Genomic DNA, 274,374 nt, shown 5'->3' with positions numbered 1-274,374 from the left:
GGAGATGAAGAGGGTTAATCTGCGAAAGGGCCAGGCTAAACCCGCACACGTGCCCGTACGGGGAGGGAAGCGCCGAGTTCCTAATTGATGAGGTGAGGCAGACAATGACTTTCAGATCCAGGACTTAGAATTTGAGGGTAGGAGCTAGGCTTTTAATCGGTTAAGACGGGATTAATCAGTAAAACACGAGTAAAATGGTTTCGGGGAAAATGCACAGCCACATCAGGGAAGATGAGATGCCCGAATGTCGGCTCTCGCCGTGCTGGCGATATAGGGAAAAGCTCCCCAAATGCACGATGTAAATGTCTCTGCCACCGTAAGCGGCTCCTAGTTTCTCAGGGGCAAAGTGCTTTGGACAATAACCTGAAACTTTTTTTAAAGCAGGGGCTTCCTCGCAAAATTTGGCTTTCCAAAATTTTGGCTGCTGACTCTGGTTCTTTACCTTTGATTACGCTCTTCACTTGACTGCCCTGGGTCAGGTATAATATTATTAAATAGAAGTTACTTAAGGAAGGGATTTAAATTAGTCTTTTCCTTCGCGCACTCAGCAGAGATTATAGGTAGACATTTCAAGTTTGGTGGTTTTTTTTCTCCCGCCTCCCCGTTCTCCACTTCTACTTGCAACGCCTGACTCGTAAAGAGACAACCAGCTTTGATGCTCAAATCACTCCCCCGGCGGCGGGAGCGGAGGGCGGGCAGCACGGCAGGCCGGGTCCTGCTTGCCCCCCTGTCCCAGCGCTGCCGGTACCCGCGGGGGTACAAGCACCCGCGTGGAACGGTGGGCTGAAAAGAGCTTCTACCCCCTCCCCCCCCCCCCCCCCGCTTTTTTTTTCCCCAAGTAAATCTCTTTCAACCTATTTGTTTATTTAGCCAATAAAAGTCGGACTACTCATTTTAACACTGACACGTCCTATAGCATCTCGCTAATCGAGCTCTGGTAGGTGCTTACGTTGGGCAGGGTTTCTTCCAACTCTAGCGGCAGAAAAGAGAGCAGGCTTCCCTGTTTCTCGCTCAAACCTACAGCCTGCCCGCTGTAACACAGTACGTTTGGACGACAGATATGAATTGTTGCACTGTTCATTGATTCCTACTAATGAGCCGGTCTAAATCAACACTGGCGCTAAGTAGCTCGTCTCAAAGCGCACAGACGATGCTTAGGCTGGTTCTTCCACTGTTCCCCGCGAGCCAGCCGCGTCGCGGCCAGTAACAAGAGCTGACCGTAAGGGTTTGGAGAGAACGACGTAGGAATTTTTTGCATGTCTCCGTTTTTATGTGCTAGGCTTCGCGTAGCTTTTTAAACTTACTGAAAGGGACGTTAAGAAATTACTCCAAAGGGCCCGCATTTCCCGCTCGCTGGTTCCCGGGACTAGCTTGACGCCCGTTTCCCCGGGGACGCTTGGCACGACTCGCCCTTGGGACCAGGAAAGACCTGGCCCCCGTTCCACCTCCCGGTGGTGCGGTTGCCCTCGGGTGCCCTTCGTGCTTGGCGCTCGGAGCCGGGCTGTGCGGGAGCGAGGGGCCGAGGGGGAGGAAAGCGGGTACGGGGGCTGCGAAGGGGCTGGGGGGAGGAGGGAGCTTCCCTGCTCGGGCTGCTCTTCCCTGCCCTCTGTTTTGAAAGCGGATCTCGCTCTCACATGGTGTTTCCTCAGCATCTTCCCCCCCGCCCCCGCCGTCCCCGGCTCCACCTCGCCCTGCTGAGGAGGTGTGAACGAGAGGGGAGCCGGGGAGCCGCTTCTCGCCCCTTTTCCACGGGGCGCCAAGTCCCCGAGCGTCTGTCATGTGATAGCAGGAGAGCCGGAGCTGCGGGGGTCTCCCGGCTCGGGCATCATTACAAAACCGCGCCGGAGCGCGCAGCCCCGCCACAGCCCCTGCGGCCGCCGCCCCGCTCGCCTCCTCTCCCCGCCGGCTGCCGGCGCTCGCCTCCGCCGCCCGCCGCAAACTTTTCGGCGGACACAGGACTGAGCGGTGAGAGGGGCGTTTTTGTCCCGTCCCCCCCCCCCCCCCACTCCGCCCCTCCCCCATCTCTGCGGAGGTCCGGGGTGATTTCACGCTCCCCAGCCCTCGGTGCGTGCGGAGCATCAACTACAGCAGAGTGTGCCAGGCGGCAGCGGGGAAGCCCGGCGGACTCGGCGGCCTCCAGGAGGAAAGCGCGGACACCGGTGGGGGCCGGGACCTGCCCCCTGCCCCCTGCAACCCCCGAGGCCCCGAGGCCTGGGCGGCAGCCGCCTCTCCGGCAAGAGGCGGGGCAGCCAGGCAAACGCATCCCGCGGGGCGAGGCTGCCCGAGGGATCCGTGCGGGGAGGCCGCCTGCGGGCCGCGGGGCGGTCGCTGTCACGCGTGGGCCGGGCGGGTGGCGCCCAGGATGTAGAGGCGGCGGCGGCGGCGGGGCAGGGCGGCGCCGTCCCCGGCATCCCGAGCCCGCCGTGCGAGGGGCAGAGCGGCGCCCGGCGCGGCGCGACGGGGTCGTGCGGCCGCGGGAGGGCTGCGGCGGGGCGGCGATGCCCAGGCCGGGGAAGAGCTCGTACAGCGACCAGAAGCCGCCCTACTCCTACATCTCCCTGACGGCCATGGCCATTCAGCACTCGGCCGAGAAGATGCTGCCCCTGAGCGACATCTACAAGTTCATCATGGAGCGGTTCCCCTACTACCGGGAGCACACGCAGCGCTGGCAGAACTCCCTCCGCCACAACCTCTCCTTCAACGACTGCTTCATCAAGATCCCCCGCCGCCCCGACCAGCCGGGCAAAGGCAGCTTCTGGGCGCTGCACCCGGACTGCGGGGACATGTTTGAAAACGGCAGCTTCCTCCGCCGCCGCAAGCGCTTCAAGGTCCTGCGCCCCGAGCATCACCTGCCCGGCGGCGGCGGCGGCGGGGCGGGCGGCGGGGCCGGCGGCCCCGGCAAGCCCCCGGCGCCCCCCCCGCACATGGTGCACTACTTCCACCCGCACCCCCCGCCGCCGCCGCCGCCGCCGCCGCCGCCGCCTCCCCCGGGCAAGGTGCCGGGGCTGGCGGGCTCCGAGGCGGCCGTGGCCGCCGCCGCCGCCGCCGCCGCCGCCGCCGTGGGGCGGCTGCCGCAGTTCTCTCCCTACGGCAGCAGCCAGCCCTCGGGCTTCAAGCACCCCTTCGCCATCGAGAACATCATCGGCAGAGATTACAAGGGCGTGCTGCAAGCCGGCGGGCTGCCGCTGGCCTCGGTGATGCACCACCTGGGCTACCCGGTGCCCAGCCAGCTCAGCAGCGTGGTGAGCTCCATGTGGCCGCACGTGGGGGTGATGGACTCCGTGGCCGGCGTGCCCGTGTCCCCCGACTACGGACCCTTTGGGGTGCCCGTGAAGGCGCTCTGCCACCCGCCGGCACAGACCATGCCCGCCGTCCCGGTGCCCATCAAGCCGGCGCCGGCGATGCCCGCCGCCCCGGCCATCCCCGCTCTGACGGTCGCCGCCTCGCAGATCTGCCCCGCCGCTACCCCGGCCGCTGCTTCGCTGCTGGAACAGACCGCGAGCAACACCCCCGAGGGCAAGGGCCCCCTCCACTCCGTCCTGGTGCACTCCTAGGGGGCAGGGGGTCGGGGGGAGAGAGGCCCCCAGGCTTCCGGGGGAGAGGATGCGGGGGCCCAGGGCACGCGTGCGGCACGGAAACCCGGCCGATCTGATGACTGTACCCCGCTGGTGTCTGTGTTTATATTGTGTACAATCAGATTATTTGAGAGCCAGGTCGCAGGTAAGAGCTTTTGTCGTCGTTTACGTATCGTTAGTGGCGCGGAGAGGTGATGTGACAAGTCACAGCCGCGGCCAAAGGGGCTGGCGAGGAGAAAGGGGCCGGGAGGGGAGGTCTCCCCGCCACCCCGACAGCCCGCGGCACGGGGCGGCCCCGCAGCCCGGGCTGCCCGCCGAGCCCCCCCCCCCGACCCCGGGCGGCCGGCCCAGAGCCGGAGGTCCCGCGAACCTCTGGGCCCGAGGGGAAGAGAGGGGCTGCAGTCTGCCGGCGGCTGGCGGTGGGGGGGGGGAGCAGAAGGGTAACACCCCCCCCCCCCCCCACCCCCCGAACTCTGCTTCTCCCCCTCCCCCGAGGGACGGGAAACCTCTGCCCCGCCGCCCTGTAGGTCTTGCTCCGAAAGAGGTGGGCAAAGCGGCTGCCTTGGACCCTGGCGAGCTGCGGGGCCTCAGGACGTGTAACGCTCGCTGTTTAAAGAGTAAGCTTTAAATTGCCCCATTAATTAGCGGGGATTTAAATGACAACGGCGCTGACGGCGAAGGGCTCCTGTAACTAACGATCACTTACTTGTCCTCCCCCCTCACACTTTTACAGTCCGTCCCGATATTTCACATCGGAGGGCAATACCTTAGGAGGGACTGAAGTGTGACCTGGCCTCTCGAGCTGTGAGTGTCCGAATTCCCTAGTCTCTCATTAAAATAAAACCGGCCCGGCGATTCGTAGACTGTGCTTTTCACATCACCTTTCACCGCTCACGGATACCGCTATTTTCTCTGTGTTGCTTGGCGTTTCTTCCACGTGAGTGTGAACACTAAAACCTGCTGGGAGGGAGGGGGCGGGGGAAAGCCGACAGAAAAGCGGTTACAAAAAATTATTCGGGAAAAGCACTCTGCCGAAAACAACCTTCCCACAGACAAGAGGTCTGTGTAAAGCAGAGGGATCAGAAGGCAGAGAGCGACGCGCTGCCTGATGAGTCCCGGCTGGCTTGTGAGTGATTGCTGCCGTACCCTGTCTGCCCTGCTGTACACCAATGCTCATTAAAGCCCATCTACTCATTTGCTTCTGCTGGTGCTGCTGTTTAAAATACTCGCCCTTCACACCGGTAAAGAAACGCGTGCTCGTAGCGTAGGTTCGCACTCCGTTCCCGCCACCCCCCTCCCCAAACTGACAGATGGACCCAAAAGTTTTCTTGGCGACAAAGCAGGGGGAGGAAAGGGAAAAAAAAACCTCTGACAGGTAAATCGCCTGCTGCAGAGGCACTTCGGCTCTCACCTACCCGCAGCTCAAGGGCGAAGCGCCGGCGGCCGGGTCTGAGGAGAGGGCACCGGCCGGGATCCGCATCCCACTGAAGGCAATGGGAGTTTTGCCACTGGTTTCAGTGGGAGCTGGATCCCAGCCCCAGTCTGGGATCTACCCGCCTGATGCCGGCGGACCTGCCGTGCCCCGAGACGCCGGGTCGCCGTCCCAGCCCCTGGGGGAGGGTACCCTGCCTCAGGCTGGTCCTTCTCGGTCGACCTCCAGCCAGAGAAACGATCGCTCGGAAAGGCAAACCGGTTCGGACTCGAGTGCCGGCGGTCCAAAGTGTTCCTTCCCCACGCACACTCGCGGGGTCTGTTCGACTACTTGAAAGCCAGCTGGAACTGTTGAATTTCCAGTTGTTCCCTCTGCTCTAGAGGGGGGCTACACCTTAGCTTCCAAAATTATAACATTCCTAGCGCTGAAAAAATACTACTAATAACGTGATGCTAATGAGACACGGATCGCTAATGAGGTATCACGGTTTGGAAATAGGACTAGAAGGGCAATTGCCTCAAAAACCTTGCAGCCAGAAAAACCGAGCAGTAATCAGACACCCAAAAGAAATGCTACCAAAAAAAAAAAAAAAAAAAAAAAAAAAGTGCTTCACCTTTTCTTTACTCCGCTGTCTTCCGGTTTAGGCAGGGAGCCAAGTCGATACTTCTGCTGCTAAAAACTAGCTGCCTATAAAGAAAGCAGTCCCCCAAATAAATCGCGAATAGCGCTAGTTCTACACAGCTCGATATATTTAAACACATTCCACCACTCTCGATGTGGCTGCTCTCTAGGGCTCCGAAGCATCTTAGGGAAGATGAGTTTTCCCCTCGCATCGGTCTAAGGGGCAAGAAGGACGGGAGATCCGGCGTAGGAGAAGAGGTAATCCTCCCGGGAATTATTCAGAGGATTCCGGACGGTTTTAAGATTGTGGATAACCTTCTAAATTTCATCGGGGGAAAACTTTATTTGCTGTAAGCAGGCGGGTCCGGGAAGCATCGCGCCGCGGCGCTGGGTGCTGCAGCGGGGTGTAGGCACAGGGACCCCCGCAACAACCCCCCCCCGTCCCCGTCCCCGTCCCCGTCCCGGGGCGGCGCCGGGGCCGGGAGCGGGCGGCGGCCGGGTCGGGTCGGGCAGTGGCGGCAGATGTCGCGACAGAGCCCGGCTGCCGGGGCAGGGCGCCCAGCGCAGGGGGGGTGTCGCGACAGGAGAAGGTGTGTGGCTGCAGCCGACGGTGTGTCTGAGGGTCCGAAACGCAGGCGGAGGGGACGCTCCGGGGGTGACTGCTCAGAGAGGGATTTGGGGGGTAAATACCCGCTTCTGGTTTGTTTGCGGTAAGCTTCTCTCATCAGCGGCAGCTTAGGGGAGCGGGGAGTTCAGGCCAGGGGTCTCCCGGCCGGAGGGTTCCGTGGAACTGCCAAGGCAGTTGCCGACACTTCGTATGACCAAAAGACGGTGCTCTTTTCCGTAGCTCGTACAATGAAAATCGCAGAGGGTTAGAAGCTGGTAATTTCAGACTGTCAGAGGGACAGGGAAGATTAACTAATTGGAAAGTATTTTCTGACTCGTTCATACACTTCCTCCTTATTTTTAAGGACTTCAACTCTAAACGTAGCCTTTGCAACACTGCACAAGCTTTGTATCAACAACCAATAATGCCAATACATAAACAAAACTGGTACCAATGCTGTTTAAAAACAGATGATGGTACAAGATGCACAGAAATCAAAATAGTACCCTTTCCTCCAGGCAGAAAAGCAGGTGTAAACTGGTAAAAGGTAAGATTTTCACTTGACAAATCAAACAGGAAAACAGTCTTGCGATAGCTACAAGATTTTGTCTGTCTACTGTACCAGCATACCTCATGCAGACACCGCTGGCCCCCAGATTAAAGCCCATATGTGTTCTGCACAGAAAAGGCAGCTGAGCCTTTACTGACTGGGTGCATGCAGGATGGTTGTAAACGGAAGAAACAGATGCAAGCAGGACAAGCCAGCTTAATCTTCGTATCATTAGACTGCCAAAGATAGCAAATTAAAAGTTAGCGTTAGAAGAATAGAGGCCTAAGAAAAGGCATTGATCCCACCCCATTATGTTTCTGATTTACTGTGGCTAGCTAATGTAGTGATTATTATTTCTACCTATGGGAAACTCTTTCTAACTGAGGCATCGCTTTGTGTATTATGAGTCCATAGTGCATGCAAGTCAAGAAAGAAAAGCAAATGCAGTAAGACTTCTAGAGTTAATGTGTTTTCTGGTCTGAATACAATAGTAGTGTTTCAGTGGATATATTTTGTTCTCAGTGATACCTGCTACGACGTAACTACCAGTGTTATAATTGAAATTCTGGGCTCCATTAACTGAATCCTGAAGTCTCTCCAGCTAGAAACTGGCAAATCTGCTTGGAATTTTGCTGCTCCTGTTTGTGGGATCAGATTTCCCCTTTTGCTGTAAGACTTCATTTTAAATCATTATCCATAAAGCCTATTTGAAGATATAGTCATCCCTGTAAAGTGCTTGAAATCTGCAATAGTCTTAGTTTCGAAAAGTAAAGTTCTACCTCTGCTTCTGGAGTTTTGCTGAACACGTGGGTAGATTAACCAGCTTTAGTTAGATAAACCAGGTATAATTTTAGACATCTATATGCTAAATAACAAAACTTACTGTCTACAGGCCCCTATCCTGGACATATTTAAGTATGTTACTCATTTGTTTAAAGGATCAGTGCTCTTCCCTCTCTGCTTATACAATGTGGTCACTGGCAATGCCCATGTAGGAAAGCCTAATGGTTAGAGCACCCTTGTCAGAATCTCCGAAGGAAATCTAAGTTCAAGCTCACTTCAGCTCAAAGGGATTCAAATTCACATCCAGGTACCAAAACGGGTCAACTGCAAAATGGCATGTGGAGAAGAGTTATGCTTTTTAGTGAAGTTATGCTGTTACAGAGCAACAACAAATATAAGCTTCACAAAGTGTCAAATAAGCCACATGGCCTGGGTGCTTTTCTACAAAGTCAGAGTCCAATAGCCGTTGGAGAAAACACATAACGGACAGAGAGAGGGAAGGAAGGACAGGAATAAATATCAAATTTTCACAGCAGATTACCACATGAACTGGTGTTGGGTGTCCAGAAATTCATGATTGTGGTATGTAAAGGTGAGTTACGGACAGGGAAGTGACAAATGTTTACTAATATTAAGTCATTCAGACTAATAAAAAAAATAGCTGACAATTTGGGAGTTACTGAAAGACATTCACACTGAGTTACCCGATGATAAAATGGAAAGTGAAATTCATTGTTGACATATGAAAACTGATATGTATGGGGAAAATAACCCTGATTTTATACACATAACAATAGCTCCTGAACTTAGGATTCTTATGAAGTAATGGTAGATAGCTCTGTGAAAATGTTGGCTTAATAGTCATTAGCTGTGAAAAAAGCAAAATTACTAGGAAAGGAACAGAAAATGTGAGAGAAAACACCATGGCCCTATTTAAATCCTAAGGAAACCAGACTGCATCAGGAAGTCCTGCAAGTTCCTCACACCCGAAAACAGATGTATTAAAACTGGCAGGGTACAGAGAGAATCAGATGGGATAATCAAAGGTACATCTTCTGTGCAAGTAGGAATTCAATAGTCTAAGACTCTTCAGCATGGAAAGCAAGGATATACAGAGGTGCATGATACAGGTATACAAAATCATGAGAGACCTGGAGAAGGTGACTAAGGCATGCTTGCTTATTAGAACTGGGAGTCATCGGAAGGGTTCAAAGCAAATAGAAAGAGGGGATAGTTCACACAGCACACAATTAAATACTGCAATTCATTGTTGTAGGATGTTGAGGGTGTTAAAATTTTACATGGGCTTGAAGAACAACTGGAAAATTCATTTAAGATGAGTCCACTGAAGGTTGTTCCATAAAAAGTTGCTACCTCTTGCTCAGTTTCGCTAAGCTAGTAATATATTTCTGAAAGTATCATTGCATGCTTTTCCTGTCCTACTCTTTCCAGAGCATCCATTGTTTGCTTACAATTGGAGACAGGACACTGGGCTGTCCTATGACATTTGGGCTGACCTATGACAATTGTTCTTAATCAGAGAGGGGACCAGGGTCTGCGACTTCCATTCCTAGCCGAGTGTCCTAAGTCAAAGCAATTCTTTAAAGTTATTTCAGCACATGGTATATGACAGTAGACATCATGGATGCATGCAGAGATGCAGATTCAAAGAATCCAAACTCCAAAGGTAACTGCATGTTTTATATGAAAAATACTTTAAATGGTCCAGGAATGTTACAAGGTCCTCTTTCCAAAGACAGTGCCCCACTGACTGGATTAATTTGCTTATTTTCTGGGGAAATAAATTTTAAACAGTTAGAAAGTTTCAGCATGAGAGACTGAGATGCCTCTTTATATTATGCCAGCATAAATGTTAGACTAGACTGAGTAAAGGTACAGATCTGAATCCCCTCTAAGATGGGAAAGCAATTCCAAACGTCTGTATCCTGGTACTATAACACTTGGCATGTCTATGCCATGCATGTCTGAAGCATCCATGCTGCTCTAAGCATTGACAGAGGTGTCAGTGTATTACTTTTATCTATACCTCCTTCTCTGGTTAAAGGACCAATGATAAGAAACTGCTTTTTGAAGGAGAAAATAATCAATTTCTGACACATGGAAAAAAACAACTCTAATGCTGAGCTTCACAGAGCTTTAAAAGATAAGTTTTCATGCATTTGACACCCACAGTATACCACAGAATCTTGTAATATTTCTCTAGATTTCACATGGATGCTTAATCTACACTGGGAGACGTACTTATTTTGAATGGGATGATATAAAAATCTGTTTTTAAGGCAAAAGACCTGGGAGAAAGGTGTATGCTCACACTGCATGGACTGCTTTTATTATATATCACTCATTAAAAAAAAATCATTGGACTATAGACATTAACAGCCCTTTGAACAACCATAGGGACCAAGGGTGCCCTGCTTTTTAAGCCAAAAAGTCACCTTAAACCAGTCATTTGAAAAAGTAAAAACAACTTGATGTACTTTATCAACTAATCAATGCCCCTTACTGTCAAAAAGTAGGTTTTTGGCTGAACACCAATGTTGCTCAGAGAATAAATTATTAGGCACAGGGTTGTTTTGCTGGTAAGGACTGCTAATTTTTATTTATTATCAGTCTTCAACCTAACAAAAAAAAAAGGCTTTTAACTCTGTGTGCTACACAACAAACTCCCAGTGTGGATCAGGTCTTCCTTTCATGATGATTTGATTAATCTGAAGCTCAATCAATGATTCATTCTGGATAAAAGTGCAGAAAGAAAGGAGAAAAATGTATTTTCATGTACTGCTTGTACCATAGAACTGCTACTGGGAAGTGATCATTTGCTGGGAAAAGTGTAAGAGAACTTAGTAACGTGACTGTAGTAGCCATTTGTGTTTTATTAACCTGTTGTTTTATGTGGGATATGTGATTTGGATTTATCCTCCCCTAAGGCTTGAAATTAGAGTTTTCTTAATCCCCATGTGGTCTTTTAGCTGTTGTTGGTATAAATTTGAACCATAACAGATTAGTAAATATGCAAATTATTGTGATACTTCATATGCTTAATAAAATGTATGGCTGTAACTGGTAGACGCTTGCACTTTGTTTAACTGATTATTACTGACTGTTTATCAAAATCTTTCCTGATACATGTGAGCTTGGAAGAAAATGCAACATAATGTGGTACATTGCTGGCTGGTTATTACAATATACAATTTTTAAAGCTGAATAAGACTGTTGGGATGAGACCTAGAAAGAGAATCAATTTATTGCTGCTTCTTCAAGTATTTGGAACAGAGAAAAAGACAAAACCATAAAAGTATGAATATGATACATCTTCAAAATGAAGTTATACCAGTTACATCAGTGCAACAGATAACAAGTGAATTGAGATCCCTACTGAGCCTCTGGTATATTTACATTAGGTCTGTTTATAAGCTCTTTTAAAAATTGCTAATGCCCCAATTTACTCACCAACTCCAGTGCTGAAAACAAACAAACAAGCAGGTTGAAAACATGGGCTTAAATTGGGGGTTGAAATGCATATTGCTCCAGATTTTACATTTCAATATATTCTCTGCTTTGAAAACGCATCTCTTATGTCATCAGCATATTTCATCTGCAAACCTCCAGACAGAAATGAAGGAGAAATATAGGGAAAAACATCAGCCCATTAGGCTGACTTTATTTTGAAGGAAAAGGAATTGTGAAGGAAAAAATAACAAATATAAGCATAAATTAGGGTAAATGCAGCTTGCATGCATCAAATGCAAGCCATGACAGAATAGCTTGGTGCTTTTCTCTGGTAACTGATTTTTAGTGAAAATAAAAGTAGTGCAATAGACTGAGTATTGAACAGAGCTTTAGTAAAGAGTTTGGTATCATGGTGCCTCACAAATCATCACTGTAAGTAGAGGAGGACTAGAACATCATACAAGGGTTGACTGTACACTGAAATAATGGAAATTAAGTAACTTGACATGTAAATTTATGCATTTTAGGTCTTGTAACAAAGGTATCTGAGGAGGCTCGCTAGATACAAGCAACTCAGAGAGTTCCCTTTTCTAACAAATGAGTAGAGAACTCATTGAATATGAAGGACTATGAATGAAGGCCAAGAAAGGATTTGAAAGTTCTCATGGATTCCTATTACCTTTAGCATACATATGGTATTCTTACTGTCAACCCCATTTCTTCCTTCCTTGCATAGTACTTTTTTATTTATTACAATGAGTTTTGTTAATTTCTGATGGTGTCTCCAGCTCCATGATACCAAACTGAAAAGTGTCTACCCTACAATGTTCTCCCAGTTTGACAGTGAATTCTTCCTAAATTCTCCTGCAGTATGAAATTTTGTAATCAGTTCTCTATTCATTGTCAAGAAATACTAGCTTAGCAGATGTTATGATGTTATGCCATTTTTTCAGCTACTGACACTCTACAATTTCTTCAGTGAGAAGAATTTTTACAGGGAAGTTAAGCTTGGTGTCAACAGATTTAGTTTTCCTAATTGTTCCTGAGAAGCATCACAAACACACATTCCTCCCAGCCAGGAGTCAGAAAACTGCTGAACTCAGCCACATTCCTTGGATTTGCTGAAAATTAAAATTGCCACCTGGAACTGCTCCCTCTTTAGAAGAGTGGGACTACACTAGTGGCAGTGATTTGCTGTCATCAGAGAGGCATCTTGTGACTACCAGTAATTTTCTGGAAGTCCCAGAAATGGGCAGTGGGGATTTTTTTTTTTAATTCATGGCAGGAGAAGGCAGGAAGGGATTGGTCACGATTGGCTGCTAAGGGCATATCTTTCTAGCACAAAAGTTTTGTAGAGGGTAGCTGCAAGACCTCTGATGAGGTTTCACTCCCTTTTCCTGGGAGGGATTTGACTCTTGAGCAATGGGATAGCTTTCATATACCCTTTCAGTCTAAATGTTTTCATCCTAGTGCCAACAATCCCTGCCTTGGAATTGTCATGTGCCTTTTCTTTAATTCATAGCATTATAACATCATTTACTGTCACATGATTCAGTCACAGAAAACAGAATCTCTGGCACTTTTTCATCACTTAAGAAGGAAATAGTAAAGTCAAGAAACCTGTACCTGCAGCCTGAAATAAACCAAATTCATTGTACAGGTGGGAACATCCTAGTTGCACGTGATATACATTTCCTTATTGTTACGTGTTACCAAAAACATGACAGGGTTGGTAAACAGAATTTGCTTTAAACCATTTCGCCTTCCCTTCATTTACTTTTTTTCCAACAATGCTGTCGATGCTGTTAAAAGAAAACCACCAGATTTAAAAGACCAAAAATTACACTGAAAATCTAATGTGAGAATGTTGGAAATTTATGGAGAAAGTTCCCAAGATTGCCAATGCTTGGTGAAACGCGATACTTCAATCCCAAAATTTTGGAAGGTCATTTTGAAAGTTCTACATAATACTTACAGATGACATGTCAAAGGAATTAGAATTGTGTATGAATCAGCTTATTAATGGAGAAAGATTCACAAGCTGTGCAGACATAAGTTTTGGGCTCTTAAATATGAAAGGGATGTTCAACGGCTTTTACTCAAACAAAATTAACAAGGGAACATTGAAGATGACTTACAAAATTAATCTTTGTTGCTGCTGCTGAAGGTGTTTTTAGTTTTGATATTTCTTTGATTTAAAAATTTCTCATTAAATATTTAATCAGGATACTGACATCCAGGTGAGAATTCACCCAGTAGCCACAGAAGGCTAAGAGGAAGGGTAGATTCACAGGGTTTCTATTAAAATCATTCTGGTGGATATAATGAAAGGAAAGGATTCAATTACTTTGACTCAATATAGCCAGGATATTCAGAGACTTCTATATGGGTTCCCAAACTTTTCAATACTGTTGCTATGCTTATAGAAACACTATTTTCTAGCCCACCAGGCCAAATAATGAAAACATTGCAGATCTCCTTAGTGAAAGGCACCACCATAACTAAGGGATAGCTAAAAAAAAATAAATCAAAGACATAACATTTTCATTTCTTGGGAACTTGCAAGTCAGATGAGAAGTGAAGTATGTTTTTTCAGTCTACGCCCTCAGGAAATCGGGCAGTCCAGTCAAGGTCACTTTTTTTTACATGCTAGATGTTGAACAAAGATAGATGTAGAAGAAAAAAAAAAAAGTACTACTGTCTTATTTTACAGGCGGAGAACAGAAAGAAAACCTAACTTTGCTTAGGTACCTGGTAGCAGAGTCACAGGCTGTATCTAAACCTCACAAATACTGGGTCAAGCCTCACTTGCAAGCTCCTCTTCTCTTCTCTTTCATGGAAAGAACCTTTCATTTTGATAGTTTCCTTTTAATTCAGTTCCCAGAAATGTATAGATGAAAACAACTAAAGGCTTATGATATAACACACTGCATTGATAAAACTCTGGGGTAGTTGCTGGTACCTGTCCTGCTTGGAAGAAAGCAGTAAAATCCACTTGCACACTCATGAAAATAAGCTTTGGGTCCCAGCACTGCCTCAGAGACAGTCTGAATTCAGACAAATTTCCTGTTTCCTTTGTGCCTTATCTGAGCCAAATATTTTCATTTTCTTACGGAGCTAAGCTAGCTAATCAGGTTTCCTCATCCCTTTGAGCTTTGTGGTTTCTAATTAGCATTATCCCTTTTCCAAGGACCATGGAGATTTGGCTCCTTGGAAGAACTGCGTCACTGTGCCTTGCGGTCCTGATGCTGGCAGATGGCAGTGTCTGGGCCCAAGTATGGGTAGATGGATGGATGTCAGCTTTTTGTTGTTTTGCACCCAACCAATTAGGCAACTGCTTTCAGCTCTAGCATGGACACTACCTAGTTCTTCTTGGTTACGCAACTCTCTTTTTATTCTCAAATATTTTTCTTACCAAACCTTTCCTGCTCCAGTATCTAGCAGAGACAAAATACAGGAAGATGGGAGGGATGAAAGCTGCATAGAAGCAGTAAACGATGCTGAGAGCTTGTTAAATATTCTAGCAGGCCCTTGTCCCAAGAATTTCCACGAATTGCATTGTCATCAAAATGCTTAGGGGGACCCTAATGACCACAAAGGATTCAGCTGGACCACCCAGAGCTGCAAATGCTAAAAGAAGCCTCAAGGGCCTCTTGCAGGATTAAAGTTGCTCCCCCTTCAACATCTTGAAAATATTCTATGAGGGCCTTCCCACCATCGTCAAGTAATGAAAACCTTTCTTTGTACTTATCCAATCACTTTAACGTCACTGTGTTGCCTGAAAGCTAGACTGGAAGAAAATATCCACCTGTAAGACCGACTTGACATAAGTGTTATGTCATAGCAGTAGGACCATCAGAAAACACATATTCTAATGGTTTAAGTATCCTGGTGAAATCTAATTAATATGATACCTACCTATAGAACTACCACTGATTTTTATGTCCTGCATCATGAAGAAACATTCAAAGCTACCCTGTCTGTCAGGGACTAATTTAACAAAGATGCTACTGATGGCTCTTCCATGAATCTTGCACTAATAAAGCTTTCCATTCAACAGTGTATCCAACTTTAAACCTTTTACAAATGAAAAGAGCAAGATGCATTTAATGACTTGCACTCAGCAGGAGAAAGGGGAAATGACCTTACAAGTAGTAGATATAGCTAGGCAGGGAGTTTGGGAATTGGCAGTTAGAAATTATGTGTACCTAGATACAACTATAAAAGCAACAAATTAAACTACTTTATAGCCATCAAAATACGTAGCTACATGTATCATACATATAAGTCAGTATAAAATCAGATTGTTGAATAATAGTATTCAATTTGTCATAGTAATTCAAATTGAGTGAAAGATATTTGTTCCAATACTTCTATAAAAATGTAATATTTGTCTGGAATCATGTACATAAGGTAAATAAACAGTAGTAATACTTATAACAGATACATTATTTTAGAGTTATAGTAAATACACCACTGAGAAAGCTTCTCCCACCACTGGAATAGAATTGAATATGATAAAATTATTGCGAATTGTCCAATGCTGGATTTGAGGCTGTAGGGAATATTGGACATATGATATACTAATATCCTATTTTTCACGTGGGTTGTTGCATCTGATTGTCCATAGTTATGACCTGAAAGACTGCCGCTATCTCTGTATCTTTTCAGTTAGCGAATACATGTCATAAGCTGAAAATGCAGGGCAAAGAGAGGACCATATAGCAGGATCATAGCTTGCATCAATGGCAAAGATTCTGACTAGTAACTGATGTTTACAAACTCTTACAGCAATTGGCATGCATTTTAGCTGGACAGAAGCACTTGCTTTGGCCTGTTGACAGACTGTCCAAGTCCATGATAGTTGTTTCACAACAAGAGCAAGAACTTTTAAGGGCATGTGTTTTGGAGGTGCTCACATTAAACCAAAAGTCTTTATGAAGCACTGAAGCTGTACGTCTTTACAAGGTGAAAATTTGCATTGGTCTCAGACAATTTTTAGAGACTCAGAGCAAATAATTTCACCACATGAGAGAATGTTTGAATGTAGGAAGACTTCCTCACTGAGAGGAACAAGTTTCAAAGTTTAAAAAGTCCATCATTTTGCCTTACCATTCTAAATTCTTTGGTAATATGTAGACAGTGTATCAGATGATACATCAGAAATGGAACATAACATGCACAGAAGCTAACAACATATGATCACAGTGTACTCTTAGATGACATTGTGTTTTAGTATTCTCTGTTTGTTCCTCATATATTGTGACGTAGATTTCCCTATAAGTAGGTGAAACAGGTTAAACTCTCATTAAAGGCCAATACAGCCACATGAATAATAGCATTCTTCAATTAAAAGAAAGACTTAACAAATTAATTGACAGGACAAAGCTTCCAAAGCCTACATACAATCTTTTAGCACATTTGGGCAGCTTATGGCTTAATGTACAACTCTTTGGCTTCCCTGAGATATCCCCAGTGCCTTGCTGAAAACTTCCCCCCCCCTGCACCTGGACCCTAGCTCATTGTGTTATAAGGAGGGTTATTTTGGCTTGGAGAGAAGAGGACTTTCATGACTTCAAACATGGACATTAGATCAAGTTTTTATCTTCTCACATAATCCTGTCTTTGATGTCACCAGACTGAGGCCTCTCAGAATAGAAAAAGAAAGCTGTGAAAAGAAGCCCATTTAATTTATACATTTAAGTGCTGCTGTTCTAATTCGCCAGTGTAGCATTTTCATTGTTTTCTGCTTTGCATCCTAAAGGCAGGCTTACACCAGGCAATTATTGATGGCTCCTCTGAACAAATAATTGAAATTCACTAGTTGTGGGATATGGTTAAACAATGTCAGGATTGGAGGTGTGAGGTCAAATATATTCCCAGTAGCACTACTGAAGTTACAGGCTACCCTTTTCACTTGCATTGAAGGATGAGTATTTGTAATACACTGGCTTAAACAGCAACTAATCAGGTAAGCTGTATGAGACAAATAGCAAACATGAACATGTTACTTTGCATTTGTCTCCAATCCAAAACAGCTGTCTTGCAGTTGAAATAACAAGCCTTTAGAAGGTGATATGGAAGACTGTTTTGCAGCATGAAGACTATCTGAAGAGAATTAAATGGGTAAAGATACAAAACATTTGCAAAATCCTCCTGTTGCAACTGCAGCACGGAGGCAGCTATAAAAATGGGGATTGTCCCCATGTGCAAACACCTCTGCTGAAAAGTTCCACCAAGCTAGTGATGGAGCAATAGCTCTCTAATGATTTATCTTTCCTTTAACATAGCAATGAAAAAAAAAAGTTGTTGAATCTCCTAACTGAGGGATTGTAGGACATAATTTCTGGATAGTTTGTCTTGCAAAGCCAATAATTTAGTCTTTCACAAAACAACTAACCCCAAATTATCCACTAACAAATTATCCACATTATTTTCTAGTGAATTTTGTAATGTAAGTATTTTGTGCCAAAGTCCATCAAAACAGTAGACTTTTGTGCTCCTCATAAACAAAGCAAAACTCTGTGTGTGTGTGTGTGTGTGTGTGTAGAATGGAGGTGTACTGCAGAAACATAAAACATGACATAAAACAGCCTGTCAAGGTGAAAGTTAAATAGACTGGTCTTTTTGTTTCATGATGGACTGGACTCACTGAAAGAAAATGGGAATATCCAAAAGTAAAACATACATACCTTACCAATTCAGGGATCTTTATGCTTAGTGATCACTGTCATGAAACAAAAGCAGAGCAATTTGCTTTTATTCTTTCATCAAAACACAATATACAGGATAAACCTTCCATTTTGTTTGTTGCCTTACCAGTGCACAAAATATACTTGTTCCAAGGCAAAGTACTGCTAACTTGAGCCATTGAAAACTTCTGAACTCTGCCTTCCCCACTGCCCACAAATCTTCTTCTTTGCCTTTTGAAAGCACGAACTGCCAAGGTTTAAAGTCCTTCTTTATAACCACAAATCTAAAACTTGTTTCTCTTTAAAATGCAGTCTGATATGCATCATATTTATAATCTCATTAACTTGAGAGAATAGACTCCAAAAAAAAGTACCCATTATTGGAATTTTCATAATCCTGCTCGTAGTACCACTTCTCACTATTCCAGTACCGTGTTTTTCTCATGCATTTAAATATCATGCAGACTAAGGCTCCACACTGACAGTTAATGAGTTTGAAGCAGAAAATCTCATTTTTTCATATAATTTTTTTCTCTCCAGTGCTTGACATCTATTTTACATTACCAGCACAAATAAACGTTATCCATAGGCTCTTTCAATTACACATTATTTCCCCTTTTACAGTCCTTTTTATGGCTATTAAAGTTTATTTCAAGAGACACATTCTCTTTTTTCCCCCCTGCTTTCTAGTGTGATGCTAACATGAGTTATACCCTCATTTATGTTTATTAGTGGGTTATGGTTCTGACTGCATCCCCACGAGAAACATTACTGGCTTCCACAACTACCTTCCTGATGATCATAAAACAAATATTGAACAATGAAGAAAGCTTAAAAAAAAAATATTATCTGTCTAAAATTGAGGAATGGCTGCATAAATACAATCTAGATTCTGTGTTGTGTCACTATCTGTAGTCTTTTTACCGCTGTGTCTTTTAGATGTAAAAAAGTTTGGATTGGAGCACTAGCCCATCTGTGCCAGTCTATATCACTGCTTCCATGTCTTTTGGAACAGAAGTTTAAAAAAATTCCCTACAATAGTCAGAATAAATAAAGCTCTAGGCAAGGAAATGTCATAGCTCTGCTACTGTTCCTACTGACACCAAAAGCAAAAATCCCACTGGCTTCACCAGGAGCCAGATCAGTTTCCTGTTTTGGTAAAAAACTGTAGATCTGCCAGTTCTACAAGCGGAATTGCTGGTGTGATCTGCGTTTCTGGCACACAGTCACAATTGCTTAGGGATCAAGCATATTAAAATAGATTAGCCATTCAGAATACGGAGTAGAGCTACCACTTCTTAATAGGTATAGGAAAACATTAGCATCAGCATTATACCAGTTCATTAGACTATCCAACATCCTGTTATGAAAATAATATAAATATTGTATATAGATACAGTTTATTTAATTGTAATTTATTGTATATGGGATTTCATGACAGCAAAAGCAAAAATTCTGCAGGTACTGTCATGCCACGATACCTGAACTGCTAGTGGCTAGGGACCACTCCAAAGTGGCCCAGAAGCTGGTCTCTGTCACACATGGGGTGGCAGCCCAGGGAATGGGAGAGGGGATGGCAGAAAGCTGCCCAGCTACTGATTTTTCCTCTGAGAAGAGGCAGCATAACTGGGAACTGCTACTGCCTCCACAGGACTGCCTCCTTTTCTACTTAATGGGTGACTCTGTCACTTTTTTTCTTGTCCTCAACAAGGTCTTCTGTTTCTGTCACATACTCTGGCTGCTAGAAGATGATAACAATATGACTGAGCTTGGGAATGTTTTGCCTAGTGGGGAAAGGGTTTTGGGCTTCATTCTCTATGCACATAATAAAGAAGGAGCAAAGTCCTTAAAGATGGCAAGGGCTAGGATTGAGCACTTTGCCGCATCCCTGCATCTGGCTGGACTAATTCCTAGCCAACAGAATTTTAGCCACCCAGGGAATGTCTTGCTGCTGTACATGGCATGGGACAGCTAATTAACAGCATGCTCCAGGAAGATGGGAGATTTTACTCACCTTACACAGGAACTGAACCAGGTCTTATGCAACCTGATTGCATGTTGTATCACAGAGCTGCTAGAAACCAGGACACACATCACCTCCAGCCACAGAATAAAGGAATGGAGCTTAATGCTCAGTCATCACTGGCTATGTTAGTCATGTCATTGAAAGGACTTTGATGTATCCTGTTTTGAAGCAAATCTGTTATGTGGGGATGCTGGACACACAAATCCAGGGCTGCTACCTGGCCCAGGCATACTCATTTTTCTGTAAAATTATTCCTACCTATGTGTATTTAAATAATACTGAAATACTTATACCTTGTTATACTCAATTCCCTGCTCCTTTCTTTCTGTGTACACAGAAATCCATAAAGAGAAGCTAAAACCAGAGCAATGCAGATATAAGTCATAATCCCAGTAAATACTGTGCAGAAAAACAGGGGTCCTATCTGAGTGAGGATTGAAAAGTTAGGCTGCAATTATCCAGCCATGTTTATTGTTCACACTTTGTACTATTTATTTATGAGGTGAAAAATCAGCTATGTCCAAGTACCAGTATACCAGTGAAGCATACAGGAATTGTCACTTCCAATAGTTCTGCCAATACAATAAATCTTGCCTCTGTGGCAGTAGCTATGGAGCCTCTCTTTAGACTCAATTATCTCTGTTCTTCTATCCGGTTGCACAGAAAGGGACTTCAGAATGAAAACACTGTCAACATAAGCAGGTCAGTACTAGATCACTCAGGGTAATCTAGACTTTTCAGGGTGTTGTTTCATGACCTTTTAAAGCTATTTATTCCAGGCCACAATACACTACAAATGGTCATCAATGAAGGTGAATGCAGAGCTTTACTTAGGTGCCAACTCATGCTTATCTTGCACAAATATAAGTGGCTACCGTAAGTGTCAGCAAGGGAGAATCTGATCCTAGGAAATTATTTCTTTCTAACTTGCAATCACCTTTAGGCCTGTATATTTTTTGTCCATGACTAACATTAGAGATGGACTTTTTTTTTATACAAGCTGTTATAAACTAGAGATCTTACATGAACAAACAAACAGAAAAAAGGTCCATGCCCTAATTATTTTTGTTTATCTTTTGAGAATGCTTCTTAGCATAATGTTTTTCATATTTCCATAAAAGTAGAGTGGTGGTGGTGTGATTAGATAGTTAAGGTATTTTGTTATTAAAATGATTCCAGCAATAGGATGAATAATGCCAACTGGATACCTGAGACAGCCTTGATCTGAAGAGCCTGTTACCTACAGACAGAGATCAGAAGGGGAATAATAATAGACAAATAGCATATCATTAATAAAAATAAAGGAATTTCTATCTAATTATAAAAATATAAATTTAAAATTTATTCAAAATCACTATAAACCAAATAGCCAAACTGAGTTTTAGAGGTAACCTGAATGTGGCTAAGGTATGGTTTTCATGGGTTGTAACACGGAGCTTGAATCATGCATACAGGGAGATATGTTTGTGACTAGGAAAAACTGTTATATCAAAATCTGATTAATACAAGTGCTTGCGAGCACTGGCAGAGCACTGGCAGAGTGGAAGCAATGGGAGTAATGCAGGAAAAGAGTAAGCAAAGAGAGGTTTGAGATTTGATATAGTGAGTGGCAAGCAAGCACAGAGATTTTAAGATGAGATTTTAAACTTTTTTAAGCAGAGGTTAGCAACAATGTTGTGGAGAAACTAAAGAAAGGCAAAGTAGGAGGATGATCTTGTGATAATCAATGTGAATGAGAAGAAAGAAAGAAAGAGAGACATCTCTAGAGAGTACCTTGGAAATACCGAGGGAGAATGAGTGACAAGACTTGGATATGACCTGGAAGTGAGTTACAAAGTCACCAATACAGCACAGAAATCATTGCTCAAACCCATGCTGTCCCCATGGGATTCTCTGCTGTGACAGTCACAGGAGTACAATCAAGCCTTCAGCAGACTTAGGTTAGTACCCAGTTTAAGTAAGACAACATCATAAATATGATAGAGGGTGCTTTTCAAAAGGGCAGACTCATGAAGTCAGTAGTGGAGACTGCTGAAAGACATAATTTTTAAGTACATTACACGCTTGTAAACATATGACCCCAAATACCTATGGGAAATCATAACTAAAATGTGGTCTTTTAAATCTCTCACTCACACAGACTTTATTTTGATTTCATAGACTTATACATTGACGAAGTACACTTGTTTCTTGTTATACTAGGGATTTGGAGTGAAATGAGATGGTCTTTAAGTGGTCAGAAAAATTCAAATTCTTCACTTTTATGGAAAAAAAAGGCACAAGAAAGAATGATTTGATGGATTTCACAAGATTTTGGGCTCTTCCCCCTTTCCCGACTCACACAGTTGCTTCAAGTTGAACTGAACTCACAATATTTTGGTGTTGAAGAACACATCATAAAAACTATGAAGAACAGTGTAAATGCTTGTGACTGAAAAAGACTCTCCTGATGTAGGTAAATTTAGGTAAAGAAGTATTCAGTTAGGTAAGTTAGGTCCCGTTTCTCAAATACTGACATCAAAAGGTTGTTGTGGTTAAAGAGAATGATCGGGTAGTATCCATTCATTATTTTCTTTTTGTTAAAATTTAAGAGTGATTAGAAGTTACAGGAAAATGAAGTTGCAGATCCCACTTCCCCTTACAGTTAGAGTCTGGCTCTTTCAAGGGGTCTAGAAGATTGTATTTTTATATTCCTATTACTATTGGCTTATGCTAATACATATGAGAATTAGATGATAATTTTTTATTTTAGTGTTTCCAAATCAACCCATATGTTCTCAGCTGACTCGTATTTCAACAAAATTTACCCTAAGAATTTCAAATGTCAGGAAAACTTAGTGAATGGCCATCAGTGAAGATACTGACTTAGTGGTTTAGTCCAGTGTCATTTCAGAGGCTCCAGAAAAGACAACAGGATGGAATTTAGTCCTCTGCTCTGGAAATCTCCTTTCCTCACTTAGCAACCACGTCTTCTCCTCCTGAAGATCTGCCTAACTCCTGCCTAACCCCTGCAGCTAATGAGGATGAGGTTTAACAAGCCCAAGTTTTTAACATATAACCCTGATTCATTTATGGGGCATGCTACTAGTGCAGTGGATGAAAATAAATACATTTTTAAAAGTATGCTATCATGTTGACAACATTGACATTTTCAGAAACTTTAATCAAGAATCACCTCTACTCCAACAAACACTATATGAATTTCCTTAACAGAGATAAACCATCATATTTTACCCTGGTCCCTTTCTTAGAAATGGCAAAAGAGTTTATTTTGAAACTCTGTAAGACAAAACAAAGTTTTGTGTCAGCACTGGAAACACTAAAGCTGGGACACTAGAGATTTATATTCTGTATTCCCCAAAGCCTATCACTCCCATACCTTTGCTCAGTTTTTCATTCAGTCACCAGTCTTCATGAATGTTGAAGAAATTTCATACTTTTGAGACCTATAATACTCTGGGAAGTGGAGATTTGTCTGAAATTAGGCAATATGTACTCAAAAAAGGGAAGAATAATTACAGATGGAGAGTCTGACCACATAAAATTTTTAGTTATTTCATTAAGAAAACAAGATAATAAAATCATAACATTAATGTAACACAGCCAAAGACTGTGTGTGGACTATTTCAGACTGAACTATTAGTGTGGACAAGCATTAACTGATTCAATATAGGGTCATTCAATAAAGGACCATTCAATATAGGTCCCCCATTCAATATGGGGAATTATGGGCCATTGATATCTAACAGACCCTTCAAAACACAAACTAATTAGAACGTACTCCCCATACATCAATTAATGGACATACACACAGAAAAAAACATACAGCTAAGAGTAAACCTTGAGTACAGCCAAAGTACAATTTGCACTGATGTTAACGAGAGCTTTGGCTAAATAAAATCAGTTTAAATTACACAGTCTAGTGAGACTTACAGTAAATCTTAGAGAATGAAGTAGTCATTCTCCTTACCCAAATTGCCATAAAGTATTGGCAACTGCATTTGAAAAAGGCTATTAACACTGTTGAGATATTTCATCTTGAATGTAGGATCCTGCTTCTAAGAAGACCAGGAGGTTGTATAACTTACCATGAATAAATATATTTATTTTTTTTAAATATTGTGAGATTGACTTTAGTTCTTGTAAAAACTGATAAATATGAATGTGAAGATGAATAAAATATAAGGTCATCAGCAACTTGTCCTATTTTATGAACTTTGATCATGTAATAGGGTTTGCATTTGTTTCTCAGATATGAATGGAGACAGAATTCAAGATAACATATTAATCATAATTAAACTGACTATGACAGGTCTATGCTGACAAATTCTTAACGACCACAAAGAATGCTTAGCCATAATGAACTGCTTCATTCATTAATTTCCTCATTAAGAGGGCCTCCACTTAATAAGTTCAGTAAAAAGTTGATATAATATTGTATTTGTATTCTCTTTCTTTATCAATTTCCACTTCAGTGGTATATTATTTGGAAAATGAAATAAATAATTTAAAACATATAATTGCTTGTATATATTCATATAGTAATTCCCTAAGCGATGCTGTGTTTATAAGTTGTCAATGTGCATATTAATTTGTCATACCCACCAATCTCATGTTCATTTATTTACTACTAGCCATTGAGAAGCAGATTAAAAAGGACATGCTGCCCATTCTTTGAAAGTTTTATTAAGGTCAGGTAGGCCAAATGGTATATTCCAGTTGAACCCTGCTGGTTGCCAGGACTTGAAAATTACTAATTACAGTTCTAAGTGACTTAATATGTTTGTATGCATGATTATTTATGAATGCAAGTTAAGTGCTGCATAAAATAACACTTTCTCATTTCAATATTAAAACGTATTAATTGTTCAGTATGTACAGGTTCATATGAACTTGTTGAATACTATTAATTTACTGAAATGTGTATCGTATTGATAAAAACTGGTGATGGCCTTGTGCAAAATAAGGAAAAAATGAACTAAAAATACATCTTCCTTTTCCTTCTTCTTCTCCTCTTACCTCCTTCTCACCACCAAATGAGATCCTCTAAAATACCTATATCACTACTGCCCAGAGAAGTTAGTAGTTAACCTTCTGTTTGCCAAAACAATAGCAGCACACACACACACACTGCACATAAGCAACAAAAAAAGCATATTGTTCCTGCTTTTCTCAGAAACTACTCAGAATCACAGAATCACAGAATTATTGAGCCAGGAAAGGACTTCTTGAGATCATCTCATGCAACCCTCTGCTCAAGTAGGGTCACCTAGAGCAGGTTGCCCAGGATGATGTCCAGTTGGGTTCTGAGTATCTCCACAGAAGAAAACTCCAAAACCTCTCAGGGCAACCTCTGCCAGTGTTTGCCTCCCCACATCCTGCCCTCTACTCCCCCCCCAGACATTAACACACATGGATGAGATCTCCCTGAGCCTTCTCCTCTCCAGGCTGGACAGTCCCATCTCTCTCAGCCTCTCCTCATAAGGAAGATGCTCCAGTCCCTTTATCGCCTTTGTGGTCCTCCACTGGTCTCACTCCAGTATGTCTGTATCTTTCCTTTACTGGGGAGCCCAGCACTCCACCCAGCACTCCAGATGTATCTCACCAGTGCTGAGTAGAGAGGAAGGATCACCTCACTCAATCTGCTGGCAGCGCTCTGCCTATTGCAGCTCTGGAGGCTTTTGGCTCATGTTCAACAAGGTGTCCACCAGGACCCTCAGGTCCTTTTCTGCAAAGATGCTTTCCAGCTCAGCAGCCCCCAGTGCATACTGGTGCATGGGGTTGTCCTTCCCAAAGGGCAAATCTTTGCATATTCCCTTTTTGAATTTAAGGAGATACTTCCCAGCCCATTTCTGTAGCAGATCAAAGTCCCCCTGGTGTATCTGCTATTCCTCCCAGTTTTGTGTCACCTGCAAACTTGCTAAGGGTGCACTCTGTCTCCGTGTCCACGTTGTTGATGACACATTGAACAGTACTAGCCTCAGTATTATCCACTGAGGTAAACCACTAGTGACCACAACCCTCTGGGCCTGGCTGTTCATCCAGTTTTCAATCCATCTCACTGTCCACTTAACTAACACGTACTCTGTCTGCTTGTTTATGAGGATGCTACAAGAGACAGTGTCAAATGCCTTACTAAAGCTGAGGTAAACAACATTCACTGCTCTCCTCTTGTCCAACAAGGTAGTTACCTCATTGTAGAAGGCTCTCAGATTTCATTGGAAGTTGAAAGGGTATCCAAGAAATGAGGTAACCCACTGCTGCTTTTTACATTAGCAGCAGAAAAATAACCCAATAGCAAAAACCCAGTGGTATTGTGATCCTTGCTCATGTCCTTTGTTTACAGTTCCTGTGTCTGAGCCTAGGGAAGAATAATCCAAGATTAAATTGTAAACTTGTAATTTAAATGATGCTGTTAAGATGTCCTGCAACAAAATTTTCTCTGTGAATCTAAAATCCTAGCGCTAATCCTGTATGTTCATAGAAATGTGATTGTAGTGTATAGCAGAGTTTGAAGAAAATTTATCTCTTGGACCCATTCAAGACCTTCATGACCAGCTGTCTTGCTGATGAACCATTAACTAGTAAAAGGCCTAGCTGCAATTTTTTTTCCCCAAGAGTCCCACTGCTGGGAAGGAAGCTTTCCTGGGAACTGAAGAGGAAGGTGATGTACCCCTAGGAGCTGTCTGAGAGTGGAAAATGCTATAAAGCAGTGGACGTTAAGTAGTTTATGGAGTTAAAAGAAAAATATAGGGAACTGACATCTGAATCTGACATGTCTTCTGAGTATTACTTACACTATACCTGTGAAAAGTGAAGTAAAGGAGCTTCTGCCCCAGCATGGCCTCTGATGAATAAACCTTAATGCGGCCGGTGACAGTAATACTTTACAACATTCAAGCATAGCAACACCTGTTAATTGTGTATGAAAGTCCTTATGATCTGTATTAAGCAACTCTTTACAACTTCCTGTATTTCTTTATCAGAATAGTAGGTCTAGACATGAAACAAGTAACAGTAACAATGTTTATAAATTAAGGTTTTTCTATTTAAAGAGGAGTAAGCCTCAAAAACCAACCTGTGCAGAAGTTACTGGGTTTGTTGCCCTGCAGATAAATGGCCAATCTCAACTGCTTGTCAAAGAACACATTTGACTGAGATTCCTACTAAAAATGTCTTTTAATTACTTTTACATACCTGAAAGAAGAATCTAGCAAACTGATTCTACATCTTCAACAGACAACTACTCACAGCCGCTCCAGATAAAGAAGAACATTGCCTTGCAGTTACAAATAAAGCCCCACAGATTATAAATGTTTCAGGTATTTTCTCTAAATTGGAGGTCACTGCAAAAAGATGCTAAGATAATAAATCTACCGAATAAACATATTCTCCTGGCACTCAGCAGGGGCCCGCTTGGGATCATTTATCTCCAGTTCATTATCTTGTCTGCATTATTCAGCAGCCTGGTTCATGCTCAATGGGCTTCAAACAACTTTCAGCAGCTGAAGTCTTCTTCAGTTTTGACTTACTCTCTCACTTTGTAATGAAAAGTTGAAAGTTGCTCAAATTGCTATGGTGAATTAATGTCATTAATGCCATAGTTCAGTGTTCTTTATTTATATGGAACTGTGAATGTTCAACTTGGAATTAGCTAATATACATGGCAAGTTTCCATTTAAGCATCATTACATTCACTTTCATATGTGAATAACAGCTGTTAATTCAAAAGGCATGTGATGCACCCTTGAGGTATATATGTATACTTGTGAAATTATTATTTTCTTAAAATTATGAAATATAGAATATTTTGTTTTATAAAGATTTATTTTATGTAAAAAGATGAACAAAATACCAACATGTTGAAATAAAACTCTGAACAAGTAAAGATTTATTTGCATATATGTATAATTTATTGATATGTAAGTGTATTTAAAAATCCACAGAATTATGTATCAGATCATGTATTCCTGAAACATGACCAGGACAGGTTTCAATCTAAGGGTGTCAAATGTATCTGGAATACTGTATATTGGGTTTGCGTGGCAAGATTTCAGTAGCAGGGGGGCTACAGGGGCGGCTTCTGTGAGAAGATGCCAGAAGATTCCCCCATGTCCGGCAGAGCCAAGGCCAGCCAGCTCCAAGACGGACCCACCGCTGGCCAAAGCTGAGCCCATCAGTGACAGTGGTAGCACCTCTGGGAGAACAGATTTAAGAAGGGAAAAAAATGCTGCACAACAGCAGCTATAAGAGAAGTGAGAAAAATGTGAGAGATACGGCCCTGCAGACACCAAGGTCAGTGAAGAAGGAGGGGCAGGAGATGCTCCAGGCGCAGGAGCAGAGACTCCCCTGCAGCCCGTGGTGAAGACCCTGGTGAGGCAGGCTGTTCCCCTGCAGCTCAGGGAGGTCCACGGTGGAGCAGATCTCCACCTGCAGCCCGGGGAGGACCCCACGCCGGAGCAGGTGGGTTCCCGAAGGAGGCTGTGACCCCATGAGAAGCTTGCACTGGAGCAGGGTCCTGGCAGGACCTGTGGATCTTTTGAGAGAGGAGCCCATGCTGGAGCAGGTTTTCTGGCAGGACTTGTGACCCCATGGGGGACCCATGCTGGAGCAGTCTGTGCCTGAAGGACTGTAGCCTGGACAAGGGGCACATGGAAAGGACACACACTGGAGCAATTTGTGGAGGGCTGCAGCCCGTGGGAAGGACCCACTGTATTGGGTCTGGCTGAGACAGAGTTAATTCTCCCCATAGCAGCCCTCCTAGTGCTGTGCTCTGTATTGGTAGGTAGAAAGGTGTTGGTAACACACCAGTGTTTTGGCTACTGCTGAGCAGTGCTGGCACAGCATCAAGGCTCTTTCCAACATCCCCCCCTCACCCTGTAGGTGTGGGGTGGGCAAGATCTTGGGAGGTGACACAGCCAGGGCAGCTGACCCAAACTGACCAAAGAGATATTCCATACCATATGATGTTTGCTCAGCAATAAAAGCTAAGAGAAAGGGGGAGGGGGGACATTCGTTATTATGACGTTTGTCTTCTGGAGCAACCACTACACGTACTGAAGCCCTACTTCCCGGGAAGTGGCTGGACATTGCCTGCTGATGGGACGTAGAGAACAAATCTTTTTTTTTTCCTTTGCTTCCGTGTGAAGCCTTTGCTTTTGCTTTATTAAACTGCCCTTATCTTGACTCACCAGTTCTTTTCCATCCTATTTTCTCCCCACCCTGTCCTGCTGAGGAGGGGAGTGACAGAAAGGCTTTGTGAGCACCTGGCATCCAGCCAAGGTCAGGCCACCCCACCCACACTGGTGAAGTTCATGGAGGACTGTCTCCTGTGGGTGAGACCTCACGATGGAGCAGGGGAAGAGAGCAAGGAGGAAGGAGCAGCAGAGACAACGAGTGATGAACGGACTGCAATCCTCAATCCCTGTCCCCTGCGCTGCGTCGAGAGAGGAGGTAGAGAAATGGAGAGTGAAGCTGAGCCTGGGAGGAAGGGAGGGGTGGGGGAAAGGTGTGTTGAGATTTGGTTTTATTTCTCATTATCCTACTTTCCTTTGCTTGACAAGAAATTAATTTCCCCAAGTTGAGTCTGTTTTGCCCATGACAGTAATTGCTGAGTGATGTCTCTCTGTCCTTATCTCGACACACGAGCTTTTCGTTGTATTTTCTCTCCCCTGTCCAGCTGAGGAGGGGGTGTTAGGGTAGCGTTGCTGGGCAACTGGTGTCCAGCCAGGGGCAACCCACCACATACTGGTTTTCTCATTCATGCAGTTGTGAAAAACCTTCTTGACAATTGTGGGCTCATATTGCCAATTTCAGCATTAATTTACATAAAAGTTATGTCTGCTAAATGAACTCTTGCCATGGAAAGGAAGGTAGGGGATTGTAATTATTTTCAGGCTAGAATATACAGGTACGTGTTTTGAATTTATGAAGAAAAATCTTTCTTTTTGTCCTAGGGAAAATGTATTTAAGTAAATCTGAATTCCAAATAAATTAATTTGGAAGGCATTTTTCAACATTAAATTCTAGGATTTCCAGAGGGTTTTTTTACTGGAGATGCAACAAAATACATTCTTGCATTTGAAACAGCTAGATTCTAGACAGAGGAAACTCATACTTAAATACTTTCAAAGTAAATACACAACATTCCATGCATTTAGTAGTGTAAAGTTATGTCAGGGGAAAAAAAAAAGTACAAATTCAAGCTTCTTTTTAATCTGTATATTTGTCACTGATCCTAAGAGAGGCAAGGTTTGTGTCAGACAACAGTAATGTCTCTGCATACTGTCATGGCTGGCTGTTCCATCTATTGCCAGAATAACCTGTAATTTGACTCTTGGTGATATCAGTTGATAGGTATATAAAAGCAGTAGAGATTACATAAACTCCATAAACCAAGCCGTGTTTAAATGTATGTCACATGGAAGACCGTATACCAGTGTAAAATAAATATTCTTTTTTTCCTCCCTTAGATTAGATTATACAGTAACACAAAAGCTGGAACTTTGGAAAACTGGAGGGGTAATAAATATACTTATATATCCATGTAAAATTTATTACATGGTTATCACTGAATACTAATTTGTAAGGTTTCACCACCAGGTGAAACCACCAAACTTCTAACAAATGCTGGGATAACAGTACTGCCAAGTCTGAAAAATAAGTGTGTTGTGAAACAGAAAGAATTTGCAAAGAATCAGGCCCTCATCCTTTCTCATTAAGAACTTTCCATTAGCATAGCTTCTCTTGTGGTGTCATTCAGTAGTTTGACCACACTATGATCCTCCTATGAAATTAATGGTTAAACCTTCCACTGCTGTCTCCTTTCTAAAAATACATGTAAATGAACAAAATAAAATAGTCAAAAGAATTTCGCTTTGACAAGCAAGAAGACTTATAACATTGTTTTTAATTCTGTCTCACATCTATCTGAGGAGTAGTTACTGCAATTTGTAAGCTGTGCACTGGTATTTTATCCAACTCCTCAGAAAGAGACACCCACACCAAAGCTGCAGATAAATGAATAGACTTACAGAGGAGAACTCCACTCATGCTTTTGAATCCTTGAATGTTCAATAGCATACCAAGAGGATAGAGCCCCAACAAGATAAATGAAGAAAGGTACTTGAAGAAGAGACAAAGAGAGCGGAGGAAAAAGGCAGATCTTGGACAGCCTGTAGCTGAGGAAAGAAGTCCCTGTGTGAGGACATGAATTTTGGTATAGTAAGTGTAATTGTCTGCTGGCTTACAAGAGAACTTTGTTGAGATGTGCGCAGCAGAAATGTATTTAAAATGGAAAATATATGTTATTAAAGAGCTGACAAAAATAAGGCCAGGCTTTAAATTACATTTGGGCTGCAAACCCAAGATTTTCTCTTGTATTTGGCATGCTGGGAAAAAAACAGAAGCTAAAAAATGTGAATGTATATATAATAGTACTGTTTCTTAAAGTGTACCTCCTCACTGAGATAAATTTTATATCAAGAAAATACAGAAGAGTTTTAATATTGGCCAAAGGGACTCTCTAAGTTTTTTGGCATTTCTTTAGGCTATGTGAAGACACAGATCTTTTACAGTCTTTTCTAATGGTGCCACTAGAGATGACCAATTTATTTCAATGTGGCTGACATACATTTAATGGAAAATCCACATCTTAAAACATTTTTAAAAGTTATTTTGCAAAGTACATTTTTTTCAGGCTGTAGTAAAACCAGTTTACTGTGTAGACATCCTCAAATAACAGAAAAATTCAGAGATGTGGTGCATTGGTTTATATTATTATTCCCCTAGCAGTTAAGCAATCCAGCAAGAAATTGTGATATTACAAGAGTCAATCACTCTCAAGAGGCTTTATCTTCCACTGTGTACTAAGAAATTAATTTGAATGGGATTAGAAAAGACTGTGTAAGAGAGTACTAATGGTAATGATAGAAAAGGTAAACTAAAAATAGAAGTAAGAGACAAAAACTATGAAACATTACTAGACATGAGAATTCATTACTCATATAGTCAAGAAACCAATCCAGATGTTCTCATGTTTCATTGTTTTGCATTTATTATGTGATATTTTTTTTTCTTATTACAGGTAATATGCCTTCAAAATCAGGGTCTAATTTTTATTTTTTTCGTTTGTATAATTTTGCAGAGTTGCTCACCCTCAGAAACAAATACCACGGCACTAGTGTAGCTGTGCCAGCAGTTGAATAATACATGTTCTCTGGCAAATGTTGGTAAAGAGGGCGATCATATCAGCTGTAAAGAGACAAATGCAACAACACAAAGAGTTATCAGCTTTATGAAGTGAGGAGTCTTGACACTACTTGACATTCATTCTCAATTACCAATCTCTGGTTTCTCTTGTTGATTGAACAGCACTACAAAATATCTCAAGTAAATGAGTGGATTTTGTGAACCCATCATGGTGTAAGTAGCATGCTTCACTCTTCAAAGAAGCTGAGATGATAGCCAACAAAGCACTAAATGCTAATTTATATTTGACAGTAGCCACAGAATTTTGAAAATGCACCTTTCCTCTCTTTCAGATGTTTAGTTTTGAAGAAAGCACTCACTGTTTTGCTGCAGCAGTGAATAATATTGTAATTAATTTTGAAAAAAGGACATTTAACTCATGGCTGTCTGCAGCAGAAGATGACTAGAAGTATTAATTGTCCTCTTCCTCATTTCTTCTAGTTATGACTCCAGGTAAACTTGCTTGGAGGATAAGTTACACTTTGTATAAAATGTTGTGGAAGAACAACAGGTTCTTAGACCTGCATTTTTATTTGGGGTAACAGGTTTATTTTAGAATCATTGTTATAGCCTATTTATATTAGGAAAGTAGTGAAATTTCTCGTGGATTTCACCAATCACTTGATGAACTAGAGAATCATTTGATCAAACCAATCAACCAATCTAGCAGAAAAAAAAAAGTAATTACCTCCTGTCTAAATTCTGATTTCTGTCTAACTTGCCTCTAAACCAGAAAGGTGATTAGAATCTTGCAGGATCGATTAAAAAGGCTCTGGGACTTACTGAACTGAATTTAATGTTGGAAATAAATCATACCCAGTTCTCAGTAATATTCAATGACTAGTAGACAGGTAGGTATAACAATTTGTTTTCTTTGCTGTTCAATCTTACAGTATCAATGGGTGATACTTTCATTTAAGACACTTGGATATTTGCACTTTTCCAAGCACTGATTTTGTATTCTGTTCTTCCACTAGCTTGGCGACATTCAGACCCCTGAACAATATTCTTTTCAACATTCCCCCAACCAGTGCAACACAGAATCTTTCTTACACAAAACAATCTAACAAATCTGGTCTTTTGTCTTTTGATTCCTGTAAATTTATTATGGCCACTTACTTCACCTTGAAGTTCATGAGTTTTGTCCATTTTTTTTTCACTACTCTTCCCATTGGACAGAGGAAATAAATAAATAGCTTCATAGCTGTTCTATTTAGAAGGTAGTAAAGTGGATTCGTGAACATGCTGTTACAACACACACAAAAAATCTTTATCAGTTCAACTGTTGTATTTTTCTGTCATTCCTTCCCTCACTGTATGACTATTGGACTATCAGCAGCTACAGGTAAGCAAGTCAAATGTTATGAATTAATAGGAAGAGAATATCAGACAACATTGTTATGAGACTGAAAAAACATCAATATACCACTGTATAAAACCCATGGCTCACCTGCATTTTGAACAGATGAACTGGAAAAACAAAATCAAGACAATGAGGATAATCAAAGTTATGGGATGGTTTGCCTGAGGACAAACTAAATAAATTAAGATTCTTCAGGCTTATAACGGCCCAAATGAGGCAGAATATGCAAAAGGCTTTTAAAATTATGAGTGGCTTCCTGGTCACTTTTGATGGTACTTATACCTTACACCAAAATAGTTACACTACAATTCTTTAAATTTAAACTCTTTGAAGGATGCTGATATCACAAAGCTATTATTTAACGATGTGTGAGGTTCATTTTATTTCTCCCAGCTCCTCTCTGATCCACTGTGATTTATATTAATTAGGGAGCACTTTTTCTCTCTTTAACTTCAGCAAGACCCATTGAGCTACCTAGTCAAAGCTAGCTTTAGTGTGTGGCCCAGTATGTGATTTCCAGAAAGGATTTTAACTTATTCCAATTAGTTGCTGTGGGCAAGTGTGCTATTTTAATAAAAACGTGCAGATATTATAATTAGTGGTTACTTCTGCCTTTCCACAAATTGACATTATATACAATACCCAAATTAAAATCTAGAAACCTCCTGCACCTCTACTTGCTGGTTCATTGCTCAAGTCCCAGCCTGGGTTCTCATCCACCCTGAAGAACTAGAAACAGACTGATACACCAAGGAGAATTAGACCTCAGTTTCAAGTGTTCCCACCATCCTCCATGGAAGCACCACCCTCATTCTGAACTACCCTGGAATCAATTTATAAGGTATCTTCCATCACCATTAACACTTCCAACTGTTGATTTGCCTATTCAGAAACAGCATCTATCTTCCAAACATGTGCTGCAGAAAGCTTCAGAGATGGCAGTACACAGAAAAAACATCATTATACATGTGGGTTTGTATTATCAGGGAACGTATTAGACAGATCATTGCATTATTTGTTTGGCATATGCACACTGACAGCCCCTCACAGCATTAGTCTTTTCAAATGGATAAATCTGTTTGAAATGGATTAGCCCTCTTACTTCCCTGTGAAAGAATAATGGTACTGATGCAAATGTAAATCAGCTTTTTTCTGTTACACATCGCATTCAAAGCAAATGCTTGCATTACAAAGGATATCGATTTGCTCTGAAGGTGTGAAGTGGTTTAGTGGTACAAGATTCTACAAGTCAACACTTGCTGCCATCTTCTGGTTTTATAAAAATCTGCAAGTGTATTTTAAAAAGACTTCTCTTCAAACCAAAATACTCCTTTGGGACAGCACAAAATGAAATACCACACTTTAAAAAAATCTACTATCCAATTTCATAGCAATGTTCATATCCCACAGGTGCAAGTCTATAAAAACCCGTTGTATTATTGAAGTATTGACTTTTGACAACATAAAAAAAGGAATTAGGGCAGAATAATCATAATGCAATTATGTTTTATAGATACTAAAAATAAGAGATTTTTATTACTGGTAAGTTACCAGTGACAGACATTATGTTTTACTGTGTAATGTCCTATATGATACACATGTATATTCTTACTGTTACATTATGTGTTGTATTTCTATGCTGTATAGAAATTTTACACTTGTATAAACCCCAGATGCTTCAACAACAACAAAAAAGATTAAAATAGCTTTGGGGCTTAAGCCCTTTTGTCACTGGGAACACATTACACTTTTGCACATTGAAAGTTAACCTTAATGCAGTACTAGGAGAAGTAGAAGAGGAAATGAGGAGAATTCTAAAGCAACTTCCAAGGCACAAATCAACAAGAATTCAGCAGAAGTATGAAATGGGAGACAAGGCCCAAATTTTGAAGTTCAAAACACCAAAAGACATCTGAGTACAAAACGTTGGCAAAAGGGCTTGCAAGCTAGCTCCAAATAAGCTAAATCTGGAACTGGACTAGACCCTTCATTTCTAGAAAAGAGGTTAATTAGCCTGGACACATGACCAGGGTAGTGTTTTGGTAATCCAAAATGCATGCATGACACCATACCACAATTTACGAACATATAATTTTCTTTAGCATGGTGATCACTTCAGACCTGCCCTGTTCAGTTTGAGAATGTCATTTTCAGTAAATCATTTGGCTTGGTGCTCAGACACTGTAAAGTAACCTCCTCTACACGTGTACAAATCTACTAAATGCTACTGAAATTCACAAAATTACTGTTATCCTGTTGTCTAAGCCTTTATATCTATGATTTCCCTGCTTTGATGCAAGAAACTCCCTGAAGCAGAAGTGGTTTAAATGCATTTCACTAGGAAGGCTCTGAATCATGGGAGGCAGCCTGCCTTGCTTGCTGCCTAGAGCAAGCTGCCAACCTACTTAAATGGTAGAACCCCAATGTGCATGTAATGCCCTAGTACTTCAGTTTAATTCCTAAGCATCCCTTCCTTATTGCTACACTTCCCCAAATAATGTATGGCCAGCTTGTGGCCATGTCTTGAGAAGGAGGATTTCAACAGGCATCAAGGTATGCAGATTAAGACTTATAAAGACAAGTTGAGCAATTTCAGGTACCTACGACAAGCTGAACCTTAGGCATTTTTTAAGACTTATTCTTCCATCTACAGAGGGTTGCCCAGTGGAAGTAAAATGGGTAAGAAAGACAATTTCACAAGCAGATGACCATTTGAGTTCTGGTCCTCATAACACATATTTTTTCCTCACTGAAAAAAATTACTTCGGTTCAGGGTTCTGTAGACAAATAAGCTCAATTCAGTACAAGGAAAAATAAGTGAAGAAATTGCTAGACAGAATTCTACATCATAGTATCAGGGAAAAACAAAGAAGCAGCCTAGAAATGTCTGTTATGAAACATTAGCCTGTTCTTTGAACAGTTTAAACAGATCTCTTTGAAAACTTAAAACAGAGAATAAACAGATAATAGGGTTTTCCACTATTCAGACATTCTGAAAGTTCTTGATAAATTCTCTTACAAGAGAATACTTAGGTCCCTAGTTGACCATGCAATGAAATACTGTCACAGTATTGGAAAAGAGGGCAAGAGATGTAAAATAATAAAAATAATCACTGTTCAATCTGTGAAAAGTTTAAAGAAGAGGTGATTCAAAGATGTACATGGGTGTTGATGAATCTGCTGTTACTACTGACCAAATAAATGAAACAATACACATGTATTTGTCACAAAATCATGTGCTACAGTCAGGACTACATGGTATTAGAAAGAATTTAAAAATTATGTAAACAAAATGGGTTACCAACTTTTTATTCATAATTTCATAAGAAAAAAAATTTTCATCATTCTGAGCTTTCACTTTGATACCTAAAATGTTTAATGGCACAAATCAAGAGGAAAAATCATGCTAACAATACTTGATGACTTACTATAATGATATAGAAAATTCACTGTACATAAGGTAAAGGACAACCTTAAAGTGGCTAACACCAATTTAAGCATTGCTTCACAGGGGGTGTGGTTTTGGATACAATGTTAGGTAGTAAGGGACAAAGCTCAAATAGTATGTACATGTGAAATTTACGATTTAAAGGTGGGTGGGTATCTGCTTTTCCATGTTTCTTCACTATATTTCCCACATGGCCCTTCTATTTCTCATTAGTGATGACTTCAGACCGCTTAAACAGTTACCTGCCATAAGTTACCAGCTACTTTTGCATGAGTTTGCACTCAGGGCTTTTCTCATATAGTGATAAAAGTAACCATGGTCTTTAATTAGACTACCTGGGTGTCGCGGTAGAGATGGACATGACAAGTAATGGATCGTGCAAAATGGCTACTTTATTGTTCTAACACACCTTTTTATACCTTTCTTTAGAGTATGTGTTAGTATATGATTGGTTTGGTTAGTAACTAACAATTCATGATTGGTGAGTTAGTTAGGACAGTTCTTCTTATCACTATCTTGTTTTTGTACTGGTCTTCTCGGATCTTTCCATACTCTTCAAGGATATACTACAAGCTGCTCAAGGTCACGCTGTTCTCGAACCGTCAGGAATTCTGTAGACTCGTTACATTCCCCGACAATTCCCCCTTTTTGTATTTGTGCTAAAAATATTGTCCTGGCTGTCCTCTGCAGGGCCCTTTGCAGAAGGCTGAAAAGGCAGCGCAACATTAGGAGCACAGTTATCACAAACCAAGATAACTATCCCCACAGTCTTGAGCAGAGATACCAACCATCCAGACAATCCCCAACCCTCGAAGATCTTTGTCAGCCAATCTAATTCATCGCTTTCTGTCAGCTTCCTGACTCCCTTCTTCAATTGTTGAATACTACTGAAGATGGATTCTGAATGGTCGGACAGATTCATACAACACATCCCTTCAAACTCATCACAACCACGTCCTTGTGCTAAAAGCAAGTAATCAATTGCAGCTCTATTTTGTAGCGTAGCATGTCTAACACTACCAACATCAGTTAGAAGGTCACTTAAAGCTAAAGAGGTAGCCTTATATTGCTTACTAAGCCAACATCCTAACTTATTTAAAGTTCTTAAGGCATTTGCAACGCCAACTCCTGGTGCCAATATGGAGGCTGTTAAAATCTGGCCTCGATTCTAAAATTCAATGTCATCTTGACAGGAACTGCTAAACCGATGAACAGACCTTTGGACTTGTCTATGTTTTTGGGTCATGTTCAGAATCGTTAACATATTTGGTGTTAATAATGTGAGGCGTCCGAGGCTACACAGGCCTCCATTCAGTTTAGATGGAATGCCTTCCCAGGCACGATCTCCACAGATTAGAAACACGCCGGGAGGTAGCACAAGAGGAACAACAGAAGATCGTGAAGCATTAGGCGCGGTATAATTACACCATGCAGTTGCATTGCGATAGAGAATACTAGCTGCATTAACATTTTGACCCTGGCGAGCAATATTACTATAAGAGTAATTAAAGAACACAAAAGCATCCATCATTATAGATCCTAATAATTCTAACTGTTGGGGTACCTGCGTGACTGGCAAAAGATGCGCATACACACAATCCCAGTTTTTTGTACAACTTTTTGGAGAATCACAGAGATTTGGGATCTGCGGTGGGTTCGGCCAGGCATCCACAGGTAGTCCTACCAAGCATGTAGAGAATGGATTTTCAGGGGTTGCAGTGGCGAGACACAAGGTGTCCTGATGTGTCATGTTTGCTAAAGTGACCCAAATATTTTGTTTAAGTTGTGAGATCACCCATCCTTCACCCTGAGGCAGGTTCTAATACAGGCCGAACACACCGAGCAGGAACACAGCGAGGACCAGCATCTGTGGAAACACAAACATAACCCCTTCCCCAGGTTAATAAGCTCACATGGTCCACTCCACTGACCAGTAACTAAATCTTTAACATGTACTTTGATACCCTTTTGTAAATTCTGTGTTGAACAGAGAGAAGAGAAATGTTGAAAAAGAGGAGGTAGGGAAGAATTGTCCCCATAATGGAGAAAGTTAAGAACATAAACTGCTTTATCTAAACATGTCTGTGGTGGTTCCCCAACCATTCCCCCTTTTTGTTTTTGAAGCTGCTGCTTCAACGTGCCATGTGTACGCTCAACAATTGCTTGTCCTGTTGGGGAATGGGGAATTACTGTGACATGAGTAACACCCCACAGATTAAAAAATGTTTGAACTTTTCATGAAGCATATGCTGGGCCATTGTCTGTTTTAATTTGGCGAGGCACCCCAAGCATAGCGAAAGCCTTCTGGAAATGCCGAATTACATCTTTTCCTGTTTCTCCATTATGTGCTGTTGCTACCAAAGCATGAGAATAAGTATCAATAGAAACATGAACATATTTTTGTCTGCCAAATTCATTGATATGAGTCACATCAGATTGCCAAATCTGTAAAGCTTATTTACCTCTGGGATTAGTACCAAAATACACTGGAGTGTGAATTCCTTGACAATCAGGACAAGCAGCTACAATAGAACGAGCTTCAGCATGGGACAAACCAAACTGCCTTCGTAAAGCTCAAAAACCTTGATAATACAGCTTGTTGCTTGATGTTAGGAACAGTAGCCAGAGCCATAGCAGAAACAAGAGCATCCGCTCTGACATTACCTTCCGTGTAAAAACCTGGTAATGTGGTATGACTCCGGATATCCGTGATAAAATAAGGTTCTGTTCGTAATTGAATACTTTTCCAAAGTTCTAAAAGCACATCAAATAATAATTGTGTGACATGGTCAAAGCCACTTTGTCTATTCGAGAAACTAGATTAGCTACATACGCTGACTCAGTTACAATATTTACAGGGGTAGAAAAAATAGAGAAAGCAACAGCCATTGCACATAGCTCTACTACTTGTGGAGAACCATTTTGATGTACTACTTTGCTGTTCCAATTGTTTTTCTCATACCATACTACTGCTGCTTTACCCGTTTTTCCAGAACCGTCTGTGAAGACAGTAGGGTCTTTCACAGGTTCTGGCTGGCTTAAGGTTTTCTGACCAAATGGTATTTCTCGAGCAAATTTCAGGAGTGCGTGCGACGGTAGATGATACGAGATCTGTCCTTGAAAACCCACCATGGCCGCTTGCAGCTCGTAATTGTTCGCCAGACACCATTCAAAATACGAATTTTGAACAGGTAAAACAATTGTAGCTGGATCACGTCCTGTTAGTTCTACACATCGCTTTCTGGCTTTTATGATTACATCAGCAATAAGTTCAAACAAGCCAGGAGCAGTTTTTTGTGGCCGGAATGACAAAAACATCCATTCTAAAATATGTAACGGATCATCCCACTCAGAATTCCTCTGCACCAAAGCACCAAATGGCACAGTTTTGTCAATTAGTACAAAGAATTGTACCAATTGAGACAGATCAATTCGAGAAACAAATTTCTTGTATATACATTGTTCCACCATGTGAATTACATTTAACGCTTCCTTATTTAATATTCTGGGTTCTGTTGGATCATTGGAATGTTTTAATAAAACCAATAGAGGTTGTAACTGCGAATTAGTCAGTCCAAGATAGGGCCTGATCCAATTCAAGGATCCCATTAATTTCTGTACATTGAGTGTCTCGAGGTTAAGTTTCACAGGTTGGGGCACAACCTGCTTGTTTGTAATTGTCATTCCCAGGTATTTCCAGGGTGCTATTTCTTGCACTTTTTCAGGGGCAATAACTAACCCATATTGTCGTAGTGAATTCGTGGTCAAATATTTCATGTCATTCAACTGCTCCTTGTTGTCTGATGCTAACAGAATGTCATCCGTATAGTGATAACAATAACTAGTAGGGAATTTTTCCCATACAGGTGACAAAGCTTGTGCAACAAACCATTGACAAATGGTTGGTGAATTTTTCATGCCCTGCGGCAGAACTCTCCATTGATATCTTTTTGCTGGTTCTGCATGATTGATAGAAGGCACAGAGAATGCAAATTTTTCTTTGTCTTGGGAAGCTAATGGAATTGTAAAAAAACAATCCTTAAGGTCCATGACAATGATTTCCCAGTCTTGAGGGATCATGGCAGGTGAAGGCATGCCTGGTTGCAGAGTCCCCATCGTGGCCATGACAGCATTGACTTGCCGCAGGTCATGCAAAAATCGCCATTTACCTGATTTCTTTTTTTATCACAAACACTGGAGTATTCCACGGACTATGAGATGGTTCAATATGTCCGGCAGCTAGTTGTTCCGCTACCAATTCTTGCAGGGTGTTTAATTTTTCAGTTGGTAGGGGCCACTGTTCCACCCACACAGGGTTATTTGTTAACCAGGTTAAAACAAGCGTGGGTTGTGTAACACCCTGCAGCACAGTGGCCCCAGTTAAAAATCCATGGTAATTCTCACCCCCCATTGGGACAAGCAATCCCTCCCCCATAAAGTGAGGGGAGCTGCCATCACATATGGTTTAATAACTGCCTGTTGGCCCTCAGGATTGGTAATCAGAACTGGAGTGGCTGCTATCTTTGCACGTGTGGATCCTCCCAGCCTTACTACTCCCACACCAGCCTCCTCTGTGGGCCAGGTGGACGGCCACAGATAGTCGGCTATAATAGGCACATCGGCTCCGGTGTCCAGGAGCCCTGCAAGCCTTTACTGTATTCGGCAATCTTCCATGATTCGACACCATGCATGTCATATGTGGTCGGGATGCTGAGACAGTCTGGGACCAGCAGACCTGAGGGGGTCCTGTAGAGCCGAAGCCTCCATTGCATCGCAGTTGCTGTTCTGCTTTTGAAACAGAACTCAAAAAAGGAACAAGTTGAGCAATACGAGTGAGTACCTTTAGAGATTGTTACTGGTGGGTAGGGGGTTGAAATCATCGCGCAAATTTGACCTGTAAAATCAGCATCCATAACTCCCACATGTACAACTATTCCATTTAACGTGCTACTTGATCTTCCCAATAGTAATGCACTCAGTCCCCGTCCGATAGGACCCCTTGCATCAAGAGGGACCTTAACGATGTCTGTCGTGACTAGAGTTACTGTGTCGGCAGTGGATACATCCAGCCCTGCCGAGGCAGCTGTTGCGGCTGACGATTGTTCGCGGAGGGGAGTTGGCGGGTTGTTGGGAGGGGATTTGTTGTCATCGCGCGCCCTCTCGCGCTCGTTTTGTGGTTTCCCTGTAGCGGCTGCCCATTAGCATGAAATTTGGAACGACAGTCTGGCGAAAATGTCCTAATTTTCCGCATTTCTTGCAAATAACCTCCGGTGAGTGGTGCACCGGTTGTTTACGTGGTGATGTTTTGTGTGGAGAAGTTACATCGACGTGCCTTTCACTGCCACACCCAAAGCACTTTCCAGAATTTCTCATAGCATTGGCTATGGTGGTCACCGTGTGTTCCAGTGTCCCAACCTTAGAACACGCAGCTACCATGTCAGGGACAGAAGGATCTCCTGGCAAAGCCTGTATGATCTTTTGACAGTCCTCATTAGCATTATCTCTCGCCAACTGTTCGCATAGCATTTGTCTTAAGACCTCATCTTCTACCTGTTTTTCTAGGGCGGCAGGTATTTTTTCTACAAATTGTAAAAAGGGTCTTGTGGGGCCTTGGCGGATAGTGGCATATTTTTGCTTTGGAGCTGCCATATCCATGGTTCGCTTTATTGCTATAAGGCCTATATTTTGTGCTTGTTCGAGAGCCATCGGAGGCCATGTAGCCTGTAGCTGAGGGTTACTATACTGCCCTTCAGCAAGCAAGGCATCCTCTCCAAGGGCTGATCTCGGGTCGTCCTGTGGCAGTCGTGAATTATGCAGCGCCGCCGTGTGTGCCATCTGCCTCCAGGTGGATTGAAATACTTGCAATTGTACGGGCTGAAACAGCACTTGTGCTAGATGCATAATGTCATATGGACACAGCAGATCTGTGCTGATTATACGAATAAGTTGCATCACCTCAGGAGAATTGATTCCGTATTTTTGTACTTTATTCTGCAAGTCCTGCACTGCTCTCCAGCCGATTGGATTGTGCTCATCGTGCCGGTTTGTGCCTGCAGCAGCTTTGAAAACAGGAAATGTACCAGGAGCCTCTGCTGCGTTATCTAGAGGCTTTAGAAATGCAGGTGTTAGAGAGCACGGGCTGAGGCGTTCTACTAGATCCCAGTTGCCAGAGTCGGCAGCTTATCTTCTAACTCCCTCCCAAAATTGATCAGGGGATCTCGGGACTACAGTTACTGTGGACGGAGGGAGAGTCCACGGCAGGGGTTCTTTCGGTATGGTTTTATCTGTGAGCTGCAGGGATCGCATAGCGTCAATTAGAGATTTTTCTGCCTCAGTTTCATTTTGGCTCTCACTTTCTGTTCGGCCCTCACATTTGGTTTGGCTCTCACCATCCTTTCAGCCCTCACTTTCATTACGGCCCGCGCTTTCCGGCTCAGTGTTAATCGCCACATTTTTCTCTTTGGGGGGGGCTGATGGAGTCACCCCTTCTGCCGCCACACCAGTAGGTGAGGAGGGCCCCTCATCGCTCAGTAAAGTAATTAATGGCGTAGGAGGAGGAGGTGAATAAGGGTATGATCTGATTTTGCTCGTGAGGGGTTTTCTGCCCGCAACTGCTGAAATTGCAGCATCGGCCACAGCTGTTACTTGAGCCGAAGCTTTTTCTTTGTTAACATTTACTGATTTCTCGTCTTTCTTTTGTTGATCTTTCGCATCACATTCTGCTTTCCAGTCTTTCAGAGTCTCAGTTAATAAACACCATATGACAGCCAACTCGCACAGGTCTTTCTGCCCTTTAGAGATCTCATCAAACATTTTCAAGGCCACAGATTGCCATGCACCCACGCTAAACACAGTAAGTGTTGTGGCTTGAAAGCCTTGGGTCTTATACCATAATAAAATCCTTCTCAGGTTTTGTTCGGAGGTTTTAACCCCTTTTCTTTTCAATAGGGCTTTCCAGGTAGACAAAATTGTCTCCTCTTCCTTAGTTAATTGCTGCCCCATTCTAACAGTTTAGTCCCTGGTGGCTCACCTTATTAGGTGTCTAGGCTCAGGTCTGGACCAGGCAGATTCCACTGCTCTCAGCTTCACCGGGCTCCGTCTCCACAGCTTTTCTCGCTGCCGGTATACTCTTGCAGCTCTCGTCGCCGTGGGTATACTTCTCGCTAGTGCTGGATTTATTGCCGTTAGATGATCTGTTCGCTCAGGAACATTGGGGTCACCATTTGTCGCGGCAGAGACAGACATGACAAGTAATGGATCATGCAAAATGGCTACTTTACTGTTCTAACACACCTTTTTATACCTTTCTTTAGAGTATGTGTTAGTATATGATTGGTTTGGTTAGTAACTAACAATTCATGATTGGTGAGTTCGTTAGGACAGTTCTTCTTATCACTATCTTGTTTTTGTACTGGTCTTCTCGGATCTTTCCAGACTCTTCAAGGATATATTACAAGCTGCTCAAGGTCTTGCTGTTCTCAAACTGCCAGGAATTCTGTAGACTCGTTACATTCCCCGACACCTGGGCTAGGTGTTTTAAAATTAATTGAGCTCTAGTGTCATGTGGACTTTAACTACAGCAGTCCATCACTCCTCTAACTGGAGTGCAAGTGCCCATACACCCTCTTCCTATGAAAAAGCCTATACAGGGGAACTACTGGATTCAGATTTGCCATTTGAGCCATGGAGTCCAAGTATCTTCATTTACAACTGCAGAGCGAGTAACAGTGCAGAAAGACCAGGAAGCGAGACATAGCAACGATGGATCCAGTCCTTCTGGACTGAGCAGAGGTGGGTGAGTGGATATCCCATAGCAGCAGGGGTAGTCACAGTCCACTTCCAAATGTTACTGTAAAGAGCTGTTTTACTGGGGCCTGTCTACAGGGCCTCTCCAATGATTACCATACCAATAGCTTTTTAAAAGGGGACGCGAATGTGGCATTAATTCCTAGGACTTCTATAAATTATTTTGAGCATCTACATTGGCTTCCTTACCCTGTGGACAGAGATAAAACCTGCAAGAGTGTCTTTGGCAACAAGTTCTACCTTCTCTTCTCAGTCCTTTACCTATAGTACCTAAGGATATTAACAATATGGGAAGATCACATAGTCTTGCACTACCTACTTCCATATAGAATTCATTCACTCGCTACTAGATGATTGCTGCACTGCCAAGGGTGTTTTCCAAACGCCAATTCCACCTGAAATGCAACTATCTTTGTGTTGTGAGAATTTATGTTTGCCCTGTAAACTCCATTTAAAAAGGGACATAAAATAACCTTAAATTATTCATGCTAATTGTAATTATTTGTTGAATACAAACTACCAGAAAATGCATGAGCCCATCAATCCAATAATATGCCGAGAAATCTGCGTATACCCACCAGATGGTGCTGTCTCCGTCATTTAACAAAGACGGCTCTCCAACTGTAACTCTTTTAAGTGTCCTTGACATTGCTAGCTAAATTGCTCATTCACTCCGATTCCTGCAATCTTGTGAGGAAAAATACCAAGTGCCAAGTTCAGTATCCAGAGGTTGCATTATAGTTAAGGCTTCCTACCAGCGTTTGAGATTTGCCACTTTTTTTTTTTTTTTTTTTTTTTTCTCCCCCGTAGGTAGTCCTGCATTTTAAGGTCTTTTTTTGGTTTTAATATATTCCTGAATCAGCTGACCCATGACACAGCAGAATCTTAAAAATACAGATACTGCAAAACAGTCCCAGCAATGCACACTTCATGCGAAGGAGTCATATTTCTGGTTTGGCCAACTGAAACAGATGAAAAAATATTTAGCCACACACTGACCTTCAGATCTGACACCAGACACCTGCTTTCTCTCTTGTCTCCCTTGCTGCTTTTTCCCCCACCCAAAAAAAAAACCCTCTAGAGACAGGCATTTAGCAGACGAAACAGTCTTACAGGTTAAATCTAGTGTACAAACTACCATCTGACTACTACTATTACTACTAATCTTCAGCATTGCATCAGTACAGCTGCAATAGCACAACTATATTATCTGACTGAGGTTCAGTAGCACAATAGAAGTGTGAATGCAGCATAGGAAGTGCAGGCTTCATCCAAGACTAGTGCTTAGTGTTTAATTACAACACAAATCATATGTTCAACAACTACATAGCATATATAAACAGAAGCAAAGTGCCACATGTTGTGCAGGATATGTAGCACATTGTGGGTATTTGTCTCTGCAGCACAGTAGGAATGTACACTGCGGCTGAACAAATGGAGTTGTGCTTCAATTGCAGAGGCTAGCAGTAAAGAGAAAGATGATGATGGCCTATGAGTTCTGTGAAGTGATTACTTAAAATTAAGGAAGTTATATGTAGCTGCTATTTGTGTCAAAAAGAGGTCTGGATTCTACAAAATAGGGGGCAGTGTATCCTGAGCAGTTCTGTCAATAGCATCTGTATCCTATGACTAATCTTATTAACATTGGTTTCTCTTGTGTAAATTTGTCATGTCAAATACAGATTACTTGTATTTCTAGCATTCAGAATTGCCCTACTGGGGCCCTGATGCCATTTCTGCTGGAATCAGTGGTAACATTTCTGTTTACTTTGCTGAAAGGAGAATCACTTGCAGTAGCACTAATGCTGCTCTTCCAAAAACAGTCAGTAAAAAGAAATGCTACTGCAAAACCTGGCTGTTTGGGAGCCCAACTCAGAGCACATGTGATGGTCCAGGAAGTGCCACTTTTAAGATTAGTTGCTACAGTTGCAGCCTTTTTTTTCATGTTTCTTTTTTTCAATTGGAACTCTTTAGAGTAATCTTTTCCCCATATTTTGCCTACACTGGAAAAGTAAGGATCAGGATAAAGCTCCAAAATCCTGTAAGATATAGGGGAAACGCAGTAGGAATATGTTTGAAATGGGTCTAACAACTCAAAGGATGACAGGTCTCAGTGGTTCAAGTGCTTTAATAGTGGAGCAATTGTCATACTACGTGTTCAAGCTGAGTAGTCCATTCACTCTTTCCCTTTCCTCTGTCAACTCAAAATTTTGGTTTACATGATAATACTTTATCAGCTAAAACTTATCATTGATGATGCATTTCTACAGAACATTTGGCTTCACTGAAATTGTACACTTTAAAGGAGCAAAAAATATTTTGATTGGTGCCAGTAATCAAAGACCTAGAAAAGTAGTAGAGCAAGAACTAAAGGCGGAGAAATATCTCCCAAATAGTTCAAAACAAAGAAGGGATCCTTTATCTGAGAGCTTTTTGGATGGATTAATGGCCTTTCATGATATATATTTTTAAACTGTAAATCCTTTAAACCTGTTTGTTGGAAAGAATTATTGCTATTATTAAAAAGGTGTCAAAGGTTTTTGGCTGTCTGAAATAGTAATCCACAGGTTTTGAAGTGTACCTCAGCATGGCTTTTTTTTTTTTTTTAATTGCTATATGGCTATAGGACCTCTCCATATTATCTCAATCTCCTTTCAGGTCTTTTTCTCTAGGCTTGCTTTCAGTCCAGACACTTTCTGTAGACTCTTAATTTACAAAAAATTCTACATAGTTCCCTCAAATGAAAACATCTCTCCTTCCATCACTTAGGAAACCTGGCTATACATCTGCTCTGAGCACAGCTAAACTACAAAAGTCATGAATACTGCTGGAACTAGACTTATGTTTTCCAGATAGTAGGGTAGGTACTACATTTACATGAAAATATTAAAAGATTAAATCCAAGCCATTTCAATATAATAATATAACTTGTCTCAATTGAAGAAAGGTTTTAAACTTTTTTGACATAGCAGACACTAAGAATCAGAGAAATAAGACATTCCATTTTCAACAAATCTATATTGATGTTAAAAACAACACAGGATCCCATAATGCAGGATATAAGCAAATATTTGCAATCTACCTAAACATATAACATATATTCAACTGTGTGTTTATCTACTTTTCATGCCACTATCAATACAAATGACATACTACATGTGTATAGCTTATAAAACCCCCTGTAACTGCAAGAAATATACATGTGTTTAATCCTAACACCCCTGTCCAAAATAAAGCAGACCCTGGCCTACTAGAAATGTAAGTGATTTACCTTACTTCATATTCTGCTCACAGGGAAGATGGTGCCCTTTTACTAAGATTAAATTTTTCCATCAACAATAATTTCTTGGACCAGTCTATTGGTTTTGATTGAAATCAGGGCTTCATTTGTGATGCCTTGTGTCACCTGACAAACATGGCTCAAGAAAAAGACAAGGACATATAACAAAGTATGCTCAGTGTCAGCTGTAAATTTATCCTGCCAACAGTGCCATATCAGTATTTCCAGATGGTCAGACAAATGTGTATTACTTCGTACATGCAAACATAGTATTTCCAATTCTATTTTTCTTTCTATGTCTTGTTGCTTTTCATCGTTCATGCATGATTTGCCAAATTTAAAATGAATTGTGAATTTTGAAATCTGGTGTAAATTATATTTATTTATATGAAGTATAAAGAAAGTACATATAATGTTAAGTATAGTACTTCATTAGTTCTTCTAATCAACTAGAAGATTTGCCAATATGCCAAATATATTGGAAAAAAACCTCTTTTGTCCACTGTTATGTTAGATTACAATTCCATTTAGCATATTTTCTGCCAACTATACATTATGTGCTGTTTTTTTTTTTATTCATGCAATCTGCTTCAAATGCCACAATGGAAATAAAAAATAGAGCTTTTAAATAGTCATTGTTTTTCCTGATTTTTCATAACCGTTTCTCTTGTGTTCCTTAGATCATTTCAAAACACATTCCTCTCAATCCAAATAATCCTTCAAATGTTTATATTGATTAAAATAAATCATGAAAACACTGCAGTAAGGCCATGTGGTGAAAATCAAAGAATCTCAGCTAACAGAGATGGTAATTCACAAGAAAGGAACTCAAAATTGCCAAGAAATTTCTTGACTCTGGAAAAGAAGTCCAGATCTTTTGAGCCTGGTCAATGTGTCTAACCTTTACAGAAACATCCCGTGTTCATTAAAAAAAAAAAAAAAAAAAAAAAGAAAAAGAAAAGATTATTTTTCAAAAGTCTCACTTCTTGATTCTGAAACAAAAAGCATAATCAATAATAATAATAATGATAACAACATTGTTTAATTATCAAACTACCAAAATAAAACCAGAAAAATGGAAAACATCAGCCTAAACAGCAAAGCTCATACTGAATCACATGGATAAAGAGCACCTCAATTGTCAAAACATGGTATTTTTGAATTCCTGGGACATCTGCACACAGGAATCTTTATTCCACATAGATTTTACCATTACTGTAAATACACAAAAAATAGAAACTTCAAAGCAAATCTGTACGAAATCTGTTTTAAACAACCATTGGCAGATGCTGCCACTAACTTCACATGAAATACATAAGAACTACAGTATATGCTTACAAGAAAGTACTGCCTGTTATGACAGAAAAAAGGTCACACTGTTCTCCATTTACAAAGAATTCAGCTTCAAGATCCTCACTGGTTCAATTTATTAGTCACAACACCTTTCTGAGTAGTACTTCCAAAACAACATCCACCATGATTTTGCAATGCAAACCTGTGCTTTCTACAGAAAAATGCTTGTCTCCAGACAGCAGTCCTGAGTATCTGATAAAATCTACAGGTTCATGTCCTATGCTGCTTTCTGCTCCTGCATTATCTCTCAATTTCATCCAGTGTAATAAAGTACTGCAAAAACAAGACTACAGTGCAGCTTGACAAAACAGGCCTGCTGAGGCTAGCTACTGAATATAATTCAGGTAATGCAAATCTTAGGATGCATATCCTTGTAGTTGAGGACATTTATGATAAGTAATTTAAAAGCATTTTTTTTAAAAAAATGTTATCTCTAGTGTAGTCATGTCCCTAGTCCCAGGAAAATTCCAAAAGCAGTGAAGTGCAGTTATTAAAACCAGCAAAGTTCTTGGTTTTAGTGAGGATTTCTTTTTGCATGGGATGATGAAGAAAGATCTAAAGTTTTCTCATTTAAAATTAAAGCTCTTAATAACAGAACTACCATGAAAATTGACACAGTCTTAGGCAAAAATTGTTGTGCCCCTCTTGCAACTAATTGAGTCTTGGTGTTTTGACTGATGAATCTACTGCAGCTTTTTTGTGACAGTGAAATTACAAGACAAGGGTTTGCAGTTAGCTTTAATAGGGTAATACGGTCAGTTAGAGAGAATAATGATGAGTGAGGAATTTAAGGACTTCAGATGTTATATTTAATAATAACATTTGAAATAGAAATAATTACATCTATGTATTATTATTTTAAATATTGTAGTCAGAAATCAGATTTAGAAACAAGTTTTCATGTTGTATGCACCATAAAAATATACATCCAGGTTATGTTGTCAAACCTCTATGAGATTCATTACTGATCTTACAGGAAGTGGCTGTAGGTGAAGCAGAAAGCATGAGGTACTTGCTTTCTAATACAAGTATAGGAGATCCTCCAGTGCAAACAATTAAATATTGTTCTTACTCTTCCAGTTGGGATGACTCTCCACCTGAAATTCTCTGCACAGGTACTCTCTTATTTGTATGCACTTATAGCAACAGAGAGACAAAGTGTGGATGTAATATGCTTGGGCTTAATTATCATCCTGGGTATCACAGCTGAAGTTACTGATTTCCCTGCTTTTGCTATATGGCACCTCTTCTATTAAGGTAGGAACCTTCTACTTTGTGCTCTATTTCTATTAACCATCCACATATAGGGGCAGACTTCTGTAGTCACTTAGGCACCAAAAAATACATATTTGATGGCATTGATGTGAGCAACTGACAATTCCCACAGACATCAGCAAGAGAGAGCATTTCACAACTAGCAAGGGAAAAGCCATAGTTTACACTGCTGAATAAAGCTTGAAGATCAGTGTCTTCTTGGTGAATGTGTTCAGAAGCCTACTAAACTTTTAAACTTTCTGTTTTGCCAAACTGCAGAATTCACTTCTTTGATGATGGCAGGAAGAATATAATTACTCTTTAGTTTGTTCCTAGAACTGGAAGAACTGGCTTTAAAATTAAGCTAAAATGTATTATTGATAAGCAGATCTTGGCGTTTTTGTTGCATACCATGATCAGATGGCAAATTCAGGAGTGGTTTGGTTTGTCTCGGAGTTTCAAAGAGTTTAGCAGTTTAGGCTCAGTACTATGGACTTACTGAATAAGACTGCTACACATTTCCACAGTTACTACATTGCTGCATGTGTAATCAGAGTAGTTTAGGACTTACACATATTTCACCTTGTCTGATGAAAAGGTTGTGTCAAGTAGAGCAAGCATTGTTCCACCATGATTCAGCTGATTCCAAAGGAGATTCAAACCCCTGTGGCTCTGAAAGACTTAGAAACAAGGCATCCCTGTGATGTGTGGTTTTACTGCACTTATGAGTGCATTCTAAAATAGTTCATGAAATAGCTCATAAATTTTTACATTGCTGTAAGATTGATAGAATTCTGGTTTTGGGGACACACTAAATGAGGTTCATAGTCCATCCTGTTGTATTCACCACGCTTCAACATTCTTTGAGCCAGAGCCATTTTGAAAGCACTAACTGCAACATGGAAGAAACAATGATAAGAATTTTCATATTTATGAACATGAAAATACATGGAATCATGGCAGTTTGCCTAAAGTTATGTGACTTCATTAGACCCTGGAAGTTAGAAGTTTTTGAGGAGAATAAAAACAAGCTCTGGCATAGGGTCCTCCCTGGGCTGCAGGTGGGTATCTGCTCCACCGTGGACCTCCCTGGGCTGCAGGGGGACAGCCTGCCTCACCATGGTCTTCATCACCATGGGCTGCAGGGGAATCTCTGCTCCGGCGCCTGGAGCACCTACCTCCCCCTCCTTCTTCACTGACCTTGGTGTCCGCAGGGTTGTTTCTCTTACATGTTCTCACTCCTGTCTCTGGCTGCAGTTTCTGTGCCCACTGCAACTTTTTTTTCCTTCTTAAATCTGTTCTCCCAGAGGCACTACCACTGTCAATGATGGGCTTGGCCTTGGCCGGCAGCGGGTCCATCTTAGAGCTGGCTGGCCTTGGCTCTGCTGGACATGGGGGAAGCTTCCAGCAGCTTCTCACTGAAGCCACCCCTGTAACACCCCCGCTACCAAAACCTTGCCACACAAACCCAATACAAACATCTTTTACATTTTTTTTCCTATGAGCAAATGTACTTCCCTGAACTCTAATATATGACTGAGAAGGCTGCCTGTGATTGTTCTGTAGCAGAGGACAGCACTGTACCCTGAAGATGACCTGCCATCCTGGCAGACCTGTGAGATGTTGAGTCACTTCAAGTAGAAATCTGAGCAGTGTTCACACAGAGGTAATCAGTAAACTGACCTGGGATCCCCCTTTGGCACAGAGAAGACTGTGGCCTCCAGGCTCAGATTGAAGAAATGGCATGAGCAGGGAGCCCAGAAACCTGGTTGCTAATACTCAGCCAGACGTTAAACAGTTTTATTATGGGTGTGAAGTGCCATCAAGGTATCAGGACATTTGATTAGAAAATTGGGAAAATCAGAGATTACTAATGGATTTCCACGGGGACTGCAGGAACACACAGAACACCAGTTCCAGTGGAAAAATTGCTGTCCAGGTGGCTGTGACTGTGTCATGTATGTAGAGAGAATTCTCAAATTTTGTGGAAATCCCAGGGAGAAATTTTGGTTCATGTGACTGGACAGATGCTCCATGGATAGTCCACCTTTTCATGTACCCTGTTCCTTACTTCTCAGCTACTGCTCCAGCTATGCTTGAAATCACACTGCACCTGCTGGTGCTAGTGAGCTGTGGGACTTGAAGAGGGATGAGGGAAAAAGACCCCCCTTGCCTTGGTGAGTCTGCAAATGTTAGAGATTTCTAATTATATAAGAGTCACTAGTAAAAATCACACGCTTATCTGTGGTTGCCTACACTAAGCCTAGCAGTTCCTCGACAGTAAGCAGTTTTTCTCAGGTGGAGAGCTTCAAGCCTAACTGACTGCTGTGGAAGATTCACCCATATTGTGGAAAGATCTATTATACCAAAAGAATTTTTTTTGCAGTAACAAAACAAAAATCATATCCTTCTGATCAATACAAATGCTACTTAGCCCAGGACACTTCAGTTCCCCTGACTTGAGAATGCCTTCTGCACAATATTTGAATAAGACAAAGAAGCTTTACCTTATACCCTAAGGACTGCAGACTTAAAAAGGAAGTTAATTTGGGAGGGTGCATGCTGTGAAAGCCTGACTTTGGAAGAATAAGTGGTCAGGAGTAGATGTAAATGGATTTAACAACTAGCTTTTGCACAACTAAATAGGAAGATATGTGATTTAGTCACAAAATAAGAGAAGCCCTGTGTTTACACTTCAGTCCTCTAGAGACAGCTTATAAGAAATATGTTTGGCTTTGTGTAAGAAATTTATAGAAAACCTGCTGCATAAATGTTCTCATGTATGTGCATTAGTGCATGGACGCAGTTACATTTGATGTGAACAAGTTGCTGATGGCATTTTGGTTTAGAATTATCTCTTTAGTCTAAATTATCTCTTTCTAATGTAGTGTTTATTTTTATGTTACTGCTGTCTCTCAAGAGCAAAAGGTGCTAAACCCAAGAACCGGAAATGCAGAGATTGTAATTTCTTCAAACCATACACAATAAACTTCAGAGGAACCTAAGTGTCAATAAGACAGTATGTTTTTTCATTGTCTGTTCTCCTTCTTCAGTCTCATTCTGTCCCCTTCCTTGCATTAATAATCAAAGAGCAACAACAATGATGAGCCTGATAAAAGTATGCTTCTTTAAATCAACCTACTTCTTTGTAAATGATTAAATTCCGCATGTTGTTTGGAGGCAAGGCATTGCTGCTGTGGCAGGCTGTTGGTAAGTAGGCAAATATATGCCGCAGTGAAATGAAAGGTCTGGAGAAGTGGTAGGTAGCATTCTCTTATTACTATAAAAAGGAATGAAACAGTGTATCATCTCTGGCAGTCTTCCCAGTCCTATGCCCCCAGTGAGTTAACCATTCTAGTTAAAATTGTTTAATTTATTGTATTAGATACAGTGGTTCAGTGACACTGGCAGAAACCAACACAGACTGCTCCAGCGTGGGTCCCTGACAGGCCATAGGTCGTGCCAGAAAACCTGCTCCTGTGTGGGGCCTCCAATGGCTGAAGCTTCCTTCAGGGCATGCCCACCTGCTCCGGCGTGGGGTCCTCCCCGGGCTGCAGGTGGAGATCTGCTCCACCGTGGACCTCCCTGGGCTGCAGGGGGACAGCCTGCCTCACCAGGGTCTTCCCCACGGGCTGCAGGGGAGTCTCTGCTCCGGCGCCTGGAGCACCTCCTCCCCCTCCTTCTTCACTGACCTTGGTGTCCGCAGGGCTGTTTCTCTCACATGTTCCCACTCCTCTCCGGCTGCTGTTGTGCAGCAGTTGATTTTTCCTCCTCTTAAATATGTTATCCCAGAGGTGCCACGAGCATTGCTGTGGGGCTCAGCCGTGCCCTGCCGTGGGCTGGTTGGAGCCGGCAGGAACCGGCTGTGTCTGGCATGGGGCAGCCCCTGCTCTCTTCTTGCAGAGGCTGCCCTCCGTCCCCCCCGACTTGCCATGCAGACCCAGTGCCACATTCTGTAAAAACTCAGGGGTTTGCTTATCAATAAGCATTTGAACTTCATTTCAAACCTAATTGTTGCGGTTCCAGGAACAAGCTGGAAGATAATTACATTCTTCCTGCCATCACCAAAGAAGTGCATTGTGGCTATTTGGCAGAACAAGAGCCCTGTGAGCGCAGGAGGCCTCAGCGCACAGTCACTGGGGGCAAACGTGACCCAGTTTGATTCAGCAGATCCCTGAGCCAGAAAATGGCATGAGAGTTGGGCTCTTTGCAGAAGCATCTTAATTTCAACTTGGTTTAGTCATTATGCTAATAATAGTTCAGCCACTTTCAAACAGCTGAGACATGTAATAATTTCTACACTTGCCTGGCCTGGGGAAAAAATCTATGCAAAATATCGTAATGGCTACCACATTTAAACTCCTCGGACCACCTAGTGAGTATCTTACAAGCACACAGCAAGCGACAAGCCAGTGCGAAACCCTCCTGTTTCCCTCGGAAACCGTACGAAGCGGCCCTGGCCCCAGGCCCCCACCCCCGCTCGCCCCTCATCCCGCCGCGACGCGGCCCCCGCCCGCTCCCGTAGCCTCCGGCAAACCGCGCCCCTCCCCCCCACCCCCCGGCCCGCTCCGCAGCGGGCACCCAGCTGCCGCGCCTGCGCGCGGGAAGGCGACCCACGGCGCGTGCGCACGGCGAGAGGAGGTAGGGGGGCGCCCCCCCCCTCCCGACGTCTCGGCGGAGGTGGGCGGGGCGGCGGCGGCGGCGGGGCGCGCAGAGGGCACGCCCCCTCGGGCCTCGGGGGCGGGGCGCCGCAGAGTGTGTGTGGCGGAGGGCGGGGCGGGGCGGGGCGGGGCCGCGGCCGGGCAGGGGCAGGCGGGGGAGCGGGAGCCGGGGCGGCGGCGTTGCTGCTGCTGCTGCCGCCGCTGGGCAGGATGGTGTTCGAGTCGCTGGTCGTGGACGTCCTGAACCGTTTCCTCGGCGACTACGTGGTGAACCTGGACAGCTCCCAACTGAAGCTGGGCATCTGGGGAGGTACGGGGCTGCCACGCCGCGGGGGGACGCGCCGCCTGCCCCGGCCCGGCCCGGCCAGGGCCAGCCCGGCCGCGCCGGGGAGCCGCCTTGCCTGCCTGCCTGCCTGCCTGCCCGCCGCCGCCCTCGGCACCCCCGCGGCTCCTCCCGCCCGGCCGGGCTCGGGGCCGCCCTGCCGCCCGCGCGAGGGAGGAGGCCGGGGCGGCGGCGTCCCCCGGGCGTCCGGCTGGGCCCGGCCGTGCCGCGCCCGCCGCCGCGCTGGGCTGCCTGCCCGGCAGCGCTGCCGCCGCTCCCAGCACCTGCCCGGCAGACTAAAAATAGCCGTGGGGGCGGGCGGGCTGGGAAGGAGGTGTCCGCGCGGGGCGTGGAGCAGCCGGTTGGCGGCGGCGGCGGGGCCGGGAGGGGCTGCAAAACAAGGGAAGGGCGACGGCGGGCGCAGTGCTCGAGGTGCAGGGATGTCCGCGTGGGTCTTATTTCTCCGTGCGGAGCTGGCCCTGCTGCCTCCCCCGGGCTGGCGGGGGGCCTGCTTGAGGGTGTGGGGGTCGGCGCGGCGGGGCGGGCTCTCGCGGGAAGTTTGGGGAGGGCCGGGCGGGCAGCGGGAGCCGCCGCCGGCTCCAGCCGGGAGCCTGGCCCGGCTTTGCGTGAACGCGAAACCCGCCTGGCTGACTGACGGGGCGGCTTTTTCCCTGCCCGGCAACAAGAAACTGAAAATAAACGCCCGCGGTTTTGGCAGCGCTTTGGTGCCGGTGAAGGGAGCAGCAAACAGCAGTGACATGCCGTTTCTTTTCTCGGTGCAGTTACCTGTAGCTCTAGACTATTTTTGGCGTTAAGGAGTCAGGAACGGAGACCGTCTTCGGTGTTGGCAGAGGCTGTCACCTAGCTCTGCTAGGAGGGCTGAGCAGTCGTCTGTAGAAATAAATTAGCATGCCGGCTCTGGAGGGAGGAAAAGTGTTCTGTTTGAATGTGCTCTGCTGAGGTCCCTTTAGGAACGTATGCACAAGAAAACAGCAACAGAGGTCTCTCCGGTACGTCCGGGCAAAGCAAGGAGGCGTGAGAAGAGTAAGACACATACAGTTAACAGCTGCGTGTGCAGTGACCACTCCTGGCTCGGTTTCGAAATGTGCGTTCCAGGAGTCTGCAGCATCAGCAAAAGCAAACATAAGAGTTGCGAGCCTTTTTTTTTTTTTTTTTTCCTCCACATGTGCCTTCGTACCTCTGTGGGTGTGAAGCATCCTCGAGGTATTCTCTACCTACAGTTCCATTCTTAGGTACTCATATGTATGAATCAGATTTTGGAAGCTTCTCCTGGAGTTTTTTGCATCTTGGACGTTTTTGTTTCATGCTTTTGTTTTCTGAAATGGCGTCCTTATTCGGTTTCATCGCTGCAGTAGTTTTGCTTTAGTTAGTCAAGGCATTTGTAGGATCTTAGCAAAGTTCAGTCTCTATATGGAGTCTTAACACTGCAACGGCACAGATAACTTCTGGAGTTGCAGCAATAAGGCACAAAATAGCATATTTATTACAGATTATGTGCGTCTTACTTGAAAGGATTGAGTTACTCCATCTTTCAGCAAAAGTGTGTCACACTAATTGTTTGATTTGTGAACTTAACACGTTCTTCAGTTATCATGGTTTCTTCTTTCTGTTCAGGGAAGGCAAGCAAAATATTTAATGTATAATGTGGAACATTCTGTAAATGCTTTGGGCAATATTTATACATTACGAAAAGTTAAAAGCTTGTTTTTCCAGCTCTGTAGATTGCTGGTGGTGGTGCCTCATAGATCCATAATCTGCCAAGAGTAAACTCTCACCAGATTAGATGCACATTACCTTTTCACTTTTTTTGAAAAAAAGCTAAATAGATCTCATTAATTTTTGCTTTGGAGTTTCGATATTCAGCGGCTATATTTTTGATGGATGTGGAACTCGATTTTGGGATTTTTCTTTTATTTCCTTTTCAAGTATTTTTAATATTTTAGAGGCTTTAATATATTTTTTCTTTAAATTTCTTTATCCCCAGTACAGTGCTTTTGTACTGAAATAAAATTAGTCTTCCTCTACATAGTCTGTTTACTTGCTTAGCACGAAAATTGGTATATAAAGCTACGTTTTGCTCCAAGATGCCCAAAACTATTGTGTAGTATTGTTGAAGCATCACCTGTAGAGTTTTATTTTTTCCTCATCTACTGCACGATGCTTTCACTTGTGTTTGCAACTTAAACTATGTTTAATGGTATGTGCATCTGCAATATTTCTTTCATTCCGAAGATTTTGGAGGACCTAGAAATTGCATTCCTCTATCTAAAAGGCAGTAACTATTAATAGTAGTAGCAGTAGACTACTATCTTTACCTGCAGGCCACCGTTGATTAGTAGATCCCTACACCCACAGTATATCTAAAGTCTACCAATAATTTTATTGGCTTCCTAATTACTAAAATTGTGGAACTAAATTATGTTTTTAGAAAAATAGTACTATTTTTTGTCTCTGTATTTTGTGTAAACTTAATAGTTTTTCATGTTTGCCTGCGTGCTTTGAAAGTGTTTCCATTACAGCTGTGTGTTTTCATACAGTGTTTGTCTTTACGTGTCATGATAAACTTGCTACATTTTACAAAAATAATGTGGTCCTGAAATTAAATTGTCCTAAATCCATTAAGTATTTTAGTAGTGATTGAAAGGAAAGTTTTCCTTCCCTTAACAAAGAGCCAGTGCTTTTTGGATGCTATAGCACTGCACAGGTACTATGTATCTGTATCTCAAATTTTAAAAGGCATGTATTTTTTTACCTCTGAATGATAAATACCCAAGGGAGTTTTTTCAGATGCTGTAGGGAGTAAGTTATGTCCTTGTGATATAACACAGGACAAATAGCTAGCCTGTTTACATTAACACTGGTAACCTGTTGGTAGACTCTGGATATATGTATAAAATGTAATTTTATATAGTTTCAGCCTCTGTAAATTTGGAAGCTTTATTAATGACTTTTTAATGAACATGCTTAACATCCATTCTAGTTTTGCATAATGAGAGAATTCAGCACGCCATATCAACGCTATCTAGATTCAATCTGTGTAGTAAAGTTGTGTGATGAGACTGCTCAAAACAACATACATGAACACAGTAATAACTTCAGAAATATTTAAATGTTTTTTTCCTTCTTGTGAAAAAACCCCTTATGTTGAAGGGTAAAAATGCAGAGTGTCTCAATACTAAAGAAAGATGTGATGTCTGGAAACAGACCTATGGCTGTGAGAATTGCAAGAACCGAATGACCTGAAATATAAAAGGCAATGGAGATAGGAGAATGTGGGACAACATATACAAGTAAAAAAGGTGGTTTGAACATGCAAGGCTAATATTGGAAAGGCCAAGGCTCAGGAAAGGATCTAACAGGGAAGGAAATCATATTCCTTAAGAAGTCCATTAGTATGAAGCAGAATAAAAAGCTGCTGTGTTAGGCAGCCGCCAAGGAAAGCTATTGGATGGCTGATGCTGGGAAGGACAGTGTTTTAAACCTCTTCTTGTTCTCGTCTTCACTTAAAAAGATAGTTTCAATGTGCTGTGTTAACAAACATGTAAGTACTTGGGTTAGATAAACAGGTTAGATGAGTATTTAGATAAGTTAGATATTTTTGAATGCTCTAGACCTAATAAAGTTATACTTCAATACCTGAAGCAATGATTGAAGCAATGTGAGGTGTTGACAGTTATCTTTGAGAAGCGAAGTATCATTGAGGCTTCCAAACACTATGAGAGACCAAACAGTTGTTTCACCAAAGTCCCTGTTGCCACTATTTTCTTTTGACTGGGTCTAAATAACATTTCATTCATTGTCCTGGTCAGACCCTCTGTACTGCCCTTTAAAATACTTGATTCTCTGTTGACTCGGCAGACCTACTTATTAGGCAATGTCTCGAGCATATCTTAATTAACACAACTTGTTATTTGAATAGCTGGTGTCTTTTATTGGGGTAGTTACATTAGTAGGATGATATAGGCAGATAATTGACACAAGTTTGTGAGCACACAAGCACTTTTTACTTTTTTCTGGCTACACATATTATTATAATAAAAGATGACTACTTTTGCATACCTTGCCTTGTGTAGGTATAGCAGGTGCAAGGGTATATAGCAGGTGCAGTTGTCCCCTTACATATTAGTAATTTGGATTTACTGAGGTATGAAGAATATCTAGTAGTTTCTGCTGCCTTTCATGACCTATTTTACAATAGATATCAACAGAGGACGTATTTGGCAGACATTGTGATCCTCAAAGGGTGACAGCTTGTCTCCAGAATGTATGCGTAAACAGAAATAATTAACAGCACAAAGACAAGTAGGAAATGACTAAGGCAGCCGTTTGTATAAAGTGATCAAAGGGGTTCACAAGCTGACAGTGCTGTTGCTAAAATGCAGAAGTTCTGTTAAAGTATGTGAGCAGGAGTGTTGAGTACTGGTCAGATACCAGCTGAGGTATTTTCAGTTTCTGATGCCTATCATCTTTCATCTTTCTTTCTCTCATCTGCCTTCCCTCCCCACCCCCACCCCCCACCCCCCCCCCATTTACAAGACAGCAGAGATGTGATTAATACTTAGGTTAAATCTGCAGAATTTTTATGTGGGTTAATTTTCTTCCCCCTCTTTAACTTCTGTTGACATTCATACAAAATTTCAGTCAGGCCTCTGGTGAAATGAATTACTGAGTGTTAATCTTATTTGCTAGATCTCTTATTGCGAGCTAAGTCTTTGGTAGGAGATGTCAGTTCATGCACTCAAATTTATGAAGTTATTTTGAGTACCTAAATGAAAACTATAAACCTATTTATTCCAGAATTTTGACAAAAGTTTGATTTTGTTGAATTATTTTGAATGTCCACAGATCAGTAAATCTAAGAATTTGCTTTATAATATAGCCTAAATAAATCCTAGACTGTGTTGTAGGTATTTATAAATGTTCTGGCTTTTATTATTGTTTTGGCTGTTAGCCTGCACGTTTAACCCTAGATATTTATACAACTCCAACTACTTTCAAATGGGGTTTTATCTGGATGCATTTCTGTCGTGAAAACAGAGAAACATCCAATTGCCCCCAACAGGAGGGACACCCCCCCCCCCCCCCCCCCCAAACCCCAACAACACTAAATAACCAAATCGTGATGTATTTTGAAATTCTTACAATTAACATCCACTGGCAGTGCTCCAAGACAGTAAAGTTCAGTAGCTGTGTTATCTCCTGCAACAGGCCTTTGTTCCCTGACCTTCCTGCTTCTGTTTGCGAGGGCTTTTTGTTCTTTCTCCCCCCCCCAACAGTCAAGTGCAGGTGCACTTGGAGGTATGTTTCATTGCAAGTGAAACAGCTGAGCGTGATAGAGACTAAATTTTGGCAGTGAAAGAGAATACTGACATGATCTGTTACTGCATTTTGAATTATGAGTGTTAGAATTGGTTGCTAGCTGAGGTGTGGTAACTTTGGAAACAGTTCTTGATTACTTGCAGGAATGTTTAGTCAATTACTTTCTTGCACTCTCAAGTGTAGGAAGAAGAAAAGTTTTATAAATGTACAGAACTTAGTGCTTCAGTAGTAGCCTTTTGTGTGCTTTAATAGTCCGTTCACTAAGATCAGACCCTCAATCAAGGTTTTTATAGGTAAACTGTGTTATTTCAGTGAATGTGTTTCAGTACTTTAGTATAAAATTGGGATGACTGAAGTTTTACTAATTTCTGTCTCTTCTAAGGATTTTAACTAAAACCTTTAAACTTATTAATTATAAAATAATAGGTATAGGAAAAATGGTGAAGAATTCTTTACTCTGCTTCCCAATCTCAACATTTAATGTAGAATTGTCAAAGCCTTCTTGTTTGAAACGGTGTCTATACCATGTTTATTCTCTGCCATTACAATGTGCTCAGGTAAAATGAACTATAGTTCTCCATCACAAAACATTGTTTGTAATTGCTTGAGATAATAATCCTTGCTCACTTTGCAGTACCTTGTTTTTTAGAAGCATTAGGGCTGCCAAATTATTGCAGCTTAAGTTACTGTGCCTCAGCTGGAATGTGGCATGTGCCAAACCCTTGATAAATGAGGTAATGTTTACTTAGCTGACAGTGAAAGTGAAGAAATGAAACTCTGTTAAAGTGCTTCATGTGTCAAGTAGTCTTTGAGTTTGCCTGTGAACATTTTTACCGTGGCTCAACTGAGGTGCAGAAATTGCATGTCATTCATGGTAACTTAGTTACAAACCCGAACCTTTGCTCTGGATACCATTATGATTACTTGCCATGAATAGTTACCATTAGTGATGTCTTCTTGGAGAAGCAAATACTTGTTGTGTGTGTGTGTTTGTGTCATATAATGAAACTTTCTCTAATTAGTGTTAAAATGGTCTGTGCAGGGTCAGCTTTATCAGGGAATAAGTTTAGAGTAGTATTGAACCCAGTGGTATATAAAAACTTCCACCTTGTTATTACCTGCAAAGACTATGTATTCTAGTTACAGTTACTAGATTAGTTATAGACTACAGCTAAGTATGCTTTCCTTGATTTTTTTTTTTTTTTTTTTCTTTTCTAATGTTCCTGTCAATATGTGTGTATTGTAAGGCTTAAAAGCAGAGCCACCAGCTCTAGGAAAACATCCTTCTGCTTATAGTATTTCTCTGGAGAGGCTGATGGTGGCACATGTCAGATGTGTAGAATTCTACTGGAAAGTGATAATAGCTTGTTGCAATGAATAAATTAAATCATTAAAAACTTTACAATATTTTGTGAGTACTACAAGATGGATGGATTAGTTTACCTGATCAGCTCTCTTCTACAGCAGTTCAACAACTTGAGCCAACTGTTCTAACGAATGCATTTTTGAGATTATGGTCCAGTTTCCCAAAGTTTGTGGTACATTGAACAGTAGTCTGATGCCATCAGCACTATATAACTGCCAGAATTTTTTTTGCACAAGGAGCTCCTGTCTCCCCATATGTTTGGCCATTTCTAACTTGCATCCCCCAAAGGAAAGCATTACTGGGCCAATCAAGTTGTCATTTGCAATCTCAAGTTGTATTCCTTTCCACGCCCGTAATCTGCTTCTGGTTTCCTGAATCTCATTTATGTCCCTGCTCAACTGTATCAGGTGTCTGTTCCATGTGCATGTGTTAACACTATTCAACTAATTTGATGGTAAACCATTGCAGGTGTTCCATCCTTCTTGTAGAATTTTCAGAAGACATTGCTTTGGACTATGTGCTTGTTTTAAAGTTATGAGTTTCCTGGTCCCTTCCAATGTACCTTTGTTATGACAAGTGTCTGATGTCAGGTACATTGTAAAAACAGATCCTGCAATTCAAATTTTCTGTGTTTATAGAGTACTGAATTTAGTGCTGTCTTAAGACATTTAAAAATTAGATATACTGAAATGCTTCCTGTGAACTTGTATAAGCCTATAAATATAACTTGCATATGTAAGATCTTTTGAGGACTAAAAATTCACTCCAAATTTAATGTTGGTGGATTTCCACAAGCATAGGAAGCAGATGGTTGAGGAAAAAGAGGCAAACTTTTAATTTCAAAATGAGTCCTTAGAAAATGTGACAGTAATTTCCAACTTTTTTACTTTGAGGAATCGTGGGTTCTTTTCCATGGACATGCAAGCTCCATGAGAACATCTCAGATATTATTGTGTAGCATGAATGAACAGTGTGTTCTTAATCATCTTTCACAGATATTTGAGGTGTAGCTTGTGGATATCTTCCATAGCAAAGAGTTGAAGAACTGCATGTCAGGGACCACTGACTCAGACTTTAGGATGTTTAGTGTGCACCACTATTACTTTGCTTATTGTAGTTTTACTTATTGGCTTCTTTGCTTTTAGGAGCCGTAGCACTGAAGAATCTTGAAATAAAAGAAAATGCACTGGTAAGTTAGTGAAAATAAAAACTGTTGCAAAAACAATTCTTGAACAACATTTTGGATGGTACATGCTTTTTTCTGTTCTTATTTTAGGATACACTATCTTTTAAGAGAAAAATTACTGTTTTGTTTTCTCTGTGCTTGTGTGGATTGCCTAATTAATTTGAGATTAAATTTAAAGGTGAAGGTGTATGCTGGCTTCATTCAGCTTCACCCCCTCCCCCCTCCTGCCCCCAAACTAAAACTCTCAGCAATTGCTAAAAAAATATGTTTAGGTCAAAAGCAATACTGAAAGACCTTTTTTTTCCCTATAGCTTATGAAGCTAGAAACTTGCTCTTGGGAATGTATTTAGCTAGCATGGCTTAACAGTCTAAATCAGTAACCAAATACTTGCTTGTTCCATTATATTGAATGTTTTTTTTGGTTTTTTTTTTTTTTTCAGTGCCTGAAAGGTAAATTTGTTGTAAAGGTTATCATCATCTTTTTTTCCTATGTGGGAATGTTTCACGAGTTGTTGAAATGAGCTTAAATGTTCTAAACCACTTTCTTTCAGAGTCAGCTGGATGTGCCATTTAAAGTTAAAGCAGGACATATTGGTAAGTTACATTTTAACGTGCAGCCATGCAGGAGTTACTAAACATATTACTTTTCCTTGCAAGTGGCTCTAGACATCCTAAGCAAGTAGTTTTCCTAGTTTCCTTGATTTGCATGCCTTGTACACTCTGAAGTTTGTCTCTTCTGAAAAAAAAACCCTCTTTGAAGAAGCTTCTTTTTTTGAGCTGAGATAGTAAAGCTAAAATATACTAGAGTCTTGTCTAATCACTTCAATATTCTTGAGAAAAGAACCCAACACAGCAATGATGAGCAACTGAGCAGGACTGGATCTCATCCCTTGTCTTAGCAAGACTCCACAATGGATTTTGCCTTCTACGTTCCTTTCTATCCTTCTTCCCTGTTTTTGCTAATATGAAAAATTTTCTCATTGTAAATTGATTGTCTTGTAAAAGTTAGTGGTTTGTTAAACCAAACAAAGTCTAAAGCCATTATATTTCCCTTAAATCTACCCTGGAAGTATATATTTTCTTATGACTAATTTTATAGTTTATTAAAATTGACACTTGTGTGAAGAATGAGAGATGGTGTAACCTCAGGGTCCCCATGTTTGTGAAACATACACGCTACTTTAAGACTCTTTGACAGAAAAAGAAAAATATGTATTTTAAAAATTGTGGGTTTGTGAGTGTTTAGCTGAGTAATTATATATGACCTGCCCATGCTGCTTTTGTTTATGAGGGTGCTGCAGTGGCTTTGCAAAGAGGGAGAGGTTGCTGTTAGGAAGAAGGAATATAATTCAAGGGAGTAGGGAGAGGGCCTGTAGCTTTAATAGTTCTGCTCATGTAAAAACATGCCTCATGTTCATTTGTGTGCTGTGTAAAAAAAACAAACCCAAAGGACACGTGCCTTATGCACTGTTTTTTTCTGTCCAGTATAATAATTGTCCAGAGATTTGGTGGTTAATGTTGATTTTCTTTCTAATATTTTTCTTTCCAATCAACTATTTAACTGTGTACCTCAACATTTTTGTTTTGTGTTTGTAGGTCAACTTAATCTACAGATTCCATGGCAAAACCTTTATACGCAACCTGTTGAGGCAGTTCTTGATGGAGTTTATTTGCTTATTGTGCCCACAGCCAGTAAGTTAATGTAGAGAAAAAAAGTGAGTATAGATAGGTGGGATTTCAGAAGTATCTGGAACGGGTTGATATGAGCTTTATTCCTAGTAGATACTCCTAGTGAATACAATTAGATAATGGGAATGGGGTGTCTTTCAGTAGTTTACATTTTGTCACCTAATTTTTTTGCTGTTATATAACTATGAAACTATTAACTATTAACAAAATGAGAAAATTATTGCTTTTGAAACAGCATCTTCCAAAAATGTGTAAGGTTTTTTATATCATACCTTTTTACATTGTGTATTTAGGCATAAAATATGATGCTGAAAAAGAAGCCAGGCAGCTCTTGGAGGCAAGACAAAGGGAATTGCAAAGGATAGAGGAAGCAAAGCAGAAAATAGCTGACCAAGGTAAAACTGGAAAAAACTAATGAAAGTGACACTGTTTCTTTCTTTATTTTAATTCAAAAACATGCTGGATTTTCACTTAGTGTTTTAGATTCCTTTTTTCCTCTTGTTACTTAAAAACCTATTATTTACAGATTTTTAGGTGTAGTTGCCATCAATATTGCAGAACAGGTATCCTGAAAGTAAAAATGTTGAAGCATTGATATGATCTGATATAAATAAGGCTTTTGAAATATTGCTTGTTTGTGTCATATGTTGCCTTAACTTTGTTTCCAGTAGCAAAGAATTTTTAAGGTTACACGTTTATTAAGATTCTGTTTAATTTGCTCTTTGATACATGTTAAGTCTTACCATCTTAAATTCAAGTTTTGGTACTTTCAAGAAATATGTATTGGCCACCTTTAGTATCAGTGGGTACAAGTCATACTTCTGAACAACCTGATTCTTCATGCAGCAGCTAATAAAGCTAAAACCATCTAGTCTGAGGATATAAATGTTAGAGATTATACTGAAAGGACATGTTTTTATACAACTAGAGTACAATGTAATATAAAAGCTAAATAACATACAAACTTTATTATGTTACTCTTTTCTCTAGTGTAGTTTTAAAAATACTTCAATACAAACAAAATATGAAATTCCTTTCCTTTAACTTAGATAAAGTAAAAGAAGAGAAACAAGACACTTTTGTAGAAAAACTAGTCACTCAGGTCATCAAAAATCTTCAGGTGAAAATTTCCAACATCCATATTCGCTATGAAGATGATGTAAGTACTTCTGTATATCTCAGCCTAAGGGGTTGTGCACTGTAACATGAAATTAGGAAACTGTCAGATTTCTTTTCTTCTAGTTGCTTCCCACATTGAGAGAATCCTAGTACAGTTTTGGAAATTTCATAGTCTTAAAAACAAACAAACAAACCTAGATAAAAAGCTGGTACCAAAGCATAAAGATATTTATAAGCATATATTTGGGTACAAAGAAGATATAGTTGTTAGGTCTTTGCTATATATTTTTATTGTTGGTTATTTACTTCAAATCTAAATTTAGAGCATAAAATAATCCTTTTTTGGTATTTTCCCCCTGCTTTGTTAGATCACAAATCGGAATAACCCCTTGTCATTTGGGATTTCACTTCAGAATCTAAGCTTGCAGGTAATTGTATTTTTCATCTAAAAAGCATGTTGATGTATACTGATAGGTTAAGTTAAGCTTTTGTGTATTATTGTGCTGACTGGTAACATACTGTCTAATGAAAGTGTACCTATAATCATGAACAATGCACAATGGTAACTACTTGGTTTATCAAATGCAGCATAAATATTGTGGTGGGGGTGCCATTAAACATAAAGAACTAGCATTAGAATAGACCACTGGGAGGAAATTCTTATTCTTCTGCCTGCTGCCCTTTGTGGTTGCCAAGTACCAGACTTGGATTTGGGCTTTTCAGATCTATGAATATTTTACTGAAATTGCCATGAACCCCAAGAGAGGAAGTTACTACTTGATATTGGGGACGGGAAAAAAAATATTAAAAAAAAAAAAAAAAAAAAAGAGGATGGCATCTTGTTTCAAACCGGAGCTCAGTTCTTTGATCTGCAAGCTCCACTTTAAAGTGCTAATAGTAGTCATCATAGACTGTACACATTTTTTTCCTGGAAGACTACCTAGTAGTAGCAATATGCTGATTCTGCTGAGTTGCTCTGTGCAACTGATAATCTTAAAGATGTCGAAGTAAATGTAAATTTTTTGAATGAAGTAGCTGTCTCATGAATGCTTGTTCCTAGCACATAGAAAGTTTTTTGCCAGCCCCCTCCCTAAACAGTTTTGCATAGTGAGCAAAAGCTTTAGTATTCTTACTGCTTCACTCTTGAAATGCTTATTTAGTCTTGAAAAAGTATAATAGCATACAGTGTTTCTGTTGGGCTCAAACTAAAATAGTACTTCCACAATTGTAAAAGAATTCTAGTCCCTTTTTTGTCTTTCCAAAGAGCCTGCCTAAAAATAATATTGGTGTAAAGAAAAACAGTTCGAATACTGAAACCAGAATTTTAAAGAATCTTTTGGTTCTTGTGTGCAGCCTGCCAGTCACTGCACATACACGTGTGTATTTTTGGGAGGGAAGTAGCCTTATCAAGTTTCCACTTAAAATAATGGCTAAACCATCGTGAATTAGAAGATGGTGTCCCATTATTTTCAGTGGGGTTTAATTATGATGATGTCCCTCCTTTTTTTCCTGGTTTGTTTCAGTGATGATAAAGTGTTGTTGGAAGATATTGGAATAACTTTGTTTAATTCTCATTTCAGACCTCAGATAAGAATTGGAATCCGTGTTTACATGATGAAACTGCCAAGTTGTTCTACAAGGTACGGTGTAAACTGTATGCTAAAGAAAGAATTGTTAATAAAACAAGCTGAATTAGTTCCTTTCACAGAAAGTGAGATCAAGAAAAATAGGTAACAGTATAGGCTCTAAAATAAAAGGATGCATAGTCTGCAAGGAACAGGCTGAATATTTTATTCATCCAGACTTTGTGAAATCCAAATTATTAATCTAAAATTTGTACATATTAATACGTATGTTCTGTTGTATTTTCAGCTTGTACGACTGGATAACCTTTTTGCTTACTGGAACGTGAAATCGGAGATGTTCTACCATGGTGGTTGTGATGAATCGTTGGTAAGTAAGCATGAGATAATGTATCTAGTATTCTAGTTCATACTGTGAAGCATAAAGCATGCTTCACATTCAGTTCTGCTTCCATTTATGTCAATGTCCTGGAGAATTGTCTTGTTACTAATAGCTTTTTTAGGCAAAATAGTAAATATTAAGGTTTTTATGTAATGGAAGCAGAACACCCATCTGAGGAAGTTAACAAAAAAACCCAAAACTTCTTTGCCAGTTACAAAATTATACACAATATATGGTCAACTTACTGTTCAGTGATTTTTATTGGCTAAAAATAGGAGTCTTATTCTGTTTAAAACATAGATGAGTATTTTGAATTCTACTGTGTATCAGAGGGATTAGCTGAAACTTGTATTAAAATGCTAACTTTTTATATTTTAAAACTGTATAATGAAATAAAAATGCAACTTTTTTTCCCGCTCTGTTGTGTATTTAGGTTAACTTAAAACAGGGAGTTGCCAGCCACAATGTGATTCCAGAAGGTTATGATTTTGGTAGGTGGTATTTTATTTGTATATGTAATATGCGTGTATACTTCTAATTTTTAATGCCTCTCAAATTGCTACTTTGACTGTTATTCAGAAATCTTAGTAAAGTGTTGTGGTGGGTTGACCCTGGCTGGATGTCAGGTGCCCACCAAAGCCGTTCTATCACTCCCCCATCCTCAGCTGGACAGGGGAGAGAAAATATAACAAAAGGCTCGCGGGTCGAGATAAGGACAGGAGAGATCATTCATTATTACCGTCACGGGCAAAACAGACTCAATTTGCAAAATTAACTCAATTTATTACAAATCAACCAGAGCAAGGTAATGAGAAATAAAATGAAATCTCAGAACACCTTCCCACCACCCCTCCGTTCTTCCCGGGCACAACTACCCTCCCGGATTTCACCACCAAGCCCCCCCAGCGGCACAGGGGGACAGGGATGGGGTTTATGGTCATCACACGTTATTTTCTGCCGCTTCACCTCCTCAGGACGAGGGCTGATCACACTCTTCCCCTGCTCCAGCGTGGGGTCCCACCCACGGGAGACAGTCCTCCACGAACTCCTCCAACGTGGGCCATTCCCACGGGCTGCAGTTCTTCACGAACTGCTCCAGCATGGGTCCATTCCACGGTGTGCAGTCCTTCAGGAGCACACTGCTCCAGCGCGGGTCCCCCACGGGGTCACAAGTCCTGCCAGAAAACCTGCTCCGTGGGCTCCTCTCTCCACAGATCCGCAGGTCCTGCCAGGAGCCTGCTCCAGCGCGGGGTTCCCACGGGGTCACAGCCTCCTTCGGGAACCCACCTGCTCCGGCGTGGGGTCCTCCACGGGCTACAGGTGGAGATCTGCTCCACCGTGGACCTCCCTGGACTGCAGGGGGACAGCCTGCCTCACCAGGGTCTTCACCACGGGCTGCAGGGGAATCTTCGCTCCAGCGCCTGGAGCATCTCCTCCCCCTCCTTCTTCACTGACCTTGGTGTCCGCAGGCTTGTTTCTCTTACATGTTCTCACTCCTCACTCCGGCGGCAGTTTCTCCCCGTCCCAACTTTTTTTTCCTTCTTAAAAATGTTATCACAGAGGCGTTACCACTATCACTGATTGGCTCGGCCTTGGCCGGCGGCGGGTCCGTCTCAGAGCCGGCTAATATGGGCTCGCTCTCTCTCGAACACAGGGGAAGCTTCCAGCAGTTTCTTACAGAAGCCACCCCTGTAACCCCCCCCGCTACCAAAGCCTTGCCAAACAAAACCAGTACGTTGGGCGCCAAAAAGGACTGTGGTGGGTTGACCCTGGCTGGATGCCAGGTGCCCACCAAAGCCGCTCTATCACTCCCCCTCCTCAGCTGGACGGGGGAGAGAAAAATATAATGAAAGGCTCGTGGGTCAAGATAAGGGCAGTTTAATAAAATGATAGCAAAGGTTGCACACGAAAGCAAAGAAAAAACAAATGATGTTACTCTCTACTTCCCATCAGCAGGCGATGTCTGGCCACGTCCTGGGAAGCAGGGCTCCAGTACGCGTAGTGCTTGCTCCGGAAGACAAAAATGCCCCCCCCTCCGTCTCCCTTCACTTAGCTTTTATATCTGAGCTGACGTCATATGGTATGGAATATCTGTTTGGTTAGTTTAGGTCAGCTGTCCTGGTTATGTCCCGTTCCAAGATCTTGCCCTGCCCCAGCCTGCCATTGAGGGGAGGGCAAAAATGTTGGAGAGACAGCCTTGATGCTGTGCCAGCACTGCTCAGCAGTAGCCAAAACACTGGTGTGTTATCAACACCTTTCTAGCTACAGAGCTGCAGAGCACAGTGCTATGAGGGCTGCTATAGGGAGTACTAACTCCATCTCAGCCAGACCCAATACAATTCATCACACCTTGTCTCTGCCGTTCCTTCCTCCTCAGGGGCAGGACTCATCACACTCTTCCCCTGCTCCAGCGTAGGGTCCCACCCATGGGAGACAGTCCTCCATGAACTTCTTCAACACGGGTCCTTCCCGCGGGCTGCAGTTCTTCATGAACTGCTCCAGCATGGGTTCCTTCCATGGGGTGCAGTCCTTCAGGAGCACACTGCTGTCCCCCACGGGGTCACAAGTCCTGACAGAAAACCTGCTCCGTGGGCTCCTCTCTCCACAGGTCCGCAGGTCCTGCCATGAGCCTGTTCCAGCACAGGCTTCCCACAGGGTCACAGCCTCCTTCGGGCACCCACCTGCTCCGGCAGGGGGTCCTCCCTGGGCTGCAGGTGGATAGCTGCTCCACCATGGACCTCCATGGGCTGCAGGAGGACAGCCTGCCTCACCATGGTCTTCACCACGGGGCTGCAGGGGAATCTCTGCTCCAGTGCCTGGAGCACCTCCTCCCCTTCCTTCTTCACTGACCTTGGTGTCTGCAGAGTTGTTTCTCTCACATATTCTCACTCCTCTCTCTGGCTGTCATTTCTGTGCTTGCTGCAACTTTCTTCCTTCTTAAATATATTATCACAGAGTCGCTGATGGGCTCGGCCTTGGCTGGTGGCAGGTCCGTCTTGGAGCTGGCTGGCATTGGCTCTGTTGGACTTAGGGGAACCTTCTAGCATCTTCTTACAGAAGCCACCCCTGTAATCCCCCTGCTACCAAAACCTTGCCACACAAACTCAATACAACAGTGTAAAACATCAGTAAGATTAAAAAAATATCCTGATGGAATAAGAGTTATTATAGTGAAGTAAGTTCTATGTTTGAAGCTATCTTGTACTATAAATAGCTTATGTCATAGGCAAAAAATTAGATTTGTTGAAAATATAAACTATTAATTGAAACATCTGCCATGTAATACCGCATACAGGAAATCTTGTGAAAATGTTCCACAAATATTTGTTCCAGAAATGTTGCCATAATGAAACTGGAAATTGAGTATAGATTGTGTTATATTTTAAGCTGTGTTGATGAAGTCTTCATGTTTTGAAGTCTAGCATTTTTAGATGAATAATCTGGCATAAATTGAGCTGATAAGCATTATGTATCATTTAGTCTTAAATATTTTAATTGCACTTTTTATATCAACTTCTGTCTGTTTTTTAGTATTCCGCCCAATTTCAGCTAAAGCCAAACTCCTTATGAATCCTCGATCTGATGTTGACTTTTCATCACCGAAAATGGATTTAGATGTAAATTTACAGGATATAACTGTTGAATTCAATAAGCCACAGGTATAAAACTATTTCTCTGAAGTTATATGTAATGTGGTAAAAAAGTTAGTTTGCAAGAATACTAAGAAAAGCAGTCTGAAATTTTATAATGAACATACAGAATCAATTTTCTTCTTAGTCTTGTTTTTCTTTGTAAATGATTTTCTTTTTAAAAAAGGAGCTTGATTCAGGTTGTTTTCAGAAATTAACACTGGGTTTGATTTTTTTTTTTTTTTTTTTTTTTCCCCCAGTACTTCAGTGTTATGGAGCTTCTTGAGTCCATCGATATGATGACTCGAAATCTGCCATATAGGAAGTACAGACCTGATGTTCCATTGCACAACAACGCCAAGACATGGTAGGCCACCTCAGGCTTTGAAAATAATTTGGTAGTTATTAATTTGAAATAATTACAAAGGGACTGTTTCTTACTTAAAGAGGTTAGAACTCATTTCCTTCTGAAACAAAGTCTTCTTTTTTGTTGTTGTTTGTTTTTCTTAAGCTAGGAATATTAAAAAACATGGGTGAGTACCTCAAACCAAAGGTGAGGACACAGTGTTTGAAAGCCTGCATTTGCTGTCTTAAAGACCATTATCAGAAATGAAGGACACCCCACTATATGTTAAGTATTATTACAAGAACATAGCTATTATCTAAAAATAGGCAAATTGTTTCAACACAGATGGCAGAGATTTGATTTCTTTGCAGAAGATTCCTTACAAATATATTTTGATTATTCTCACATACACACGCATATACTTAAGGGCACTTTTTGTACAAGGTTAGTTTTTAATCTGGGGAAATAGCAACCTGTCAACTTTGTGTGGAAGAAAATAAAATCCTTAGGTTCCGCTACTGATCAGAAGTGTGATATTAGACAAGGGATTTCACTCTTTCACAGCTTGAAGTTGTATTTAGTGGGAGTCTGCATAGCTCTAGGTGTCTTTTCAATATACCAAAAGAAATGTAAACTGCACTTATTTGTCTTTGCTTTTAGGTGGAAATATGTTATTTATGGCATCCTTGAAGTAAATGTTCAACCTAAGCTCCAAATGTGGTCATGGGAACATATTCGGCACCACAGGAAACAAGTGAAGAACTATAAAGACATGTATAAAACAAAGATAACGTCAAAAAAACCTAATGAAGAAATCTTAAAATTGTTGGAGGTTAGCCATTTTCCATTAAAGGCTGAAATATTGTTCATCTTGCTATTTTCTTAAACTTAAATGTTTACATGTTCCTAAGTCAGTAATAAGTTAACATAAAATTTTCAGTGGCCAGACTTGCAACTTTATCAGTACCTTTCTCTGTGAATAGTATGAACAAACATATTAGATAATTTTAAAAAATAATAACTGCAGTGAAGAAAAACTTAAACTGATGCTTTTCCAGTTTTATTTTAAGTTTTCATCTTGAGCAAATTAACTTGGGTTGCACTGAAAGAGTTGTTTACTGTCATTTCCTGTAAAACTGAGCCGTGAAATCTAACCAAATGAAATTGTCAAAAAATAATTTCTCATCTCTTTTCTAGGAATTTGAAAAGGCCTTGGATATTTTTAACATCACTCTAGCAAGGCAACAAGCAGAAGTTGAGGTAAAATTTCATCATTTAAGTGAGTCTAAGAATAACTGCAACATGAGGTTGTGGAGATTTTAGGCAGATCCATTTTAGTTCTACTGATTAAATTGTGCATCATACAGTCTTCCTATTTTTCTTGTATTTCATGTTTTATATTTATATATATTTTGTAAGGCATAGTTAGTTTCAGCTTGTAATTAAGCAAAAATTAAATAGTTCCATATACTGCTTTTTCAAAATAACTGATCTGGGATAAATATCTTTCCACTTTTGGTGAGGAATATCTACTGTGGAAAATGTGGTCAAAGGATGATAGGATAAGTCAAGTTGGAAGTGATTATACCCAAAGCTTCAGGTTTCCTCTCCCTCCTCCTAAAAGCCTAGAATATTAGTTTATTCCCTTCCTTACTGATAGCCTACTATGTAGGCTGAACACCTGTATGTGTAGTGTGTTGACCTTTTGTTACTGTTTGCAAATGTTATTTGGAATAGAGCAAATGTAGAATACATTTAGAGTAGATTAAGACAATTATGCAAGATAATGTGACATGAGTAGTTAGACTTAATTTGTTAGCCTTGTTTTTCCTAGGTTAGTGTACTGCTTAGTTTTCAATGCAGAGAATAAGCATTGTTCCAGGAGACTGAAATGAAACCTATATAGGTTTTCTGAAATCTGTGAAGTAGTCTTTCTCCATTAATAATCTATGTGACTAAAAGTAAGCAGAATATGAAGTTTTGAATCTGAAATATTGATGTATTGATAACTAAATTTCATGAATGTCAATCATATCTTATGGCAGTGCTTGAAAGAAATTTGATTTTTTTTTTTAAGTATATTAAGTATGGTATGAATGCAATTGCTGCAGTGATAGATATGGTGCTTCTAAACCAAAACTCTGAACAGGAATCCATAAATGTGATTTTTCCTTCTGGTTTTCTGTATGTATACCCACACTTGGGTGCTTGTATGATCATTATTCAGACTTTACAGAACCAGAAGACACATTCATGTCCTTCTACTTCAGTTGTTTGGCTGTATTGGAGTGCTTTTCATGCAAATGTTTTTTGTTTTGTTTTTGTTCTCACTTAATTTTGGCGTGTTTTTATCTTGTACCTTATAGTTTCTTTTGGTTTTATAATTTTCCTTCTACTTTTTGCAAGGTGATGGAGATCCCAAAGAATGTTCTGTCTAGTTTTATTTTTCTGTTCTCCAGTGTGGCCATGCTGCTTATATCCCTCTCTGCTCCCAGTGGGATGGGGAGGAGAACTGGAAAAAAAAGTAAACCTCATGGGTTGAGATAAGAATGGTTTAATAACTAAAATAAAATTTAAAATTAGCAATAATTAAAAAATATAATTATTATAATAGTAGTAATGAAAAGGAATATAACAAAGAGAGAGAAATGAAACCCAAGAAAAGAGCAATTATACACAATGCAATTGCTTGCCACCTGCTGACAGATGCCTGAACAGCGATCCGCCCCTCCTGGCCAACTTGCCTGTTTATTTACTGAGCGTAATGTTCTATGGTATAGAATATCCCTTTAGCTAGTTTGCGTCAGCAATCCTGGCGGTGCTCCCTCCCAACTTCTTTAGCACCTGCTTGCTGGCAGATTATGGGAAACTGAAAAATCCTTAACTTAGGATAAGTGCTACTTAGCAACAACTAAAAGATCAGTTTGTTATCAACATTGTTCTTGCACTAAATCCCAAATACAGCACTGTACTGATTACTGTGAAGAAAGTTATCTCTGTCCCACCTGAAACCAGGACACAAGCAAATGAATTTAAATTTGTTTGGACTTTAAGTCTTGCATTTGAAAAGTGTTAGAAAAGCATCTTGAAAGATCTGCTAGCTAAGTTTCTGGATTTATTTCCAAGTATTGAAAATCAGGTCACAGTGATTCTAAACTGTTCTACTTCCATCTATCTGTCAGAACCCATCTGTCTTATTGTTATCAGGTCATACCTCTGAAAAAGGTCTCAAAGGACTTGTAAGAGGCAAATCTACTACTAGCTTAGTATCCTGACAGCCTTAAGTCTACTAGGAATTTAAAGGAGCACCCTTTAGATGTGGACTGAGTAAAGCCAGGTAAAGGATCCTACTGTTTGTTAAGCTTTTTTGTTTTTTAAAAACAGACCTTAGAGTTGAATTTCAGGGGCTTGCTTTTCTCTAGACCTTGAAATCAAGCTCCCCAGAACTCACATTTGTGAACACAGTATCATCTGGGAACTGTTCTGGGAACTTTGTAGCAAGAACTTTACATCCCAAACCTTAGGCCACTTTTTTATCTTTATCACTAGTGCCATAAGCACCAAACACCAGCTTCAGTGAGCCAAGCATCAAGTCTCTGTATCAGATAGCTTGAGAAATTTTGTGCTTTCATTCTAGAGAATACTATATAGATGATTCACCTAAATCAGAATACAGGATGATGCTCTTGGTTCTCCCTTTCTTTTAGTCAAAACAGTTTACCTTGCTGAGTAATCTTTCCACAGACTATGACTGTATTCTTTACTGAACCATTGTAAATGGAGGATGAGGAAAGCTCAACAGGATTTCTTCAGGAAATTTCTTTAGTTCCCATAATGCACAAATGTTCTCTTCATCCTTGCAGAAATACAGTTCCCCTCCCTTTTGTCTGTAGCCTTTCTTGCCTTGGACGCTGGTGCCAGCTGCTGCCTCAGACATATTGAGAATTATAGCTCTAAGCACGGCTTCTTTTTCTCCTTGGCAGTTGTACTTCAACAGCAGCTCCTTGGTGTCCTAGAAACTGATAAATTCAGAGATTCAACAGCCCTTTTTTCTAAGGCTTTGTCCATTCTTTCCTTGGACCATTTGCTCTAGCATCTGCTTGATGACTTGGTATACTTTACAAAGAGGACTTTGCAGGATTTTTTCAAACTTTTTGAGGCCTTGTGTCATTTAGCTGACATTCTTCCTCATCCCTCTGAGGTGAATCAATAGTATCAGTTCAGAAGCCTTTGTGTTTTTGTGGTGAGTCATGCCTTCCATTGGCCTGTAGGTGGATAGATGTGACAAGTCCCTTAAAAGTTCTGATTTATAGCCAGCTGTTTGCCCTAATTGTGTTGGGTTTTTTGAATGATGAGAAGGGATCCCTGTCTCACTTACTTTGGGTATCGCATTCACTAGAGCATCTCTAAATTCAGGGCTTATCTGTAAGTGTTTCAATCTCTTTGGATCATATTAGTCATGAAGAAAAATAGTTTGTGTGGTCCACTGCAGTTTTGAGAACTCCTCTGTCTCTTAGATTGCTTGATGGTTGTTTGCTGTCTCTTATGCCAAACTTTCGGTGCTCAAGTCTGGATGTACTTTGCATTTTCTGTGAGGACCCAGTATTGGAATCATCAGTGGCATCGGACAGGACAACCCCTAGTTGTTGAAATAATGAATGTGGGAGAAGTGAAGTCTTCCTTACTGTTATAGCTGTATGTGTCAGATCCAGGAATAGTTTTCTATATTCCTTAGAGTAAATATTCTATTACAAGAGTAATGTGGTTTTTGTTTTTTGTGTGTGTGTTTTTGGTTTTGGTGTGTGTTTTTGGTTTTGGTGTGTGTTTTTGGTTTGTTTTTTTTTTTTTTTTTAAATTATTATTGCTTTGGACATACATCATGAAATGAAAAATATAGGCATCATTTAAAATTTGGCCTGTGCTGGCTATTTAATTGCTTAAATATGTATTTTTAATGATTCTTTGTAAGTGCATTCTTGTAATGTAGAGTGCTGTATAATGTTGTGGAATTATTTTTTTTTTGAGGTAGGAAACATTTATTGACTTAAAATCAGCTACCTTTTGCTTGCTCTTTTTGTTCATAAAGGTAGTTGATTTTATGCAAGTGAGAATTGGTCTGATGATGCACTGTGTACTTGAAGTTATCAGAAGAAAAACTAACAAATAACATTGCCTTTTCAATGGTTGTCTAATGATGTTTTGCTGTGTTAGAGCATGTCTTGGGTCTATGTTTTTCTTAAGAAAATTAAAGAAGCATGAAGAAAATGACTTGTTTGAGTATTTTTTATATTTCAGGCAACTAAGGCTGGATTAAAAATCTACAGACCAGGAGTGAAACAAGATGATGAAAATTCTGGTGGCTGGTTTAGTTGGATGTGGAGCTGGTCAGGTGAAAAAAAGGATGAACAAAAGCAAGAAGTAAAGGGTTCAAGTATGTTCATTTATTGGTATTTTTTTCTATTATTAAAAATGACTTATTAGAATAATAGGACCCTAACAGTGGAACTTTGGATTTGTTTAATATTTGGGCTATCGGATTAGTGATGTTTACATTTTCTCAGCCTTTTTTTGCTGATGAATTTGTTAATTGCATGTTACAGAGGTATCTTACAATCCTTTCCATAAGTCTTTCTGAACTGTCTTCGTTTCGTGCTTTCTCCTGCCATGGTTTTTGCATTTGTCTGCATGGTGTACTGTGTATAAGGATTTGAAGAAAGTGCTAGAAAACAGTAGCAGTTAATGGAATGTAAACTATTTTACTTCCATTCATTTTATAATTTCATGCAGTGCATTAGAGTTTGATTCACTTAAGTACAGGGCATATAGTAAAGGTTGTGGAAAATGGAAAGTAAATTAGAAATATTGCTTCATTGTTAGTAAGCTAGGAAATAGAGTAGGTGAGAATAAAGTATAACTGCATTTTAAAGAATACTTTGGGAGACTCAAGACATTGCTTTAGACCTCAGCGTTTTTGCTTTCACTAATTCAGAGCAATGATGACAGTATCTACTGTATGTTATAGAGCTACCAAGCACGGGAAAGTGTATAATGGCATTTGCATTTTTCAGATACCTGTATTGAGTTTAACTAACCTCTTGCAATGTGACAGGTCTTGAAGAGCTGATGACACGTGAAGAGAAGGCTAAACTTTATGCAGCAATTGGATATAGTGAAACAGCTGTGGATCCAACCCTTCCAAAATCAGTAAGTCGTAACCCACTATGATATCAAACAATTGGTAGCTTTGTCTACTAATAAAAATCTAAAGCTGATAGGAAATTGCTTTTAGAATTGCTTGAAGCTCTGTCTCTATATTTGAATATTGTTCTGATAGTTTTTAACTGAGTTACTGCATGCTAGCTTTGTGCAGAACAGGGCATCCTTAGATGTAGATTTGGGAGAGTTGTTATAGAGCTTACTTTGAATATTCGGAAGAAGTTCAGAATGAAATTTTGCTTGCTCAAGCTAGAATAAAATCATATAAATAGTGTATTATTTAAGTTATGAAATGCTTCATATATCCTCTTACAATATTCAGAGATTTTTTAAGAAAGTGCCCTGATTCGCTGAAATCTTAAATATGAGTGATAGTAGATGAGGTACAGTAGGTGACTATATAAGGAAAGAGATGATTGAAGGACTGTAGTGGGGAAGAGTAAGATTTTTGAACCATTCAGAAATTGTCTGATAAGTCATCTTTATGTAAGTTACCATGCACAGTACAATGGACTGCCTTCCAGCTCTGTGTCAGAGGCCCTTTAACTCATAATGTGGTGTAGACACATCAAAGACATAAGTCTGTAAGCATAGTCTACTCTTACTCTAACCCTGTCTCTTTGTTATAACTATTTGGGAATTACTTCTACACCAGCTGTGATACAAACTATTTACAGCACTAGAAAAATAGTATCAAACTGGTATTTGTTGCTTTCATCTTGTCATAAGCTGTACTGAAATGTATATTAACATATTTTGTAACCCACTGTTGTTGTTTTTCCTGCATATCTAGTATGAAGCCATGAAGTTCTCTGTGAAATTATTAAGCATGTCTATATCAATAAGAGAAAACAAGCAAACTCCTGAGCTGGTAGAATTTGCATTAACTGGCTTGAGTACAGTATTTACCCAACGACCAGGTGCACAAGCAATAAGGTGAACTTTATCAGACTTTTGTTGCTCCTCATGAAATGTTGATGACAGCTAATAGACATTTTAAGGCTCTGTTATGATGTTTAACTTCAATTTTTACACTGTCATTTCTTGTGCAGTTTGGGAACAGAATCATCCTGCAACTGATAGATAAAGTGAATGGATACTGTTTCCATTATTATGTTCTCTCTCTCTTCAGAATTTTTTGTGCCAATATAGATTTTGTCCTTTTTTCAGTTTGTTATGTACAAGCAATCCAGTTCCTAACTTAAGTAGGGTAGAGATATGTTGTTCTTGTGTTTGGGTTTTTGTTGTTGTTTGTTTTTTCTTTCAGCTCGTTCCTTATACTCTTAACCATCTAATTGTACTTAGCCAGATGGATGTTACATCTGACCATGCTGTTTATCTTTCTTTACAGATTTGAAACAAAAATTACCTCACTTGACGTTACAGGCATGTCCCGAGAAAAGTGTACACCCTGTCTTCTATCTTCTCGAACGGTCTATTCAGACAAGAGTACCTCACTCTTAAGCATAATGTTTGAGACTAATCCTTTGGATGAGAAAGCAGATCAGAGGCTTAGAATAGAATCACAGCCACTGGAAATAGTATATGATGCAGTAAGTAAATATTCGAATACATTATAAATCTTGAAAAATCTCAACAGTAAATTTGCCATGTATTATTTTTTATTTTAACAGATGACAATAAATAGCTTAGTAGATTTCTTCAGGCCTCCAAAAGATGTACATTTAGAGCAATTGACATCAGCAACTCTGATGAAGCTTGAAGAGTTCCGTGAAAAAACATCAACAGGCAAGTGCTGCATGCTCTTCTGACTATACAATCAGAAAATTTTTGGTTCTAGGAGTATGAAAATATTGCATCTTTACATATGGAGATACATGGATCCAAGTTAGAGCTTTCTAATACAACACATAAATACATTGAATTCTTCAGTCTCATTACAAAGCATTTGTTCTAGGTATTGGATAATTTTATGTCTGTATCTTTTTCAACTTCAGCTTCCTTTGTGAAATATGCTTCACACCCTGAGGTAGTATTTCAGTATTTATTCTATTGTACTCCGTGCAGACTTAAAAACAGTTTGTTAATTCCACCTTTTCTGTTTTGTTTGTCTGAGTATCTAAATGGCCTTAATAGTTTCATACTCTTTAAAAACTGATACTGGCATATTTGTCCTCTAATGAAACCCCTAAATCCTTTCCAGACTTGCTGCTTTTCACTATCTGCCTTTGTATAGGTGTTTTCCACTTTCTTTATTCCTCGATGAATGTTGATTTTCATCTGGATTGACTCAGATCAAGTCATATAAACTATATTTATCTGTCTTCAGTTACTCAGCATTAAAGCCATTCCTCTAGTTTTCATTTCATCCTACCTTTTTATCTCTAGAGATCTTGTATTTTGACACATGAATGAAATTAGTGAATATTTTTAAGACTGACACTGAGATTTGTGGAATTAACTTGTTCCAGTAAGGATGTCTGAGGCTTTCTACATCAGAGGTGTGTCCAGCACAGTGTCCTCTCTCCAACTGTGGATTGGAGAGGATGCTAAGGGGAGATTTCATATATAAATTCTTTTCAAAAGTAAAAGAAAAATCAGTGAAATTTATTAACCTCATTTAAATTTTTAACCTATTAATATTTAAATTGTACACTTAAAAAACCTGAATACTCAGTGATACTAAGTGAAAAAAATCACAGAAAACTCAAGCATAATGTATATTTAATCAATTGCTTTTATCAAGCTATTATCAGAAATGAAATCAGACGTCAGTTATATTTCTGTTCATTAGTTCTTCTGTGACTGAACTATTTCATTAAGGACTAATGTCGGATTAACCAAAGTTATCAATCAACTTGCTTGTCTTTTCTATCAGAATCTTCTCCAGCAATACTAAATATATTAATACCACAGTTCATTCCTGAGATTAATTTAATGAAAATTTGCTTACATTCAATATGCTTGCTTCTCTGCTCATTACCACCGAATACTCTAGTTCTGATCTCGATTAATTTTTTTTTGCAGCAATAGGAAATCATGCTGTGTGTCTATTACAATTTAAGCATAGCATTACTTTAGAGGTATATCCGATGACTCTTACCTTCACAAGAATGCTGAGTTGCCCATAGTAATCTAAATGCTTGTTCCACTCACAAATGAGAAGCTTGATGGAAATTTCTAAAAATATGCTGTGCATTGCTTGTAAAATCTTGGCTGAGACTTACAAAATTACCAGGGGAAGATGTCATCTGCAGAACATTCTGCAGCAGGGGAGTATGCTATTCTCAGAGTTAGAATTAAAAAAAAGGAATTATATCAATATAGTTAATAAGTTCACACTTGCAGTCCTTCTCAGGAAAGAATTCTTAAAACTTTTGTTTCAAGCAGTGGAAGATAGCTGGAAAATATTGGTGAACTGTGAGCTGCAGAAGTGAAGAAACTTGCTACATCAAAATAGTTATGATTTCCATCACCTCTAAAAGACATTACAAAAGCTTAGTTTCACAGACTTCAATTTATGGACTCAACTACATTCTCTACATATGAAGGAAAAAAGAAAGTATTTTCTTGAATTGTCTGTATCACTTGAATACAGTTAGGCATTGAAAACTGAAAAAAATCTTTATCTTTTTATTAATCCAAGTTGTTCTGTCTTGCAAATCCTGAAATGTGGTTGCCTTCTGGTTTTTCATTGACTAATCTAGCTCTCCGTTGGCAGGACAACCTTTGATAATGTTGAAACAGTTTTAATTGCTTTCCTAGCAATGTGGGTGTGCTGCAGTGTCATGTTGTCATCTTTATAATTTATTATCTGCTTCTGTGATCATCAGCTTGTTGCACCTGCTAGGTATTTAATGGCTTGTGGCTGTTTTCAGTGCTAACTTGAAACAAGACTACTCATTCCTCTTCAGATGAGCAAAAAACCAGAATTTGATCTCAAATGTTCTGACAGTCTGAATTTCCCAACTAACTGCATGATTTTTAAACAGAATTTTTGTAAGACCTTCTATTTGCTGGTCTTCAGTATCTCAAGATGGAAATGCTTGCCCACAGAACCAGTGTAAGCTTCAGTATCTCAGTAGTAACAACACTTGTAATTTGGCCAATAAGAACTTCTAGAACAATTAAAATTCTGAATCTACAGAGCAAAGTGGGTTAACTCGGCAATTGCCAAGTTGCAGTACACATTCCAGTTCTTGTAATTTCATATCTGCCTAGTATGAAACTTTTTTGGATTTGCATGTATTGTGTTCTTGTCCCTACTTGTCCATTAGCATTGCTTGCTATCATCATTTCATCTACTTGGTGCTTTTTTAAAGACTGCCTATAAATACTCGTTCAGAAGAGCATCTGTACCTGCGATGAAACTTAGTCATCTAGCATTCACAGCTCATTTAAAGTTAGATTTGAATTTTTTTTTATAGCTTCTCTTAATTCCATAGCTTCTGTATGGATTTTTTTTGTTTATATTTACTAATTACATTAATTTTCAGGTCTATTGTATGTTATTGAAACTCAGAAAGTTCTTGACCTCAAAATTAACCTCATGGCTTCATACATCATTGTTCCACAAAAAGGATTCTATGAGAGTACATCCAATTTACTACTTCTGGATCTTGGTAGTCTTAAGGTATGTATTTACCTAATGAAGTAACTTACTCAAAATGATTGTCTGGCTTTTATGTGATTTCCAGTTTCTTAACTTCTATTCCGTAGCTAAGTAAAAGTTCCTCTTGCAGTTTATGTATTAGGTATTTATTATAAACTGCTTTCCAGTCAAGGCAGAAATTATTGAACTCTTCTCAGTAGATTCTTTCAACCCGAAAGAATTGTTAGAAAATAATCCTCCCCTGCAATGAAACCCCTGTTTATGCTTTGAACTGTTATGTGGAAAATGTCTAACAATTTTTTACCTTACAATATAAAATAGTAAACTTTCTACTTACATGATTAAGTGGTCTTCTTATTTTTAGTATTACTATTATTCTTGTTATCAATTACCTTTTGGTCATTCAGTGTACTTTAAAATGAGAAAAGTAAACGTACTGCCAAATTTATAAAATAACTTGGATAAAATTAGAGATATTTTTGAGATACTTCATGCAAGGGAAAAGTCAAAAAGGTAGTTTAATGATGTATTTAAAATTATAATTTAGCACTATAAAATCATAGAAGAGACTGTTTCTACATATTATTAGCAATCTTCTTACTCCTTGGTGAACTTGTGTTCTTTCAGGACAAATGATCTTACACGTATACAGGCAATTTAATTTTTTGGTTTTTTTACTTGTACTCTGGGTAAGAACAGTTCTGCCACATACTAACTGTTTAGATTGCCTTATCTGCTTTTTTAATAAGAATTTGTTTCAAAGCTTAAAATCTTGCTAAAGTGAAGTAAGTTTTCTATGTCTGCCACAGATTGACTTTGAGTGGGTGGGTTTCAGTTAGAAACATAGAATAGATCAGGTAGGAAGGGACCTTTAAAGGTCATCTAGTCCAACCCCCGTCCCCCCCCCGCAATAAGCAGGGTCATTTTCAACTAGATCAGGTTGCTCAGAGCAACGTCCAACCTGACCTTGAATGTTTCCAGGGATGGGGCATCTACCACCTCTCTGGGCAACCTGTGCCAGTGTTTCACCACCCGCATCATAAAAAGATTGCTTCCTTATATCTAGTCTGAATTTACCCTTTTTTAGTTTAAAACTGTTACCCCTTGTCCTGTCACTACAGGCCCTACAAAAAGTTTTTCTTCATCTTTCTTATAAGGCCTCTTGAATATTGAAAAGCCACGATAAGGTTTCCCTGGAGCCTTCTCTTCTCCAAACTGAACAATCCCAACTCTCTCAGCCTTTCTTCATAGGAGAGGTGTTCCAACTATTTGATCATTTTTGTGTCCCTCCTCTGGACCTGCTCCAACAGGTCCATGTCTTTCTTGTGTTGAGGAGTCCAGACCTGGATGTAGTACTTGAGGTGGGGTCTTGATGGGAGCAGAGGGACAGAATCACCTCCCTTGACCTGCAGGCCATACTTCTTTTCATGGAGCCCAGGATATAGTTGGCTTTCTGGGCTGCGAGTGCATCTTGCCAGCTCACGTCCAGTTTTTCATCCACCAGTATCCCCAAGTCCTTCTCTGCAGGACTACTTTCAATCCCTTCATCCCCCAGCCTGTATTGATACCAGGGTTGCCCTGACGCAGGTGCAGGACCTTCCACTTCGCCTTGTTGAATCAGGTGCTTCAGAAAGTGGAATTAGTGAAAAACATTGCTGTGTAGATACTAGAAATAATTTGGATTTACAACCAGATCACTTATTTTGGTGACTAATGATTTTACCAGCTGTTCTGAATGCTGGTCATTTGTAGGCACTTTGTAGAGTTCAGTAACCAATCTGTATATTGGTTGGGTGCTTGAGACAGCCTCCTGCATCTATTGGAGTGGGGGAATAGAACAGCCCACCTCTTCTACTCCATCCACAGGAAATTACTCTAAGAATAATACATAGAAGAATACGTTTCAAAATCAGACTCCAGTAAATGTCTGAGATTTGTTCTGAAATCGATGACTGATTTTCATAGTGAATGTGACTCTTGGATTGGTTCCTGTCCTTTAATAGAAATTAGAAAGCAAGATGAAGGAATTCAGCAGTACCAAAAGAGAAAAGCTTCTCAGGATATGATTAATAAATCTGTATTCACTTTGAGTGGCATATGTTTAAGTGAATGTCAGTCATTTGTTCAATGAGTATGTTTAATACAAAACAAATAGTCTCTTTCCCTCAGTTGTGTACTGGATAAGGACAAGCCTCAAGTGGGAAAATGGCATATAAAATTAAAACTGTATGTCAATGTAGATATGTAAGTGGACTTAATTAAGGTTGCACAGGCAATACTAATTTGGTAATTCTGAATTTTCAGTCTACAAGCTATTTTTAATGTAACAGTAGTCATCGTTCAGTAGCACTGAAAAAAGAAATGCTATGTCTTGGACACCAGTATTTAAACCTTTTCACAGTTATGAACGTTATCTTGAATATTTTCTGGGACTGACAAAAAAAAAAGGATCCAAAATTGTTAGACATTTAAGAATGAGGACAGCCACATTTCATCAGAGATGAACAGCAGAGAGGGCACATACAAATGTGAAATACCAAAGAAGTGTGTGCATCCCAAAGCTGAGTCAAAGGGATACTGAATGATATTAAAGCAAAGACATTGAACTTTGATGATGAACAGTCCAAACCCCCTTTTCCCTTTTACTCTGCTTGACTAATATGTAACAGGGTAATGCCACAACTAAATTCAACAGGAATCAAAAATAGATTTCATGTTTCTGAGGTGATCAATGCAGTAATATTTTTATATATAAAACCCTGAAACAGTTATTCTACTGATTACAAAGAGTTTGAGACTTTATACTTTAGGGTACAAGTCACTTATTAAAGGAAATAATTCTATTAAAAATATGTTGTATAAAACCTCATAGATTTTAATTATTTTTTTATTTTATTTCTTTTCTTGAAGAAGAAATGGAGTTTAAAACTCTTCATTTTTTGATACAGGCTACTAATTTTAGATTTCTCCTCTGCTGCAATATTTCTAAGATTCTGTGCCCTTATAATGAGGACTTTGAATTTAATCTTTTGTTGTGGTAGCATCAAGTATTTGTAGACTTAGTGCTTTGAATATGTTTGAAATTGATTTATGCTTTTTTTCTGACTGTTTTTAAGATGGAAAGCAAAAGTCGTTCTGATTTATCAGAACTCAGAGTAGGACAAAGTACTATCGAAGATATAATGTCAAGAGCTTATGACAGTTTTGATATCCAGCTCAGTAGTATACAGTTACTGTACAGCAAACATGGTAAGTATTCATGAAAGTAGTTTTTCTCTGTATGAGTAAAAATATTTTGGTGGTTCATGTGCCTTTTATATTTTTAACTGAAGTAGTGGAGAATCTTTGGAACATAGTTCTTGTTCTAAACTCAGTCCTATGAACATGTTATGAATTTCCAAAACATACCTTTAGGCCTTAAATTCCAACCTTAGCTTTTGCTAAATCCCTTATTTGTGAAGGCATCTCATTTGATTCGTTGCATAATAAATATAAGAGTGTAATTTATTTATGGTATTTTCCTTCAGTGCCTTTTCCTTGCTTCCCTCCAAATTTAAAGCAGAATCCATGAGTAGTTTTGGGTTTGATCATTTTGTGAGGGTAAAGAAAGGGTCAGAATCCCTTAATGAAGGAAACTTTTACTAGTATTTTGGGAACTAACAATATACAAAGAGTCAGAACCAGAGAAGTCTTAAGCATATAATTCTTAACCCTCTGGTTCCAGAGGGGAATCCAGAGCCTAAACTCCCAGTACCATGCATGTTAAGAATTGGGACCTTAGCAGTCTGCAGCACAGATGGGGTAGCTGTTTAGATGTGAACGGTAGAAATTATTAAGCAGTCTTTTACGTCTGAAGTTCAGATCTTGTATTATATGTATATGTGTTGATAGAGCTGTAAACAAGATCGTGTCACCCGAATTTTCAGCCATATATACTAATTAATATCAGATACTTTAATTCTGTGATATGTGTAATGAGAAGGAATCTCAGTGTTTAAAACATAGGTTTTCTTTGCTCTTCTAGATGAGAACTGGCAAGAGGCTCGGAAGCTGAAATATTCATCTCAACATATCTTGCAGCCCTTGGATGTAAAAGTGGAATTTAGCAGGGCTATGGTTGTTACAGATGCAAGAATGCCCAAGTATGTGGTTTTTTCCTATTTTGAAATTTTATGGTAAATGACTTTTTTAGGGGGAAAAAAAGAAAAAATCAAGGATCTAATTATACTTGTGCTATTTTACATTGGCCATGTGTGAATCTTGGAAGTAAAATACCTTAATTGAGAAAAATAGAGAATAAACCCAAGAAGCTGCCAGATATTGAAGAGGTGATAGAATGTCACGTTGTTACAAAAATAAGTATGTATAATATATTTAAAGATTTTTATTAAATATATTAATACCTGTTCTAATTAGGTCTTTCTAATAGCTACATTTCAGTCCTCATTGGAAATACTGAGGAGCAAAAAATCTGAACTTACAAAGTCTCTTTTATAAACATCACAAAATATTCTGAAAAGTAATGTGCTGCCATGCTCCCTCTCTTTCAGTTACTTTATTCATCTTGTTTATTTACCTACTAGAGATCACTTCTTAGGGAAACAGCTCTTAATGCATTGAGTTTGCACTTAGGTTTATTTAGCAAAAAACCTGTTGGTTACGGAAACTGTACTGAATCAGAAGAAAATATATGCTACTATTAATGATGGAACTTTGATGTTAAACATCATGGAGTCAAAGTGGCAAAGATTAACCTTGCACATATTTTGGAAAGTGCATCTTCACTAATGTCCGATAAGGACACTACTACCTAAAAAAAATTTGATCGGTTTTGAAGTACTTGCAGACTAGCACACTAATGCATTATGAGGTAGTTTGGTGTAGTAAGTCATTAATAAGAATCATATTCTTATGCTACAAGTTAGCATATACTTATTTCATTCTTAATGCTGTTGGAAATTCAGGTTTTAGCTAGGCACTTCAGAAAATTAATGGCATAAAAATAGACATAGGCTGTTGCAGAAAATTGTTTAGTAAAATCAGCAAAATCAAAAGGCAGCTTATGAAATTAAAGAATTATGAAGAAGCTAGGATTTGCTTAGTCAGAAAAAAATCCCTAAAAATAATGTACCTCACCAGTGCAGTGTATTGTGAATGCAGATCATTGATTGCATGGTATAATGGTGCCACCTTCTGGAAAGCTGGGAGGCCAGATTCTGAATTTTGATGCTTGACTTTACAAAACATCTTATTCTTTCCCTCCTTACTTTTTCTCTGTTTGGTGGAGAAGGTGAGACAAGGGAAATACAACTCACAGGAATCTGTCTTGTTATGTCAGAAAGTCCAGGGAGCTAAAGTGAGATTTCATTTCTATGGTCATATAACAGAATGTTGTTTTAATGTAGGTTTGTAATTGATGTCTCTCCAAGTTACACTAGTATAACCTGGATTAAGGAGTGTCTGTTCTTAATGAGAACACCTGTTGCAGTATTGTAGTACTACCTGTCTAACTGTCTTGTCTACAAGGTGTGCTTCTCCTTTTGGCAGTTCATGCATCTAGACTGATTATGGGAAAGTTTTCCCTAATGGATATTATTTCTGCACACCGAATTCTCATATAGTCAGTTCCTTCGCAGTAAAAAGTTTCTACCTGTGTCTAGGAACTTGCAAATTTTTCTTCCACTGAGATAGTAATATTTCTTGGAGATCAGCCGCTGCTTCTTTCTGAGTGCCTGCACTGTCTACAACTGTTAGGAATGCCATGGACAGCAGTTTAGTACTAGATAAGTCTATACCACGGTGAGTTACTAATCATAACTAATAGTTTAACCTGCACCAAGAGCAAGTAACCATTTCAAATCTAGCATATTGATACTGTGACTTAACAACACCTGCACTTGTTCATTTGTACCTGGTTCAGTCTCCAAATGCTTTCAGGATGTATTCTGCAGATGGTAGTATAATACTCTAGAGTCATCTACCAGTCTTGAAATGACTGGTACAGCAGCTTTTTACCTGATGGTGCAGAGCTGACCTTTTCTTTAAGGGCTTTTTGCTCTTCCTTCTTGCGTTGAGCTCTTTAAAAGTCTGAAAATTATGAACCTCTGAATAGTATGTGTCAGGTTAAGATAGTTTATGATAAATTTTTACTTTTCGTTATATACCTCCCAAATCAGTTGAAACTAAAAATGTTCTATTTTCTGTTGTTCTCTAGCTTTGACTACTCAAACCCATCAATAGTATCATTATCAATGTAGCTTCAAATGCCAAATCTTTTTTTATCACTGCATAACTTCTTTGTGTTTTTAAGAATGGTCAGTTAATGAAAGTTTATATACAAATGTTCAGGTCCATGTGACCTCTAGATGATATCATGCAAAATGATGAAAATTAACTGATAGCTTTTGTGTCAGGAATAATCCTCTAAACTGTAAATTTTAGTAATTATAGTTGAATAGGGTATTATGCATCAATATTGCTCACATCAGTTACACATATATGAATGTATTTTTAGTATACTTGTAGCTCTTCCTTTATAGTTCAACTTTTATAAGTATACTTGCATATAAAGCCAGCATTATATTTTTCCTGAGCTTTTTTTCATTACTCTTTGGAACTGTGCTAAAGAATAACATAGTTCTGTTGAGAAAGGTGAGTGGAAAAATGTTTGGTTTACAGTAAAAACTAGTACCAAAATTACTTTGTTTACTATAGTACAATTTAATGAATGAGTCCCTTAGTTTAGAGGGCACCTCTTTTACTTGAAGCTATCTATAAAGCAGGTAATTGGTTGTCTGTATTTTTTTGATTCTTTGATGTTTGTACTTCCTTGGGTGACCACTGAATCCAGTTGAATTCCTTGTGATTTTTGTTGTTCAAAACCAATGATGAATTCACCAGGACTTTGTGCTGGCTTTGTTTAGAAAGGCACATTTCTATATTGCTGCCTTGAAGAGAATACTAATTTATGTAATTTTCACTTGTTGAAGACCACTGTATCAAAGGCCTTTCACTGTTAACCTGTATTTTCACCTGCTCATGCTTCCTAACACTTAAAATGGGCTTTTACTGTGTGATCAGATCTGAATATCTACCCTTCTGTCATTACTGAGAATAGGATGCAGTTCTCCTTACAGCTTCTGTCACTTCATATTTGTGGAAGCACTAATATGATTCTGTAGTTTTCTAGCCTGTGCAAGGTTTTTTTAATGTTTGTTTTATCCTGTGATATGGTTCCCCCATTTTCTGAAGGAGGTGTCTGGAAGTCTGTCATCTGTTTTTTGAAGGTGTATGAAGCTAGGATTAGTATACCAATAATTAAGAGTGTCCTTCTATATACTAGTGTGTATTTAAAAAAAAAATAATAAAAATTCAGTTTGAAGGAATGTACTTATTTGCAGCTTTGAGAATGGCATCCTTAACATTTCCTTCTCTCTAAATATGACCAGTCTGAACTTGGAAGAAGTTTCTGTGTGGATTTCCTCATCGATTAAGTACTTAGTTCCTCCATGCCTCAGTCTCTACAAGTTGGGAATAATCGTGTTCCAGATGTTTTCTGAACCTTAAAAGCTTTTGTTAAAAGAGCAGTGGAGTGAGTCTGGGATTATTTGCAGTTATCTGCTTTGTGTTTACTAAGTGCCATCCTTGTAACTGAGTGGGCTGTCCATTGAACAAACATTCATCAAAAATGTCTTAACAATAGGGAGGTTTAAGTGCAATGGAAGTGAGAACTGCTAAGTGTCCTAGATTACTGAAGCACTCAAAGCAGTAGATGGACACGTCCTTTCAGACCTGGCAGCTACACATCTACCCTGCGTTTCTCCATTAAAATAAAAGTATATATAAACAAAAAAGTCTAAATTTCTCTCTGACAGAACTGGAATTAAGAATAAAAGTCAAAAGTAATTGAGAATTAATACCTTAAGAATTTAAGGATGTGAGGAAATTCCTCAATTGTAGAAAAATAGGTACTTACTGTTACACTTTAGCATGTGCAACTTTGTGCTTGGCTTGCTCAGGTATGAGGAGCTGTTTTTTTCCATTTACTCATGTAGTCTCAAAGTTGAAGGTGATTGAAAATTTTGGGGTTTTTGTCTTCCCATCTTCTCCATGTATTATATTTTATATTCCTTTGAAGACTGACCTGTGAGTTAAGCACGGCAAAACTGGGAGGAAGTAGCAGGTCCTGTTCCTTACACTGTATGTGTTAAGCATCTGCTGCTGTCCATTACTGGAGACAGTTGGCTTATTGAACAGACCTCTTTATTTGTTCTAACTAGACGTTGTAATAAAAGCATAATAATGTTCTTGGAGCCAATTTTCTGCTTAATTTTATTCTGCTCACTTCTGTGAGAAACTGGGATGGGTTTTAGGTCTTTAAAAAATCTGCCTACGTTTGAAGTGATTCTGCTTCTTTTTGGCCAAAGCCTATTCAAACAGGCTTAAACTATGTTTTCCTTCTTCAATTTTTGAAGACTGTTATTTTATTCTTTTATGTCCTTTATAGCAATGCCATTTATTCCTTTGTTAAATACCTAGATTACTGCTAAAATCAGCTTAAATGTAAGTAACTTCTAGGAAGTATTTTGTATACTTTGCTTGAAGTTTTGGGCTGTAAACATTGTTATGCAAAAAAAGCCCCCACCTTTTCTTCTGTAAAATACTGTGTAAAGGCTCAGTTATGTGATTTATTACAAGTAATTAAGTTAAATATACAAACAAGAGGGATCAATTTCTGATTGTGAGGACAATATGCTTTATGTAGCCAAATCAGAAGTGGTTATTAGTATTATTTGCAGTCCTGATCCACAAGACATTGTATCAAATGGAATTATAAATTACATTAATAACTGGGTACTTCCTGGTTCAGTAACTCTTCTGTGTGCAACAGAAGTTATATATGTAACTTGCAATGGTTAGATGACTGGTTTTCTGACCAGGAAGAGTTGTGTGGTTTTCAGAAGGAAATGAATGTAAAGTTTGAATGAAATAGTTTTAAGATAACTTTGGTTGTTTACAAAACAGGTTCAAACTGTCTGGACAGCTGCCTTTACTTTCCATCCAAATATCAGACCAGAAGCTGATAAGTATCTTGGAGCTAATTGATAGCATTCCTAAGCCAGAAAGTGCTCCTGCTTCCAGTTCTCCTCCAAAAATAACTGAGGTAAGGTTTTTAAAATACATTTCATTAATAGTTGTCAGAAAAATACATCCTTGCTATTAGCATTGCAGTTTTGAGAGGAACACAAGTGGAGAATAAGCATTTACTTAGTACCTCTTGGAAAAACTTAGCTAATTCTCTAAAGCTGTAGAAACTTTACTTGTCAGTTAGTTTATTGTGATCCTTAGCCAATAATTATGAGATAGTTGTCTGGTGGTTGAATTTAAAATAAAAAACTCCCCAAACCTTTACTACTTTGGGAATAGCTTTGTAGTTCATATTAATCCTGATTAACAAACATATTCACTTTTGTTGAGGATTAGTTTAATTATACCTTTAAATTTACACATGTATCAGAGTGCTGCAGAGTTTGGGTTCAGCTATTTTGTTTAGCGAAGAAAAGGGAATTTTTAAAGTTGAAGTAGCCAGATGGGAGTTTAACATTCAAAAACAAAACAAAAAATATCCACTATTTGTGGCTAATGTTGGCTAAATAGTGCCTGCCTGGCAGAAGTGGCAGCTTTATTTCGGCACACTTCACTGCTCTTCCCAGCTTTTCTTTATTCAGTTATACAACACACCTGACTGGGCTGCAGTTCTGCCTTGCATTTCTAAGGTTTAGGAGTGTGAAGTGCGTTTTCTCCTTAATTCCCCACCCCTTTTCCTTAGTGAAAATGGTTCAGGTCACTGTTTTATGATTTCCTCAGGAGAGAGGATTGCCATTTTCTTGTTATTATTCCTGAAGAGTATGTTTTACCTTTAGCTATGAGCTGTTCTTAACAAAATTAGGAAATTAACTCTGAATTGCTGATTGTTAACAACACTCTAATCTGCGTGATCTGGCTATATTTTATGTATCTTTAAGGCATTTCTATCATTTGAACGTATGTGAAATCTCAAGGTTAAAGACAAAATTGGGCTATTCATTTTTCTGTGATTTGTAAATAGTTCTATTTACTTGTTTATTTAATCTTTTGTGTACTTGATTCTAAAGGAATAATGGTAATCCGTGTATTTTGGTTTTTTTATGATTACTTAATAATTACCTTTTCCTCTTTATACAAATTATTCTGCCCTGTTCCTGATGGCTGTTGCTGCAGTGTTGGCGGTGTTTTCTGTGGGTTATTTTAGCATAATATTTAACTATAAATGCATGCAACTAGACATGCCTACTTATTGAAGGTATATATAAAGTGAAGATTGTTTCCCTTTTAACATGTAGTTCCTGCCATCTCTTTAGTGATGATGTTAAAATTCTAGCTAGTTCTGACCTACTCTTTCACTCCTCATATACTAATAATATCCACAGCTAAAAGCTGCCCTAGTCTCTGTTGTTTTGTGCAACTAATCACAGACAAGCTTTCTTTAAGGGTAAGTGATGGGATTTTAGTTTAATGTAAATAAAATGTGCATGTATAAGGTGATTATCCTGTACTTTATAACATTGCTTATACTTGAATTTAATTATAGAATTCAACTATTACATTTAAAATCCTTTAAGTGACTTTGTGCTTGGTATTACCTGTACTTTACTTGTGATGTAAAGATGAGGTAAGGAAAGACTATTAAGCCAGTGTGAATGTATTTGTATTATATGCAGCATCCATATTAAGACCTATGGTTAAACCTGCCTACTCAAGCTTGCATCTACTGCAGAGCTTGACAGACTCTATTTCTTGTTATTAAATGAAGTTAATTGAATGGATTTGCTGCTTTGGTGGTGGCAGATATACTGCCATGCTTTCATCCTTGTAGCTGAAATAATTTGTTGCCATCACTTCACTTCTGAAACGAAAAGGATGTGAAATCCTTTTTCAGGGCTCTGCATGTGAACTTAGTTCCTTACATTTTGAGTTTGTGGAGGAATTGTTCTTGGGCTGTGATAACAGAAGACTCTTCAGAACAGATCCTTCTAGGTTTTTGCACCCTGCACTTTCTTGTACTTCAGTACAAGAAGGCTGTCCACTTAAGTGTAGAAGGCTTTATTTCTTATGGTTTGGTACTGTGAAGTCAAATCTCACAGTTTCTTCTGCTTGTCTTAGAATGTGAAAGTGTTAGAGATGACACACTTTCACAGTTACAAGACTCTTAGAGACTTGGTGTATCTATCACTCTTAGACTTGGATATATTCAGTAAGGTCAAATTATGTAGGCTGGAGACTGAGAAGAAAGACTGTTGAAATGTTAAGAGTGAGATGAGAAATGGAGCCTTGGAAACAACATGCAAAGATGAATGTTTGTTGCCATAACACTTAGATCTCTGTAAGATACTGTGAGTGAGTGAATAATTGTCTGAGACTGGGCTTTGAAAATAGCAGTAGCGGGGGGGAAAACCACCCTACCTTTGTCTGTGCAGTCCAGAGCCAGAGGCACCCCAAGAAGAATAGGGACACAGACAATGCACATACTCCTTACTTTAGTATTCTGTGCAAGGCACACGTATACTAGATACGCATGTGAAACATGCAGATGAGAATTCTTTACAAACTCAAACCACTGAGACTGCTTTCTGACCTTGATGGGAAATCTGTCTTTGGTGAATAAACCTTTTGGTTACCTTCAAAAAGAGAATTTAATTCTGTCATATATGATACCACATGGAGTGAGGATTCTTGTCCTTTTGTCCACTCTAGTGGCAAAATAGTGACATTTCACACGTTTTTAGTTACTTATCTGGGTTGTGCGTAACTGCATCTGACAATTAAAGACTACTAGCATCTGTTTTCTAGATACATGAAGAAATGAGATTTAACAAGGCTAAGTGCTGTGTCCTGCACTTGGGTCACAACAAGCCCGTGCAAAGCTACAGGCTTGGGGAAGACTTGGTGGAAAACTGCCTGTTGGAAAAAGACCTGGTGGTATTGGTCAACAGCCGGCTGAACATGAGCCAGCAGTGTGCCCAAGAAGGCCAGACAGCATCCTGGCTTGTATCAGAAATAGTGTGGCCAGCAGGAGCAGGGAGGTGATTGTTGCCCCGTACTCAGCACTGACGAGGCCACACCTCGAGTCCTGTGTTCAGGTTTGGGCCCCTCACTACAGGAAGGACATTGAGGTGCTGGAGCGTGTCCAGAGAAGGGCAACGAAGCTGGTGAAGAGTCTAGAGCACAAGACTTATGAGGAGCAGCTGAGGGAACTGCGGTTATTTAGCCTGGAAAAGAGGAGGCTGAGGGGAGTCCACCTTATCACTCTACAACTACCTAAAAGGGGGTTGTAGTGAGGTGGGTGCTGGTCTCTTCTCCCAAGTAACAAGTGATAGGACGAGAGGGAACAGCCTCAAGTTGTGCCAGGGGAGGTTTAGACTGGATATTAGGAAAAATGTCTTTACCAAAAGGATTGTCAAGCATTGGAACAGGCTGCCCGGTGAAGTGGTTGAGTGATCATCTCTGGAGGTATTTAAAAGACATGTAGATGTAGCGCCTAGGGACATGGTTTAGTGGTGGACTTGGCAGTGTTAGCTTAATGGTTGGATTTGATGATCTTGTGGGTCTTTTCCAACCTAAATGATTCCACGATCTATGAAATTTAGAAACATTTCTGTCTGCTCTAATGTTTTCTCTACCTCTTTTTTCTTCTTTTTCCCACCTGGCACTATTATTGTGTGATTTTTATAAAAAACAGTTTATCTTTTACACTTCTCTGAAGTTGCCATACTGTAGTCCTGTGAGGGAGTAGGTTTTGTCTTTCCTGGGTTTTCATATGATGTGCTGTTTCTGTCCATCTTTTGATCTGTGAAGTTGGATGTTTGAACCTCTTCGTTGTGTTTTCCTGATATATTCTCACTGTAGTAGATGAATGTGCAGTACCTGCTGCTTCTACCTGATTTAGGCCTCATTTCTCCCCTGCTTTTCATTTTAGTAATGTAAGTGTTTAACTGTATTGACTTGTGCTTTAAATAAGACCAATTTCCTTAAGTTGTAAAACTTCCATGCAGCATATGTGCATGCAATAGCATGACCAATGAATTCAAGCAAAAAATTTTATGGTATCTCTTGTTTCAGGCTGCAATATCGCCTGTGCTCTCAGCACCACATTTATCACAAGGCGTGTTTCCTGTTTTGGATCTGCATTCATTTGCTGAGTCAGGTAATATGATCTATTTTAAAGTCTGATTTAATAAACAGATCAAGCCAAGTTTTTGAGTTCATTGAATTAATGTGTTTCTTTTGGAGTAAGTGACTATTTGTGGCTTTGTTTCAAGTTCTTGAAGGTTGAGTAGCATTATATTCTGTGCAGCTTATTATAATTCACACTGTACAAAATATTCGACTATTTTCAGATAGCAATAAAATTCTGTATGCTTGTTCTTGCCATTCCCTTTCTGAACACAAAGCAGTAAAATGTTTGTTTGGTAGGATGGGTTTGTTTATTTCTGTCTTTGCATATGTTACTACAAATCTCTATTTAGAACATCTGAAGTAGTATGTATGTCACTTTTTGCTTCAGTATGTACTTAGTCCTCTGGTTTTGATTATTTTCTTCTGGTGAAGGATTTCTCTCCTACTTAGCTGGATTTATTTAAATTACAAAATGCTGAAACGATGACTGTTAGGAATGACTGTGTTTTTATAAACAAGCATCATTTTGACTTCTACAGGATCAAACAGAAGATTGGCTGTGGAGAAACTGGTCATGTTTAATACTGTCTTGCTGTTCAAACAGCTTAGCTATATTGTAACATTCCATCTAGTAGTTATGTTTGAAAAATAATCAGATATATCAGTGTTATTTCAGTGTCAATCACCTTTGTCATGCCAAAACACTCAACTGCAGAAACAGAGGACAATACTTTTTCTCCTCTCTCAAGTTAATGTTATATGTGGTTTGCAAACACTAGCAAAATTATCAGCACAGTTAGTTTTTATGTCTACTTTATCACTTTAAATTCAGTGTGTGTACAGTATGTATAGAAATATGTATCTGTGCATCTTCATCTATTTTTTGTGTGAGTGCCTTTAAGTGCCCAAAGGTAGAGAGAAAGTTTATTTCAATTCTTAAAAATTAGGGTGAGATGAGAGAGAATACTGGCAACAATTAGAGAAAGTAATGACTAGATTTAGATCAAATCAAGTCTTTTTTTTTTTTTAAATTTATACTATACATACAGCTGTGCAATCACTTTAAGTGATTCATATTATTTCTCTATCTTCACCCCCTAGATTCAAGGGTGCTTTTCAGCCTTAGAAAATATCTGTTAATGTCATTTGTTCAATTTTGTCAGAATTTTGTACATTTAAGTTTTTGTACATGTAGACATAAAATTGTAGGTCACGGTACTGCAAAATATTGGCTGTCTAAAATGTGTATGTAATGTTGTTGTGAATTAATCCTTAGAATCAGAAGAAGAATTTTATGATGCTCTAAGCAGTCCTGTGGAAGACATGCCATTTTTTGAAGCCCCATCTGGTTCCCTGAAGCGAGCTAGCAGTACAAGGCAAAAAAAACTACGTAAACAAGAGTCTTTGAAAAATATGACAGAATTCCAGCTAAGATTTGAAGTAGCTGAGGTAAAGTTACTTTTTTTGTTTGTTTCTCTGAAGCACATCTGAACTGTAATTTTTCCCTGTTTGTTGTGCTCATGAATCCATGTCTGCAGAAGTATTGATTCCCCATTTCTTGCTGAAACAATTTTGTAGAGATTTTTCCCAAGCCACAGTTGTGCTTCTGCATCCTTGTCATCACTGAAATGCTTTGATTTATCCACTTTATTTCCCAGCTAATTTTATCACTGAATTTCCTTTACCTAACTATCGCTCAAAAATCACATTATGTATTTGTTTTGGCTTAAGATGTAGCTTTTGACATCTCTTTTTCCAGATACTGCTGTGGTCACTGGGAAAACTTCATTAATGTTTTATCTTGTGACACACCCCCTATTTTTCTGCTCCAGTTTTTCACAGACTGTTGGCCTGTAACATGTTCACTGTAGGGTGTTTTATATGTTGTTCTTGCTGCTTCAGACTCGAGGTGGAGGAAGAGTATTTTACACAAAACCAGACACTTTCTAACTGCATCAGTTTGTCTAGCAAAAGAGATGGCCTCTTACCACTATCATTACGTTTATCATTAGACCATCATGGCTATGACAGTGTTATTGCTGCTGCTCACTGTATAACTTTACAAATAAACCATACAAATTCATTTAACTTTACAAATTATGTTTTAGAGTAGGGCTTACAGAATGGCTTCAACACATCATAACTAGCTTGCAACATATCTTACCTTACAGAAAATACATAAACAAATAAAATTGAAATTTACAGAATTTTGTGCGATTACAAGACCTTGTTTAAGATCTACTAGTCTAAAGATAGATGCTGTATTTTACATTATTCTCTAATAGAAACTATCCTACAATCTATAAGAAAAAATTACGATTGAGAATCTATGAAGAATCGCCTTCTGTTGGCTTTATTATTGAGTTTGGGTTTGATTTTCCCTATTTATAGAGGGCATTATGTGGAAAGGAAGAGTACATATCTTTGTTTTGCTTTGGTTGTGAAAGACAGATAACCACAGCTCAGCCAGGTATTTATTTAACATCATCTTTGTCATTCATGGGTGAAAAAGTAGGAAATCCTCTCACCTGATGTTCAGCTTGGGAATCTAACTGTTACCAAGAGAGTTCAAAGAAATTCCAGTGAAAGCAGTAAACTCTTTATGTTGACTGAAAATACAGTTTTGACTGAGTTGAACATTACTAGATGCTTTACAGAGCTGTTTTAAAAAATAAATTAGTTCATGTAAGTGTCACTTTGATATTGCATGTGTGCGTGTTTGAAGATTTTGATAAAATAACAAAAAACAGTATTCTAGCAATTTTGCTTCTTGAACTGTGTATTTTATTCAAGGCATTTGCTATATAAAGTTAAATGATCAATACATATTAACTAGTAAAATGTATGTAAATATATAATACTGTGTAAAAATTGAGAGGATAATCCACTACTTTTTTTTCTGGTTTTTTTTGTTTGTTTGTGGTTTTTTAGGTCTTAATTAAATTATGCCGTCTTACTGGTAATACTGAGACACCTGTGCTGAAGCTTGATATTGTAGGGTTAGGCACTGAACTTAAATTAAGAACATTTGACATGACTGCAAATGCTTTCCTTCGTGAAGTTTGTCTGCTGTGCCCAGAGTATATGGGTAAGTAATTATAGTCTGTTAAAAGAATTATTCACAAATAACACTGAATTTGTCTTCAAAAAGCCTTAGGGCTTTCTTTTGTCAGCTGAGGAAGATTTGCTTCCTAAAATAAATTGTGGGGGAGGGGAGGGAAAAGTAATTCAGGAGATCATTGTTTTAGTAATGCTTTGGTGAATATGTTCTAGTTCTGATGATTTTAGTAGAGACACCTAAGTATTTTAGGTGCAGAAGAGGTTTTGTGATTAAAAAGTAATGATAGCTAGTAGCCTAGTTTGTAGGCTACGGATGATTAAAAGAGTTGTAGAAAACTTGTCAATTTTTATTCTTAAAAAAAAACCCTAATATTTTTTATTTTTTTTTTAAGATGATAATGACAAGCCAGTTTACATAATTACTACTTTGGATAATGTAGAAGATGATCTTCTAACTCTGGAGTACATAAAGGTAAGAAAAGAGAAGACTTTGCTTTTGAATTCTAAGCCAATCATAAACAGTACGGTAGTGTTGAGCAATTGTTGAAGGTTTTTTCTTTCTTATTCATTCCCTCACATACTGAGTGTTACGTGCAAAGTCTGTCTGCTCCCTAAACAGATTCACTTATACATCTTAAATTGTAGTGTTTTTTGAAATAATTTCTCTCTAATGAAATTGGCAAACTTCTGATTTGTTTGTTTGTTTTATGGCACTTTTGGTGGAATAGGCTGATATTAATGGACCGGAACTGAAAACAGCCTATCAGAATGTTCTACAGAAAATAAAGGTATGGTGTCTTTTTTAACATAATTTTCTCATTGTGGGAAGAAAGGCATATTGGATAAATTTAATATGTTCTTTTAGGTGAACTTTTCATCTCTAGATGTGCATTTGCATACTGAAGCTCTGCTGAATGCTATGAACTATTTGAATAATCTTCTACCCAAACAAGAAACTAAAGTTGCAGAAGAACCGGTCCATGAAAAAATAGAGGAGAAGAAGGATGTTCTTAAGAAATTAAGTAAGTGTTTTTATTCCCCCCCCGCCTTTTTTCATTCTTCTCTCTTCACTTATTTAAGTAATGAAGAAAACAGACATTTTCTATTTTTGTAAGCCCGTCAATGGCTTTTGAAATGAGAAATTTTGTTTACTGTATATTTGCTTACCCACTTCATAGCCTTTTTTAATTTCAGTGGCAATAAGAACGTTAGCCATCAGAGTATATGAAGTAGCAAGGGTATACTCTTGTTCCCTGGCTGGGAGTGTGTAGGTGAGGAATAACTGTATAATTAGGCAAGGTAGATGCTGCTGCTGTTGACATTTCCTGAGGTAGAAATACTAAACATGTTTTTTGAATATATGTGTTCAAATTCACTTAGTTATGATAATCTACATTGAATGCTGACTTACTGGCAGTGATTATATTCCTAATGGTGTTGGCCCGTATAATGAGAAAAGTATCTTTGCATTATAGCATTTGTGTGGAAAAGGTGCTTATAAAAAGTAAGGAAATAAAAAAAAAAAATTATGGGTTAGTAAATCTAGCATGAAGGTGAAAACTTTCTGTGATAAGTTTATTAAATATATTCTAGACACTTCTGTGCTTTCCAAATAATAGCATAATTACCATTTTTCTCTTAACTCCTCAGTGAAATAACTTTGTACACTATTTTTCTCCCCATTGTCAAAATATTTTTGTTGGTTTAGGTTTGCAACCTGCAGATAGGTACTAATTTAGCAATTTATTGATTTGTAGATGTTGGCTGTAGACATTAGTGCATAATATATATGCTACTGCATTTAATAAGCTCCAGGACATTTTGGTTACTAGTGATCTACTGATATACTGAATGGCTAAATTCTGTTTGGCACCAATTTTGTAGGAATAATTTGTTGGAACTGCTGCTTTGGGTTTATGAACTGGCACAGGAATTTGGATTTGCCTTTTAGTGTAATAAATAGGAAGTCGTTGCATGGTGGAAGATGGCTTGAGCATTTTCAGTCTTTTGTTATGAGAAGCTGGTAATAGCATTCATTAATATCAATTACTGTGTTTTTATGGACACAAGTAGAGTATGAATTCCTGTAATTTGAGACAAATCTGGTGAGCCTCCTCATGTTTATCAAAGGTACATGGTACTCTATGGGTATCTGGTTTCTATGTATAAACTTAGGGTTCCTAGCTTTCCTTGGCCTGCAAAAGCATTAGCACCGTTGCATCCTGAAAGGAGTGCAGGCCAGTCAGTTATCCAACAATATTGGTCTGAAGGAATTTTTCTGGTCTAATAAGTTTAATCTTATCTCTTCCCATGTGCTGTTTTATGACATATTGGTCAAGACATACATTTGCTTTGTATTCAAAGCATTGAGTATATACATACACCCCCTTGTCTTTTTTTGTGTCTCTTTTTTTCCTTTTTTTTTGGCGTCTCTTTTTTTCCTTTTTTTTTTTTTTGGGCGTCTCTTTTTTCCTTTTTTTTTTTTTGGGCGTCTCTTTTTTTCCTTTTTTTTTGGGCGTCTCTTTTTTTCCTTTTTTTTCTGGGCGTCTCTTTTTTTCCTTTTTTTTCTGGGATGAATTGAGACTTTTGATTGTCTTACAGTTATTTTATTACCATATACTTGAGGAACATCCATCTCTTGTGAATAACTTGCTTGCTATGCAGTTTTTCATTCGACGACCAAGAATTTGGCAGGTTTGATTTGTTGATAATGTTGTGCAAGAGCAAACAAACAGGTCACCTCCATTTTTTGATCTTGTGTCTGGGAGCTACCTTGAAATGAAAGCTTCTATTAAATGCTCAACATTATGCCAATGGTGTTGACTTCTGCTTTGAGAAGGACTTCTCTGAGATCTTTGCAATCATTGCTTGCTGTTAATTGTAAACCGCTGAGGGTCCAGCTAGTTATTAAAACAGAAAAGAAAACACACACACAAACTATGGTAGAGGGTAATTATCAAGATGATTGTAGTTGAAGTATTGTAATACTTGCTCTGCATTACTGATTTCAGTAGTTCCCCCATATGACTGACCTAGCCAACCCACTGGTACACTGATGAGATCTTTCTGAGGCTGTCTGCATTCACTGATGTTAGTTCTTTCAAGCATTTCAAGTTAAACTTCAGCATTATTTTGGTATCTTTAGCCTGCAAGTATCACATTTGCAACATTTGGTGGTATTTTTTTGAGAATGTTAATTTGTGCTGCCCTTACAAATATATTTCTGTTTGGCAAAACAGAAATATGTTTGAAAGTCTAGTGTATACTCTTATTCCGTGATTAATTCACAGTGTTGCTAAGGGTCGATGATTTTATTATGGGAAGTTGATGAACTAGTAGCCTGATGGTGTTTTTTGAAGAACTTCAGGCAGAAATGGTGCCTGGATTAGGAAAAAAAATTAAAGGTTTTCAGTGCACAGCTTTTCTTGGGATTTGAGTATTTGTTTTCCATATGTACTTAAGTGAAATCAGCTATGTTAATTTTTTAAGCATTGTGGAAGAAAGGTACTTATCATGTCTAGACCCAAACAGGTTATTAAAAAAATGAGATAAAATAAGGTTTTGTAGGCTCTGTTTTGGGCCGGGGGGAGATGGAGGAAGTTGAAAGAAAATATTTGCCTTATGAATGATGAGATGTGCGAAGAGTATTAGTATGCCACACAGGCATTGTCTTTCAGCTGATGATTTTTTATTATTCCATCAGATTGTTAAGAAGCTTAGTTCTTCAGCTTGTTCTTTGAAGGTGTTTTGTAGGTCTCCATTGCATAATAGAACTGAGAAGTAAAATGTAGAATAATTGCTCTGTGAAAAAAATTTCTTCCATTTAACTGTATTATTTAAAAGATTTTTTTCTGTGTGAGATTGTTCTTATTCATGGTGGTTGTTTGATTTCAGTTACACAGGAACATGCTTGGACACTAGATGAATACCATTTGTGTACCTATGATAGTCTGTTAACTTAGAGTTCTGTTCTTTGCCTTACTGAGAGCTGTGGACAGAAGGTTCAGCATTTCTCTAGCTTTGAACCATTTTGCTATGCAGGCAAACAGTGAAGTGTTTGCTGTTTATAGAGTTCTTGGAGACAAAGGATTAAGTTAGTTCCTTATGTATTAACATGTGACAATTCAGACTTTACAGAGCTGAAAAGCTTCATAGGTGATTCTCCTTCCTCCTCCTCCCTCAATCCTATACAACTGTACAAAATAAACTTTGACTGAGGGTAGTTATTGGTTAATTTACTGTGGCTTGTCTTCTATTAGCAACATAGAATAAAATCATCTGACTGAAGCCAATGTATTTATGGAACCATAGCTTGATCATGAGGGTTGAGAGAGCCATAACATACTCACACACAACATTAAAGGTAGTATCTCATCTGAAAAGCTAGCCTGTGGAAAAATGGATTGAATGTTTATTACTTTTAATTTTGCTGCTTTTAGCTTTGTGTATAGATTATCATTTAGGACTCAAAATCCTTGAACACAGGATATGACATTTCTCTTTGTCATTTGAAGTAGCATATAACATTACTTCAGATTTGACTTTCAGAAAAAATGGACTAAGTTATTGGTTGAGTCCACTATCTGTTGACTTCTGTATTTAGCACCATACCTGTAGAGAGTGTTGTGTGGCATCAGTCATGTCTACTCAAAATGAATGGAGATTATTTCTGTTAACATGAAATAGGATATTTTTACTCTCATGCAGTTTTGGGAAAGCCAAAAATGGACTAAATATTTGGACACCTCTGTTCTGAAAGGTACTATACATGTGCTTGTATCTTTTGTAAGTCTTAAGGTTGACCATACTAATTTTGAAAGATACCCACTGTCCCTTCTCTTCAGTGTCTAGTTATATTAATGGTATTTTCATATTTTAAACTTAAGTTTAGAAAATACAGGTGGTGGACATTTAATAAAAAGTCACCTGCCTTATGTAAACAAGACTGTTCATTGCAGATGACTAATGAACAGACCAGATAGAGTATTAATGTAGCTATCATGGTACCGCTAGTTGAGGTAAACTGCTTAGTCCTGAATAACCTATCTCTAATTTTGCATTGTGCTATGTAGATGTATATTAAATGTATTCTTGCAGTTAGTAAAATACTGGTGTTCACAGTTTGTGAAGCACATGAGGACTCTTATATATATAATCCTGTATATAAAATTCCTTTGTGTCATGCTTGCCTGTATGGGTGCAGTGCATTTTGCCAGTGCTGCAGGCTTGGAGCAAACCAGGCTTTGGGGAAGGGATACTAAAATATTACATCTCCTCCCTGAAGAACTGTAATTTTTTTTTTATTTTCTATTTCCTACAGCATCAAAAAAATCAAAGTATGAAGATGTTATTGACCTCAATATCTGTGCAGATTTATCCTGTTTACGTATCTTTATTAGAGAGAAAAAGCATAGAATAGCTGAAATTCACATTGAAGGTAGGAACAAAACTTTAATCACAAAGGCATAAAACCTTATAACCAGAATAGTCTGTAGATTTTGTATGACTTTTTTTTTTTTTTTTAAGGTCTGGATAGCCAAGTGATCATGAAGAAAGCAGCAACAGAAGTGACTGCAAAATTAAAGAACATAATTATTGTGGATTCTGATGAGATGGCATTGTATAAAAAGGTATGCATTTGCATGTATCATTGATTTCTGCATGGAATATAGACGCTAAATTGAACTTACTTTGTGGACTCTACTCTTTAACTATGTTTTTTTAAATAATATTTTATGTATTTGCTGGGAGCATGATTCTCTATAGGCAGACTGATTTTGGCCCCGGAACTGGTGATTGTTAGGCTGGCATTGATTTTGTGCAACTGTGATGCCCAGCTGCTCATTATGCTCCTTATTTTGTTGACTTTAATGGATGAACTTATTCAAGTTGAGCTTCCAACTGAATATTTTCAGCTATTTAAAGGATTTTTATTTTTCATTTATTGTTGAGATATTTGAAGTAAAAATGTCGTAGAAGTGTGAGGTACTACATTCTGTGTTGGAATTCAGTCTTTCTAGCATAACTTTTTACAGCAGAGATACTCTTTTTTCTTCCTAAGGCTCTTTACATCACAGGAAAAGAAGTCTTCAACTTTAGAATGATGTCATATGTGAATGCTACAGATGGCATTGCATATACAAATATGGATGTTGTTGACAATCGTATTTACCTAACTGTTGGGTGTATTCAAGTGGTTTTTGTCAACAAGTTTGTTTCATCTATTTTGGTAAGTTACATTTTCCAGATACTATTCCTTAGCATTAAGATAACATTGTCAGACCTAAAAAAGGATAAAGCATCCCATATGGGGAGGTCCCCATTTGTGTAAGAACTGTTATATACTATTGTAAAAACTTCACTGGGATTGGTGGTTGGGCTATTTACTTTTCTTCTCCATGTATCTGTTACTGTGGAGTGGGTGGCTAAGCAACAGTATTGGCTATTATTGTTAGTAATTTTTTTCCTTAAATTACTTGTGGCAGCTTTTAGATATTAATTGGTTTTGATATTCATTGTTTATAACACTGAAATATAAGTAATAAACCATGGAAATAAATGCCTTTTCCGTAAATTCTGCTAAGTAAATCTACTTGGTCTCCATTTGAGTAAATAAAACATAATTCATACAAGTCATGTTACAAGGTCATAGCTGTTACCATCTGATTTGCCAAATATTTAGTATGGAAATTTATTTTTGACATATATGCATACTTCATATTTGGGGGGAGATTATCTTATTAAAGAATTCAGAAAAAATGCATAGCAAAAATAGTATCTTAAGATGGTAAGTTATTTAAAAACCTATGATTCTTAGTGTTTTTGAAGTAGTGTAATTCTTAATAACATTTCCAAGATCTGTATTCTTTTCCTAGGCTTTTATAAATAACTTCCAAGCTGCCAAGGAAGCTCTTACTGAGGCAACTGTTCAAGCAGCAGAGAAAGCAGCTACGGGTGTAAAAGAGCTAGCAGAACGTAGTTCCCGTTTGGCACTAGATATCAATATTAAAGCACCTGTTGTGATAGTTCCACAGTCAGCAATGTCTGCTAATGTCCTGGTGGCTGATCTTGGTCTAATCACTGTGAAGAACCAATTCTTTATCGCTAAAACAAAAACACGGTATAATCTCCCACCTGTTGTTGATTCTATGACGGTGAAATTGAGTGAACTAAAGTTATACAGGTAATGTAGTGTCAAGATATTTTTTAATTTGTGTAATCCTTTTGGGATACTTCCGTTGGAGAGCTTTGAGAAATTGTTATCAAAATAATTAGTTAATAGTTGGTGGATGATGGATACACTATTATCTTGAAATATAACAGCAAATTAATAAAGATTTTGTAAAAGCTATAAGAATGTATGGTTTAGGAGAAGTAGCAATCTGCACATCTTTAAATAGAAGCAAATGTTTGTTCAGGGAATATTGTAGAATAATAGACTTATACATCATTCACTACTTTGGGACAGGTTATACCCATTTGTAAATGGCTATTTTGATGGGGTTTTTGAGCTACATGTAGCAGGAAAGATATCAAGTCAGACAGCTGTAAAGAAGCGTTTGAAAATGGGCCTTGGTGCAGGGGATTGGGAGGGGGAGAGGGAAGGGAAGGGGATTTTCAAGCACAGTTGAAGAGTACTGAAGAAAGGAGGAATTGCTGTCCAGTGGAGAACACGTAAGAGATCCTAACTTGCCAGGAGTTCATATGCTGCATGCCTGATATGTGCCTGATGTGTCTCCTCCCTGCCAAGACAGATAGACATCTAGTTGGTGGAGTAAGGCTTTAACTAGAGATGATACCAGGAGTAGTATGAAGACTGTTTTACAGTACTAGTCAAAAAGATGAGGAAAAGTTAGAAATGTGTATGTTAGAATGTTAAAGTGAAGCATGTCAAGTTGGGAGTGTTTTGTTTCTATTCACAGATCATGCTATGAGCAGGGTTCACTACAAACTGAAGTACAGTTGCTGCAGCCACTCAATCTGGAAGTAGCTGTTGAACGAAATTTAGCTGCCGCTTGGTATAACGAAGTTCCTGATATTGAAATATCTGGCCGACTCAAGCCTATGAATGTAAGTATTTATTTCTGAAAGCAGCTGCTAAAATATCCGTGGAAGATGGATTTATTTTTTCTGTCCGTAAAAGTCCCAGTTCCTTAGTTATGGTATTGATTTCAAGACATACAGGTAAGTGTTGATTTTGTTGTTTCATAGGAAGAAGAAAGTAAATAGCTTTCTGTTCTAATCTAAGCTCTGTATTTTATCTGTGATACTGCAGGAAGACTTTGTACTATATATTACAGTTGCTAGTTAGAAGTGGGCATGCTGTTACAGCCTTCTTTTACCTGTCAGTATCTTTCAAAGAAGTATTGGAAAAAGTTGGGGTTTTTCCATCTGTTCATTAGCAGCACTATTGCCTGCTGAATTCATAACCATGACAAGCCTGAGTATGAGTTAGTGTATGTGCTCATTTAAATATAACATCAAAAAATATAAAGCTTGTCCGTGTATGAGGAAAACTAATTCACCAAATTTTGAAATAGAACTAGTAGCCATTACTGTAAAGTACCTTGTAACTAAATGCAGATAAGAATTTTGGATGACTCTAAGTCAAACTATATGTCTACAACTTCTAACATTCAATCTCTAAATTATAGCTTTGTAAAGAAAGTTTGTGGACTAAAACAAAATAATGTGTGAATGACTTCTGATTTCTCGAAGTTACTGGAAGGGGTTGTGTGGATTTGAGAAAAACATTTTACTTGGTTCTTTAGTCTCCTAAACAGAGACTCAGACGAGATTACTTTGCTTATCTGTTTATTTGTAACAGATTTTAGTTACCATAAGTTTCATGAACTGAGTTGTTCTGAGTTTAATAATTTTTTTTTAAGCTAATTCTCAGTCAGGAAGATATTACCACAATACTGAGGACACTAAATGAAAATATAGGTGGCAGCCCTGGTGCATCAACTTCTTTACCAGATCCAAAAGATACGACTAGCCATTGTAGTGATATGCATAGTACTTCACAGCATTCTGCAGGTAATGTTTTCTAAAATTACACGTGGCCTGACATTTTTAGGTATTACTGTCAATTTTTTATTTCTGTTGGAATTGCCTTTATGAAAGGATGCCAGATGCAGGGTTTTTTAACAGCATGCCTCTGTTATCTTGACATTGTGGTTTGAGCTATAGCTAACAATAATGATAATGGATAGGAACAACTGGGCCACTGTAGTGAGTTTTGTAGCATGTTGTGTTTTGTAATGTAAGGACTGTCTTGTTCTACTGGCAATAATGCAGTGAGCATCTAAAAGTCTGTCAGCTGGATTTGGTAACATCCCAACTTGGAAAGCTGCTGTGTTACTCTTTTTCCTGTGTATGCTGGTTCTGTTGCTGTTCAGTTTTAGATCTGTTTGTCTTGTCATAATTATGGCATCCCTAAAAGTTGTTCCTATTCAGTTTATTCCTAAAGTGTTCAGCACACACTAAAAAAAGGAAAGTAAGGTTAAGAAAAGAATCTTCTGTTGAACTCTTCTATTAAATGTGAAAAACAGCAAAAACATGTCAAGATGAACAAATGCGGATGAAAGCAAAATTGTATTCTTTGTAACATTCTTGCACACAGTACCATATAACACTAAGGGAAGTTGTGCGTTTATGTCTTAAAGATGGTAAAAATTGCATGTAGAATATGTAAGCAGAGTATTCTATGTTCTCAAACATTGTGTGATTTTGCTGAATGTAATTACAGAGAGCATGATAAATGTATCCTAAGTGTGGATGGATTTACATGTGGTTTTTGTCTTTATAGTCATTAGTGAGGATGTTGGGTTTGGGTTTTGTTGGTTTTTTTTTTCCTTATTTGCTGTCAGGTAATTTTCTTAATACTGAGTGTTTTTTCTAATTTCTGAAAGGTGTAACTGTTGTGACATCAGCTGTGGTGGAATTGCATTCACCTATGAAAATAAAAACAACACTGAAACTGGACTTCAGATTCGACTCTCTGACTTTAGTATTATATAGTCCGAATTCAAAACAGGTAAATATAATTTTGGTTACAAAGAGAAACAAACAGCTTTAAGGTTGCCTAGTGTCCTGGAAATTCTGAACGGGAATAGTTTAATTTATGAGCAGAGAAAGTGATTTCTAGCTGTAGTAATGAACATGATGGAAATGATAAACCGCTATTGTAACTACATCTCATGGCAGATATTACAGGAAGAATAATCAGTGGTAGCACATGATATGTGGTGTCTTCTGTGATCTGACTAAAAATTTGCTGAAAACTTATCTTAGTTTAAAATACAGTTTGGGAAGAAAAAAATGCAGAAGGATGCAACCTATTCTTTAGTTACACACACACATATGTGGACACACATATATAAATGAAATTGTGGAGAGAGATCTTAAATTGCTATTACAGTATGAATGGACTTTTAATCTTCTTGGTTTAAATTTACAAAACTCGTCAGCAAATTTCTCACTAAAAGTTTGGTAATTTTTTATTGTAAACTTGAGGCTGTTGTTTTACATTTTGAACAATTTTCCAGTATCTAGATAAACACTACGTAGTCATAAGAGATAAAACTTAATTTCTTATTTGTTGTCTTTGCATATACTATGTATTTTTAAACAGCAGACAAACCAAAATTGTGTATGAGAATTCTGCTTTCTTTTAAACATAGTTTCTCCCTCTCACTAATGTAAGCTTGCTTGAGCAAGCTGGTAGACTGGTAAAGCTTTGGGTTTTTTCAGTTTTCTCTGTATGTTATTGATTTGTGTTTTCTTTTGAATTACCAGTGGGTTTATTATTAGAAATCTTACGAGTTAGAATAAAGCTGTGTATCACACCTGTGTATTATTTCCATTACCCATAAGGAAATTACAAACATATTTTCATTTGATTCAAACAGGTTACAAATTTGGATCAGAGAGATGATCTTTTGAAGCTTGCAGAGTTTAAGTTAGTTTTGATGTCAGCTGCTGTCAAAATGTTATCAGATGGTTCAATGAATGCTTCAGTCAAGCTGGCAAACTGTACCTTAGATGATAAAAGACGGTCAATCCAGAAGGCTACACCAAGGTCTGTATTTTGACATAACTACTGTTTATTGGAGTTTGACAAAAAGTTCCAAATGTTCCCATTTTAGTGTTCTGTTAAAACTGCAATTGTTTTGGTGTAGGTGGTTCTTAAAGTACATGTTACTGTAGACTTGTGTGTCTTGCCTTTTGTTCCACATGTTGTTTGAGAGAAATGCTAGAAATAAACTTTAAATATGAAATAAAACAAACTTTAAATATGAAATTAATAAATTCATATAGAAGCAAATTTAACTTTCAGCTTTAACAAAATGCTGGCTAAGTAAGACTAAGATTTATTTTTTTTCATGAAGACTAACAAACTTCAGTAAAGTATAATGCTTTTGATATGTAAAAAAGGAATTGTGATGATTTGTCTTTTTAAAATTATGAAGACCTTTAGTTGCCAATGTATGGGAGTCCAGTTTTGAAGTTTTATAGAGTTCATGTTAATGTGTCTATTGGTTGTGTTTTAAAGTTTGTGGTGCATTTTTAAAATTCACTCTTGTTAATGTATTGCAGCTGGAGTGAAAATCACTAGTGTTTTTCAGTATTTGTGGCTGTTTTTTATTGTCTCATTAAATGCTGCCTTAATGGTCTTTCAGGATGGTGGAAATGAAACATGGATTTGAAAAGAAAGTTATGGTGGATATAAGCTATAAGCAGGGGAGAGATGGCACTGTTCTTGATGTGATTGTTCAAGAGATATACCTTTGTGCAAGCATGGAGTTTCTACTTACTGTTGCAGATATATTCCTAAAGGCTAATGCAGAAAGTGCTGCTGCACAGAGAAATCTCAAACAGTCATTACCATTAAAGGAGCAAGGTATATATTGGAAATATTTAAAAATTTGTATTTAAATATCTGTTTAATTTTGGCATTATAATACTATCTTAAAAATTATAATACTTCTTTCATGCTATTTCCTGTGTTTGTGTGTATAGAATGCTTATTCTAACTATTAATGTTTCTTTATTTGTGTCATGGAAATTGGTTCATGTCCCTTGGTCTTTTTTTCCAAATGAAGCTTTTTCTTACCAGACAAAGGAAATACCTAAAAATGTATGTCTAAAATAAAATGGAAAAGGACAATTACAGCTGGCACTCTCTAGATTAGTGGCTATCTTTGCAATCTCAGTGAAGTTTATAATGATTATTACCACCATCATCATTTTCATCCTTCCTGAGAATGATGGAGCATATTATATTATGCTTAAATATGAATTCAGCTTGCCAGATATTGCTGCCTAGAAATCTTGTCATGTCACTTGTCCACTGAAGCGGATTTTTCCCTACATTGGGAAACAGGCTTTTAGCTTGAATGCCCAATTTGGTCTTTCTAGTGCAGGACCCGGTACCTGATATCAGAAATTAGTCCATTAGAGCATCAAGAGCAGGAAATGGGCTATTTATGCTTCCAGGCCTTGGGTAGTTTGCATCAGATCTGCAAAGCAAGTCCCTTCTTTTGTTTTTGTTTTCCTGTACCCTAAATATCTTAGCTGTGTCCACCCCAGTTAGGCCTGCTGTGATTATTTAGTAGATGATCAAAATCTAAACAACTTAGGAAGTCTTACATGAAAGTATATTTCTACTGCAAATGGTAATATCAGGCACTAGTAAATGCTGCATTATTGTCCTATGGAAAAATGTATGTTTTTCTGCTCCAGAGAGCAGAAAACTTATCCAGCATTTTCCGTAAGACCCTATCATAGCTGACTGATGTAGATATTTAGTGAAGTTGATATATTTGCTAGTGTCAGAGGTAATAACGGTGATAATACTGTTGTCCTTTTCATTTTGACAAAGAAGCTTTGTGGACTTTTTTGTTGTGTCTGAAAGTAATTAGAGCTTTAATGGTTTTGTATCTCCAGTGAAAAGCCTAGAAATAAGTCAGTTGCAGGCATGTACAGGTTTTCTGATACCAGTTATGCTAGGTCTTATCACTAAATCTTTAAAAGTTCTCTATAAGTTATAAGAGAGATGTAAATAATGACAATTTAATCTTTGAACAATTCATCTAATTTAATTTACATTTTTGAAGCACCTGTGCAGCCTGTATCTACAATGGAGATGAACATTGTTGTTAAAAATCCAGAGATTGTATTTGTGGCTGACTTAACAAGAAGTGATGCTCCTGCATTGGTGGTTACAACACAGTGTGAGGTCTTCATTAAAAATAGCCCTGAAAGGTATAGCATGACAGCTGCTGTGAAAGAGATACAAATGAAAGCATGTCCATTTCTTCCAGAAAAAAGGAAAGGGAACATTACTACGGTGAGTTTGCAAACATCCAGTTTGTATTTAAAACGTGCCATGTAACTTATACTATTAGAATGCAAGTTATTTCTGAAGCTTTCATCATTAGAATGTATATTACAGACATAGGAGTAAAATTCTGGGGCTAACTTATTTTGTTCATTTTATTCTGTTTTGTTTGATATGCCAAAAGCGTCATCTTGATCTGTGGCTTTGAGGTTTGCTTTGTATGACAAGCTAATATAAAGAGCCCAGAGGAGTAAAATGTTAGTAATCTCTTATAGTCCATGTAAGCCAAATAAATAGAATGTTATGAGTGTACACTATTTCAAATGCAATGTAGTAAATTTGGGATACTTTCAGTCTGAAACTTTGCATTAAATAGCTATGTAAGTGAATAAGAAAGGGTCACAGACAGAATAGGAAGTATGTAATATGATATAGTTTACTTATGGTATGCTCTTCATAAATTCTTTTGTGTTAAGGTCCATAAATCCACTACATTAAAACTGCCTATTTATATTTTGGCAACAGAATCAGACTTGCTAGTTACTGGGCAGGTGGGAATGCGTGGACTTCTGGAGATTCTTATAGCTTTTCTGCCTCTAGAGCAGGTTATACCTCAGTTAACTCTGTAATGATATTGTTGTATCAGAGAAAAAAAAATTCAATTTGACAGTATATCCAACTGTTATCTGTGTCCTCAGACCACAACTGAATTTTGAAAAATGAGTCTTTTCAGCTCTGTGTTTCAGCTTGCTTACTTTATGGAGCCACATAGAAAAGACCAAAGGTATAAGCTCAAAGGGCTGGGACTTCCACTTCATCTCCTTATCAGATACTTTCATAGCAGCTCATTTTACTTCTTGGGTAGACAAAGTCTTTGCATTAATCAGTTAACAATCTAGTCATTGAGAAAGCGATGTAGTGATAGCCACACCACAACGCAAAGTTGCTTGACTTCCATTTCCGTAGCTGGCAAATGTAGCACAAATATGGCTAGCTTTGTTAAAAGCAATTAGAAGGCTTCACACCAAGCTTTCCCTCTTACAGGAATATCTTGTGCCAGAATATCTTATCTCAGACTGTAGAAACAGAGAAAAAGACCTGTATCTGATGGGATGTTTGTGCTATGAAGAAGGAAGGAACTTTGGAGGACCTTAGTTTTGATGCTTAAAACAGTGCCTTCTTTGAAAGATTCAGAAAGTTCTCAAGAGAGTAGTAGAGGTCAAAACCCAAGACATTCTCTGCAGGTAGCAGCATAACTTCCCCTTTTGAAAACGTGCACATAAGGAAATTTCTGAACCCAGGTTTTCTGTAAACAATATGATTTTGGTCTGGGAAACAGAGAAATAGTTTCAGATGACATTCCTTGGCTGCCTTTAATCAAGAAAGAAAATGTATGATATGAGGTTATATGAGGATTACAAGATTTCTGAAGGCTGATATTGATGTGAAGATTTTATATTGCCTAAACTTTGGGGACACTAGTGATGGATGAATTCACCCACTTGATGAATAGGTTTCCCCAGATAGCTGGGAAACTAGCCTCTGGATTTAGAGTAGCATGAGTTCTGTACATCTCTCGCATTACCTTGGTCTAAAGAAGAGTATGTTATTTTTCATTCCTGGCTGTAACACAGAAGAAAAAAAAAAATATTCGAGCAGCAGAGAATGAAATAATAATACAGACAAAAAAATCTGTTAGATCAAACTCATTTGGAAAAACTGTAAAACTGATTCAGGGCGTTTCTATGCCTCCAGTATCTGATTCAGATAGGGACAGAGATATTGGGAAAGATTGCAAAAACAATATGGTCTGAAACTACTGTTTTTGAAAGACTTATCTACTCAGGTAGGGACAGGAGAGCAAAGTTTTCTGTCAAAACAGGTTCAGTAGAGTCTAACTACATCCAAGTGCTTTATTAATCACATAACACTATGATTTTGTTTATAGTGTACTTTAGATTTGTTTTTGGTAAGCGTTGGCAAGTGGGAGTATGCAAGGACTGGTTGTAAAATAAAGCTGGAACTGAGTGACTGTCATTCAAACAGTGGTATTTTTGTTCAGGAAAACTGTAACTGTTGTGGCTGTGTTGCCCTTAACTTAAAAGTCTGATTCTCCTCAAAAGTCACAGGCACGATGATGCAGTGTATTTGAAGACATCTGCAGGCTTTACCTAAAGAATGGGGTTACTGAAGTGTAAAGCATTTTACTGTAGCTGACGTTTGAAACTTTAATGATTGAGAATGGCTGAGGTGATGGTTCTGATACGTGGTTGTTTTGGGTTTTTTTGCTTTACATTTGAACACATTATTTGTGTTCAGATTGCTCTTAATTTTGAAGAACCTTATAATGCTAACTTTTCCTTTTGTTACGTTTGATATGTAGTATTTGAAAGTGTAGGATTTTTAAAAGATTTTTTTTTCTCTATTTAACATGTGTTTTTACTCTTTTGTATAGGTATTACAGCCTTGTGACTTCTTCTTTGAAATGAAACAGTCAGGTACTAATCCACAGACAGCTGATCTAACGATTAAATCTCTAACAATAAAAGTAGGTAAACTTTTATTGTGTTTTTAGTTCTCTACTACTTCCTGCTCAGAAGGCTTTGAAACTGCTTGTGGGATAAGTTTCTTAAAAAAAAAAAAAAAAAAAAAAAAAAGAAATCAGGAATGACTGCAGAGGGGAATTATTTCTGTTCTTCATCAGGTCACCTATCTGTTTAGCATGTGAAAACAAAATTGAAAATTAACAGTTGTGTCACAATGATTTGGTTTTGGAATCTGTGTTTTATAAAATGGCCTGGTGTGCAGAGATAAGTTTTGAAGTGTTCAGATAGAGCATTGGTTGATGTAGTTCAGAAAGCTCCTGTCTGGAAGGAAGGCAGTAGTTGAAAATCTGAGGAGGCTGAACTGTAGCTTGTGCAAAGGAATGAGTTTTCGAACTAAGAGCCTGTAGAGTACAGAAGTGTTTTGTTACTGTAACATTTTCATTATAATTTTGTGTCTGAAAGTAGCTGACTATTTCATGTACTACCTTCTTTTTTCCAATTATTCCAACTTCCTATTTGTAGGTTTCACCAATAATCATAAACACAGTAATTACTATTACATCAGCCCTTTATCAAACTGCAGAAACAACAGAAGAAGAGATTAGTCAAATTCCTCCAGACTTGTGGAATAAGAAAGATATAAAAAATCTAAAAATGTGGTTTCTTGAAGAGGCAAATGAAAATGACGATACAAATCCAACCGCTGAACTGATTCCCACAGGAGAGTCATTGAAAATTAATATAGACTCTGTTTTTCTAACACTTGAAGCTGGGGTTGGGCACCGAACTGTACCAATGCTTTTAGCCAAGTCCTCATTTCTTGGAGAAGTCAAAAACTGGACTACTTTAATCAACCTACGTTCTCGTCTTGAGCTAGAGGTGAGGAATCCTACATAAGAAAGAAAAGTTTTCTTAAGATATTAAACCTGTTATGTTAGACAATAAAAGAAAAACAGTCCATATATTTGATGACTAAACTCCTGCAGATACACATCATGGGAGCAGGACAGGAATGAGGTGTTACAGTAGTTCAAATGAAAATCTAATGCATTAGATGTAATGTATTAGCAGCAGTAATTGGTGTCATACAAACTCACATTATACTTTATACAAGTTCACAAAGACCTGTTGCATCAATATTAAATTTTGGAGTAGCGACTGGGTAAAACTCTTTGACAATCTTAATTTAAGATTACAGTAGAATAATATAGTCATTTCTGTAAAATACTATGTTGTACCAGTATTGTACATAAAACATCCAAACTGGCTCATATTTGGAAATTAGTGACTTAAAATTCAGTAGTTGCTGTAGATAGATTTTTCCTTATTTATAATGGTTTAAACTTCGAGTGCCTACAGTTTAATCCAAAATTTTAAGTGACACACCTTATACACACACCTTATACCACTTACTTGGAAGTGCATCTTTGTGGTAGAGACTTAGCTGCCTCATTTATTTCTCTAGTGCACTTGCTTCATCTTATGGTGGGAGCTGAAAGCTCAATCTGATTATAAAACTTTTATGTTACTAAGTAATTAATATAAATGTAAATTGAATTTTAAGTATAGAGCTTTCATTGATTTAACAGTTGTATGTAATTTCCTAATTGACTTCTGCATTTTGATAGGTACACTATTTTAATGAGATGTTTGGGGTGTGGGAACCTTTGCTTGAACCACTAGAAGTTGAGAAGACTGATTTTTTTAAACCGTGGATTCTTGAAATCAAGGTATATTTTCCAAAGCTAAACTCAGATCTTTCATTTCAATACACTAGAAGAAACAAAGGCTCTGCACCTTTCATTGCTGAGACTACTCTAACGATTTTGTACCTTCTTGTTTGTTACTGAGACTTTTTTCCCCAATTAGTGAATGAAACCAGCTCTTGCACAAGTGAAGATCCAGACTCACAGGTCTGTTAAGTACTATTGGCTTTCAGGTGGCAAGAAGATTTGATTAGAGTTGCACCAGATAATCATAATGACTTTATATCAGTTTCTCTAAAGTTAGGTCATATGCTAATGATGGATTCAGTGACTTTGGAAAGATAGAAGACCAGTTATCCTGTTCCACAGTAGTATCTAGTAGAAATGTACTGGGAAAACTGATACCTGTTACTGACCAGCACAAAGTGCACTGTGGGAATAGTGCTCTTACCAGTCCGGTTCCATCTTTCTTAAGGAAATAGTCTAGATTGGTCTCAAAGTAGATAAGCATTTATCTGAGGAAGGGCGATAGTTCTTTTTTCTCTCCTTATGTCTTAACTGTTTTATTACATTGTTTTCTAATTTTTTCCAAAACCTTTCAAGTATTTTTAGCCTGAGAGGTTGCTCAGAATGGATGAACCACCCTTTTCCTAGAACTGTTGTTCAATTAGATTAAACAACTTTCTACAGTAATGGCCTCAGAAGGGTAAAAATTATGGACTTTGATATTGCAATTAAGAAATTGCTATTAAAAATATTCCTAAGAATTTTCCAGAAGGATATGAGACCTAATGCAGGAGGGAGGTAGAAGATAGTGAGTCAAACCTCATATCTTCTTGCCCAGATTTGACATATAACATTTGGAAATACATAATTTCCAGAAATATCGAAGGCCAGGAAAATGTAATCCATGTGATTTTTATTTCTTTCCTTCAAACAAATGAGAACATACAAAATAAATATTTGGTTTGGAAACATAAAAAGACTAAACTTGGAGTTACTGTTTTAAGACAGGAAATCAATTGTATGTAATAGTTATTACACAGTGTTATTAGATATGTTAAGATGAATGTTTTCACACAGCATTTACTGGGTATGTTCTTTATTTTTGAATAATCATAAATTTAGCTACTGTTGCTAGAATTTCATTGAATTCTGAAAAATAACTTTTGCCTCTTGCCTTCATTATTCTCTCCCTCTTTTGTATTTATTTGAGACTTAAAACATGAACAAAAAAAGAAAAACCATGGCAGGATGTAGAAGCAGGAAAGGGAGAGAAAAAGACTCTTTAGGTGAAACTTGCTTCTACAGAAGGAGTGGTCAGATAAGACTTCTTTCAAAATCTCCTTTCAGATGAAGAAGAAGGCTAAAAAAGCGTTGGTTGAATCAGATGCGGAAGAAGAAAACTACAAAGTTCCAGAATATAAAACAGTAATAAATGTTTCCTCAAAAGACCAGCTGAACATTACACTATCCAAATGTGGGCTACAAATGCTGAGTAACTTGGGCACGGTAAGAAAGATTACTTAACTATGCAGTGTCGGAATTATTAAATGAATGTTTGCACATACAGTCTTGATGAAGTCTTATTCAGTACATGTATCTATACTTTTGTATCTATACTTTGCTTTCTAGGCGTTTGCTGAAGCTGCTAGTCAAACTTCAGACATCTTCAAGAAAGACCGAGCACCGTTTGTAATAATAAATTCTTTAGGACTTCCCATCACTGTCTCGCCTAGTGATTCCTTTAGTGTCCTTAATGTTGAATGTGGAGAAAAAATATTTCATTTAAGAGATGGAGAGAATTTAAATATGGAATTTGTCAGAACAAAAAATGAGAGTGACCAGTTCACAGCAATGACAACTCTGAGTAGCAAGAGGTTTTACATTCAGATCTGTAAGTTCCAGAGTTCATACGTCTTCTGTTTTTGTAAATACTACATGATGCATAATACTGCACCTTGTACAGGTCAGTAAGTATTGGGGGACTACATAACATGAAAGGAGTGTTTCTTTGGATTCAAGATGCATGGCAGTATTTGAAATCCCGCTTTCTTCTTTGCAGCTAAAAGTTACATGTATCATGCTTGTTAATTTTTGTAGCATAAATTTTCTAATGTGATATATTATTTAGGTAACTAATTTTTATTTCATAATTTTACTGCAATCAAATATTTTTGTTTGTATTCACATGTTAATGCAGAATTAAGCTGCCCAAAATAATTTTTTTCTTGTAGAATTGAGACCTATATGTATGTGTGTTCATAGAAGTTACTCTAAAGGGGAATGTTTTTAAAAGAAGATTGTTTTAAATAATTTGAAGTAAAGCACAGTTAAAGCTAAATGTAAAATTTAGCTCTTTTTTAATGGAGTATGTGTTAACAACTTAAGTTGATTTATTGCAACAATGGACAGTTTTTCAAAACCAATTTTTCAAAATGGTCTTGACCCTATGATTTATTAGTTGAATTGTTTTCACAATATTTGTGAGCTGTACTTTAAGCCATTACAGCCATTTGAGCTGTACGTTAATAAGCCATTACATCTTGTAAACATTTCTCTATTTGCAGTTGCAAACCCTACTTAATTAGAGTGATGGACTCTTTTTCCTGTGGTGATAAAAGAATCTTTGCTGTTTCTTTAGTAACAGTGCAAGATTGGCATGTTAAAAGTGGTGATTGTACTTTTTCATCTGCTTTAATTTTTTTTTAATAGATTGAATAATACAGGAAATTCTATTGAATGCATATTTCTGTCTTTCAAATAATATTTTCGTGCTCCTTTTGAGTCTTTCTTTTCTCATCTTGTAAATTCTAGGTCCACATAATCATTCTACTGTGGAAAAGATTCCATTGACAAAAGTGGGTCGATGTATTTACAGAGTGAGACATGAGGAATCAGGTGTTGAAAGGTCCATTGTCTGCCAGATTGATACTGTTGAAGGAAGCAAGATGATAACTATACGTTCTCCTATTCAGGTTATATTTCCATACATTATAATTTCATTATTACTTAAACTTTTTAATGAATGAAAATGAATCTATAGTCTTTATATAAATATTTTAAAAAACATATTTTAAAAAAATTATCTGAACAATTCACGTAACTTTGCTGTTGTTTATTAGAAGGTAGTTTAAAAGAGATTTTCAAGAATAAAAGGATTTTTCAAAGTGGCAAAGACAGTGGGCGGGGTGGAGGTAGAAATGGACCAGATTTTAGATCGGGGTCATTCATCAGTACTGTTTTCTAATGCTAGCTCTAATTTCAGTCTTGTTGAACTAAGTGCTTTGTGTGAAGTGATCAAACCTCTCTTAACCTTACCTTGGTTCTGCAAGGTTATCCTTCTGTTGGATTATTTCTTTTTTTCATCCTGTACCATTAACACATGAATTTCAAATTTAGTACCAGGTCAGCTGAAGAGTGAGCCCTTTGAGCATGTATCTTTTTTGATTGAATAGTATTTTTGATAGACATTATATGGTTTACAAGTACCGGGATGGTCCAGATATTAGTGTTTGATAGTGATAATGTCCCTGTTACATTTCACTTGCTGCTTTTGCCCAGAGTGGTTTACGACTTGATTAATAATCAGATTTACTGTTTTATTCTTCCCTAAACTAATTTTTTTTTTTCCAGAGCTAATAATACCATTAAATTAACCCTGAAATAAATAAAAAAATGTTTGCAAAGAACAAGAGAACTATATATGACCCAAATTATAATGGGTATTGATGGTTTAACCTTAAATAAGTATTTGACTTCCCTTGTGTTTTTTTCCATATGGATTTTGACCCACGCAGCCTTGTATGTGCTATATTTTTAGGAGAAATTTCTTTGGAAAGTTATTATTTAGTTCAGATTTACTTGTCTTTGGTTTTACAGAGCTTTATGTTTCTCCTTGAAAAGAATTTTACAACTAATGTATTAATTTCATAATTAAAATATAACATTAATCTGCACAACCAAATAATTTAAGGAGATTTGCTGATGTTAGAGACAAGTCTTTTGAAATACCTGACCTTGAATGGTAAATGGGTAAGATGAAAAATGAGAAAGTTCTCACTCTGTGCTCTGTTAGATTCAAAACACTTTATCTGTCCATTTTTTCCTAATGTATGTTGCTGGATTTTTATTTCACATAGATAAGGAACCATTTTTCAATCCCATTAAATATTTTTGAGGAAGGAAGATGTTTAGGGACTGCTTCACCAGAAAATGAATTCAACATACCATTGTCCTCTTACAGGTACTTCGTTGCATTATTCTTTTATCATGGAATATGTTTATACATTGTTGATTATTGTATCCATACAATTATGCAGAAAAAAAATTTAATTGTTCTCTCTGCTACCTCATAATGCAATTAATACTGTGCTATCATTGCTGGGTAGGATCTTCTCAGAGCATCTAGTCTTGAGTTAAACACAATACTATTTGATTCTTGAATTGGAAATCTTTTGAAATCCATTTTACTGAACAACTTAAATTAGCTAAGTTACTTTAAGGATCCAAGCCCAGGTACTTCTGGAACACAGTGATTGTTATCTGCACAGTACAGACTTTTTTTCTTAAAAAGGGCTTTTGATGTTTTGTGATTCTGAAATAAAAAATTGAAACTAATACACTTAAACTCTCTCACAGATGTAGAAAAAGACTCTCAAACCTTATAAAGACTTGTCTTCCAGCATAGCTATGCTATTAGCACCTTCAAGCCAATACCCACTTAAAACTGCAATGAGTTTGTACACATAGTTTAGCTGAACTGTCCCCAACTTTCAGACAGATAAGTTTGCTTTGATGATTTTTTATTATGACAGGCTTTTTCCTTCTGTTTTCCCCCAAACACTCTCCACCTTTTATTTAAGATGACAGCTGTGTATCTTTTCCTTAAACAAGTTACACTTCACTGTAGATAATGTAAGTTCATTAATGTTTCTAACTATCTGTATTTTATTTAATGAAGTTTAGTGACATTCTGATTCATTGCACAGATACATGGGTGAGTTCCACTAGGCAGGAAATGTTTACTAACAAAAATCTTCAGTCAAGGAGCAGCTGATTGGATTAAAGCAGTTGCCTTACAAAAGCCCTGTGTGTAAAAGCATAAACTTGATGCTTTATGGGACTGGAAAGAAGGGCACTTTCTGCAGATGTGTCATAGGAGTGAATCGTTTATCCAGACCTTTTGCTTGGAACAGGAATATAGCAGCACTTTTAAGGGAATTCAGTAGCCTCTTCATAAGAATCTCCAACAGTCACTTCTTTGCAAGGGAAATATGTGCAGGTATGGAACAAAAAACTCTGACTGGTATAATTCACTTAACTTTTGGGATCCAGACCACCTTTTGCTTCCTCCTTTAAGCAAGATAAAGACAGGCAATGAATTACTGTCAGAAATCTTCCAAAATCCAAATAATCCTAGAATGTTAGTGTTGCATAGTACTTTTTCATAATTGAAAATTCAAACTCATACTGAATGTTTAAAAAAAGTTTTCATTTACAGATCCATACTAAGTTTGCAACCGCTAGCCAATGAAAATAGAGTGGATGGAGAATATGATATGTGTGAAGGAATTACATTTGATGAAATTATGAAAAATGTTGACGGTTTATTACAAAGGAAATGCCAGTCTGCGAGGTCAACTAACTACTCACTTATTATCAATATTGTTCCTGTAAAAGACATGTTGACATCTCCATTATGTGCAGAAGATCAATGGGATTTTCCATATGTTGTTCATTTATGGCCTTCTGTTCTTCTCCGCAATCTGCTTCCTTATCAAATCACTTACTCTGTAGAGGTAATACTTTAATGTTTGTATTATTTGTGATGATTCCCACCTATGGTATGAAAGCTGAGCAGCTGATTGAAATATGTTTATAAATGAATATTAGAAGAAAGACTTCTGTTAAAGTATCTGTGAAGCAAGTTTACAGATCTTGTAAAGGCAAGTCTGCATGTATAGAAATGAAACAGTACCAGAATGTGAAAAGTGGTGGTATTAATCATTAGCAATAAGTTACACTTTAGATATATATGCAAAGTAAAACCTACACTATGCACGTTTAGCCCTGTGAGAGATTCACTTGCTGGTGCTCAAGTGCAACTTAAGCCTAACTGCAGTGTAGTTTTTCCTGTGAATTATGACTGCCTCAAGTGACATAAGTGGGTCAGCCTGCGGTAGCATTTTATGTGCTGTCACGGTCACTGACTTGTAGCAGTAGCATGCTTTTAGTGACTTCTCACAGACCTGCCTTTTTGCCAGGTTTTGGTTTGAATTGCAGCCTAGTGCCAGACTTTATATTCTTTTCACATGAAATTAAACAATTAGGTGCGCTTTGACTGTTAATAGTCATTCATTCCAGTGCCAGATGAGAGCCAGTCTCAAGTAAAACACCTAAAACATGTACACTGTGGACATTGGTTCCTCAACACTAAATGTTTCATTCTGTGGATCTGCTATGGTTGTGTCCCACTGCTTACTGATGTAGACATAAGATAATAGAAATATAGATGGGAGACACTGAAACTTTTTTTCAAATGGTCTTAGTATTTAGTATTTGGACTCGAATAGTAGAATTGAATGATGAAATTTTGTTGCAAATACACAATTACTAGAGCTAGAGACTGTGGCCTCTACCAAATGTATGGAAGGAACAGGATTTTTTCTGCTTGTGTCTTATAAATTTAAACTTAGTGAAAGAAATACTGAGTTGAGGAAATCTGCCACTTAAGCATGTTTATGTATTTGAATTTGGTGACAGATTTTTTTTTTTTGGTGTTAAATAAAGATGACAATGACAAGTGTTTTTCTGCAAAATGTTGTGTTAAGGTAGATGTTTAAGAATGTAACATAGCTAAATAGCATAATAAGCATTTAAAATTTATGCCTAAATAATTTGTAAGTATCTTAATTTTCACAGCTAGCTAGAAAAGAAAAGTTGATATGAATTTTAAGTGTGACTTATGCAAATGTACACTGTTTGGATTTTTTTAAGGGAAATGGGAACAAGTATGACACTCTACAAGAAGGATGTTCAGCCCAGATTCATAATGCAGTCTTGGATCAAACAAAACTAGATTTACAGTTGCTTAACTATCTTGATCAAAATTGGAAAAGTGAGTACCATATAAAAAGCAATCTACCCGATATCAGCTTCACAACGTTTTACTGCATCACGGAGTTGGATAAGACTGAGCTGGATATTGCTGTCCACGTCACCTACACAACTGGGCAGATGGTTATAGCAATTCACAGTCCGTACTGGATGGTAAATAAAACTGGTCGAATGTTGCAATACAAAGCTGATGGTATTCACCGCAAGCATCCTCCAGATTACAAAAGGCCGCTCCTTTTTTCTTTCCAGCCCAAAAACTTCCTTCAGAATAACAAGGTATTATATCTTGTAAAACCTGACAGCTCCACAGTCCCCAGTGTTGTTGTATGAAAGTATTTTTTACACTTAGAAGGTTACCTGCACTACACTATGCTCTGAAAAGGGCATGCAACCTACAATATCTCTGTCTAAAGACAATATTTTAAATAAGTGTAGTGTCAGATATGCTTGAGGTGGGAAATTTACATTATCAAAGGTGTTTTTAAGAAAGAGATCTTTGAGAGGAATAAAATTCATTGAGAAATGGTTCCTAAATAAAAGAATTTCCTTTATCCCATTTAAACTGCATCAATAAAGGTCCTTATTTCAAGTAAGACCTAGAAGTTTTGTAAGAAGTGTAAACTGTGGTACTTAAAATTGATGCTACTTGAAAAATGAATGCTTGCAGTGGTGGTTGGTAGGTTGCGTCTGAGCTTGTAGTAAGCTAAGGTTAAGATGCAGTTTACCAATTGAGTCTGCCATGTGAGTTTTTTAACGCTGAATATTACTGATGGGTGAAAGATATGAGAGAGATCACAAGACTGTGTTGATTTGCCTTTGAGATGTTAATTGTGATAAGTTTTGGAAAGGATCCTTATGTGGTTGCTTCCTCTGGAGTATCTTACACTTATAATGCTTATTCCACATAGCTTATAGCTAAGGGTGGTAGAAAATATCTTCGTGAGAAGATACTGGCAATTGTTGTGTCTTGACCTTTTAATAGACAAACCAGCATTTCCAGTATACACTTGTATTTATATATATATATGCATACTTTATATATGATTTAAATGTTGTCAGTGTCTGTAAATTGAAAGTTAATTTAGGGTGCTTCTTCACAGGTGCAACTTATGGTAACTGATAGTGAACTGTCCGATCCATTTTCACTGGACACTGTTGGAAGTCATGGTTCTGTGAAATGCAAGAGTCATAAAAAGGAGTATCAAGTGAGTTAAAACTATCTTTCAAATTCATTACTTTCAGGAGATATAAATGAGGTAAGAAAAGAACAACATACTTCTAACAATGTCTTTCTATTCACAGGTCGGTGTCACCATAAACAACAGCAGTTTTAATATTACTAGAATTGTAACTTTCACTCCATTTTTTATGATCTCAAATAGAAGCAAATACACTTTGGAAGTAGCTGAAGAAGGCAAGGAAAAGTGGATTCCTATTGTTTTGCAACAGGTAAACTTATAAAGGAAGCCGTTCTGAGTCATTTCTCTAAGGGGGAAAAAAACCCAGAATGGTTTGAACACTCATTGATGGAAAATATGAGCCATGCATAGTGTTCAATGACAGCATCTGAATATATTGTGCTTGCATCCTGTTACCTTTTCTCAGTGGTGCTTTAGGACTTATTGTGAAGCTGGTTTACGTTGTAATTAGAATGTTTTCTCTGTTACCTGCATCAGAAATAGACCTGTACTGTTACTATATTATCTCTCTCTGCAGTGGCACTGAAACTTCTGTTCAGTTTTTGCAGTGGAGTCTGACAGTGTTTTGGCTGAGCTGGTACATGTCATGCCACTTTCATATAGGAAGAAAATCCCTCATGTGGATCAGTTCAGATAGCTTCAAACTGTTCTTCTGAGACTAGTCTCACAGCTGTTTTTTAGTGCTTAATGAATGCATCATTTCTAGAGAGGGATCACTGGCCCCCAGGGCAAGCGGTGTGGAAATGGCTTTTGGGCTTTTGTCTATGATGCAGAGGTCCAGACTGTTGCAGATTGGGTGTGCATCTTGGCTGTTTGCACTGCAGTACCCCTCAATTATGTTTTGTATGTGTTTTGAGGCCATCATGCCTTCCTTCAGGACATGTAGGAAAAGAAATGTCTGTTTGGGGTAGTGCTGGATGCCTGCGAAAGCTGAAAGTGATCCATACTGCCTTCTGGGAAGAGTGAAATCTCCCTCCTTCCCTTCCAATGAGTCTTGAAGAGAGCATATCCAAACCAGACAGAGTTTAGCCTAACAAATAGTGCAGTTGGAGGCCCTCTTGCTTTTCTTTAGTGTTGTGGATACTCCAAATGGTTACCAAAAATGCTTGCAAACTAAAATACCAAAGTTAAAAGAATATTTTAAATCAGATTTGTAACCAGATCTTTTTGTTACATTTTTGGTACCTCCCACACATGTGCCTTAAGTAAGCATTTTATCTTTAATGATTATGGGCGAGAAATACCATTTAAATATCATTGTTTCAATTTCTGGAATTGATACTACTTTGCGTGCTTCTTGTTGTCATTGTTCCGTTGTGATTTTTGTTAAGTGTACACATTGATGTTTAGATCTTTAAGTGTTTATGTCAGTTCAGCTTCCCATGTTGTTTTCAAAAATGTTTCTTTGCTTTTACTCAAGAATAGGCTATTAGTCATAAGCCTACACATTTGTTCTATTTCCTAATATTCTTATGTTCCTCTGCCCCAAACTTTTGCTTGACTCAACATAGTTTTTGGGTTCCTTACATGCATGATTCCTCAGTTACTTTGTTGATAAAGCTCTGAAATGACAAAGGTTCATGTGTAGTGGCATGGGCTACTTCATATCTGACTTTTTACTCTGAGAAAATATAGTCAGATTTTATTACTTATCGGTGTCTTGTGGTTTATATTTGAAATAGAGTTGTTATTAGAATAAATTGAATTATTTTACAGGAACTTTTGAAATTTTCTGCAAAAAATATTCAAAGGCAATAGTTTTGAAAGTTCAAACACATTGCCACGTATATAATCTGTGGTTTTCCTGTGTTTGCTGTTTTACTGATATGTTTACAGAATTTTCTAGCTTGTCCCACAAGTGTCATCGTTTCTCTGGTTTTTCATAATTGTATTAATTGATCTTAGTCTCCTTTCTGTTGTCAAGTATCAAAGGAGGGCTTTGTAGATTTTAGGATCACTCCTAATATTTTTTGAAAGGTTAGATATGGCAGTTTATCAAATGGAGTAATAGAGGTCAACAGAGGAATCTGTATCCCCTCCTAAATTATTCCAAACTTCACTCCCAAAATTGCTTGCCTTTCCACATTGTGTCGATATTTTACCTTTTGATAAGCAGTCTCTCAAAATCTGTGATGTGATAGTTAAGTCTGCCAAGGTTGTTCATTTGTAACCCAGTTGCTCAATCCAGTATGTTTCTTACCTCTTCTAAAGCTAGGCAGAGTCCAGCCACTATTGGTCTATCTTTGGGCATCCAGGACAGATCTCCAGGAACAAGTTCCTATCTGATCCTGTTCTTGAGATGGAGAACTCTACTATCCAGCTAACCTAGATTATTTTTTTTTTTTTAATTAATGCCTGTGATTTTGAGTACTTCTCACTACTCTTTTACATTAGGTTGATCTTCAAAAAACCAAACTTGTTGAAATGTTAATTCATATCTCAGCTTGCTCCCCTCTCCCCCCATTCTATTTTTGTCATTTTTAAGTTGAGTCCTTCCTGCTCCTTCTCTTTTTTATCCTCTCTTCTTTCTTAGTGACAGATAGCTTGTCTTCTAAGGGACAAAAGCAATCCTTGTGTAGAACCCATCTCCTTTTCGACGTTTTTCCTGTCTGGAAAGCAGTCAATCTACCAGAAACTTTAATTAAAGTTTTTAGAAAAATCCATTGTTCTTCAAAGGTTGTAATAGAAGTTGTTGGACAATGATTAGTATGAAATGGCTTGCCAAGGACAGTCCTTCGAGCAGAAGACAGTTGACCAACATAGAGAGAGAAAGAAAGAAACATTGCTGAAGACTGCACATGAGACTGCTGCTAAATATAAATTAAAGATCCTATTATGAAATTGAGATCGTTGTTTAAATATAATACCTAGTGAAGCACTTAGCAAGTGTTTGGCAAAACATTTGGCAACAGCATCATTTTGTGACACTTTCTGTGGCTAAAGACTATTGCAAAAATTTATTTTTCACTTCTCTGTGGTTGATTCTGTAAATTCTTGTTTAGCCAATACTTTTTACTTACTGTTGGTTTTGATTTTAAACTTTCATATACTGTTGACTGATTCTCCTTTAATTTCCTTTGAGGTCTCTTAATTTCCATGTTGAGATTTACTTGCTATGTTTTATGCTAGTTTACAACACAATTTAAATTTCCTTTGTCTGTAGGATACGTGTTGATGTAGATAACACCTTCAATCTTTCTGTTTAACTATATTTTTTTCCTTTGTCTTCCTGCTTCCTGTGGTGTGAGAAACAATGGGAAAGGGAACTTAGTGGCATGGTAAGTTGGTGAACTAGTCTTTCACCATTGAAGATTTAATTCTAGGATTCAGATGCAATTAAATATAAACATCTCATTTCTTAACCTATGTTTGAGAATGATGCTCCTGAAGCTTTGGATGTTGCAGGTGAACAGTTTGAAATGGAGGAAAACTGGTCTATCTAGACATACTTCGGCTCTTGCTGGTTGAGAGTTATTGTTAATAATAGCTTGTTCCTGTGGCAGGACTCTTAATTAGTTGGAAACTTTTCATTAGTTACAATTAAAACTTTTGTCTTCCCTGCCTCCTGTCTTACCCATTTGGTATGTAAACTATTGAAGAGAGATTGTCTATAGGATTTTTAAACCCAGAATTGCTGTGATTTCAACTGTGGATGTGAATAGCAGAACATCCTCTCCGATTTAGCTGCCTAATGCTGCATATTTTATTTATGTATGTTTTATACCCACATATATATGTGTGTGTATATGTATGTGTATATGTATTTTTATGGATATATATGAAGAATTTCAAGAGAACATCTAATATGCTGATGTCCTGCATACACAAGTTACTATGGGGAGTGTGTTTATGCTAATATCCCTTTTTGTCATTGTCACCATAAGATTGATCTGTAATTTTTACTTCTTTGGCAAAAGGTCTGTTAATGGAAGAACAGTTTTGTCAATTGATCTTTTTAAAATTTTTTTTTTTTTTGTAACAACTTGGTCATTTCAGTGTTGTAGCCATGCTCAGCTTTATACTCTGGATTTCGTATACATTATTCATTTTAAATCTACTTGTTCATGTGAATATGAAGTCCTACTGTTTTCACTTTTAGCTCCTTTGGTCCTCAGTTTCTTCACTGTAGTCTGAATTATTTCTGACTTGCTTTCAATTTATTGTGTTCAGGTAGGTAAGTACTTTTAGGTTTTTTCATGGAGTTTTGGTCCAACTCATTATGCTTTTGGGTAGAATTTTAGTAGATGAACTTTGGGCTGAAATGAATGCCATTTAACATCTAGTTTGTTTTCTCACTTACTTTAAAATATCTTCTGATTATTTTTTTTTCTAGTGCATTCCTTTTTGGCCTGAAAATGATGCCAACAAACTGCTTGTTAGAGTTGAAAACTCTGACCTCCCTCCAAAGAAGATAAATTTTGATAAGCAAGAAAACTGTCTCCTACTGCATTTGGACAACAAGGTAAATGGTTGCCTTCAGAAATTGGGTAAACCAACATAAATAACTGTTTAATTTTCATTCTCAAAACTTTCTGTCTTCCCATACAATCAAGTATTGCAAAACCTTAGCTGGGGAAAAGATTATGTATATGCAAGTGTATTATTCTCATTCTCGTGCTCTCTCTTTCCTGTGTGTGTACACACAGATATAAGTAGGTGTTTTGTTTTAAGCGCTTCTCTGGGAGGCAGGACTATAGAAGTTGAAACAGAGATTATTTTGCTAGTGTTGTCTAGCTAAAGCAGAGAAGTATTTACATTAGTTCTAAAATAACACTGTTACTTTGAAAAGTAACTTTGACACCACTGAATTTACTTCTATGTTGCATATAGTCTCATCTAGTAGTAGTTTTAAAATATAAGAGTGTTTTTAATAGTAGAATGTTTTGGGGGGCATTAATGCATATGACTGGTTCAAGGAAGATTCCTCTACCACCACCCTAAATTTTGACAGTACAGAACTCTTCCATAGTTTTGATTATTAAGTGCAATGCCTGTTACCTAGTAGTTAGATCAGGGAAATATTTTAAAGACATGTTAAAACAGGTGGGTTGGTTGACTATTTGGCGGTTTTATCTGATGAGAGTAGAAGTTTTCCAAAATATGTAAACTACACTTGCTTTACTAGAAATTAATTCCATTGTTATTTACTTCATAATTTTTATATCTGATAGCTTGGAGGAATTACAGTGGATGTTAACCTGACTGAACATTCTACAGTGATTACTTTTTCTAATTACCATGACGGTGCAGCTCCATTTCTCTTGATAAACCATACTAAAGAAGAAATTATTGAGTATGGACAAAGGTATGTAAGAAGAGTTTTAGTGTGGATGTCTGCATGGAGACATGTGAACTGTTACTTCACGTATTATAAACATGCCTATTTCTTAAGAAGCCTATTTTTTAAGACATGGCTATCTAATTTTGTTAGAGTACCCAAAATGTCTTGTTTTATAAATCAAAGAGAATGAACTGTTACCAGTGCAGTGTTATATAGTGGTAGGTGCCTGTTTCTACAAGTAAAGAAGCTGTTTTGTGAGCTAAAGAAGCCTTCTGGTCTCTTTTTATGAATTTTATGGCCTTGCCCTCTACATTCCTTTACATTCCTGGTGGGGGAGAAACTTGGCTTTTCTGAAACTGTGCAGGTGCTGACTGTGCAGAATAAGTAACAAATTAATTGTAAGTGTAATTAGATTGAGACTTTTACTGTCCTATCATATTTAGTTGAGAATTAGCTGAAAGAATGGGTTAAAAAGTTATTGGAGAGATGAGGGAATGGACTGAAAAAACAGTAGGTATTTACATAAATTTTTGTCAAGCCAGAGCAAAACTAAGATTATTTTAACAAATATGAATTATCTGCAATCAGTGAAAATTTGGTTATGCACCTGCATGCAGCTGTACTGGTTCTGTTCTCAAGATGGAATGTCTTTATAATGCTGTGCCACTGTATGCAGATACTGACCAGTGCTGAGAAGTGTAAGCATATCTACAGCATTCTTGACCTATTTCTTTTAAAAAACCAGCCTTTACCATTTTTGACTTCCAGTCAGTCAGAGCAGTGTTGTTTAAAGATTATTTTACTTGAAAAGTAGAAGAGCTGCTAGTCAAATTAAGCTTGCAGCTATATGTTCCTGTTTGAAGAATATATTAAATTGTTTGCTTTGGTTTTCATCTGTAAAGGTTAGTAATTTTGATCTTTTAAGCTGGCTTTTGGGCGTCCCTAGTGTAAATTTAATAAGTATATATGTAACTTTTGTAATGAACTATGGAGAATAGACTAGAATAGAATGTTTCCGTTGGAAGGGACCTACAATGATCACCTACTCCAACTGGCTGACCAAAAGTTAAAGCATGTTATTAAGGGCACTGTCCAAATGTCTCTTAAACACTGACAAGCATGAGGTATCGACCACCTCTCTAAGAAGCCTGTTCCAGTGTTTGACCATCCCCTCAGTAAATGCTTCCTAATGTCTGGTCTAAACCTCCCCTGGCCCAGCTTTGAACCATTCCCACTTGTCCTATCACTGGATCCCAGTGAAAAGAGATCAGCACGTCCCTCTCCACTTCCCCTTCTGGGATAGGCTCCTTTCAGTGAGCTGTAGAAGACAAGTCTGCCAGTTTTTAACTGTGTGTGAGGAGGAATGGAGTTTAAAATCTTTGTCTCAAAAGATCCACTGTATCCAGATACTAAACACTGCACTTTTTTCCCTTCAGCAAATCATATGAGGAAAACCTTTCCTAAACAATGGATTTTGAACATGCATTTCTTCTCTTGGAATATTAGTGTTAGGCAGCACAAATCCTGAATTTTCCTTTCAGCTTGTAAGCTCCACTGTCTGTGGTGTTTTTTTTTTTTTCTCTATTTAATGTTTTCCTATTAACTACAAGTGGGGAAGAAAATGAGTATTTAAAATCTATTACATATACTTTATTTCTGAAGTCTGCATATGTATTTTGAAGTGTGCTGAGAATGGTTTTGTGCATGTTTTTTTCATGCACAATGTTTTAAGTTTTCATTTCATTATTTGAAAAAATAACTGAGGTGTTCTTTTTGAAATGCTAGAATGCAAAAGTCATTGGCACAAAATATTCATTGACATTTTAATTTAATATTACCTTGTTGTAGCTCCCTCAGTGAATTGGAAGACTGTCTTCAGCCAAATAAAGCAGTACTGTATACTTGGGCAGACCCAGCAGGTTCTAGAAAATTGAAATGGAAATGTGGAAATAGAACTGAGGAAATTACCCCAAAAGAGGTATATTTATTATCTAAATCTCCTTTTAATGCTGTCTAACTTATTATCCTGTTCATCAGTGTATGTATGAAATTCCATATGTAATGAGTATGATTGGCAATCTCATATGAGGTTCAAACACAGAACAGTAACAACTGTGTTTGCTGGAGCTTGTGCCATAAGCATTGTCTTCAGTTCAAAAGCATGGGTGTGTGAAGGAGACTGCTGTAAAACTTCATAATTAAAAATTTTATTATTTTCCTGTACCTTTAAAAAATGTCTTTTATTGTTGTTTGTGTTGCTAAGATTTTTATATTTGCTTCTGGAGTAGAACGATGAATATGGTTGTAAAAACTTTTCCTTTCATGTTTGTAGGACAAAATGGAAATACTCAGCCTGGATTGTAGAAAAGCAGTCTATTTAGTGTCATTTTTTGAAGGTTTACAGCGTATTGTCCTGATCACTGAAGATGAGAATGTATTTAAATTGACATATGAAAGTGTAAAAGCAGAACTAGCAGAACAAGAAATTGTTCTGTCTTTGCAAGATGTTGGAATTTCACTGGTTAATAATTATACAAAGCAAGAGGTGTCCTACATTGGAATTACAAGGTAACTTATTTTGTGTGCAACAGTCTAAAATGTTTAACTTCAGGTATTTTAACTCACTGAATTTCATTTTGGGGTGTGATGGAAGAGGAAAAAGAGGTCTGTGTAAGAGTATTTAGAACGAAATCATTCTCCTGTTGTAAAGAGAAATGTTTTCACTGTGTTTTATATTAATGCATATGCTTTTTGTATTTGGATGTATGTTTTTTTGCAACACATAATTGTAACTCTGTGTGGCAAACTTCCCAAGACATTGAACAGAAGTATTTCCTGTCTGTGTAGTTTGGGGAGTGATAATAGTGTTTTAAGGATTAAGGTCTGTGGGTGGTTTATGTCAGTGAATTATTCTGTCTTAATTACATAAACAAATTGCTGAATACTGTGTGGAAAATTTTGATGCAGTAGCAGCTTGTAGTTCTTTTTAGTTTTGATTGACAAATTATGGTGACTTTAGGTTTCCTACTATAACATTGCAGAGGGAAACAGAAAAGAAACTATGTAATGGTTAAGAAATGTGTGCTATCATATATTCAGATAGGGGCTTTTAGAATGCTCAAGAGACACTTGTGTATCATCGCCATAATCCACACACTCCTGTATATTCATAGCCATAAGGTTGCTAGAGTGAGGGTTTTCTCCTGATTAATTCTTTGCATAGCACTGCAAAATAAACAAGCAAAAACTTCATATACACATACACTTCACGTATTCACATCTATCGTTCACAAAGATAATCCCAATCCTTGCCCTCACCTGAGAAACTGAGATCTGATAACTATCTAGACAGTGGAAACACTCCATTAAAAGTGGCAGCTAATTGCCTAGATTCAAAGTAGTGTTGAGATTTTACTGAATCAGTGTTTTCTGGAAGCAGTCATCCATAGTCAGTAGTCTAGCAGTACTTACAGTTGGTATTGTTTTCTTGTTAAATCCTGAGTGGATGTCAAACTCCTGCAAGCTTTATCTAAGGATAAGAGTATATTCCTTGTGTAAGATGAAGAAAACCCTATTATTCAGAATGTTCCCATTTGTGAACATCTTGTCATAAAAAGAACGGAAAAGGCAGTTTGTATCTAACTTGACGCAGAAACAAGTTTCACCACACCAGTTCTGGGATCACAGCCCATGGAGGTGGGGAGAGGGCAGGCAGAGAGGAAAAAAAGGGGAAAACTCCCAGCAATTTCAGTTTTGCCCTTTAGCTCATCTTTTCTTAGGGGAGTCTGTCATTGATGTATCTGAATGCAGACACAGATATAGCTAAAAGGGATTTGTTGTGGTTTAACCCCACCCAGCAGCCAAGCACCACGCAGCTGCTCACTCACTCCCTTCCCACCCAGTGGGATAGGGCAGAAAATCGGTAAAAGAAGTAAAACTTGTGGGTTAAGAACGGTTTAATAGAACAGAAAAGAAGAAACTAATAATGATAATGATAACACTAATAAAATGACAACAGCAGTAATGAAAGGATTGGGATGTCCAAAAGATGCGCAGGGCAATTGCTCACCACCCGCCGACCAACACCCAGCCAGTCCTCGAGGGGCGATTCCCCTCCCCCACTCCCCCCAGTTCCTATACTGGATGTGACGTCCCATGGTATGGAATACCCTTTGGCCAGTTTGGGTCAGGTGCCCTGGCTGTGTCCTTTCTCAAATTCTTTGCCCTTCCAGCTTTCTCTTTGTCTGGGCATGAGAAGCTGAAAAATCCTTGACTTTAGTCTAAACACTACTGAGCAACAACTGAAAACATCCGTGTGTTATCAACATTCTTCTCATACTGAACTCACAACACAGCACTGTACCAGCTACTAGGAAGACAACTAGCTCTATCCCAGCTGAAACCAAGACAGGATTGGATTAGGGGGGCTGTGTCTGGAAAGCTATGTATTTGTGGGCTATAGAGTAACTTGGAGAAAGAAGAAATACCCTCTACCTGCTGATAGTGTTGGTTTGTGCCCTATCATGTGCCGTTGGTTTCACTGTAAGGTGAAATCAGGCAGGAGAGCCTCTCCCAGAAGCAGTGGAATTGAGCAGAAAAGAGTCCAGTGCCCTTTAAGGATGATTAATTATTTTGTTGTTTTATTAGTAATGAAATTAAGAGACAACTGATTTGGGGATACCATTTTAAAAGACAAAAAACCAAAAACCCAAACCAAAAACTCCCACCATAAATTTGTTAGAGGAGACATGTAAACCAAAATCACCGTCTATTGATTTAGACAGGATGAAGAAACTAGCTATCAAAAGTAAGAGGTAGTTCAGGAAGCATTTCATTTTGACTTGATGTTCTCAATTTCTGGTAAATTCAGCTATGCCAAAATACATGCAGAAAACATGCACTGTATATGCAGAAAACTACACTGAGATTGTAGTATAATAGATGGCAGTACTGTTGAAACTGAGCTTCCTGATTAAGTATCCTTACATACCCATCTTGATCAAACTGGGGAGTTATACAGACTTTCTGTTAACTTTTCTTTTTTTTGCATTATATTTTAGAGACTAGCTTCCACTTAGTACCAAGAAGGTAGTGGGAGATTTGGGTCACTTTTATTTAGTACAGTAGTGCTTTATGATGTGGTTTCTGATTCCATAGTTGTAACTTATTAAAAGCCATACTATGGTAGGGAAAACCTGTTTTGAAATAGCTAATCCTTCTCTCTTGGTCCTTTGTTTTGTTTTCAAAGTTCTGATGTGGTTTGGGAGACAAAACCCAAGAAGAAGTCAAGATGGAGACCAATGAGTGTTAAGCAGACTGATAAATTAGAACAAGAATTCAAAGATTACACTGAGCTAACTCCTTCAGAAAATAAGATTATTGAGTTGGAATCAAATGTTTTGGTAATACTGATATTTCTTTAATTCTATTGTTTACATGCATACCCAGGAAAAAGATAATGTATCAATTTTGCTATCTTTGAAGAAACTTCCAGTGAAAATTGAGATGATTGATTACATAATCCATTTGAAACCCTTTCTTTTTCCCTGTCTAGAAAAAAAATCTTTGGAAAAAATCCCTAACATTTGAAAGCTTGCTATAGATGTTTTGTTGTTAGCCTCTAACTTTGAAATTGAAGTGTAACATATGTATGAAAAAATCATTCCAGAAATTATTCTGGAATGTAGAAGCACATTATGCTCAAATGCTGCTGTCCTTTTCTGTAGATGGATTCTAGATACTCATTAGAATTGTGTTATAGATAAATGAACATGCTATAAGCAAATAAGCCAATTTTTATCTTAATCGTAGACTGTTATACTATACCACTCTGCCTTTCTCTAGACAGCCATGTATTAAACGCTAGTAGTCCCCCAAATAATGCAATATTTTGTAGTTTTACTTCCTATTGAAATCTATGACAAAATTTGATTGTCTTAAAAAAGTTATGACATCTGCCTTAAAAGCTGCAAAATTTTTACTGCTAAGCTATCTTTACAATGTCAATGAACAGTGTAAATTTTAAAGTATTTTATAAAAAGCAGTCTTTTGAAACAAATAGCAAATTTTCTTTAATAATACAATAGGTATGTTTAACTCCTAATGGAATGAACATGAAAATTCAACAACCTAATGAGATTCCCATCAGAAGGAATTATCTGCCAGCTTTAAAAGTAGAATACAGTTCATCTGCACATCAGAAGTCTTTCAGAATTCAAATTTACAGGATACAGGTGAGTCTTGTCAAAAAACAGTGAGTGAGTTACTAAGAAAAAGCAACTTTTATGGAAACTTGGAATTTTTTTTTAGAATTGATTGGATTTGTCATGTTTTGAATTTAATTGCACTCACTGGCTTCTACATCAGTGCTTCTCAATCTTTGGAAATACTACTTTAAATGCTTCTGGGAAAAAAACCCAGACAACTATGACTGTTCAGGAAAAACATTTACCATTCATCTTCCATGCTTTTTCTTGTGGCTTTGCTTTACAATCAACAAAAAAAATAGGTACAGCTTGTTGTCTCGCATATGTTCAAGTTTTTAAAAACAAATCCATTGCAAAAATTCTGTGGACCATTTATTACCACCAACTTAGAGAAACTTTTCTAGACTATTTGAATTGGATGATTTAATTTTGAAAATGGAGATATTTTGAACCACAATAGCAGCTTTTTTTCTGCTTTTGAATTGGTGGAATGCTACAGGTAATGCCCATAATTCTTGTGTTTGTCCTGAATTTAAAATATTTCACTGTTGAAAAGCTAACGTGCTGCGCCTTGTCCTGTCCTTACCCCTATTAGATACAAAACCAGATTCCTGGAGCCATATTTCCCTTTGTGTTCTATCCTATTAAACCTCCAAAGTCCATCACCCTGGATTCAGGTTTGTTTTTCTAGTTTAACATAATCCTTACTTCTAAAATGACAAGATAACTTGCTTGTACTGAAGTTCGCCATGTCACTTATCAGCTGAAGTCTGTATAAGCTTATTGACTACAGATAATGCAAATACTAATGTTAGAGATAGGGAAGCAGTTTTCTCTACAAAGAACATATACAGAAAACCATTTGAACAATTAACAGTTGGAAGAAAACAAAATTTCTTTCATTTATCAATATCATACCTTTTAAGCATATCTTTCTGACACACTAATTCAGTGCTTTTGGAGATTATAACGTGAAAGTTACATTTGGATCAAGCTTAAAACAGACTTTTGGTAGTTGTATTCAGACCACAGTTAAAACTTAATGCTGACTAATATAGGAGAAGAGTTGTCTGCTGAAAATAAGAAAAGATCAAATTGTTGTTTATATTGATGGTAGTGAATTTCTGGCACCATTTCTGTATTACTTGCATTTGGAGTTCCAGGGCAGTGAGGATTCAATCCTCATTTTTAGTCATCTGATTTTTCCCTAGTGCCCCAAATAAATTGTTTATCTTAATCATGTTGATTATTTTTTTCCTTTGCTTGCATGCAATAGATGACCTAGTCACCCATCTGAAATAATCTTAACTAGTAAGAAAAGAAATGTGTGCCAGTGCCAGTCTAAGCTCAAAATTCCTATGTGAGTCACCATTTATAAACTCTGTATATAGCAAATTATATTTTGCCTGTTTTGTATGTAGCCTTCCAACTTCTCCATTGCTTGGAACATAGAGCTCAAGTCAGTATACTATGTCTTCCATTAATTCATTAAGGGTAAAGTCACTTGGAAGACCAGAGTAATCTCAGGAGGGATTCTGGATTGCAACAAAGAATACTGCTTGTAATTTTATACAGAAGCTAATAAGATGTCAGGTGTTCATTCTAAATATGATCAATTTCAGGCTACAGTGCATAAATCTGTGGAATTCTTTTTTTTTTGTTTAGTTTATATTTTGGTATCACGTGTTGGAAAATCTTATTCCATGACCAGGGAAATTATATAAGTCTAAGATTACATCAATATTAATTTGCTCTTAAATGAAACTGGTACATTTCTAGAGATCAGTGAAATAGAATTTTTATGTTCCATTTCATCCTTGTCTTCCTATTCCTTTCTGTTCCTGCTCTTTCTCCTGATTTAGTTGTTTGCCAGTCATATCCATTATATAATCCTACTTTACAGGATTGAGAAAATCCTGAACATATATGACATTTTCATATTAAAAATATAAAGGTACATATATCATATAAAAATCTGTCCTGATCTCTTTTTACTTTACAACTTAGCACCAAAACCATTTACTGATGTCAGTATTGTCATGAGAACTGCAGGACATTCACAAATATCTCATATTAAGTAAGTATTTTGACATGTTTAATCTCTTTTGCTATTGATTTGTTTAATCAAGATTTAAAATTATTATGGGGCAAAGATAATGGAAGATAATTTTACACAAACTCATTCTCAGAAAGATCAGAGCACTTAGAGAGATGAAAGCTCATCCCCCTTTATTGTCCCTATAATGGCAGAGTAAAGTAAGGATTTTTACTGTGTTTTTAGTGCAGATTTTTACTCATTTTTGATTGAGAAAAAACTCTGTGTTTAAGGGTGCTATATACAATGTTAAATGCCGCTACTCGTTTAAAACTGTTTTGGTTACAGGAAATGTGTTTATCTTACACTGCTATGGGAAGCCTTCTTTTCGCCAGTATTGGCGAATCCCTCTAGGGACGGTGGGAAATAGTACATGAAGTGAATACATAAGTGGCCTAAATACCCTAGATTAAGTTTTATGTGTCATGCGTTTTCATAAAACACCTTAATAATTGTTTTTCGTTTCATGTGTAGGTATTTTAAGGTCCTGATTCAAGAGATGGATCTCAGGTTAGATCTTGGCTTCCTGTATGCACTGGTTGAATTCTTTACACAAACTGATGTGCCGAGTGACCAAGAGGTAGAAACCTTTTGTTATTTAAAGATTAATAGATTTTTATTTATTTGTAATTATTCAATTTAAATTTAATAAAAAGAAAAAAAACCAACTTGGTCTTCTGTGTCCGTAACACTGGTTAATTCCTGTGTCAGGGACTAATGAAGCTGTGAGGTTTTTAAGCACTACCATTGCCTGAGGCAATCTGTAAACACTTCCTGTTATTCTTATCTTGCTTGCTATAAAGAGAAGGCTTCAAAAACCTTTTGAAAAGAATGAAACTAATGCTGTTGTAAGCTCTTTGGTCTTACTGATGCCTGAGGCATTCAGTTAATTAAGAACCCAAGACAGGAAGGAAGTGAAAGTAATAGTAATGCTCTTTTCCTTAATGCAATGTATTAAAAAAAAAAAAAAAAATCTTGGCCAGGAAATCACTGAAACTTACCTGCCCATGCAAGCAAGAGAATGTAAAAAGAAGGGAGAGAGAGGTTGATCAGAAAGTGATAGTCTTTAGTAATTTTATGTAAAATTATAAAATTGGAAGATGATGTAATTGACATGTTGATACTAAGTGGAGAGGAGAGGGCAGCAGGACGGAATTTAATTACTGTACATGGAGAATGAGAGATGTTTGTACATAGGAACAGTAGAAATGATAATATGAAATGCAAGGTAGTCTGCTTGGAAAATAATAATAAAAACTTCAGATACAACCATAAAGCAACAGAGGAGCCAGTTTCTTGGAAGCCAGTATCTTTGCCAAAATAAAACAAAAAAGGTGATAAGCTGTGTAGATACAATGCAGTTGGGCATGCTGCTTTTGTTAAGAGTATTGAAATTTTGAATGTCAATACACAACGAACTGATAATAAATTATTTAGCAGAAAGTGTATCGGTTTTGTCTGTATCTCAAAAATGCTGCTAGTGAAAAATGAACCAGAAATATTTGCATACAAGATCTTCCTGGATGAGTAGAGCAAAAATGTCCTTTTTCGTGGGGCTTTAAAAGGTAGTGTCTTACTGTGGCAAGTGAAAGGTATGCCAGAAAGGCAACTTTGCTTTTATTTCCCCATATCTACACACCAGAGATTGAAAAAACTATTACTGCTCAGGGCTTATACTAAAATAAGGAGAAAAGATTAAAAAGTTGCTCCAGTGTAAATATAAATTGAAAATTAGATAACTGTAGAAGAACAAGAGAATTTATTTCTGGAATAACATTTCAAGCAAGATAGGAATCTTGTTAGAATTTTGTAAATTTACAGCAGAATAAATTAATGTAAGACTTGTCTGCTATGGGTTGTAGTTCAGTAGATCTTTTCATCTAAATAAATTCGCTACTCTTGCATGGTATAATGTATTAAATATACCCTCAGTTTCCTACTTTTGTTTGTTAAGCATATGGGGTTGTTTATTTTGAATTTTAAAAAGAAGATTCTGATTTTGATGGGTTGTTTGTAGCTTGTTTTCTGGCCTCTGATAAAGGAAAACTAAATGTGCTGTCCAGCTCACAGACGTTTATGTGGTTACCTTGAGTTTGGAGTTAGCAGGCATGAAGATGTAGTTGATTCTTCATAGTCCTGTCTTTCTTTCTTGTTGCTGTAATTTGAAGCCCGTGGGTTCTTTGCAGAGCTCTAGAGGCACCACAATTTTGGAAAGACTCACAAAACATGTTAACTGCTTATTGACTTAGGAACTTTTGTCTCTTGGTGGTAATGTAAATTTTAAGTAAAATTTTAACTTAAAGAATGGGATCCTCTCTGGTGAGAGGCACCTTTCTCTAAATCAAGACCTAAGCATGTATTTCTGTATAGTCTTCTCTTATTATATTATAAACTCTTGAAGCAAACCTGAGTAATGTAATTTTTTTAAAGGCTAGATGAGTCTAGTTTTGTTAAACATCATAAGCTTAATTAAACATCTTGAAAAATTTAAATAGTAAGAATGAGTGGTCTAATTGTGACGTATGAAATATAAGGAAATGTGAAGGGTCTATTAAAGCAGAGATTCAATGAGCATTCATAATATTACTTTAGAATTGTTTCAGAAATGTTGCTGTATTTTCATATGTGGGAGTAAGTAGTCTGAACTCATGGTTCCCAACAGTGTGCTAGGGCATACAGTCTGTTACATCTGTTGATACCAGGTGTACCCGTGAATCCTAGATTACTGTGGTAGTTTGAAAAATTATGTTAATTTTCAATGCATGGTTGTGTAGTGGAAAAAATAAATTGTTGTATTTTATTCTCTCTTTCCCCTCCCAGTGGAAAGATGAGTGATTTGAGATCAGCATTGTGAGCTAAATCACTGAATCCAGAGATTAGAGGAAGTCCTCTTCTGCACTTTCATTTTTATTGGAATTGCAGGGCATAATTTTCGGATTTGGTCCCTACTTAATATTTAGTACCTTGACTGTTCTGCTTGTTTAAGTAGCAAGGTGGTCCTGGGGTTTACTGTTCTGAAAGGACCTCTCATTATTTTCAGTTACAACTTCATTTTCTTTGACTATTAAGTTCTTTCTGACTTCAGAATTGTAATTATTTAAAAATCTTAAATTTTTTTTTTTTTGTACTTGGCCAATTCTTGAAAAACTGTTGTAAAGTAACTCAGTCTTTTGAAGGAGAAAAGAAAAAAGGGCTAGATGGAGATCTTCTCAGAGTATGTAAAAGTCTAGCTTCTGTGTACCAGAAAATAGTCTTTAGTCTAGTTTTTTGTATTTAAAAAGCTATGTGCTGTATCATATGTTCAGAAGGGTATACATGTATGCCCTTTGTTTGAACCATATAAAAATTGTCCAAAATTTACTTGAAATATTTAGTATTTGAACTTTCATAAAAATAGATTTATTTTTTTTAACTAATAAATACATATATGTTGGATTGTCTTTTATATACATAAGTTTCCTCCTCTGCATACAAAAAAGGGCAGCAAGCAAACTCAAAAAGTCCTTTAAAATGTCAACTAAGTCAAAAAATAAGATCAGGAGAGTATAAGTAGTATTAGTCAACATATTGCATCTCAGTGACAAATGCAGGGTAGTTTTATATACTCTAAATTTTAAAGTAATATTTTTTTAAAATGCATTCACAGCTAGAACTTTTCAAAAAGGATGTTGAATCTCTGCAAGAAGAACTGATGAGTGTGTCGTCAATGGATACATCACAAATCAGCCTGTATGAATACTTTCATATCTCTCCAATTAAGGTATACCTTTTCCACAGTACAGCCTGTGTTTGCTCTCTAACTGAAGAATTTTTGACTTCTGTAGGATAGTAGGCACTGGAAATAAAGAAACATAATGGTGATAAAAAATAAAATAAAAATGTCCTAGAAAAGTGCTTTCATTGTTACCCCAACTTATATGGTGTTTATATTAATATTTATTAAATATTTACATTAGAAGTTCATTATTTCATGCATATCCATGAGTTTCTTCATATACAGTAATACTTTTTATTATTTAAGAGATCCTTGCAAAATGCTCTAGTTTGTGTGCAGACAGTGTGTTGTGTATTGGGGAATGAGGTCATTTGTAAAAAACATGCACAGCCAGCATGAGTGCGCAATGGTATTTTTTGCTTTATCATTACTTACTTGTTTTTTGACTCCAGTAAAGTCTACTTTTGGCTATTTCCCCATTCCCATAAACATTCAGGTACAGCTGTTGAATAATAGGTGCATACTTACATGGAAACAACAGCCTGTTTGCCCAAATCTAACTCCCATGCATTTTTAGCTTACTGGTCTTTGTTTTTTGATAATTGCATAGCTGATGTTGTTAAAGCTGTGATGGTACTTTGTAGGCTCTGTAACAGTGCTCAGTAAGAGAATCTAACCTCCATCCCCTGGGAAATAGATCAAAGAATGGTTTGAGTTTCACCTCTACGGTATCTGGTAAGAAGTTAGAAACAGTCTGCTATTAGAACAGGTAATTGCAGGAAATGCTTGGCTAGCTTTATGTAAACAGCTTAGCTTAACTCATTCCAAGTATATCTAGTGCTGTTTCAATGTATCTTCATTTAGATGTTCATAGGTACATCTCCACTTGTTTTATTACAAAAACTACTCCTGACTTGGCAGAATTAAAATGCCCCTTACATGTTAAGGTAACAAAGTGAACACTTTGTAACAAAGTAAACAAAAGCTTATTTTTGAATGTATTCTGTCATATTTGACAAGAAAAAGTACATGGAGGAGAGAGGATGGAATAAACGGGCTTCAGGTTCTAATAAAAGATTAGTCTTTAACAGTTATGAAGTCAATATAGAGCTGTGAATTGACAATGATTCTGCAAGACAAGCTATGTATCTTTGAAATGAGATATAGCTAAGGTCTGTTATACCATAAATTAATGAATGGCACGTGGTGTTGTCTTCAGAGAATTGGAAACAGACACAACTTCTTTTCATCTGATTTTGAAAACCGCTGAATACACTTGTGCACTATAAAGACCTCTGAGCAATTTTCCTGAATGTTTTTCTGTTTTGAGACCATCATCTGAATTTCTGTGAAAGAAATACTTTGGTTAATCCAGGTCTGCCAAGGTGTGGTTTTTCTTGTATACATGTTCCAGTGTTTGTTTAGCACCTGTAAAACTTGTGTTAATAATTATTTGTTTTCAGGCTTTTGTTTCTTGTTCTTGCCTGGACACCATGCTATGTTACCATTTGCAGTCTGCTTTGATTTGGGGTATTAGTTATAGAAACAAAATGTTTTAGAAACAAGCTAATAACCTAAATTATAACTAAAAGATTCTGGAGACCTTATCTGAAAACATGAGTAAGCAATTTCAAGTTCTTGTTTTCTTAAAGGTAGTTCTGGTTATACAGTTTGACTTTCAGTGGTTTTGTACTGCCCTACATGGTGTATTTATGTTTTCTGTTATGAAGTCAGTATGATTTCAGTCAAGATTAGAAATGTCTTATCTCAATTTTTAAATCATCTAAAAGATTATAAACAGAAATATAATACTTTTACTAACCAGTTGTGTTATTTCCCAATCTCATTTTTATCCTTCAGTTACACTTAAGCTTTTCACTCAGTACGGGTGGAGAAGATAGTAACAAAGAAGAAAGAAAGAATGAACTGATACCACTTCAGTCCTTGAATCTCCTGCTGAAGAGTATAGGGGCCACCCTCACCGATGTACAAGATGTTGTCTTTAAGTAGGTTAAAAATACAATTGTAAAGATTACTTCCAAAGATTAAACCAATATTACAGATGTTAGACTTTAATTTGCTCTCATAATAAGGACTTTTTCTCTTTTCTTTCTTTTTTTTTTTTTTTTTTTTTTAGGTTGGCATTCTTTGAACTCAGCTATCACTTCTGTACTACACAACAGCTCCAATCAGCAGTTGTCAGGCATTATTCAAAACAGGTGAGAATAAGTAAATTTCAATATTTCAGTAAATTTATATTTTGAAAGCACTACTATGTGCTTTGGTTCTATGAAAATAAATAAAATTAATTTCAGCCTTGTATGTTTGTACAAAGGTTAAACACATAAACACATTACTTATTAGTTGTATTCTGTTGCCTTTATTTTGAGGGCAAGTACTCTTTCCAAATTATCACTAGAGGAAAAGTGGAGCAGGATCGGCATAAAAATATTAATGTTTTTTCTTGGATATTAGTAGTATATGAATTATGAATCCTCTTTGGCCTTTGTGTACTGCTCAGGTCCTGTCATCCAGTGGAGAGAATCCAGCAGACATACTTTTGCATAAAGGGATTAGTCCTTTTCTATCCATCCATCATTAATAATAAGGGATTCTTTGAACTTATTAATTTAGTGCTCTGTCCATATTTAAAGGAGAAAAAAAACCTATAAAGGGTTTTAATTGGGGAATTAATTATCTTTTGTTCTCTAACCTTTCCTTTTTTCCAGAGAGAAAATGTATATCTCCTAGGATATGCTCAACCTTTTTTTTAAAACTGAATTACACTTCATATAGATGTAGTTGCAACATTTTGCAGTGACTATCAATAAAATTTTCTCAGGTTGTCCTGTAGCATGAGAGAAATCTAAGTAATGTGCTTGCTTTGTAAAATCTCAAGAACATTAATGTCAGTTGTTTGTGAAATACTTTTAAGAAGTAATGTTTATTTAACTGACTTAATATGATTTACCCACTGTAAGATCCTTTTTAATACAACTACTTCTACTTTTCCACATAATTTTGAGGTTTTTATATTAAACTCATATTACTTCCACTTTCTTTTAATCTCAATATACTACACTGCCTTTGTTTTAGTGTAATTTCTGAATATTTTTACTAATAACTATTTTTATTTTAGGCTATTAAACAGATGTATGTTCTCATTCTTGGCCTTGACGTCTTGGGTAATCCATTTGGATTCATAAGAGGCTTGTCTGAAGGAGTAGAAGCATTCTTCTATGAACCTTACCAGGTAAAAATCTCTGCTGCCTTCTTATGAAATGTAGCACAAGTAGAGAGATATGAATTAAATTGAAAATGTGGATATATTAATGCCTTTTTTGGTTTTTAAATTTTGATTTAGAATTGAAGATTTAAAGTGAAAGTGCCAGGAAAAGTTACTGGAAAACTCAAGGGAGATAAAACAGAGAGACTAGTCCATTTAACTTAATTCACAAAAGACTGTTCCTTACTTAATTCACAAAAGACTGTTCCTTACTGTTCTTATTTTAAAATAAATCTGCTTTTTTTCCATTTGCCTTAAAATAAGCAGACTGCAGGGAATGAATTATTATTCTAAAATAGTCTTTCTCTCACAGGTGCTCTCATGGGCACTTTCACACTTTATCACACGTTCTTGTGCTCTTGTTCTCCTTGTTATATATAAATTCCAATAAAAATGTAAGATTTAAAAATATGTAATGCATACTATTTGAAGCTTAGCATTGCATTTATGCAATCCTTTTTTTATTTAGGGAGCCATCCAGGGTCCTGAAGAATTTATAGAAGGAATGGCGCTAGGACTTAAAGCACTAGTAGGGGGAGCTGTTGGTAAGTTTCAGCGTTATGGTAGTATACTTAATAGTAAGCAATATAGATGAGTATTTGTAAATTGTAATGACATTTTACATTGTTTTATTTTCCAATAGGTGGGTTAGCTGGTGCTGCATCAAGAATTACTGGTGCTATGGCAAAAGGAGTAGCTGCGATAACTATGGATGAGGATTACCAGCAGAAGAGGAGAGAAGCCATGAATAAACAGCCCACTGGTCTGAGAGAGGGTATCACTCGTGGCGGAAAAGGATTAGTTTCTGTAAGGAGAAAAAAAAATACAAAAAGATTAATGAATTTTATGCAGGCAGGAGTAACAAATATAGAGGCTGCCATAGTCACCGGAGAGTTGTTACTCTTTATTTTAATTCTGGTTTTGCAAATATATGGCCAGAATTGGTTGATAGTTTTAAAGAAAAATATATGAGGGTAGAAGAGAAGGTAGTAACTGTGAAGCAGGTGCCTCTAATTCTGTTAACTTGTAGTGAATTTTAGAATACTCCAACACATGTACTTTGAGGCTGTTCACAAACAAAGTAGTAAGAGAAATGTAAAGAATGAAAAATATAATCTGAAAACCTATTTGTAATGTCTCTTGTTTCTCTTGGTAGGGTTTTGTCAGTGGCATAACAGGAATAGTTACAAAACCAATAAGAGGTAAGTTTAGGTCTTCTGATGCATTAACTGTTCATATGATGGTAAATTCTTGATATTTGATGAGACGTTATGTATTGGATGGAGTTAATTTTCCCCATAGCAGCCATCATAGTGCTGTGCTCTGCATTGGTAGCTAGAAAGGTGTTGACAACACACCAGTGTTTTGGCTACAGTTGAGCAGTGCTGGCACAGCATCAACGCTGTCTCTCCAACACCCCGCCCTCACCAGTAGGCTCTGGGGTGAGCAAGGTCTCGAGGGGACACAGCCAGGACAGCTGACCCAAACTGACCAAAGGGATATTCCATACCATATGATGTCTGCTCAGCAATGAAAGCTAAGAGAAAGGAGGAGGGTGGGCATTCATTATTATGACATTTGTCTTCTGGAGCAACTGCTATGTGTATTGAAGCCCAGCTTCCCAGGAAGTAGCTGGACATCACCAGCTGATGGAAAGTAGAGTATATATCTTTTGTTTTCCTTTGCTTCTGTGTGTGGCCTTTGCTTTTGCTTTATTAAACTGCTTTTATCTTGACCCACAAGGCTTTTTTCTATCTTATTTTCTCCTCCCACCCCTACTGAGGAGAGGAGTGATAGAGAAGCTTGATGGGCACCTGGCATCCAGCTAAGGTCAACCCACCACACATTATAAATCTGAGTTATAAGCCTTTTTATCAAGATTTTGTATTCCTACTGCCTTTCAGTTTAAATGTTGTTTACGTGAACTTTATGTGGAGGAGAATATGTAGTTGCATATGAAATAAGATTTATAATTAAATGGTAATTAAGTTTGCTAAGATTATAAGAAAAACTTGGTGTTTTATAATTATTTGCTGCACTTAATCCTTTTAGGAGCTCAGAAAGAAGGAGCAGCTGGTTTTTTCAAAGGTGTTGGAAAAGGCCTAGTGGGAGCAGTAGCTAGGCCTACTGGAGGAATCATAGACATGGCAAGCAGCACATTTCAGGGTATTAAAAAGTAAGTAAAACAAATATGAAGAATGACATATGGCATTAAACAGACAACAGTAGTAGCAGTAGTACATTGTGTCTTTGTGTTGCTTCTATGTTTCTGGATCTCTCAACTTTGTTGTTAATACAGATGAGCTATAAAAAAAAAAAATCTTATCCTTATTTTTTTTATGATAAATATGTGGCACTTAAATGCTACCAACTATATATTTTTAAAAAAATCACAACATCATATCTCAGGTATTTCTAGTATTACCAAAGAAACTAGTTTGAAAGCCTCAGTGATAGGACTTCGATTGCTGATTTTTTTCCTTTTGCCCAAATTATGCAGGAAAAAAGGACTACTTAGCTGCATCAGAAGTTACTTTTTATATTATTGCTACTCTATAAGATGAGTTCCAAGACAAGCAGGTCATGCCAGGAATCTGTCCTGGTTGTTTGACTGAGAACTGTTAGGACTGCATATTGAACACTGTGGTAGCCTCACTTTAATAAAGCTGTTGCTGTACATTATCTCATCCTGTAATATGTAAAGAAGTAGGAGAAAGTTGTTTTGAGGGGGCATTTAGTAGTTTTTTTCTGAATAAAGCTGTTTAACGGACCTGTTCTTAGTGAGCTGGACCACTTTTGCTGTCATGAGATTGCCAGTCTTTTGTTTTCCACTTCTTCAAGTTCTTTAGCAGAGAAATGCAAGAAAAATACCAGAGCAAAAGTTCTGTATTGCACAGATGTCTTTAATTTTGAAGTTTTGAAGTACAATGCTTAGACAGATGTGTGCTGCTCTGTGCCATCTAATTTTCTGATGATCATTCTCTGAAATAGATTTCTGACTAAAATCTATTACTGTTTCGTAGACTACCTAATCAAGGTCTATTCATATGCAAAAGCACATACATAGACAACAACAGTTGCTGTACTAGTACTTGAATTTAATTTTTATTTAAACTGATGTAGAGCCTTTGCTAAATATTATAGCTGAGTAGAGATATTGACACCTACCTTAAATTTGCTGCTTTATTGTCAGAGTTGCAGATTCATCAGAAGATGTGATAAGCCTGCGCCCGCCTCGCTTCTTTGGTGAAGATGGAGTTATTAGACCTTACAGATTAAGAGATGGAACAGGAAGTCAAATGTTACAGGTGAAGAAATGAAAGATAATTTGACATACATTTTAACTCATCATATGTTCAAATAAATATTTAACAGAATTTCCCGTTGCTTAAATTCCCTACTGCCCCTTACTTAGTAACTCAGTAGTCAAGAAGTTTCATTTACTTTCTTAGGCTTATGACCACTTTGGTTACTTCGTTTCTGTGATACAACTTTTGAGAAAGACACCATAATTTACACCAGTATATTGGTAGAGGTTTCTACAAGATACAGAGCATTTTGAAAGAAGAAGAAGTAGTAGGTTTATATGTGTAATTAAAAAGGTTTATGTCTTTAATTTTTATTTTTGATAAACAGGGATGATAAACAGAAAGACACTTTTTTCAGTAATTTTACAATACACATTTTAAATCTGAATTTTATGTAAAACAGCATTTTAAACACACTTAAAATAGCTGTATTTACGTCATACTACAGCCATTGAAAGAACATAAACAGTTTTGAAGTAGAATACTGTTTGCATGCTGAACATGCTGAACAGCAGCTATTCTTTAATAATTCGGCTGCTACTTAAGCAAATTTACTTGGATATCAAAGTGGAAATAATTTCAACTGTTTTGCAGCTTACAAAGTTTCTATTTTTTTTCTCTGTTAGAAGTAAAACTGCATCTTAAAAATATTCAAACGTAAGAAAAAAAATAGTAATTAGTGATTGCATGAATGTAAACAGAATTTTTAAAATACACATTGAAGGATTCACAGTGTGCCAGGGAAATGTTGGAGAAGTCATACAGAAATAACCTTTTTGGAGAAGCAGATAAGAATGAAGTAGCCTTTGGAGAGGATTTTTAGACTATTTTGAGAATTGCCACAGCTGTGTGTTTCATGTCAAGTTCCAATCTGGTTGTTTCTGTTACTGCTGCATTTCATTAGTGTGTCTTTTGTTTTCTGGTAGAAGAGGGTTGTCCTATTTGGGGCATCTCAGCTATGTTCACCATACCATTCACTGGTGATATAGTTCAGCAAACTGTGAAAGTTCTTTGATAATAAATAGTACGCTTCCGCCTTTCTTCTAATGAAGTAGCTTTAACCCGTGCTCTCCGATTTAAACCTAGTGTTATAAAGCAGTATTACCTTAACTAGAGCGTAGTTAGAAGCCACTACTGATAAACAGCATAAACTTATTTCTAATATTTCACCTCTTTTTGGTAAGAAAATGAATTCCAAAACATCCCATTTTCTGTTTTAAAGTGTACCACTAAAACAAATGCTAGTGAGCCAACAGAGTCAGCTCTAATGTGCAGAATTCTCTAATGATTTTGCATTGCTTTTGGTTCTTAAATTTGTAGATGTTTGCATTTGGTTTTTTTTCTGAGAAACCTTTAAAAAATTCTGCAATGTAATATGCAATACTAATTTTTCTCTGTTGTGTGGTTGAGCGTACAGTACCACCTTGCATTATCCAACTTAAAAAAGCTTAAAGGCGTTGCCTTGTGTTATGCCTGTCATATTTGGTGATGGTAGCTGCCATTTGACAGTAGCTAAAGTTGAGAAATTGTATGTTTCATATTAGTTTTCACTACTGATGATTCTAAGGTAGAACTATTCTCGAAGAAATGTTTTGAAAGCTCCAAACAGGGTTGTAATTCTCTTAATAAGCAGTCAAATCAGAAAATACTGAATAATGTAATTATTTTTCAGACATTAATTTTTGATATAGTATGTTTGATGTCTTAATCTCATTTTACCCTCAAGTGTACTAATGTTTTTGGTTCTTGATGTTTTTGGTTCTAGAGATAATTCTTTGTTTTGCATGAGACTTAGTTTATTTCATGTCCCCTATCTGAAGAAGTTTGAATAGCATAATTTTTTCTTATGGAGAAAAAAAGATTATTTTCCACTTTTGTATTATTTCTATGCATACAGGTCTGGTGACTGGCCCCACTGCAGGCACTGTGTTGTAGCATTTTAACCAGATTACCGAATTAGATTGGAATAAAACTTTTTAGTGATTTAGAGATTGTATACGCTGATTAAAAAAATAGGATATAGGTGATTTCGTGTGCTCATACTGTGTCCTGAACTAGGATGTCACTTCAGAATTTCTTTGTTTTCTGGGGTTTTATTTTGCTTTAAATAACAAACTTACGAGACAAACTAATACTTCTAAACTAATACTTCTGCTTTCTTCTTCCCTTACCATGCTTTCAGAAAAGACAGGCCTACAGGGAATGGACTAAGACTCACAATAGTAGTGATGATGATGATGACAGTTAGGATAATATGGACTGTAACAGATATACATGGCCTTTGTCATGCTCTTTTGACCTTTAAGTATTAAGTGTTGCTGCTATGATTCCCACTGAGAAATTGGAGTTGTCTGATATTAAATTTTTATTTTTAAAACTGTAAAAAAAAAATAATGTGGGGAAATAAAATGTATGACGGTGAGTGCTAGGGAAAGGAGCAAAAAATATAATAAAAATAGTCTTATAGATAAAACTGGACATTAGGTGAAATTAATATTGAAAAATATGAAGAAATAGTAATACCATGACTTAAAGTTTATTTCCAGGTATGTTTCTATCAAGTGTATTTAATGTTTTTGCATTTATAAAAGTGTTTGACAGGTTTTATTTACAATTTGCTAGATGGAATGCTTTTAAATGTGTTTAGTAAAACTTTACTGAGTTGTACAGTCATTACTGGTGTTAAAATGCTGTTTGACTGTTTTATTTCTTATTTCAAAAGTATTTTGTCTGCTTTTCTTTTTAACAATAAACACATCTAAATTATATCTAAAATGGATTCAGTGTTCTGTTCCAACATTGTTTCTCATGTTTCCTGGAACTAGATTATGTAAGAACACGAAATGGCCTATAGAAGTTTTTAAAAGATAAAATGTATGTATTTTGAAAGGAACATTTAACATAAACCTTTAATTTTTCATTTATCATTTGTTTTACTGTAATTTTTAAATACTTATTTTGTTTGTCCTTTGGAATCCTTAGATGTGTGAAATAATGGATTATTTAGTTATTTTTGATTGTGACCATAAATTAGTTGGTTCTTAAATCAATATTTTTGTTTTCATAGCAACAAAAAAAAGTAAAAAAATCCACCCCAGGACTAAACCCTATGTAAAATCGCGGGCAGCTGGAGAAAACACCAGTACTTTTACAAGGCTCTGTGTAGTAAAAGATACATAACATGTGAAAGTATTTTTTTTTATTCACTTAAACATGGGGGACAAAAAAAAATAACAACACTGAATCACTATAATTCTGTATTGTGAATTCTACAATATAGCTTTACAAGTTACTTGTTTCTTTAAAAATTGTTTTATTCTGTATTCACTGGAATGCTTGCACAGTTTTCTCATTCTTTTTTTGTGGTTTGTTGCTAAATTTTGTGTTGCATTCTAAAGACATCTTGCAATAGATATTTATGTATCAATAAGTACTGTAGTAAGAATTAACTCTTGTGCCAACATCTGAAGAATTAGAATTGCTCTAAAGCAAGAAGAGCTGCTGAAATGTTTGCGTATTTACCAAAGATGATATCATGTCCTTCATAGATAATGTCTTCCAGTTATCAAAATTCTGAGGGAGGAACCATTAAAAACCATAAGACTGTTTATTCTAGCGCTATGCCTTCAAAAGTTCCTGTACTGTCTGATCTCTTGGGCAATGAGTGAAGGAATATATGCCTGTAATCTCCCAGATAAAAGATGGGACAAACTCAATTTAAGAGCTTGTTTTAGCTGAAACTACTGATGCTTAAGATTGCTACAGATCATGTACTGCTACTTATTTTGTAATACTGTCATCTGAAAAGAATGTCTTGCAGAAGTAGATGAATGACTGTATTGCCATGTGTTACTGCCTGAAACATTGTGGGAACGATTTTCAATATATCAGGTACAAATGGATCTCAGGTATTTCTTTGAAGAATGTAGGAAATTATTTTGATCTTCAATCCTGAAAAAAAGACACCTCATACCTAGAAGTTGAGGAAATTGTTAGGTACAACTTTATGGAAAGATTACTGCTGCATTTTTAAACTTTACTGGGTTTTGGTAACTTTGACTATGTTACCTGACATTTCCTTTTTCCTTTTTGGCTTTTTACTGCAATTTCTTTTTTATCCTATAAGATATTGTTTTTCTTCTTTAATGACCTGTCTTACAAGACAATGCATGTCAATTTTTAACAAAACATATTTTTTCCTCATTATAAAACAGCTTGAGAAAGAAACGTAATCATTTTTTGACTGAAAAAGTATCCCTGCAAAAAAAAAGAATTCTATTTTTAGAAATAATACATTTTTTCTATCAGATAGACCTAACTTTTTTTAATTTACAATTCTACAAATCATTACAGAATATGGAAATAAATTTTAGCGTGAATGGTAGTACTTCTGGGTCAGATATCACTAATTGAAGTTCCACTGCAATATAACTAAAACCAGTTCCTTCTTTACTCAGTAGATTGAAAGGTTGTAGAATGCTAACTAAACAAAACCAAAAAAACCAAACCAAACAAAAAAACCCAACACAAATCTTGACTCAGTAGATTGAAAGGTTGTAGAATGCTAACTAAACAAAACCAAAAAAACCCAAACCAAACAAAAAAAAACAACCCAAAACAAAAAACCACCAAACCAGTAAAAAAGTTACCACTATAGTTGGCAAATATGATTATATACCTTAGAGTATTTTGTATCTTTCATGGAGTATAGTTCTCTTTTTGAAGGTTTTCTATTAATAAAATTGTAGTAATTTTTGTTTCTGTCTTGAGTCTAGCTTCCTCTGAATATACATTGGGAAAAGAAATAATTTGGATTTAGGACAAGAAAAAATTGTATCACCTGGGATATCAGGATTTAATTTCTCTCCAGGTCATGGAACAAAAACCTGTGAGAAGTGTAATAGCTAACTAGCTGAAACTGATGCTCTTTAAGGCACCAAAAATGAAAAAAAAAAAAATAATCACGATTTAGACATTATTTTCTTTAGGGATTTTAAGTAACATACCAAACAATACAGACCTTCAAATGCATCCCCTCCCAGCACTTCAGTTTAATGTATTTTAATAGTTTAACTTTTGGCTGCATAATTTTTTTCCCCACTTTTTCACTGGTAAATTGAATTTGAAGTTCAGTGCTGAGAACTCCAGGACTTAGTGCCATCCTTTCAGCCTGGGTTGCCAAGTTTTCTGCTGTCAGCTACAGAACAAACTGATGATTCAGCTTTTCCCAAGTGTTTAGTTTTACTCTTTTAGTGACTTGTATAATGGTAACTTGAATTTATAGGCTTCTTCCTTGTTGAGGTGAAGAATTGGCTGTGCTCTTTATCTTTGATGTTATCCAGTACAGCCCTTTTGATCAGTGTTCTTTGGTCTTTTTGTTTTCTCCAGAGGCTCTGTAGACTTAAGTCAGTGCAGAGGGATACTATAGACAGTTCCTGGCATCATTTAATAGACTGTTTATACCTTTGTTGTTATCAGTAATTTACAGAAGCTGTAGAACTGCCAGAAATCACTGGGCTTTGCCCTGCCAGGGACTAAAGCTGAAAGATAGACTAGTCTCATGCTTAGGAACGTAAGTCATTGACACTTGTACCATGAAATCAGTGGAGTTCTCTGTGTCACAGCTCAGTGCCTACCCAAAACCAAAATACAAACCCTATTCTTATTTTTAATTTGCCTTCATAGCGTATGAGTTTGTGAGGGCTCTTTTACAGTGTTATGCAAGGTTGCTGCCCAAATGTCCTGCAGTGGATGTAAGCTTGTAGAGAAGACAATCCTTCAAAGCCGTGCTTCAGGACTGTGTCCTACTGTATTGGAGGTGTTCAGCTTTCAGTTCAGTGATCCTGTTTTCATCATGACGTAAGCTTCAGATCAGATGGCAGAATGTAGGAATGGGTTGAACTGGCCCTTGTTTCTTAGTATTCAAACTTCAGTCTGCCAGGAGGAACATCTGAGGAGTGGGAAAAGTGTGTCATACTCCTCCTTTCTCTCCTTCCCTCACCCCCGTCTGGGGCTTGGGTTCAAATCAAAACATAAAGATCATATCGTGAAGTACTCTAAAACTGAGGTTTCACTTCATAAAATCATAGTGAGAAATTCTTTCTAAAGTTCAAAGTAACTTCATTTTTATTTGACGTTGCCCTGACTCTTACCAGGCATTCATTCATGCATGCTATCTAGTTTGCTGCTCCCAACTGTTATCATCCATCCTCCTTTGGAAAACCTGTTGTGTCTAGGTTAAAGGAAAGAGCAGGATCCTTACCACTGAAGTGTGCAACTTTTGGATATTATTACATAGCCATTGCCAATCTCCAAGTAGAAGACTTGTATATATTTACAGGAGTCTGAGACTAGTTAACACCAATTGTTTCAGAAGAACATGGACTTGTGTGACTTGGTTTCATTTTAACTTGTTTGTGATTGAAGCATAAATGCTTTTATACGGTGGAAAAGCAAGTAAAAGCTAGAAGTGTCCTAGGCAAAGCATACACCAGCTTGTTTGCTAAGAGAGAATACAGAAAAGAGTATTGAAATATTTTTCCATTTCCCTGCTAATACTGTAATCACTTCAGATGCTACAAATCAAAGAACTTTGATTATATTGGCAGGAAACAGAACATCTGTATGTGATCATCATAATGAAATGGTTTCTACATTCAGCTCATCAAGATGAAAACTTGATCAAGATAATTCTGCCAGTCAGCATAGGCGAATTATATTTCTGTTGTGTAGTAGAAACTTTGTGTTCTAAAAGAAAGCTGCTTTCCTAATTTTTACTGTCCTGTATACTGTGGCCTTAGATCGAGATGTTAACCATGACCAAAAATTTCTGTTGATTTGAAGAAAATCATGTTGATTTCAGAGTGGTTGGTTGTTCAGCATGGCTGAATGGAATCTTGAATTCAGGTGCTAACATGTCATGGACAAAAGCTTTGCTTTTTATAGAATGACATTGCACATGAGGATAACTGGAATGAGTGAGTAGGCAATAAAAGATTAACATTAGTTCTTATTAATAAAGGATGAGGAGAGAATTTTCTGTGGCAGAAAAAGAAATGTTTTATGTTATTTTTTTCTTTATTTAACAATTTTCCCCCTTTTTTCACACACATTCAAGCTACATCTAACAAGTGATCCAAGTACTGCTTAGAATTATTAAATGTTTCTGTGGGAAACATTGGATATGTAATTATACCAGGTTAGCCTGCTGAAAGTAGCAATTCTACAGCTTTTGAAGAAGTCACCTTATAATTTTAGCTGAAAAATACATACAATATTGGAATTTCTGGCAACAACAGTGAACTGTCTTAAGAACTCACACATTTGGACAGTAATCAGTTCATAAGGAAATACAGTGGCAACCTAAAATTTAACTGAAAACTTCAAGTTAGCCTGAACATCAAGAGAGAAGCGTAGCAGATTTATAGCCACTTTTTAAGTAATTAAGGTCTTTACAGTGGATATCAAACATTTTGACTTTTTAATGACATATATTGTGAGTATTTTTTAGAAGTATAACCAGAAGGATAGTAGATTTTACATTTTGTTTCCACTACTTATGCTCTGCTCTGTTTCATTTCTAACTTTGTCAAAGGCCTCTGTGCTTGCTTCTCAATAAATTAGGAGCATGTGATATGATTAAGAATCTTATGAAATGCAGAGAAGCTACTTTTAAGATGCTGAGCATGTTTGCATACCCATCTCTGCATAAATTCACATCTACTGTTAGATTATTGCAGCAACATCTAAGCATTTGTACTACAGGTAAGAATAATTTGCGAAGGAGGGGATTTGTGCTTGGAATACTTCACATTTTGCAGCTGCTGGTGTGTCTTTTTTCTATAGATTCATTCAATTTCCATGTCTAGTCAATGAATCATAACATATACTAAAGTAATAAGGTTATTAAACCTTTTTTAATTTGAAATATGGAAGTTGTGTTTTAAAAATTAATATTTGTTTTCTTACAGTGGTGAAACTAATATCAAACAAACAATTGATCAATGTTCGCCTTCGTAGTTTTGCATGACCAGTGGTCCAAGTCGCTGTCTTTCACCCCACAATTAATAGCTAAATACTGTGAAATTTAAAAAACGTATTTATGCATCTATATTGAGGGATCAATTATATATCCTCTTATGTTTGAGTTGTATAAGGCACTTTGGTAACAGAGCGCAGTAGTGATCTTGCTGTAAGAATTATTAGCAGTAAATTGGTGTATTCCTCTATGATGTACTACCTAACGAATAGGTGCAAGTCTAATGCTGAAAGGGATAAAGATTGTAAGTGAAGGGTAGAAAAATCTAAAGGCAGAAAATTTAGAAGTAGTTACTGCTCAGCATTGACATAGACACAAGTGTTACTTTTGCAAATGGACTGTGCAGAATTTTCCTGTGTTTTATTTCCCAATTAATGTCTGTTATCTACAAAACTATAGAACACAGACAACTTGAATTTGTGACCTTTGACTTATAGCTAACAATGAGTAGTAGTTAGTGCATACCACATGCTGACAATATTCTTGTGCTGAGCAAGTCACTTGTTTGTAAATCTTAGTAGAATGAAATAGTTTTTGTGGATTTTGCTGGACATTTAAATAGCTTTTGTGTAGGATTGCAACCTGTGTGATATGAGTAGTGTACTTTCATAATAATTCTCAATTGATTATCAGTAAACAGAGTAAGTTAGAGGGGTGACATGACTTGTTGAAAATTACCTAGCAAGCTAATGAAAAGACAGAAAGAGTTAACCCTGTTCTCTTAAGTCCCACTTAAGGGGGATTAACATTTGGATTGAGAGCCTTACCTCAATGCTATGTATAGCATAAGAAAGTTATCATCTTTGATGCAGGAGAAAGACTAGAGATCCTCTCCATCCTAATTAGGCTAAATTGCTAAATGCTTCTCCCCTATAATTGCTTCTAACAGAAGAGAGATACTCGTCATACTTTGCAATATTTGTAATGAGTTTGGTCAGTAAGAGGAACTACTGGCATTGTGATGGAGTCTTGCAGATTAAATGTAATGGTGTGTATTTGTTACCTGTATTGAGCCACCCTTGCTCTTTCCACACATTATTTCTCTAAGTTCCTGTCCGCCTTCTCCTCCCAGTCCGGGTCTTTCTCACTAGGCCGCTAACACTGAAAATCCATCAGGACACAGAACTAGAACAGTAGCTTGGTATCTGGGTCAAGTATCCTATCCATGCTGTCTTTCCATACAGACTACTCTATCTTCTAACTATCTAATGTGTTGTGTGCTGGAACACTGTAGAGGCTACCTCGAGAGAGGATTTTTTGGTTATTTAATTATGAAATAGGAGCTTGGACCTAAATAGGAGAGGCAGGGAGAGACTCAAATTGTAGGGATGGCAACCCCTAGACAAAGCTTGAATAAGGAGTTTCCAAAGAAAAAAAAACCCAAAAAACCTCCAAAAAACAACAACAACCAAAAAACCCCACCCTTGTTTTCCAAGCCCTTAATTCCTCATTTCTTATGCCATTCTTCTTGCTGTATTCATCCTGCCCCTGACACTAGCTCTTGCAGAAATAAATTCAAGCAGTGATGTAAGTAGGCACATGATCAATAGCTGTGATTTTGTAGCCCAGCCAACATGGGAAGAGAGAAATAATGTGAACTTTCTGAGAGCTTTCTGGAAAGTTCTCTTGTGAACCTGTTACTCAAGTGTTCTTGCATTTTAGTTACTAAAGAATCTGCATCTTTGAGGGAAGGCATCATTTAAAAAAAACGTTTGAGCAAGTAGAGTTACCCATGCGGGCAAATTTGAAATTGTAGGATACACCTAATTAAATGTCTATCATTTTACAGCAGTGATGAATACTCATTAAATGGTTTTGCTATTTTAACTGCATTGAGAACAAACCTACATGCTCTTGAATATTGGCATACATATCTGAAGCAATATGTTTGTAGTTAAGGGTTTATTGAATCATACTGTTTTATACAAATCTATTTTTGCTTCCAGTTTGTAACAGATGGGAAGTATGCAAGCAGTCATGTTGCCATTCCCAACTAAGATGCAGCAATCTTAATTCAATCACTAATTTAATCACTCATTGCTCAGAAAGAAATCCAATGGTTGCCAAGTCATGTTAAAGTTACAGAGTCTCTGTTTTTAAGAATGATTCATCTGCTGTCATCAATATTAAAAAATTGTTGCCTGTTACAGAATATTCTATAATATTTACAGCAATTGTAGGAAAAGATTAAGTACTTTCAGAGGGAAACAAAAGAATATGGAGAAACGCTAAATGTTACCTCAAGTGCATTATTAAGTTCCACTGTCTACATGGTAGTGGGTTCTTGTATACAGTTAAGTATAGATTTATTCCCAGAGTTAATTACTCTAGTGTTTTGGAGGTGACTTGACATAAATTAGGAAATGAATCCTTACTTCTTTTGTTGTCTCAGAACTGTATTTAGTCAGCAGAAGTTTGGCATATGCTAAAGATACATAGAAAAATGAGTCCTGAAATGTTTTGAGAAATTATATTGTTCCTTGCCAGTTTTGGTTAGGATTGATTTTTATTTGCATAACTGCATTAACAGCAACCGAATAATTCTACATAATTATGAACATTAGCTGTCACAGATATTTTAGTCATATTATGACTTTATAAAAGTAGCCTTTTATTTAAAGGTATGTGCTTTGTTATAATTTATACTTTTAGAGGATAAATACATTTTAAGAACAAAATTAGTACATGAATTTATACTAGCATATTCAAAGTTATAAAACTTTTTTCTCTTTTAGAAAATTGAAAACGGAAGATTTGCAAAACTCAGATATATTGCACATGCTATGGTCAACAGTACAGATCTGTTAATGGTAACAAAAAGGTAAACAGTTTTAACTGAATAATAAGTACTTAAAACTATCATCAAAATGTGCATGCCTTAAGTGTTGAGCAGTATGTTGAGAATTACAGTAATCTCTCTAAGGAGAAAAAAAGAATGTTGGGTTTATGATTTCTTTAAATGAGAAACTTGTTATAAATCTGGTTAGGCTGAAGTCAAAGGAACTGTGGGATTCGCTTATAAGTTAGCATATTGAAGGAAAAAAGGATATTATAGGAACAGAGTCAGTAATATCTAACAGTGGAGTATCAGGCATCCTCAAATAAGAAGTCTGTACAACTTTTTGTAGAAATACAGCTAGACGTAGTGTTGCGGTTTTGCTGTGAATCACAGTCTTTTAAGTAAGTTAGAGGAAGGTTCAAAATTCACTCTTTTGGAAAGTATGCTGTATGATTATTATACATCGTTACTTGAAAACTATTTTGGAACAATGAGTAACTTCACTGGGGCTAGGGTAACTTGATAACTTTTAGGGATTTTTACATTAATTTTTTAATTACTAACTTTATTTTCTGGTGCCTAGTGGTGTGTTATTTGTGACAAAAGGGACATTTGGCCAGCTGACATGTGAATGGCAATACACTTATGATGAGTTTACCAAAGAACCGTTCATTGTCGATGGCAGAAGATTACGCATTGAAGCCAAGGTATGTTAACCTAATCATGTTTTGTTTTCTTTTTGTGTTACTGTTTACAAAATTGAACTTTGAATTCCTGATCTCTTTCCTTTTGAATTCTTGATCTCTCTTCTAGTTGAGATGCATACAGAAAAGGGAGTTGAAATTTGGCATGGGCAAACTCCTGAGATAACTAGCTTCTGACTGTTCTAAGCAGAATGGTGACTTGGTGTTCACAGATGGAATTATTCCTTGAAACCTGGGTATTTTTTGTTGGTATGCACCAGTTCATGGTGTATTCATAGTTTGGAAAATGGTGATGCAACAAAACTGTCTCAGAAAATTGCAGAATATTTTTATTACTCACTCTGGCACGGTGGAAATATGCCAATATGTGGACTTGTACCTTGTTGCGATCCCAAAGATTCAAATGTATCAGAGCAATACATTTGCATGTGCTATGCTTCAAGGATTTTTTTTTCCATTTGTTAGTAATCAAATTCTTCAAAAGTATAATAAGGTTTTAATACATCTTCATAAAAAAATGTAACGACATATGCTTATCCCTTTCAATGCAAGTTGAAGAATGTTACTGTCATTTGCAATTTTTCCTTTAAAACATCCCAAAACTTTCTTTCCCTGGTAAAGTGGCAAAGGACATGAGGAGAAAGATGACCGCTGATGACTGAGTGTACTTACAGAGGCAAAGTTCCTTAAAAAAAAAATATTCTTAAATTCTTGTTCAGATGGTAACTGAATTTAATTTCAATCTGTAAATTTACCTGCCAGTGTTTAGTTTTGTTTCTGTTTTAATAAGCTTCATGTGTGTAATTTACGCATCTTGGTTGTCAGGACAGTCTTGACAGTGTACAAAGTCATTCAGTTTTTCACTCAGATTATTTGTTTCTATTGCAGAGAGCATGAAAGGCAGAGCCATATTGGTTTGGAATCCTCCAAACTGGATTTCTGACTGCAAGTGAACTTTTACAGGATGAAAAAATTCTTAGAGTTTCTGTCATTTCAGATAATGCTGAATAACATACCCATCTTTACCCCTACACAGCAGTCATTTCAGACTCCATTCACATGTCTGCAGTATGCTCTTTATTGAAATCTGTGGTTGAAACCTGTATTTTGCAAAGCACTGCTTATGTTCTATTTCTGAAGCCTAAGTTGCTATTTTGCACTACCTAAGACCACAACTTGCAAGTCAGTATTGGTGGAATGTCCACTTAGGTAATGGCTTAAAGGAGAATGAAAAATTACCTTAGGGAGTACTGGATTTTGTTACCCCACATACTCCATTATCTGCGTTCCATTCCTACACACCTATATATTCCAGTCTCCAGGGTCTCCATGGTAAAAAGGGAAGTTTGTTATTGCTGGAGTGTTACACTCCACAGTACTTTCATGCAGAAAATGAAGTTTCTCAGGGTGTGTGCATGCAATGTGAACATACTCAGATTAGTGTAATGGGTACACATGGCTGTCTGAACCATATAGTTGCCTTAATGGTAAATAACTTCTTAGTTGTAAAGTTTGAAGAAACTAACTATGATTTTGAATTACTATTTTTTTTTTTTTAGGAACGAGTTAAGTCTGTGTTCCATGCCAAAGAATTTGGAAAAATTATTAATTTTAAAAGTCCAGAGGATGCTAAGGTAAAGTCAAAATACTATTACAATTGTACTGTGCTAAATTTGGCTTAAAAAGTCAAACAGAAATAGTCTTAACCTGGAATGACTATGTATATTTAAAATTCAATATTTCCACACAGCCACTACCCAGATCGAAATGGCAATGATCTATTCAGTACTGAATTTCAGAAATACTTAATTCCAACACCAAACTTTTCCTTACATAAATCTTTGCAATTACAACTGTCTGTCAAACAGCTGATTTAACAGTACTGCTAATAAAAACTCATGAATGTGAATCAAAATGGTATGTTTTAATAGAACAAACAATATTTGTAAATTACTCCTAGTTTTATTTGGGGGGTGGGGTGTCATTCCTCTCCTCCTCAAAATACAGTTTTGGATGAAGAATGCAGAAAATCCCTAATAGAAACATAAATTGTTTATTTGATATATGATATTACTACTATTATTATATACATGTTCTGTATGATCTCTTCATTTTGACATCACTAGTTTTGACTACAACAGAGAGTAGAGTGGTTCAAGTCTGCTACCAGAACGAGGAGGTAGCCAGGTTGTGAAAGTTCTGCCTTGTTTTTATTAATGTAGCTAATTATTTTCACAGTCAATAAATTAGTCTTGTATATATTCACACCAGTGGGATATGGTACCCTAGGATCACACTTTAAAACAGTCTGTGAAAGTTGCATCCTCTCATTAGTTTAAGTTGCTTTTGCATCTTCTTATCAGTTTAAGTTGCTTTTGTCTTCATGAGAGTAGTTTCTAACCATAGCTGAGTGATACCTTCTGACCCTTACCTCAAAAAGCATTACAAATACTGTCAAGGTATTTGAGGGGCCCATGCTGAATTTGACTTGTCTGTACTCTTTGGAGGTGCTGATTTGTAATAATCCACTCATCTTTCTTGAAAGCGTTATGCAGCTTTCTCCTGGCAATCCCTCCATGTAACTTCATCTCCTACCCTAGATTTCCATGTCACTGCCCTGCCTACCCCCCACCGCCCTCTTTTTTTTTTTTTTTTTAATTAGTCTCTTCGGAAATTGATTTCCCTTCCATGTTCAGTAAACATGTGAATTTGAAATTTCTGAAAAGAAACCAATTGTAGTTAGAGAAAGCTTCTTTCTAAATAACTGTATTTATCACATTGCTGCAACCTATTCTTGTTCTCTGTCTTTTGTTATTCTTGCTTCTCTATTGTCATCAGTGATTTGTCTAGAGTTGTAGACTATTGCAGAGCATTAATAATGATGTGGGTGAAGTGATAATGTAATTTATTTATTAATATATTATTCATTGAAATACAGACCAGGAAACTGAAATATCAACCTAGGCAGTTTGATTAGCTGTGGTATTCAGTGTCAGATACCAGCACTTAAATGCCTCCATTTTCATGTGAGAAAATCAGGGGTTTATAATCTACAGTAGAATTTTGAGCACTGTGTTAAAACTCAGTTAGGAAGAAAGCAGGTAGTAAAATGTCTGGCCAAACCAATCTAATTTTCAGCTGCTTTGTATGGTTTTTACCAAGGAAACTTTTTTTTTTCCTTCACACAGTGGATCCTTTCTAAACTGGAAGAAGTGAGAGAGAATCAGCCAAAATTGTAATGAATGGAGAAGCACCAAGATACGAAGAACATTGAACAGCTACCTTTTAAGTCCTCTTTAACAAGCAGAACTATTTGAATATCAGCAACAAAAGCAAAAACAGGAGGGAAGGAGGATTTATGAAATAGTTTATTATGGTCACAACAGTCTATGGCTATATCACAAAACCAGATGATGTTAAGTTAAAAAAATCTAGTGATCAAAATAATTCTACCAAGTTTTGGCTTGTTTTCTTTGGGTTTTTTTTGTTTGTTTTTTTAACATAAGAATTCCAGATTTCATTTTTTTTATAAATACAGTGTAAAGTGAATTTGTTTTACCATTACATTTGATATTGAAATTGAACTCTGGAATAATTCTTATGATAATATTCAGAGCAACTCTTTTGGGTTTGATTCTGAAAATCAATACTTACTTTATGTCTTAGTTTTCGTATGACTTGAGGCTATGTTGAAATTCAAATTTCTTTATCAAAGGAAATGTTAACTTAATAATCACTAGTCTTACAACTCAAATTCTAAGCAGGAGGTTACTGACTAGAGGTCTAACTTAGATGATGACAGGAGTGGCTGCTTAGTTAACAATATCATTTTCTTTTTTGTAAATTGAATGGACCAGGTCATGATGAATTTGCAATACAGTATGACTTTTAGTGTAAACTTTTTTTATATTCTACTCAAGGAAATGTTGCAACATCTCCATCAATATTCACAGAAAATATAACAGTTTACAAAAATGTGTAATGGGGAAAATTAATATATCTCTGCACTAAAAATATTAATTAAAGCCTATTATTTTAAATAAAAGTTAACAATCTTGCAGCTCAAGGAGTTTATGGGGTTATAAGTGCACTGTTGCATACCAAAAATAAATGCCTTGGATTACACAGTATTGTGTGCTAAGCAAGTGACTAATAAAGTCAAATTTATATTAAATAATAAATATAATATTTCACAGTTGCTTTTATCAACTTTTCTTATCCAATTAAACTTTTTTGTTTCATATCCAGACAGCAGAACTTTAATAGGGAAAGCCTGAATGTGTGCAATTCTGCTTATTTCTTAGATGTAATAGTCATAGTATTGTTGAATGGCTGTTTACTGCAGTTGATATAAAAAGTACAGGAAACAGTACAGTGTTACCTGAAGGTTTCCATAAATTCCCATATCAAAGTCTTCAAAATATCTGCTACATAAAGGAAGTACCTTCCACCAAAACATTATTTCCAAACAACTGTTTGGGATATCTATAGCTACAGGATATAATTCTGACATTGGTGTTGGTGCTTGAGATAGCCAAATTGTCGTATTATTGTAAAATCTAAAATGACTAGCATGCTAACTTACAATTGCAGTTCTTTAATTTGCTCTAAGTCTTGCCTTTGGTGTTGAGTAACCATTTAGTGGGTTACAAAATACATGTAATCTTGTAATTTTTCCCATAGATTTTAAATTGAATCAAAAGATTATAAGAGAATTCCTAACTATCGCAATGACTGTGTTACTCCACTTGTTTGTACACTAAGCACGTACCAAGAGTATTAACTCAGGTTATAATCATGCCAAACTAATAGAGTAATTTGCCTTAGATAAGTCGTGTTATTAGGTGCACTGAGTACCATTCCATATCTGTAATTTTTCATATATCAGTTTTCATCTTAGGCATGATAGTTCAATTAATAGCCTTATCATGATCTTGATTACTGTGTTGTCTCCTCTCTCCATTCACAGTATTTACTGAGTATCTGCTGCAACTTTCAATTTTAGTACCTCTTGCAAGTACTTTGTACATTCCCATTTGTGTAGCTTTTCAATTTACCCTATTCTAAGTATTTTCTTTTCACAGACCATCTGTTTCAATTAATGTTATCTCCAGTTCTTAACTTTCTTGTATTTATTTTGCCAACAAACTCCTGATTCTCAAATCTCAGCTGGCTCTTCAGTAATATTTGAGCAATTTAACCATTAATGTTGAAAGATTTATTTTAAATGTGTGTGTCTGTGGTTAAGCTCATGTTTTGGAAAACAAGAATTCCGCCAAAATTACATTTTTCTTATACAGTATGAAATATTTTGATCATCTGTGCTAACTAAAAGCCTTAACACAAAAACGAAAACACTGGAAGTGTTCAAAAGTCAACATGGGACCTTTCCCCCACCTCTCTCCTTGTCTCCACTTGTAATGACAACATGCCTTCCTATAGTTCCCTTTTTCTAGTCAATAAATTTTATCTTTTTCCTTGTTTTTTTTTCTTACACTTTCTTCATACAGTTGTGAATGAATTTTGCCATTTCTTGGCAGACACCCGTTCTTTCTGTTCTAACTATACATCAGCCTGGGATGAGGAGAAAGGTATTCAGACTTTATGCCATTGTGAAGTTTTCTGGATTACTGCAAGTTGTTTGAGATTTCCACCCTGCTGTGCCTCATTCCTTATTGCAATATGCACAGTTTTTTCAACAAGAAGGCAGAATAGATATATTAATTTTTATTAAAAAATGTATATGCAATTAGACAAGGGGATATCAATACAAATTAAAAAGTAGGCATTTGGGTATGCCCACTGTGGTGTTTAAAAGTATACCATGGCCTTTACTGAAGAACAGTTTCTCTTCTAGATGACTGTTACCTAAACTTAATACCTTTGAGAATTGTCATTTGGGTTCTTAGTAGTAGTTTGTTCATGCTTAGAAGTACCTCTAAGAAATCAATGACAAACCAAACATAGAATCAATGATGCCAGACACATTGCTAAAAAATTTGTAAGTTGAACTGTTTGCACCTTTCTTTGTTCAGCTGCATGGCTTTGCGTGGCATGGCTCTTTTGGTTTCCACACTTTCCTACCCTGCCCCCCAGCCTCCCGCCCCCGACCTCTTCTTCACCTTGAATAAAGTGAAACTGAATTTTATTTGACTGGAATGTGATTATTATTTGTTTTCTTCTTATACTACTTTAATTAACAGGTAATACCATTACTTAGAATTTCTTAGGCAGAAATCAACAAATTAAGTTAAATCCTGTCTCTGAGAATACAAGGACAAGCTTCTGTTGCAGCCATCTCAGTGAAAGCAGAATACAGACTTTAGTCTTTACCTTTGGTTTATTACAAGGACAAGTTTTTAATAACTAGATTTACATGTCTAAGCTTCCTTTAAAGTATTTTTTTCTGTTGCCACATTGAAAAAACATAGGTGATGTTGCCAGATAACCAGATTCTTATGAAATCCTCTTTTTTTTCACCAAAAAAATTTCCATACATATGCCACTAGCTATTTATTATCTTTAGCACTTCACAAAATACTCACATACCAAACAAATCACTGAGGTATTCTGTTCTTTCTGAGTTATTTTTAGCCATCTATCTACAAATAACAAATACCACACACTAGTCAATAAAAGATTAATTTTACTATGTAATGGTATTTCAAATTTAATACTTACAGCATATTCTTGAATTTGAACTACAAACCCTAAGTTTCCTAATTATTCTGCTGATGTAAAACAGTTTCAATAAATACATTGCATACCTTAATAGGATTGCTAAGTCTTGTGGCTTGTTCATAAATAGCTCCATATCCCTATGACATTTAAATAGATTTTTATATATTTGATTTGTATATATTTCCTGATACTGTATTAGCTTCATGAATGAGAATATTCCTCAAAACTATTGAGAAGATTCCCCCCCACACCCCCCCCTTCTTGAGCCTTTCACATTGGATTTCCAGAAAAGAACTACCTGGAGACTACATTGCTTGGAATCGCAGAAGTATTGTACAAGGCAAGAACGCCCAGTGTTTCTTCAGCAAACCATACAATTCCACAGTACCTTTTTCCAGCATTAATCTCTCCCAGTTGATCCCTCTCTATCTGCAGTGACTGAAACTGAAGACGCAACCAATACCAATGAAACATTTACCTCCCAGGAACTAAGGATATAGGTGGCTAAAGTTCCTAATTACTGAGGGTGGTTCTCGTTGGTTGATCAATTTATCTGTAATTTCTGCCAAGGAAGTTGGTGTCCCTGCTTTTTTATTTTAGTGGGTTTTTACTACTTGTTGCATCAAGCATATCGAGAACTATGTGCAGTTTGTAACTGCCCTTGTGAATGTTTTTAAATGTTGGTTGTGAAGCGTGAAAGAAAAGCATTCTTGCACTGATGGGTCCTGTAAAATGTTAACTGTCTCACAATCTGCAAAACTTGTACTCCAGCAAAGCCAGGCTTCCATATTCATGGTGCCAATGTGATCTTCACAGAGACAGCAAATCTTGACTCAAGATATGAAACAGCTAAGAGTTTAAAGAGACACTTTTCCAGAACTTCTTCCCAGGGGGCTCAAAACTGGATCAAGTAGTTCAAGCATTTGGGCATTTTATATGTTTTCCTCCATCAAATCTGCTGCCCTAGAAAAAGTATTTTTGTCATCATCTTTTTCATGTGACTGGAAGTTTTTAAGTAGGTACTGCAAAACTCCAATATCTACAGATTTTATGACAACAAATGCTTCTGAACTATCTTTTGAGCAGCAGTTTTTAGGACAGGAGGTCTGAGGACTTGACATGATAGTGCTTGGAGGGTAGAGATGATATGCCAGGGACAGAGATGACACATGTAGACATGCTGTTTTATTCCGTGCTTTCCGTCACCTTGGCTGCTTCTTGTTCAGCAAGTGGCACTGTACCCTGTACCTCACCCCTGGGTGTACTGCACTGTTCCCTCAGTGTTGATTACTGCTGTTCATTAGTATGGGCACAACATACAGGTCAGTGTCCTTCCGTCACAGAAAAACGTTAAAGCAGTGTTAAGAACGGGCTTCTACTGCTTGTTCCAACACTAAAGTACAAATGCATCAAGTGTTACGAGCTGTTTTCTCCTTAGCAACCAAAACCAGCTCCAGACAGACTACTTTTTCTGTACTGCTGAACAAAAGGGAACTGTGCTGTTTAATATGTGAAACAGTAAACATTTTTTTATGGGCAGTGAAATGTCAGGGTGTGCTTTTTCACAGGACTGAACTGTGACAGCTAGCAACCTGGTTGAAAACACAGAAGCACTCATCAAGCTGAAAAATCAATATAACTTGAATTTTTTTCTGTGCTGCATTAAAGTTGCAATTTTATGCCGGTAGTAAAAACCATTTCTCCTTAGAAAAAGAATTTTCTTGTATTTAAATAATACAGGAGAACCTCAGCATATCTTTTGGGCTGAGTTACTGCTAATAACAGACTATTCTACTAATACGCTCTCCTTACTAGTGTTGCAGGGTTAGCTGATCAAGTGCCCGTGATCACCATGGATTTTGCATGGATAAAAAAGGCTTTCAAGGTTGTCCTGATGTCTTTTATTATTTTGTCTGAGAATTTTTGACCCAGTGAAGGAGAATTGACTGAGCTATTAGTGGTGCTCTCATCTTTAGTGGAGAGGCTTGTAGTTGGGCAGGGAGCGGAGGAGATGGGAAAATGGCTGGAAATCTTCCAGAGGAGAGGATTTACTGCTGTCTGATCCATGCAAAACTACCTGTGAAGCTCAACAACAGGAAAATGTGAAGTGCAAACAGCAAATTATGTTAGTGACTTGGAGGAATTTAAGGCCTAGTTTATTGTAAGCATCTGTGGATGATCTCTGAGCTCCAGTGGTAGTGAATGCTGAGAATGTTTGCTAAATGCCTTGCTGTTTGGGAAATGCATTTCCCCTTCAGAAAAGAGTAAATTCCATGGACTGCCTACAAGATCTTAATCTGTCATTCCTTAACTGTGAAAGGTAGTTTATTATTGTAAGGCACTTGAACAAAAAGGCAGTGATATGCGAGGGTCACCACTAACTAATCTTTTGTAATGATTCCTAGAACATTAACAGGTTTGGGCTATCAAGGCTACTAAGAGATGCTTCTAAAAGTATAATAGGTTTACCCTAAGTCTTTGAACTACATTGCTCAGAACAAGAATATAAAACTGTCAAGCACACTAAAATAACACTAACGTGTCAATTTTATGGCATTGCTGTTTGAAATTTTATAAGCTATAATTGTAAATGCTAAATAAAAATTAAAAAAAAAAAAAAAAAAAAAAAGAAAAATCTTAAGAAAATACCAGCTGGACAGCAATGTAGTTATGTACATTCTTCTAAATATACTTAATTCCCCCAGCAGTCAAAAAATAACTCACAGACAAAACTAACATGGGAAATATGAACACAGTATTTTAAATGTATAGCTAGTAAACTTCGAAACTCATTCTTTGAACTTCTCTCAATCCATACTTCTTCAGTAAATATAAATCCTTCTCCCATTTCTGTAAATTATATTTAAAAAGAAACTTTTTTTTTTAACCAACACAGGTTGTGCTATGAGTAAGCCACACTCTGTGGCTGCAGCCATGTCTTCTTTAAACCAGATTGAACTCCCTCAGGTTTAGTTGCAGGATCATGTCCTTGACAGCAGCGAAGACAAAACGAATATTTTCTGTGTCTGTGGCACAAGTGAAGTGGGAATAGATTACTTTCTCCTTGTCTGGATTCTGATCCTGATACAGCTTCAAAATGAAGTCTCTGGCAGCTTTGACATCTTGTTTCGGTCCTAGTCAAAAGCACAGTTAGTGATTTTGAACAGTTAAAAGCTATGTGTCAAGGAAGAAACATAATACAGTATCTTAACAGGCTAATTTCATATTTAAATGTCAAATCACCATAAAGGCATACTCCTTTGTTGCTATTTTCTCATTCATGTATTAATGGAGCAAAAGCTGTGGCAACACTGCTTTCTAAAATGTGTGGAGTATGTTTTTTTCAACCATAAACATTACAGGTCGAAGTAATTTTTTATAAAAGCCTATGCAACTGAAACTACCCAGCATATATTAATAGGTTGCTACATTACTGTAGTATATCAAAGATCATGAAAGAAATTAAATTTTCTAAAACACAGAAAATAAACAGGATTCTCTTTGGCCAAGAAAGGTATGTGTGTTTTCTCTGTAGCTATTAAATCATAATAACTCTTTTCATTATGAATTGTAGGATTCAACATGATACATGTCTTGCAGAATATAGTACTGTATTAGGTAATGGAACACGTGATTATTTTCATCATCCTTTTGGTGACTAAGTATAAGTAATGTTAAGGAAAGTTATTCAGGCTGCTTTTTAAGTTCGGACTTTTATATAGATAACAAGTCATAATAATGAGTGCAAAACTATACTATGGGTTTTTACTATATAGAGAGTTGGATTAAAAGCCGTGTTCCCCAAGTTCCCCTCCTATCTTGTCTTTTGAGATCGAAGATGAAGAAGGTGCTTATTCTCTATAAATAGTGATCGTGCTACTCTAATAGTAACAGAACAGTTGCAATGTATCTCTTAAGACTCTGTCCACAATGCTCCAGTAAAAAAAACAAAGTTCCAGTAAAACTGAGTAACTTAAGTTTGTACTTTAAAGGATAGAGTAGAAAAGCATAGATATCAAATATATTGCATAATTCCACTTTCTGTGTTCAATTTAATGAGGAAAAACTGACTGGTTTAAATATGACTTTGAGCTTTGTGAAGATAGTGTGGAATAAATGCTTACCTCTGTATTCTGGAAAGTAACTAATTAGATGGAAATACATGATCTTCTCTTCTAGAAGATCTTTTTTATTTAAAAACAAAATGATTGAAGAATTCAGAAACCAGGGATATGTAATGATAGTTTTAAATAAGGCCTTGCCTTCTTCCATTCGATTCTACAACAAAAATTAACATGAAGTTACATTCTCTAGACAATAGCATATACAAATCACATCAGCCAGAGATCATAAAGGTTTTTTTGAAAGCTTTTTAAAAAATATTACTTTTTATTAAGTGCAATTGCAATGCACTGGTTGTTCATTACTCTTCTTGTTCTATATCCTCTTATTTACTGGGTTTTTGATCACCGCTATGAATGTCATGATGGTATGTGAAATCAAGGTAAGCCTTAATAATAGAAATTATTTGAATTCTTGTATGAGTTAGTGAGCAGCCACGGACTGCTGCTTTACAAAAGCCTCTTCTGACCTTGCAGTGAGAGCTGAAGCAGGGTGTATCTGTTCAAGTATCTGATACTAACATACTGTAACATAGCTAAAGGACAAGAACATACGTACTCCTGTATACTGGTAATAGTGTCTGTCCCATTTCAAGAGAGATGTAAGGAACACCACATTCAGAGATTGCTGTTTGGAGTTCCTGGGGATAAGCTTGTGATGGCAGTCAGTTTGTTATTTTTTTTCCTAACATCCAAAGTAAGCATAATAAAATGTTCAAGATAGTGGAAGGAAAAAGAAAATTAGATTTACTGAAGTTGTTCGTGCTTTGAGATGCATTGAAAACTGTTATCTCAACTACAATGGATGTTGTGACACTTCAGCAAGTGAAGTAGGGTATGCTTTTCACATTTCAAACAGAACTTGAGAAAGTGATCTGAAAGGTCTTTGGGACTTCAAGGTTCAAATGGTATTAAGTATTTTTGAAGCACATTTGAAGGAGTCCTCATACTGCAGGATGTAAAGCAACCACTACCAAAAGTAATGCAGTGCTACTAATATGCTTTTCCCTAATTGCCTAATATTTTTTTTGCATCTTTCTCTACAACATCTGGCTACTGCGGCAGTCTAGAACAGATGGGAGAACTCATCTTAGGTTTTCTAGCCTTGGGAAGGAGGTAAATTTTAAGTTATTTTGTTTTAATTTTCTTTAATGCACAGGTTAATTCTGAAACATCAGAGACTTAAAAACCAACCAAACAAAAAACCTAATTACAGGTGAGTGAGGTAGTTTTACTTGCTTAGAGATGTTACTGATACTCAAATTCTTAAACATTTGATATGGCTTAAGTGATTCAAAACATTTTAAATCATGTTTTGTCTTTTAAGGTAGTGTTCACTTTTACAGGCAGGCTGCTAATTTAATACAACTTCAGGACTGCTTGATCAGCTTCTTAATGTAATTCTAGTATTTGCAAATACTTTTATGAATACATATGAATGCTGTATTTCTTAAAAAGCACACATCTTTTTCTGTACTTTATATGCTCCCACTCCTTACCTCATTGTCACGTTCTGCCAATACTTGATCATATTCACTTAATGCAACTAAGAAAATGATGGACATAACACTTTCAAAACAGTGGATCCACTTCCTTCTTTCTGACCTTTGGCCATCTACATCCACCATCCTGTTAAATACAGTCAATGTATTAGTCATTTTCATAAGATACTTAAAGTAACTCCAAAGGCCTTATGATAGATCACCTACCTGAGATAAGCTTGAACTGTGAAAAATATATCTTACCACTGTATGTTCTGTTTAATATTTAAAATTGATTCACTTGCTGTAGTGCTACAACTTTCACTGTTCTTTAGTCTTGTTGTGGGTTAATCCCAGTGGGCAGCGAAGCACAATACAGCTGCTCACTCATTATCCCTGCCCCCCCCCCCCCCATCGGTGGACAGGGGCAGAGGAAAGAAACAGTAAAAGCAAGAAAACTTGGGGGTTGAGATTAAAAAATAATAATAATTGATTAATAAGTGAAGGATAAGTGGCACAAGAGATAAAGAAAACAAGTGATGCAAAAGCAATCACTCACCACCTCCAATGTGTAGACCGATGCCCAACCAGTTCCTGAGAAAAAGATGGCCAACCTCCATAAAGCCCCCGCTTTTCAATTTATCACTAAGCATGACGTTACATGGCATGAAATACGTCCTTGGTTAGTTCAGGTCGTCTGCCTGGCTGTGTCCACACTCACTCCAAAATCTCCCTTGGCCCCCACAAAAAAACCCAGTTTAGTCATATCTCACTACTCAAAACAATCAAAATGCTCACAAATATCTTAGTTTCACATCAAATTCCTGTGGTTTTGGAGACAGTTAAGTAAGCCCCTCACATTTTTATCCAGGTCAAAGTGTTCCCTAGAACATTCCATTTTCCAGGAAAAAACAAACAAACAACAAAATCACAGTTAGGCTGGTTTGACCATGTGTTGTAAGAGTGGATTCTAGTTCTCTGTTGTAACTGCAGGCAGGGGTTTGTTAATGATGAAGTGGGTGGTTTGGTGGAAGAACATCTATGCTACTGTGAATTCTGCAGTTTTTAAATAAAAGAAAATACTTTCCCTTAGAAAATCAGTAACCCCACCTGTTGCAATAGCTTGTCTAGTAGCAGATAAGAGAATTTTAAGGTGCTTCTTAGATGTTCTTTCAACTTTGAGTTGTTTGTTTCTCTCAATTCCACTGAACATAATTTTTTTATTTTTTTTTTGTATATTACATGGCAGGAAGAATAGAAGTATCTACAGTTGTGACCCTCCACTTTCTTTTTTTCCTTCTCCTTCCCTTGGTGTCTCCAACTCCCTTCCCTAACTTTATCTAACTGAAAGCTGTAAACTCATTTGAAGGCTTTAGCCTATCTATTAGGGCCCTCTCTTTCAAACAGTTACAGTCAGGAAGCAGAAACTGTTGGCTCTAAATGGAATTAAACTACATGCCAATATGAGCACTCATGTTACCACAAATACCTTTCTTCTGCACCTCCCCCATCCAAGGCTTTAAATTAAACTAATAGTTCAGAATATATGGTAATTGGGCTGCTTGAATTGAAAAGCTGTTTTTATGTAATGTGAATTTCAAAAGGAATATTTTGAAACGCCACTCAAGTTACTATATGAACTTTGGAGACTGCTGGAAACACGTAAAAACAGTCATTGAATGCAAAAGGTTAAAGGACCTTAGACGGAAAGTTGCAACATGCATTTTCATAATTGTATACTGAATCATTTGATAGGCAGTCTTACCTAAATAGAATATTTTCTAAATCAAAAGGATACTCAATAATTCCTGTAGTTGGCACTCGCACTCTAAGAATATCTTGCTGAGTTGGCACAAATGAGGGAGTAGCAATACGATCAAGGTCAGTAAGATAACTGGGAAGTTAAATATACAACAGAAATAATATAGTAAATTAATTACAGAGATTCAAAACCAAAGTATGAACCAGCCATCACAGAATTATTCCCATAAAAGCAGCTAAACAGAAATTCAGTTGTGCATGGTGTCGGTGCAATTATTGCTAGCATAAAACAATAGAGCCCTTTACTTGAACTGAGACCTGGATGTACATTTCCTACAGAATAATACTAATCAAAAGAGATGATGCCTGAATGTTCTATAGACAACTGCCCACAACCAAAATGATGAATTTTAATTGAATATTCTTTGTTATTACCCCAAAATAAACACCAGAATTAAGACTGGAACACAAATATAAATATCAGTCCTAGACATAATGTTCACCAACAGTACTTTATCCCCTGTCACTTCACCCATGATGCTAATATTAGACACAACTGTGAAAGGTTGATGGACAGAATAAAAAATGTAATTAATGGAAAGCACTGCAAACATGAATGCTTCAAACTTATACATTTTTAATATAAAAGATGTTGCATTTAATTTCTCGTGTGCTCATACAGTCATTCTTAACTTTACCCTCTTTAGTTTCACAAGACTGTTGCGCTTTTCATGGCTGGGATTAAATTCTAGGATGACATTCCTGTGCCTCAACAAATGAGCAGTATGTGAGCAAGACACAAGATGCCTGGTATAGATTGCCTCTCTGCAATCTATCTTCCCACCACTAGAAGGCAACATTAGATCAGTCAAAATCCTAACAAGGCATACAAAATGTGTAAGGTGTATTCCCAATCATACAACACGGCTGTAGCACAAACCTTCCTTTCTTTAAGCACTAATCCCACACTTTTTCTTTGCTGGAAGAGGGAGGGTGTCGATGTATTCTCCCCTTGCTGCCCAAACATCCCTCACACTTGGGCTCCAAAATAAAAAATTCTCTCGCCTAATATTATCACTCAGAAAAGATTTCTCTTAAGAATAAGAAAATTCTTACTCTTCAGCAATGTAGCAAAGTGTTATTGAGACTTGCATTGTAATTAACAGTACAAGGAATATTTAATAAAATTTAAAATAAAAATGTTTTTCAATTGTAGCTGATTTCTTAGAAAATGAGGCTACAGTAGACCATTAAGTGGCATCTTTCTTCTCCAACATAGGATAATTTAAGAACAAGGCAGACAAACATCTGTCAAGAACTGGCAATGTTTAACATACAGGAACAGACTGCCTATGTGTAACCTCTCAGGGTTAAAGTTTACCATAAATGCCTAATTTAAACGTTCCTTGCTGAAATTTAATCCTGTTACTTCTCAACTTTGACAGAAACGGAAATGTAAATTTTCTGTTCCCATGAAACCCTCATTTTTTCACAATTAAATTCTTTGAAAACTGGGGGAGAGACTTATCTTCATTCTTATTTATGTTCTAAGCTTTTCATTAACTGAACTGTCTGGTGGGCCCGCTTGTTGTCAATATATTTTGTACAGCTGCTTTTCATTACTTCCCCCAAGGGAAACTCAGTTATGTACCAGCTGTGTTGACCTCAGAACTGGGAGGGATGATGGTTCCAGTATGGTCAGAAAGCCTGAAATCAGTTTGTTTCATCACTGCAGCTTACAATTTGTTGTGTACCACAGACCAACAGAGACACAGGTATAACTAATAAAATCAGAGTGAACCTCTCTCTTCATTATGAGCCAGCAGTGTGCCCAGGTGGCCAAGAAGGCCAGTAGCACCCTGGCCTGTATCAGAAACAGTGTGGCCAGCAGGAGCAGGGAGGTGACTGTTCCCCTGTACTGGGCACTGCTGAGGCCGCACCTCGAGTACCGTGTTCAGTTTTGGGCCCTTCACTACAGGAAAGACATTGGGGTGCTGGAGAGTGTCCAGAGAAGGGCAACCATGTTGTTGAGGGGCCTGGAGCACAAGTCTTATGAGGAGCGGCTGAGGGAACTGGGGCTGTTCAGTCCGGAGAAGAGGAGACCGAGGGGAGGGAGACCTTACCGCTCCCTACAACTACCTGAAAGGGGGGTGTAGCAAGGGGGGTGCTGGTCTCTTCTCCCAAGTAACAAGCAGTAGGATGAGAAGAAACGGCCTCAGGTTGTGCCAGATGTTTAGATTGGATATTAGGAAAAATGTCTTCACCGAAAGGGTTGTCAAGCATGGGAACAGGCTGCCCAGGGAAGTGGTTGACTGATCATGTCTGGAGGTATTTATAAGGCGTGTAGATGTGGTGCTTAGGGACATGGTTTAGTGGTGGACTTGGCAGTGTTAGCTTAATGGTTGGACTTGATGATCTTATGGGGTTTTTCCAATGATTCTGTAATTAACTTCATTAAGTCTGGCTTGTTCTTGTAATTCTCAGTGTACTTACTACTTAGCAGAGTCTGAGAGCTGGTACTCCCTCCGTCTGTCGTAGGATTCTTGAATTCCTGGGTCTTCCCAAAGCTTCTTGATTGCTTCAACTTGTTTTCTTTCCAGCACAGTCACTTTATCCACTTCCACTTTTTTGATCATCTGAGCACTCTCCTAATCAATTAAATGATTACATATTGTGAGAGAGGATTGCTGTTGGCATGGGGTCTCCCCTTTATTTATTACACTCTTCCATCAGTGAGACTAAGCATCAGGAACCTAGGAGAAAATAAGCAGGTTTAATCCCTGAATGCATTTAATTTTTCAAGTGAGGTGACTGCTACTGAATGTTTTAACCAAGTTAGTCTTGTTTGCTGTCATCCAGGTGTGATTTTTCTTTTTAAAAGGGAACCTTGACAAAGGTCAGAAGGAGCTCTAAACCTAGTATTTTTAAGCTCACTAGATTTTAATACCAATTTATAACAGTGGTAATGTTTCTAAAATTCTAGATACTTTCATTAGTACAAATACTTCTGGTTGGTTTGTTGGTTTGTTTTTTGTCAGGACAAACCAGAGGCCAGCCTAGCGTAGAGAGTCATCAAGTAGGACCAAATTCCTACAAGCCATTTTCTGTTATAATGCCTATCTCAGTGAGAGACAGCCAAGGAACTACTCTATGGAAAGAAATAATTTTTCTTTGCTCTCTGTGTTAAGAGGTATTGCAAAGATAAATGTAAGTCTTGCTTTTAAGGCATATGAAAGAGTCTATCATTCTGCAGCAAGTTGTGCAGTTGATAAACTTGAGGGAAGGAATGCCATTCAGAGCAGCCTTGACAGGTGTATTGGTTTTGTTTGGCAAGGTTTTGGTAGCGGGGGGGGGGGGTGTTACAGGGGTGGCTTCTGTAAGAAGCTGCTGGAAGCTTCCCCTGTGTTCGAGAGAGAGCGAGCCCATATTAGCCGGCTCTGAGACGGACCCGCCGCCGGCCAAGGCCGAGCCAATCAGTGATAGTGGTAACGCCTCTGTGATAACATTTTTAAGAAGGAAAAAAAGTGGGGACGGGGAGAAACTGCCGCCGGAGTGAGGAGTGAGAACATGTAAGAGAAACAAGCCTGCAGACACCAAGGTCAGTGAAGAAGGAGGGGGAGGAGATGCTCCAGGCGCCGGAGCGGAGATTCCCCTGCAGCCCGTGGGGAAGACCCTGGTGAGGCAGGCTGTCCCCCTGCAGTCCAGGGAGGTCCACGGTGGAGCAGATCTCCACCTGCAGCCCGTGGAGGACCCCACGCCGGAGCAGGTGGGTTTCCGAAGGAGGCTGTGACCCCGTGGGAACCCCGCGCTGGAGCAGGCTCCTGGCAGGACCTGCGGATCTGTGGAGAGAGGAGCCCACGGAGCAGGTTTTCTGGCAGGACTTGTGAACCCGTGGGGGACCCGCGCTGGAGCAGTGTGCTCCTGAAGGACTGCACACCGTGGAATGGACCCATGCTGGAGCAGTTCGTGAAGAACTGCAGCCCGTGGGAATGGCCCACGTTGGAGGAGTTCGTGGAGGACTGTCTCCCGTGGGTGGGACCCCACGCTGGAGCAGGGGAAGAGCGTGATCAGCCCTCGTCCTGAGGAGGTGAAGCGGCAGAAAATAACGTGTGATTACCATAAACCCCATCCCTGTCCCCCTGTGCCGCTGGGGGGGCTTGGTGGTGAAATCCGGGAGGGTAGTTGTGCCCGGGAAGAAGGGAGGGGTGGTGGGAAGGTGTTCTGAGATTTCATTTTACTTCTCATTACCTTGCTCTGGTTGATTTGTAATAAATTGAGTATGTTTTGCAAATTGAGTCTGTTTTGCCCGTGACGGTAATAGTGAATGATCTCTCCTGTCCTCATCTCGACCCGCGAGCCTTTTGTTATATTTTCTCTCCCCTATCCAGCTGAGGATGGGGGAGTGATAGAACGGCTTTGGTGGGCACCTGGTGTTCAGCCAGGGTTAACCCATCTCAACAGGCTTGAGATGTGGACCCGTGCAAACAAGCTGGGGGATGAAGGGATTGAGAGCAGCCCTGTGGAGAAGGACTCGGGGATAGTGGTGGATGAAAAGATGGACATAAGCCATCAATGTGCGCTTGCAGCCCAGAAAGCCAACCGTATCCTGGGCTGCATCAAAAGAAGCATGGCCAGCAGGTTGAGGGAGGTGATTCTCCCCATCTACTCCACTTTAGTGAGACCCCACTTGGAGTACTGTGTGTGTTCAGCTCTGGGGTCCCCAGTACAAGAAACACATGGACCTGTTGAGCGGGTCGACAGGAGGGCCACAAAAATGGTCAGAGGTGTGGAACACCTGTCCTATGAGGAAAGGCTGAGACAATTGGTGTTTTTCAGCCTGGAGAAGAGAAGGCTCCAGGGAGACCTTGTTGCATCCTTTTAATATACAAAGGGTGTGTATAAGAAAGGTGGAGAGGGACTTCTTACCAGGGTCTGTAGTGACAGGACAAGGGGCAGTAATTTTAAACTGAAGGAGGGTGGATTCTAGCTTGGACACAAGGGAGAAATTTTTTTATGAGGGTGGTGAGACTTTGACCAACCTGACCTAGTGAAAGATGTCCCTGCCCATGGTAAGGGAGTTGGACTAGATGAGCTTTAAAGGTCTCTTCCAACCCAAACTATTCTACGATTAGAAGTGTTCTCTTCTGTAACTGTTCAACTGGGTATACACTGATGTTTGCTAATACCTTTAATGGTCTGGAAAAGTATTGTTGTGAAATGCATTTAATATTGAAATAAATTAACTTATTTAGCATTTGGAATGTAACAAATTGGTTGCTGTAAATTCAGTTTGTCAACACCTTTTCTAGTACATTGCTAGATACCATCTAGGTTTTAACTTACATCCTCTTCCAAAATGGAATAAGGTTTCTTGACCTCTTATTTAAGTCACAAATAGTAATGCTGTATACAGATCTGGTTTGAATCCAGGGCAGTGAATTCTTGGGTCTGAAGTGGAAAAATTGCAATACTGATAGACCTGTTAATCTAGAGATAAAGATTGGTCAGAAAACAGGCCTTCTGTAGTTATGGGGTCTTTTAAGTTATCATGAGCAACTGCAAAACTATGTAATATAGAGCTTAATGCCTCAAAAGCAATTTCTCCTTGCTCAGTTCAAATTAATTTCAAATATTGTAAGTCTCCAAAATGTGGTGAATATCCTACTCTTCTGAGTTTTCATATTAAAGATTTACAATGTAGTCATAATGCCTGGGCAAATTCTCCATAATTGGAATGATCTTTGATTTTACAGGTATTCTGTTACACAAAACCAAATGCCAAGTTTTCTAATTTTTATTAAAACTATTTTCTTTTTAAATAGTAGCTGAAAGCTTTCAACATGACTATTCTAATTACTGCTACACTGTAAATTGGTAACCAAAATATAATAGTTTAAAATGCATCATGGTATAACCATTCCTGTTGGTGTTTCTTGTAGATTCCTTACAGATATAATGTAATGCATATTTTTTTCTACCTTAATTTTACACAGCCTAACTATTTTAGCAAGGCAAGTAATATTGTCTATTGAATAAATTTTACTGTTCTGTAACTATTGCATCAAATGTTCATGCTGATCTAGAACAATGTAGGAAGAGCTTTACCTGTCATTTATACTGTATTCAGGCACTGTGTATGAGGCAAGAGATTAGAGACCATGTGTCCTGGCAGTAACTTTTCTCCCTATTTTCACTCTTATCTGGTTAAAGACATGCAGAATAATTTGAATTATGAGTAACTCTTAATTCAATTCACTAAAGTCACAGAACAGATACCGTATTCTAAAGAAAAGAATGGGCACTGACATGCAAATAGCCATCACAGAATTTTGACTGGGATTGCCTCAGGCTTCATTCCATGCTACAGCTTTGCATGTATCTAAGAGGACTTCATGTAATTGTAGCTGCAAAACCAGCTTTGGTATCAGGTCCTTGTGAAAACATTTTGTATCTACATCTGCAAACACCAGTCCCCTTATGCGGCCAAGTGCCATCAGGAAAAATCCTTTTTCAGAAAGTAATTAAGATTAATCTTTATTTCCATAGTATATAACAACTAGACTTCAACACTGACAGCTAGTCTCATGCCCGTAATTCAAAGGAAACAAATCCTACAATGAAGTGAAAAATTACTTAAAACACCAAGTGATTTTAGTATCATTCCATGCTGTCCTGGTTTCAGCTGAGATAGAGTTAATTGTCTTCCTAGTAGCTGGTATAGTGTTATGGTTTGGGTTCAGTATGAGAAGAATGGTGATAACACACTGATGTTTTCAGTTGTTGCTCAGTAGTGTTTAGACTAAAGTCAAGGATTTTCCAGCTTCTCATGCCCAGACAGGAAGAAGGCTGAAGGGCCACAAGAAGTTGGGAGGGGACACAGCCAGGGCAGCTGACCCAAACTGGCCAAAGGGGTATTCCATACCATGGGACGTCATGTCTAGTATATAAACTGGGGGGACTTGGCAAGGGGGCGGTGGATCGCTGCTTTGGAACAAACTGGGCATCGGTCAGCAAGTGGTGAGCAATTGCATTGTGCATCGCTTTTTTGTATGTTCTGATTCTTTTATTATTATTATTGTCATTTTATTATCATCATCATTATCATTATTATGTTCTTCTTTTCTGTCCTATTAAACTGTCTTTATCTCAATCCATGAGTTTTACCTTTTACTTCCGATTCTCTCTCCCATCCCACTGGGTGCGGGGAAGTGAGTGAGCAGCTGTGTGGTGCTTAGTTGCTGCCTGGGGTTAAACCACGACACATCGTGTCTTCCTCATCCTCAGTAAACAGGCATGTTACTAATAAAAAATACCTTTGGTATGAATTATGGGTGGATAAGAAGACATGAAAGCAAGATACAGAAAATTTCAGTTTCCTTAAAATGCAGTCTTCAGGATAAATTAGTAATGAGTAATCTTAGGAGTCTGTGGTTCAATAACCCAGCCAGGATCTGATGGAAAAGGGGATTAAACTTGAAACACACTAAGATGTCCTTAGAACCAGCAGAAAGTCCTTCAAACTGGGCAGCAGGAGAGTCCTATATTTTTTGTGCTGGGAAATACCAGCATTATAACTAAAAGGCAGGTGTTGCAGGGTTTTGTTTGAGTGTGTGTGCATGTGTGCATCTGTGTGACAATTTACTACTAACACCAAACATTCATGATAAGTAACAACCAGAGCAATGCCACCTATTTCAGCCTCTGACTACTGTAATGATTGAGGTAAATGATTTTTCTACAAACTTGTGTTGGCATGATAAAACACATCAATGTAAAATAGGATTATAATTGGAAATGGATTGTTTGTTTTACATCTAGTTTTAAGTAACACTGATTGTCAAACATTGATATTAGCTATAGTGTAGTTGCAGATTTCTGTATTGTAGTCATGGTCAACACAAATGCTAATCATAATTGAACTGAAAATCTGTAAGCCATGGCAAAATGAAGTCAGTCAGTCCCCAAACTCTATACACAGCTCTTCCATAACATAATAAGAACCAGATCTGCTAATCAGGACTTTCTTTTTTTTTTCAATTTTATCTAACCCACTGATGGATTTTTGCTGATTATTGCAAATAAGTGGCCCCTGTATCTGTCACAAACCTTGAAAGCTAAATGAATTTTCTAACCAGCCATAGCACTTTAAGCTAGTTTGACAACTGATAAAATGCTCAAATGTCCTTTTTCTTTCTGATTAAACACTATAAAGGGTAACTAGGTGATGTAAGACGCCCCACAGGGCTTTTATTATTTTGCTGTAGAACCCCACCACTAGGAATTATAGAAAAGGGTTATTAAATCTTATCAACACTTAGTAATAATATAAGTTTACATTTTAACGAATATCTTTTTGCATTGCCAACTGCATACCACAAAAGTAGTTTAAATATCATGAAACTTTATAATGGGATTTTGGCATGAAGTGGACCTCAGTGTTTCAAGTCCACAGGGTCATATTTTAAAACCTTCCTCCGCAACTCAGAAGAACACTAGAAATTTAGTTTTCATTTCCTTCAAAGCAAGAGGGGAATTTTATAAATTCTTATTTTCACTACTAAGAGGTTAGCCCAAGAGATGTGTAGAAATATGCAGCATTGTAATACATAAGCAGTAGGTGTTTTACAGAAAGAACACAAAGGGCTCACTAACATGAGAAGAAAACAAAGCAAATCGAAACAAATCTACTATCATTACAGACCAGACCAAGGAACAAAGAGGGGACACACAAAACAGCACAAGCACATGTTAACATCAGTTATTGGCACAAAATTTTTTAAAATGAAATACAAGCAACAGATGAGTTCCAGAATTCACTCAATTAAAATACGTATAGCACATTATGGTCTCTCTAAACACAGTATAAGCAGGAAGAGCAAAAGTAACACTAAAAGTGCTGTAACATTCTTCTATTCAAAATCCCTATTCTGAAGTTACATTACTTCAGGTTGATTTGTTTTAAGTAGACTTCTGCTTCCTGATGACATGGTGCAGGTGGAGAAAAGAATACAGATGATAAAATAAGGGTAAGTAATTTTGAATACAATAGAAGTAGGAGAATATATTTACTCCATTTAAAAAAAACCACCAAACACATACCACAAAACAAAACCAAAAAACCCTGTATGAACCTGGAAAGAAAACTGATCATGTATAACAAAGACAGTGGCAAAATTGTTTGGCAAATACATTCAAAACCTGTGTCTAAGCTGCTTAGAATACTAAAAATCTATTAGTGTCTTAAAAATCTATTACATTATTCTCTACTGGAAATAAAACTTAATTCTGCAATTAAAGGGCAACTGATGATGTATAACAAACAACACTTCAAGGTTCAATTGCTAATCCCTTTTCATCAAAAAGATACACTAAAAAGAAACAAAATAATCAGGAGGGGTTTTGAATATGCCTTTTTAACTTCACATGGTAATACCACTGGGTAAAAGCAGCTCTCACCTTTTGTGAAAGTGCCAAGAAACATGCACAAATGCTAGCTGAATGAGTATAATATTAAATGCAACTTGTAGTAAGGACAAATCTTTGCCAAACAATAAATGGGTAACACCACAAGCAAGAACTGTCATTTTTCTAGATGTATGAATAAATATTGTCTCCAGCTGTTATATGCAATGCATAGAACTGATTATTTCAGTAGACCTTCTTTTTGGAGGGTCTGAATCTCCACACTTGGAAAAAAATTATATTTGATTTGATACCTTGCAGCTCTGTCCTGTTCCTTAGGAAGATAAATGTTAAATAGAACCCAGAAATGGCTCTATGTGTTACCTTATGAAGCTCTTTATATTTACAAGGCCTGAATTTAGAAACATATTATTTCTTCACCCATAACCTAGGTTATTACTCCTTTAAAAAGCTTTCTGAGAAGAGCAGTCTGGTTTGGAGCTACAACTACTGAAGGTGTAGTTATTTTTTAAAAGTGCTATGAGAACTAGCGGTGCTCCTCTTTTTCTAAGCACTTATATTTTATGGTCTTTGCACTTCACTTTCATACCCCAGGTCCTTCCTCATTTGGCTGGGCAAAACAAACTACAGAATGCTCCAATAAAAGTTGTACTTGGAAGATATAGCAGGTTCTTCACAGCAAACAGAGGATCACAGGAAGGGACATAAGGTAATTATTCAATATTGGGAGGTTACAAGAACAGCCAGTTAAGGGTGTATACTGCTTCAGAAAAATATTTTTTATCAAGAGATACTTAGCTACAGCAGGAGTTCAAGTTTTCTTACTATGTGAATAGGAAGTTTGTGAGCATCACTGAATCTATTTTAACATCTCTAACCATTTTTACTTTTACAGTGCCACTGAAATACAGGTTATATCTCACTACAGGATATGTAGAAATATGCAAATAAATACTTGTCTCTTCTTCATACCATTGTTAGGCCCATAAATTGAACTTCTTGGGAGTATAATGTAATATATTTTGAAAATCATTGTATTTTACTAAAACCATGTTTGCATTAATTTTTTTCTTATTTTTTGAAACAGTCCCATCAGCTAATTTGACATAAGGTATAGGGTGTGTTTGTTTCTAAAGAAATAAAAAGAGAAATCATAAAACAGGGGGAAAAAAACCACAAAACCCCCTAAGACTTTATAATCCACTACAGTAGCGATAGGAAGCTGCTATTCAGGTCATATATAAGTTTAGTAGCACTTACTGATTAACAAATAGAAGTTATGTGAATTTCAATTCTGTTGGCTTGTTGTTGCTGTTCTGAAAATTCTTTGAATTGGAACCAAATGCAAGCCCAAATGCAGACCCAAATGCTTAAGTCAATCTTCTTTCGGTACCAGCAAGGCTACTAAGTTTTGCTGAATTAAAAGCACTGCATATAGCTCCTCTGGTTAAGGAATAGTATTTTTCATATCTCAACCTATATTACTGAGGAAAAGTACACACTAAAAGACTTCTAAAATTAGCTAAACAATTACCTATGAGTGCTTTGTTTACATATTTTGGGGACAGGAAGAACTGAATATAAACCCTAAAAACTAAGGAAAAGGAAGCTAACAACTGGTTGAGCTGTACATAAAATGTATACATTGCTGCTATTACCTGTACCTCCCAATTACCATCAGAGGAAGAGACAAACGTTATGTATATGAAGGTTGGTTTAATTTCTAAGTGAAAGAATATTTTGGAAGAGGAAAATTAAGGAAGGTGAAAAGAGCAGGGGAACTAAATGACTCAAGCATTTAGAGTTAGGACATATTCTAAAGATTCTAAGATTCCAAATATTGCTTATTTTGCAGTCTTTCATTATTCAGTTTTAATAGTGTATTGTTCTATGGCTATGAAAAGGTACCTGGTCATAGTCTGGTTAACTGGATAGGAACAGCAGATTAAGTTGAAGATTAAATTTTTGCAAATTAAAATAATGAATTGATACCATCCTGGTTGTGCACCAACCACTTACCATGAGCTTTGATTGTATCTTTCTTACTGAGCCTATTCTGTCTTTCACCCATAGGCTGTAGTAAACTTTTTCTCTAAGTTAGTCCGCTCATCTCTGATAACAGCAGAAATAGTAAACAGCACACCAGCTAGCAGTAAGCAAAGCAAACTAAGCAGTGCAACTGTAAGAATACCAGGCCAAACCACCACCCAGATTGTAATTGCCAACACAAAATTTTTGGCAACGACCTGATTGAAAACAGGACCTCACAGTCAGGTCTTATATAAAATTTAATGGATTACCCTTAAAAAAAAAGAGTAAGAGAATCACAAAATGTTTGTTTTCTTCTTCACAAAATGAAACAGTTTGCAGTTAATCTTTTTGTATTTGCATTTTGTTAAATTATGGGTGAGAGTGCATCCATGGATCTGTAAATGTTGGTCAACTTCAAACACAAGAGTTGTTACTGCAGTATTACATGCAATATACACATGGACTAAAAGTAAGTAGGTATACATATAAATACAGAACTATGCTTGTAAACACACAAGTACAAATATAAACACACAGGTACACATATAGGTAATTTGTGGCTTCCAAACCTCATTTTCCAACACTTCTAGTCTACAGGGGGGAGAAACAAAAACTATCAATATAAGATCCCCAGGTATAATCAAGTCACATCCTTTATTTCTTGGTTCATTTTTCCACTCTGTAGAGGACAGAGAACATTGTGTGGCACCCTGCAAAAATATTTGGGTCACAGCTTGATTTAATATTTCCATTTGAAATAGACACTTTAATATTTCATTATTTTTTTTGTTTTCTTTCTTTCCTGGCTGCACATTGCCATTAGTTGCCATCAGGAATGGTTTGAGAGGACTGTGTGCAAGTGAGCTGAATGTATATTCTTCCCCACATTTACTAACCCACAGCATGGTTTTATAAAAGGGGCGTGGGGGGCGATTCTCCCTTTTATTAAAGCATTTAATAGCTAGCATATATTGACATGGAAAAAAATATTGCACTTTTTTTTTCCTTTCTTTTGAAAGAGGAGGAGTCTAGAAGGAGAAACTGCCCCTCTACCAAGGAACTAAAATGCCTCTCATCTAACAAAATTTTCTAGTGGTTTGTTAATCTAAGTGAATTTTACACATGTTAACTTTTCCTTTTCATAGTCATAGAAAGTGTATTCAGTGCTAAAAACTTCAGTCTTGCTGGACACAGAATGCCGACTTGCAAATTCAACATTGCTTCCTGTTAATGTACGTGATCACTGAAATCTTGTTTGTAAGATTAAGCAGAAGCTTCATTTTCAGCATGCTAGTAATGCTTCAAAGTTAAGAGCATGTGTAATTTTTCTCAGGGCTTACACAGTGGGCCAAGTTTTTGTTTCTTAAAAATAAGATATTGCTAGTTTCGTTAAAATTATTTTTCCCATTCCTTGGCAATATTTATCTCACCAACAGAAATACAACTTTCAAGACCAATAAAGACAATCTGCATAGCATTGAGGCTTTGAGATTCGTAACCACCACTCGCAGGAGGGAACCAAAGATGTTAGCTGTTGGTGAGTACCTTCTGAAAGTGTCTTTCACTCTGACACACCATGTCCTAGGTTCCAGGTGCCAGCTGCAACAGAAGGGTCCAATGGACTAGTTGCCATGGCTACTTCTGTATGCAATTACTAGCATTTTTCCTGGAAATTTCTTTCAAGCACAAAGACGACTAAGAAATTTTACAAACAATGATCTGGAAGTTGAAGAAGCTGAATAAAGATTAGAAATACAGTTTTCCAAAACAAAATTAAAAAAAAAAACACAGGGAGATGTATGAGAACACGAGATGTATGAAAGGCACAAGAGCCCCTTACAACCTACATTTTATTTAATATGACAAGGCCACAAGTGACGTATTACTTTTGCTTCTGAACACACACTTCAAGAGTGTTGTGGACTATCAGAGTGTCCACAGGACAAAATAAAAGCAGCAACAGATAAAAGGGCATAGTTATTTAATCCAAATATGAGAGAAGACATTAACTGCCTTTAAAAAAAAAAAAAAGAAAGAAAAAGAGAGCTGCTGTCATTGCAGTAGAGGAGGAAATAACCCTTCTCTCTGATCATAGTGTATACAACAAAATGATGATGATAAACCCTGGAAAACAGCATGCAAAGCAGTTTGCATTACTGTAGATCTTTAAGAACAAGTTACATGAATATCAAGATTTAAAGCAATGGAGCGGATGTTGCTGTGGAGGGGGACATAGATAAATGGACTCTTGAGGCTCTTTCCAAATAGGAAATAAAGAAATTTCTTCTCTTTAGAGATTGTTCTTACTTTTTTTTTTCAAATGGAATATCAACTAGTAATAGTTTTTCCTAGACCATTCAGATCCTTAATATCTGATATTTTATGATTGATCAAAACAAGAAGTTACAAACCCACACTGTTTCTTTAATCTGTGATCATTGGAATTAGGGGGGTTAAGACTTCCATGTCTTTTTTAGTTTTCTATGTCCCATCTTTGGATTGTGACACCAACATTCTTGGAAGTAAGTTAATGGTACACAGGGAAAAATAAAACCTTTCTAGAGGTAAGACTAAACATGAACAAGTAAGTATGTGCCTCAGAACAACACTTATCTTAGTTTGGCTTTGTTACTTAGTTTAAAATCTCTAAAAGAGATGCTTAGGCCTCTCGTCATCTTTGTAGAAGTAAAACCAAGGAAATCTACCCTATATCCTGGCTATCTGGGTATGTTTGCCTGTGATTATTAATCACACTTTCATGTGGACAGATATATATATAAAAAAAATCAGCTGTGTGATTAGTCACTTTGCACAGTATTTTTAGCTGATGCCTACTGGAGAATTGTCTCACAAATGTATTGACAATTTTGGGTAACCTTTCTGACACTACAAAGAGTCATGGAAACAAAATTTTTCATTAGCCTTTCTAAGAACAAGAACAACCAAATAGACTAAATTCTTCCATACTTTACTCAATGTATTTATTTAACGTAAGCATTAGCAATGAGCTGGCAATAGCAACATTGGTACCAAACAAGATTTGCTTTCAAAAGGTGTCTGTTCTAACTAAACCACATAGTAACTGGAAGCAACATACTCAAACAAGATCAGGATTGTTATTCAGCTATGACATATACAGGGCTCAATACTGGGGCCAGTTCTGTTTAATATCTTTATCAATGATCTGGACAAGGGGATCGTGTGCACCCTCACTAAGTTTGCAGATGACACCAAGGTGGGCAGGATTGTTGATCTGCTTGAAGGCAGGCAGGCTCTACAGAGGGATCCGGACAGGCTGGGTCAAGGGACCGAGGCCAATTGTATGAGGTTCAACAAGGCCAAGTGCCAGGTCCTGCACTTGGGTCACAGCAACCCCATGCAGCGCTACAGGCTTGGGGAAGAGTGGCTGGAAAGCTGCCTGGCAGAGAAAGACCTGGGGGTGTTGGTCAACAGCTGGCTGAATAGGAGCCAGCAGTGTGCCCAGGTGGCCAAGAAGGCCAGTAGCACCCTGGCCTGTACCAGAAATAGCATAGCCAGCAGGAGCAGGGAGGTGGTTTTTCCCCTGTACTCAGCACTGTTGCGGCCGCACCTCGACCACTGTGTTCAGTTTTGGGCCCTTCACTACAGGAAAGACATTGGGGTGCTGGAGTGTGTCCAGAGAAGGGCAACGAAGTTTGTTGAGGGGCCTGGAGCACAAGTCTTATGAGGAGCGGCTGAGGGAACTGGGGCTGTTCAGTCCGGAGAAGAGGAGGCTGAGGGGAGGGAGGCCTTACCGCTCCCTACAACTACCTGAAAGGGGGGTGTAGCAAGGGGGGTGCTGGTCTCTTCTCCCAAGTAACAAGCAGTAGGATGAGAAGAAACGGCCTCAGGTTGTGCCAGGAGATGTTTAGATTGGATATTAGGAAAAATGTCTTCACTGAAAGGGTTGTCAAGCATGGGAACAGGCTGCCCAGGGAAGTGGTTGACTGATCATGTCTGGAGGTATTTATAAGGCGTGTAGATGTGGTGCTTAGGGACGTGGTTTAGTGGTGGACTTGGCAGTGTTAGCTTAATGGTTGGATTTGATGATCTCACAGGTCTTTTCCAACCTAAATGATTCTATATTGGGTGAGAAATGCATTTGACAAGCTCCATCCCTGTGTTTTCAGGTTTGTGGATGGGGAAAATTTCTCAGATATATTAAATAAGGACTAACAGGCAATGTTTATACTCTTAATATACCAGCACATTGTAAGTAACCTAAAAATTAGTACTCACAATAAATCACAAAATTTAAAATATACTGAAGGGGAGTTTGTTTGGTTTGATTAGCTTTCTTCATAAAAGCACACTTCGCTCACATGTCAGGTGTTTCCTCTAAAAGCATGCATACTTACTTAAGCCTGATTTCCTATCAGGTAACAACAGCAATCATTTTACTGCTCATGCTCATAATTTCAGCTTGATATGTAAGTTCTTTATATAAGTTATTCTACCTTTATGTGAATACTTAAAGTGACAGAGAAGCCATTAGTGAGGTCAAAGCAGTTCAGATTTGCTCTGTTATTCTAGTAGGACAAACTAATTGCATTTTCTCAATCAGTATATAACAAGCAGTATACAAACAAGGTATGCTTTATATAATTAGATCAATCCTTCAAATCTTTTTTTAATTCCTGTGTTAGCAGCAGAACTGAAAGCAAGTTTTCTGTAGCAGCATAACAGTTTAGATGACCACTTAGCAAGGTAATGCCTTCTCTCTGCAGCTTGTGTTTCCCCTCATTGTACATAAAAAAATGAGGTCTCTCTCTCTCTCTGTTACAGCAATATATAAGAACATCATATTCAACCAGTTATCTACTCTTTCCTAATTCTTTTTTGAATATAGTCAGAGCAACTTTCTTTGTTCCTAAATACAGCCTACCTATATTTGTCCAAGTAAACCCAAAATTGTTTAAATGAGCCTATTTTATAAAATAATTCATGTCATTTAGTGCAACCTCATTATTTATAACCTCAGAAATCTAAGCACTGAGATATCAAATGGATATCTGCACCATTTATTCACCCCATATACAATCACCCAGTTTCTCCTTTCTTTTACTCAGCTAGTCTCTCTAATTTCATTAAGTGGACTTATGGGATTGCTTATCATGTTTCTTTATGGAGAATTTGGCATTTTTAATCTTCTACCAGGTCTCAGAAATAACACTTGACTGCTATGCAATTCCTCAGCCTATGTTTAAGGAATCTCAGTTCTGTTGGGTTTTCATCATTTTCTGGCCTGGTCAGTGCTACATGCAATAGGACTGAAACAGCACAGAAAGGGTGTTTCCTATCATTCACAAATGGCAAATACTGGCATTCTCACAAGACATTCTGTTAGAGTGAGGATAGTTTTACCCTGCTGATGATCTGTTGTTGTAATAGTGAAAATGTGGAGATATCAAGAGAAAATCTGACTACACATCAGTTGATTAGATTTCAACTTAGCTGAATTGCTCAATTTTTAAAAAAATATTCCCTCTTTGATACAGATGTGATCAGAAGTAGAGAAGTTACCAGATTATCAGGAAAAGAAATGGACAAAAGATAGAAGTAATTCATTTGATAATACCACGTTCTTTTTCAAGAGCATGAAGCTTTTACAAGAGGAAAAAGTGAAAAAGTAAATTTTCTTGAAAGGTCACAACTTACCATACGATGCCGTTGTATTTTCACACGTGGGCACTGCACTAATATTCTCTACTAATATTGCGCATAAATATTTGAGATGTTTGCTTCTTAGTCTTTAGTCTCACAAACTTCTCTGACAACCCCAGATAGTCTATTCTCTGTTTTCCTATTACTCTCTTTCCAATGATTTTGAGCAGAGATTATGTCAAGAATATGACACCTATTTGAGGAACAGGTTCTATTCAGGAAAATTTGTCTGCTTGTCTGTGATGCCAAAATCTATAGTTTAATTCAATAACCTATACTAAAATGATGATAAAAAGAATCCATTTCATATGATTGTATCCTGTTTTTACTAGATTTATTTAGAAATAACTTTATCTTATTTTCCTTCAGGATTTGCTTGTGTAAGTATGGCTTCCAGCAAATCAGAAAAAGAAAGAAATTGTAAAAAGTGATATTCTGATATTCCTTACTCTTACTTTTCCTTAACTTACACTGGACCTTCTACATTCTAGCAGTTAAACAAATTTCAATCAGTGCTGTTTCAAACCCTAATAAAAAGGATCGCCTAGAACAACCATTTATAGTAAATAAGGCAGAAACATACCACTATTAAGTCAACTGGCATAATAAATTAACGAAATTACTTCTCTATCTGCAATTCCACAGACAGTGCTTAAAAAAAAAAGAATAAAACAATTTTCATCCCCTTCAAATGATACACAAATATATATCTGTAACAGAAATTGTCTCTTTTCCTGAATAAATAATTCTGATTAACTAACCCTGGATCACAGACTAACTTGGGCTACCACTTTAATCCAGCTAATCCTGTACATAGCTTCTGATTTACTCACAGTATATTATGAGGAAAGGCAACCAAGTTTAGTGTGAAGATGTGAATTAATCTCTATCATTGTTTCAAAGGTTAATCAGAGGAATACCTCTAAGCACACAAAAGCTAACAATATGCGCCTCTGAGTTCTGCAGCAATGCAGTGTTCACACTTCTTCAGTGGTCAGGCACAAGTGCACGCACCTTGTGTATCTTCTTCTGCCCAATACTTTCTTGCCACCTCCTTTTCCTACAGCAGTATATTTGCAACAATTTTCTCCTTTATCCAGCCACCTTTATCACAAAACCTGCCAGAACCTAGTTACCCTTGAGATCTCTCTCCTCGGCAACTTTGGCTGACACATGTGAATGGGTTTAAAACTTACAAGGGGTGAAGAAAGGCAGCCATGCACATAGCATGATCACAGAATACTTCTTGCTTAAGAAACCAGACTTAATACTTACTAGATTTATTCCAGCCTTATAAAACAATAGAAAAACCTTATGAATTAGCCACAATACATTAAAAAACAAGTTCCACAAAGGAGAAAAAAGTTTCTAAATAATGATACTCACTTTATATGTGTTCAAATTAGGGAGAAAGTTATTGGGGATTTTGCTATTTGGTTGGTTTATACACATATTCCACCAGGGACTGTAATGGAGTTCTTTCAGATTTATAGTGATTCAGGAAAAGCATGAATAAGGTTCTCTGGAGGTGCAATATGTGTAGATTCCTGAAAGGAAGGAAGCAAATTCAGGGCAAAAAGTTGTGATTAGATAACATTGATCTCAAATCAAAACAAAACACAAAAAGGCAGCTGGCTAAGAATAGGAAATTCATCCATGCCTTAGTTTCCTTCCTTGGAAGTAATGAGATTCACAGAGCCAAAAGCCTGCATCTCTGCTCTGTACAGCCCTGTGTCTAGAGCAAACCTTTCAAGTGGTAGGAGAGGTGGGACTCCTGTTGATACAGACTACTTTGAGATTTCCTAGGCTGAGGAAGTCTCAATTAGTGAATTAAGAGTCAGGAAAGAAAACAAATCAAAATGCAAGCATTAAGATGAAATAGAATGATCTTCTGGCAAAGCAACAAATCCAACTACTAGTCCAAGAAAACAAATTTTCAGACAGAACTTGCATAAAGTTTCTTACTTCTGAAGTGCACAGATTTAAAACACTGGATTTTTCACAGTAGAAACTGACAGGTGTAGGGCAACACTGACAAAGTAAGTTTTTGAACATGTGACTACTACATATGTAAGAGCTACTGGGGTCACGAAAAGGTTCTCCAACCAACCAAAGACACACATATGCACACACATACACAAAAAGGAAAAGAAAAAAAAAAAAAAAAAGAAAGAAAGAAAGAAAAAAAAAAAGACAAGAATGTGGATGTCTAATTTCTACAGTTTGGTGCAAGTTCACTAGATTGCCCCTCACCCCCGCAAAAGAAAATTTTCCACCTATTAAGATAGCAAAGTTCTGAGGGAGTAAACACTGAAGCTGCAAGATTAATTTCCTCTCATTTATTCCTGCAGTTCTACCAGAAAATATCTCAACCTCTCAGAAACAGAAAATTCTTTTATTATAGAGAATGAGAACGCATTGTGCAAAGGAAGTTATGCAGTGAATAATTATGAACAATAATTCTGGATATTTACAGTACGCCAAAATTGCAAGAATTGAGGAATTCAGTGTTCCTTCATTCTAGCTCCAACTTCTTAAATTAATGTATAGAGGTTCTGCCTCCCAGGCAGCTGGAGACAAGATCCAGATGATTTCGACTTTATGATAGAACCAGGGGCATGTCAAAAGAAAAAATGTCTTGCTTTCCCAGGACTGTGTCATAAAAACATAATATACATGAAAAATAAGAACTATTACTTGTCTCTTCTCAAACAGCTCTAGGCAAAGCAGCAGCTTCGTCTTTGCTCATCTGAAGTACCAAGACTGCCAATAAATTAAGCTCTTCTTGAAAACAAATTGCTTTCCTGGAATAAGATTGTGTCAGCTGGTTTCTATACACAGTTTTCCATCCCTGGTGAACTTCTGACACCACAAATCCTGACCTGAATAAAGAAAATACATGACAACATATGCCATCAGCAGGTACCTTGCATGAAATCGCATATTGTCTCATTCTTAAGACATGAATGTCAAACTTGAAAAATAACAAGAATTACCTCATGTTCTTGGTGACTCCATGTTAAGAGCATCCGGAGAAAATGTGATTTCTGGCCACCTTAAGTTTCTGCAACATGCTACAGGAGCAAAAGAGGCAAATGTAGTACAGTTCCCCCCATTCCTTTCAGGACACAGTGCTGCATCTCCATAATCACTCAGTACTTAATAATGACATATAACATTCACCTACCACTCTCTACATGTTGTTTTTTGTTTTAAACAGCTGGATTTTTTTTACAGTACTTGACAGGCCACACCACAGCACAAGAATCCACTCTCTTGCAGCCTTATTAATGTACTTATAGGATACAGACTATTTGCAGAAATGGTTTTGAATTGTGGACAGTTACTTTTAAGTGTGTTTCATTAAGATGTGTAACAGCTTCATCAAACAGAGCTGAGCATGATTGTTTGTGCAGCAGTGAGAAAATTACTGAGAACAAGACTGATATAACCGTTCTAAATAATAAAAGATGGCTCTGAGTTTTCAGTTTCCCAGTCTCAGAGCCTAGCTCTCAATATATTCAGAGAGGAAGGGTCTTGATGGATTTGGGGGTTGTCTCTTTTTTTTTTTTTTTTAAACTCAGTTCTGATTAAGGATGTCATATGAAATGCATTAAAATGAAGATATCACTTCTCACTGAAAATAACACCTATTCAGTACTCTTATTAACTCAGTACACAGGAAACATGGAAGAATTATTTAAGTAAAAGTGCATCTTTAAGAACATTCAGGCCTCAACTGGCAATAATCTAAATACGCTACAAGATTCCCCCAAACGTATCTTAGTTTATGAGGTTAACATTTCAGTCTTTAGGATTAACATTTTAGTTATACTGCACTACATACTAGGCTGGTTCTTCCAAACTTCTCTCATCTTCTTTTCTGAAATAATAAATCAACCATCATTGTGAAGTAATGCAGGACTTCAATTTCTAAAAAATTTTAAACACAGGAAGTACCAGATATCTAACAATATCTAACAATCTGCTTTACCAGATTTCCAGTCCATATCTGTAGACACAATTAGTTTAGATGTTGTTGGTATCTGAACTAAAATGAACTCCAAGTCTTTTGATGTTCACCCATTACTAAGGACTGTTTTTAAGGACAATGTCCTTGGAAGTGCATGCTTTCCCACTGAGACAAGCCATTCAGCTGTCTAATTTCCTTGCTAAGTGAATTCCTTGGATATTATCTTATGTAGCATTGTAAGGGTACATCATGTTGTACAGCAGGTGAATGCTGCCAAACATAACAAGTCCCTGCCCAGAGAGATTACACTCTAAAGACACTTCAGACACCTCACAGCACAGCCCATGTAAGCATGGCTTCAGACTTATACCAGTCCGAAATGCTTCCTCTTTAACCCCTTGAACTCACATAGAGCACCAGATGCAGCATTCATTCCAGTACCCAGCAGAAAAGCAAGTTAAGATGACTGCAAAATGCAAATATTGTTGTTATTTTTCTATATTCAAGAATATCCCTGTATTCTCAAACAGGGATATGGAGAATCTTATGTTAGACTTCTGTTAATACAATTTCCCTCCTCAAGCTCTGAAGATTTTGCATTCTCAGCTTCTGCTTAATTTACTAAATTGCCTGTTTAAGCAATGAATAGACCCAACAAACTTTATTTAAGAAATTAATTCCACATTTTCATGAAAGCCATTTCCTGTTCATTACTCTCTACTGAGCTTTTTAAAATCCATAGACACGAAAGCCCAGTCTTTTCTTTCCCCTCATAAGCTCAAATATGGGGAAGCAGAGCACTCTGCATTTTGGTTTTGACTTTTGAAAGGCAAAAGGAAAGGAATGAGATATACTGTCATTTCCTTAAGTAGTGAGACCCTCTAACCTACGAGACTTTAGGCTATGACACGACTCCCAACCACACAATCGATTCCTCTCTCAGCTGTCTTTATCAGCAGTGGCACTGAGTAATGGAGTCTTGCTCTCACATTTAAATTCCTATCACAAACTTTTTTTTTTTATTAAAATAATCCAAATATATAGACTCCAGCAAACAGAAACCCACTTTCTCCACTAACACATTGACAGTTTTATATCTCTTGAGGAAAATACTAGATATTATGAAACACTGTCAATTGACATCAAAGTTGATGTATTGGTTGAAAAATCTGGGCTGTTAAGAACAATATGACATGACAGAAGGTGCATCTTAAATGCTGGCCCAGTTCGTTAATGATTTAACTTCAACAAGGGAGGTTGGAAAATCCATTTTCCTCTATCCTGAGGATGACTGTTACTTTGGAAGAGATAAAAAATGAATGGAAGAACCAAAGAACTAACATTTTAAATCGTATGTTCTAACATACTGCTGTTGGTCATTTATTCCAAATGCTCTATATACATTGGGACAGGAGATGGAGAGTGAATGATTTCTCACCCAAATCAACCTCCCTTCTAGTGGACCAGTACTTACAAATGCCACTCTTTAACAATAAATATTTAGTGGAGCCTAGGAATCTACATCTGCCTTTTCCAGGTGACAGTCTAAAAAGCACAGAAATGTTTTTCAAAATCAAAATTATTTAAGCAGAAACAGAAGAGGAAGAACAGATATTCCTTCCACCTCCTAATCTGGAGGTTGGAGCACTCACTTGAAGAATGGAGACCTCAAGTTTCACCTCTGCTCTCACGTGTACTAAGCACTTCTGAATGTCACTGTTTTATGTAACTTTATGCAAAGTGCCACACCACCATCAAGTGAGGCTTGATCGTTTAGGATACCTTGCTCATTTTGATTTAAGTTGTCCCTGTAACAAACGCAGAAAAACCTCAAAACAGATGAGTGCTGAAATGCTTGATACAGCAATGCCTAAGTCTGCATTAACGATTTCAGCCTAAATGACAATACATTAAGGAAAAGGACATTCTCCTTCATGCACAAAAGGCCTACTGCACATAATAGAGTTGGAAGAATTCATCCTTTGATGGCTTTTCTTCACTGGCACCTTCTTCCATGCCAGTTCTCAGCAGCTGGTTTTTTCCTGTTGTATGCTGGAGTCCTCTAAGGACAGAGGAAGTGGCTTTTGTAAAAGGAGTCCTACCACACAAACCTACCAACCAGACCTCTTTAAGAAAGTCATCAAGTACATTAGGAAGCATGACACAGCTAACATTAATAACGTGGATATACTTTCAGCAAAGCCCTTAAATAAGTGCTGTTAGAGATATTAAGTTATCACAGCCAAAGTGCAGGAAAGTAATCTTATGGATTAAGAAGCAGCTAAAAGAAAAAAAATAACAGGGGAATTAGATGATCCATCTTCACAGAGGAGAGGGTTCAGCAGCAGATTTGATCAGGTATGTGTTACTCCATTCCACAAATAATCCACAAAAGATTACACCTTTACTGAGGTTACAGAGTCTGAACATAACTCAAAATTAATCAGGACAGGCAAAGCTAAAGCTGACACTGAGCAAATGCAGAAGAATTTCACAGTGCTGAGTGACTGGAAAAATAAACTGACAAATCAACCAAAAAAAACCCAAACCCAACCCCCAAACAAAAAAGTCCAGAGGATCATTCATTAGTGGAACTACAAAAGTCTTGATTCTGGCCTCTGTTTCATACCACGTACAGGCACTGGAAAGAATCAGTGTGAGAGATCACTATAATCACACCCTATTTCTTACAGACTTTCCCTAAAAGCTCACTCATGGGCCCTAAGGCTCACTAGTAGGACTGGCTGAACTTTTGGGTTTATTTGGCAGAACAGGATTTATGATCTTTAATGGAACTCAGCTGGCTCTGCTTGAATGACAACTTAGTTTCTGTGGAAAACAAATTTCAGATTATTTCCTTCAAAGCTACAAAGTAATAATGGAAACTATGAGCTTATCCTGTGTTCTTTGCTTTTTTTTTTTTTTTTTTTTTTTTTGGCTCAAACAAAATTGTTTTGAAACATTCATATAAGCAAAGACTTTTATTTTCTGATGTCCAATCACTTACTCATGACAGTTCAAAGCACATTTTCATTACACAAGCATGTCTTCTCCAATGAAAACTACATTGTAGGGTTTTGATCTGCTTTCCCAGACCACCCAGAAGTTTACTCACAAGGAAGAAAGCCAGAAACCTTTCAGGAGAAATCCTTGCAAATTAGTAAGTGTAAACAAATTTTAGATGCATACAGTTCCAAAAGAAATTACTTTTAAAGTGTAATTCTCTTGCAAATTTTCAATCGCCCTATGCTTGTTTGTATTACAATTGACAAGTCTAATAGAATAGTGTTGTCACAGCAAATTATGGTAGGATTTTTCTCAGTTATGAATTCTTGCTTGCAGAGTGGCTTCTACTAATGGTGACTGTCTACACTACAGTCTAAGAAATTCAAAACAGCCTCTGTGAAGACATTGGAGACATCTCCACAAATCACGCAAATGACAAAGGCAAGAAACCCAGCAACCAGTAAATAAGGAGCAACTCCACTCCTAAGAAATGTCTTCAGAATTATTGAGAGATTTGAAAGGAATTTATATCTGAAGCACAAGGCACATGTATATATGTACAGGATCTGCTTGTTACTCTCTTCTACTCATTTCTTCACATTATTTAAAACAGGCATGTTGCAGGAGAGATTAAAAGCACAAATGATAACTGGCTTTAACATTCACAGAAACTTGACAGGATTTCCAACCCTGACATCTATGTTTAGATTTAACACCTTTGTCATGTGGTTTGTTGTTGTTTGGTTGGTTTTTTTCAGGGTGTGGGGGTAGAGAGGTACAGCTAAGAGTGAATGAAACGAATAATACAGTTGTTCAATGAACTGCTTCAAACAACAAAAATGAGAAGTACAAAACAGTCAGCAATTTTAAAATCCATTTTTTGTACAGTGTCTTCAAATCAGGTTTTCCAATGTCTATAAAATACTTCAGTCTCGACAAAGGCCAACCTTAGGCATAAAGCCTGTTAAGAAAATCTGTGTCAGTGTTAGGAGGGTCAGGCACATATTAAAGAACTATGAAATATTTCTGGCATTATATTCTTAATGTAAGTCATTGTAAACCTGTAATTTTCTTCCTCAGTTCATCACAATAATAATCCATGATAGAAGGTTGCAAAAGAGAAAAAGTAATTAATGATTAACAGATAGTAGAATATAATTATACACAAACACAAAAGGCACACTAAGACTAACAAAATGTAGCTTGGCCTGTTTATTCTTATTATTTTAGAATTAACTTTCTAGTTCTACATCTATGCAATCAATTCTAGATATTTTATTGATAATCACCTTAAAAATTATATAAAACATAATCAAGTTATTTTTTTCTTTGTATGTCATCTGTTTCTATGGAAAGCCCCTCCCTGTTTCTAAACATTTGTGAATATAGAAGAATCATCATCATAGACTTACTATTGTATACAGCCTAACTCATGAAAATGTTTCTGGCATCAAACTGAGAGATAGGCTGTAAAATATCATTCCACGCACAAGTAATGAATCAGTTTGTTTCCAAAACTAGTAGATCCCTACATAAAGAGCAACGTGTGTAAAAGATGAGGAAGGTTTATGATTTTGCTTATTTTTAATAAATTATGATGTAAACACTAGCAACACCACAAAGCTGCACTTCTCAGTATGGATTCCAAATGTATGCAACTGTAGAGTCAAAAGCCTCAGTTGTGTCATAAGCTTTTCTGCATTAAGAAAGGCTAAAACCAAATGTACCAAATTACAAGCATAAATTACAAATCTACAAACTTACCATGTCATCAGAAGTCATTTTTCCTTATCTCTTAAAGAAGTAGTTGCAACAGCAACTACAAATGTTGCAAAAAAACCAGACCTTTTTCCCCAGCAGAGTATTTCTTGGCCTTTAAGAATATCACACTCAATACCTATGTACAATTGCATAGGAAATAATAGGCCTGTCACTCCTGAAATAAGAGAAGCTGCTATGACTCAACTTCCAACTCTCTTCTCTGAACTAAATTCTGGGTGTCTGAATTTCTTCAGCTTTGGAAGAGGCTTCTGGTATGACCATCAATGCTAACAAGTCACATTAGAACCAGCCATTTCTCTCTGACACTTCAACCAGTGTGCTGTATTAATGAACCTGTTGTTCTTTTCCAGTGATTTGTATCTTGTCTCCCCTGGACTGAGGATGGAAACTGTCCAAAAGTATCAGCTCTGCTATGCTTTATTCAGTGTGCACGTTCATATTTCTGCCAGTCTACTCTGGAGTTGAGCACCCCACGTGGAAAGCATTACCACAAGGCGGACACAGCTGCCCTGGAAACATAAAGTTTGTTTGCCAGCAGAAGCCAGGGTAACTACTAGCAAGTGAGTCTGGAGTAGTTATTTCCTGAAGACACCTTACTAACCACCTGATTTACTATCTTACTGCAATATGAACAATATCTAACAAAGGTACTCTGCTTCTCAACTTTCTCATTCTCCCTTCTTCCTTCAACAAGCTGTGCCACACAGAGAAAATTTCCTACCTTAGCAGACTGCAGCGACATAACTCAAACTGACTAACGACAAGTGAAAGTTAATGAAACAGATAAAAGTAAGGTATCTCACCTTAAACAAATGAAAGGCTAACCAGTGTTTTGCCTGTGCCTAGCTCATGAATTGCCATTTCTATTCCTTATAACATCAGCTTTTTCCTAAGGCAGATGATTCTTAATAGTATAAAGCATCAGGCACCTTGCTGCCAAGCAGCCATCTTACAAAATTCAGAGGATTTTCATTTTTTTCTCTTGTAACACTTAGAAAATAGCAAGTGCAGACATGTGTTCACTGTTGCTTTTGGCACAAACTTTCACATTTCTGTCCCAAGTGTATGGAGACAAGCCCAAAACCACATCAGATAGAACAGATGAACTATCCCACAGAGTCTCATCATTGGATTTCACTTGAATAAAGGATAGACCTTTACCCTCACAATTTAGGTTCTCTTTTAATTAACTGAGAATGTGCATTAAATATTGGCAACAATTATCTGACATCTCTGAATGTCATTGCCCAATGACATCCTTCACATTTTTTCAAAATATTAATTTCCTTCTTTTGCCTTATGTTTTTGATTTGTCAAATATTTGTTTCTACTTCCCCACAGCAGAAGACATTTTCATTTGCTTCTGATTCAGCAGAATCTTTTGTGAGTGGAAATAGCATATTTCCAGCACTCGCTTAACAAAGATTACTGCGATGACTTCAGCATCTCTGCCCACAGAAGAGTGGGCACTCACTCTCCGCAGTGAGGAGTTTACCAAACATTTGAAGGGTTTAACAGAGATCTCCAAAGGCCAGGACACACAGCTTACTACTGCATACCAGCATGTCTGATGTTACAATTTCCCTCAAGACAAGAAACTAGCACTATCCTGAAGTTATCTTTATCTTCTGTGCCACAGATGCTGATACTTACCTGTCCAGCTTTATCAGTGACTCAATTCTGTACTCCATCTTGCTCTCTCCTGTGCCCACACACCATCCAGTTCCAATCCTTTCATATTTTTCTCCCATGAAGTCCCTTGCAAGTTTAGAAGGAGGTCCTCCTAAGCCTCCAAAAATCAACTTCATTTTTTTCTTCCCAATTTCTGGAGAAAATCTTTCTTTACCATGACATATGTCTGAGAAAACTTCACAAAGCCAGGATGTCAGTATGGATTTAGGGCCACTGTTTCTCATGCTGACCACAACTGTCAATTGTCTGCATTACATCTTTTATCTTGCTGATTTTAAATTCCCTGGGCATCACCCACACTTCTAAATTAGCGTTTTTATAAGGCTTAGTGTAACAGGATGCTGGTTCATGAACAGCAATGCTGAATGCTGGCACTATTCACTATTCATGTTATTGTTAACAATGAACATCATCAACAGTTGAACTTAATTCTGCACCATCCAGTACATAACAAGAAACTTAATGGCAGGAGATTGTACTATTAGACAATGTAAATGAATCAATACTATATAACGATGTTACCATAAAATTAGATTATTCGGTGAGAATAATCTGAGAATTTGAATGCAAAACATCTCTTGTTTTAAGTTTTGATACTTAAAGCTGCATGCAAATACTAGCTAAATCCCAGAACCCCGGTAAAGTATTTGTGCTAAACATGAGAATGCAGCTTTGACATGTGTCTTATTCAATATAGGTAAGAAAGAAATATGTATTCTTGAGCAACACTACATATTGATTAAGAGCACTCCTGTGAGATCCTAATTATTCTGCCAAGAAATAAGTGTTCTCAACAACTTTGGGAGTCAAAAATAGAGGTATCTTACTTTAAATTTACCCAGACTGACCAGCATCTAGCCTTACGATCATTGGGAACCAAAAGTGCTCAGTACGAAACTCAAATTTATTCTCTGACAAATTTTTGTTTCTCTCTCTGAAGCTGCTATAAGTACTCCTGAATGTGTCCTTACAGTTATGTTCAGTCAATATACTCCTGTAGCAGAGAGGACCAAAAGGCATCCACAGATATTCTTTTTTGTGAGACTGCAGCATGAGACTAACCACACTCAACAAGCTGTTCTTACCTCCTCTACAATGACAAAAGCATCCTTTGCTTCACTGTTTATCAACCAGTTTCTTCTGTTGTTCTAAAATACATTATGTAAGCAAACATCCAAATCAAAGAACAGCAATGGGGGATGATAAGGAGATTCTCTTCTAAAACACACTTTTCAACCAAAGTAAAACCCTAGTGTCGATATATGCTTCAGGCATTCCATAAAAGCTCTACGATAACTACATGGTAAATCTAATTTTCTTGAGCAACAAAATACTGGCCAAAACTTACACCAATCTCTGTTCTTTATGAGGAGTCTCATGAGATCTTAACATGTAAAAAAAACCCCAAACCTGCTCAGCTTAAGCATATTAACTAAGTTACCAAGCTAAACTTGCTTTAGCACAGCAAATTGCCTGTAGAGAATACAAGGTAAATAAAGTCCTGAGATCTTTAACCAACTGTTTGCCTGTTATGGTTTGGATGGATTTCCTTCCATGTCTTCTTAGATAATACAGGCAAGTACCAATGCCTGTAATTACAGTGTTAAAAAAATAACTCCACAACCACTAACAGAAACTGAAGTCATGTATAGTTTGAATGTGACAAGAATTCTTAAAGAAAAACACATGTTTGTTTAATGAAGTGTTTCATTTTGCTGCAATTCATATGAGCATGAAATTAAGTTTGTATGGATACTTCCATTGCAGATGTACTAGAAAATTTCATACACTCTTTCAATAGAAATAGACAAAATTTCGTACTATACATACTTTTGATGGAAAAAAAAACCAATCAACTCCTACAATTTAGTACACATACTAAATTACAGTCTCCTGACGACATCACATTTTACTTAAAACCCTAGTTAAAACTAAGTTTTATTTTTTATGCACAAAGAATGACCACATTTGAACAGGCGATATATTGTTCAACATTTCTGCTCTTTTGCTTCTTTTCATAGTTTGATTCTGTTTGGACAACTAATTCAAATTTACACATGATACAAAACCTAAGAAAGTGATAAACAGCTAGTATTTCACTTAGTGCAATTTAGATTATTTGTCTATGGCATGCAAGCAAACTGTACACTTCAGTATAAACAAATGAAAATTCAACAATCTGGGAGGTAGTGAAAGAGACAGAACTCTATTCTAGGAAGAAAGAATTCAAACAGACTTGGAAATCAGATTATGTTGACACCTGAACATTAGTTTCCAATGCCACACTGAGGTTACGTAGGCTAATGTGACTTGTGGTAGTAAAATCAAAAAGCACAACAATAGCAGTAGCAGAGAACTTTATCTCCATTTTTGACATGGATGCCACTGCCATAGGAATTCCAAATACATTCTGGAGTTTTAAAGCAATGAACAGTGCTGGATTGGACTAAATGTCCTTCTATCCTAGTCCTCACCTGTGGCCCAATGGGACATCTAGGGAAGACTACAAGCACACACTGTATTTCCCCTTCATGTGTATCTTCCAGCATCCAATCACTTCCATTTCAGTGAGGCTGTGATTTATATGTGGTTTCTATGTATTTAATAACCCTCAGGAGAGTTCCTTTCTGTGAACTTGACCATGACTGCTTGAGCTCTTGAACCTACATGAGTAGGTTCGCTTGCTGCCTGCAATCCCACAGCAAGGAATTCCAAAGCTTGGCTAATTTCTGTGAAGAACCACCTTGTTTTGCTTTCAGTTCCCGTTTTGTGCTCTACAGTTCCTGATGTTGAAGAAATGAAGACTAGCTCAACCTCTTCTAACCCTCTCCATGCTACTCCAGGTCTCATAGACCACTATAACCACCCCTCACCCATCTCTTTTCCAGTCCTTAGTGACTTGTCTTCATGGTAACTATTTCATAACTTTGTTCATCCTTTTCTAGGCCTACTATACAGTTTTAGCAATGGGGAACCAGAACTGCACAATAATCAGGGCTTGGGCAAGTGGAGGATTATACAGTGGCACAGACATCTCCATTTCTTTCTTAACTTTCTTTTTTGACTGCTACTGAGTGCTGATTTGACATTTTGATGGAATGATCTATTAAGACCCCAAAATATCACTCTTGAGCAGCAACAGAGTTTGTAATTTTGTGTGAAATTTGGATTTCTTTTCCCTATAGGCACTACTTAGCCTCTCTTTACACTGAATTTCATCTGCCATTTTATTTATTATTTATCTCATGCAGTTCTTTATTGTTGACCATAATCTTTAGTACCCAAACACCTAGGAGAGTGCTTATAGAAAAGTTGTGACAATGCTGAAAGGCATTCTTTTGCCATTCAAGACAACCTGTACCTACGCAAGGGAGACTGCTGCCTAGGACACTAGGCTGACAGAAGCAGCAGAAATCACTGGCCTGCACTCCACTGTGGCTGTATTTGTTTTAATGTAGAACTCCCAACCAAAACAAAGAACAAGTTTTCCAACTGCCTTGTGCCCCTCCAAGCATCATGTCACACTGAGAGTTGGGGAAAAGCTAGCTTAGACTTCCTGCCTCTTGATTTTTAGCCTACACCATGAAGAACCTTGGAACTGATCCTGCTTAAGGGACTGGAGCCGTGTCTAACATGTGCCTTCATGAGAAAACTTAAGGCATCAAAGGAAGTAAGCACAAGCAACTCAATCACTTGAAGTGTAGAACAGAAAGTAACAGATGACTTTTCAAGATAACGAGCAAATATGTAACAATATCCACATGCCAAAAGTGGAACCTTGGCATGGAAGGGAACAAGGCGCCTTTTCCATCCAGTCTGATGAGACTAACATATCACTGGAATACTTTACCAAGAATTGAAGTGAATTTACTATTACAGTGATTCTTACTTTATTTTGAATTAGAGCATAACATTTAGAAAAACAGCCAAGCTGGAATGCAAGAAAGTCCTATAGTCTGCGTTGTACAGGAAATCAGACCAGATAATCACAGTACCATCTCTCTAGTCCATTATGTTATTCTATAATGCACCTTTGGGCCAAGTACTTTTGGGGTATATTTGCATGGCATAACAGAAAAATAGCAGTCAACTTTTGAGATACTTTTAAGAAATGTTATCTCTTGGAATTCAGCACAATATATGTTATGTTCCATGTATTTAATTTAATTTGTCCCTAGCAGGAACACGGAGCAGAAGCCAGCAGAGCAAGGGAATTACAAGCACAATGCAAATCTAGCATCAAATGGAAAAAGAGACACTCAGAAATTTAACAAAGGACAACTAGGAATAAAATAATAACTTATACAATATTAGGCTTTATTTACTTTCAGAATTTCTATTCCTCTTTCTAGTTCATTCTTTGTCCCCTGTTCTCTTTGGGTTTCCTACACCTCTATCTTAAGCTTCCCTGATTGCTTTCTGATCTCTTATCCCAACCATTTCTTTTTGTACAAGAATACTTTAACATTCCCTGCGGTCACAGGGATTATCCTTGAAAAATACCTTAGTTTTTCTACTTTTCTTGACTTGGGGAAAAGAGGAAGTAACAAAGTCTTGTCAGTCTAGTCTTTCTACTAATAATTAAATTTTTCTACTACTAAAGCAGAAATAGGTTTTTACTTTTCACTACTTTCTTTTTGTGACACGTACAGTGTCTGTAGCCTGCATAATTACCTTCTCTTTGCTTCTGCTCATCAGACAACAATTGTCCCTTTAAGTAGAAGCAAAAGAAACAAATCAAAAAGCAAGGAGAAAAGCCTAGTATTTTGGTAAATCTCTTGACAAGTCTCTTTAAGACTAACAAACTCAATGCTAGATATTCCTGGCTTTGCCACATACTTAATTAACACAGGACACACAATTTTGTGGCTCACAGCTATGGACGTCAGGTCTGTAAATACCAAAGGACCTCGTGGGTATCTGCTGACAAAACTCATTAAAGCTGTAGTCCACTCCGTACCTTTTTTTCACTACCTACATTCCAGACTACCTTTTCCCACACTGCCCTGAGGGCCATGCCCTCTCCACTGCCCATCTGTCACCATCCCTGTAGAGTTCACAGAACCACAGAATGGTTGGCATTGGAAGAGACCTCTGGGGGTCATCCAGAGTTAAGAAACTTTCCTCTTTTTCTGACTATTGCCTCTTATTCCATTAGCCATCAGCTGCCCATCCCATCCAACTTTTTCCCAAAGACTGGCTTTAGATCATGTTAGCATACATGGTTTGAACACATAACTGAAATGCTGAAGTACCTCAGACATTGGTGTGCAAATGCAAGTGTTTATGTAAAATTCTGCCAGGGAGCTGCCATCTAGCACATGTGGCAGAAGCCTTGCAAGATGGTCAGAGTGTTTTCACTGCAATGATGTGGACAAATAAATACTGTGAGTGCTTAACAGTTAATATCAGTACTCATCCATTAATAATGCCATTAATGTCATTAATGGCTTATGTTACTGGAGCTCCTCTCTGAGGAGAATTTTGGCAATGCATGCAGTTTTTAGGCATCCTGTTGAAAGTGTTGGCCATTAGTCATTGGTTCATACAATCAACTTGTTACAGTGTATTCAAATGAACAATCCATACTATTACTTATACTGTCTTTCCAGTTTCCTTGGACACTTACACTTAGATTTCTGTTTTAATAGAGTACTTGCCAATTCCCAAGAATTTTCACAAGATGTTTCAGCTAACTTTTTCAGAAACTATTGCAAATTACAAAAATCCTTTAAAGTATTAGAAATTTCAGACTTGTCCAGCTAAGGAAAGCTAAGATTAATTTTTGTTAATGACTAAGAGATAAGAGGAAAAAAGAAGAAATACTATCAGCACAAACACAGCAGGGTCAAAAAAGAAACATATCAGCCATAAAGCATGCAACAACTCTATGTTTTTTATTGTACTGCCCACCATGCAGTCTCAGCTTCAAACAGAGACTCCCAGGTAAATTAGTACTGACCTCCTTTACAATAGCGTATCTGCCCATTTAGATGATTGTATGGTCTAAGATGGAGAACAAAATCTAGAGGGGGATTCAGAAGGACAGACCTGTAGATTTAAGAAGCCAAATAACCAAGTGGAGAAAAGAACAATTCTAGTTCCCAAATAAGAATTAATTTTTCTTCAGAATTTCTAGTATAAGACCTTGTTTTACCAAACCTGTTCAAAGGAGTACATTAGAGAAAAGAAATCTGACCTGAAGTCAGCTCTCTAAAGCCCGTGAATAGTTGCCTATGTTATTACAGCTTTTTACATCCTTATCCTTTTCCTCTTTAATGTGAATTGCCTATAGTTAATTTATTCTGTTGCTGCTTTGAAATTTGTTATACACTGTAGCCTAAGGGCAAACTAGCCAACATTTATTTCACCTCAGTTTTTAAGTAGCAATCTATAAGTACCTCAAAGACATGAGATACACTATTTAACGTCACACTACTTTAGTTAGTGAGTAAATGTGTGTATAAAATATACTACTTTCTTCTTCTAAGAAATAGGATTTTTCACTGTACAGCAAGAAATGAAAAATTTAATTCCAGATTTCTCCTCTGTATCTTGCATCCAAATCCGATGTATTCTATATGACTGCAGATTTTCAATAAAGGCTGTAAGAAACAAGTGACAGAAAGAAACGCTTTTAGTTTAAAAGGTACAAATGTTTGTTCCAAGCTTTCCTTTCCTGTGACAAGCTGCTGACTGGTGCACCCCCAGCTTTTTTTCCCCCACTATTACCACACACACTCCTCTTCTCAGGAAAGCTAAACTCAAATTGCTACTGTTGCAATTTGATGAAGCAGAATGAACAAGGCTTGCACACAAAAATCCATCTGGCCTTAATTTACTGTATTCTTGTTGCTCTATGGATTAGTAAATAAATACTGGTTTAAATGTCAAAGCCATTGAAATCCCTATTTTACACAAGCAAACAGGACCTTTGTAGGCTCTACTTGACAGCTACTGAGCACAACACCTATCCAGAGTTGTCCAGCCCTTGCAAATAAACAAATACCTTCAACCCCACTAGACTAGGGGAGCCTCCTTGCTACATTGGCAGTGTGGACTCCAGGCAGCAGCAGGCATTTCTCCACGCCTCTAAATTAATCTCCCAAACATGGAGATGAGGAAATGGCTTGCAAGAAAAAACAACTGACAACATGCCAAGAGACATCCAGTAACAGAGCAGCATATTCTGCCCACCAAAATGCTCTGTATCCTTCCAGGAAAGAAGGTCAGATAGATATTCAGGCTTGCTGACCAACATCAATATAATGGTCCTTAGAACCACTTCATACAGTGTAAGAACATATAAGTTAAATTCATGAAAAGAACAATATGCATCATGTTTCAATATGTATAAGGAAAAAAAAAAAAAAAAAGTAAAGAAATGGCACCACAGTGTTTGCTAGGAAATAGACTAGCACTAAAAACACTTCTTCATTGTGGCAAATTCATTCCAAAGAATAATTTTGTCAGCAGATCATAAATCCACAAAATGTGTCACAGGCTTTAGCACTAAGGAAAGAGCATGCCTAGAGGAGTTTTCTAGCTGCTTCTCTTTCTGAAGTGGCTTTTTTCATTTTTAACATGACAGCAGATGCTGATTTAAGTGATTTTTGGCTGAGTTGCTACTAATTGGTCTTTTCATCTGCCATTAATTTATTTGTCTTCTTGTTCTTTAAGAGATTTAATTGCAGCAACATAGAAATTTGCCAATTTTCCTTTAGAAAAATACCCATTAAACCTTCCATTAAAAAAAATCCTCAGATTTTCCATTGCAAGGAGTTAGTCCCACATTACAGTAAATACTTGTATAAAATAGTATGTCTGTCTCCTGAGAATTAGGAGTTTTCAACTGTATGCACTCACTCATTTCTATCTTAATAAAAAGCAAAGTATACAAAGAAGACCACATAAGAACACTTCATCAACTGGAAAAAGTTGTCAGCAAAACCAGTCACACAGCCTTTCACACAGAGAACATGTCTTTTATACAGCCAGTTGTGTGCAGATATCAAAAGCCTCCAGCTGCGACACACAATTTCAAGTATCTTCCTTGCAGGACTGATTCAACCTCTGGCTCCTCATGCCAAATCTGAAAATGCAGACTTTTGTGTTGTTTTAAACATTATTTTTATAGAGCTTTGGACAAATCAATCATTAAAAAATGACAATTTATTGTTGCTTTCTGATAGAGAGTAATTTTTTCCTCATTCTGTTGACCAAGAGTTCTGACAGATGAACTCTGGCTAATTTTGTTGTGACAACTACAGATGTGAACTTGCCAGACTGAACTCAGGCAACAGAGCCAGAGGCATATGCTTCCATCCTGATTCTGATGCAGAAGCAGCAAGTTCTGACAGAAGCCGGGTGAGAAAATATATTCAGCCACAGCAGCCTTTGTACAGTGACCTTGTTTCAGCCTCTATAACAAAGTTTTGTCACTTTTTATCCCTCTAACCCACAGCGCAGAGAATAACTGGACTCTGCTCCATCTTCTGCACCATTAGCAGACTTGTTTACCAAACTTCCCTTGGTTTCAGTTGCCAATAAATAATGCTTTTGCAGCCTCAAAGGCAGCAATGGAACTATTCAGTTGTTACAAACAAAGGAGTATGGGGAACAGAAAGGATATTTGGTCTACAGAACATTAATACCTGCTCTGAAAAGCCAAAAAATCTTAACCACTTGTACATATCTTTCTAGTATTTGCCCTTATATGCAATCCTACACTTCCAAGTACAAAAGTAAGTCTGGAGTCTTCACCCACAAGCTCTACATCTACATTAATTATTTTTTTCCCATCACTAATGTCCTTCCTTTTCATTACCAGATCACTTCTTATCTATATGTATTATTGATACCTGTAAGATTTATAACACTGTAAAGCAAGGTAGAACTATGCGCAATGAATTCACTGCTTGCTGATGGGCTTCCGCCCAATCATTCATGATGCACTAAAATCACGCCTGGTTACTTACATGCTGTGTGTTTGTGTATTTTTGTGTGTTATGTTAAATGTTTCATAGAAATAGTAACTATAAAGTCAGAATATTTTAGATGAAAGGCCAGGTCAAGAGAAAAAGCCTCAATGAATTCCAGAAGATACAGATATGACATTTACTGGAAAATGTTAAAAAAAGTATCAAGTCTGAGAAGTACCTGATTTTCGTAGATCTACTGGTGTACCTCTGGCCAAACTTTCATATTTATGAAAATATAAGCGCTACTATTGGTCAGAAAACTTTTAATTTTCTCACCATGAACCCAGTATCCACAAGCATTTACTTTTCTTAAAAACAACATTTTAAAGCACAGGTGCACTTGCTAGTATTTTAAGAAAAGATATGTTCATTCTAAAGAAGGAGTTATGCACCTACCTCAAAGATCAGGAAGAGCTAAGAAATTAAAAATCACCATTATCACAAATGCAACTCAGTTTATAAACTCAAATAAGTCAATTCAGCCCAAACTTTCTTAAAAATCCAATACATACATCCAGTCTTTCTCCCATCTTTCACTCCTCTGCCAGAAACCTTAAATGTACATGCTTTTTAAGATATACATTTTCTCCTTTCTGCTCTTCTGCTTGTGATACTGCTCCAGTTACAGTTTTTTACTTTTTTTTTTTTCCTAAAAAATCCAAAAGGCTGTTATAATTAGTTGAAAGAATTGGAAAGGTTAGCTTTGTTTCTGGTAAGCTAAACCATCTCCTCTAGTGCCAAAGACCAAAAGCAAAATGAAAAGATATAGAACTTAAACATAGGATTTTACTGACAGAAAGGAAAAAAAACCCAAAGAACACCCAAATTGGTATGCATTCATGAATAAGTTAGAAGGAAAACTCTGTTAGATTTCTGGTAGCTCTGAGACTTTAGAAGGTAAAGAAGCACCTGAAGATTTCCAAGCAATAGCCAATTATTTTAAAGAACAAATGGATACAGCAATTTCACTGGAAAACAGGGAAGTGGGTAGTTGGAGCCTGCATGCTAGGAAAAAAAGCAAAAGTGTGTCAGCATTGCTTTTGCATCGAGGTCTGTCTAGAAACTATTTAGGAATTAAGTCTGCCAGCAGCCCATGATTCTGAATTTACCAAAGAGGAAGAGGAAGAAACAAAAAACAACTCTAAAGCTAGCCAGTCACATTTATTTAAATTCAATGGAGCAATGCAAACAATGGTGCAAACAACCTCTCCAGTATTGGCAGGGATAGGTAAATGAAATAGATCCCAGTGTTTACTCTCATCAACAAGACGGCGTGGTAGAATAACTTGGAAGTTTTTAAAGTAAAAAGGAAGCCATGGTCCATATGTTTACAGGTCTGTACTGCACTCCCATAGGTCTTTTAACAATAATTAGTAACTAGCATTATTGTTTATAAGAACACGCTTTTACTATGATATACCAGAATAAGAACTCCACCATTCAAGACAGTGGTATTACTGGAAACAATCCCATTAGGGGTCTGGCAATTTTTAGATATGATAAGGCATTCTGATGAATGTGACTATAAAAAAAAAAAAACAACAAACCAACAAAAACCAAAACAAAAGCAACACAAAACAAGCAAACAAAAACTCCCCACACAACCTCAGTAAGTCCCACATAGTCTAATGTCAAAAAACATGCACACAGTCCCGAGTACATGCACATCTCGTGTGGCAGGGAAGGTTGTCACCTAAGAAGTGGAAAATTTCCTTTCTGACTTCCACGTGGAGAGCACTTAAACCAGTATTAATGTTTTATATTTGCGCATGTAAAGCAGCCCACAAATTTAATCCCCCAGAGCGGATACTTAATCTCCTTGCTTTAGAATGAGGCCATGTTCTCACTCAAAAAATAACTTACAAAACACAAAATAACAAGAAAAATCTACACCCTTCCAGGGAGGAAGGAGAAAGTTTGATGTTTTGTGCCCAAGTGTCTGAGTGTATGATGCTACATGCTCATGCATGGGCAGCTAAATCACATTTTGTGACCGAGTGAACACCAGTCCCTCCCACAGGTACTTTGAAAGGCTTTCCTCTGTTGATTCTTTGCTTTTACTTCAGTTGGGTTATTTGGAGAAGCTTTCTCCTTTGTTTTTAAATGTCTAGCAGCAGTAAACTCTCTGAAGCCAAGAATTTTAGCTCTTTAACTTCAACCTCTCTGTGGAATGCAGCAGAAATCAGACAGGAGGTCCAAAGACAGATAGAATTAATATGGTCACATCAGTCTCATTTCCTTGGAAAATCGAACTGAAACCTCTGTGTCTGAGTGCCTAGACTCAGTCTCTGTGAAATGGCCCATAATTAAACATATTTGTTATGAAGAGGGAAGCAATATGTTTTGGAATGTTTTGAATTAGTGTATCTATAAAATAAACTGCTAAAAATACACCTAGACTGTCTATAAATTCAAGTCCTTTATCACCTGCATTAATGTTAGCACAATGAAAATCAGTTACCAAAGTACTGCATCTTTAAAATTAATTTTGATTGTCATAAAAAAGCACTTTTAAAAGCATAAGGTAATGTTAATACCACCAGAATACTTTTAAAATAAAGCACCTGCTATGAGCAATGGTTTCTCTGCTAAGGTTTAAAAAATTAAAAGAAAAGGATTGTGTTACACCATTTTCCACATCTTCAAACGCAAACATACAATGAAAGCAACCAATAATTACTCTTCACTATGTTTTCCATTTGTCCCAGTTACATGGCTTCCTTCAGTAATTCCCAAATCTCATCTTGCTATACTTGACTTTTTACATTCCCCTCTTCTGACATAAGTTAATTACCTGTCCTGTAAAATTAATTTGACATTGTATTACTTCTTTTGTTCAGAAAAATGTTAGTTTTGCTGACACACATTCATGCTGAGGCAACTTGGTAAGACAGGACACTAGATTACTACTTACTGAAAGCAAGAAACGTTTTGGAGATGCAACGTGACGACCTCTTTCTGAAATGCATTTTTTACACACTATTCTGTTGTTCTCCTTAGGAAGAAAGTAATTGTTCATACTGCTACAAAGATCTGTTAATTGCAAACATATGCAATGTCATCTTACCAGGGTATTTTAAAAAACAAACCAACCCACAACAACAGGATTGAATTCCTATTCTATGATCCTTATCCTGAACAGCTATATAAAAGGGTCTTCGCAGTGGGCTAAGTGCATAATTTTTTTTTTAAATGCAAATAAATTTAAATTTCTAATGTTGCCTTCAGTGGAGAAGGAGAAGAGTGATCCTTCTGTGATATAGGATACATCCTAGTTCGGAAGATCAGGGAAAAGTTTGAGTGAACGAATATTTTAAAATCTGTTGCATCTCCAGTTCCGATAGGCTTAAACAACTTGTTTCTTCTGCATATTTGTAATACAGCAAAAAATAACATAATCCAGCAAGATGTGACTCCCCGGCACAGTCAAGCAACCAAGAAATATTTTTAAATCTGCCTTTTAAGATTGATGTATGCTTACAAATGGAATGCTTATTTTCCCTTCGTCCAATATCACCTGATTTTTTCCTCTTCCTGTTTGAAGTTTTCTTTTCCTACACTTTGATTTTAAGTTGATTAAAAAAAATCTGGACAGCGAAAAAGTGCTTTCACTACTTCCCAGCTATCAGCTGATTTTTTATTTCTCTATGCCTCATATGTACATTCCTTCTTTCATTCACTTATCTTAATATTCACATTAACTCCATCAAAATATCTCAGAGAAGCCAAGAGACAGGCTGCCATTAACTTTCAGCTTGCTTTTTGGCAGTCTCTATTATCACATGGAAAGACGAAGTGTTTGTAGAAGTAGTTGATTCAAGCCCTCACACAAAAAGACTATCCTCAGAGACTGTAAATCATGTTGTACTGTAACTGGCTACTTAACCAACACTCAATTTACCAATTTCCACTCTATGACATTGAAAAAAGTGACATATAGATAATAAATATTACTTCCTCCACCCCACACCCCAAGTAGTTCACCCCTAGCCCCAAATTTTATAAAGTGGTTACAACAGGAAAAAAGAAGGAAAAAAAAAAAAATTAAAAATTTTGGAATGTCTCTCAAACAATCCATTCCAAAACCATGGGGTTTAGACAGTACTATAATAATTCCTTGAATTATTAGGTTCCTAAACATCTGCAGGTTTTATGTTTAAAATATATCCAAAACATGCTATGATACCTTCCAACTTCAACTGGATGAGACAAACAATCCCAAAGAACACAATACCTGAAATTAGGATAAAAATTGCCTGCTGAGTTAAAGTTAAAGGTCAAGCATGACTATACAAATACTTTATCCAAGCTACTTCAAACCCATCCAAAAAAAAAACCCCTCCCCATCCCAATGCAGCATCTATACAAAGTCAGACCATTTACTTAAATACTTGCGGTTGACAACAGCAATAAGAAACCTCTTTAAACACCATCTATAAAACTTGCTTTTGTTTGCAAACATTAAGAGGATTAAGAGGCCTTTTGGGACATTCTGTCCATATATGAGTTACAGATTTTCACAGGTCACACTTACAGGGAGGAGACACTCGGTTCAGAACAATCTGTTCTTCGCTACAAAAACATTAAATGAAGATATGCAGCAGCCAGAGAATTCCAGGGCCCATAGAGGAGAAAACCTGACCTGGACAAAGCAAACTGGATACAGGAAAAACAAACAAACAAACTAACTAACAAAAACTAATACATGGGCCAGAGGGAAACAAATTTTTCAGGGAAAAGAAGGCATGCCGTGACAAAGATGGACATACTGAAATGTGGAGGACCACACTGAACAATTTCTGTACAGTCACTGGACACACATTTGCAATACAATTAAGACAGCAGAATCACAACTCCTCTGTTTATCACTGTTGTTGTCAACTGTTTTTCATTACAGCCTGAAGACCTTTAATGAAAGGCAATTACAAGATTTATAGTACTTTGCATTATATTCATCACCTAAATGAAAGATTAAAATGCAGTTGTCTCCTGCAAAGTGACTGGAGCGACTCATGGTTATTTTCATGTTGTCTCTCAAGAGTTTCTCCGTGTGTAAGCAAAAATGACTTTGCTTTCTAAATGCCACTGAAGCTGAGCTTGCCAAACTGTGCTGTTACCACTTAGTGCTTTGTTACGTTTAATAAAGAAGCAAAAGACCAAATTCTGCCTCTCTCCAACAACTGTAAAATAGCATTATAATATTCTGAATCTGAAGACACTGGCAGCACAGCTATCATCAAGAACACAATTTAGCCAGAATAGTGTGTTATGGGAATGTATCCAGCTCAGCTCTCAGAGCCCAGAATGAGAAAAACTTTGCTGTTTATTTAGGCTTTGTATTTTGTTCTTAATGGGAAGAAAAGAAAAAAAATAAACCACCCTAGCTCAGTAAGAGGCAGTGCAAGTGTATTTCTTCAAATAGATTCTGATTATCATGATTTTTCATCAAAATATACACATCTGAAGTAGGATGAAGTATATTCACAATCGCATTTGCTGTTTTTCTAATGGCTGCCTTCTTAGCGATCTAAAGGTGTTTTACAAACAACAATTTACTAAACCTCAGAATACTTTTTTTAGGTAGGAGTTACCCTGATACTGCAGCTCTCTGATATCCAAAATTTGTTTTTGCTGACACCATCTGTTCTTTTGTGATAAAAAATGAAAGGATTTTAATTTCCCAGTCCTTTATTTTAAACAACATTTTCTATCCCTCTTCTCTAAAACCGTGAGGAGAATAAATAACACAAACCAACTTAAATATTAAAAAATCTGATCATAATTTTGGGTTTTGTATTGTTCACATGCAATCATGTTTTTTGAATGAAAAGTAGTCTATCAACTGTATTTTGTTCATATAGTACTTCAGTTAATAAATACATAAATTCTAGAAATTAGTTCTGCTTTGTTACTTCCTACACAGTCTTCCCTATCTTAATGGTAAAATTTAGCCAACTGGAAACCCTCTTAATTTAAACAAATAGCAACCAATAATTTGCTTACATATTCTTCATGATACTTGAACTACTGATACAACAGATGGATGCAAAGGATGCAACTGATTTAACTGAAGCAGATTTTTTTCTTTATAGTTCTATAATCATAAGCGCTGAAACCAAAAAATGTAATTGTATAACATACATTGAAACTAAAAAATGGTTGGAGAAGACATTCTACATTTTCAAGTAATTTAAAAAAGGTTGCTGCCAAATCTGTAAAAGGGCTCTAGGTGGTATGTTTCAAAGCACACCAGCATCAAGTAGATCTGATGTTTTCCTACAATAGACCCCAAATTCCTCATTCTGGAGCTCTATTGACAAACTAGACTCTGTCTGAATATTCCTGTTGTTCACAGTCTAACTCTACAGCTTAGATTCCAAAAAACAAACCTTTTTTTTTTTGTACTTATTACCAGCTTGAAACTTTGAAAATTCACCCTTCCTAACCAGCTCCATGCTGCCCCTCTTTCCACTAGGAACTCCACATTGGTCTGTAGAATCAGACGGTGGGGCACCAAACTCCCCACGAGACATCTGGATTCTTAAGGTTCTGCCTGTAGAAGGTTATGACTCAGATAATTTGTGTAAAAACTGAAATTTCATGGCCTGCAACTAGAATTTTCTTTGTACTAGCTTACCTCATTCTCTTTGGATGTGTACTGTATCCTGGGAGTATCCATGGCTCCAATCATCCCTTGCATGGCAGTAAATACATTTTGGTAAACCCGTTTTGTGAAGCCTTTTCTGTCTTCTTCTGTGTAACCTGATCCATGGATAATCCTGATTTGTTTAATGAACGTACTCTTGCCACTTTCTCCTGTGCCTGGGAGAGGGGGGAAGAGGAGAGAGACAAAAAGTTTTGTATTTGCAAATCCTGGCAGTTGAAAATATTTGTAAATATGCATACAAGGATGTGCACCTTATCTGAGCATCATATGTGTCACCATTAACTGTAGTATCATCTCTGAATTTTCCATTCTCCATAATCTATATTGTTTTACTCAAAATATTTGCATTGCTGGGCTTGGGAGGGATTTTGGTAAAATATATATTTAAGTATCATCATAATACATCCTACAATGTTTAATCTAAGCATCCTGTAGGTGTAAGTCAGACTAGAAAACAAGTAAGGTATGTGAGTACAAAAGAAAGAAATTTTGTTTGTGCAAGGGTCAAATTCTTCAACATTGGGAACTTTGTACAGGGTTTATGTACCATTTACACCTTAACAATAGAGCCTGCACTAATCCTGAACTTGGGGAAGAATTTTATCATTAGGCCACATTACTAAGTTTCACATTTCTACTGATTCTTATATAACTACTGATTGAAAACATGTTAACTGAAATTATGAAAAATGCATTCATTACTGTCAGCTACTCTGGGGATCATTGATTCTATTTTAAAAAACCCCAACAAACAGATATTATAAAGTCATATATGAACTTACATCATTCATATAATATTTTGCATGTACATATTGCTTTAAGCCCACTTACAGGACATAACAATGTATTTCCTAACATTTTTCAGGACATAAGCCTTCTTCCTCTGTTATTTCCTATTAGCCCGACAACTGAAAAATGTCTGCTCTGACTCATTTCAAGGGTCCATTCAGGCAGTGTCCCCTCTCCAACCAAGCTGGTAAGTGGTGGCCAAGAGAAGAGTAAAAATAGGGGCCAGAATATATGACATTTCCTCCACAAACCCCTCCCTGCATCTTAAAAGTTAGGACTTCGCTTAGATGTTCATTAGCTAAATCCTACCTATTTGGTAGCCCTACTGTATCTCTCAATTACTTGGGCATGTATCTCCTTAAAGCCACGGAAACTTTTTGCATCCTCAACACATTTTAGTAAGGAGTTTCAGAGCTCTATCACCCATGATACATTATTTGTCCAGAGCTTGGATCCACCAGCTTCATTGCCGTTTCTTGTATTCAATAAATCTAGCGCCCTCCCCTACCCCTCGCCTTCTGCACACAGTCTTGATTTTGTACACCTCTATCATATTGTATTGGGTTTACATGGCAAGGTTTTGGTAAGCAAGGGGGCTGCAGGTGTGGCTTCTGTGAGAAGATGCCAGAAGCTTCCCCCATGTCAGACAGAGCCAGTTTCACCAGCTCCAAGGGGACCCCACCGCTGGCCAAAGCTGAGCTCAGCAATGTTGGTAGCAGCTCTGTTGTAAAATGTTTAAGAAAGGGTAAGAAAAGCTGTGTAAGAGCTGTGTGAGAGAGGAGTGAGGAAATGTGAGAGAAACAGACCTGCAGACACCAAGGTCAGTGCAGAAGGAGGTGAGGAGGAGGTGCTCCAGGCACCTCTGCTTTCTACTTTGGAGCTGATTCCCCTGCAGCCCATGGAGAAGACAGTGGTGGAGCAGGTTGTCCCCCTGCAGTCCATGGGTGACCATACTGAAGCAGATATCCACACTGCCCGTGGAGGACCCCAAGCCAGAGCAGGTGGACATGCCCTGAGTGAAGCTTCAGCCCATGGAGAGCCAATGCAGGAGCAGGCTCCTGGCAGGACCTGTGGCCTGCGGAGGACCCATGCTGGAAGAGTCTGTTCCTGAAGGACTGCACACCATGGAAGGGACCCACACTGGTGCAGCTTTTGAAAAACTGAGGCCTGTGGAAAGGATTGATATTGGAGAATTTCGTGAAGGACTAGTCTGTGAGAGGGACTCCAGGCTGGAACAGGGGAAGAGCACAAGGAGGGAGGAGCAGCAGAGATGAAGTGTTATGATCTGACCACAACCCCCATTCCCCACACCTCTGTACTGCTCAGGGGGAGGAAGTAGAGAATTTGGGAGTGAAGTTAAGCCCAGGAAGAAGGGAGGCATGGGGGTAAGGTGTTTGTTCTGATTTCTCACTGTCATTCTGTTATTAATTGGCAATAAATTAAATTAATTTCCCTAAGCCAAGTCCATTTTGCCCGTGATGGTAATGGGCAAGTGATCTCCCTGTCCTTATCTTGACCTATGAATATTTTCATCATATTTTTTCCTCTGTCCTGTTGAGAAGGGGGAGTGATAAAGCAGCTTGGTGGGCACCTGGAGGTCAGTCAATGTCAACCCACCACACATATTCACCTTCAGCTGTACTCTTTCTAGGTTGGAGAGACCTAACCAGGTCAATTCGGTTTTCAGGTGAGTGATACTCCATAGCTTGGATCATCCCTTTGACTCTGTTGAAGCTTTCTCCGTTCCGTTTACCTCTGAGATATACCTAAAGTACTAAAATTTCAAATACTAAGGTGCTGCCAAAACTTAGATTTATGAATGTGAGAGACTGGACCGAGTTAATGCCTCAAACACCCGTCGTAATGGACAGAGTCTGGGGCCTGCAGAGACCGGGACCTGGGTTTTGTGGTTGAGGGAAGGAATGGAACTTGCTTGCAAGGCTGCATAGCAACATCACATGTAAGGGACTGAAAGGGTTAATGCCTCAAACGTTGTGGTGGGGCAAGTCCCGCATAACAAGGAACCTGCATAAAACCAAACAAAGCAGGTGAGAAGTGGAGGTGCTCCATGAAGGAGGGGTGAGGAGATTATAAAAGGACACAAATTGACTAATTGACACACACTCTCTGGAAGTGGGCCTCTAGGCTGGTGGGATCAATGCTGGACCAGGGCTGGTGAACCTTTCTCTTTTCTCTCTCTCTCTCTTTTTTCCATAACCTCCACAATTCATCCATTTAGGCATAAAACCACTGACCAAGTCTGGGACTAGGAGTGGATCCAGCTGCCCCTGGGCTCCTCTCTGAGAATGAGTCCAGAAAGCAAGGGGGTCTGCTCTGAACCTTGTGACTCAACAGGAGGGATCTCCTTATTTTCTTCCCTGAATCGATATACACATGGTTAACACTTGTTACAGTTTATGGACTTAGTTTCATGGCAATTCCTGTTGTGAGAAACCCCACCACCTGCTGTTATGTCTTCCAACTTCAGGTTGCTTCTGCCATAAATAAAATGTTTAACTGACTGGTTGGTGTTGGTTTACCTTAATTCAGCCCGAGGGAATTCTGAACTCACCATGACCCCTCCCTGGTCTGTCCAGCACAGGTTGTGACAATGAAGAGGCATCATTGTGTTATCTGTACTGTAAGTAATTAAAAGAGAGAGAGACTGCATGTGCTATGTAGTTGTTCTCCACCTCCATTACTTCATAGCGATCTACAATTAACATTACCTGCCATTTCATTGCCTACTCTTGTGACACCCTGCTGCAACTTTCAGTCATCCTTACAAACTTGACTAACACTGAGCAGAAAAATTTCTCTTGTAATTGCTCAACTGCTTTCCCACCAGACCTTTCATTTTCTCTATATTTTCTGTTATTCAGCATCAGTGTGATGTGACTGAACAAATCCATTCCTATCCCACAGAGCTTTTGTATGAGAGGATCACGGACAGCTTTTTCTTGTTCTTCCCTAACTGAAAGGACAGTACAGGAGCAAAAAATACCTGTTATACTTTCTTCTTAAAATCTTCACTGTATTTTTTCAGTAGTTTAACAATTAACTCCATTCTGGCTGTGCTACAGGATTTGCTTCACTCCTCTGCTAAGAATTTACTGCTGGTAAAATAGTACTCCCATTAACAAAGTTTCAGTAATTTGCACTTAGTACCACTAGGTGTCGAAATTATATCAGCACAAAGAGGAAAGAGTTGCTCTGAACATTACTTCTTCAGATATAACGAAGTAGGAAAATACTGTGAGTGCCCACCACATCATACTGTATCTCAGTACCATAGCAGACCATAGTATCACTGTAATGAAAGATCATGAAACTGCAGGGCTCCAACCACTAACAGTAATAGCAAGCAAAACCCAGGTAACCTAGGAAAGTGCAACATGTCATGTATTACTTGTATATCATAGCCCATAGCCATTTTTCTGAAACATTTATCACTGTCATCAGTTCTTACTCTATGCCCTTCTTCCGTATTTTATATCACCCACTGTGGACTTCCTTTCAAAGCTGTAGCTGTCCCTTATTCAAGCCCATGTTGTTCAACACTCCTTCTCTAGGACATTGCTAGCATAGCTCTGCTCTGCAGGTATCAGGACCTATAGCACTCCTAAGAAGAAAAGTGAAGCAACTTTTTAATCAAGCACTAAGAAATACTTAATATTTTTGTCTGTAAAAAGATTAATACAGCTGCTCTTTCAACAAATGTTCAGAATTTCTTTAATTTTGGCATTGTGTTGGTTTTTTTGAGAGAGATGGAACATAGAGATATGCTGGAATACATGTGAAACAAATTCTTGGAGGAATTTGTTTCAGTAAAATGCTGATGTTACGTTATACATCACAGCCCGCAGAAAGGCAGTCCTGGCATAGCAGCTTTAAGAAGTCAACATAAATACAATTCAAGTACAATTCAGTTTAAAAACAAAAGCTCACCACCAACTTTTTTCGCTGTCAGTGAAACCCTTATATTTGAGAGGAAAACACTGATTAATCCAGGTTGAATTGCTGGCCTAGGTTTTTATATAACTCAGAATAAACAGTCCTATCACATTGCAGTGGCACCCTCTACTAGTGTTTGAGTAAAGAAAAACCATCGTGCAACCATTAACTTCACTGTCAGAGATATCTAGCAATTAAGTTTGTGAAATTAAGTTTAAAAAAAATATCTAATTTCTGAGATTTTTTTCCAAGGCCCACAAACACCAAAGGTAGATGGAGCCAGGTTTTAAGAGATCATCATCTGTAATCCAAGCCAGAGTTCTTCCCTGCACGTATCCAATTTAATTTTTAAAGAAATTTAAGGTTAATATTTTACTATTACCTGATTTGATCTATTCTATATCAACCTACAGCAAACAAAAATTGCCTATCCAAGTGATTTATAAAGTGGTACAAAATACACAGGTAATAAACAGAGCCATTCTGCTTTACCTTTTGACATCTCATAATCCTGAGCACAAGTTGATTTAAAAGCTTTGTGCTCCCTGACCTGACCTTGAGTACACAGTCTTCCTTTGGTATTCTTCCTTCCAGCAACTTATGTGCCTAGCTGCGCCTCTTGTCATTAACCCAGAATACAGGGTCTCTGTTCAAAGCCAACAATACATGCTCTTTGTTTCTCCATACCCATAAGCGATCTAAAAAAATCTTCAGGGCTCATTAGCTTAAAATGAAACAAGGCTTTTGAAGCACATCTTGACAGAGCATCATTTTAAAGCATGTTAAAAAGTGGCAGGGCTTTCGAAAAGAGTTTGAATATGGAGTAGTCATGCCAATATGCATACTTGTGAGATATTAAGCTAAAGATAACTGCATTTCAGGGTGGAACCGCATATACAATCAGATTTGGATTGAGTATCTTTTTAATTGAAACAGTTGGAAAACAAATGGAGACATACAAATTGGAATTTGTGTTTTAAGACTTCAGGTGGTAGGACTTAAGAAAATGGAGTAGAGTTTTTACATTAGGAATAATAAAGATGGTAATAGGGTAATAAAAAGCAGGTAGTACAGAAAGTATAGGTAATAGAACAATAAAATATCGATGTATTACTTACCTGGGAGGTATATAACCATGTCTTAATGCCATCCATTCTAGAAGCATTAGAGAATAGGGGGCTTTCAAACATGGCTATATACCTCCAAGGTGCTGGAAATCTATTATTAGAAGCAAGTTTAAAAAGGTTATTTGCATTAAAAAAACCCAAACTAAACCAAACCAAACCAAAACCCAGGCAAAGTGTATTTTACTTCTCAGTGACATTTGTGGTAAGCACTTGCCCAGAATACATTTAGTGCATTTATCTTCAGGAAGTGATCTGTTGAATCATTACTGCCAGAATATGGAATACATATTTCACTGACTAGGTCAAGACACAGAGTATTCTATTCTCAAAGGTGAGATGTAAATACATTAGTTAGTGTCACATATTTATCCTCCTTCTAGTCACTTCAAGCATTCATTTTTTTTCCTCTGCTTCCAACTACTGACTGCCACATAGGTGCTACCTACCCAAATCCACTTTCTCGATTAAGAGAAATGCTGGAAATTTGCCAGTTAATTCAAGGAATAAAACATTTTATCTGTTTTGGCCATTGTCTCTTTTGTCCTTGACTCCTTCTTTGCCTGTCAGCTTTATTTTTCCAAGTCTAATCTAGCAATTCTTTATGGAGGAAACAAGTTATTAAAAATAAACAAACAAGCAAACAAACAAAAACCCAAACCAAAACAACACAACTCTATGCTTTCATTGTCCTAAGGACTTTGCGTGTGCAACTTAATCACACCAATGAGCAGACTGTGAATACAGCCAAAACAAAACAAGAAGGCTGTAATTGCTAAGGACAAAGCAAAACTAAGTAGTTTTGCTAACCCTCCCACCATTAAGAACAGCAGGACAGCAGTTTGGCAGAGGTGATCAAGCCTACTGTAAATCCTGGATCCACACTTGAGCAGTTCAAATGCCTGAGGTCTGGGTTGATCTTCATCATTATCAGCTCTCAAATGGCAATAATATGTTCATCTACAGTATAGATGCCCATGTGCTCACTTCCACTTGCTATACCTGAATAGCTGTAGATCAGTTAGTAAGCAAATATATTTCACCTGTTGCTGCATGACAAGAGGTTTCACTCTTGTCCCAGCAGCAATGACTCACTCAAAAGCTGAGGTGCTGGTAAGGGTGAAGTCACTGGATATCTGTGTGAGCAAACCCTTGGTCCCAGCAGAAGCAAGAGAAGTCCATGTTACCTTCCCAACTGTCCTTGTTGTCAAGCTTGATAAACATGATGAAGTCAAAATGCCACAAGTAAAACAAAAAGGTAAGGTACAGGGTCATAAAAGTAATATTAGATGCCGTCTTTAGACCAGAATCTAGTATTAAACCTCTTCTGCTGTTGTAAGTGGCCACTGGAAAAGGGTCACTCACAGAATCATGTTATAGCTATAGCTGACTTACCAGCTCTGCAAAACTCAGTATCCTCAAGTCTCTGCTCTCAAGCCTCTATGACAGGCCACATTTCTGACTCTCCTTACAGAGAAAAAAAGCTACTTTTTTAAAAAACAGAAATAGCTATTTCATGGGCAGAAATAATTACAAGAATAAAGATACCAATATTTAGTAATTAGATTAGGAGATTTGCTGCTTGCATTAATAACTAAACTATAATTAAACAGGATCTGCAGTATTTCGTAGTTGTATCTGCAGTTGTTAGGCTTGTTCAACAAGCCTTCCTTGACAGAAGGAAATATCTTTCTATAACTGTAGGATTAACGGTTTGATATACAGAACTAAATGGTGCTAGTGCACAAATGTGGACATAACAAAAATGGCTTTCAAGTAAATAAACCTGACTTACTGAAAATTTATAAGGTTAGAGCAACAAAAACTTATGTTTTTAAAAAAGCAGAGGCAGAAAAATTATACAGATTGAAATTCTGTTTATTTCAAGGAGAAGACCTGAAGCAAGAGAAAGGAAATTTTTGAGGTTTATCAGAAAGGAAAATCTTTAGAGTCACTCAGCAGTCTTGGAGGATTACTCTGCCAATTCTGTTACCTATTTTTATGGAGGTACCATATTAAATGCTGAAATTAGCCTCACAATGTAATGCACATGGTTACACGAAAACAAAGCCACAATGGTTTCCTCTACTAGGAGGCAGGGACAAGACAGTGTTTTTAATGACGTGGGGAAAAGCCAAAGATTTCAACTGTACAACTCATTCACAGTTAGTTCTTGTTTTCCAATAGGAATGTAACCCAAAAATAAAATCTGTTTTCACTTCTCTTGTTCATCTACCAATAAGCATTCCTGATATCTGTGCCAGGCAATATTTTGAAGTATTTTCTGTCGCTTTTTACCAATCAACAGTACAACCCCACCCCCCACCCCTGCAAGGTATGGGGGTGGGAACAACCAAAAAAACAACCCCCCAAAAACCAGCAGCTATTTCAGATACTCCATTCATATTCTGTAGGATTCAGAACCATCTTCCACATCTGTTACCAGGGAAACAGCTCTCATTCATTCTAAAATCCTGCATGTTAAAAGCACGTTCTGGTGACTTTTCCCCTGCTGATGACAGGGAACATGATTAAGAGTAAGAGTTTTGCAATTTCTGAAGTTAAATTAACACAGGGAGAGGCTCCAAACATATTTAATAATCACCATCAAAAACTCTGTACAGAAAAGAAAGATTGCCTTTTTTTTTTTTTTTTTTTTTTTTTTTTAGAAGTCCATATGGACTAGTGCTACACATATAGCTGAATGTCTGCTTCTGCACTGGCACCACTTATTTGACACCTACATAAGTCATTATTTCAATGTTATTTCTGATACTAAGTATAAAGATGGAAGTGACAATACATCTGCAAATAAGCTATTCAATTACAGGATTCTTGGAAAACAAAAAAAAAGCTTAAAAACATAATTTTTTTTAGTGAGGAACAATTATATAAATCAAAAGTTCCATAGCTCACTCTGGTCTTTTGTGCTATAAAAAGTGCAGGATCAATTTAGTCTTCATTCCACTATTCTAAATCTTTCCAAACACCTTGAAGGAAAGCATCAGAACAAAACCATCACTGGAACCAAAACTTACAACCTCTGATCAAATCCTCCAATGTTTTGCACGTGGGATATGAGGCTTTGTAAAACAGTTCACATGCTTAACATGCAAAGGATACCACCCCCACAAAAAGTGTCTGCTACTGTTGAAACTATTAATACTGAGAGTATTTCTTAAATAATTTGATAAAAAAAAAATAGAAAAGGAGATCACAGTCAATACAGGCACACATATGCATGTGCACATGCATGTGTATGTATCCTATAAAACAGATAGTAGCACCTGGACAGGCTTTAAATAGGAAACAAAAGAACTTTTCAGGAACTTCCCTTGATGATTCTGTGATTCTTCCTCTCTTGTACTGTGGAGCCTAGAACTGGACCCAGCACTCCAGGTGTGGCCTCACCAGCACTGAGGGGAGGGGAAGGCTCACCTCCCTCCAGCTGCCAGCAGCACTCCTCCTAATGCAGCCAGGGTACAATTAGCCTTTGTTGCTGCAATGGTGCATTGCTGGCTCGTGTTCAACTTGGTGTTCACCAGGACCTGCAGGTCCTCTCTGCAAAGCTGCTTTCCAGCCAGTCAGCCCACAGTAACTCGTGTCTGGGGTTGTTCCTCCCCAGGTGCAGGACTTTGCACTTCCCTTTGTTTAATTGCATGAGGTTCCTGTCAGCCCATTTCTCCAGCCTTTTGTGGTCCTGGGTGTCTGGATGGCAGCATAACCCTCTGGTTTGGTGTCATGAGCAACCTTGCTGAGTGTACACTCTGCCCCATCATCCAGATCATTAATGAACATGTTAAACAGGACTGGTCCCAGTATTGACCTCTGGGGTACACCATTAGTTACTGGCCTCCAACTAGACTTTGTTGTTGGCCACTGATGACCACCCTATGGGCCGGGCCATTCAGTTAGTTTTCAACCCACCTCACTGCTTGCTCATCCAGTCCCTACTTTATCAGCTTCTCTGTGAGGATCTTATGGCAGACAGTGTCAAAAACCTTAGTAAAGTCTAGGTAGACCATACCCACTGCTCGCCCTTCATCTACCAAGCCAGTCACTTTGATATAGCCAGGTCACCACGTTGGTCACGCATGATTTCACCTTGGTTGATTTTCTTGTCCTTGATGTGCAAATGGTTTCCACGATTAGCTGCTCCATCACCTCCCCAGGGATTGAGTGGAGGCTGACCTTCTTATAGTTCTCTGGGTTCTTGCCCTTCTTAAAGATGGGCATGACATCTGCTTTCCTCCAGTCCTCAAGCACTTCTCCCAGCCACCCATTCCACCATGACTGATCAAAGATTATTGAGAGTGGCCTCACAACGACATCAGCCAGCTCCCTCAGTACTCGTGGCTGCCCCACCAGGGCCCGTGGACTAATGTATGCGCAATTTGCTTCATTTTTCTCTAACCTGATCCTCTTCTACCAAAGGTATGTCTTCTTTGCTCCATACTTCCTGCCTGGTCACCAGGTCCTTAGATTTCTGAAGACTCTTCTGACGTCTCTACTAGTAAAGACGGAGGCAAAGAAGGCATTTAGTACCTCAGTTTTTTCCACATCCTGTGACACCAGGGCCCCTGCCCCATTCAGGAATGGGCTCACGTTTTCACTAGTCTTCCTTTTGCTACTTATGTACTTACAGAAACCCTTATTGTTGCCTCTGACACCCATGGGTGCAAGTGGACCCAACTCCACTTGGCCTTTGGCTTTCCTAACGTAATCCCTGCATTTTAAGAGAGAATCTCCATATACCTCCCCAGTTACCTGTCCCTGCTTCCACCTTCTATATAGTGTCTTTTTACATTAGAGTTTTGCCAAGAGCTCCTTGTCCATCCATGCCTTCTAGCTTGTTGCTTGACTTCCTGCTTGTTGGGATGGACTGCTCTTGAGATTGAAGGAGGTAATCCTTGAGTATCAACCAGTTTTCTTGCATCCTTCTCCCCTTCAGGACCTGATTCCATGTCTCTCTTTCAAGCGGATCCCTAAAGAGGCCAAAGTCTGCTCTCCTGATGTCCAAGGCTGTGATCTTGATTTTTGCCCTGCTTCCTCCACTCAGGATCCTGAGCTCTGCACTATTATCACTGCAGGCAAGGCTGCCTTCCACCTCCACATCACCAACATGTCCTTCCTTGTTTGTGAGTATGAGGCCCAGCAGGTCACTTTCTCTTCCTTGGTTCCTCTCTCACTTGGGTCAGGAAGTTGACACCAACGCTCTCCAGGAACCTCCTAGATTGCTTATGCCATGCAGCGCTGTCCCTCCAGCTGATATCAGGATGGCTGAGGTCCCCACTGAAGGCCAGGGCGTGCAAACATGAGGCTACTTCCAGCTGTCCAGCTGTCTTTTAATCATAGTATCCTTCAACAATGTTTTTGTATCAGCAAGATCATTAATGTTATGCAGTTCTGATAAATCAAACTTAGGGTATACATTTACATAACGAGATGCTACACAAAGCATACAACTCATTTACACAAAAGAAAAGATAAGAGTTAAAAACCCCTTTTTCAGTGATAGACAACTGAAAACAAGGCTCTGGAAAACTTCTGTAGCTGTGAAAAAGAAAAGTTACATACCCAACAAGCGCAAAGCTGAGTCTGAAACTAACAGCTGTAGCCTTCCAGCAAGACAAATGTGTAAAGCTTCTTACCCTACAAGAACACAATTGAAAACCTTTCAGCTCAGTTCTTTCTTCTACACCAACGTTACTCAGTAGTAACTCATTACAGTCAGCTGAATTAATCCTCCGAAAAATACCACCATACCAAAGCTGTAAGTGTACAGTTTAACTTAGTCGTAACAGATTTCTATAGCAATGAAGATTCCTAAACATTCCCCTCAGCTGAGCTCCTTTCCCTTTTTAGTAAGACAGAATCATCTGTCCCTTTCCTTACTCTTCATCCCGAACTTAACTCCATTAACATCCAAATCTACTTGTTTAGCTAGTTCTCATAAATTTTAAACTTATGCCACAGCTAATACCACATTCAGGAATTACACCAGCAGATGGGGGGCGGGGGGAGAGGGCAGGGAGGAAATACTGTTTTGTTAATCAGAGTTCATGAGAGGTTATTCCTTTAAAGAAATCACAATATTCTCATATTACTCAATTAATTGAAAGTGAATATTCCCCAAATAATGTACTTTTCCTACAGAACAGAGGCCACCCACTTCAAAATCAAGTCAGCTACTTAAGGCCATCTTGCTAGGTGTAAAAGCCATGTCCATTAGTCCACATCATAAACCAGCTTTTGGCATTTTCATTCGTGAAATTAAAGGATGAGGCAAACTTACACTGTATTTGCACCAAAAAGACACCACAGCTGAGGCAAAATTTGCCTACGGAATATGGCTGTCAGTAACCCTACCTTGTCATGTACTGTGAGACAGCTGAGAAAGGCAATGACTGATCTATCATTCTTGAGTCTTTCCCTGCATCAAAGTGTCCTGTTTCAGGTAATACCTTACTTTAAAATCTTAATGGTTTAGTTCAAGTACGTTTTCCATAATCCATAAAACAGTGAATGCTGCAGTTAGTGAACAGTAAAATGTCATTACTAGACAGCAGTAACAAGAGGCTGCAGCCTAGCTTAATGTTATAAAATAGGAAATAAACTATGTATATGCACACATTTATACAAAGGTCTTGCATCAGAAGCAGCAGCAGCTGTTTCAGACAACATTCATATGCTCCAGCCACCAACTTTAAACTGACTGTAACATACACACAAGCCAAAGACAGACTTTCTGTAACACTTCCTCAATGCTAATTGCCAAGTGCTTTTACTGCTGTGGCTACAATTCCTGAGCAAACTGCAGGTGACTGACTTCAGCAAAGGCAACCTTACAACATTAACGTACTGAGTCTGGAGACATGCTCATCTACAAATATCACATACCTGGGGGGCGAGGGGGAGAGTGTATTTGAGATTCTTGGGTCATTAGAAAAAGAGAGCAAATTTGCTATTACCTCCTTAAAAATGTACCCACTCTATGATCAAATTTAGAATTGCATTACAATTCCCAGTAAACACATTAGTGGAAGCCAGCACACACACTGATTTCAAGCTGTGATGGACCACAAAACATTCTTAGGCACGAGATGTTCTTTCATAACAAACCTCAACATATGTGTGTCCCTTTACAGCAATCTCACTCCATAAAAGGCCACATCCTGCCTTTGACATACATGGGTGGCTCCTACTCACTTCAAAGGGAATTTAGTCTATCTAGTGATGGACAGGATATAGACTTAAATTTTTGTAAATATTTTAAGAAAGAGATAGCCTGAAAACCCATCTTTGACTGAGAAACACAGAGCTGAACAGGGGCGATAAGAGAATTTACAGTCCGCCTGACCCTCTCGCCAGCTTATTCCTGCAGATACTGGCAAATAAATGACAGGAAGTTTCCATTTCAAGCATGCTATTACTGATGTGACCAGAGTATAATAAAGAGATGCAAAATGGGGCAAATAATTATTAAAAAGGTCATATACACATGCTAGTGCTATGTATTTATTTTTTTTATAATTAACAATTAATGTGGAATAGGAAGTTTCATTTATATCATATAAAATGGCTGATGCTGCAGTTAATTAATTTATCATCTCATCACCAAATTCAAAAGTAATGGAATGGCAAAACACCCAAAAGTTCTTCTGGTTCTGAAGTTCATGTGGCAGACATCTGAAAATAACTGTGATACAAGAATCCAGAGAGATTTCTTTCAGTGTTGAGAAAGAAGCTTTGTTTTAGCACCACATATCAAATGAAATCAAGAAGCTGAAAAGACTACTACCAGCAAGGCTCTACCATACAGTGATGTGATTTGAAAGAGAAAGATCTGTCTCTCTAAATGTAAAGGAAAAAGAGAAGAAAGTAAATAGCATACAGAGTGACTGACACAGTGCTCTTCCTGAGCCAACTTTCTCCCCCCCCCCCTTCACAGTCTCTCAGATCCCTTTTCACTCCATCCTCCCTCCATCTCTTCCTGGTTTCACCTTTCTCTCATACATTGCCTCTTGACCCACCTCTTCCTTTCTCCTCAGTTTAGCTAGCACTTTCGGAAACACCGCCTTCACAAAAAATCCAAGCAGGTAACAAATAGATAAATAGTGAAGACCCAACAGATATTCCCATGTTTATATTCTTTTATTCCCACTCTTCATCTTTCTTCTTTATTGAGACTGCATATTTTTTTGGATTTGTACGTTTCTAGCTACATTTCTGTGCAGTCCTTCAGGCAAATACATATTACAAACTACTATTAATCCCAAGAAATAGAACTGTAATGTAAAAAAGACACCAAGAAAACCTGCTATAATTAAAACACATTGAAAACGAAGGTGTGGGCCAAAGTATGTCATGAAGGCCAACTCCTTTACCCTATCTAGATGACAACACATCTGAACATCTAGCAGGATAGCATTGCTATTGCTTTGTTTTCTGACAAGTCCAATACTCAGTAGATCATTTTCCTTGATCAATTCTAATATTGCACTTTGACCAGCAGCATCAGGCAAAATTAGATTCTCACCATCTCATTCCCAGGGAAAAAACACTGATAATCAGTGTCCTGATATATCTTGAGGTAGTCCCCCAAATCCTCTTTCAACAGCGTTCTGTGGAATAAACATGACGGGGCAGCTTCCTTTCCTATAATTTTCCAAGCAACCACCCTCTAGCTCTTTATAGAGCACGGCACTTTGTTTGGCTACCAAAAAAACCCTCAAATAATCTGGGCTCCAGTATTCTTACAGTTAATGAAAAACTACAAATTAAAAGTTCTGGCACACAACTGAAGACCAGACACCATCTTTCAAAGCTCAGTACTCACTCTTGTGCTGATCCTTTTTCCTTTGATTCCTTTCTCCATACTTGGGATTCTGGGCACTTCTTGCAAAGCCCAGATGTTCTCCTCCTCCACAGTGAAGGATGTTGTAACAACATCTCTCATTAAGAATGGAATCTGTGAGAATGAAACTGCCAACGTGTTAAGACACAGTGAAATAGGTTCAATATGAAAATGCTTTTAAAAAACACTAAATCATGCTGGTGTTCAGAATTAAAGTGACCTTGGTTCAGTTTAGCTTTATCTTCTCAAATTAATCCTCCTGCCCTCACTGAGGCAGTAGGAGAACTGTGCTGTGACAGGTGATCCTCAAACCTTCAAAACTTGCTCTGTCACCCAGCTCAGGGCAACCCAGTTTGATTTCTTTTGGCACCAAGCAATCTCTGTGCTGAAAAGCCTAACGTGTTTGTGCATAGCAGGTTCAAATGTATAGGCTAGAAAGGTAAGTGGGCATTTCTTTTCTCATTTCTGTATGTCTGTGCATCACTGGCTCTCTCCCAGCGGCTAAACGAGAAAGTGGACAGAAGAAAACTACCCAGCCAAAAACAATAGGTCTCACCACTTCTCTGAGAGGCAAAAAATATGGTGGGGGTGTGGAAACAGTCTGTGTTGAGCCCCAGAACAGAACTGGAAAAACTCTTACTCTTTTCTGGGTGGACAACAGCTGGCTTTAGTCACAGGAAAAACAAAACAAACAACCCTCCCAAACACTCTACTTTGCCTGTAATGCTAATGTAATTTCCTATGCAACGAGCAAAAGCTAATCAAAAAGTGAAAAAAACCCAGTAGTAATCTAAGATTATCAACACTGACCAGTAGTTTTTAATTTTTAAATATTCTTCATATTCTTTTAAAATATGGAAAAACTCCTATATGAATAAGAGAATCTAAATCCATGTTAGTGAATAGCTTAATGAAAATGCAAATGAAGATAAAGCTGCTATAGTTTATAATTAAAAGTTTTACCCAGGAAGACCAAGACAAGCATGCAGAGAATAAGCAGGCCCGAGCAAACTGCATACAGTGACACAGCAATGCTCCTGCACTTTGTAACAGTCTTGTTTATTTCTAAATTATCCTTCATGATTAAAATACTGCTGAATAGTAATAATCAAGAGAAATAATATCAAGGAACTTATTTGAGCTACACATACTGAACTTTCTGAGGTTTTCCCTCACCTTCCCTCTTTTCTTCCAAACTCATCCAATGACTGTTAACTTGTGCTTTTCAACTGCTGGACAGTAAAAATAATTCTATTTCTTCTTTGATGAAGTATATTAGCTTCCAAACATACTTGTACTAGTATTCCTGGAAAAACTAAATCTGCTAATTATTTTTATCTGCAATATTCACACTAAATTGAATCTTCCTTGAAAAATCAGCTGTTGTGGTTTAACCCCAGCCAGTAACTAAGCACCACACAGCCGCTCACTCACTCCCCCCCCATCCCCAGTGGGTTAGGGGAGAGAATCAGGGGGAAGAAGGTAAAACTCGTGGGTTGAGATAATAACAAGGAAGAAACGGATGATGATAATAATAACAATAGTAAAATGACAATAACAATAAAAGGATTGGAATATACAAAACAAGTGATGTACAATGAATTGCTCACCACTCTCCAACTGATGCCCAGCTTGTGCCCGAGCAGTGATCTGCCCCCCCAGTTCCTATACTGGATGTGACATCCCATGGTATGGAATATCCCTTTGGCCAGTTTGGGTCAGCTGTCCTGGCTGTGTCCCCTCCCAGCTTCCTGTGCCCCTCCAGCCTTCTTACTGGCTGGGCACGAGAAGCTGAAAAATCCTTGACTTAGTCTAAACACTACTTGGCATCAGCTGAAAATATCAGTGTGTTATCAACATTCTTCTCATACTAAATCCAAAACATAACACTATATGAGCTGCTAGAAAGAAAATTAACTCTATCCCAGCCGAAACCAGGCCATCAGCAAATTCTATCTTTTGACTTTAGCAAACTGAAGTTTATTCCTTTTAATTGCTATAACATCAACATAGACTACAAGAAATCATGTAACAGTCCTACACTGCTATTTAGTTTCCTAATTCTGGCCCACCTTCCTCCTAGACACTGTCATCTTCCCTTCCTTCAGGGAACCAGGCCACACCAGACAGCCTGCAACCCGTGTTTTCCATGGGTGCTGTATGTTCCACTTCCCACAGCTGGCAATGAAAAAGTAGCTGTGCACTAATAAGTAAATCTCTGTGGGCTACAAGAGCTTCAAGAGATAACTCAGGCTTCACATTCCATTACTCTAAACTGGGACTATGTATCTGACAGAACAAACGCATGTTTAAGGGAAAAAACCAAAATGTATACTCTAATCTTTTCTTTGAACCAAATTTCCCTACTTCCCTGGATTTCTCAATCTTCACAATAGATAACAACCAGTTTTTACCATGGAAATGCATTCTTTTAATTTCAACTTTATATATTCTTTTTAATTTATTTTAAAAGTCCCTTTTTGTACTAAATAAAAGGAAACAGTGAAACAGCTTCCTAACAGAAAATCTTTTGCTGCTGCAGGATGTCGTGGATGATGCCAGTAACAGTTTATATTCTTGGTGTTATATGTGTAATAGGAAGTACTGTAAAAGGAGGAACAAAAATTAAACACAAGAAAAATCTTTTTTAAAACTGACAAAATGCTTCATACAACAAGAACTCCAAATACATGCTCTTGTCTTGCTAGATTATACTCTGTTAGTCCTTAGTGGAAGGAATGGGGCCAGTACAAATGCAAGTGCCAAAACAAACTAGTTAAGTGCCTCACATCCATAAACGAATAAATCCCAAGAAGAATCACACTCTGAGTTTCATCTCTTCTGCACACTGTACAGCGTTAGCCTTGATAACTGCTACGAAGACAACTATTTCTTCTATTCAGTGTAGGACAACTTTTTTCTTCACAAATGTTCATCCCAATGCTTTGAAAGTGATTGTAAATTAATCGTAAAATCCCTGTAATCCTGAATACTCTCACTCTCAATAACAGTAGGAAAAAAACCTAACAACTAACACTGTTGTTAATGTAGCTCCTGAAATCCACACGTGACTTCTGAAGGCAGAAGCCTCCAAAAACCAATACAACCAATGCGTCGTTTTGCTTAGGGAAACAGAACTCCTTCCCTGCATTGTCACAACAGACATGTCAAAACTGAGTGTTGGTGCTCAAGGAGTCAGTGCCACTGTGTATGGAAAGGCAAGGGCAGAGGGGACGGCTCCAGAGCTGCTAATTCATATGCTTGTATTCGTTAAGGACAGTGAGTGCATATGACTTTTTACATTACAAACTTAGACTGTCACAGCAGCTACTTTGCAACTTCTAAACATTTTTAAAGCGTTAACAAGGCACACAAGTTATTAAAGCTAGCAAATGCATGACTGCATTTTGCAACACCACTTTTCAATTTGCTTAGCACATGCAATGCCCCCTTCACTTCCTTCCCTGCCCCCCAAAAAACTGTAATCTCAACACTTCCTTTCCCCTTTCTATAAGTTCTGTGACAGCAACACCCACATTCTGCATTGTATTAGAAACACAGCAAGTAAAGCTGATCCGTCACTTGGCAAGGCGAGCCTCCACTAATGCGTCTGTGAGAGGCAAGCAGAACACCTTTCTTCTAACTTTGCCACCTTATACAAAGTATACAAACACTATTGGCTGTGAAATAACTTTCTGAAAGGCCATTTCACAGTCGTCTTAGTCATTTTTTTATCTCCCATAGCTTTGATCATTAAATTATACTGCAACTGCAACACAGTCTTTGAATGACAAATGCAAATGCCACCTGAATTTCACTCTTTCAGTCTTAACTTCCAGTTTTGTTATCTATACACCACCAAGGACAAAATCCCATTCCAGCCATGCTCTCCTCTTACTTCACATCCTAGGGCCAAAATATCTCCAAATCCTTTAGGGCTTCTCTGCTGTTGAGGAAGTAGAAAGCATGCAGCAACTCCGTAAGTCTATAGCATCATCAAACGCCTTGAACTAGGCATCTCCTGCGTGGTTCTTGGCAGTAGCATATGTTAAGAGCATGTATCTTACAAAAGTGTAAACTAAGAAGAGTAGGAAATTCCTTACATTGCAAATTTGCCAAAGAACATGGGAAGTTTTGGAGAAGTTAACCATCCGCAAGTGTCATCTGCCATCACCAGGGATGCTAAGTAAATGGTTAATCAATTGTGATGGGGATTATCTAATTGGATTTTTAAAAAGGTTTTAGAGTTTTTGATAGAATGTTTTGTAAAATAAACTTTTCTAAAAAAGAAAAAATAAATCTATTTTTGCCTAGGTTGTGCCAGACTCCAACTGAAACAGAATAAATTCTAGAAACCCATAAAAAAACAGTTTGATCTGCTGATGGACTGGGTCTAACTCTTTGACAATTCAAACAGGAGTTTTCCTCCTGTCATTGAATAACATAATATTGTGATTTGAGCAAAGAAATCCACTTGGTGAGGGAGCTTTAATATTGCGTGCTTATATCTGTCATCTCAGTTCTATTTTTCAAACTCTGTGCTCCGCCCAACATATCACAGTATCCCATAAAAAGAAATGCTGCGACTCTACTTACATAACCAAAGGTTAAATATGCCTGATCGCCTTTCCTGTTCCAGAACACAAGAACTACTTAAAGAACTATACCAACATTTTATTTTCAGGGGAGAAGTTTATTATGAAAAGGGCGGCTGTGGCAGAGTAAGATGTTTCCTGATCACACACAATTTTGAACTTCAAAGCAGAACAGGAAAACAAATCAACAAAAAGTAGTCTAACTATAGAAAATTATGCTGAATGTTATCCTAACTTTAAAACCAACTGAAAAACAGTAACATTTTTGTTCTTTGAATGGAAAGGATAAAAATGTAGAGACTATTGCCTTGCTTCTGAAGGTTCCTTAGAAAGCAATATAGCTGGAAATTATTTGCTGCATTTTGGACTAAAAACTTGCGAAACAATGCCTTTTTTTTTTTCTTTTCCCCCCACATTCCCCATTGTAAGCCTCCATTTTACTGTTCATGGAAAATTTCCCAGTTGTCTAAGAAATTATCAATACAACTTTTTTTTTTCATGTTTACATGAAGGCCACATAAAAACAATGAAGGAACATCTCATCAACTCTAGGCTGCCCTGCTGGTGACTCCTTGGAGGCTTGCTGGTATTTCTAGGTAGTTATACCCCAAAGGGACTTTAAGTGGCTGACTTTTCTCTGGTCTTTTCCCCTCTAGCTCAAGGAAGAAGACCCAGTATTCAGAAAGCTAACACTCATTGCCTGTGCCAACAGGACATGAACTTACACAAGCAGTCAGCTGATGATATAAAAAAAAAATTTAGTAGAACTCGTGTGTATGTGTCTGTCAGTTTTATGCTACAGTATCATGAAGTTTCCTAGTATAGGGCCCAAACTCTAGCCCATGTAGTTACTTGATCAGAAAGTAAGTCCCAAAACACACAAAGTATGTTTAGATAAGAGACATTGTTTTATTCTGCTCAGGGTGCAAGGTGGAAGATTTCCACAAATTGAGCACACCTACTGAGGTTTTCAGTTCATACTTGCACACTACGGTTAAAACACGATGCCTATCTAATACATTAATTCCTCCTAACTATTGCATATTCCTATGTTGTTCTCTTGAGCAATCATCCCAGAGTCTTCTACACCTGTGGGGGGGGTCTCTGGTGTTCTTCGGTGGTCCTTTGGGGAAGAATATTCCTACTCCTTTTGTCCTTTTACGGTCATGCATCATCTGAGGACACCAAGGTCGGTAGTTGCTAATTCTGGCTTAAATGGGTATGACAACTGTGGATGAGTTTCTACCAGTGAATTAAAGTTTTCTAGAGAGGAGAAGACATGTTTGCATTTGTATGATACATTTCTTACAGCTCTTACTTTATTTTAAAACTCAGCATTTGGCAGTTTCCTTGCTACAATTCATCTCCATGATGGCATTCGTAACTTTTTAAGACAAGTACAATGCCATGTATTTGTGATAAAGTCATCTACTAAACATTACCAGATTACTCTTCACAGGTATGTTTGGCACTGGTGACTGGTGAATAATTATCTTGGCTCTGTGTGCATGATAGGCTTACTGCACAGTGGGTACTGAACGCCGCTTGTGGGACAACAATATCTTTGAGAGATCTACAATTTGGAAAGTAGTGGAAAACCTGATGCAATAGATGGCTGTGCTGCCATTCAGAGATGCCTCAACAGGCTGGAGAATCAGGCCAACAGGAACCTCATGCAGTTCAACAAAGGGAAATGCAAAGTTGGGAAAGAACAAGCCCAGGCATCAGTACCTGCTGGGGGCTGACCAGCTGGAAAGTAATATGACAGAAAAGACCCTGGAGGTCTTGGTGGACACCAAGTTGAACATGAGCCAACAGCCTCCTGACCTGCATTCGGTGGAATGTGGCCAGCAGGTTGAGGGAGGAGATTCTCCCACTCTAATCACCACTGGTGAGACATATATGGAGTGCAGGATCCAAGTCTGGGCTGTCCATTGTAACAGAGATATAGAGACCTACTGGAGTGAGTCTAGTGAAGGGCCCCTGAGATGAAGCATCTCTCAGATGAGGAGAGGCTGAGAAAGTTGGGACTGTTTCCTATAGGGAAGAGTAGTCTCAGGGGGATGTCTTATCAGTGGGCTTAAATATCTGATGGTGAGAGTAAGGAAGATGGAGCTAGACTCTTCTAATGGTGCCCAATGACAGGACGATAGATCGGAATATAAGAAATTCTGTTTAAACGTAAGAAAAAACTTTTTTTAATGTGAAGGTGACTGAACACGCAACCAGTCTGTCCTGGGAGGTTGCGCCCATCTTTGGAGGATATTCAAAACCCAACTGGACACAGTAGTGAGTAGCCTGCCTTAGGTGACCCCGCTTTGAGCAGGCGTGTGGACAATACAGTCTCCAGAGGTCCCTTCCAACCTCCATGAATCTGTGATTCTATGACTGGGTGGATAAAAACACAGCCCAAAATAACATAGTAGTGTGGTAAAGAGAATCTAGAAGTTGATTGAAACCCTGTCCCCAGGGGCAGGGGCACCTTGTATAAAACCTCAATTGAGCCAAAATAATATTGATCTTGAAAAAGCTATTTGGGTCACAAAGAGGACAAGAAAACAACCTGAACTCATCAGTCCTGCACAGCTCTGGGAGATAGACAGAATAGGATCTTACCTAGAGAAGGAGTGGTGACTAAATGGAAACAGTCTCCTAAGAGGCTGAGTGGGATCAAAGCACAGCTCTTGCACATCCAGTTCTGCATACCACCCAAATTTAGTGTAGATTTTTGGACCACACATTACAGGTCTATTATTCTCCTACAGATTTTTTTTTTTTTGATTGACAGTATTATTTAGTTACTGCTGGTCAAAAAAGGCTAAAACTACTGACTTTATATCAGAAAAGATAGCAGGTAGGGATTTTGGAGTCTGCCAGTAAGATTACGCATTGCCAGAAACAAACTTTGTGGCTAGTCAAAACCAATCAACCAACCAAACCCCACATATTAATCTTAACTGCCAATTATAAAGACTGTCCTCATCCTCCACTTTTTTTGTCCTCCCTGAATCAGCAGCTCCACAGCTTTCCTTTTGAAATATTATTGGGGAAGAAGAGGTGAATGGGGATAAATCCATACTCCACATTATTACCTGGTGTATTACACATACACCACATTATTATAGATAAAAGCAAGCTCTGAAAGTTACCTTACATAGCTTCAAACTCTAACATCATAGGATGACAGCCATTATTTACAGCTATGAGCTTCGTACACCATGGCAATCTTCCATTGTGAGAACAAGCTGATGAGCATGGTATCTGCATTAAGTTACAGGAAGCTTTAGAAACCAGCAATAATGAATCCTAGCAAAATCTGCTTTCAAAATGAGTATTTTTTTCTGATTTTTAACAAACAGCAATAAAAGTTTCTAGTTTTTTATTTTCCCATCAAGAATTAAAAAATTTTGCTAGCCATTTACAGGGATGAAGAAATATAGGGCAATTATTTCCAAGTTATTTTTAAATAGCCAAGAAAAGTAGATTATGGTATTCATGCTATTTCATCTGTAGCAGCCCCTTAATCTATCCATAGGTGCTTCAAAGAATCCTATTTCTTCAGTTGGCAAGTTGTTGCTGCTACAGGTAATTGAACCTGGTGAGAACATACCAAGACAGCAGAAACTCCATCCAACAAATGTACACACTGGAACAGTTTGGACTTAGTACCCTTAGTATTCAGAAGTAGCAGAGTCATTTTTGAATGCCACCATGCCTCAGCTAATAACCTGCCATTCAGACACTACACAGGCACAATTTCCAGAGCTGAGGTTGCTACCACACAAGAAACCTAGTAATCTCCTTACTGCACTTCAAGCTTTGGCATCAGAACACAGAGAAGCAGCCCATGCCTGTTTGTGGTTTCAACGTGGCAACTTACTTGCTATACACAAGCAAGCTCTCCAACCACTGCTTTAAAGTGTAGGACATTGCTAAAGTTGGATCACGTTGGATCTAAATATACAGCGTTAAAGTGAGAAGCCCCCAAGACCAGCACCCATTGTTTGAGGTGTGTGACTATGTATGTGTATGCATACAAACAATACATACAATTGTACATATGCAAGTGCTTTTTTTGTCATGCCTTCATTTCTGTGAGGGTACATAGGAAAAGTGTCTGAACCAGACCTACGCCTTACTAAAATTCTACAGCATAGCAAGGGAAAGAAAATGTGAATTAATGTGGGCTGGTGAAAACCCTATCTTTCCTAGTTTTGCTGTTTTCAGTAAGGTGTTAAAAAAAATAAATTTTACTCCAAGGAACACAATTCTCCGACCTCCTGTCTCTACCTCCAAAATCTCTGATTTGAGACCAGAATATTCTCCCAGCCCCAGAGGACCACATCACTGCATCTAATGAACCAAGTCCCAAACAGTAATGCAGCAGATCAAATTCAGAATGGTATCACTTACTAGATGCAATCAATTCCCAGATGGTCTTCAGTGGATAATGCCATGCAGTCCTTCAGTGAAACTCTATGGGCACGCAGGCATCAAAACCAGAGCTTTTGCAGTGAGTCTCATGTTAGACACAGTAACTTGCCATTGCGATTCCTTGACAATGACTCTGGTTTCTCTAAGGGGCCAGAACCACATGCTGGCACATGCCTGTCCAACCATCTGCAACCACTTATGACCATAATATCCCTCACCATTATACAGATCATTTTAGATTTACATCCCAACAGGTACTGCCACAATGGCAAGTTTGATCACTAAATTAAAGTGTCAAATTATGTAACACTTGTACACAGTTAGTTAACATTTAACATCCTTCCTTCAAGCTTAAGTGGCCCTTACACTTACAGCATTCTCCACAGCTGCTAATGCCAAACACATACTTATCCAACGTGTGTTATGTTCAAACTTCTAAATTCAGGCTTAGGCTTTGAACATACAACCGTTGCCAAACCTCAAAGAAGCCAGGATCTTGTAGGGCAAAACTAAGAAACAGAAAAAGAGTTTAATGCTAAGAACCTAAGCAGGAGCCAAAAATCAGCTACTGATTCTGAATACTTCTTAAGCTTAATTTTAACAGCTGAAAGCCCTCATGGAACACTTGTATTTATTATGTGAATGCTAAGATTAATACTGAGATAGTGAGTGTTGTGCAAACTTACACCTTAGCCAAGAAATACAGCTATAGCTGTATGAAAGGGAACTGTTTTTCAGGGGCAATCAAGAGGCTGAAGAACTTCTCAAAAGATTGTAGGTATAAGAAGAAATTATTACAAATTACTTAAGGGACTTTAAAAGGTGACTGTATCCGGTAACATGCAAATACAATAACATAAATCCATTTGGGATACAATAATATAGATCCATGTAAACTGGCAAAAAAAACTGAACAGGATTTGGGGTTGTAAGCTTAACCAGAAACACTGTAAACTGAAAACAAAACAGTTAACATTTGGACTCAAAGGGCAAAGCGATAGATGCCCCTCACTCCTCCCCAAAGAAGAGTAAAAGAATTTACAGTAAGAATTATCTTTTATACCCTGGCCCCCAGAGAATATAAACATATGTCAACCTGTTAGTATTTGCTTTCCTGTGGCTGTTGTATTAAACTGAGCACAGCTGGATGGATCTTATCAAAGAGACAAAAAGGAGAATAAAACAGTGTTCCTGAAATGCAGACTGTTAAACCTCCTAAGGAAATGACCATAACTCAGATCTCAAGGTTATAGTTTGCAGTGAAGAAAAATATAGCCTCCAGATGCATTCAGGCAGACCCCTTATGGTTACATAAAACAAGAACATAGCTAGCCTTTTCAATGTACAGTATGTACAGCACTTAAGAAACAACTACAAAACCCTACTCCAGAACCAGAGGTAACAGATAAATAGCCAAACAACAATTTAAGAGACAAGATAAATTTGGTAAAGATTACTTCTGCAGTCATTTGCCAGGAAGGTAGAAATGGTTTAATGTGTGGCCCATGAAAAAAGGGCAGTCATAAAGGAGCAGCCAGTTCAGAAAGGTAGTCAAACAAAATTGATCTCAGAAAAATCATACTTATACTAAAGTCTCAGGCAGGGGTTTTCTGTAGCTTCTAAGTAACCTGAGTAACAATTATTTCATCTAATCAAAGCAGCCTTCATAGGAGTTTCTGAGAATATTTCTACTGTTACCAAAGGTCTTTTAATGCTTAAGAACTATTTTTTAATTAAATATTTGTAATACATGAGCATTAAAAAATATCTCCACACATCTCCCTGAACTGTACATGTGAACACAGATAACTCTTAGATCAGTTTTATAAAGTAAAAAGTGATAAAGTATGTATTTTATTCCAGCATATAGCCACACAATTACTCCTAGCAATGGTAAACTACTAGGTAAAACACGTACTAGTTAGGAATTGCACTCTTAAGTCCAAAGCATACTCAGCACATTGGAAGACATTCAACTGCTCTAACAGATGCTAGATATGTACTTAGACAAATCACGCAGTTACGATAAAATTTACTTACTGATCTTCTTGAGACGGGTCCAAATGAACACTGTCAACTGATCAAAACCAGAGCCTGATTACAGCAAATGTTACTAGCAGAGAAGTGCTGAGCTCCAAAATGCCCAGTAACTTTTCCAGAAAATAATAATTAAAAAATAGACTCATACAACAGTATACTTGGTCATGGACACAGTATTTTCCTCAGACGGTAGTAAGAGATACAGTGTCCTAATCTGTTCCAAAGCAGCAAAATATTAGACCTCTATGATTAGACTACTACATGTTCTTTATGTTAAATGCTAATATGTCCTGGTTTCAGCTGGGATAGAGCTAACTGTCTTCCTAGTAGCTGGTACAGTGCTATGTTTTGAGTTCAGCATGCGAAGAATGTTGATAACACTGATGTTTTCAGTTGTTGCTCAGTATTGTTTAGACAATAGTCTAAACAATAGTTTAGACTATTATAGTTTAGACTATAGTCAAGGACTTCTCAGCTTCTCATGGCCAGCCAGGGCACAAGAAGTTGGCACAGGACACAACCAAGGCACCTGACCCAAACTGGCCAACGGTGTATTCCATACCATGGGACGTCCCATCTAGTTTAGGAACTGGGAAGTGGGGGGGGGCAGGGAATTGCTGCTCGGGGACTGGCGGGGTGTCGGTCGGCGGGTGGTGAGCTATTGCCCTGTGCATCATTTGTACATTCCAATCCTTTTATTACTACTGTTGTCATTTTATTAGTGTTACCATTGTCATTATTAGTTTCTTCTTTTCTGCTCTATTAAACTGTTCTTATCTCAACCCAGAAGTTTTACCTTTTTTTTCCCGATTTCCTCCCCCATCCCACTGGATGGGGGAAGTGAGTGAGCGGCTGCGTGGTACTTAGTTGCTGGCTGGAGTTAAACCACGACAGTCCATTTTGGCGCCCAACGTGGGGCTCGAGGGGTTGAGATAACGACAAACCTGACCAGAGCTTGTTAAAACAAATTTGTTCCAAGCGTTCATTATGTTGATTTATGAGTTCTTAGAGTTGTTGCTCTGGCTTTTAAAGCTCTGTTATGTATCACCTCGCTTGCTGTATATAGTTCCTCTTCTACTGCTTATCATCTGTGGGAGGTGGATTTTTGCTTTGATGTGTGGTATAACACTGGTTTATGGTATGATAAAGTCATCGGCTGTGGGATTAATCCGGTATTTGCACTTAGCATTGTCACCTTTATACGGCAGGAGCCACCTGTGGGAAATTATTGATAATTATACCATTTACCTTTCCTCCATGGAAAACCAGTCTATGGGTGGGGAATCTTTCTTCCCCTCTCCTTTCTCCTTTAGTCCAGTTACAATGGTGTTGGAGAATTTTGGAAAATTTGAATATTCCTGGGGTGTTGGGACTAGCACAGTCCTAGCCCTACTGCTAGGAATTAGCAGACTTCTGAATGTGGTTCAGCTCTTGTTTAAGGTTAAACAGCTATTTAAGAGGATCAACCAGAGATGTGCCCCAAGGCTAGATAATTATGAGTGGCAGGGTGTGTGGGGTAGTATGGGCAAGTACCTAGAAAAGTGGGCACCTCCAACATTTTGGAAATTCACCCCTGAACAAGTGCGGGATCCAGAAGAACTAGTAAAATATTTGGAAAAGGTATGCTGTCACCCCGGCAGCTCCAGAGAGATACAAATCACTGCAACATGCCGGGGCCTGGCCCACGCCTATCGAGCCCTGTTCGACATTACTCAGTACCCTCAAGGGGAAGAGAAAGTCTCTAGACCTAACAACGAAACGATGACCACCGCGGCCACCCAAACCTCAACAATGGGCGCTGCGGCCCCTCCAGGCCTAGCAAGGAGCACTGCTGCTACCCAAACCTCGGCGACAGACACTGCGGTTATCCAGAACCCGGCGAGCGATACTGCAACTGAACCAGAGGACCAACCTGGACCAGTATCGGTTGCCCCCGTACAGAAAAGGAAATATACAAAAAAATCAGTTCGCTTAGCAAAGGACAATGGTGAACCAGGGTCATCACGGGAACCGGAGGAAGAGGCAGAACCAGAGGTAATAACCCGGTCCCTATCCTTGAGTGAGCTGCGGGATTTGCGAAAAGATTTTGGCCGCCGTGTAGGTGAGCATATTATCACCTGGCTCCTCCGATGCTGGGACAACGGGGCTAATAGCTTGGAATTAGAAGGTAGGGAAGCCAAGCAGCTGGGATCACTTGCCAGGGAAGGTGGCATTGACAAGGCACTTGGAAGAGGGCCACAAGCCATCAGCCTCTGGAGGCGACTCCTGTCAAGTGTGAAGGAAAGGTACCCCTTTAAGGAAGATGTTATATGTCAATCAAGCAAGTGGACCACCATGGAAAAAGGTATTCAATATCTGAGGGAATTAGCCGTGCTAGAGGCGATTCATCATGACCCGGACAACCAACAGTTACCCAAAGACCCAGACGAAGTCCAATGCACACGACCCATGTGGCAGAAGTTTGTACGGAGCGCACCATCGTCCTATGCCAACACATTGGCAGTAATGTCCTGGAAGGATGAAGAGGCACCAACAGTGGAGGAAGTGGCTCGCCAGCTGCGTCAATACGAAGAAAATCTCTCCTCCTCCCTACAAGCCTGCATTTCAGCTGTGGAGAAGCTGTCCGAGGATTTCCAGCAATTCAAAAAGGATATGTCCTATTCCCCACCTGTAAGGACCAATGTCTCAGCTATTAGGAGTGAGCGGTCTTCTGCCCAAGAGAGAGAATATAGAAGGTACACACCGTGAGGTGCCCTGTGGTTTTACCTATGTGATCAGGGAGAGTACATGAGGAAATGGGACGGAAAACCTACCTCGGTCCTAAATGCACGGCTACGTGAACTGCGAGGAAAAACCCCCACAAAAGGGGATGCTACCAGGAAAAATGCCGCTCCAGTTTCCAAACAGAGTAGAAGGGCTGACTTTATTTCCGATCCTCTTGAAGGGACTTCTGAGCCAATTCTACGAGAAGTGAATACTGAATACTCTAACCAGAATTAGAGGGGCCCTGCCTCCAGCCAGGTGGAGGAAAGGGATAACTGGGTCTATTGGACTGTGTGGATTCGGTGGCCTGGCACGTCAGACCCACAGGAGTATAAGGCTGTAGTAGACACCGGTGCACAGTGCACTCTAATACCATCAAGTTATAACAGGACAGAATCCATCTGTCTTTCTGGTGTGACAGGGGGATCTCAAGAGTTAACTGTATTGGAAGCTGAAGTAAGCCTAACTGGGAATGAGTGGCAGAAACACCCCATTGTGACTGGTCCAGAGGCTCTGTGTATCCTTGGCATAGACTATCTCAGGAGGGGTTATTTTAAGGACCCGAAGGGGTATTGATGGGCTTTCGGTATAGCTGCCTTGGAGACAGAGGGAACTGAACAGTTGTCTACCCTGCCTGGTCTCTCTCAAGACCCTTCGATTGTGGGGTTGCTGAAGGTTGAAGAACAACAAGTGCCAATTGCTACCACGACGGTGCACCGGCGGCAATATCGCACCAACCGAGACTCTCTGATTCCCATCCACAAATTGATTCGCCAACTGGAGAGCCAAGGAGTGATCAGCAAAACTCGCTCACCCTTTAATAGTCCCATATGGCCAGTGCGGAAGTCTAATGGGGAATGGAGATTAACAGTTGACTATCGTGGCCTGAATGAAGTTACCCCACCACTGAGTGCTGCCGTTCCAGATATGCTAGAACTTCAATACGAGCTAGAGTCAAAGGCAGCCAAGTGGTATGCCACCATTGACATTGCTAATGCATTTTTCTCAATCCCTCTGGCAGCAGAGTGTCGTCCACAATTTGCCTTTACTTGGAGGGGTGTCCAGTACACTTGGAATCGATTGCCCCAGGGGTGGAAACACAGCCCCACCATTTGCCATGGACTAATCCAGACTGTACTGGAAAAAGGTGAAGCTCCGGAACATCTGCAATACATTGATGACATCATTGTATGGGGCAACACAGCAGAAGAAGTCTTTGAGAAAGGGAAGAAAATAATCCAAATCCTTCTGAAAGCCGGTTTCGCCATAAAGGAAAGTAAGGTCAAGGGACCTGCACAGGAGATCCAGTTTTTGGGAATAAAATGGCAAGATGGACGTCATCAGATCCCAATGGACGTAATTAACAAAATAGCAGCTACGTCTCCCCCAACTAATAAAAAGGACACACAGGCCTTCTTAGGTGTCGTGGGGTTTTGGAGAATGCATATTCCAAATTACAGTTTGATTGTAAGCCCTCTCAATCAAGTGACCAGGAAGAAGAATGATTTTAAATGGGGCCCTGAACAACAACAAGCCTTCGAACAAATTAAACGGGAGATTGTTCATGCCGTAGCTCTTGGACCAGTCCGGACAGGACAAGATGTTAAAAATGTGCTCTACACTGCAGCCGGGGAGAATGGCCCTACCTGGAGCCTCTGGCAGAAAGCACCTGGGGAAACCCGGGGCCGACCCCTGGGGTTTTGGAGTCGAGGATATCGAGGATCCGAGGATCGCGATACTCCAACTGAAAAAGAGATACTGGCAGCGTATGAAGGAGTTCGAGCCGCCTCAGAAGTGGTTGGTACTGAGACACAGCTCCTCTTAGCACCCCGACTGCCAGTGCTGGGCTGGATGTTCAAAGGGAGGGTCTCCTCTACACATCACGCGACTGACGCCACCTGGAGTAAGTGGATCGCACTAATCACACAACGGGCTCGCATAGGAAACCCCAGTCGCCCAGGAATTTTAGAAGTGATCACGGACTGGCCAGAAGGCAAAGATTTCGGAATGTCACCGGAGGAGGAGGTGGCGCGTGCTGAAGAAGCCCCGCTGTATAATAAACTGCCAGAAAATGAGAGGCAATATGCCCTGTTCACTGATGGGTCCTGTCGCATTGTGGGAAAGCATCGAAGGTGGAAGGCTGCTGTATGGAGTCCTACACGACAAGTCGCAGAAACTGCTGAAGGAGAAGGTGAATCGAGTCAGTTTGCAGAGGTGAAAGCCATCCAGCTAGCGTTAGACATTGCTGAAAGAGAAAAGTGGCCAGTGCTCTATCTCTACACTGACTCATGGATGGTGGCAAATGCCCTGTGGGGGTGGCTACAGCAATGGAAGCAGAGCAACTGGCAGCGCAGAAGTAAACCCATTTGGGCTGCCACACTCTGGCAAGATATTGCGTCCCGGCTAGAGAATCTGGTTGTAAAAGTACGTCATGTAGATGCTCACGTACCCAAGGGTCGGGCCACTGAAGAACATCGAAACAACGAACAGGTGGATCAGGCTGCCAAGATTGAAGTGGCTCAGGTGGACCTGGACTGGCAACATAAGGGTGAGCTATTTATGGCTCGGTGGGCCCATGATACTTCAGGCCATCAGGGAAGAGATGCAACATATAGATGGGCTCGAGATCGAGGGGTGGACTTGACCATGGACGCTATCGTACAGGTTATCCATGAATGTGAAACATGTGCTGCAATTAAGCAAGCCAAGCGGTTAAAGCCCCTGTGGTATGGAGGGCGATGGCTGAAATATAAATTTGGGGAAGCCTGGCAGATTGACTATATCACCCTCCCACAAACTCGCCAAGGCAAGCGCTATGTGCTGACGATGGTGGAAGCAACCACCGGGTGGCTGGAAACATATTCTGTACCCCATGCCACTGCCCGGAACACTATCCTGGGCCTCGAGAAGCAGGTCTTGTGGCGACATGGCACCCCAGAAAGAATCGAGTCAGACAATGGGAGTCATTTCCGAAACAACCTCATAGACACCTGGGCCAAAGAGCATGGCATTGAGTGGGTGTATCATATTCCCTATCATGCACCAGCCTCTGGGAAAATCGAGCGATACAATGGACTGTTAAAGACTACATTGAGAGCAATGGGGGGTGGAACTTTCAAACATTGGGATACACATTTAGCAAAAGCCACCTGGTTAGTCAACACCAGAGGATCTGCCAATCGGAGTGCCCCTGCCCAATCAGAATTTTTACATACTGTAGAAGGGGATAAAGTCCCTGTAGTGCACATGAAAAATATGTTAGGGAAAACAGTCTGGGTTACTCCTGCCTCAGGCAATGGTAAACCCATTCGTGGGATTGCTTTTGCTCAAGGGCCTGGGTGCACTTGGTGGGTGATGCGAAAAGATGGAGAAGTCCGATGTGTGCCTCAAGGGGATTTGATTTTAGGTGAAAATAGCCAAAATTAAACTGTATGATATTAGTTGCTATATAACCCTGCTACCGTATGTTATCATTATTATAATTGTTATATGCTATATCCATAGTACTATAGCAAGAAAGAACTGTGATAAAACTGAGCAAAACGCAATAGTGATGGAACCAGAACTGACTCCAGCATGCAACAATCCAACGGTGCACACCATCCTCCTGCTACGTCAAATGTCAGCTGCTCGTCACACCGCACTGAAGCCCAATTCTGCTCTACCGACTGAGAGGACTTTGCACCATTCCTCCTGCCCAGACAGACTGGTATGACAGATGGAGCCCGGAGTCGGAAACTAATTGAACTCAACAAATGTTTTATGAACATAACTCATGAACTAAAGGAATAATATCTCTGTGTGTGTGTGTATATATATATATCATTGTTCATATGTCTCAAAGGACTGGAAAAGTGGTGATGATTAATCAGGATGTAACTAAAGGTATGGGAACTGAGCATGACGTCAATGGTATAGAATAAGGGGTGGATACTGTCCTGGTTTCAGCTGGGATAGAGCTAACTGTCTTCCTAGTAGCTGGTACAGTGCTATGTTTTGAGTTCAGCATGCGAAGAATGTTGATAACACACTGACGTTTTCAGTTGTTGCTCAGTATTGTTTAGACTATAGTCAAGGACTTCTCAGCTTCTCATGGCCAGCCAGGGCACAAGAAGTTGGCACAGGACACAACCAAGGCACCTGACCCAAACTGGCCAACGGTGTATTCCATACCATGGGACGTCCCATCTAGTTTAGGAACTGGGAAGTGGGGGGGGGCAGGGAATCGCTGCTCGGGGACTGGCGGGGTGTCGGTCGGCGGGTGGTGAGCTATTGCCCTGTGCATCATTTGTACATTCCAATCCTTTTATTACTACTGTTGTCATTTTATTAGTGTTATCATTACCATTACAGTTTCTTCTTTTCTGCTCTATTAAACTGTTCTTATCTCAACCCAGAAGTTTTACCTTTTTTTTCCCGATTTCCTCCCCCATCCCACTGGATGGGGGAAGTGAGTGAGCGGCTGCGTGGTACTTAGTTGCTGGCTGGAGTTAAACCACGACATAATAGTATCAATACACAGTCTCTCCGTCTCATCTGGTTTCACAGGTCATAATTCAAAACATCTGAATTAAGGTTTGAGACATGCCAGTGAAATACCGTACCACCATTCCCTTGCCATTATCATCATAATTCTATCAATCCTCTATATACCAGAAATACTGTTTTGTATGTAATGGGTGTACCTCTACCTCAGATACAAGCTCAAAAGTGTGAAAGACTTTACATACATGCATTAAAATAAAAACGCTACAAGTACTAAGCAGGTTTCTCTGTTCAGTCTGCATTCCACAGAGCACCAGATGTTTGTCCATGTAGCCAAATAAAAAACTTGAGTAAAATGCAATCCCCCAAAGATCCACTGTTTATCATTCCCAGCACTTAAACTGGGATTTTCAAGTATTTAGGTATTAGCAACAATTAGCTGATGAGAGATGCAGGATTTAAAGTGTGAGGGATTACAAAATTAAACATGATTGATGACTGCATTGATAAAAAACAAGAAAAAAAGCAAGACACAATAGTGCAAAATAAAACAACTTTGAATTTAAAACTTAATTTTTCTATTTTTGGAGAGATAAGTAAATCTCATGAAAAGAAATTTCTGCTGCATTAAGTTTAAAAGTACTAAATAGCATACTTTGCACTGAGTACAATAACAAACTAGTCTATGTTAAAATGAAGAACGATTTTATAAAAAACTGCTACCCTTTAAAAACATACCAAATTAATGATTCATTGTATTTTTTAAAAAAAATGCACTCTCAAGTAAAAAAAGCTCTCATGTCACCTGAACATCTAAATTCCCCTAAGTTTCACTGGGCCTACTGGCATTCTATAGAAGACATATTTGTACATCTGTTAGAACTGGCTTTAACTCACCTACCTGGAGTTTCAGCATGTAAACAATTTCAAAACAAGAACAGAGGTTTGAAATCTCTCTGTTTCATGCAGTAACAGGATGGTAGGCAGCTCTACCCTAAATAAACTGCCATCCTGAGATTTTATAGGGCCTCAGTTCCTTTGCATGGGAAATTATGACCTATCTAATCTCGGGGACAGACTGCCAGTACTCAGGTCAGCTGGTAATTCTAAGCAACATGTTTGCTCCCTTTCTTCTTTCTCTTAGCAATAAGAACTGGACTTTTCAGGTGTCATTTTACAGCAGCCTGCTGATACAGCTGTGCTGGGAGGTGACTGTACACATGTAGATGGCAAGACTCGCAGGTAACAAAGAATTTATAAGGCTTGACACTGCAAAAGTTACCAAGCAAAAAAAAAAAAAAAAAAAAAAAAGTTTAATAACCAGTGAAAACTTCCAGTGAAGTAAACTGCTTTCATCTACTCAGTTTTCACACTGCTCTATGACGGGGGGGGGGGGGGGGGGGGGCAGGGGAGAGGAAAACCCACAGTACACTAATACACATGCAGAGCAAAGGTGTGGCAACTCTGCACTATGGGATTGGCAGGAACTCCTCCCAAACACAGGTTTGCAAAATCCTTGTCTTGACATCCATTATGCTAGCATTTAAGAACTTCATCTGGAAATTAGGACCCCCATGTGTCTGTCAAGTAAAAAATACCAGCTCCTGCTCAGAGGTTACATAGCACAGTGTCACAGAAGGTGCTACCTCAGAAAAAAGACAGGCTGACACATGGCTTGCAGATTGTGAAGTAACAATAAAACCAAGTAAAACATAAAAGCCTCCTGCTTGGGTAATGAATGCCAAGTTTTTACAAAAAACACATTTTCATGTCAAACACAAAGCTAGGAATTGTGAAATGGGTATGTCCTAAGGGCTAAAATGAATTGTCTGGCCTTTCCTACCAAAGAAAATATATCAGGTTGGGAACTAATTTGCTTTTTAAAATATGTATTACGATTATGGATAAGCGCTTAGCACAATTACCCTGGAAATATTTAGGAACAAAAAGTATTTACTTGTAAGTTTAAAAGAAAAAGGGGGTGGGGGGCTTAATTTGTGACACGTATTTTTATTTACTTAAATTGTTTTGCTTTCCAGTTAGTGTTCCACGCAAGTCCCAACCAGTGGATACCTACAGATATTTCCAAGATGCTCTGCATGAAGTTCTAATGCTTTTTCAGCAAAAGATGGGCACAAGTATAGGCACTAGGAAAAGTAATCACGTTTAAAAGAAATTAACTACAGGAGTCCTGGGACTAACAGTGGAATCACAAAACATTACAAGTATGTAATACATCTAGCAACCCATTCTTCCTTTGACTTAAATGTTGTTTTACAATAATTTTTTCTTCCATGAAATACCTTCAGTTTGAAGATATCAAATGAAGGTATCTCTAATAAGCTATTTCAGCTCTAGCTCAACATTGAGAGAGAAGAAGATGTCATCATTAAACTGATGTTTTCATAGTAGGAATGGTTATTTCAGTACTGAGGAGCATTAGTACTGAGGAAACCAAAAGAACTCCAATGATGAAATACCTCAAAGTACTCCTGAACTTTAATGAAATTTTATTAACTTATATTCAGTATTCATTACAAGCACTCTCATTTTTCTCTTAGAAAGTTGGAATACTGTTTTGAAAAATAATTCTCTAAGCTAAATCAAATTTCCTAATATAATCACATTGAAATTCCATAATGATGAGAGAAGATAAAGAACAGCAGTGTCACTGTGCACAAAGGCTCTTGCAAAGATCTGCTCACCCACACTACTGTTGTAGAAAACATCCTGTAATCCTAATTGTATGGCAAGGATAGTTTTCAAGAGAGAATCCTGCATTACATGCCGAAAGGTCTGCCTGTAGAAAGAACATCAGTGCTTGAAAGCCTGGAAATAAGTCAATATGCAATATGATAGACGGCATCATCTCCCACATTATCATTCACACAATTTTTGCCTCTAGTGAAATGAAAAATGCAGAATGTATTTTGACACAGAAGAAACTGATTCCTACCAAAGCTGCAGAACTTCATTCCTACTACAGTTTTTTCATAACTATGGGCTTGGGCCAATGGAACCGTAGGTTAAATAGAACCAGTGTAAATATATCTGAAAGAAATTAATCTGAGTTTAATTTAAAATATATATACAGTCACCGCTACTACCAGCAGAAGATACTATGTTCAGACAGCAAAGCCTACTCTCTCTGGCCACCAAGAAAAAAACTTAGCAGTTCATTTTCAGGCACAGGTTATTTTCCTATTTACAGTGCAGAATACTATCTAGAGAAAGTTAATCATCCCTGTGTTACTTCACATGATGAGTCTATTAGAAGACTATGAATATTAGAAGAAAGGTACAAAATAGCAACTATTCAATCAACTGGAAAAGGACACCTTTCTAAAAGGACATTTGAGAAAACAGAAGCAAAATCACAACTAATGAAGCTGGCCTTTATGTTTTGATTTTTGTTTAAGAGCATGTATACTTAATTTGTACTACCTGAGTAAAAGAGGCCTCATATTTAATTTTCCTAAAACAAAACTTAAAAGAAACAAGATACTAAACGCACATCCTTTTTCTTTCTTTTTTGGACAAACCCACATAACTTAAAGTATCTGAAACTTGAACATTGCTCTGCTAAGCACAGACTGGAAAAAACTATATAATTAACTTTTTACCATTTAACATTTTTTTCACACAGTTTTTGATAATACTTGCTTTAAGTGTATATGTTTTACTTAAAAAATGCTCCCTCTCTGTTCTCTGTTTTGAACTCCTACATCAGTGAAAAATTTGCCAATACAAGTGATGGAAAAATAATTTCAAAGTTTCCTATGCTGAAATTATCACTCTGGGTTGACTATGCAACAGTGGAAACTGGAACATCCAAGAAATGGTAGTATTGTTCTATGATTCTGATGTAAATAAACTCAATTTTTACAGCTTTTCCGTAACAGGCTGCCATATGTCAGCACATTCATTTTCAACTATATCTTACAGTACTTTTAGCATTGGTATTGCAAACTGCTTTCCATAGTAACTGATAGAAGACTTCGTAAGACACAATATTTCAGATAAATAAAAGCAGATTACTGTCCCTATTTAATAAAGAAACAAAGAGATCCAGTCAACAGTCAAACGTCAAGAAATATATCTGAGAAGTGGCAAAGGACGAGGGTAGAAAACCACACTCTGCTAGGTATACTGAAAAATTACCTTACTCTTTTAAGAAATACTTCAAATAAAGTTACATCTACAAAATCTTACTCTAAATTTCCACAGAATTTTATACATGCAACAGATGTGAGGCAAAGCATAGTAACTACACAAAAGTATTAAGATACAAGACAGCCCGAAGGCCACTTAACACAAAGTTTAAAATACATAACCAAAAAAAGTTTGTGAACTAGTGCTAAGTCTCAGCAATTAAATATGATAGAAAATGGAAATTTCAGTGATAACAGTTATCAATACAACCTAATTTTTCTTTTCTTTTTTTTTTTTCTGGTCATCTGCGAAGCATAGAAATCAAAATCTTTCTTCAGAGCCCTTTAAATTGCAGGCTAGATCAATTTACTGACTGAAAATAGGAAAATACTTGGATAAAATGGATTAGTAGTTACCTGTTATTTACCAGTAATTTCCTTCCTTAGATTTCCTATGCACTTTATTGTAATCAGATTTTAATTTTAGAATGAGATTTTATTTACTTTAATCAAATTTTAACTTTGTTTTTAGCATATTGAAAGTGGCAACCTGCGCAACATGACAACCCTTCTGAGCAGAAACCCAAATGCACATTTTGAGTAACCTTTTCCGTATTCAGGTTTATAAACAATTGGGCTAACAAGAGTCTTCAAGACACATCAGCAAGTTGATTTCTCCATCCAAAACAAGCCTGAAAGTAACTGTTAGTACCACTGAGGTTGAAAATACTCACATATATTTGTAAAGTACTGTACTTAGAAATATTTGGTGCCTGACCCAAAACAGTTAAAAAAAATTTTCTAGAATTTTCTCCTTCAGTGATATTGACTCAAAAACTTACTTTGCAAAGGCAGGTACATGCAACAGCTTTTAAATGAAGTTCAAAGGAGCTAATTTTTTTTTTTTTTTTTTTTTTTTTAATAAGAAAATAAGAAAAAAAAAGACAGCAATATCTAAAGACATAAAACAAAGTGAAGCCAGAGAAAAGTGATGTAGTCAAGGTAAACTTCCAACATGCATTCTGCATGCAAAGAAAGCTATATCTACATGCTTTGGAAAACAAATTCCAAATGAATTCTGATCCCTTTTTCATGTTTGCAAATGAAGCTGCATGCTTAGATGACTATCCAAATTAAAGAGATTAAATTAAATACAGTATATTTACAATGTTAGGAAGTGGCAAAAATCAATCTCAAGGGCTTTGAAGATACATCTTAAACAGTTCTTGAGGCAGCAATTTGTATACTACTACTCATAAAATAATGATCGAACTTGCTTTCTTCAGTGGAGGAAATTATTAGACCTGGAACCGATTTAGAGAATGTAAAAAGTGAAAAGGAAAACATAATAACTACAGGTTGCATTTAATATTTCACTGCATAACCTAGAGCTAAACTATTTCCCAGGACAATATTTTAGTTTTTATGTTTTATTATTTCCAACAGGAGTACTCTTTCAGAAGCATTTGTTTGTTCAAACCGACCATCTGCTCTTACAAAACAAAAAGGAATAAAATTAATAGTGGCTTTATATGATTCTCACACTCAAGTGGAAGCCAAGCACTAATGTGTCATGGATCAGCACTTGCTAGACATAAAACCAACATCCATTACTTGGAGAGGTTTTCTGTTTATGTAGTGGGGAAAAAAAGTGACTTGGTGGCCCATGACAGACTTTGCTAAATTTTTTTTTTTTTTGCGAAAAAGTGTGTTTAATAGTAGCTATGAATCAATAAAGACATGGTACAGCCACCCTTAAACCATGAAAAAGAAGGTAAAGGAATAGCATACAGCAGTCCTTGCCTTCTTTGGGTGCTTTCATTCATAGTAAGTTATTCTGGAGGTGAAAGGGAAGCTAGCCAGCTAGATATATTTATGAATATTAAAGCAGTAGATCATAATTTTATCAGATCTAGTTAAACTTTATGAGCAAAATGTGATTGTGATATTACAGGGCAATTTATTAATGTAGTTGAACAGTCAAAGCAGGTCGTTCACTTGGAAAGGGTTAGTATTGAAGCCATAGCAAAGACCATAGGAATCACAGCAGATTAGATAAAATGAATGTATGCACTATTGGGTTTGCTTTGTGCAAATGAAACAATTAATTGCTTAGTTCGCTCAGCCACTGCTGCTCAAAGAGAAATTCAGCCGAGAGTTAGGCTTTGGTTTTAAGCTGTAGTTCCTCAGTACTTAAAATTCAAAGCTTGCAATGTATAAGCTCCACCCTTCATTTACATCCATTCAGTGCCCAGTATTTTATACATGGTTTTTCTGCTTAACGGGGGAGCTGTGGAACCCTGAGCACTTAGTTTAAGCTAGTCCTTGCATTTCAGTTTCAAAGCAGAAAGATATACTACTCTATTTACTTCTTTCCACTAATATTAGGCAAATGCAGTAACTTATGCAAAGAAAAGCAAATACGGTAAAGGAAAGTAATCTGAAAGCAATCCTAACAGGAATCACTTGGCAGTTAACAAGATTAGCATTATCATAAAAATATAATTGGTCATTTCTTCACTCTTTGTCTTTCAGAAGGGTAAAGATGATTACATTATACTACACACTAACCTCCCTTTTAAGTAAAACAATCATTTCAGAAAATTCTAATTTTGCTTTGTCTATTATGCTATTAGTTCATTTTGGAAACAAGGCCAGATGGGATGAAATGAAAAAAATATTCAATTATCTTCCTTTATGATAGCAATCACAGAAAAAAAAAAAGCATTTTCCCCCTTATTCTGTTCTGTTGCTTTCCTCAAGGAGCATGAAGAATGAACATTAGCTATCTCAAAAAATGACGGTACACTAAAAAGCCAAAGTGGTCAATAGTAAGATGTCACTTTATAGAAGAATTGCAGGGCTGCCACTTTATTACTTTCAGTGGATTACCTTTTGGGGACCTTACAGGTACTAAACATTCTCAGCAGATCATGTCCTCATCTCTTCACTACTCATCTCTCCTCTCCCAAAGTAATGCTTCATGGGTTTTAGATACCAGGTAATACAAAACCCAAGGCAGCAAGGCCCTGTGATCCTTTTCCTCCTCAAAACATGGTGCTTGTTTTATCTTAAAACAATTGCTACTAGTTGTCTAGTAACTGCTATCCCTTCGAACATTTAAAAAAAAAATAAATCATGTTTTGATAATGATGGCATCAACTAGAAACACAACAGTTAAATTCTCCCAAAATGAAGCAGAGACCATACTAGAGTTGGAAAATAACTGGCATTTTTAACTAATACTCAGTGAAGAAAAAAAAAAAAAAAAAAAAGTTTTTGGCACAAAGCACTGACATTTAATGATCATTTTGCTAAACTTCCAAACAAAGGAATGTTATCTTTATGTGATATGTAAAACATTTCAAATTGCATAGTGATAATGCCAAAAGAAAGGTTTAAACTGTTCTATTCAAAGAGTAGAAAGGCTGTTTTAATTAACAGGTACATGTGGAGAATTCCTGAATTATCATTTGATTGTTTAAACATACCTTTCTCAGAAATAAAATCCAGTTCAATTAAAATTACTGACTTGACACACATACTGATGGGTAAAAATCTCAGCAAAGGTTTGAGTTAGTTGCTGTAAATTATGATTGGTTTTGCCACCCAGCATGTTCATCCAGGGACCAGTCCACTGTCAGCCCTGCAAAATCCGGTTCTCAATACCAAAGCACACAGAGTTTTTCTAATTTAAAAAAGGATGCTACCTTGATCTAACTATCTGTAACTTGATTCAGAAATAATTAAGAATGAAGATGTATTTTTACACTGATAGAGCTGTTCTTACATATCCTTACATTGTATCTGGACTTCATGATGCCAGTCAGCCATGCATAATCCAAACAGTTTATAAATATTCTACAACTGCCTGTCATGATGAAACCTGTGGCTACTGAAATTGATTTGTATCAAGTATTTGCTCAGATTAGCTTCTGAAGAAACGGATTATCTCATTTACTCTTAGAAACCTTAATATACAATCAGAATCTCAAGGCATAACCAGCACTTGTTCATTTCATCAGTTTTCTCTAGAGTTGATTTTGGGAATCCTGTGTTAGCAAACTACTAAAAAAAAATAAACAACAATTAACCACATTCACTTCAAAATATTATGCTTCAAACTAAGACAGCCTGCTCTCTTTGCATCTATTCAAGCTAGATTAGTTTTACGCTATTGCTTCTTGGTATTAATTGTCAAACAGATAGGCAAGAAAGAGAACAAATTTACCAGGTAGATAAGCAGAGGGATTCCTTGTTTTTTTTATAAAAACTATTCACAGAAGCCAACACAGACATAGTAAATATGTCTGACAAAGGCAGGCAGACAGCTTGGAGTAGGAAGACCACTGAAAAACAAGCAATCGCTATGAGATATGCCCTCATGACTTAGGATATATGCACTTCTCTAGCACATATATCCTGGGAAGACAAACCAAGAGCCATTATTGCCAGTTAACAGTGAGCAGCTGAGGCACAGCAGCAGTTTTTCTCATGCCTGTATTTGCCCTGAATTATGGAGCTGCACAGGCTGAGATGCCTTGACTGTGCCCTCCAACACCCACATGGGTTCAGGTACAGTCACGCTCACTGATTAACTCACCTCTGTCTCAGCCTTTAAGGGTTTCACCAGCCTTTCATTCCCCACAGACAGATCTGATTACCAACAGTAATAAAAATGATGCATAAAACCCACATGTAAAATGGAAGAGTAAAACATTTCTGGTAATTACGACCAAGTAAGAGCTACAGCAGAAAACTGAAAAACTAACATGCAATGCCATTAGTGTACTGAGAAAAAAATGCTATTCATTCTATATGCTCAGTCTTGCCTCTTTGAGTTTACATTAAATCCAAATATGGGAGGTTTTTTATTAATTTATACAGCCTGCTGGTTTAGATTAATATGGACTAATCTACTAACAACTGGGGGAAGATGGACTCTACCATCAGTAGCCTGATATGGATATATTTCCTTTCTCCGTATCTTTTTGACTTGCGCAAATTCAAATCGGTTTCATCATAGACAGGTTTCTTACTCCTATGCCACTATTCAGAAATATAATTTGTATTTTACCACATACCTGAATGTCAGCCTGCCCAGTGCTATCAAAAAACTTAACTGTGCTGACACATCTAGAACTTTCCTATTCTCAGAGAGATTAATTGTGCTTCCTATAGAAATGTAATTACTTCTTTTAAGGAAACAAAAGGTCCAAAGAGATGCCTTGCTACTGCAATGAATTCCAGAAAGCACTTCATCTACCTGTAGGGGAGTTCCTGGTTCAGTACAGTGCTTCTGTCCACACACCCAGCTATAAGTGAAAATGTAAAACTGGACTGTTTCATACTAGATTGTAGCTGAGTATGTCTAGAAACTCATTCTTTTTTGGCATAACTGGGAAGATAGATCCCACAGAAGGACTCTAGCACATATTTCAGGCCGTTGTCCCATCCTCAGAATCAGATGAGCCTTCATTGGACTTCCTGCTGCAATTAGAAGCCAGTCAAAATCTACACCCTTGTGATCACTCTCTCTCTAAATATAGGATGCTTCTCTGAGAAATGTAAAAAGCAGTGATGGTCAATTCCTTTACTCCCTTAGAAATTCCAAAGTGAATGACGGTATCAAATGGTTCAGTCTTACAGCTTCACGATTTTTTCTGTTAACCTTATGATTTAAATGGGAAAACTGTTAAGTGACTACAGTGTCCCATGCATGACAGCAAAGCTTTCACTAAACCCTGATTCTATTTTCTGCTCTTTTTCTTTGCCAAAGCATAGCCTAAAATTAGACGGGGGGGGGGGGGGGGGGGGGGGGAAGTGGTTCACAGACAACCCACATGTGATATGATCAATGTAAACTTTTCCAGGTGCTTAAAAGAAAATGAAGGCCTACAACAGCATGTCTTTCTAAAGTGCAATCTTACTCCACCAGAATCTGTCACAGTCTTGTCTGGTTGGAGATCTTCCTGCTTCCAGTCAGGAGTTAATGTACTGCCAGTCTACCATCTTTATATCATTTCTTAAAAATGCTGTGGATTACTGCCCCCAAAAGTATCTCTCTGCATTATATAGAAAGAGCAGCTGTTCTATCTTAACATGGCTTATCATGGAGAGCTGACTCTGCCTGTCGAATGTGACCCTCTCCACACCTGGCCATTATAGTGATGCAGGCTGGAAGAAAACCCACTTGAGATGGCCCTACTGGGCCTTCAGCAAAACCACCTGCACTCACCTCCACAGTTCACAGTCTGATGCTTATGTGTGTTCATAAGCAGCATTATCTTCACCATGCTTAGAGGTTTTACACTGAAGTTTTATTCACAATCATAACTGAAGTATACATTCATAAATTATTATGTCCTCTAATAGGCCGCCAGGAAATAAAGTGTTAGCCGTCTGTCGTGGTTTCAGCCCGGCTGGTAACGAAGGACCACGCAGCCGCTCGCTCACTCCTCCGCCCCTCCGGTGGGATGGGGAGGAGACGGAGGAGAGAAAAGAAAGACAAAGAAACTGGAACCTCGAGGGTTGAGATAAAGGCAGTTTACTGGGGCAAACACAAAGAGATTACAACAACAACAACGGCAATAATGAAAAAAAAGTATACAAAAAGAGTGATGCACAGTGCAACTGCTCACTACCTGGGACCCGACGCTCCGCCACTTCCCCCACCGAAAACAGAGACCACCCCCCAGCCCGCTCCCCATTTATATACTGAGCATGATGGCACATGGTATGGAATAGCTCCTTGGCTAGCTCAGGTCAGCTGCCCCAGATATGCCCCCACCTCCCAGGTTCCTGTAAAAATTAACTCTATACCAGCTGAACCCAGGACACCCTTTTAGCCATTAAATTTATTTTGTTTTGGTTTTGTTAAAAATATACCCACTTCTTCCAGCAACAAATCCCTTTAATTAAGAGGTTTTAATGGGGTCTTTATTTAGGAATACATAATGCCTGCAATGGGGTCCATTCTGCAAAAGGTCTCAGCACTATGGAACAATCTGACCCTCTATCCAAAGTCTGCAAACACTGTCAAGAGGGAAACCCTGATACATTTGACGAGGGGCGGGGAGAGAGGTGGGGAAAAAAAGGCAAAGCAGAAAAAAAAAAGGCAAAGCGGAAAAAAAAAGGCAAAGCGGAAAAAAAAAGGCAAAGCGGAAAAAAAAAGGCAAAGCGAGCAGTGAACAGACACTCAAGAGTAACAATGAAAATTGACGTTTAAAAAAACCACCCAAAACCCTAGCCATTTCCCAGTATATTTCTCAAGAAGGATCAAGACTTCAAAATCTATTATGCCTCCCTTCATGAGCACACCACTGCCATGCATGTGCATGGGCACATTGAAGAAAAAAATCGCTTGCTTCAACTTGGAAACAGGTGGCTGAAGAGGGATATAACAGGTCTGTAAAACCAGAAGGGGCATGGTGGTGAATGAATAGGCACCTGACAGTCTGCTTGCTTTCAAAACAAATATTAAGAGGTTTTAAATAAGAGGAATAGGCCAATCAAAAACAGAAGGATGTGGGTTTTGAGACAGAACACGGGTAAGCTGACCATCTCCTGCCACAACATGCTGTGGATGGCAGAAGGATGCTAGATAAATGCATGGAAGAGCAATCCACTGGGAGTTGCTGAAAACTCAGAACCCCCATGTGACTCAGGAAGCTCCTGAGACAGGAGCAGTTGGAAGCTGAGAGTACAGGCTAGGGAAGGGAGAGAAGTCATGTTTATGCCACTCTTGCATCATGCCTTGAAGATCTGTTTTTTGACAACAAAACATTGCTGGAGGGATAATAATCCAAAATGGCCACCTTTGTACCTATCATGTAAAAGACTAAAGGAGCTGCTAAATTTGCCAGACAAGAAGATACCTTTTTACTTTTTATTGAGCAGAACTACATGCTTCAAATTACACTTTCTAAAGTATATTTGCAATATCTGGATGTACATGGTTACATCCATATTCAAGAAAATATCTTAATTACTACCATAAACAAGTTACCCTTCTTACGGTATTACATATACTGGCAATGTCCCACCAGGTCAGAAAAAAGTTTTAGTTTGTTTATTGCAACAGGTAGTTTCAAAAAAAGGTTTGCTATTCCCTCAAGACCTATGAGTACTGCCACAGATGAGTGCTTTTGAAAGCATACTGCTTCTTCAAGAGGTTTGCAGTCTTTTTGTGTGAGTGATTAATATTACTGCTCCACCTCAGGTCTTCCATGATGGTTTTGCACTACAACAAGTAAATAAAGTGTTTTTCAAAGAAGGAGAAGGTGGCTATGGTGCAACAAAAAACAGCAGATGAACGCAGACAGTAGTCAAACTTAATTTTGCCCTTTAAAGCTGTGACATTACAGTTGCTCACAATTTTAAACTTGGACTCAAGCATTGTAACAGACAGGTTTGCCCTCAAAACCAATAGCCTCATTTGACTTCATGGCTAATAGGGACATGCGATTTCCCTCTAATTTCTCCATCAAACCTAAGTCTTAAGCTAGCCAAGCCTTTCCTCTAAGATAGCTATGAAAAATGTTTTCATCTAAATAACTCAAGGGCTGGAGAAATCCAGACTCCAGAACCAAGCTGTCAGGGCTGGTCATCCATTGGCTCTCCCCACCATGACTCAACAATGTTGACCAAGCTGCAGTGTTTTCAGTTAAAGCAAAGCAGCAGTATGTGGTATCCCAAAAGCAAACAGAGGAGAAAGTGTGAAAACAGTAAACGTTGTAAGATTTAAATTGCATAAAGGTAGGGCATTATACTGAAGAAAAGTAAATTGGAATAAAAGTTACTTCACAATCTTTCAAGACATCAGCCGCACAGAAAAAACATTGCGCTAGAGGAGTTTTTAAGAGGCAATTCACTGCAAAATCCAAAATCCAACATCCACTAGTTTAGACTGTTGCATCAGTCAGCCACAGATGCCTACACAGGTAATAGGCAAAGGCAATGGCAAACCAGACATATGGCACTGAGGGTGAGTCAGTATTTTGGATTTTCTTTTTTTTTTTTTTAAAGTCAGTTTCATGTTGTAATCATTTCGTAATTCAACATTGAGAGCCACGCTTGGTTTCTGATATACAGTTCTTTTCAGTCTTCCTAAAAACCTGCTATTTGAAGCCTGGTTGGTTATTTGGTGAGGTACCTTATGCAAGCTGCTGTATCTTGACCTGTCTGCAGCAGAGATGACGTCAGAGTCTCTAGCAAGGGACTGTTAGCACTAGCACACGGTAGCCCTAGCTCACCGACTTGCTGCACTACATACATAGACTTCTCCTCTGGCACTGGCTATAGCAAGTGAAGCCGTTCCCGCCCAGGGACCTCTGACACCTGAGAGCTTCTGCATCGAGCCGTTTGGTCACAAACGGCTGCCACAGAAACATGAAACTTTCCTAGACTGAGGCTGCTTCACCTTAGTTTGAGATTTTCTATCAGAAAATAGAACTCGGTTCCAAGTTTCTTATTTTCTTTCAGCCACTGCTGTGGGCTTAGTTCCACACACACACACACACACACACACACCCCACCAGCCAGCGTCAGAGCAGCAGGAACTCTGTCGTAGGAGGGTCTGGCATCCGCATGGAGCAGGCAACAGGTGGAAAGGCTTAAAGCTGCCAACTTCATTTGCACCAGAGCTCTCACCGACACCTCCACCAAGCCTAATTACCACCAGTGACACCGCACTCCTTGAAAAAGTCAAGTGGTCGACGTAGGAAAGAAACGGTGTCTCGGAAGAGATGCTCCGAACCGAAGCGTGCGGGCTGGGCCAGGCTGGCTGGTACTGCCTCCCCGCCGCTCCTCACCCCGGGAGGAGAGGCCTTCAACAGGGTGCTGGGCATACCGGTTTCGAAACCCACCGCGCTCGCCCAGGCGCAGGACAGGCCACGCGTAAGGGCCAAGGCGCGTTAAGTACCGCTTCCTGACGGGCGGCTGTCTTTCGCTCACGGCACCTGGCCCCCTCAGGCTGCCTGGCCCCGTTCGGGCGCGATTCGGCGTCTCTCGAAAGAAAAGCCACCCGGGCAGCAGCCCTACGCGCGCAGGGCTGCGCAAATCCGCCGCGCCTCCCCAGCCCGGCCGCACGCCGGGCAGCGACGGCAGAAACTTCAGACGAGTCGCTGCCTGCACCGGCAGCAGACCGCCAAACCGGCACAGCCCCGCCGCGACGAGGTGCCTCGCCTCGCCTCGCCTCGCCTCGCCTCCCCGCCCCGGGGCGGGCGGGCGGGCAGCGGCGGCGGCAGCCCGCACTCACCCAGCAGCAGCAGCTTCAGCTCCCGGCGGGCGTCCCGCTTGTCCCGGCGCAGCTGCCGCTCGATCTCCGCGCTGATGCGCTGCGACTCCTTCTCCTCGGCGGACAGGCGGCAGCCGGCCATGGCCACCGGCGCCCCCGGCTCCCGCCGCCGGAGGGGAGCGGAGGAAGGCCGTCCCCGGCCGCGGCGTGCCGAAGCGAGGCGAGGCGCGGCAGGCGAGGGGCTGCCGCCTCCCCTCCCGCCACCGGAGGGGCCGGGGCGGGCGGGCAGGTGCCGCCTCCTCCCGCCGGTGAAAGGCGCGGCGGGGCCGCTGCTGCGGCGGGGCGGGCACGATCCTCCCCTCCTCCCGCAGCGCCGGGAGCTTGGGGGGCGGAGAGGGGCACCGCGGGGCGGGGAGCAAAGGGAGCCTCTTGCTTAAAACAACAAAACCCTCACGCACACACAGAAACCCCTCAAATAACTAAAAAAAAAACAAACCCAAAAACCCCACCCACCCCAAACCGCGCACACACACCCGTCGGGGCTGTTAGGGGGGCGGTGGGGGGCGGCAGGCTAGCTGTCATCAGGGGGCTTCGGCAGCCCGCGGCTGCCTGCCCGCGGGCGGCACGCTGTGGCCCCGCTCTCGCCTCCCTCCGAGGCCGCCGGAGGGCAGAGGGGCGACCCGAGGGGCCAGTGTTGTGAAATCCCGTTGCCTGGGGCTTTCTGCCGCTCTTCGTCCCTAGCGCCTTTGCCCCTCAACAAGGACGGAAGCTGCGGAAGGGAGGGGGGGCGCGCCGGCTGTCGGTGGCGGCTGGTTTTCGCTTTGGAGTTTTTTCGGAATTAGCTGTGTTTCGCTCGTTGCTTATATAGTGGAGTCTAGCACTTACCTTACTGGCTTGCCTTTTGTGAAGAATACAGTCTTGGAAAATCTTTCACATCTAAGTCACGCCTGCAACAGTAAAACTAGTATCCTTCAGAGCGCCTGCAAAGCATTAATTAACACAAGGCTGCTTCAGGTGCCCCCTCGACGTCCTACTGCCTACAGGCCATGGTGAGGCAACAGTTACTTTGCTTCTGCCCGCTACAAGTAGCTCAAGGTCGGTGGTAGTACCGGTGCCTAGCAGTTAGCAGCGTTGTTACAAAAGGCATGTTTGCTCTTCCTTAATATACAAAAGCACTGACTTATTACAGAACAATTACCACCGTCTCCTCTGAGGACGTGAAACTGCAGGCAAGCTGCTTGAGTACTGTGGCACCGAAGAGAAAGGGCTACGTAGTCACCGGTGCTAAAATTACAAATACAACTCTATGCTAAGGGTGGTAGAGGTGGGAACTCCTTCAAGCTAGAGGTCCCATGGCTTCAGGATTTTTTTCAGTTCAGCCTCTTCTGTTCTCAGGGCAGACTCATCTCCATAGCTGTTTTAGCACACACCGGCTAATGTAACACTACATCATACTCCATGTCCCAGGATCTGAGACTCATTTACAAGTTTGCAAACAGTGGAGAATATGATATTTATAACCTTCTAACTCTCCTGAAGGTCTGCAAAATCAGCACATGACTTAAATCTCTTTTCAAGGTTATTTCAGGTGTAGAAATCCTTTTTTTCTGTTTTGGGTTTTGTTTGTTTTTTGGTTTTGGTGGTTTTTTGTTTTTTTTTTTGGGCGGGGGGGGGGACATGTAACAAACATTTAGTGCACAGGAATTAGATCCTTAGGTTTATAATAACACCATGTATGCATTAAAAATTAAACTATTAAAGTTGGTTTTTGTTTTTTTTCTCAGCATTGCTTTCTCTGTGCATGTGTTCAAAGTTTCCTTAGGGTTTGATTCTTTACTTTGTCATCCTCCTATCATTATTTTCTCTACTGTTTTATTTTAAAGAAAACAAACCTTGTAATGATACTTGAACTTTTGATCTTGCAGAGTTTTAAATGCATTTAACAACAAGCAACAAGCTTTTGCCTCCAAGTTTATGCAACAGTGATAGGTGAAACCATTAGAAAATAGAAAGATAAGCAAATATTTGTTTAAACAAGCATAAGTAGTTGATTTGCTGATTTCTTCCCCATAGGCAGTTGCGTGTATTTATATTGCGAATGTCCATAGAAAACAATTGTCTTCACCCTTACCAATTAAATATATATGAGTAACTAATTATAAAGCAGTTGCTTCATAATTTGAAAGCTAAATATTTTTACACTTTTTAGTGATGGGAACTTTTTAAAATACTTCCCTGACATAGAAAGAATGTGGGTAGGTTTTAAAGGAGTCAGGATCCTCTGAGTTTGCTGATCCTGGAGTTTCATTCAAATGTGGCCACTCTCTGAATAATGTTATTCATTGCTAGTGCAAGTAAATATTTGCCTTGTCTAATAGTATTTGATGACCAGTACATACAGTTTGAGATAAGTGTCAGCATCAGGGGTTTTTTTGCCCACCTATGGAAAGGTGTACACAGCAGTACAATTCCCACCACACTAACAATTTTGAAAATTCACATCATATCTCTGTTCCCACATTAGGGCCGGATCTCCAGGGGAAAAAAAAAAAATAAAAAATCCAGATTTATTCTTGCTGTATATCTTTTACCTTTATTAGCATTATTCAAAAGCAAAAATAAGCATCTACAGAAGAGTTTTCAGGATTGTACTGTATCAGTTTTTCCTCCATGGTTCCATAGAAGAACATCAGGTCACTTAAGAAGCATCAATAAAAATTCTTTTTTCAATGGAGGAGAGTCCCAATTCCCTCATCAGTAATTCTTTAACAACAATGACAACAAAAAAGCATCATAATGCAACAGCCAAAGGAAGGGAGAGGAAAAGGGAAGCTACACAGATTCCTGTCTTTTATGGGTGGCAGGGCTAGGCTTCTAGATGAGGGGTTTTTTGCACCCTAGTGCAGTCAAGTTCTAAACTGTTTCTCAGTGGCTGTGGAGCTCCCCACCTGTAAATTTTTTAACAGGCTGAAGAACTCTTCCCAATGTATTACACTGTATTTCACCTATTTCTTCATCTAAGAACAACTTAGTATAATGTAGGAAATCCTTTGGGCAATTTATTCCTGGAACTAACATTTATGTGATATATTTAAGCTTTCTTCCAATCACCAGTGCTATTTTTTCCAGCTTACTTGTTGCTTTCTTGAATAAACTTGCACTGCTTATGGTTTTATTATCCTGTAGCTCAGCAACAGAACTGTGCAGATCACAAGGCTATTGATATTTTCTGCTGAGCTCCTGAGGGTTTTGTTTATCCAAAATGCTGCTACATCTCTCTTGGTGCAGCTCAAGAGAAATACAACCTCTTAAAGTACCTGGCAGCCACTTTTATCTGTGGCAGCCTCTAAGCATTATTAACAGTTATATGGCAAGAGGCTGTGCAGAACATTAAGACTTAGTGGTACTTTCTAGACCAGTGGTTAGCACCCAGCACATTTCCCTTAACTCCTCTGGCTGATCCACCATTAACCAGATGTTCTTGCTTCCACAGATGCAAGCGTACAAACTCCTAACAATCATGAGAAGGCTGCCAAAGCCTAAGGGGTAGGTAGAAGTACCTTCCATGCAGTTGGGAAAAGTTTTAAATCACTCCTTTTTGTTAAGCGTTGTGGTAGCTATGTTTGATCTCATGGAGGACAGTCAGAAGTCATTTTCACTGAATATCTTGTAACAAAATCATAAAACAGCTACAGGTACTTCTTTCTTCTGCTTGCATGTTGTTATTCTTCAAGAGCAAAGGCACACAAAATCATATACTGCTTTTTTCTGCTGATCAGGTTTTCATTGTTGTTTTGCTTCCTTAAGAGTGAACATCATCTTCAAATCAGGACGGTACCAACTAAAAAGACCAAGAAACAGTGTTCCGTAACAACCACGAAGAGAGTGGATATTGTGGGTTTGGATACAGGTAGAAACCTGGAGAACAGCTACAGTAAAAGGAACTTCTAGATGTTTCATAACCTCGTATTTTATTATGTGATTTACATGGAAGTAGTTGGTTGAATAAAAAAAGGTAACGAGTGTAGAAGAAGGGCAGATCATGGTTTAGAAAAAAACATGAGAAAAAATGTATCAATGTAGGTTCAATGAGGGAAGTAACTTCAGTTTTGCTGGTTTTAAAAGTAGGGATTTTTGATGGCTGACAGTGGCTTTTTGGGTATTGTTGGTATGAAGACAGAACTTCAAGGCAGAATACTAACTACCAATAATATTTCAGTTTTACTATTAAATTATGTGTACACTTTTTCTAGCTAAGAATATGTTCTTACCTACTATAAGCAAGAGCAGCAGTAGAAGAGCATTGGAAATCCTGCTGTCATTCACTCAAGGAGTACTGAAAAAATGAGAAATCTGTTTTTTTCTGGGCCTTCACAGAGCATGGTCATTTTAACCTGTGAAAAATGGATACAGGATTTTTATTTTATAGTAGTTTATATCCACTTTTCTTAGGAATAAACAGCTATGTAGGATACAGAGATTCAAAGAAAAACAGACCCCAAATGTTAGGCATATTTCAAAACTGGAAGATTAAAATAAACTCAGTTTTGCACTAACAAACATGTGTGGCTTTCTCTTTAGGATGAGTGGTTTAGTTTCTATTTGTTTTGTTATTTTACACAGTGATAAAGTTTCACTCCAGCTGACTTGTTTATTTTCTTTGCTGCTCTGTGTACTTTGTGTATGTCATTGCTCAGTAACTCACAGTAGCTGCACTCCTTAAAAGGAGTAGACTTAGAGAAACTTTCTTACTGGCCCAAACAAGTTTGACAGTTTCAATGACCCCAAATACTGGTGCAGTGAAAAATACCCCAGATTCAACCACCTTCCCAGTTCACATTTTTCAACATACTCTTACCCTTCAACAGAAATGCCTGGATTAAAGGATACCAGTTCAAGTAGCACTTAGAAAGTGAACAATTAATATGATAAAAATCACAAATGAGTCTAATTCTCAAAAGGCAAAACTGGTCCTTGCAGTAGGAATACTTTGAAAACAACCACCACCAGCAGCAGCTCAGGTTTCTTTCTAACAGATGTCTGAGACTTACTGTAGCCAAATTTTGCTAATTTGATTGCATGGTAGGCTAGTCTCATCTTTGCAATGTGAACCTACCCACTACCCTAACACTACAAACAAATAAAAAATTATGAGAGTAAAATAAACCTGCTGGTGTACCTTATCTCATAAGAGAAATAAAAAAGACATTAAGGAACATGAGCAAATGAGAAAGCAAAGGAATTTTCAGATTATCATTCTCATAAGTGGAAGGATAAGAAAAAGACTCCTCTCTTAAATCCTAAAGGTTTGACGACAGGAAATTTTTCCTGAGTAACTCCACAAGTGCATGCTGCTGCTATGATTTATTAATGTGTTTTGTAAAGGCTTTTGGTGTGCAGGAATAAAGGAGCTAATGCACATTTAACTACAAGTCCGCGATCCTGTTGTATGAGGAAAGAAATCCTATATTCTTACTATTAAAACCACTAATTAGAATTAATGTTACATAACTGTTTCAGTATCTGAGGAGGAATTAAACCCACCATCTCCTGTTACAGTGATGAAGCCTAACAGCAGTCTTTAAATTTTGTCAGGTGTGAGTATTTTACAGTGCTGATAAAAGCACATTAAATAATTGCAGGTTTAAAGAGGGACTTAGAAACGTACTGGATTAAAATATGTTTTGGAAAAAAATACATGCTTCTATTGCTGGCAAATACAATGAAGTTTTGCAATTTGATATTATCTTTTATCGTGTAGTCTACGCTTCACTAAAATTAATGCATTATCATCTCCCACAAAAGCCTGTTTGGATGGACTGTTTTTACTCCCTGTGCTCCACCGCTGCTATCTGAAAGGCAAGAGAGCACTGAATCCTTTTCCACTGGATCACACCATGACAATGGCACAGCTGGAACAAGAAGCATGATTATATCACTTCTCATCCTGTTTACAGTTTATCATAAAGCATTCAGTAACATTCAGGCAACCAGTTTTTAAAATTTATCAGGGTGTTTACTTGTGCTGACTGATGGCAGTGTTTAATTAATTAAACTACAGCTGATAGTAGCACAAGAGGAGCACTGTTCCAGTCTTCTGGTATTTCTCTTGGAGTTCATGATTTATTAAAATTTCACATCAAACAGAACAAGAACTCCTCAGAATTTCTGGCTGCAAGTTCTCTGGGCCTGCTTTCATTCCTGCTCAGTATTAGTCACAATTATCCCTAGTTACTAATGGATTAGAAAGTATTTACTCATGCTCACATGACAGCACCTCACTTTGTTCCCTTCAGACATATACCAGATATCAGCATCTGGTATGCCTGCTTCATAATTTCTTAATCCTTGTGTTTTACCATTTGGGTAAAACCATGTAGGACCTTTAAAATTGCTAATATATTCTAATATATTTTAAAATATCTGCCTTTTTAGTGTCACCTTATCCTCAAGAGCTGTTGGTATTTAAACTTCCCTTTAGCATTTTCTGTACTCCCTAGCTTTGAATTCCTATGTTTTATGACAAGCTTTCTATTTTTCTTCTGTATGTTGCATTTCTTTTCCCCTCCCTTTGCTACCGAGTTAAGAGGAACATTCAGCCAAATCTGTCTTGTTACTGAATCTTTTTTTCTTGATCTAATAAATTTCTTAGAAATTGTGGTTTTCCTTCGCAGTACTCTGTGCTTATTTTCATTCCATACCTCACTCATAATTTTCCGTATGTCATGGTTTAACCCCAGCTGACAATGAAGCACCACACAGCTGCTTGCTCACTCCTCCCCACCCGCTGGGATGGGGGAGAGAATTGGAAAAAAAAGAGTAAAACTCGTGATTTGAGATAAAGATGGTTTAATAGGGCAGAAAAAGAAGGGTCAGTAGTAGTAGTAGTAGTAATAATAATAATAATATGATAATAATAATAATAATAGAATATACAAACCGAGTGATGCACAATACAATTGCTCACCACCCGCTGACCAATGCCCAGCCAATCCCTGAGCCGTGGTGCCCCCAGCCAACTCCCCCCCATTTTATATACTAGGTGTGACAGAATATGGTATGAAATATCCCTTTGGCAAGTTTGGGTCAGCTGTCCTGGCTGTGTCCCCTCCCAGTTTCTTGTGCGCTCCCAGTCTCCTCACTGGCAGGGCAGTACAAAAAGCTGAAAAGTCCTTGACTTAGTATAAACACTGCTTTGCAACAACTGGAAACATCAGTGCGTTACCAACATTATTATCATCCTAAAATCAAAACACAGCACTGTACCAGCTACTGAGAAGAAAACTAAGTCTATCCCAGCTGAAACCAGGACAATATCCATCCCTTATTCTATACCATCTACGTCATGTCCAGGTCGCACACTTTCCGATACATGTTCAGTGAATCACCACCACTTTTGCTATCTTTTGATACATATACACAGAGCCATCATTCTTGCAGTCTATGGGCCATCTCTATAAAATGTCTGTTGAGTTCATTCAGCCCATGACTTTGGGCTCCATTTGTCATACCAGTCTGTCTGGGCTGGAGGGATGGTGCAAAGCCTGCTCCGTTGGCAGAGCAGGATCGGGCTTTGGTGAGGAGCTCCGGGTGGGTGAGATTGGGCACAGCAGGAGGATGGTGTGTAGTGTTGGCTTGTTGCATGCTGAAGTCAGTCCTGGTTCCACCACTACTACACTTCACTCAGTTTTATCAAAGTTCATTCTTCATTAATCTAAGTGATTCTTACTGTAATAACATTGATATAGCATATAACGATAATAATGATGACTCATAGTGGCAGGGTTATATAGCAATTAACATCATACAATTTAATCTATTGGCTATTCTCACCCAAAATAAAACCCCCTTGAGGCACACACTGGACTTCCCATCCTTCTGCATCACCCACCAAGCGCACCCAGGTCCTTGAGCGAAAGCAGTCCCACAAATGGATTTGCCTTTGCCCGACGCAGGACTAACCCAGACTGTTTTCCCTAGCATGTTTTTTTATGTGCACTACAGGAACTTTATCCCCTTCCGCAGTAACTGGAAGTTTTGACTGGGCAGGGCCAGCTCAAATGACACATCTTCTAGTGTGGACTAACCATGTGGCCTTTGCTAAATGTGTATCCTGAAGGTCCCACCGCCCATTGCTCTCAGTGTAGTTTTTAGCAGTCCATTTTATTGTTCAATTTTCCCAGAGGCTGGTGCATGATGAGGGAGGTGATATACCCACTCAATGCCATACTCTTTGGCCCAGGTGTCTTTGAGGTTGTTTTCGGAAATGACACCCATTGGTGTACTTAAGCCACCTTAAAAAGGCCACAAAGGTCTTGTGAAACAAGATGCCCTTTGTATACACAAGGCATGCCTTGCTAACTAACAACTGTGCCCCTGAAGAAGAACTAAAAGACTGCTAAGAAGGGAGCATCGTACCCCAGGAGACGTTGAAAGTTGAATAATTGCTAATAAGCATGAAGTCAGCAAAGATCTTCGGTAACTGGGGGAAACGTAAAGGTGGCAGCGGGAGATCGTGACCACTGACTCAATTCAAGACCAAAAAGACTTAACACCGCACCGTACGGCTCCCTGCCCCCCATCTCTCCTTGAGCATGCACTGTAGAATAAAGGAACACTGTACCTTTAATTCCAAGTGGGGGAAACTTTAGCCCAATAGAAACTGTGATAGATAAGCAACTACCAATAATAGCTTTGGGGAAGAACTTTGGAAACTAAATATGTAAAACTAAACTGTATAAATTGCTTGCCTGTTTAGGTATGAGCTGTGCTAGCTTTGTGGATTACCACCTAGCCCCCATCTTTGCGCAAACATGAACTGGAATAAAACACCTCTGCTCTGTGTGTATACTGGCATTTTGCACACCAGGTGAGCGACCCCACTTTTGTGACAACACCGTTGTCTGACTCAATTCTTTCTGGGGCACCATGTTGCTGCAAGTCTTGTTTTTCAAGGCCCAGGATAGTGTTTCAGGCAGTGGTGTGAGGCATGGGTGTCACAACCAAGGATGGACAGACCAGGGAGTCCGTTTAATTCGAAATTCCTTCACGCTAAATTCAGGTGAAATGACACCAAACGATCAGTTAAAGATTTTATTCATGACAGGGGCAAACTGAACCGGGGAGGCATGATAATAAGT

General features: G+C 38.3%; 4 protein-coding genes across 7 annotated transcripts; 3 read left to right on the top strand and 1 right to left on the bottom strand.

Annotated features, from left to right (window-relative positions):
- The first annotated feature begins 2,498 nt into the window (after positions 1-2,498).
- Positions 2,499-3,554, top strand: FOXB2 (forkhead box B2). Its single transcript, XM_049795532.1, has one exon. It carries the CDS (start codon positions 2,499-2,501, stop codon positions 3,552-3,554), a length of 1,056 nt encoding a protein of 351 aa, XP_049651489.1.
- A 51,775-nt stretch (positions 3,555-55,329) lies between these two features.
- Positions 55,330-164,584, top strand: VPS13A (vacuolar protein sorting 13 homolog A). 4 transcript variants are annotated; one of them, XM_049796057.1, is made up of 73 exons: positions 55,330-55,481; positions 63,345-63,388; positions 63,937-63,979; positions 64,982-65,077; positions 65,368-65,469; positions 66,124-66,233; positions 66,562-66,621; positions 67,774-67,833; positions 68,066-68,146; positions 68,592-68,649; positions 71,690-71,817; positions 72,048-72,154; positions 72,794-72,965; positions 73,331-73,393; positions 77,429-77,564; positions 78,243-78,337; positions 79,143-79,285; positions 79,701-79,902; positions 79,984-80,098; positions 82,807-82,943; positions 86,039-86,171; positions 86,947-87,064; positions 91,947-92,085; positions 96,081-96,165; positions 97,414-97,586; positions 99,069-99,225; positions 99,590-99,669; positions 99,926-99,985; positions 100,063-100,219; positions 104,518-104,634; positions 104,724-104,827; positions 105,259-105,426; positions 106,073-106,380; positions 107,120-107,267; positions 108,086-108,236; positions 109,112-109,236; positions 110,111-110,280; positions 110,882-111,102; positions 112,319-112,551; positions 114,998-115,090; positions 115,611-115,967; positions 116,717-116,818; positions 118,148-118,306; positions 118,430-118,691; positions 119,612-119,772; positions 120,937-121,040; positions 122,298-122,595; positions 123,794-124,189; positions 125,014-125,118; positions 125,216-125,362; positions 128,361-128,390; positions 129,446-129,574; positions 130,284-130,417; positions 132,242-132,371; positions 132,726-132,961; positions 135,642-135,795; positions 136,480-136,626; positions 137,195-137,276; positions 138,607-138,676; positions 139,169-139,274; positions 142,341-142,454; positions 144,270-144,415; positions 144,547-144,628; positions 145,549-145,662; positions 146,165-146,240; positions 146,339-146,502; positions 146,852-146,897; positions 147,748-147,871; positions 148,889-149,003; positions 159,777-159,862; positions 160,404-160,527; positions 162,084-162,158; positions 163,713-164,584. In XM_049796057.1, the coding sequence occupies exons 1-73, from the start codon at positions 55,382-55,384 to the stop codon at positions 163,761-163,763; spliced, it is 9,618 nt and encodes a 3,205-aa protein (XP_049652014.1). In that variant the 5' UTR covers positions 55,330-55,381; the 3' UTR covers positions 163,764-164,584. The 4 variants fall into 4 exon arrangements, with proteins under 4 accessions (XP_049652014.1, XP_049652013.1, XP_049652015.1 ...); XM_049796056.1 differs by having other exon boundaries at positions 128,352-128,390; XM_049796058.1 differs by lacking the exon at positions 128,361-128,390.
- A 5,564-nt stretch (positions 164,585-170,148) lies between these two features.
- Positions 170,149-265,376, bottom strand: LOC126036383 (guanine nucleotide-binding protein subunit alpha-14). The gene is made up of 7 exons (XM_049796062.1): positions 265,256-265,376; positions 217,776-217,960; positions 177,062-177,216; positions 174,573-174,701; positions 172,826-172,955; positions 171,330-171,483; positions 170,149-170,339 (listed from the first exon to the last, which is right to left on the bottom strand). The coding sequence occupies exons 1-7, from the start codon at positions 265,374-265,376 to the stop codon at positions 170,149-170,151; spliced, it is 1,065 nt and encodes a 354-aa protein (XP_049652019.1).
- Positions 247,532-249,816, top strand: LOC126036380 (uncharacterized protein YagA-like). Its single transcript, XM_049796060.1, has 2 exons — positions 247,532-247,717; positions 248,563-249,816. The coding sequence occupies exons 1-2, from the start codon at positions 247,692-247,694 to the stop codon at positions 249,785-249,787; spliced, it is 1,251 nt and encodes a 416-aa protein (XP_049652017.1). The 5' UTR covers positions 247,532-247,691; the 3' UTR covers positions 249,788-249,816.
- Positions 265,377-274,374: the final 8,998 nt, after the last annotated feature.

Source organism: Accipiter gentilis, chromosome Z, assembly GCF_929443795.1.
Source record: "Accipiter gentilis chromosome Z, bAccGen1.1, whole genome shotgun sequence".
Classification (NCBI taxonomy): domain Eukaryota; kingdom Metazoa; phylum Chordata; class Aves; order Accipitriformes; family Accipitridae; genus Astur; species Astur gentilis.
This window is presented reverse-complemented; position numbering and strand designations above follow the sequence as displayed.

Bases quoted from the DNA above. Each gene is read 5' to 3' on its own strand.
- LOC126036383 (XM_049796062.1), bottom strand. From the start codon at position 265,376: ATGGCCGGCTGCCGCCTGTCCGCCGAGGAGAAGGAGTCGCAGCGCATC. The intron at 217,961-265,255 runs GTGAGTGCGGGC...CCCCTCTCCCAG, and splicing joins GCTGAAGCTGCTGCTGCTGG to GCACAGGAGAAAGTGGCAAG. The intron at 177,217-217,775 runs GTAAGCTAGTAC...TTAATTGATTAG, and splicing joins ACACATCCAAAGAGAATGAG to GAGAGTGCTCAGATGATCAA.
- FOXB2 (XM_049795532.1), top strand. From the start codon at position 2,499: ATGCCCAGGCCGGGGAAGAGCTCGTACAGCGACCAGAAGCCGCCCTAC.
- VPS13A (XM_049796056.1), top strand. From the start codon at position 55,382: ATGGTGTTCGAGTCGCTGGTCGTGGACGTCCTGAACCGTTTCCTCGGC. The intron at 92,086-96,080 runs GTAAGGTTTTTA...CTCTTGTTTCAG, and splicing joins CTCCTCCAAAAATAACTGAG to GCTGCAATATCGCCTGTGCT. The intron at 135,796-136,479 runs GTAATACTGATA...ATAATACAATAG, and splicing joins AGTTGGAATCAAATGTTTTG to GTATGTTTAACTCCTAATGG.
- LOC126036380 (XM_049796060.1), top strand. From the start codon at position 247,692: ATGGACGTCATCAGATCCCAATGGAC. The intron at 247,718-248,562 runs GTAATTAACAAA...AGGTGAATCGAG, and splicing joins GTCATCAGATCCCAATGGAC to TCAGTTTGCAGAGGTGAAAG.